The sequence below is a fragment of the Anolis sagrei genome, chromosome 3, assembly GCF_037176765.1.
Source record: "Anolis sagrei isolate rAnoSag1 chromosome 3, rAnoSag1.mat, whole genome shotgun sequence".
NCBI classification, from domain to species: Eukaryota; Metazoa; Chordata; class Lepidosauria; order Squamata; family Dactyloidae; genus Anolis; species Anolis sagrei.
Window position 1 is genome coordinate 10,165,250 of NC_090023.1, and position 228,288 is coordinate 10,393,537.

The following is a 228,288-nucleotide window of genomic DNA, read 5'->3' on the forward strand; positions in this document are numbered from 1 at the left end:
GTTCAGAATGCTCTTTGGTTGCAGAAGTTACTGCAACTTCCACATGTCTGAGTGTATTTGTTCCGTCTCCCAGGAGCCTGGTTTGCATTACCTTACAGTTGCTTGAAGTTGCTTCCCCTTGCATTTTTCCCAGGGATGCTGCAGCTCTGCAGAGCCCTAAAATTTAACAGTTTGAGAGGCTGGAAAGCCAGTCGGCAGGCCTTTTGCAGCTATTGGCTTAGAAGGTATCTTTTTGGGTTTGGAGACCGCTCTTTCTCCCAGAGAAGATATCTCCATTTTGGAATCTCCCCTGCCTCTTTAGTTAGAGAAGGAACTTCAGATGTGCTGGTGGTTAATCAGGGTAGCTCTGGGAGAATCATTGTAAGTACTATTGAGAAATAGATAAAAGATAAAGATAGTTATTGAGATATTAAGACTATTGAGATATTGAGCTATATAGAAGCATATTGAGATTTAGATAGAAAAGCTATTGAGTACTATAGAGATAGATAGATAGGATAGGTATTGAGTTATATAGATATAGAGAGACTTGAAGAGAGACTTCATTGCTTTATCTCCAGAACTAACCTTGAGCTATAGATAGGGGAAAAAACCTGCTTTTTTCTAACCATAACAGCTTAAGGTTAGGGTGAAAAGATTCCAGGATCTTCTCTGCCTTGTGGGGAAAAGTCAACTCAGTGACTGGAAGAGAAAGGAAAGAAAGAATTTCTCTGTGGTTTCACCAATTGACTGTTCTGTTTGTAACCTTGATGAACTGTGCCAAGTCTGCAAGGACTTTTGAAGAATAAATATTCCTTTTTTGATGTTCAAAAGCCTTTAATAGTCTGAGTTGCTGAATATCTCAAACTTCTAAAGAAAGACACTCGCAGTTCGCTCAGACATAGAGAGCAGCACATCTTAGCTTTATTTTTTATAACGTCTGGGTGTAACGGCACAGTATTCCTCTCAAACCTGTCCAGTATTTTCCGTTGGTGATGAAAAATAGAGTGCATCTACACTGCAGAATTAATGCAGTTTGACACCAGTTTGACTACCATGGCATAATGCTACGGAACCCTGGGATTTAAAATTGTATAAGTTGTTTTGCCTTTTCTGCTAAAAGATCAAATTGCAGCTCCAGGATCACTCATCGAATGCCTGTCTCCATAACCATGTCTTCACCTGCTTCCTGAATGTCAGGATAGAAGGGGTGGTTCTGATCTCCTGTGGGAGAGAGTTCCAGAGTCGAGGGGCCACCACCTAGAAGGCCCTGTCCCTTATATAAAATAGCAAAATCTAGGACTGCTTTTTGGATGAAAAAAAAATCTTTAGGTGGAATGTGTGAATGCAGAATCCATGGATACAGAGGGTCAAATGTATGAAGCTTTGTTTAGCTAAATCAGTGATTCTCAAAATTCCTAATGTCGCTACCGCTTAATACAGTTCCTCAAGTTATGGTGACCCCCCAATCATAATTATTTTCGTTGCTACTTCATAATTGTAATGTTGCTACTGTTATGAATTGTAATGTAAATATCTGATGTGCAGGATGTATTTTCATTCAGTGGGCCAAATTTGGTGCAAATACCCAATGCGCCCAAATTGTAATATTGGTGGGATTGGGGGGTGGGATTGGTTTTGTCATTTGGGAGTTGTCGTTTCTGGGATTTATAGTTAATCTACAATCAAAGAGCATTCTGAACTCCACCAACGATGGAACTTGGCACACGGAACTCCCGTGACTAACAGGAAATACTGGAAGGGTCTGGTGGATATTGACCTTGAGTTTGGGAGTTGTAGTTCATTGACACCCAGAGAGCACTGTGGACTCAAACCATGATGGATCTGGACCAAACTTGGCACAAATACTCAATATGCCTAAATGTGAACCCTGCTGGAGTTTGTGGAAAATAGATTTGACATTTGGGAGTTGTAGTTGCTGGGATTTATAGTTAACTTACAATCAGAGTATTCTGAACCCCACCAATGACAGAATTGGACCAAACTTCCCACACAGAACCCCCATGACCAACAGAAAATACTGTGTTTTCCGATGGTCTTTGGTGACCCTTCTGACACCCCCTCATGACCCCCCAGGGATCCCTACCCTTAGTTTGAGAAACACTGAGCTAAATGTTTGAAGTTGTTTACGATCAGGTCTCGCTTTGGATTTGATTGGACAAAGTTCAGCACTTCAGATGTTGGAGTCATATTTTGGAAAGTACTGGCCTCTAACTCCTTGCCATTAGCTGTGCTGACTAGGACTCTCGGGAGCTCCAATTGCATCTGATGGGGAAATTCATTGCCTCTCCATGCCTTTATATTCTGAGGTAAGGTTATTATTAAACACTGGTATTGCAATGACACCACCCCTTTTGTCTTTTGCTTCTCCTTCCTTCCTGGATTTTGTAGTTCTGGGAAATCTTCCTCAAGTGTCCAGCTTTAGGGATGTATATTTATTGATTTATTTACAGTATTTACATTCCAGCTTCTGGCCACCAGGGGAGCTGTTGCTTCACCATCTGTTTCTAACACTGATAAAGTACTTCCTCATTCTTTGCATACTTGCTGGAGATTTTTATGGCCCCGTAAATTAGTTAGAATCATAGAATCATAGTATCAAAGAGTTGGAAGAGACCTCATGGGCCATCCAGTCCAACCCCCTGCCAAGAAGCAGGAATATTGCATTCAAATCACCCCTGACAGATGGCCATCCAGCCTCTGCTTAAAAGCTTCCAAAGAAGAAGCCTCCACCACACTCCGGGGCAGAGAGTTCCACTGCTGAACGGCTCTCACAGTCAGGAAGTTCTTCCTAATGTTCAGATGGAATCTCCTCTCTTGTAGTTTGAAGCCATTGTTCCGCGTCCTAGTCTCCAAGGAAGCAGAAAACAAGCTTGCTCCCTCCTCCCTGTGGCTTCCTCTCACATATTTATACATGGCTATCATATCTCCTCTCAGCCTTCTCTTCTTCAGGCTAAACATGCCCAGTTAAATTAGCCTCCCCACATAAGTGGTACCTAAATTTCCTACTTGACAGATGCAACTGTCTTTCGGGCTGCAAAGGTCGACAACAAGCTACACAAATTGGTCCGAAGCTCCCTCTGACCTGGGCTGGCTTCTAACTCATGACCCCTTGGTCAGTAGTGATCACCATGCCCTGCCAGTTAAGTTTCTGCAGGGTCTTATTGCGTGCAGCTACTTTGTGCTTGGTGTTCATTCAGTGTTTACTAAATGTTAGTGTTCGATCTAAGGTGACACCGAGATATTTAGGGTGGGAACAGTGTTCAAGCTCTTAGCCTTCCCAAGGGTATAACGACTACTTTCAAAGTAAGTGCACTAGAGTCTCGCTTATCCAACCTTTACTCATCCAATGTTCTGTATTATCCAGTGCAGTCTGCCTCCTGCCCAGCTTTAGGGACGTATAATTATTTATTTATTTACAGTATTTATATTCCGCCCTTCTCACCCCGCAGGGGACTCAGGGTGGGCTACAATGTACATATACATGGCAAACATTCAATGCCATAGACACACAACATATATAGATAGACACTCAGAGGCTATTTAACATTCCAGCTTCTGGCCACCAGGGGAGCTGTTGCTTCACCGTCACTTTGCAACACTGATGAAGTACTTCCTCATTCTTTGCATACTTGCTGGAGATTTTTATGGCCTCGTAAATTAGTTAAATTAGCCTCCCCACATAAGTGGTACCTAAATTTCCTACTTGACCTTTGCAGTCTTTACACAAACTGGTCTGAAGCTCCCTCTGACCTGGGCTGGCTTCCAACTCGTGACCTCTCAGTCAGTAGTGATCTTAATGCAGCTGACTCCCAGCCAGCTGCGCCACAGTCCTGGTTCATCACTTTGACTATCTCTCCCAAGAGTCACAATACCTCCAGCACATTTTATGCAAAAAAAATCATTGTTTTAAAAAAACAATCCAGCCCCCCCATAATACTTTAGGTCAGAGCTTTCCAAACATTTCATGTTGGTGACATGTTTACTAATAACCCCTTTAAAAGATATACAAGCACATACATAAATTGTAATAACGAGTATGTATGGTGACACAACATATCTCATTAAAATATTTCTCCCATATATATATATATGTGAATGATTTATTGCTTAGTTCAATGAGAGGTTTCTTGTTCCATCTGCATGACACACCTACACGCTGCAGCCGACACACACAAATGTGTCACCACACAAAATATGTGAGAGGAAGTCACAGGTTGGAGGGAGCAAGCTTGTTTTTTGCTTCCCTGGAGACTAGGACGTGGAACAATGGCTTCAAACTACAAGAAAGGAGATTCCATCTGAATATTTGGAAGAACTTCCTGACTGTGAGAGCCGTTCAGCAGTGGAACTCTCTGCCCCGGAGTGTGGTGGAGGCTCCTTCTTTGGAAGCTTTTAAACAGAGGCTGGATGGCCATCTGTCAGGGGTGATTTGAATGCAATATTCCTGCTTCTTGGCAGAATGGGGTTGGACAGGATGGCCCAGGAGGTCTCTTCCAATTCTGTGATTCTATGTTAGGTGACACTGAGATATTTAGAGTGGGAACAGTGTTCAAGCTAGGTTCTTGTGGGTTTTTTCGGGCTATAGAGCCATGTTCTAGAGGCATTTCTCCTGACGTTTCGCCTGCATCTATGGCAAGCATCCTCAGAGGTTGAGAAAGTCTGTTGGAAGTATAAACCCATATAAACCCCTATAAACCCATTTTTCCTACTTCCAACAGACTTTCTCAACCTCTGAGGATGCTTGCCATAGATGCAGGTGAAACGTCAGGAGAAATGCCTCTAGAACATGGCTCTATAGCCCGAAAAAAACCCACAAGAACCTAGTGATTCCAGCCATGAAAGCCTTCGACAATACAGTGTTCAAGCTCTTGGCCTTCCCAAGGGTATAACAACTACTTTCAAAATAAGTGCACTAGAGTCTCACTTATCCAACCTTCACTCATCCAATGTTCTGTATTATCCAGCGCAGTTTGCCTCCTGCCCGGATCCACAGCTGTTTCAATATAGTGCAATGTTTTGGTGCTAAATTCATAAATACAGTAATTACTACATAATGTTACTGTGTATTGAACTGCTTTTTCTGTCCATTTGTTGTAAAACATGATGTTTTGGTGCTTAATTTGTAAAATCATAACGTAATTTGATGTTTAATACGCCTTTCCTTAATCTCTCCTTATTATCCAACATTTTTGCTTATCCAACGTTCTGCCAGCCCATTCATGTTGGATAAGCGAGACTCTACTGTACCACACAATTAAGCAGCAAATGACACTTTCAAACCAGGAACAGAAACTTTATCAAATTTATTTATTTCTCGTGTCAGGGCAGCCAGTCAAATATATTACATTTCTAACAGAACAAAGCAAACAGAAAATACAAAATGTGTGAGTTTGGTAGTTGATTAAATGTCCTTTGACCAGTATCTGGCCACTTGGAGTGCCTCTGGGGTTGCTGCAAGAAGGTCCTCCATGGTGCATGTGGTAGGGCTAAGGGTGCATTGCAGCAGGTGGTCTGTAGTTTGCTCTTCTCCGCACTCGCATGTCGTGGATTCCACTTTGTAGCCCCATTTCTGAAGGTTGGCTCTGCATCTCGTGCCAGAGCGCAGTCTGTTCAGCGCCTTCCAAGTCGCCCAGTCTTCTGTGTGCCCAGGGGGGAGTCTCTCATTTGGTATCAGCCATTGGTTGAGGTTCTGGGATTGAGCCTGCCACTTTTGGACTCTTGCTTGCTGAGGTGTTCCAGCGAGTGTCTCTGTAGATCTTAGAAAACTATTTCTAGATTTAAGTCGTTGACATGCTGGCTGATACCCAAACAGGGGATGAGCTGGAGATGTCTCTGCCTTGGTCCTTTCACTATTGGCTGCTACTTCCCCACGGATGTCAGGTGGTGCGATACCGGCTAGACAGTGTAATTTCTCCAGTGGTGTAGGGCGCAGACATCCCGTGATAATGCGGCATGTCTCATTAAGAGCCACATCCACTGTTTTAGCGTGGTGAGATGTGTTCCACACTGGGCATGCGTACTCAGCAGCAGAGTAGCATAGTGCAAGGGCAGATGTCTTCACTGTATCTGGTTGTGATCCCCAGGTTGTGCCAGTCAGCTTTCGTATGATATTGTTTCTGGCACCTACTTTTTGCTTGATGTTCAGGCAGTGCTTCTTGTAGGTAAGAGCGTTATCAAATGTTGATACAGAATGTTATTATAACAAACTCATATTGCAACCTGCTTCTTATTGTGGTGTATAATAATACAACTGGAGAAGTTTTGCTTTTAGGCACATATCACATTTATTAATAGCGATTTCTTAAAAAGTTATCTAAGTTAAGCATCAGTTTTACAGCATAAGTGTGTCAAAACTGTCTTTTTTTTAAAAAAACTGACAACTTATGAAGAATAAATTAATAATTTAAGGTATTAGAATCCATAGGGACTAGAAAAATTAATAACACGCTCAAGTAGTGACTCCACAAGACAAAAACAGACTGTACACAAGTGTTTTTTTAAAAAAGAGCATTTTGTCCTTCTAAAAAACATTTAAAAATGACATAAACATCCTATATATCCCCCACCTACCCAGACACCCATCCAATTCGGGACATTCACAGCAAAGTGACAAAACTACGTTATTTCTCTGATGAAACAGCATTAAGATGTAGACTCAACCTCAAAAGTCTCTGGCGGTACCGGACACATACCTTTAAACCACTTTTAAAATACACACGAGAATGTTTGCATTTACATCAGGACTTGGTATTTGAACCCTGGTTTCCGAGTAACTAGATTTACTATCTGATCACAACATTGTTTTATCAACATAACCCTTCCATTCATCTAAACACCTAGTTAGGTAAGGTAAAGGTTTTCCCCTGACATTAAGTCTATTCGTGTCCGACTCTGAGGGTTGGTGCTCATCTCCATTTCTAAGCCAAAGAGCCGGTGTTGTCTGTAGACATCTCCAAGGTTATGTGGCCAGCATGACTGCATGGAGCGCAGTTACCTTCCTGCCAGATCTACTCACATTTGCATGTTTGGCAGAAGCTAGGTTGGCAGAAGCTGGGGCTAACAGCAGGAGCTCACCCTGCTCCTTGGATTCAGACCACAGACCTTCCGGCCAGCAAGTTCAGCAACTCAGTGGTTTAACCTGCTGCGTCACTGAGGGCTCCAAACACCTAGTTAGGTGAATGATAAAGATCCAAAACCATTCTTTTTTTAAGTGATAGTGAATGGACTACACTGTTTAAATTGCATAAGATGGATAATATACTTACGTACATGATCCATTGGTTATAATCATGAAAAGGAATGACAGGAAGTCCTCCACGTTTATGGGTTTGCTGATCTAATTATTTGTGGATATGATTAAAATGTACTCTAGGTTTTCCAGTGCAACTATATTTTCAGTTTCTGCTGGAAGTCATAATGGATGACTCAGAGAAGAGAAAACACTACTCTAGATTTGTCCACGGTGGTCCATGCTCTTGTTACTCCGAAATAGATTACTGCAATGCACTCTATGTGGGATTGCCTTTGAAGACTGTTCGGAAGCTTCAAGTGGTCCAACAGGCGGCAGACAGATTGCTCACTGGAGAGGCGTACAGGGAGCATACAACCCCTCTGTTACGCCAGCTCCACTGGCTGCCAGTTTTCTACCGAGCACAATTCAAAGTGCTGGTTTTAGCTTATAAAGCCCTAAACAGTTCTGGCCCAGCTGACCTGTCGGAACGTATCTCCTTCTATGAACCATCTCAGAGGTTAAGATCATCCGAGGAGTCCCTGCTCTCAGTCCTGTCTCCTTTGCAGGTGTGGTTAGTGGGAACGAGAGGCAGGGCCTTCTCAGTGTTGGGCCCTCGGCTTTGGAACTCCCTCCCCAGTGAAATTGGATCAGCCCCTTCTCTCATGGCCTTCAGAAAGAAAGTAAAGACATGGCTGTGGGACCAAGCCTTTGGTTAATAAGCAGTGATGAACAGGGATTATGTGCAATTGTGTCATGTATCATGTCCCATAGTTGATGGTGGTTGGTGGTGGCAGACCTGGCAGTTGGTGATGGAAGGGTAAATGTAAGTCTTGGTTCTAAAGCAGTAGTTCTCAACCTGGGGTCCCCAGATGTTTTTGGCCTACAACTCCCAGAAATCCCAGACAGTTTACCAGCTGTTAGGATTTCTGGGAGTTGAAGTCCAAAAACATCTGGGGACCCCAGGTTGAGAACCAATGTTCTAAAGGGCTGTGTAGTTTGTAAGTAACAGTTGACAGGTAAAAGCAATTAAGGGTGGAGGCAAGCAGGGGATAGGTGGCATCTGGGTGTTACTGGATTTAAGGAGCTAACCTTGGGACTGATCTTTGGGAGGAAAGTATTTGTCTTATTTTGGTGGTAGATGCTGCTGGTTTCCCCCCAGGTTTGTGGATTTTCAGTATCCTGACCTGTCTCCTGAACCTTTGGAATCCTGGAACCTTGAATCTTGGACTGGCTTTTGACTACGGTATAGACTCTTGATCCCTGGACTTTGTTTATTGAACTCTCGGCATTTGACCATTGGACTGGATGGTGTAGCATTTGCTATCAGTTTTTGTTTATTCTGTGGCTGAGTGCTATCTTTATGTTTTATGTTTTGGACTATTGAAACAGCCAGAAAGTAAGTGCTGTTTTAATTAAATTTTTTAACACAAACTGGGTGTTTGTTTGATTCATCTCTGCCGGAAATAACGGCAGAGCCCTGGCATCGTGACAAATTGACGTTTGGAATGCCCTCGGATTGTGGTTTTTGGATCATGTGATTTTAATGTTTATAGTAATATGTTTTAATTCTATGTTTTCATGTGTAAATGTGGCTTATATTTTATGGTTTAATAGTTTTAATTCATAGTTATATGTTATTGTCGATTTTATGTTTGGTTTTTTTCACATGTATGTATGATGTTAAATTTTGCCGTGACTGTGTTGGAAACCATTTTGAGTCCTCCCAGGGATGAGAAAAGCAGTATATAAATACAGTAAATAAAAATAAATAAATCTATAGGTCTTGAAGCAAAAGTTGACAGTAGGGTTGTGCAGAAGAGCTACTTAGAGAGGCGTTCTCTTGTGTTTAAATAGTGATTTTTTTTTTAAAAAAATATGTATGATAATTTTCACATTTTTCATAGGATCCCTGTGTCCCGAACTCCAGTGAATGTGGAGGGCTGACTGTACATAAAGAACTGCCACCAAAATCTGTAGGTCCTTGTCTGACTCCTTATTTCCAGGAGTAATGTTTTGTAAATCGAAATCTAAGATGTTGTGGTCTTCACATTGTCGATATGGGATATTTGTATTCCTCACTTTTGCTTGCTGGTAATGGACTCCTATATCTTTCAGTTGGGACAAAGCTGGGCAAAGTGGGCCGACGAGATTGAAAAAGGGATGCTCAAAAAGTGGGCAACAGAGTACTGTCCATGCCCAATTTGGGACCATTGGAAGCAATGGAGGATAAGACGTCCAGGGCAGATCAGAGAAGGTTGTGGTGCTTAGAACTATGACCAATTCTGGATCCCACAATTCAAGAAGGATATGGACAAGGTGGAACCTGTCCAGAGAAAGGCAACCAAAATGGTCAAAGGCTTGGAAACCATGAATCCCTATGAGGAACAGCTGAGGGAGCTGTTTTGCCTGGAGAAGGTTGAAAGAGACATGACAGCTATATTTAAATATTTGAAAGGATGTCAGATTGAGAAGGAGGCAAGTTCATTTTTTGCTGCTCCAGGGACTAAGACACAATGGAACAATAGATTCAACTTGCAGAAGAGAAGACTCCAACTACACATTAGGAAGAACTTCCTGATGGTAAGAACTGCTCAGCAATGGAAGATGCTGCTGCCTGTGAGCGTGGTGGAGGAGTCTCCTTCTCTACAGGTTTTTAAGCAGAGACTACATGACCATCTGTTGAAGTTGCTTTGATTGTGTGTTCTTGCATTGTAGAGGGTTGCACTGGATGGCCCTTGTGGTCTCTTCCAACTCTATGATTTATGATTCTTGATTTGCTCCTTGGTGAGATTTGACCCCCCCCCCCCCAAGCTGGGTGATGTTGGGACAGCTGGATAACTGTGGTCCAGGTGGCATTATCCTGAGTGGCTCGTACTTTACTTAGGTGATTCCTCATTGTTCAAGTAAGATTGTCCTCCAAGTTCGATGTCCTGGCAATGGGTACATAGGTGACTGTGGAGCCCTATTCTTGACCTGCATATTATCCCACAGTGAGGGCATCAGTTTCCAGGTGGAAGGTGGCCCCGGTCAAGGTTGGCTTGATGCACTTTCCTCTTGGCACATTTACTCTTTCACCCTCCATTCGTGCCTCTTCAAATTCTACAGCACTGCTGGTCACAGCTGACCTCCAGCTAGAACGCTCAAGGGCCAGGGCTTCCCAGTTCTCGGTGTCTATGCCAGAGTTTTTAAGGCTGGCTGTGAGCCCATCTTTAAATATCTTTTCCTGTCCTTCAATATTCTGTTTTCCATTCTTGAGTTTGGAGTAGAGCAACTGCTTTGAGAGACGGTGATTGGGCATCCGGACATCGTGGCCGGTCCAGTGGAGTTGATGGCAGAGGACCATCGCTTCAATGCTGGTGATCTTTGCTTCTTCCAGCACGCTGACATTTGTCCATCTGTCTTCCCAAGAGATTTGCAGGATTTTTTGGATGCAACGCTGATGGAATCATTCTAGGAGTTGCATGTGCTATATCAAGCAGCCACTTCAGGAAAAGACTGAAGTGGTTGCTTGATACAGCACATGCAAAAGAAATAAAGTTCCACATTGGCTGGAGCAACTTGGCTCAGCAAAAGGTGAGAATTTCCTCCTTTACTTGTCATTCCATGGGATCCATGGTTTGCACACAGATGACCCTCCACAGTTTCAGGTTTACCTTTTGCAAATTTGATTATTTATTGTTTTAAATAGTATGTTCTCTATAGGAATACCTAGCTCCTTCAGCACTATTCTATGGTCAACGTCCAGCCTTAGAATCATGCTGAAATGCCTAGAGAGATGTTCTCTCTAGAAATGTCTATCTTTAGTTCCACCAGAACTTGAGGACTAAAAGGATCAAGGGTCTGGAGAACAAGCCCTATGAGGAGTTGCTTCAACAACTGGGTATGTTTAGCCTGAAGAAAAAAAGGCTGAGAGGAGACATGATAGCCATGTATAAATATGTGAGAGGAAGTCATAGGGAGGATGGAGTAAGCTTATTTTCTGCTGCCTTGGAGACTAGGATGCAGAACAATGGCTTCAAAGTACAAGAAAGGAGATTCCATCTGAACATTGGGAAGAACTTCCTGACTGTGAGAGCTGTTCAGCAGTGGAACTCTCTGCCCCGGAGTGTAGTGGAGGCTCCTTCTTTGGAACCTTTGAAACAGAGGCTGGATGGCCATCGGGAGTGTTTTGAATGCGATTTTCCTGCTTCTTGGCAGGGGGTTGGACTGGATAGTCCACGAGGTCTATGATTCTAAGATTCTATGAAAGTGCTGTTCCTGGAGGCAATGTAACCTGAATTGGGAGGAGATACAGGAAAACAGTCATTTCAGCTGAATACAACCTCTCAAGTTTGGGGCTTCATGATGTACTGGTCAAACTGGTAAACCAACTATTTTCCACACATAGGCCGACAAAAGTGAACAGGGAGGTTATGAAATGTGATAGAAATGCAAAAACATGTTAGCATGATGATACAGTAACAAACACTGATCTTAAGGTCACTAAAAGAACATAGAGGGGTGATAAATAGACCTTGATGAACATGTGGGACAAAGTCTTGTATCCCCAGGCGTTAGGTCAATGGCTGCTAAAGGGCTATGGTTTCAAGCACGTCAGTAAACACATGCACAAGGCAATGTTTTGGGACCTCTCTCCTATTGCACAATTACAGCAGTAATAGGACATTGGGAGTTCTCTATCAAGAGAGCTCTAGTGTACTATCAAACGATAGATCCTGGGATTCTTGTCAGATGTATCCAAATGTATTAATTTATTTCGTATCAATAGCATTGCATACATTAATATAAAACTGATAAAAATAGAAGGAGCACAAGCGGTTAAATATCTTTTGACTAAAAACGGGCAACAGCAACGGCATTGTCTGTAGCCTCCAACAATTCTTCCTCTGTTCATGAGGCAGGGCATAGTGGACAAGCATACAGATGCGGAGTTGTCTGTTCTGCTCCACAGTCACACAAGGTGTGGGATTCTTTTAGGTTGTGCCATTTTGCCAGGTTATCTTTTGATCTGCACACTCAGCTTCTGAGACTTCCAAGTTGCCCATTCTTAGTTTGCTCCTGGAGGAAGACCCTCGTGGGGGGCCATCCAGTTGGGGTTTCCTGGTTTAGCTGCCCAGAGGGATACCCTTCCTGTTGCTGGGGGGACGTGAAGAGGAATACTGGTTCTCATGAAGCTTTTCCTTGATTTGAGTCTACTGCAGCCAAATGGTATTAAAGTACTGCAATTGTGTAGTGTGGAAACAGTGTTTGTACTTCTGTGCTGGTACGGCTGTACCAGGAGCTCCAACTTCATTTCTTCCTATTGAGTATTTTCATGCATTCCAAGGTTCCATGCATTTTGCAAAAGGTGACTTCCCTTGGTTTGCAGTCTTAGCGCTAGCCACCTGTCTATCATTGTTAAGTTTTGGTTCCGCCCCTTTTTCTAGGGCTCTGGGAGGGAAAGGGAACCATTTTAGTCAGTGTTATAGTGGAAAGCTTAGCTACAGGATGTGGATCAGCTCCATCTGTAGACAAGCTTTGTTTCTCAGAACATCTGGGGGAAACAGCCCTAAAGCATCCGGGGAAAACAGCTCCACATCTTTCGTGGAAAAGAGCCAAAGGAACTCCAACTGGAGAATCTACAGAGCCTTGACTGGTAGGTCTACTCGGGTAACCAGAAGCAATTGGAGCCGGGAGTGGAGCCCACACCAGCAAGCATAGAAAGCAGATTGCCAGAGAGGGGTTAAAAAGGGTTTTCCTCGTAAAGGATAGAAACATTTCTTCAAGCAAGGTGCCTGTCCATTGTAGACAAGTTAAGAAGCATTTGTTTGATTTGATAAAGATCTAAGAAGCATTTGATTGTTTGTTGAAGATTTAAGCAATAATAAAGGACTTTGTTAAACTTTTCAAGCATCTAGAGACTTTTGTATAGGAAAATCCTTAGGCCTCTCACTCGAGGCACCCCGGCTTCCCGCTGGGAACAAAGAGTACATTCTGTTCAAAAGACAATTATTATAGGCCCAGCGCGTGACAGCACAACTTCAGTTATTGCAATGTCTGAATCCAACTCCTGATGTTTGGAGGTCTGGTTCCAAAAGGGCAAGTAGCCCGTTTTTTTTAAAGAATGTAGGTTTTGGGAAAGGAAACACATCAGTTAGACTTTTGCAAATAATTGGAATGGCAAAGAAGAAGCAACCATATGGAAACAGCTCCAATGTGGCTCAGGTGGTTGTGGAAAGTGCCCAAAGTCAAGCTCCATTGCATCAAGAAGGCACGCCTATATCTAACAGCTGTACCACTTCATCTCTATGAAGGCAGGCAGAGAAGGAAGGACTCACAGTGATACAATGGAACCCAACTGTAGGAAAAGATAATGGCCCAAAATAAAATTTTGGTCATAGTTCTTGTTGTGTTGTTCTATGTCTTGAAGCAATCTCTGACCTATGGCTACCCAATCATGGAGTTTTCTTGGCACATATTTTTTTCCAGAATGGGTTAGCATCCCATTCAATCATCACGATGCTGCTAGTCCATATTACATCATACTTTGACAATTTCACTCCACTGTTATTATAATGACCAAAACTACCCACCAAAACCTCCCTTTAAGCCACAAAGCTTGCCCAAAATAGGAGTCTCCAAAGTGGGCAAGAGATGTATGCCAAGCTACAATATGACCCTGATAAAGAATTAGATTAGGCATGGGCAAACTTCAGCCCTCCAAGTGTTTTGGAATTCAACTCCTACAATTTCTAATAGTCTGGGTTGTTGTAGATTTTTTCGGGCTATATGGCCATGGTTCTAGAGGCATTCTCTCCTGACGTTTCACCTGCATCTATGGCAAGCATCCTCAGAGGTTGTGAGGTCTGCTGTGAGCCCAAAAAACCTACAACAACCCAGTTATTCCGGCCATGAAAGCCTTTGAAAATACAGTCTCAGGTCTTCCGCTTAAGCGGCTGAGGGGGAAAAGGAAGGGGCCTGAGGAATAGTGGGAGTTGAAGTCCAAAACACCTGGAGGGCCCAAGCTGGCCCATGCTTGAGTTAGATGCATCATAATTCACTGTTCCTCGGTGATTCCTTTATTGTGGGAGATTATATTGTCTTAAAAGGCAAGCTTTTTTGGGTGGAGATTACCATCCTGAAAGGTAGCTACGTAGACATCTCCCCATGAAGGGTATTCTCTTCATTGTCTGCCCTAGAAGTCTGGAAGCAAGCCATGACAATCCCTTTATTGCAGGCATTTTCTGGCAGCAGAATCTACTGTCCAGTTTTGGGGACAAGGTTGTATGTCAATGGTTCTCAACCTTTCTAATGCCGCGATCGCTTAATACAACTCCTCATGTTGTGGTGACCCCCAACCATAACATTATTTTCATTGCCACTTCATAATTGTAATTTTGCTAGTGTTATGAATTGTCATGTAAATATCTGATATGCAAGATGTATTTTCATCCACTGGACCAAATTTGGCACAAATACCCTTCACGCCCAAATTTGGAATACTGGAGGGGCTGGGAGGGGCTTGATTTTGTCATTTGGGAGTTGTAGTTGCTGGGATTTATAGTTAATTTACAATCAAAGAGCATCCTGAACTCCACCAATGATGGAATTGAACCAAACTTGGCATACAGAACTCCCATGACCAACAGAAAATTCTGGAAGGATTTGGTGGGCACTGATCTTGAGTTTTGGAGTTGTAGTTCACCTACATCCAGAGAGCACTGTGGACTCAAATAATGATAGATCTGGACCAAACTTGGTATGAATCCTCAATATGCCAAAATGTGAACACTGGTGGAGTTTGGGAGTGGGGGGTGGGGAATAGAGATTGACATTGCTGGGATTTATAGTTCACCTACACTCAAAGAGCATTCTCAACCCCACCAACAATAGAATTGGGCCACACTTCCCAAACAGAACCCCTATGTCTTGAAGGGATTGGCTGGTGCGAACCTTCCTCCAGCCTCGCACACTCTCCCTCACCCCGCACATGTGCATCATGCTGCCATGCGCTGAGCATGCCTGCTCTCCCCTCCCCGCTTTGAGTCCCAGAAACAGCCCTCCCCTTGACTGAGAGGTCAGCCAACCACAGTGGAGGAGGGCTTTTGGTGGAAGGATTCACCGTCTGTTTCCAAAAAGGAAGAGAAGGACAGGTGGAGAGATCTTCAGCTTTCTCTGCCAAAGGGGTTCCTAAGACCATCAGAAATATACGTTTTCTGATGGTCTTTGGTGACCCCTCTGAAACCCCTTGCAACTGCCCACAGGTACGCCATTCCCCTGGTTGAGAAACACTGTTGTATGTGGTTCTGAGGACATTCTCTGCTGTTTCCAACTACTACGTTTCCTACTTTTGTTCTTCAACACACGCCTCTTACCTAAAACCATTGACCATATCAACTCTGCTCATTGCTGGTGAATGTTTGCAACTCTTTCCCAGATTTTCCATCTTTCAGTTTTCAAACATGAATTTGCAACTGCTTCAAACTTGGCGAACTCTAAATTTATTAGCAGCCATCAAAAACCGGAGTCACAACTGAATGGAATGGGAATATCAGACGGGTTGGGCCTTGCATCCAATCCGATGGGGCCGTGATGTTTTTATCTATGGATCTCCTAAGCAGTCAGACATTACACTCCGCCAACGACTAAATACAAAACGGCACACCAGCTATCAAATACCATCAAACATCAAACCTTGAATTCAAACATCAGTTATCAGCACACCAGATATCAAATATTCCTTGAACATTCAACGATACACAAGTATTTAGAAAACACTCCAAAGAAGATTCACCATTCAATTTTTCCAAGGAGAATCTTGAAGAGATGGAGGAAGTGGGAGAGAAAATTTCAGCTCAAGTCAGTTTACATTGTCAAGAGGCTGATATAGGACAATGAGTAGTGATAGTTTGTTCTCGACCCCGATCCCCCCAAGACTCTTCAGTGCTTCATTGCTGCAATTAACACAGAAACAAGAACCAATGTTGAAAATCAGATCCAGAGATGACGGTCGACCACGTTTCCCCCTGTAAACGACCAGAACACAGAACAAGGGGGTGAGTGTCAGGTGCAGTCATCTGGCAAGAAGGTGGGTACAGCCATGGCTGAAAGCATGCAGAAACAGGGTGTCAAGAATCCCAGTATTGCTATGTTGATTTCCCCAGTTCACTTCTCCAACAGCAAGCGAAACTCCTGGCACTGTTAGCACTGGCAAGGTCCTCCCCTGATGTCAAGCCTGCTTTCGAAACCAGTCTGCCCAGCCTTGGAGAATGGCCCTCACTCAATGGTAGCTGGAGGTCTAGTCTCTATGGAGAGAAATGTTTAGTCTCTGGCTTTCCTCCTACTGTTTGGCTGCCTTGGTGGGCTCCGAAGACTGCCGGACGTCGGTCCACTCCAGCATGGTGCTTTGCAAGGCTTGCGTCTTCTCCTTGTCAACTTGCACGTAGTCGACCTTCTCGTCCGAAGCAGCTGATGATGTCGAAGGCTGCCCAAGGAGAAGAAAATACAAAACAGGTTTGCTTGGTTCAGAACAGGTTTGCTTAGTTGTACACTTATAAACTACAAGAAAAGAAACAAGAAAGGAGATTCCATCTTGTCCTGTTTTGCTCTTAAGAAACAGCCTTAATACAAAATTGAAAGTAAAAGAAAAATGCTTTACTCCAGCAAACAGGATCAAGTATCCAACACCGCGCAGGGGAGCTCAATTGCCATTCTTAAATATCTTAAGTCAAGAGGGGGCCACTTCACACCAGCAGCACTCAAGTTGTTTGAAGCCAAGTCATTAGACCAACTCTTGTATGGTGCTCAGCTGGGCCCCTTCCCCAGTTTTGCCCCATTAGAGCTGGTTCAGTCAAAGTTTCTGAGATCGGCCTTGCAGGTCCCTAAATGCCCTGCAACTAGAGACGGGCTTTATGAGAGTGGAGGCCAGGGTGTGGGTGGCCATACTCAACCTCTGGCTCAGACTATCCTGTGCACCCTTTGGTCTTGCCCCACTAACCATGAAGGATGACTTCCAATCCACATGGAAGCAGGCGGTAGCATCAAAAATCTCCTCATTGGGATTTTCTCCAGGTCTACTACTCGCTACGGATTACAATCAAGCCAAAGCACTTATTAAACAACGTATCACAGACACAGAGCGACAACTAGATCTGGCCTCGGTTCCAACCTTCCTTATCAATGAACAAACTTAGAGGTTCCCATTCATCGAAGGGCTTTCACCCTGGCTCGATGCCACGCTCTCTCATCAGCTGTACTCGAAGGCCGCTACCGGAAGATCCCTTTCCCAGAGAGACTCTGCCCCTGTGACTCTGGTCATGTAGAAGCAATAGAACATGTCCTCCTCCAGTGACCGTTCTACAGGGATATCCGTGCCAGGCTTATCTTACCTCTGTTATACAAGCACCCAGGCCATTCAGGACAATTTTGTACCTCCCTGCTACTTGCAGATATTAATTCAACTACAACCTATAATGTTGCAAAGTTCTGTGCAGCAGCATACAAAATCCGTCAGGGAATGACTAGTCCCAAAAGTTAACTGTGTGTCCAGTAATAATCTTCTCTGAATCTACAATTTGGTGATGGATCTGGGCATTGTATGTTTTTACCCTGTTTCCCCTTCCCTTCTGCTCCCTCACCCATATTGTGCTTCAGTAGTTATATTTATATTTTTAATGTACCAAACATACCAAGTTTGTGTGAAAATGTGACTATTTCCTGTGCTGGTCAATGACCGAAATAAATGATTTGATTTGATACTCCAGCAAACAAAATAAGCAAATGCAATTGAAAAAGGAAACAAGGAAGTCTTACTACAGACACCAATGAAAGTCTTTAGCAAAGTCCCAGCAAAATCAGCAGACAAGAAGACACAAATCATGAAGTCTTAAACACAAAGTATGTCACGGCAGTAACAGAGTTGTTGTTAGCAGCGAAAAGCTAAGTTCTCCTGCTTCTGATTTATACCCCATGCAGGAGGGCTTAGGGCATCACCCAATTAGCTCATCAATCTCTTAGCAGCTAATCGAGCTGACCACCGCCTGTTCTCTGACTCCCTCCATCTTTCTACAAAAAGTAGGCACCTGCAAAACCTCATTGTTGGATTGTTCTTCCTCTCCCTCCAAGACCTGAGCACCTCCCTGCTCCCCTTCCTCTTCTGACGATGAGGAATCCTCAACACATCTGAACATTAGGAAGGACTTCCCGACTGTGAGAGCTGTTCAGCAGTGGAACTCTCTGCCCCAGAGTGTGGTGGAGGCTCCTTCTTTGGAGGCTTTGAAACAGAGTCTGGGTGGCCATCTGTCGGGGGTGTTTTGAATGCAATTTTCCTGCTTCTTGGCAGGGGGTTGGACTGGATGGCCTATGAGGTCTCTTCCAACTCTATGATTCTATGATTCAACCCATATGGCAGAGATCTCTAAATCTAGTCTGGAATCCTTGTTGGTTGGTTCCAACTGGAGTAGACCTTGAAGATTCTCTCCAAAGTACCAAAGTACAGTGTCCCTGGAGCCCTTTGATTGAATTACTGTCTGTTTTAAGAGGTATGTTTTAGGAAGTGCATCAGAAGAAGTAGCTTTGAGCTTTGAGCTTCACCTGATAATGCAGTATCTCAGCCTGCATCTTGAATGGATGTCAACCAGAGGGCTATTGGGCAGGAATTCAATCAATGCACCATCAAGCCAACTCTGGTCAAAAGAGGGAACCTATAAGGAGGGTGTATCAATTCAGTCATCTGGGGCTGTCAATAAAACCTTGAAAAAATAATTCCAATCTTTCTCCTTATTATCCTGCTTTCAGAGGCAGTGCAAGACCTTCCCACTATGGTAATAGAGTAAATTATACCTGTGTCTGCCACTAACAAGATGCTGGCTGACTTGAATTACACTTAGAGTAAACTCATTGGGTCTGTTCTTCACTAGTAAGTAAAACCTATTGGTTCCATGGGACACTTCTAGTTGTGACTAGCCATTGGTTGCACGGTTGCAACTGCCTGCAAAAGTTTCAGAGAAGAGCTATACCTTTCGATGTGGCCCAGGTGAGCTCGGCTGGAAGTCCAAAGCCAGGTAATCAACACTTCCTGTGCTCTTTTTTGTGGCTGGACTGCTTGTGCCGCTGGGAATGGGAGACGCAGAGATCGGGTTTTGCTAAAATAAAAATAAGATGAGCAAGAATTAATAAGGTAAAATAATTAAAGATAGGAAGTTTTCTAAGCAAAGCAATTCAACACACATCTTGGAAGAGATGCTCTTCTGGAGCAAGAAGGAGCATCTCTGGGGAGCCATTGTGTAATTGCAATGTGAAATGCACTAGAGAGAATGTACAAGTAGACCTTATTCGGTGTGCTATGGCACACAAAGTTAATCAGAATCACACTAGAGCAGTGTTTCTCAACCTGGGGGTCGGGACCCCTGGAGAGGTCATGAAGGGGTGTCAGAGGGGTCACCAAAGACCAAAAGAAAGCACAGTATTTTCTGTTGGTCATGGAGGTTCTGTGTGGGAAGTTTGGCCCAATTCAATCGTTGACAGGGTTCAGAATGCTCTTTGACTGTAGGTGAACTGTAAATCCCAGCAACTACAACTCCCAAATGTCAAGGTCTATTTTCCCCAAACCCCACTAGTGTTTACATTTGGGAATATTGAGAAGTCGTTCCAAGTTTGGTCCAGATCCATCATTGTTTGAGTCCACAGTGCTCTCCGGATGTAGGTGAACTACAACTCCCAAAACTCAAGGTCAATGCCCACCAAACCCTTCCAATATTTTCTCCTTTGTGGGAGTTCTGTGTGCCAAGTTTGATTCAATTCCATCGGTGGAGTTCAGAATGCTCTTTGATTGTAAGTGAACTATAAATCCCAGTAACTACAACTCCCACAGGACAAAACCAATACCCTCCCCCAATCCCATCAGTATTTAAATTTGGGTGTATTGGGTCTTTGTGCCAAATTTGGTCCAGTGTATGGAAATACATCTTGCATGTCAGATATTTACATTGCTATTCATAACAGCAGCAAAATGACAGTTGTGAAGTAGCAATGAAACTAATTTTGTGGTTGGGGGTCACCATAACATGAGGAAGCGTTTTAAGGGATCGTGGCACTAGGAAGGTTGAGAACCACTGCACTAGAGGATGTAGAGATTCTTAGCAGTTTTTTATTTAGCATTTTTTACACTCTTATGAGGGTCCCTTGACTCTTAACTCTCATAAAAGTGGAGCTCCTTGATAGTGAAGAAAGAGAATGTTAGGACATATGTTCTGATGAGACTCACCATGGCCACATAATTTTCTTCACTGTCTCCTGAGTCAGTGCTGGTGATGCTCTGGGTTGAGATGGGACGACAGTATGGGGAAAAGTTGGAGTTGAATGCCTGGCTGAAAGAGGAATTGCAGAAGAGGACAGGTTATATTGTTTTATTATTGAGGGAAAACAGGGTTAGCCTCAAGAACAGGCAGAGAGGGGTAACTTGCTTGAATCCCAGACCACTGGGTTATCTCTCTGGGCACATCCCAGTTTACAAATATCCTTCTTGTTGTGCTGTCCAGACCTGGATACAGAATTCCAGGTGCAGTTTAATTAAATAACAATTTACTTCAGTCCCATCAAATTTAGGTATTAAGAAGAATGGAACATTTGGGAGTGTGAGGTGACTGCTGTGTTCACCTTATTCCATTCTTCCCCCAAGTAATCCCTATAGTCCTTCTATGTTATCCCCATAATAGTCTGGCAGATTACGATGAGCTGATGGATCATCTCTCTGGATTTTACAGCTTTTGGAGAGTGAGACATTTATGTTGTATTTATTTGTTAAAGTTTCCAGACTAGTAGTCAGCATGGTGGAGTTTAAGCACTGGACTATGGCTGTGGAAACCAGGATTCGATTCTCCTGCTCAGCCATGGAAATCCATTGGATAACTTTGGGCAAATCACATGCTCTCGGACCCTGAAAACCCTGTAATGGGGGTCTCCTAAGTTAGAGGCAACTTGAAGACACACAACAACAAGGGCCGGACTTTAGCACAGCAGGTTAAACCACCAGCTGCAATAAATCTTATGAGTCAAAAGGCTGATAGTTCGAAGCCCGGGTCAGGGTGAACTCCTGACCTTATACCCAGCTTCTGCCAACCTAGCAGTTCGAAAGCAAAATGTGAGTAGACAAATAGGGATTGCTTAAAAGCAGGGAGGTACTAAGGAAAAATACTGGCAATTCGATCAAAAAGGAGGAAATTACAAACAATGCTCTTCGGCAGGAAGATGAAGCGACAGCATCCCTCCGTGGCTGGAACTGAGCACAGTCTCTAAGAAAGAGGAAGATGGGGGAAAAGTCTGTATACCTCTCTCTATGCTCATTTGTCTGTCTAAGTCTGTGTATAAACAGCACTGAATGTTTGCCACATATGTATGTTCTGTGATCTGCCCGTTGGGGTGAGAAGGGTGGAATATAAATACTGTAAATAAATAAAACAACAAAAAACAAACAAAATGTTTTCTCTGCCCCCTATTGTTCTCAGAGGTAGAAATGCTGCCAGAATCAAAGCTAAAATTGACTTTCAGTATTGTCAATGTTTATACAGGTAATGGGATGGATGCCATTTTGTCCTTTCCTCTAGGTAACAGAAATAGAGCTGGAAGAGACCACCAGGACCATCCAGTCCAACCCTTTGCTGTGTAGGAAAATACAATCAAAGCATGTCTGAAGACAACCTGATTTCTGGCCTTGGAAGGCTTGCATTGCAGAGACTACTCATCTCCAAAAGAGACTACTCATCTCTTGTGTGGCTGGCAAGATCAGACAATATTCTTCAAGCAAGTTTAAATTCAGTTAAATACTTAGTTCTATTACCCTATAATTCTGTTAGGAAAATAATTCTGGAATTTCCCAGTTATGTACTTTAGGGATGCAGCCACAAACATTTCCACTTGAGGATGGTGGTTACTTGGGCAAGCCACACCTGGGATGGATCAAAGCAACAGCCCATCATCCCATAATGGGATGGATCAACAAAACAGCCCCATCTGATACTCACCCAGGCCTGGACCAGGATTTAGAGACTGGCGATTTGAAAGGAAGTTCATCAATGACTGTGTTGTTCCTCAAGTCTAGTGGTGTTGGCTTTGCTGAAGGAGAAAGAGATTGGAGTCAGGATGGAACATATTTATTAGGGACTAGATGTACCCGCCACGCGTTGCTGTGGCCAACTTTCCTTCCCTTTCTCTCCACCTTTCTTTCTCTCCTTCCTCCCTCCCTCCCTCCCTCCCTTCCTTCCCTTGTCTCTTTCATTCTCTCCTTCCTTCCTATCTTCCTCTTCCCTTTCCCTCCCCTCCCTTTTCTTTCCCTTCCTCTTTCTCTCTGTTCTTCCTTCTCTACCTATTCTTGGACTGCAACTTCTAGCAGTCCTCCTGATCAATCTACCTACCTACCTACCTACCTACCTACCTACCTATCTTTCTAATCTATCTGTCTTATCCATCTGGAAGTTTGCGGGGAGTTGCAGTCCAGGAATAGGAAATTGGATATATGCAGGGACTGGGATGCTCTCAAAGAAATCCAAGGAGAAGAAAGCTTGCTTCTTGGAAACAGTGCATTTCGATCATCCTCCTCTCCTAAAGGGCCTGGTCTAGGGGATGCTGGGAGCTGTAGTCCGGAAGAAAGTGTGGATACGCTATTGTGTGTTTTGTTTGCCAGGGGGAGTTGTTTTGTGCATGCAATGATGTTTTGCTTTTTTTGGCTTTTTAAGTCCCCTTTTTGTGTTTTTCAGTGTTTTTGTGAGTGATGGTCACTCGTTGGCCTGATAGGTGTTTTGTGTCCAAATTCCGTGTCAATTCGTTCAGTGGTTTTTGAATTATATTAATCCCACAAACGAACATTACATTTTTATTTATATAGATAGAGAAAAGCTTGGCATTAATTTGTTTAATGTTAATTCATTGCCCACAATTTCCTTTATTAAAAAAACCTGAAAATAATAAACAACATAACGAATTGATGTTATGTTTCAGCAAATCTATTGTTTATGAGTCATTTTTCGACCTGCACAGTTCCTGTTAATACCTTTGCGATCTGGTTTGAGGTTTCGGTTGACGGGCGGGGGCTGGATTTCACTCATTCGCCGGTGAGGCTGGGAGCTACTGCTGCCCTTATGAAGGGGAAAAGTAGAAGAAGATATCGCCATCATGTCCAGGTGATGAGGCCCGGGGCTCATGGGGATATAGAGGTTCTGGGAATTGTCGTCTGATCTTTCCATGTTCAGCAAGATCGAGGAACCTGGGTTCATCGGGACATAGTTGTCCTCGGAATCGGCGCTGTGAGAACGAGCCACTGTAGCTTTGTTTTGCTAGGGAGTGAAAAGGAAGCAAAATGGAATGAGCATGGAAACAAAAATTCAAAGAGGACCGAGGCTGGGCTGCTAGGAAAGCAAGATCTCCAAAACTACAGCTAGGTTGCACCCTGAGAATCCCAGATTTGAAATCTGAAAACAACCATGAAGTTCCTAGTCCTTAGGATTTCATGCAATGGTTTGGAATCAGGCATGCGGTGGATGGTGAAATCTTGAAGCCAAGGGTAAAATGTTTAGAGAAGAAGGGGAACTGAGAACAATTTCCTTGAATGAAACAGCACCTTTTCTGCATTTTCATAACACTTTAATAAGCATGGCTCCATCCTAAGAGATACTTAAAATGATTTCTAAAATGATACCTCAATGACGATCATGCCATTACCGCTCAAGCAGGGAGCCGGGAAGTAGCAGCCAACAATGAAAGGACCAAGGCAGTGATATCTCTGGCCCATCACCTGTCTGGATATCAGCCAGCACGCCAATGCCTTACATCAAGAAATAGTTTTCTAAGATCTACAAAGACACTCGCTGGAACACCTCAGCAAGCGAGAGTCCAAAAGTGGCAGGCTAAAACCCAGCAGCTCAATCCATGGCTGATGCCAAACGAGATAACAGATGATCGTGCCATTACCGCTCAAGCAGGGAGCTTTGAGATGGTTGAACAGAAGCTCTCTGAAGTTTTAGGTGCTCTTACTGCCTATAACAGGCAAAACAAACTGATTCCCAATCCATCTAAAACACAGATGTGTGCTTTTCATCTTAAGAACAGACAAGCATCTCGAGGTCTGAGGATCACCTGGGAAGGAATCCCACTGGAGCATTGCAGCGAACCCAAATACCTGGGAGGCACCCTGGACCGTGCTCTGACCTACAAGAAGCACTGCTTGAATATCAAGCAAAAAGTGGGTGCTAGAAACAATATCATACAAAAGTTGACTGGCACAACCTGGGGATCACAAGCAGACACAGTGAAGACATCTGCTTTTGCGCTTTGCTACTCTGCTGCTGAGTACGCATGCCCAGTGAGGAACACATCTCACCATGCTAAAACAGTAGATGTGGCTCTTAATGAAACATGCCACATTATGATGGGGTGTCTGTGCCCTACACCACTGGAGAAACTACACTGTCTAGCCGGTATTGCACCACCTGACATCTGCCGGGAAGTAGCAACCAATAGTGTAAGGACCAAGGTAGTGACATCTCTAGCTCATCCCTTGTTTGGGTATCAGCCAGCACGTCAACAATTTAAATCAAGAAATAGGTTTCTAAGATCTACAGAGACACTCGCTGGAACACCTCAGCAAGCGAGAGTCCAAAAGTGGCAGGCTCAAACACAGCACATCAATCCATTGCTGATACCAAATGAGAGACTCCCTCCTGAGCACACAGAAGACTGGGCAACTTGGAAAGCGCTGAACAGACTGTGCTCTGGCACCACAAGATGCAGAGCCAACCTTCAGAAATGGGGCCACAAAGTGGAGTCGACAACATGCGAGTGCGGAGAAGAGCAAATCAGAGACCACCTACTACAATTCAACCTGAGCCCTGCCACATGCACAATGGAAAACCTTCTTATAGCAACACCAGAGGCACTACAAGTAGCCAGCTGCTGGTCAAAGGACATTTAACAGAATTCCAAGTCTTTAAACTTTGTGTTTTCTCAAATACATTGGTTCTCTCCTGATATGATAAATAAATAAATACATTTCTAAATATTTCTGGTCTACTCCCTTTAATTAAATAAAATCTCAGGATTCTCTAGGATGACACCATTACTATTGCTGTTTAAAGTTTCCTGAACTGGAAAAGTTCATTTTCCAAAGCTTTTAGCTAGATTTTGTTTTGGAGACTAGTATATTCTGATGACTTGTATTCATTAGTTTGTTTTGTACTGCACTGTTTAGTTTTGCATTTTATCAGAATGATTTCATTTGCAATGGTATTGTATAGTTTTGCGTTCTGTTTTGGGCAAGTTGACTGTAAAGTAACTTGGACATTTGATGTGCTAAATGAATGAATGAATGAATGAATAGGTGTACAATGCAGACAAATACCAATTCTGTAGCAAATTGAACAAATGAGAGAAATTCACCTTGGGTTGGCTAAGCGAACATAAATAACTCACCAGATATGGATGAAGGCCCACATTCATAGACTCTGCTGACTGAGCGGCACTGCTGCTGCTATGTTGCGGGTATTCATAGGTCTCACAGGATGATGCTGAAATCAGTTAAACAATAGTTCACTCAATTGAAAAAAAAATCCCTTATCAAGATACCTTAACTTGCCTGAGTCTTACTTATTTACTTCATTTCTACCTTATTTCCCTAGACAGACCCCTTTGAGTTGTCCAGTGCCAAATGCCCCATCTCCGGGACTGTGGCGCAGCTGGCTGGGAGTCCACTGCATTAAGATCACTACTGACTGAAAGGTCATGAGTTCGAAGTCAGCCCAGGTCAGAGTGAGCTTCCGACCAATTTGTGTAGCTTGCTGTTGACCTTTGCAGCCCGAAAGACAGTTGCATCTGTCAAGTAGGAAATTTAGGTACCACTCATGCGGGGAGGATAATTTATGATGCCATAAAAATCTCCAGCAAGCATGCAAAGAATAAGGAAGTACTCCATCACAAATAGACAGTGAAGTAACAGCTCCCCTGGTGGGTAGAATACCCTCATGAAAAAGCTGGAATGTTAAATAGCCTCTGTGTGTCTGTCTATATATGTTGTATGTCCATGGCATTGAATGTTTGCCATGTAATCCGCCCTGAGTCCCCTGCGGGGTGAGAAGGACAGAATATAAATACTGTAAATAAGTAAATAAATAAATCTCAGGAAACTACTCACCTCGGTGCAGCCTGCAGTTTTCCACCGCTGGTAGTGTATTCCTCCTGGGAATGGTTGCAGCCACTGACCCCACGCCCAGGCTTTCGCTGTCCAGAAGCCGCTGTTGGGGGCTGCCCCATCTGGATTCCGCTTGTCCTGGCTTCGGTGGCCTTGGAGGAGGAGTGGCCGGAGTTTCGCCGGACGCCAGGGCATTGTGGTTCTTATCCAGCGTGAATGTCCTCGGGATCTGATAAACTGGGGTACCGGGAACGTCATATGAGTCCGTCGAAAGCTCCCCGAAGCCTTTGCAAAGGGTGTTGTTTGGGGTCTTAAAGGTATAGACCTCTTCGCTGTCTGTCTCGGACCCAGTGAGGCTGGCTTTGGTGTGGCCGTAGCACCCAAAGCTCCTCGGGAGGTCGTAGGCACTGTCCCCAAGCTCCGAGTTGTGCCGGCTGGGCTTGGGCAAGCTGTAGAAGCCGTGGACGTGCCCTCCCATCCCGTTGACACAGTGTCCGTTCCCTTGAGAGACCTTCTGGACAGACGGATCGCTTCTCATGAAGAAAGCCGACCTTGTGGCTTGCGAAAAACTGGCACTCCTGATAGGGAAGAAGAAACAAAAAGAGGAGAGATGGTGAAGAGGTAATCACATTCCTTCGTGTATTTATTTCTAGATCAACAGACGTCATAATCTCACTCTGTTCTGCTCAGGTCAGACCTTGTCTGGAATGACCCTATGTTCAGTTATGGGCAAAGCAATTCAAAAAGGAGACGGACAATCTGGAATCGATCCAGAGGTGACTGAACAAAATGATCAAAAGCCAATGCAATCATAGATTCATCAATGGGAGAATAGTTCCTCAATTGAGGGAAGTAAGATTACCAATTCATTCTGTTTTGCTCAGACTGTAATTGGAAGATTGCCTAGAGGAGGAAGCCTCTGCCTTTGTTTGTGTTTGTGTGTCTCACTGTATTGTAACGAGGCATTGAATGCCTACCAAAATGATCAAGGGTCTGGAGAACAATCCCTATAAGGAGCGTCTTAAGGAGCTGGGCATGTTTAGCCTGAAGAAAAGAAGGATGAGAGGAGATATGATAGCCATGTATAAATATGTGAGAGGAAGCCACAGAGAGGAGGGAGAAAGCTTGTTTTCTGCTTCCTTGGAGACTAGGACGCAATGGAACAATGGCTTCAAACTACAAGAGAGGAGATTCCATCTGAACATGAGGAAGAACTTCCTGACTGTGAGAGCAGTTCAGCAGTGGAACTCTCTGCCCCGGAGTGTGGTGGAGGCTCCTTCTTTGGAAGCTTTTAAACAGGGGCTGGATGGCCATCTGTCAGGGGTGATTTGAATGCAATATTCCTAATTCTTGGCAGGGGGTTGGACTGGATGGCCCATGAGGTCTCTTCCAACTCTTTGATTCTATTATTCTAATGTTTGCCGGTATATCTGTTTACACTGTACTCTGCTCTAAGTTCCCACAGGGAGAAGGGTGAAATACAGTATAAAGTATTATTATTATTATTATTATTATTATTATTATTATTATTATTTGAAACACAACAAGATGAGTCCGCAGCAGACAAGATCACTCTGTTGGCTGTTGTATTGGATCACATGGCGGGCACTTCCCAAGTGTCTAGGACTGTGTGATGTATCGGTGAATAATGCGTGCAGATCCCAGCAAGGTGGCTTTCTGCAACTGACTAATGGCAATTTTGTCAGTGCCGATTGTGTTTAAATGCAGGCCAAGGTCTGTAGGCACTGCACCCAGTGTGCCGATCACTCACTGGGACCATCTTAACTGGCTTGTGCCAGTCTTTGCAGTTCGATCTTTAAATCCTCATATCGTGTCAGCTTTTCCAGTTGTTTCTCTGCAATCCTCCTGTCACCTGGATTGCGACATCAACGATCCATACTTTTTTAACACGATTGTGAGGTCAGGAGTATTATGCTCCAAAACTATGTCTGTCTGAATCCAGAAGTCCCAGAGGAGTTTGGTGTGTTCATTCTCTGTAACTTTTTCCGGCTTGTGATCCCACCAGTTCTTTGTCGCAGGCAGATGGGATTTGTGGCACAAGTTCCAATGAATCATCTGAGCAACGATGTTGTGCCTCTGCTTGTAGTCTGTCTGTGCGATCTTCTTGCAGCAGCTGAGGATGTGATCTACTGTTTCATCTGCTTCCTTGCAGAGTCTACATTTGGGATCTGTTGTTGACTTTTCAATTCTGGCTTTGATGGCATTGGTTCTAATAGCTTGTTCTTGGGCTGCCAGAATCAGGCCCTCTGTCTCCTTTTTCAGAGTTCCATTTGTGAACCACAGCCATGTTTTTTCTTTATTATTATTATTGTTATTATTTGAAACACAAGATGAGTCCACAGCAGACAAGATCACTCTGCTGGCTATTGTATTGGATCACACGTCGGACACTTCCCAAGTGTCTAGGACTGTGTGATGTATCGGCAAATAATGCATGCAGATCCCAGTAAGGTAGCCTTTTGCAGCTGACAGGTGGTAATTTTGTGAATGCCAATTGTGTTTAAGTGCAGGCCAAGGTCTTTAGCCACTGCACCCAGTGTGCCGATCACCACTGGGACCACCTTGACTGGCTTGTGCCAGCTCAATCTTTAAATCTTCGCATCGTGTCAGCTTTTCCAGTTGTTTCTCTTCAATCCTTCTGCCACCTGGGATTGCAACATCAAAGATCCATACTTTGATTATTATTATTATTATTATTATTATTATTATTATTATTATATAACCAATTAGGAAATACTACTACTAATAATAATAACAACAACAACCATCTCCTCTAAGGGACGCGGGGCAGCTTACAAGGGACAAGCCCAAAATTACAAGTAAAACACACAAATAAAATAGTTTAACCAATTAAAAACATCAGATAAAAAAAAATACAAACAACAATTGTAAACAGCATCAAAACAATATGGCTGAGAAAAGAACATAGCTGAGATACAGACTCAATAATTGCAATATATTCTGACTGGAGCGCAAGGAAAGTGCAATAATCAAATAGGTAGGGCTGGAAATGACACTGATAACCCAGGAACAAATATTGTGTTGCTCAGTATTATGTTTTATTTCTATACATATTAACCCCGGGCCGCATAAAAATGTCTCGAGCGAAAAGGAAAAGGTTTAGGAAGACATATTTTAGAAAGAGAGAAAAGAGATAGAGACTTCACACTTATCCCAACAGACAGCATGACATGCGCTGGAAGGGTCCCAACCACAGGGATCTCAGGGCAGTTTGTTTTATTTATAACCCTTCATCAATTCCATCTGAAGCAAATGCTTGCTTTTAATTATTAATGAGAGTCAGATGTCGGAGTGAAATTCTCTTAAATTCGGGAAAGCCCTGGGGTTCATGGGAATCCAGCTGTGCTTGGAGCACCATAATCTCCCATCGCTTTGGACTCTGGGTCCTTCCCCAGCTGTGATCGTAGTCCTCTGGGCCGGTTTCCAGCTGTCAACGTTATGGTGAGAAGCCCTTCTTCCATCCTGCGGAGTAAATTACCGCAACATATTGCTCTGGTTGGATGAAAAAGCAACATATTCGCAAAAGGCTTCCCGGCAAGGCTCCTTTCCAATTTCCCTGACATGGTATCAAACAGAAATGTTCTTCCTCTTCAAAGTATAACCATGCCAAAGCCATTCATGGAGGAATTGCAATCCAAAATACACTACAATTTATATTAAAGTTAGGGCAAAATACATATCAAAAACAGTCAAATATTCTGTTTAACTGGAGGGTCCATCTACATTGCTATATAATACCTTTTGAAACTGCATTATACAAGCGTAACCTCTATTAAGGCAGTTAAAATGCATTATATGAGTCTAAACCAGGCATGGGCAAACTTGGACCCTCCAGGTCTTTTGGACTTCAACTCCTACAATTCCTAAAAGCCTCAGGCCCTTTGCTTTTCCCCCTCAACCACTTAAGCTGGCCTGAGACTGGAAACTCTGACCTTCACCAATGATGGACCTGGACCAAATTTGGCACACAGAAATCCCATGACTAACTCAAGCTGTTGGAGGAGTTACTTACTTAGGTGATCCCTCATCATCCGAGTATGATGGTCCTCCAAGTGTAGTGTCTTGGTGGTAGATACATAGGTGACTGTGGAGACCTATTCTTGACCCGCATGTTCTTCCACAGTGCGGACATCAGTTTCCAGGTGGAAAGCGGTGCAGGTCAGGGTTGCTTGATGCTCCTTCCTCTTGGCACGATTCTCCCTTTCATCCTCCATTCGTGCCCCTTCGAATTCTGCAGCATTGCTAGTCACAGCTGACCTCCAGTTAGAGCGCTCAAGGGCCAGGGCTTCCCAGTTCTCTGTGTCTATGCCACAGTTTTTAAGATTAGCTTTTGGCCCATCTTTAAATCTCTTTTCCTGTCCATCAACTTTACGTTTCCTCTTTCTTGAGTTGGGAGTATAGTAACTGTTTTGGAAGACGGTGGTCTGGAATTTGGACAATGTGGTTTTCTGTGCTGTATGGCCATGTTCCAGAAGCATTTTCTCCTGACGTTTCGCCCACATCTATGGCAGGCATCCTCAGAGGTTGTGAGGTCGGTTGGAAACTAGGCAAGTGGGGTTGATATATCTGGGGAATGTCCAACAAGGGATTCCCCTAGGCAGGAAGCAGCCAGGCTTTGGAGCTGCAAGGCCATTCAATGCTAATCAAGCTTGCCAATTGCAACATTCACACATACCTCAAACAGACAAAGAGTTCTCTCTGCCACCTTGGACATGCCACTTGCCTAGTTTCCAAAGGACCTCTCAACCTCTGAGAATGCCTGCCATAGATGTGGGCAAAACATCAGGAGAGAATATTTCTGGAACATGGCCATACAGCCCAGAAAACTCACAGCAACCCAAAATTTGTAGTGTTAAAGTGTATTTCATTCATTCACCAGAAGGTGGTGCTATGGATAAGCCAACCACCTGCTCTCTTATCTTACATCATGGACATATTCTTTTTGTTATCTCAGTATCTAAAGCTGAAATATGGAATGCTTCTGGTCCCATGCATTTTGGGTACGGGGTACTCAACATTTTAAATAAATACATAGATTGAGACTAGTTTTCTCTAAGTAAAGTCCTAGATTTTTTTGTTTTGTTTTGCAGACGGACCTCTATCAAGTAAATAAAAGATACAGTACACAGTATAGATACAGCAGCTTCTAATGATGATGCTTTGCAGGCAGTTATTAAAAACTGAATTGTCTCTTGATACGTCCAAAGTAAGACACTTTTAGTTTGGCCATATTTGCCCATAGCATAGTAAAAGGTAAAGGTTGTCCCCTGACATTAAGTCCAGTCATGTCTGACTCTGGGGTGTGGTGCTCATCTCCATTTCTAAGCCGAAGAGCCGGCGTTGTCCGTAGACACCTCCAAGGTCATGTGGCCGGCATGACTGCATGGAGCGCCGTTACCTTCCCGCCGGAGCGGTACCTATTGATCTACTCACATTTGTATGTTTTCGAACTGCTAGGTTGGCAGAAGCTAGGGCTGACAGCAGAAGCTCACGCCACTCCCCGGAATCGAACCTGCAACCTTTCGATCAACAAGCTCAGCAGCTCAGTGCTTTAACCCACTGCGCCACTGCCCATAGCATAGGATGCATTAAAACAATCCTATGCACGCTTACAGGGAACTAAGCCTTGGTGAAGTCTGTGGAACATTTTAGTAAATATAGATAGGATCTCGTTGTTATGGTGCTTCTCGGCAGAGAGCGCCGAGAGATACCAGTCCAATGCAGCTACTCCACCTTTCCTTCTTTATTGGATTTTTCAGATAAGACAAAAGACAGAAGACAAGGTGGGAAAACATGAAAAGGTTACAACAGAAGACAGTGTGATGCATAAACACACACTTCCCTCTCCTAAATCCTGTGAAAGGCTTGTATTATTTAAAAATACAAAGCTGAGAATTTTATTTGCTGTGTGCAGTGTTGTTTTCCAATTGCAGTACTGCTCTTTGCCATTACTGTTATAATTGGCTTTCTTTGACGCAAATGCACTGAAAGCAGTTATGAGACTGTGTTGTCAAAGGCTTTCATGGCTGGAATCACTGGGCTGCTGTGAGTTTTTCAGGCTGTATGGCCCAGCTTAGTTGTCCGAACGCATCCACCCCTACGTCCCAACTCGTAATCTAAGATTCAGGGAGGCCCTGCTCTCGCTCCCATCAACAGCACAGATGCGTCTGGTGGGGACGAGAGACAGGGCCTTCTCGGCTGTGGCTCCCCACCTATGGAACACACTCCCAAATGAGATAAGATCTGCTCCCTCCATCCTGGCTTTTAGAAAAAAAACTAGCTGTGCTCTGGCACGCGTTGCTGTGGCCAATAGTAAGAATTTTCAAAGTAGAGGTAGATATCTGGACTATTATGAAAGAGCGGTACCTACCTATTCCTCCCCACCTTTTCCCTCCCTTCCCCTTTCTTTCCTTTCTTCCTTCTCTGCCTCTTTTTTCATTCCTTCTTCTGCTCTTTGGTTTCATCCTTCCTTCTCTTTTTTCTTCCTTCCCCTTTCTCTACTTCTTCCTTTGTCTCCTTTCTTCCCTCCCTGTTTCCTTCCTTCTTTCATTTTTTAATTTCCTTTTCTCCTTCCTTCCTTCTTTACCTCTTTCCTGCCTTTCCTCCCTTTCCTTTCCTTTCTACTTTGTATTCTTCCTTCCTTCTGTACCTCTTTCTTCCCTTCCTTCTCTCCCTTCCTTCCTTCCTTCCCTCCCTCCTTCTCTTCCCTTCCTTCCCTTCCTTCCTTCCTTCCTTCCTTCCTTCCTTCCCTTCCTTACTTTCCCTTCTACATTTCTTCCCTTTTTCCTTCCCTCCTTTCTTCTCTCCTTCCTTCCTTCCTGTCCTCCCGCAATACTATGGTAGAGTCCCGTCTAATTCTATTCTATGAGTCTATTTAATATAGTAATATTTTGAATGTAAAGGTATTTTTGTGGGGTTTTTTTTCAGTGATGGTCACTCCTTGGATTGTGAGGAGTTTTGTTGCCAAATTTGGGGTCATTTGGCCCAGTAGTTTTTTTGTTTTTAAGGTACTCATTACGTACAGAGCATTTTTATATATATATAGATTAAAATCACGGTTTTGGGACCAGGCCTTCGGGCAGTAGAAGTAAAAATATGCAGCATTTCGGAAAGACAAGGACTGGAACGGCAATTTGATGGATGAGACTGTTTTAATGATTGTTTTATTACTTGTGGATGTACTGTTTTTAACTTGATTTATGTCTAATTGTAGTGTATAATTGTAATTGTTTGTACTGGCATTGAATTTTGCCATTACTTATGTGCTAAACCGCTTTGAGTCCCCCTCGGGGTGAGAAAAGCGGTATACAAATACTGTAAATAAATAAATGTTTCAGTAGCATTCTCTCCTGACTTTTTGCCTGCATCTGTGGCTGGCATCTTCAGAGGTTCTGTTGGCAGTGAGACGAGTAGAGTGTATATATCTGTGGAATGTCTGGGGTGGGAGAAAGAATCCTTGTCTGTTTAAAGCAAGTGTCAATGTTGCAATTGGCAAGCTTGAATAGCATTGAGTAGCCATGAAGCTACCAAGTCAAAAAGTGAGGGTATCTGCATAGAGGTAGCCTGGCAGTTGTTGCCTGGAGGCATCCTCTGCTTGGGAGGTGTTAACTGGCACTTGATGGGTTTGCTGTCTGGAGTTCTGCTGTTTTTACATCCATAGGGATACCAAAGTGCTTGTTTATAAAGCTATTGTCCTCCCAACCCTGCTATACGCCTGCGAGACGTGGACTATCTACAGACGTCACCTGTCGGGGTATAGGGTGGCAACCTGTGTTGGATGGGGTTACACTCCCGCTGAAGCCACAGTTTGGGAGTCCTCTTGGATTCATCGCTTACGCTTGAGGCTCAGGCGTCGGCGGTGTCCGGGAGGGCTTTTGCACAATTGAGACTCGTGCGCCAACTGCGACTGTACCTCGCAAAGGCTGATCTGGCCGGGGTGGTCCATGCCTTGGTCACCTGTAGATTGGACTACTGTAATGCGCTCTACATGGGGCTGCCCTTGAAAATGGCTCGGAAATTTCAACTGGTCCAACGGGCAGCAGTCAGGATGTTAACTGGTGCTCCTTACAGAGAGAGGTCAACCCTCCTGTTCAAGGAGCTCCACTGGCTGCCGTTTATCTTCCGAGCCCAATTTAAGGTGCAGGTGCTTACCTACAAAGCCCTAAACGGTTTGGGACCATCCTACCTGCCTGACCGCATTTCCGTTTATGAACCCACACGCTCACTTCGTTCATCCAGAGAGGCCCTACTCGCGATCCCGCCTGCGTCCCAGGCGCGTCTGGTGGGGACGTGAGACAGGGCCTTTTCTGTGGTGGCCCCCCGACTCTGAAACACCCTCCTCAAAGATCTTAGAATAGGCCCCTACGTTGGCAGTCTTTAGAAAGAACTTGAAGACCTGGCTGTTCCGATGTGCCTTCCCAGATTAGGAAATCTCCAATACCAAGCCCCATAAGCACTTTATTAGAACTAAGATTGCTGCACATCGCACTCTGCATTTACCCTATAATCCTTACATATCACCTGTCACATCAGCACTTTTAATCTGTACCCATTACTCTGGCCCGGCCCAGTTTTATTGTGTCCTGGTGTATTGTTTCACTCCTTCTTGTTTAATATTGCTTTAACTGTTTTTAATTTGCTTTAGGTTGTGTATTGTTATGTTGTGTGTTGAGGCCTTGGCCTTTGTAAGCCGCATCGAGTCCTTCAGGAGATGCTAGCGGGGTACAAATAAAGATAATAATAATAATAATAATAACTCCTGGAACGATTCCATCAGCGTTGCCTCCAAAAAATCCTGCAAATCTCTTGGGAAGACAAGTGGACAAATGTTAGCGTGCTTTAAAACAGGGATGGGCAAACTTGGGTCCTCCAGGTGTTTTGGACTTCAACTCCCACAATTCCTAACAGCCTACCGAAGAATGTCTGCTCCTACCTGGTGTTCTCTGAGGTCCTGCTCATGCACTGGTGCAGGAAGAGATAGTCCTGCGGGGCACTGGTGGAAAGCGTGGTCCGGATATGGTTGGAAGGCGAGTCGAAGGTGAAGAGGGTGGGCTGGCTGGAGTGGGAAGGAGCTGAAGAGGTCCGTTCTCGCAAAAGACGCTGAGTGGAGCCGCTGAGCTCTGCCGGGGAGGAGCGGGGACCGTGACTCATCATAGGAATGTTTCTCAAAGAATCTGGACAGAGAGAATAACACAGCTGTCAGGATAAAGTGCATCATCATCCCTCCTTTGTCATCCTTGCCCACAAACAGAGGGAATCCTACCATTATGCTTTCCAAAACTCCAGTTCAGTGGGCAACTGCTATCCGTTTGGGTTGCGGTCTAGGACCCCCAAAGACCCCGAAAACCTAGGATCTTCAAATCCCTTTACACATCTTTATCTTAATCCAAAATGCTTGGGACTGGAAATATTTTAGATTTAATTTTCACCCCCAGATTTGGAATACTTGTATTTGCATATATGTGCAACATAAAATATCTTGGCAAAGGCACCCAATGCTGCACACACCATTCATTTAGTTTTCCTATGCACCTTATACATATAGCCTGACAATCATTTGATATACAATGTTTTGTAACACATGGCAAGCTATTTAATCTCAGCAAATTGAAAGCCAAACCAAGGTCACAACAACATCAGTTATGGAACTCCAATATGCCGATGATAACGTTGCCTGTGCTCATTGAGAAGAAGACCTACAAGCCACCCTAAACACCTTTGCAGAAGCATACCAGAAGTTTGACCTCTAATTGAACATCAAGAAAACCAAAGTGCTCTTCCAGCAGTCACCAGCCAAGCTCTCTCCAATGCAAGAAATACAGCTTAATGGTGGAATGTTAGAAAATGTTGACCATTTCTGCTACCTTGGCAGCCACCTCTCCACAAAAGCCAACATTGACACTGAAATACAACACCGCCTGAGCTCTGAAAGTGCAGTATTTTTTCCGAATGAAGCAGAGAGTGTTTGAGGACCGGGACATCCGTAGGGATACCAAGGTGCTTGTTTAAAAAGCTATTGTCCTCCCAACCCTGCTCTATGCCTGCGAGATGTGGACTGTCTACAGACGTCACATGCAACTCCTGGAATGATTCCATCAGCATTGCCTCCAGAAAATCCTGCAAATCTCTTGGGAAGACAAGCGGACAAATGTCAGCATGCTGGAAAAAGCAAAGACCACCAGCATTGAAGCGATGATCCTCCACCATCTAACATTCTGTATTTCTGGCATTGGAGAGAGATTGGCTGGTGACCGCTGGAAGAGCACTCCAGAATGCTCCAGAATGCTCTTCCAGATATATGATGCCACCATGGCGTTGTGGATTGAGTTTTGAATAACTGGGTTGGGATCCTTGATGAGCTACGGAAACCCTCCTTCGGCTAGTGACGCCTTCTCGTCATCAAAGGCAAATCTCTTGTGAACAAATCTTGACAAGAAAATTCCATGACTTAATGGCCACCATAAATTGGAAACGATTGGAATGCACACAACAGCTATGCGAATAGAAAAACACTGATGCACAGACTGCCAATATGAAAGCTCTTCAAAGCCAAGTTAACTCCTCCAGCTAAAGGCTGTCTCTCTGACCCCCTGTGAGTATACTTTTACCATAGCTGCCTTCAAGCTGTGGAACTTCGCAAAGGGATAGTGCAGGCTGTTTGCTAAAAGCTTTTGAAAGCAGAATGATAGACCTCTTGGTGTGAGGTCTAGAAAATGCTGCAGAGGAAAAACGCCTTCTTATCAAACACTGTGTGGTCCAGATATTTAGCGTACTCTAAATGGTTACCTTGCCCCCCCCCCCTTAAATCTCTACTGAATTGATATAGATGGGCATGGGTGACGTCTCCAGGTGGGCTGAGAGAATTCATGGGCTTCATTACGGCAAATATGAACCAATATTTTTGTTTTATCGGCAGGAGTGAAGACAGCTGAAAGGAAGAAATTCAACTAATTGGAAAAGTGGTGCTAAAGAAGAGTCATCCAGACATCACATATTGTTGTTAGATGATGGCATGTCAAATATGACTTATGGTGGCCCTTTGAAGGAGAGCTCTCCACGTCACCCTGTTCAGGCCTTGCAAATTTAGGTCATGATCATAGAATCACAGAGTTGGAAGAGACCTCATGGGCCATCCAGTCCAACCCCCTGCCAAGAAGCAGGAGTCGTCTGTGCACATTCAGAAGATCTACAAGCCACTCTAAACACCTTTGCAGAAGCATATGAGAAGCTCGGCCTGTCATTGAACATCGAGAAAACCGGTGCTGTTCCAGCAGACACCAGCCAACCCCTCTCCAATGCCAGCAATACAGCTTAATGGTGTAACATTAGAAAATGTTGATCATTTCCGCTACCTTGGCAGCCACCTCTCCACCAAAGTCAACATCGACACCGAAATACAACACCGCCTGAGCTCTGCGAGTGCAGCATTCCTCCGAATGAATCAGAGAGTATTTGAGGACCGGGACATTAGTAGGGATACCAAGGTGCTTGTTTATAAAGCTATTGTCCTCCTAACTCTGCTATATGCCTGCGAGACGTGGACAGTCTACAGACGTCACATGCAACTCCTGGAACGATTCCATCAGCGCTGCCTCCGGAAAATCCTACAAATCTCTTGGGAAGACAGATGGACAAACATCAGCGTGCTGGAAGAAGCGAAGACCACCAGCATTGAAGAAATGGTCCTCTGCCATCAACTCCACTGGACCGGCCACATTGTCCGGATGCCCGACCACCGTCTCCCAAAGCAGTTGTTCTACTCCGAACTCAAGAACGGAAAACGGAATGTTGGTGGACAGGAAAAGAGATTTAAAGATGGGCTCAAAGCCAACCTTAAAAACTCTGGCATAGACACTGAGAACTGGGAAGCCCTGGCTCTTGAGCGCTCCAGCTGGAGGTCAGCTGTGACCAGCAGTGCTGCAGAATATGAAGAGGTACAAATGGAGGGTGAAAGAGAGAAACGTGCCAAGAGGAAGGCACGTCAAGCCAACCCCGACCGGGACCGCCTTCCACCTGGAAACCAATGCCCTCACTGCGGAAGAAGATACAGATCAAGAATAGGGCTCCACAGTCACCTATGGACTCACCCCCAGGACACCTAACTTGGAGGACCATCATCCTCAAACTGTGAGGGATCGCCTAAGTGAAAAGTGACTGCCAGAAAGCAGGAAAATCACATTCAAAGCACCCCCAACAGATGGCCATGCAGCCTCTGTTTAAAAGCCTCCTCCTTGATGGTCTCAAATGCGTTCTTCGTCTTTTCCTTCTACCTTCACAAGCAATATTGGGTTGTTGTAGATTTTTCATGTTATGTGGCTATGTTCTAGAAGCATTCTCTCCTGATGTTTCACCTGCATCTGTGGCAAGCATTCTCAGAGGTAACCTCAGAACTATAGATCCCAGCAACTACAACTCCCAAATGCGAAGGTCTATTTTCCCTAAACTCCACCAGTGTTCACATTTGGGCATATTGAATATCTGTGCCAAGTTTGGTCGAAATCCATAATTACTTGAGTCCACAGTGCTCTCTGGATGTAAGTGAGCTACAACTCCTAAACTCACGGTCAATGCCCACCAAACCCTTCCAGTATTTTCTGTTGGCCATGGGAATTCTGTGTGCCAAGTTTGGCTCAATTTCATCATTGGTGGAGTTCAAAATGCTCTTTGATTGTAAGTGAACTATAAATCCAAGCAACTACAACTCCCAAATGACAAAATCAATCCTCTCCAAACCCCACCAGTACTCAGATTTGGGTATATGGGGTATTTGAGCCAAATTTGCTCCAATGAATGAAAATACATCCTGCATGTCAGATATTTACATGGCGATTCCTAACAATAGCAAAATTACAGTTATGAAGTAGCAATGAAAATAATTTTATGGTTGGGGGTCACCACAACTTGAGGGGTCGCGACATTAGGAAGGTTGAGAAACACTGTACTATGGGGTTACGTGTCTTGGTAAGATTTGTTCAGAGGGGATTTACCTTTGCTTTCCTCCAAGGTTGAGAGAATGTGATTTGTCCAAAGTCACCTAGTTGCGCTTTCATGGCTCACGGAGGGGTTGAACTCCCACCTCCAGAGTCAAAATAATCCAATGTCCAAACTATTGCTCCATATTGGGCTCATCCAAAGACCTTTACTAGAAATGAATTTATCATCTTGCACAGTAAGATGCCTAAGTTAAACAAACTCTACCAAAGAACAGCTTAGATCTATCAATTGATTAAAATCGGCATGTGAACAGAAATGGTTGGGCATGCGTGCAAGACATCTTGTTTTGTTTCATTTCCCCTGTCTTTCAAATCATTTTTGATTAAGCATTTCCCACTATGCGATAGATTAAAAAGGGAGAGAGAAGTGGAAATGAATATTTCTTCCAAGATGACACGACATCTGCCATCCATGGCAAGCACTTATGCTAAAAATGATTAAATTTTAGAAGTCTGCTGTCCAGTTAATTGGGAACACAGCTGAAAGTGATCAAAAGGTTGTTAATTAATCTAACCCATTAACTGAACATACTCCTATGCATACTTGCTCAAGCTGAGCAGCACATTATTGACCAAGGCAGGGATCAAACAGCCATCTTAGAAGCAAAGAACTGGAAGGGACTTCTAAAAGCCATCTAGTCCAACCTTTGATCATGCAGGAATATGTAACAAAAGCACTTTTATGGTGCCATACTTTAAGTTTGACACATGCATAAATGCACCAAAATAGATGGTGTTAACCAAAGCTGTAATTTTGCAAAGTAACAGGTTTTCTCTGTGAAAGAGTGCTAGCATCTCACCAACTTCCATAGCACTGAGCCACAGCAGTTCAAGTGATGTCTTCTTGTTGTTAAATATCATTTGTTGTTGTTCATTCATTCAGTCGTTTCCGACTCTTCGTGACCTCATGGACCATACTCCAGAGCTCCCTGTCAGCCATCACCACCCCCAGCTCTTTCAAGGTCAATCCAGTCACTTCAAGGATGCCATCCATCCATCTTGCCCTAGGTTGGCCCCTCTTCCTTTTTCCTACCATTTTCCCCAGCATCATTGTCTAAGCTTTTCTGTCTTCTCATGATGTGGCCAAAGGACTTCATCTTTGCCTCTAATATCCTTCCCTCCAATGAGCAGTTGGGCTTTATTTCCTGAAGTATTGACTGGTTGGATCTTCTCGCGGTCCAAGGCACTCTCAGAACGTTCCTCCAAAACCACAGTTCAAAAGCATCTATCTTCCTTCGCTCAGCCTTCCTTATGGTCCAGCTCTCACATCCGTAGGTGACTACGGGAATACCATTGCTTTAACTATGCGGATCTTCGTTGCCAGTGTGATGTCTCTACTCTTTACTATTTTATCGAGATTGGACATTGCTCTCCTCCGAAGAAGTAAGCATCTCCTGATTTCCTGGCTGCAGTCTGCGTCTGCAGTCATCTTTGGACCTAGAAATACAAAGTCTGTCATGGCCTCAACATTTTCTTCCTCTATTTCCTAGTTGTCAATAATTCTTGTTGCCATACTCTTGATCTGAGAGTCTAATAGAGTCTCTGTCTAGTCTGAAAGTCCAACGGAGTCTCTAAGCATACTGTTCCTACTAAAGTCCAAAGCAAATACTTCTTTACTGAAGTCTAAAACAAACTGTTTCTAAAATGGAGTCTGAGCCCTGAACAAGCCCAGACCTGATCACATGGTCTGCTACTCCTCCCACAACAAAGGGTTAAGGTCAAATTGCATACCAATACAACACATACAATACGATAACCAATCTGAATTATATACATAACAAATAACTAGTGAAGGCTTGGAAGATTGCTATTTCCAACAAGCTGCAAGACAGTCAACCTGTATTTGTTAGCTGCTCTGGGCTATAAATACATTAAATGAATAAATACATTTTATTAAATAAGTAAACCAAGCACATAAGTCATGTTGAAGGCCACACACACAATATCTGACATTTCCATTCCCAAAATTGAAAAAAGATTAACATGCCAGAGATGGAGAAACACATCCTTGGCATTAAGCGATTCGGTAGATGTAAAAATTGACTTGTCTCTGGAGTTGCCTACAGACCCTCCCCAGCACACTTCAGGTTTCTATTAAGACAGAGAAAGGAGCATTAGTGTGTGGTTCTGGCAGCCTGGTTTGTGCCTAAATGCATGGCTGATCAATATTTAACATTCTCTTTAACAACGTTTAGAAGAGATTAAGGATAAAAAATTCTCTCTTTGCATAGATCATTACGCAGATCGATTACACACAAGGACCTCAAATTCCTTGCTTTTGAGAAGTTGAGGGGGAGGGAAACCATTTTTGCAGTTATGTCATCTTTCATACTATGCTTTGTTTCTGCCATTACACACACACACACACACACACACACACACACACACACATATATAGTGTCAACTGCTTGCATCCATGGATTCAACATCCACGGATTCAACCGTCCATGGCCTGAAAGTATTTTTTTAATCCAAAAAACAAACCTTGCTTTTGCAATTTTATATAAGGGACACAATTTTACTTTGACATTGTATAATAATAATAATAATAATAATCATCATCATCATCATCATCATCTATATAAATAAAAATGTAATGTTCATTTGTGGGATTAATATAACTCAAAACCCACTGGATGAATTGACACCAAATGTGGACACAAGACACCTATCAGGCGAACAAGTGACCATCACTCATAAAAAACTGGAAAAAACACTTTTTAAGAGACTTTAAAAAAGAAAAAAAAATTACAACACATGCACATATATATATATACACAAACACACATATACACAAATATATACACACCCATACACATAAAACACATATAGACAGACTGGGCCACAGCAACGCATGGCAGGGGACGGCTAGAAATAATAATATAATCCAATTTATGGATTCACTGCGTCCAAAATGTCTAATATTCCAGAAGGCTAATGAGACACAGATAGATTGAAGGCAGAATCAGAGGTTTATTTCTTGATGGCCAGAGAGGATGTCAGTAGAGACTCCAAAGTACTGATGTACCACAATGGCGAATATGGAGCATATGTTATATTTGACAGCTATTCAAGACTCCCACACTCGTCTCAGATTGGCTCAGAAAGTATCTGGCTAGGATTCGCTCTGTGGTTGGTCTAGGATTCTCATTTCTGGTTGGTTTCCACCATGGCAGGAAGCTTTAAACTGTCACTGAATTATTTTGAAGTGTGTGTTCATTTATTGATCTGCCTGAGAGGGGTGTGATCAGGAAGGAATATGGTGGGGCGACTGATGATGGGCTTAACATTCTAGCGCTAGCAGACACAATGGGGTTAGTCCTGATAAACAATGAGTGTCACAAGGATGGGTCTGGCTTGGGGCAACGGAGAGGGAAGGTTCCCAGAGATAACCAAAATGGTGCCAAAACAGCACTTCATAATTTTACCTTTTTGGATTACAATTGGTCCTCATGGCCACACAACCCATGTAACTAGGAAAGTAATTAAAAGGATTACAGCTACATTGCAAAACAAATTTATTTATTTATTTATTTATTTAAAACGTTTATATTCTGCCCTTCTCACCCCGAATGGGACGCAGGGCGGAGCACAGGATATATACGGCAAACATTCAATGCCAGGACACAAATTCTTATATACATACATAAACATTAAAAACATTTATCAAAATATTAAAATAGTCATCCATGTCAAATCTAATTGGCCTGGTAATCTTTCCTATTGCCGCTTTATGCCCTGTCCTGAAAGCTTGGTTCCACAGCCAAGTTTTTACCTAAAGGACAGGAGAGAGGGGGCCGACCTGATCTCACCAGGAAGGGAGGTTCCATAGCCGGGGAGCAATCACCGAGAAGGCCCTGTCTCTCATCTCCACTAATTGCGCCTGTGAGAATGGCGGGATGGAAAGCAGGGCCTCCCCGGAGGATCTTAATCTCTGCGATGGTTCATAGGTGGAAATATGTTCGGACAGGTAATTTGGGCCGGGGCCATTTAGGGCTTTATAGGCCAAAGCCAGCACTTTGAATTGTGCCCAGTAGCAAACTGGCAGACATAACAGTATAGCAACGGTAGTATTTATTTTATTGTTTATTTATTGAATGTATAAGCAGCCTGTCTCCCAGAGTGAGACCCAAAGCGGATTTTAAAATGACAAATAAAAAAATGTATTGCACAGTGTAAAACCATTACTATCATATAGTAACTTTTAAAATGCATTACCAACATACAAAAGTTAAAAGCTATCTAAAATATATACAAGAAAATGTCAACTCTCATCATTTCACAGTTTTAACATGACTTGATTATACTTACTACAAAAATGAATTGATTTTCGAGTAGGTGATTATGTCTAACTAGTTCCCTGCAGACTTTGGGAGAGAAGGCAAATAGATCTAGGAGAGTATTAAGAGATTCTCCTGACAGAGAAGAAATCAAGGCTAGGGATTATCTGAGATCATATTCACACAATGCTTGCTAACTTTGATGTGGGGAAAAATGCTATGTTCTATGACATAAAGAATCAAGACGCAGTAAGCATTTTGTTCCATCTTCTCGGAATTGAAGGGAGTTTAGAAAACACTTGGTGCATCTATACAGTAGAATTAATGCAGATCGACACCACTTTGACTGTGCCCTGGTAGTCACAGCTTGGTGGGAACCAATACTCTTTGGCAGAGGAGAATAAATATCTTATAAAACTACAACTCCAAGGATTGCATAGCATTGGGACATGGCACTTTAAGTGGTGTCAAACTGCATTAATTTTACAATGTAGATGCACCAAGTGAATAAGAAAGGAGGGGTAAAATGACTTGAGAAAAATTGATGTCTCGTATTTGGGAAAAGTGGCACATGAACCCCTGCAATTATAGAAGGTTGACCGCTCTGCTACATCAGCCCGGATTTCAGGGAAATGGGTTATTGTAGGTTTTTTTGGGCTATATGGCCATGTTCTAGAGGCATTTTCTCCTGACGTTTCGCCTGCATCTATGGCAAGCATCCTCAGAGGTAGTGAGGTCTGTTGGAAATAGGAAAATGGGTTTATATATCTGTGGGTTTATATATCATTTTCCTAGTTCCAACAGACCTCACTACCTCTAAGGATGCTTGCCATAGATGCAGGCGAAACGTCAGGAGAGAATGCCTATAGAATATGGCCATATGGCCCAAAAAACCTACAACAACCCAATGATTCTGGCCATGAAAGCCTTCAACAATACATTTTCAGGGGAATGTTATAAAAGTGCACAGGATTTGGGTGATGCTGGTTGGCATAGCCCAGAGCTTTCCAAAATTTGCATGTCTCTTTCGAGAGGGATAAAGCGGGGTATAAATAAATATAAGAATAAACATAATAATAAATATAATAATATATTGCTGCCATGCGTTTTAGACATACATTCTTTCATAACATAATAATCCAGTTTCACTAGTAAACCAGGGGTTAAACAAACTCCTATGAGAGTTTCATTCTCTCTCTCCCTTCCTCCCCCCCCCCCCACTCTCTCTTTCATATAATCTTTACTGTATAACTGAGGTTTGGACATTTTTCCTTTACACTTCTTATGTACTACAGTTGATTCCTGTGTAGTTGGCGGGGTTCAGAATGCTCTTTGATTGTAGGTGAACTGTAAATCCCAGCAACTACAACTCCCAAATGTCAAGTCTATTTTCCCCAAACTCCACTAGTGTTCACATATTGAGTGTTCGTGCCAAGTTTGGTCCGTCTCCATCATTACTTGAGTCCACTGTACTCTCTGGATGTAGGTGAATTACAACTCCAAAACTCAAGGTCAATGCTCACCAAACCCTTCCAGTATTTTCTGTTGGTCATGGGAGTTCTGTGTGCAGGTTTGGTTTAATTCCACTGTTGATGTAGTTCAGAATGCTCTTTGATTGTAGGTTAACTATAAATCCCAGCAACTACAACTCCCAAATGATAAAATCAACCTCCCCCCCAACCCCACCAGTATTTGAATTTGGGTGTATCGGGTATTTGTGCCAAATTTGGTCCAGTGAACGAAAATACATCTGGAATGTCAGATATTCACATTATAATTCATAACAGTAGCAAAATGACAGCTATGAAGTAGAAGTGAGAATAATTTTGTGGTTGGGGGTCAACACAACATGAGGAACTGTATTAAGGGGTCGTGGCATTAGGAAGGTTGAGAGCCACTGTTCTACAGAGTTATTGTAATCTGAAGCCATTGCTCTGTGCCCTGGTCTCCAGAGAAGTAGAAAGCAAGCTCATTCCCTGCTCAATGGGACATCCTTTCAAATATGTCAACATGGCTTTCATGTCCATCCTGCTCAACCTTCTCTTCTCCAAGCAAAATATATCCAGCTCCTTAAGCCACTCCTTATAGGGCTTCGTTTCCAGATCTTTTACTATTTTGTTTGGCCTTCTTTGGATCCTTTCCAGCTTGTTCATATCCTTGAACTGTGGTCAGTGCCAATCTTTTTCTTCAATTGGCCATCCATGTGGCTTTCAGAGTCGCACGGATGGCCTGAGAGCACTATACAAACGCTAAGCATCATTATTCATACAGATGATCTATCTGCTGGAGACAATGCCAAAGGGGAAGAGGAAAGCAATTTATTGAGATGATAAAACCAGGTTTTGGGAAATCGAGGGAGCCGTCTGAGTCCCTTTCCAACTGTTATCGAGTCTGTGGTTATGAAGAAGGATTATCACATGCAGATGGCTCATTTGCCATCATTCTGGAGATCAATGTCTCCTGGTGATTCGGATAACACAGTGACCTACATTCAAATGTTAGTCTAAAGTAGACAAATGGAATCAAATGAACTCTATAACTGCTGAATTATCAATTCTCACTGATCCACAGGTCAAGTTTTAGAAAATGTTCAGGTCAGAATAATTCATGACAGGAATTTCTGGAGAGGTTAAGAAATTTGAAAGGCGAGGAGCTTGGGATAGACAGAATGAGGATGGATTGGATGGCCTTTGGGGTCTCTTCCAACTCTAAGATTCTACTATTGTGGTTCTAGGAAGAAAAGTAACTTATTTGAAATAAGTTCTATGTATACCATGGAGAAAGAAAAATATGGTTGTAGAGCAGGCATGGGCAAACTTCGGCCTTCCAGGTGTTTTGGACTTCACCTCCCACAATTCCTAACAGCCGGTAGGCAAGGTCAGCAGACAAAGTCATGCTCACAGTATTTTGGGACCAGCACGGAGTAGGATTGATGGATTTCCTAGCAAAGGGGACCATGATCATTGGGGCACAGTATGCTTCCTTGCTGCAGAAGTTGCGGGAGGCCAACAAAACCAAGTGCCATGCTCCCCAAAGGTGTCCACCTTTGAGGATGTTTGTCTTATGTCTGTTATAACAGGCTGTGCTTTTTATTTAATTTTAGTTTGTTGTTATAATTCGTATTTATATGTTGGGTTGTATAAATTTTGTTAGCATTGATGTATTCGGGCATTGAATGTTTGCCTTTTATGCTTGGAATCCACCCTGAGTCCCTTTGGGGAGATAGAGCGGAATATAAATAAAAATTTATTATTATTATTATTATTATTATTATTATTATTATTATTATTATTATTATTATTATTATCTAACACTAAACCACAGTAGGTCACAGCAAACGAGATCTATATGCTATCACAAATCACAAGTCGAGCACTTCCCAAGTGTCTAGGACTATGTGATGTATTTTCGAATTATGAGCGCTGATCCAAGTAAGGTGGCCTTTTGCAATTGACAGATCATGATTTTGTCGATGTTTATTGTTTCCAAATGCCAGCTGAGAGCTTTTGGCACGGCACCCAGTGTTCCGATGACCAAAGGGACCACCTGTGCTGGTTTATGCCAGAGCCTTTGCAGTTCGATTTTGAGGTCATGATAGCGGCTGAGTTTTTCCTGTTGTTTTTCCTCAATGCGACTGTCACCCGGTATAGCGACATCAATAACCCAGACTTTTTTCTTTTCCACAATCATGATGTCTGGTATATTGCGTTCCAAAACTTTGTCAGTCTGGATTTGAAAGTCCCACAGGATTTTTGTGTGTTCATTTTCCATGATCTTTGCGGGTTTATGATCCCACCAATTCTTTACTGCTGGCAAGTGGTCCTTGTGACATAAGTTCCAGTGAATCATTTGGGCCACAGAGTTGTGTCTTTGTTTGTAGTCCATCTTTGTGATTTTCTTGCAACAGCTGAGGAGATGGTCCATGGTTTCATCAGCTTCCTTGCACAGTCTGCATTTTGGGTCATCAGCTGATTTTTCAATCCTGGCCTTAATGGCATTGGTTCTGATGGCTTGCTCCTGGGCTGCAAGAATCAGGCCTTCTGTCTCCTTCTTCAGGGTTCCATTTGTGAGCCATAACCAGGTCTTCTCCTCATCAACTTTTCCTTCAATCTTCTCAAGGAACTGCCCATTGAAAGCTTTGTTGTGCCAGCTGTCAGCTTTGGTTTGTAGTGAAGTTTTCTTGTACTGACTCTTTGTCTGCTGTGCCACCTTGTCATGGTGGGGAGCTTAACAGCTCCAAGGATGCTGAGAGCTGTGCTGGCGGTAGTATAACTACCAGCAGGTCCAGCCAAGCCAGAGAGGTCTCTGCTGAGGAGTGGAACCAAGAGTACCTAACCCATTCGCACTATGGAGAAGCAAACCAAAACGAAGTCTATACTGGCTCGGTTGATGCCCAGGATAAAAAGGACCGCGGTGGATGCTGCTGATTCTGGATATCCATCGACAAGTGGGCTACAGAATCAAAATACAAATGAACCATCACAGAAGCGGCAGAAATATTCAATGCCAGAAAATCGCACTATTATTATTATTGTTGTTGTTGTTGTTGTTGTTGTTGTTGTTGTTATTCTGCAAGACAATGCGCCAGTTCACAACTCACATGTTGCTCAAATGGAAGCATGCTCCTGTGGCTTTGAAATTCTACCATATCCCCCTTATTTACCCAACCTCACACCATTGGACTTCCACCTCTTTTCACCAATGAAGTTATTTTTGAAGATGACGAGACTCTGATTTCTGAAGTCACAACATGGTTTTTGGAGTAACTTGTCGACTTCCACAAGTGAGGTGTTTACAGTGGCTTAAAAAGATGGGAGAAGTGTGTGTCCCTAGGTTGCACCGATGGAGAGAAGGACTCAGAACTGGGCCAAGTTTCACTGCTTTCAGTCCACAGGAAGAGGGTCAGGGGAAATCTTTAATAAACATCCCTTATACTTTGGTTTTGGTGTTGGAGGAAAGTTCTGAGAGTGCCTTGGACTGCGAGAAGATCCAACCAGTCCATCCTCCAGGAAATAAAGCCCGACTGCTCACTGGAGGGAAGGAGACTAGAGACAAAGTTGAAGTACTTTGGCCACATCATGAGGAGACAGGAGAGCCTAGAGAAGACAATTATGCTTGGGAAAGTGGAAGGCAAAAGGAAGAGGGGCCGACCAAGGGCAAGATGGATGGATGGCATCCTTGAAGTGACTGGACTGACCTTGAAGGAGCTGGGGGTGGTGACGGCTGACAGGGAGCTCTGGTGTGGGCTGGTCCGTGAAGTCACAAAGAGTCGGAGACGACTGAATGAATGAACAACAATACTTTGGTTTTAAACTTTGGAAACTTTCAGTTGGGAGCCTGCGCGGGCGCAGATATTCCACATGTGTGCATTCACAGAGTCCACAAAGAAAAAAACTGCAGGTATACTATGTTGCAGTTGATTGTAAGTCTAATACTTTTGAACCTTATTTAAAAAATGTAATGGAAAAATGATCTACTCCCTGGGGAGATGCTAACCAACTTCATAAAACGCTTAATAGTTCCTGTGTTAGCACCTCATTTTAAAAACATCACCTTCTCTCTGCTTATCTCCATGAAATAACCAATCTCTTTTAGGAACCAACTCAGCAGTTTTCTGGGCAAAAGAAAATACTCTATCTGTACGTCAGATGTTACATTGACAATGCTTTCTTGACAGGACCTGAAGATTTCCACCATCAATTCAAAGTGCTGTTACTGCAATGCTAAAATAAACCTCCCCCCTTGTTTGGTTCTATTTTACAGCCTCTTTGGGTCCAGATACATTCAGCAGAAACTGGCTTTCTTTGCAATGCATGATAATATTTCCTCTTGGGAGCGTTCCTTCTTGAAGATAAGGGCAGAATTTGCATGAGAAAAGGCTGTTTGGGGAAGATAAGCGGGCTCAAACAACATTTGTTGCCTTATTGCAATCACAGGGAGAAGCCAAGACAGATGATCGCCAAAAACATACCCTCCAATATTTTCACAGATAAATACTGGGACATCTGTGGTCAAACAACACATCAGAATATGGGCAAGGCAGCAGATTTCATTAATGAGGAAGAATGTACAAAATAGGGGGAAATGCAGCAGTTTGCTTTTGCCTGAATCTACCGGGAAGGAGCAAAATTCCTCCCATTCTGTCTTCTCTCCTCGGGGCAAAGTATTCTCCACTTTGCAGCCATGGCAGTTAAAACAGTGTCAAGCTGCATTAATTCGACAGTGTAGATGCACTGGACAAACTCTGGCTCTCCAGGTGTTTTGGACTTACTTATTTACTTACTCCATAGAATCATAGAATCAAAGAGTTGGAAGAGACCTTATGGGCCATCCAGTCCAACCCCCTCCCAAGAAGCAGGAATATTGCATTCAGATCACCCCTGACAGATGGCCATCCAGCCTCTGTTTAAAAGCTTCGCCTAACCAGCTGTTAGGAATGGTGGGAGTTGAAGTCCAAAACACCCGGAGGGCCAAAGTATGCCCATGCCTGCTTTAAAGTATTTTTCTGCAAGTTGTAGTTTTACAAGGTCTTTAGTCTTCTCTGCCAAAGTGTGCTGGTTCTTCACCAAACAACAACTCCCAGCTTTATATAGCACTGAGCTATAGTAGTTAAAGTGATATCAAACAGCACTCATTAAAGTGTAAATGCATCCTTGGACATGGAACAGCGGAGTCATCTCTGGGTTGTTGTGAGTTCTTTGGGCTGTTCCAGAAGCATTATCTCCTGACGTTTCACCCACATCTATGGCAGGCATTCTCAGAGGTTGAGGGGTCTGTTGGAAACTAGGCTAACTTGAGAAGTCAGCCATAACAGAGCACCTGATGAATTGACCTGGACATAGCATATTATTTGAGAACGCAGAAATGCTGGACCACTCCAACAACCACCATGTCAGACTCCACAGAGAAGCCATTGAAATCCACAAGCATGTGGACAATTTCAACAGAAAGGAGGAAACCATGGAAATGAACAAAATCTGGCTACCAGTATTTTAAAAAAACCCTCTAAAATCAGGACAGGGATTGTGGCGTAGCTAGCTGAGTGTCAGCTAGCTGAGTGTCAGCTACTTTAAGATCACTCTGACCAAAAGGTCATGAGTTCGAAGCCAGCCCGGGTTGGAGTGAGTTTCCAACCAATTGTGTAGCCTGTTGTCGACCTTTGCAACCCGAAAGACAGTTGCAACTGTCAAGTAGGAAAATTAGGTACCACCTTAAAGTTTGTGGAGGCTAAATTAACTGATTTATGAGGCCATAAAGAAGACTCCAGCAAAGCATTCCAGCGGGGAAGCATGCGGGGAATGCAGAAGTGCTTCATCAGCATCGCAGATAGACGATGAAAGCGACAGCTCCCCTGGCGGCCAGAAAAAGTTAAATAGCCTCTGTGTATGTCTGTATATGTTTGTATGTCAAAAATTGGCATTGAATGTTTGCCATATATGTGTACACTGTAATCCGCCCTGAGTCCCCTGCGGGGTGAGAAGGGCGGAATATAAAAGCTGTAAATTAATTAATTAATTAATTAATACAGTAAAGAAAGAAAAATACTAAAAAAGCAGGGGAGTTCCAGACAATAATAAATCAGGGCCAGGTAACACCTCCCAACAAAGGATTCCCCCAGGCAGCAACTAACCTGGCTTTGAAGCTGCAAGGCCATTCAATGCTCATCAAGGTGGTCAATTGCAACATTCATACTTGCCTCAAGCAGACAAGAGTGGGCATTCCACATATATAAACCCCACTTGCCTAGTTTCCAACAGACCACTCAACCTCTGAGGATGCCTGCTATAGATGTAGGCAAAACATCAGGAGAGAATGCTTCTGGAACATGGCCATACAGCCCGGAAAACCCACAGCAACCCAGTGGGCCATGAAAGCCTTTGACAACACGGAGTCATCTCTACCGAGTACCTTCCATTTCTCTCTGTTGAAATTCAATTTATTGGTTTGTTTTGTTTAGCTTGAATAACGGATGCGTCCAAGAACATAAAAGCACTGCTCACTCAACACGCTTCTGTGGTTGTGTATCCAGCAAAATGATTGACAGTGTGGGAATGTGATCCTTCAGGCTTTTCTGTCATTAATGACCTGCCTAGGGAGGTAGAAGGCATCCTGACATCCAGCTGGGTGCGTTTTGAGTGTATTTCGGCAATACAGAATAAGAACGATTTTTCTATGCAGCTGAGCACATGGGATTGAATACTGTAAGGAGGCCGATTCTCAAAACCAAATAATAAAAAAGTGAAAAGTATATAAAATAAGTTATGGCAATAAAAATATAAATAAGAGAGAGAAAAGCAGAAAGTCAACGCAGAAGATTAGGATGGATGCTGCTGTTTCCATCTAACCTCATACTAATGTCCTCAGCTTTCCACATGGCAGGTTTGACTTTTGGGGATTTGATATTTGATTATTTGTGGATTTATTCTATGAAATATGGGACTCGTTGGACAATTATTCCATCTACAGGAGACGAAAGTATGTTCCAATGGATTCAGACAGTATTTTATGGAAAGCTTTACCTGTAAATTATTCTAGTTGTTAGCACTGGAGGTTGTTGTATCCTGGATTTTTCTTGCTGTGTGTAACTTATGCATCTTGTGGACCTTGTTACCCTTAGTATTTCCATCAAAAAAGGAACTACGAAAGGAGCAGAGTTGGCCCTCCACTTTTGTGGGTTTAACTTTTGCAGATTTAATTTCACCAGGGTTTGACTGATATGTTGTCTTTCGTAATCTCTACTCCAACTTCTATGGCTGAAGTCATGTTGGAGGAACTAAAGATTCCTAGAGATCTAGCCTCTTATGGGGAAAAGTATTATTTTTAAAATATAGAAGGAATCTAGGCATCTTAGTAGACCACAAGATAAAGGGCCACAAGATGAAGGGCCACAAGATAATGGACCACAAGATGAAGGGCCACAAGATGAAGGATCACAAGATGAAGGACCATGAGATGATGGATCACGAGTTGAAGGGCTACGAGATGAAAGGCCACGAGATGAAAGGCCACGAGATGAAGGGCCACAAGATGATGGATTACAAGATGAAGGACCACAAGAAGGAAGGGGGACAAGAAGAAGGACCACAAGATGAAGGGCCATGAGATGAAGAACTACGAAATGATGGATCACGAGATGAAGGACCACAAGATGAAGGGCCACAAGATGAAGGACCACAAGATGATGATTCACAAGATGAAGAACCACAAGATGTCGTTTGAGGCTACGCCTGGGCTGAGTACCATGCCGACATTTATGACAAAGTGGCGACAAGAAGAAGGGCCACAAGATGAAGGACCATAAGATGAAGGGCCACAAGATGAAGGGCCATGAAATGAAGGACCACAAGATGAAGGACACAAGATGAAGGGCCACGAGATGAAGGGCCACAAGATGAAGGGCCATGAGATGAAGGGCCACGAGATGAAGGGCCACGAGATGAAGGGCCACAAGATGAAGGGCCATGAGATGAAGGGCCACAAGATGAAGGGCCACAAGAGACTAGGACGCGGAACAATGGCTTCAAACTACAAGAGAGGAGATTCCATCTGAACATGAGGAAGAACTACCTGACTGTGAGAGCCGTTCAGCAGTGGAATTCTCTGCCCCAGAGTGTGGTGGAGGCTCCTTCTTTGGAAGCTTTCTTAAACAGATGTTGACATGGGGGTTCTGCGTGCCAAACGGGGTCCAGGTCCATTATTTAAGGGGTTCACAGTACTCTGCCTTGATGCAGGGTGAACTACAACTTCCATCCTGTTGAGTCAGTCCCCAAACCGCTCCATTTGCTGATAAATTCCTCTGTGTTTGCTGTGTGCCATAGGAAAGGGTAGAAAAGGGTTAAGGGAGAGGCAGTGGGCAGGGTCATGCAAATTCCACACAAGGAACCCTGGGATGCCTGCCTGTGGTGGAGGAAACACATCAAATCTAGGATGAATTTGTCCTCGAATAAATGCATTCCTTGGGTGGTTAGTGTTTGGGGAGGACAGCGTTTCGGCTACATGGTCATGGTGCTCACTATAACCTGCAATGTCAATTGAGGGAATGCCTTTGGAGGCTTCTCAGCACCCAGAACTATGGCCTGTTTGTGTAGGCAGGAGGCTGTCTGTGTAAGTGGACACCTCTGTCACATACACACACATACATTTTTCACTTTTATTATGTGTATAGATAAACAGGCCAGCAGAATGTTGGATAAGCAAAAATGTTGAATAATAAGGAGGGATTAAGGAAAAACCTATTAAACATCACATTACGTTATGGTTTTACAAATTAAGCACCAAAACATCACAATGTATTGAAACAACTGTGGATCCAGGCAGGAGGGAGACTGCCTTGGATAATACAGAATGTTGGATGAGCAAAGGTTGGATAAGCGAGATGTAATGAGTTGTTAAGGAACGAGGGGTTCCTTAACGCATGTGTGACAGGGGGGAACCTTTCAATCCCACCACTGCCACCAATGTAACGAGAGTTAAGGGAACGAGGGGGGAACCTTTCAATCCCATCTCTGTCCAGGCACTAATTGATCTTTCTTCACTAATTGAGGGCGCACTAAAAACACCTCAGCGCCTGTGTCTCTAAGTCCCATCAGCTTTTCTTCATTTACTTGGACTTCCTCCAAGTAATCCTTGCTCACACCACGGTCCATACTCCATACCCTCATAACTTTAACGGGCGCTTCCTCAGGAGTAGGCTGGTTGTGGTTGAGTCTTTTTGACCACCTTTATATATTTTGGTGGGCTCACGGGTCTCTCTTTTGATAGCTTTGGGCACGAGGCTCTCATATGTCCCTCCTGATTGCAGAGGTAACACACGATTCGATGTGGCGCAAATTTAGAGCTGGCATCCCCTTTCTTGGCTTCTTGACCATCCCTGTCAGCTTTGCCCTTTGGGACCCACTCCTTTTGCTTCTTGAACAATGGGGAACCCATTTCAAAGTCTCCCTCCATCTCGTCCAAAACTGAAGAACATTCTGCCATGGTCTGAATTTTTTTTATCTTTAATAAACCACCTCATCTGTGCCAGAACCAGTTTATAGAACTGTTCTAGACAGATTAAGTGCCTCAATCCCTCAAAGGTAGTCACTTTACTTCCCCCCTGTCACACATGCGTTAAGGGACCCCTCGTTCCTTAACAACTCGTTACACGAGACTCTACTATACTGTAAATAAATAAATAATTACAAAAAACATGAGTAAATAATGTGATGCAGCAGCTAAAAAGGCCAATACGATATGAGGCAGCATCAACAGGAGCATCCTGTCTTGATTAAGGGAAGCAATATGACCAACTCTATTCTGCTTTGGTCAGACCTCACCTGGGATAATACTGTGTCCAGTTCTAGACACCAAAATTTAGGAATGATATTAAGATCCACATGTGTGCTTTGGCTGTGAAGGGCAGGAGAAGGCTGAAAGACAATTAAAACAATGCAAAGCCAAAGCTGACAGCAACCTTGGAAAAACTATTGAAATAAGCGGCCAAGGGTTGCGGGGAGGAATATAGGACCTTTCCAAAAAACAGCTAAAGGCAAGAAAAACGAGATCCTTGAAAAAAGAAACTTAGAAGACTGGCGAGGAATCAATTCTCTGCAATCAATTCTCTGAAGGGCAGAGGAGGGAAAGGCAGGGCAGGATTGCTGCAGATCAAGGCAGAATTATTATACCCTTGTTTTGCCCTGCCTTGCCTAACCTTGGCTACATTTTTACGCCAAGAGATCTTCCTTCCAAAATGCTCGTTGTGCCTCTGTTCAGCTGATGTTGCTGGTTTTTGAAATGCATACATACACAAGTTGCAGTTGCTAGATTCGAATACGGTACATTGCCTTTGTCTTAATACTGACATTGGAAATTGAGAATTTTAGTTTATGTCAGCTGGTGATTCTCCTCCGTGGGGCAGCCAACACTTTCTGGGTTTGAGGCAGCTTTTAAAGAGCTATCCAATGTGCTGAACTTATCCTTGGAGGAATTTCAGCACCTTGAACAACTCCTTTGTGAAGCATAGAGTAAAAACTGGTGTGGATTCATTGCTCCTCTGACATAGAAACCAGCTACTAATATGCTCTAGTCCTCTTTTGGATCTCATTTGAGTCCCATTTAAGAGAGTAAAGTGGGATATACAAAGGTTGAATGAAAAGTAATGCCTCCACCTTCGTAACTCCTCAACAGATGGCAGTCCTGGTATGCGGCAGGTACTGGCTTGTTCAGTAGACTCTCCTCTACAGTTTCATTTTGGTGGGAAGACTTAGCATTGAATTGTTGTGTTGTTAAAGTATGAAGTATGGAACCCTGTGCAGATGGTTGGTCAATGCGACTTAAGCAACACGCAATCATTGAATTCTTGACCACAGAAGGTGTCACCTCAACATCTTTAAACTTACTCGCCCAATGACGCACAGTACTCACATCAACACAATCACCATAAACAGCTTGCATTCTCTGATGAATCTCCTTTGAGGTGACACCTTCTATCTATAGCTGGATGGCTCTTTGTCAGGAGGGCTCTGATTACATTTTCTTGCCCTGGTGAAGGGAGGGAGTTGGACTTTAGTATTTTTTGTTGGTCATGGGGGTTCTGTGTGGGAGGTTTTCCCCAATTGTGTTGTTGGTGGGGTTCAGAATGATCTTTCATTGTAGGTGAACTATAACTCCCAAATGTCATGGTCTATTTTCCCCAAACTCCCATCTGTGTTCATATTTGGGCATATGGAATATTCATGCCAAGTTTGGTCCAGAGCCATCATTGTTTGAGTCCACAGTGCTCTCTGGATGTAGGTGAACTACAACTCCAAAACTCAAGGTCAATGCCCACCAAACCCTTCTAGTGTTTTCTGTTGGTCACGGGAGTCCTGTGTGCCATGTTTGGTTCAATTCCATCATTGGTGGAGTTCAAAATGCTCTTTGATTGTAGGTTAAATATAAATCCCAGCAACTACAGCTCCCAAATGACAAAATCAATTCTTTTTTGAGTGATGGTCACTCCTTGGGTGAGTAGGTGTCTTGTGTCCAAATTTGGTGTCAATTCGTCCAGTGGTTTTTGAGTTTTGTTAATCCCACAAACAAACATCGCATTTTTATTTATATAGATATAACGCAGTGTGTGTATATGTGTGTGTGTGTGTGTGTATGCAGAGTTTCGAAAACACAAGTTCTCAAAAGTTTTCAAGCTCTGTCGAGAAAACAGAGTTGATCACAGAACACAGTTGTTGAGGCTTAAGGCTCTTGTAACTATGCAGCACTTAAATGCAAGGAATTCAGCTGTTTATGTGGGCCATATTCCCATGCGCTAACAAATGAAAACATCCAACTTTCCCAGGAGTTCTCTCTCCTTCATACTCCTCCTTTCACCAGAATGGCCTTAGCAGTTTCAAGTCACTCTCTCCCCCCCTACATATCTGGCCATAAATCTAGCAACGCATAATAAAATATTTCCAGCCTGGTGAGAGAATGTGGCACACCCCCATCATCCAGTATGCAAAACAACAACAAAGCGGAAGTTAGAGTGGCAATGATTTTTTGGCAAGGGGTGGCAATTTGCCATCTCTGGATGCTGCACTGGATCCCACTCTGGGAGAAAGGCAGCATACAAATTAGATACACCCAGATTTGAATACTGGTGGGATTCAGAAAGGATTGATTTTGTCATTTGGGAGTTGTAATTGCTGGGGTTTATAGTTCACCTACAATCAAAGAGCATTCTGAACTCCACCAACTATGGAATTGAACCAAACTTGGCACACAGGACTCCCATGAGCAACAGAAAATACTGGAAGGGTTTGGTGAGCACTGATCTTGAGTTTTGGAGTTGTAGTTCACCTAGATCCAGAGAACACTGGACTCAAACAATGGTGGATCTGGACCAACCTTGGCACTAATACTCAGTATGCCCAGATGTGAACACTGGTGGAGTTTGAGGAAAATAGACTTTGACATTTGGGAGTTGTAGTTGCTGGGATTTATTGTTCACCTACAATCAAAGAGTATTCTGAACCCCACCAATGAGAGAACTGGGCCAAATTTCCCACACAGAACCCCCATGACCAATAGAAAATGCTGGACCACTCTCACAACCACCATGTCAGACTACACAGAGAAGCCATTGAAATCCACAAGCATGTGGACAATTTCAACAGAAAGGAGGAAACCATGAAAATGAACAAAATCTGGCTACCAATATTTAAAAAAACTCTAAAATTACAACAGTAAAACAACAGAGAGTAAACAATCAGGCACATCTAATCACCTCTCAACAAAAGATTTCCCCAGGCACCGCCAAGCCATCAAATGCTAATTAAGGTGGTCAGTTGAAACATTCAGACCTAGCTCCAGCAGACAAGAGTCCTTTGTCCCACCCATGGTCATTCCACAGATATATAAACCCATTTCCCTACTTCCAGGAAAGTACCTCTGAGTACTTTCCTCTGAGGATGCTTGCCATAGATGCAGGCAAAACGTCAGGAGAAAATGTCTCTAGAACATGGCCATATAACCCGGAAAAACCTACAACAACCCAGAAAATACTGTGTTTTCTAATGGTCTTTGATGACCTCTCTGACATCCCCTCTTGACCTCCCAGTAGTCCCAATCCCCAGGTTGAGAAACACTGGTTTAGAGTGACTGGTGAGGGTCTTTCAAGGGACATATAAAGGAATCTATTCTTGCCTGCAGGCTATACTTTATTCTAAACTATGGATTTGAGAATACCCCATTTACTGAATGTTTTGGGAGAATTAGACAGAGCCATCATGAATTTGAAAGACCTCCCCATGTTCCCCTTTTGTCTCTTCTGTCTTTTATCTTACTGAGAAAATTCATTAAGGAAAAAAGCATGGAACAGCTGCAACTGTGATGCCGCTGCCTATAAACAGCGCCATAGAGAATGTTGGGAGTATATGTAATGGATGTTGCATTCATTTAAAAAATCTTTTTAATTATCTTTTGCAAAACAAAACACTGCCAGCTCTATCCGTGTTTGGTTTGTGCAGAACCATTCACGTATGTATATTTACTTTCCATTCCATAACCATCAGCCCATGTCATGGCTTCACAGTTCAAACAGGTTGAGCATCCCTTATCTGAAATGCCTGGGATTTCGGAATATTTGCATAGACATAAGGGGATATTTTGGAGATGGGACTCAACTCTAAAGAAGGAATTCATTTATGTTTTATAGATACCTTATTATGCACATAACCTGAAGGTAATTTTACACGCTATGTTTTTAATTCTTTTGTGTACCCTGGACCATTTCTGGCATATTTTGAATTTTATAAATTCCAGCTAAGGAATGCTCAATATGTATTTGCTTCCTCCAAGCTGGGCATAAGCTCTGGTAGAAAAAAATAATAATATTTATTTATTTATTTATTTATCATATCAGAAACAAATTGAGGATACAATTAAAATGTACTAGCCGTCCCCTGCCACACGTTGCTGTGGCCCACATGTGGGTTCTGTGTGGGAGGTTTGGCCCAATTCTATCGTTGGTGCGGTTCAGAATGCTCTTTGATTGTAGGTGAACTATAAATCCCAGCAACTACGACTCCCAAATGTCAAGTTGTATACGAACCCACACGATCTCTGTATACGAACCCACACGATCCCTTCGATCTTCCGGAGAGGCCCTGCTCTCGATCCCACCAGCATCGCAGGTGCGTTTGGTGGGGACGAGGGAGAGGGCCTTTTTGGTGGTGGCCCCTCGACTCTGGAACTCACTCCCTAAAGACATCAGACAGGCCCCAACCCTGGCAGTCTTCAGGAGGAGTTTGAAGACGTGGCTGTTCCAGTGTGCCTTCCCAGAATAATGACTCCCATAGCACTTTGTCCTCCAAAGCACTTTACATTTTCCTGAGTCTGCTTGTATGCCCTCCACAAACACTAGTATCACTTTTCGTTCATGGCCCAGCATTATTTCCAATTTTAACTCTACATTTGGCCTTCCCACTGTTTTAATTATGTGTTGCTTTTTTGATAATGTTGTTTATTTATTGTCTATGTTTTTTAATTGCTTGTATTGATGTTTTATTGCGTTTATTGTTGTGTTTGGGCTCGGCCTCATGTAAGCCGCACCGAGTCCCTTGGGGAGATGGTAGCGGGGTACAAATAGAGAATAAGATTCTATTTTCCCAAACTCCACCAGTGTTCACATTTGGGCATATTGAGTATTCGTGTAGAGTTTGGTCCAGATCCATCATTGTTTGAGTCCACAGTTCTCTCTAGCTGTAGGTGAACTACAACTCCCAAACTTAAGGTCAATGCCCACCAAACCCTTCTAGTGTTTTCTGTTGTTCAGGGGAATCCTGTGTGCCAAGTTTGGTTCAATTCCATCGTTGGTGGAGTTCAGAATGCTCTTTGATTGTAAGTGAACTACAAATCCCAGCAACTACAACTCCCAAAAGACAAAATCATAATTTTTTGAATGATGGCCACTCCTTGTGTAGTGAGAAGTTTTGTTGCCAAATTTGGTGTGATTTCGTTCCCTGGTTCTTTTGTTTTTAAGGTACTCATTATGCACAGAGCATTTTTATATAGATAGATTTTAAAAAACACAAAGTTTAAAACTTGGCATTATACTAGATTTTCTTTCACCAGAACCTGGCCACTTGGAGTGCTTCTGGTGTTGCTGTGAGAAAGTCCTCCATTGTGGACTCAAAACAGCGAGTCCGCGAAAAGCGAACTGCGAAGTAGCAAGGGAATACTGTGTGTGTGTGTGTGTGTGTGTGTGTATACACACGCTATCAAATCCAACATAAACAGAGCCTCTATAGATATTCAAGAGGTTGATTTTGTTCCTTGCATTTTTCTTGGAGCTGTCGTGCAGTGAAGATCATGTCCACGGTTCCTCTGGAGGGGCGGAAGCTGTTCTGGGATTCTGGGAGGGTGACTTCTGAGAGGGGCAGAAGGCGGTTTGCAAGGAGTCTTGCGAGGATTTTCCCAGCGGAGGTTAGAAGGGAGATACCTCGATAGTTTCCGCAGTCTGTTCTTTCCCCTTTTTTGAAGAGGGTGATGATGGTGGCATCCTTGAAGTCTGCTGGGATTTTCTTGGTCACTGACACTTTTTCTATGAGCTGGTGGAGTTGTTGTGTCAGCTCAGGTCCTCCCTCTTTAAAGATTTCAGCAGGGATCCCATCTGGTCCGCTGGCTTTGTTATTTTTTTGTTGGCTGATGGCATTGCTGACTTCTTCCAAACTAGGCAATGCTGCAAGCTCATCCCTGGTTTGTTGTTGTGGGAAGAGCTGCGGTTGGAGCTGCGGTTCAGGAGGCTTTGGTAGTGTTCTTTCCAACGTAGTGCAATTGATTTTTGGTCCTTCAGGAGTTTGGTTCCATCTGATGAGCGGAGAGGCTGTATGCCATGGTTTCTTGAGATCAAGATGGGCTCAAAGCCAACCTTAAAAACTCTGGCATAGACACTGAGAACTGGGAAGCCCTGGCCCTTGACTGCTCCAGCTGGAGGTCAGCTGTGACCAGCAGTGCTGCAGAATTTGAAGAGGCACGAATGGAGGGCGAAAGGGAGAAGCGTGCCAAGAGGAAGGCGCGTCAAACCAACCCCGATCGACACCGCCTTCCACCTGGAAACCAATGCCCTCACTGCGGAAGAAGATGCAGAGCAAGAATAGGGCTCCACAGCCACATACGGACCCACAAGAACACTGGAAGACAATCATCCTCGGAAAGCGAGATATCACCTAAGTAAGTAAGTAAGCAAAGTAAGTAAGACATTCAAGGCCCACGGTAACTGTGGAATACATGGGCATATACGGGAAGTTTAGAATCACCTTCCCCTGCCTTGAGGAAGGGATCCATATCATGACTTTGGGAGCTCCAAAAACAATTGCTCTCACGTCAGATTGAGTCTAAATGTCAAAGCATCCAAAAAGGTTTTGAAAGTCCTGTTGAGAAGAAAATGGAATAGCCAGAGGGGAAAGGCAAGGGTGTCTCCTTGCTTTATCAAAGGCAAGGATGCTATTAGCTTGAAGACAGAGCAAACAGCAGGGAAGCTGTTGATTAAATGCCTCGTTGCAGCAGTGACTTTTCTCAGCCTTAATTAATACCACTGCTGGCTATTTATCTTGCATTACATTGGAGAAAAACATTTTCCCTCTCCCCCAATGTTCTTTGGGGAAAGGGCAAGGAAATATTTCAATTACATTTTTATTTGCAAGGGACAGAAAGATTGATTTTCTTCAAACTGAATACTTTGAGAGAGGAACCAACAACTGTCCCATGCTAATGAATATACAAAGGGGAATAAATCGTATTTAACATTCCTAAAGAACATTTTTTCCGAGATACAAAGCTATTGACAGTTCAGTCGTTTGTCATGCAGCTTAATGCTATCCAAACTCTCTGTCTTTGGGGAACATTTTTCACTACTTCTCTGCCTGCCAAAAAACCACTGAATTTCAAATACAGAATCTGCATGTTGTTGTTAGAACTATAGGAACACATAGCAGGAAGAGACCCTAAAGGTCATCCAGCCCAATGTGCTTGTGCCATGCACGAAAACACAATCTAAACACTCCTAACAGATGGCCATGAAGCCTCTGTCTATGCTCTTAGAGAACATATCCTTTCATCCTGCATCTACACTGTAGAATTAATGCAGGTTGATACCACTTCAACTACCATTGCTCAATGCTACGGAATCATGAGAGTTGTAGTTTGGTGACACACCAGAACTCTTTGGCAGAGAAGGTTAAATCAGCTGACCTAAAGGCAGGGAGTTTGAAGCCTGCTGTTAGCCCTAGTTCCAGCCAACCTAGCAATTTCAAAACATGCAAATGTGAGGAGATCAATAGGTAACGCTTCTGCGGGAAGGTAATAAAAGTGCCCATGCAGTCATGCATTCATGCTGACAATACAACCAGTAGGTGTCTATGGACAACAGGCTCCTTGGCTTGGAAATGGAACAAGAGCACCTCCCCAGATGAAAAGGAAAGCCTTTACCTTTGATCTGTGCATTTGTATGTCAGTGTTATTTCACACTGTATTAAAGGCATTGAATATTTGCCTATCTGTGTATATTGTAATCCACCCTGATTCCCCTCGGGGAATAGAGTGGAATATAAATAAAGTGTTGTTGTTGTTGTTGTTGTTGTTATTATTTTACTAACAAAAAAACACAGTATGTCACAGCAAACTAGATCTATATGCTGGATTTCGCATCACAAAATCACAAGTCGAACACTTCCTAAGCGTCTAGGACTGTGTGATGTCTTTTCGAATGATGTGTGCAGATCCAAGTAAGGTGGCCTTTTGCAGTTGACAGATCGTGAATTTGTCAATGTTTATTGTTCCCAAATGCCGGTTGAAGTCTTTTGGCATGGCACCCAGTATGACCACTGGGACCACCTGTATTGGTTAATGCCAGAGCCTTTGCAGTTCGATTTTGAGGTCCTGATAATGGTTGAGTTTTCCTTGTTGGTTTTCCTCAATGCAACTGTTACCTGCTGTGACAACATCAATAATCCAAACTACTACTACTACTTTCTATTATTATTATTATTATTATTATTATTATACCTTGTAAAACTACAACTTCCACCATTCTATAGCACTGAGCTTCAGTGGGGTCCAACTGCATTAATTCTACAGTGTAGATGTGCCCAGGGACATATTTTTCAGTTTGAAGTATGGCTTCAAGAATAGATTGTTCATATCTATTTGCCGGACTGTCTAACTAAACTGTGCAAACTAATGACTTTTCCTAAAGTTTGGTTGCAGTTAAACATAAAAAAATCCAAGATTATGGCAACCGGACTGATTGATAACTGGCAAGTAGAGGGAGAAAACGTGTAGGCAGTGACAGACTTTGTATTTCTAGGTGTGAAGATTACTGCAGATTTCAGATTGCAGCCAGGAAATCAGAAGACGTTTCCTTCTTGGGAGGAGAGCAATGTCCAATCTTGATAAAATAGTGAAGAGTAGAGACATCACACTGGCAACGAAAATCTGCATAGTTAAAGCAATGGTATTCCCCGTAGTAACTTATGGATGTGAGAGCTGGACCACAAGGAAGGCTGAGTGAAGGAAGATAGATGCTTTTGAATTGTGGTGTTGGAGGAAAATTCTGAGAGTGCCTTGGACTGCGAGAAGATCCAACCAGTCCATACTTCAGGAAATAAAGCTCGACTACTCACTGTAGGGAAGGATATTAGAGACAAAGTTGAAGTACTTTGGCCACATAATGAGAAGACAGGAAAGCTTGGAGAAGATAATGATGCTGGGGAAAAGGAAGAGGGGCTGACCAAGGGAAAGATGGATGGATGATAGCCTTGAAGGGACTGGCTTGACCTTGAAGGAGCTGCGGGTGGTGATCATAGAATCATAGAATCAAAGAGTTGGAAGAGACCTCATGGGCCATCCAGTCCAACCCCATTCTGCCAAGAAGCAGGAATATTGCATTCAAATCACCCCTGACAAATGGCCATCCAGCCTCTGCTTAAAAGCTTCCAAAGAAGGAGCCTCCACCACACTCTGGGGCAGAGAGTTCCACTGCTGAACGGCTCTCACAGTCAGGAAGTTCTTCCTGTTCAGATGGAATCTCCTCTCTTGTAGTTTGAAGCCATTGTTCCACGTCCTAGTCTCCAAGGAAGCAGAAAACAAGCTTGCTCCCTCCTCCCTGTGGCTTCCTCTCACATATTTATACATGGCTATCATATCTCCTCTCAGCCTTCTCTTCTTCAGGCTAAACATGCCCAGTTCCCTAAGCCGCTCCTCATAGGGCTTGTTCTCCAGACCCTTGAACATTTTAGTCGCCCTCCTCTGGACACATTCCAGCTTGTCAATATCTCTCTTGAATTGTGGTGCTCAGAATTGGACACAATATTCCAGATGTGGTCTAACCAAAGCATGATGGGAAGCTACTGAAGGAATAAACAACAAAAACAATCACTTTTCCTGCAAAGTATTGTCAAAGGCTTTCATGGCCAGAATCACTGGGTTGTTGTAGGTTTTTTGGGCTGTATGGCCATGTTCTAGAAGCATTCTCTTCTGAAGTTTCACCTGCATCTATGGATCTCACAATCTCTAAGGATGCCTGCCATAGATGCAGGAGAAACGTCAGGAGAGAATGCTTCTAGAACATGGCCATACAGCCTGAAAAAACTACAACAACCCACTTTTCCTACACTTCCTACACTTCCACTTTCTGTGTCATGGAAATCAGCATCCCAAGTGCAAAATCTCTATTTAACTGTTCTTCTGGTTTCTATGATTTTATTCGGTGCCGTCAGCTATTTTGCCGTGCTTATCTCTGGTGCTGCTGCTGCTGGAATGACTTTTGGACTCTGTTCCAACCGTATTATAATGATCTTATTATCCACATTTTTACTTATTTGCTTTTAATGTTCTTTCGGGTCTTTGCACTGTATTGATTTAAGCAAGTGATGCAGCTGCTCTAATGATCTTGCTCATATACAAATGAGTCTGTTGTCTGGAGGTCAATGCAATGCAAATGCAGACTTGTAAATATTGAAAAGAGGGAAATAGAATATAGGAATAAGGCTCTTAAAAATGAAGGATGACATTATCCAAAACTTCTGCTTCCTGTCGAAAGCGCATTGAGCCGCTCTGCTGTCGCAGGTTTAGTAACAAGCGAGGGCAAGGGAGGCCAAAGAGATGGGCCTGAATAAAACATTTCACAATTAGCAAAACAACGACAGCAACAAAATGAAAACAGCCAAGATAATCCATAAAACATAAGGACCGTAATGGATCAAGCCATGGCAAAACATTCTGTTCTAACAATGGCCAATCAATTGCACATATAAGATCTTAGGGCTTTACTTGAGAGGGGTGAAGCTCTTATAATAATTCAATGCCACAATTCCATAGCATTGGGTACATCTGCACTGCAGTATTAATGCAGTTTGATACAATTTTAAATTCCATGGAATCCTGAGAGTTGTAGTTTGGTATTTATTTATTTATCGTGTCAGCAGCAACCAGACATTTGTATTGCATTTTTAACAAAAGCAAACAAACAAACAAACAGACAAAACACAAAGTTTGCAAGCTTGGTAGTTGATTAAATGTCCTTTGACCCGTATCTGGCCACTTGGAGTGCCTCTGGTGTTGCCGCAAGGAGGTGCATGTGGCAGGGCTCAGGTTGCATTGAAGCAGGTGGTCTGTGGTTTGCTCTTCTTCACACTCGCATGTTGAGGATTCCACTTTGTAGCCCCGTTTCTTAAAATTGACTCTGCATCTCGTGGTGCAAGAGCGCAGTCTGTTCAGTGCCTTCCAAGTTGCCCAGTCCTCTGTGTGCCCGGGGGGAGTCTCTCATTTGGTATCAGCCATTGATTAAGGTTCTGGGTTTGAGCCTGCCACTTTTGGACTCTCGCTTGCTGAGGTGTTCCAGTGAGTGTCTCTGTAGATCTTAGAAAACTATGTCTTGATTTAAGTCGTTGACGTGCTGGCTGATACCCAAACAGGGGATGAGCTGGAGATGTCTCTGCCTTGGTCCTTTCACTATTGGCTGCTACTTCCCGGTGGATGTCAGGTGGTGCGATACCGGCTAAACAGTGTAATTTCTCCAGTGGTGTGGGGCGCAGACACCCCGTGATAATGCAGCATGTCTCATTAAGAGCCACATCTACTGTTTTAGCGTGGTGAGATGTGTTCCACACTGGACATGCATACTCAGCAGCAGAGTAGCATAGCGCAAGGGCAGATGCCTTCACTGTGTCTGGTTGTGATCCCCAGGTTGTGCCAGTCAGCTTTTGTATGATATTTTTTCTAGCACCCACTTTTTGCTTGATAATTCAGGCAGTGCTTCTTGTAGGTCAGAGCACGGTCCAGGGTGACTCCCAGGTATTTGGGTGCGCTGCAATGCTCCAGTGGGATTCCTTCCCAGGTAATGCTCAGAGCTCGAGATGCTTGTTCTTAAGGTGAAAAGCACATGTCTGTGTTTTAGATGGATTAGGGATCAGCTGGTTTTCCCTGTAATAGGCAGTAAGAGTAGTTTGGTAAGGCTGCAGCACTCTTTGGAAGAGAAGGTTAAAGACCTGGTAAAACCCCCTTGAATCCATGATAGTTGAGGTGGTATCCAACTGGATTAATTTGGCAATGTAGACTTGCCCACTGAGTCATGTTGCTAAACTGCATTAATTCTACAGTGCAGGTGCACCTTTTAAAAAACAAAGTCTCAGTTCCGCTTCAGAAAGCAGGGATGATGCATTTCCATTTTGCTGCTTCACCGTAAGAATGAAAATCCCATTCAAGAGGAAATCTCTCCAGATGCACACACAGCATCTATTTGAAATTGGGGAGTTGTGGGTGAGGATCTGGTGGGTGTGAAAACATCTGTTTTGGTTTGACATACTGTATATTCTGGTGTATAAGACTACTTTTTAACCCTAGAAAATCTTCTCAAAAGTCAGGGGTTATCTTATACACGGGAGTAATCTTATATGCCGGGAGTCGTCTTATAGAGCGGGTGCTGAAACTTCCAATCCAGATTGGAGAATCTGTGGTTGCTGCATATTGTGGGGGGAGCTCAAAAATGGCAGTGGCCGTGTCCCTACCATATGCAGCGACTGTATGAAAGCATTAAGGGCGACGCTGTACAAGTACGGTAGAAGAAAACCCATTCATCAGGATTCGTGGACTTAATGAGGTCCCGATGGTGAGGTGAAGGGGCGCCTCGCCGGGAAGGTGTAAGTGAAGGGCGGAGCAAGCTGCAGGCATCTGGGGCGCCCGGGGTATGGAAAAAAGACATAGAGTGGATCTGGGTCCAGAAAAACACACCTCTTTTACCTGTCTGGCCCACCCTTGTATCCTATTACCATATCTCCTCCTCTGCCTCTCAGATCTCGCTCTTGAAGACTGCAGCGAAGTGGTGCAGGTGCGCATGTGCGAGATCTGAGAGGCAGAGAAGGAGGTACAATAATAGGAAAATTACCGTATTGAAATCAAATCTGATGCTTTTACATTTTTTATTTGGTGTGTTTTGGAAGAGGGGTAGTCTTATATGGCGAGTATATCCTAAACTCTATATTTTAAATGGAAAAGTTGGGGGTCGTCTTATATGCTCAGTCGTCTTATATGCCGGAATAGACATAAATGCTGGGAGGGAGGCTTGTTCCTGTGAGAAAACCTGGCCCAAGTTGAAAGCACCATACATCTCCTGATTGTATACATACTAGTAGCCATCTCGGTTTGAGTCAAGCAGAGTCAAAGCTGTGGCGGAGTGAAAATCACATGTAATTCATGGCTTTACCAATCCACACAATGTCTTGCTAGAGAAAAGATATGCCACGCACATGATCAGTAAAGAATAAGGTGTTTACTCTTTGTTGCGTATATACAGTAATGTGAACAGTTGCATTGACTCACACAATGTCCTTTGAGAGAGATTCAAATGGTCTTTAGATGTCCACATGAAGGATCTTCTTCCAGCACCCCAGAAGGTAAATCCCTGCACAGAAAACCTAAACATGCAACTGTTGCCAAAACTCCTAGGCTCAGCAAGCTTCTTGGTTGTAGCCTAACTAATCAGCTTTGTGCTTTGCATTTTTCAGTTAATACATTCACCAACTGATTTTTGTATGATCCAACAAAAGCTACTACAAAGAAGTCACTCCACCTTCAATGGGCTAGCTTTTGTTGTGGGTTGTCAATACAACTCTGGTTTATGGTAACTCTCTAACTTTATGATTCTATGATTCTATGGTCTCCTGGAGTCTTCATCCAATGCTCAAATTACTCCACCACCTTGATCCCCTTTAACCTTTGTTGGCATTTTTGTTAACAACAGACACAAGACATCTACAGCAAAAAATTTCACATCTGTCTTCCATGTAGCCTCGATCAGTCTTTCATGTAGCCTCGATTCCTACCGATGTTTGCCCTATCTAACACGTGTGCTGCGGGTTGCATCCTATTTTGTTGCAACTGCGTGTTCAGCACAGTTTCGGCAATTTTGTGAGACCTCATTCTGCTTTGCAATATCGGGACTGAAGCGGAAGGAAAATATCGCCTAAGATAGTGTGGCAGAACAACAGTAGTATTGGATTAACTGATGGATTTTTACCCTCAATAAATAGAGGCAATCTAATCACAATTCAAGTCCAATGCAATTTCAAGACAGTCAGGACATCACACAATAATCCCTGACCAAAATCACTTTTATCCTACTGCCATTGTGTTTTATAAGCCTCGTGTGACCAAGTCCACAGTTAACAAACAACAACAATATTGCACCTCAGAATATATTCATCTTGATGAAATCACCAGAACTGCACACAGACTGAAGTCTTTGTAGTTTATTAAAAAGTAAAAGATGAAAAGTTTAAAAGGCAAGTAGTGTTCCACAGATCAATAAAACATAGCACTGTAAGCAGAATTCCAAATGGCACCAACGAAACCAAGTCCCATGAGAACATGACAAAATCCCAAAACCATGGACACAGGAAAACGAGCACAAGCTGCTTGGTTGAGCGAGAAATTGCTCTGACAAAGGTTTGTTTTCAAACACACTGCTTAATACCCTTTGCAGTACATGAAAGCATTTCTTTGGCCTCTGACCTCCTTCTTGTTGGCTATTCTCACACTCCTTTGAACTCTGAATTCCAAACGGTCAGCCCAATCTAAGGTTCCCTTTTCGTCAAGGTCAGGCTGCTCGTTAGTGTCAGCCTGGTTGCCTTCCTGTCTACTATCAGGCTGAGAACTGTCCTCCTTTTCTGAGTCAGTTTGCACCTGGCCAGTTTCAGTATCAAAAACATCATTCCCTGCTGTGGGAAACTGAACTTGCACACCCTGTTCCTCATTGTCTACAACAGGAACATTTTGAACCTGATTGTGAACCTGAATCCCATCATCCTCATTAGAGTCACACAGAGACCCCATCTGAGTCACAACACTATCAATCTGTGTCTGTGGTTCCAACTGAGTCACAACAAACAACAACTCCATTTACAGTATACGAATGCCAGGCTTTTCTCTTTCTGTGTTACTCAGAATATGCCATCTTTCTCAACTAGGTTGCTTTCCTCCTCTTAATTTCTCTTTTAATTAAAATAATAGCTAAATATGAGACAGACCAAGAATGCGATGTTAGTCACCTTACAGAGGTTTAAATGCTTTATGGGTCATTTTTTTTAAAGAGATCTGTAACCTAGTGGATAGCACACAGCATGGTTTAAGAAAGTCCCTGGCATCTGAGTTGCTGCTAATTTGAGTAGATGATATTGTTTGGAAAGACAAATACTCTGAACTGGTAGAAAGCAGCTTGCTAATTGTTACCAAACCTTTTAATGCTGATGCTTCCATACCACAGCTTGGGAATACATGGCCAGATGTTGCTGGGCTTGCAGCTTTCATCATCCATAATCAGCACAGCTGGTGATGATGGATGATGGGAGTTGTACTGCAAAAAACAAAAAACCCCAACCCCCCCCCCAAAAAAAAACACCCAACAACAAACAACACTGACAAGACTCATATTTTCTGTCCCTATTCTACATCTTATTTTTCTACCCACTGAAGTCCTATAGGCTGTATTGTTGAAGGCTTTCATGGCCAGAATCATTGGGTTGTAAGTTTTTCGGGTTATATGGCCATGTTCTAGAAGCATTCTCTCCTGATATTTTGCCTGCATCTATGGCAAGCATCCTCAGAGGTTGTGACCTCACAACCTCTGAGGATGCTTGCCATAGATGCAAGTAAAACGTCAGGAGAGAATGCTTCTAGAGCATGGCCATATAGCCCGAAAAACCAACAACAATCCTATAGGCTGTTTTCCATCTTTCTTGTATCTGACAAAGGCAAAAAACTGCAGAACAGCTTCTGACACCCCATCTGGATTTTAGCTAGAGATACAGAGGCCTCTTGGAAAGAAAAGTAGGGGAAAACCCATTTTGCCTGTTTTTCCAAAGAGTCCTCCCACCCCTCCATGGAAAACCTGAACATGTTTGGCTCATGTTCTGTTTTGTTTTAGAAAGATGAACACAGCGTTCAAGATCAGAGCCAGGATATGCTTGATGTTCTATGGAAGGGCAAGTCTGTCCTATGGAAAGCAGCTGGAGGCTTTTGTGCAATGGCTACATTCAGTTCAGGATTTCAGAAGTGGAGTGGTGGATGCACTTATGGTGACCCCATGGTTTTGCCGGTTTCTTCCTCTGAAATATAGGCTGGATCTACACTGCCATACAATCCGGTTTGAATGACACTATATGGTCAGCATAGACCTATATCATCCGGTTCAATGTCGATCCATCTGGTATTTGTTAGCAATCTTTCATCCAAGTACTAACCAGAGCTGACCCAACCTAGTTTCCAAGATCAGATGAAATGTGGTGCCTTTAGGTTGTTTAGGCTGAAGCTTATTATTTCTTTCTTTATTTAAAACATTTATATTCCGCCCTTCTCACCCCAAAGGGGACTCAGGGCGGAGCACAGCATATACACGGCAAACATTCAATGCCGGGACACAGATTCACATACAATACACTCTGAGGATGCTTGCCATAGATGCAGGCGAAACGTCAGGAGAAATGCCTCTAGAACATGGCCATATAGCAAAAAAAAAAGAAAAAAAAAAAAAAACCCTCAAGAACTTATTAAAAAAGATTTATCAAAATATTAAAACACACCATTTAAAACCGTCCTAGTCATCCACATCAAATCTAATATTTTGGCATGGTCATCTTTCCTATTGTCGCTTTACTGCCCTGTCCCAAAAGCTTGATCCCACAGCCAAGTTTTTACCATCCTTCTAAAGGACAGGAGGGAGGGGGCCGACCTGATCTCACCAGGAAGGGAGTTCCATAGCCGGGGAGCAATCACCGAGGAGGCCCTGTCTCTCGTCCCCACCAATCGTGCCTGTGACAATGGCAGGATGGAAAGCAGGGCCTCCCCGGAGGATCTTAATCTCCGTGATGGTTCATAGGGGGAGATCAGTTCAGACAGGTAATTTGGGCCAGGGCCATTTTGGGCTTTATAAGCCAAAGCCAGCACTTTGAATTGTGCCCAGTAGCAAACTGGCAGCCAGTGGAGCTGGCGTAACATGGGAGTTGTGTGCTCTCTGTATGTCGCACCAGTTATTAACCTGGCTGCCTCTCGTTGGACTATTTGAAGCTTCCGAGCAGTCTTCAAAGGCAACCCCACATAGAGTGCGTTGCAGTAGTCTATCCTAGATGTAACGAGAGCGTGGACCACCGTGGCCAAGTCTGACTTCCCAAGGTACGGGCGCAGCTGGTGCACAAGTTTTAATTGTGCAAACGTTCCCCTGGCCACTGATGCAACCTGCGATTCCAGGCTCAGTGATGAATCCAGGAGAACTGCCAAGCTAAGAACCTGCCTTCAAAGGGAGTGTGACCCCATCCAGCACAGGTTGCAACCCTATACCCTGTTCGGCCTTATCCACCTTCCCCTTTTACACTGTATTTTGCTGCTTGTGCATAGTCAGAGAGGGATTGTCAAGGCACTTCCATGGTAGAACTCAGTTGAGTATACCGTAATTTATACGTACAGCTTTATTGCACTGCTGCAACCCCACATCGAACAGTATTTGTTTTTCCAGCTCTTTATTATTATCCTTTATTATACTTCCTATGCAGATGTTGCTAAAAAAACAACCTCCAGCTAGACTGTGACAGCGCGAGTGGCGCAATCTGTGTGTAGAACTTTAAAGTGCAAAGGTTTAAACTGTATAACATGCCCAAACTTGCCAAGTTTGTAAATGTATAGTTGGATTGATTGGTTATTTATAACTGTCAATCAATGTTGTTTGTACCAGTTATATTGCTTCCTCAACTCAATTGCTTGGCTCCACCTCTTCCTGGAGGAGGGCAGAGCTTTTCCTTTTCCATTCTACCATCAAGCTTTCTATCAGACAGACGTGAGAAAGAGATTTGGCTCTAAAGCCCTTAATTAAGTTACCTCTCATCACCAGTTCTAAGGTTTTTACCCTTGGGACTCTCACTTCATGCCCAGATCACCCTGGACAACGTTGAGGAGACCCAAGCGCCTTCAAACCGATCCTGTGGCACCAGAGGAAGGCTTCATGTCTTCAAATATAGGCTATTTGGATTGGGGCTGTAAATGTTCAGGCATTAGGAGCATAGTGTCTAGGTGCAGGGAAGTAACGCTACCCCTCTGTTCTGCTTTGGTTAGACCACACCTGGAATATTGTGTCCAATTCTGGGCGCCACAATTCAAGAGAGATATTGACAAGCTGGAATGTGTCCAGAGGAGGGCGACTAAAATGATCAAGGGTCTGGAGAACAAGCCCTATGAGGAGCGGCTTAAGGAGCTGGGCATGTTTAGCCCAGCTCCTTAGAAGAGAAGGCTGAGAGGAGATATGAGAGCCATGTATAAATATGTGAGAGGAAGCCACAGGGAGGAGGGAGCAAGCTTGTTTTCTGCTTCCTTGGAGACTAGGACGCGGAACAATGGCTTCAAACTACAAGAGAGGAGATTCCATCTGAACATGAGGAAGAACTTCCTGACTGTGAGAGCCATTCAGCAGTGGAACTCTCTGCCCCGGAGTGTGGTGGAGGCTCCTTCTTTGGAAGCTTTTAAACAGGGGCTGGATGGCCATCTGTCAGGGGTGATTTGAATGCAATATTCCTGTTTCTTGGCAGAATGGGGTTGGAGTGGATGGCTCATGAGATCTCTTCCAACTCTTTGATTCTATGGTTCTATGATTTGCAGCCATTGAGAAAGAGGGAACCTTGAAAAGCTTCTCAGCTGCGAAATCTCCTTGGACCCAAGACAACCAGACTGTAATGTATATTTCCTTTATCCCTTTGAAACTTCCAGCTTATTGCCTTAAAGGGATAACTCTTTGTGAACAATAAAACCTATTTTGAGTTATCTACAGTGTTTTGGTCCTTGGGAGTTCCAGTTCTTTAAAGGAAGGCAAGAAGCAATCCCCTGGGGGAAAGATGTCACATCTATGTCTCTTTTACTAAGAGGCGCGACGCCATATAGACAGAAGAAAAGGAGGGTCTGAGCAGGTGTAATGTGACTTTGTAAGAAGAAGCTTCAGAGTTTGAGACCTTGTTAACTGACACATGTAATACTAACATTAATCTTGCAGATGAGTCGGTAGAGAAATATCCCACATCATCATTGAACCAGAGCAACCATCTGGGCTCCTCCTATTTGCTCCCAACTCCTACACAAGGCATCCTATGGATTAAAAAAATAATCCCTGGCCCTTGCCTTCCTCTTTCAAACAATGCTCTTATTGGGTGGTAAACTCCCTAGTTTAAGAAAACAACTTTCTGGCCATAAGCTCCAGAACACACTCACAAGCAAACAAAAAACCCAGTCATATTTCACAGTCATTTTTAATGCCTTGGACAGCCCCTAAAGTTTGAGTTGGATAAATTGTTCTTCTTCTCCTTTCCAGCTTGCTTCACATTTCCTTATTTGAATGCTCTCAAAAATATGTAGGGACTTCAGTGAAGGATCACAAAGAAAGCTCCCATGTGCACAAGTCCATTTTTAGACAATGCTTTGTGATCCCAATATTCATAGCATTATTAACTTCCATGTTCACAAATCCATTCAATGCCATAGACACACAACATATATAGACAGACACACAGAGGCTATTTAACATTCCAGCTTTTTCATGAGGGTATTCTGGCCACCAGGGGCGCTGTCGCTTCACTGTCCATTTGTGACACTGATGGAGTACTTCCTCATTCTTTACATGCTTGCTGGAGATTTTTATGGCATCATATGTTCGCCTCCCCGCATAAGCGGTACCTAAATTTCCTACATGACAGATGCAACTGTCTTTCAGGCTGCAAAGGTTGACAGCAAGCTACACAAATTGGTCAGAAGCTCACTCTGACCCAGGCTGGCTTTCAACTCATGACTTTTTGGTCAGTAATGATCTTAATGTAGATGGCTCCCAGCCAGCTGCGCCACAGTCCCGGTGCACACACTTTCTGGACAGTGTGTGCTGATCCCTCTTTTCCAGGGAGCAGAGTTATTGACTTTCATGTGCAAAAGTCCCTTGCACATGAAAGCCAATAAGACCCTTGCACATGAAAGTTCCTTATTGACTTTCATGTGCAAAAGTCCCTTGCACATGAAAGCCAATAAGACCCTTGCACATGAAAGTCCCTTATTGACTTTCATGTGCAAACGACTGGGTTGTGGCGCAGCTGGTTGGGTGTCAGCTGCATTAAAATCACTACTTACCAAAAGATCATGAGGTCGAAGACTGCCTGAGTTGGAGTAAGCTCCCAACCATTCGTATAGCTTGTTGTCAACCTTTGCAGCCCGAAAGATAGTTGCATCTGCCAAGTACGAAATTTAGGTACCGCTTATGTGGGGAGGCTAATTTAACTAATGTACGGCACCATAAAACTCTCCAGCAGCATGCAAAAGAATGAGGAAGTACTCCATCTGTGTCACAAGTGGATGGTGAAGCGACAGCTCCCCCAGTGGCCAGAATTCAAAAAGCATATTCTCATGAAGCTGGAAAGTTAAATAGCCTCTGTGTGTCTATATATGTTGTGTGTCTATGTCATTGAATGTTTGCCATGTAATTGTGCATTGTGATCTGCCCTGAGTCCCCTACAGGGTGAGAAGGGCGGAATATAAATACTGTAAATAAATAGATAAATTTTTGGACAGTGCTTTGTGATCCTCATTTTCCAAGGAGGAAAGTTATTGACTTCCAAGTCCTTCTTCAGGTAGGTCACAAGAAAGTTTTTTTTTTAGCAGAGGCTGGGTGGCCATCTTTTGGGAGTGCTTCAGTTGTGTACTCTTATATGGGAGAATGGGTTTCCATTGGAGGATTCTTGGCTTCTTTTCCAGCTCTATTATGCACCAACTCCTATGGAAGGAGCACTAATTTGTGAACAAGTTGACTCAGGTTTTCAAGGTTTATTTTTGACCTATTTCTAGAGCATATAGGATATATATATATGTATTTCAAGCATGAAAATGTAGATGTGATTTTCTCCAAATAGACTAAACCTCTATTTGACAGCAGCAGGACAGTCAACTCAGATGGTTCTGTGTATTCTTGGGAATCTGCTCAATCTCTATCCAGCTTGATCAAAAATTCTGCGAATGTTTAAAGAAACACAAGTGCTATTTCAACTTACGACAGCATCTCCTCACTTTGTGGGTTCGTTTTGTGCATTGCAGCTGCCAGACAGACAACAAGTTTTGCTCAAAGGCCAAAGGAAGAGATTTTAGCAGCTTAGGCTGATCTGCCAGTGTTGACAAGTCCAGGAAGCAGGACTTCAAGGCGAATTGCATCTGGGTCATTCTAAGTCGACATCAAACAGGAGTTGAGAGGTTTAGGAAAAGGAGGAAAATGTCTTTTCCTGCCATTGCCTCTCTTTTCTGGAATAAGGTTGGATCTGCACTGTTATATAATGCAGAATTAACAGCATTATATGGTTAAGGTAGGTAAAGGTTTCCCCTTGATATTAAGTTTAGTTGTATAATTAGTTGTATAAATTAACAGAACTCAAAAACCAGTGGGCAAATTTACACCAAATTTGGACACAAGACATCTAACAACCCAATGTATGTCCTTCACTCAAAAAAATTGATTTTGTCATTTGGGAGTTGTAGTTGCTGGGATTTATAGTTCACCTACAATCAAAGAGCATTCTGAGCTCCACCAATGATGGAATTGAACCAAAGGTGACACACAGGACTGCCGTGACCAACAAAAAACAAAAGAAATAAACGAAACAAGTAAAATAAACTGCAAAATAACATAATGGAAAATCAAACACCATGGTTGGGCCAAATGATAAAACTCTGGATGAGATAGCAAGTCTTTAGATCTTTCTTAAAGGCTGCTAGGGTGGGGGCTTGCCTAATCTCACCAGGTAATGAGTTCCATAGCTGGGGGGCCACAGCGGAGAAGGCTCTCTCCCTCGTTCCCACAAGTCATACGTGTGATAGAGGAAGAGGTGAAAGGAGGGCCTCCCCCAAGGATCGGAGGGAACGTGCAGGTTTGTGGAAAGAGATGCTGTCACAAAGGTAAGGTGAGTCCCAAATCGTTAGGACTTTACAGGTAAAATAACCTGCATCTTGATTTGGGACTGGAAAATAAACGGCAGCCAATGGAGCTCCTTAAAGAAGGAGTTGACCGCTCCCTGTAATTCGCCCCAGTTAGTAGTCTGGCTGTCGAATGTTGGACCAATTGAAGTTTCCAAGCCGTCTTCAAGGGAAGCCTCACATAGAGTGCATTGCCGTAGTCCAGTCTAGAGTGATCTAAGGCATGGACCACCTATGGTAACCCTAAGGTGAATCCATCACAGAGTTTGTTCAGAAAAGGTTTGCCATTTCCTTCCTCTGAGGCTGAGAGTGTGTGACTTGCCCAAGGCCATTCAGTGGATTTTCATTGTTAAATTGGTATTCAGACCCAGTCTCCATAATCCCAACACTCAAACTATTAAAGAATTCTGGATAACCTCATTTTATGGTTAGTCATGATCATGGAGCCCCCAGTGGTGTAGTGGGTTAAACCCTTATGCCCGCAGGATTGAAGACTGACAGGTCGGAGGTTTGAATCTGGGGAGAGTGCGGATGAATTTCCTCTGTCAGCTCCAGCTTCCCATGCAGGGACATGAGGGAAGCCTCCCATAAGGATGATAAAACATCTGGGCATCCCCTGGGCAACTTCCTTGCAGACGGCCAATTTTCTCAGACCAGAAATGACTTGCAGTTTTGCAAGTCACTCCTGACACACACAAAAAATCAACATAAAAAGTTATATTAGCCATAACAGCTAAAATGAAACCTCCAAATTCAGTAGCAGTGCATCTTAAAACCCCAATTATTAGGGACCAACAACAATCAGCTATGGTTGCCTTCATCCTCTCTTACTATGGGCCTCCCAAATGCACTTGATACCGCTGGATACAGAACATTGCACTTGCTGGTTCCTAGATTTGGATAAATATTTTGCATTTTATCTTCCACTTGTCAGATAGCGATGAGGAGAGCAAGGGGCGTACACTCAGGCATGCTTCAGCCACAGCTTTGTGCCAAATACGTTCCTCTGCTGGAATTGTTTACTCTTTAAAGCGAAAGCCAAATAGTGCCGGATTCTTAAAATAACTTGCTGTTTGGGATCCAGGAAACCTCGGGTCAAAGACATTTACAAAGAGGGAGAAAGAATTAAAGAGGCAGAAGCTGTAAAAGTCCTGCTACAAGTGGACAAAGATTCAATACTATTGTCCTATACCCACTGCCACTACTCGAGACAGTACTGGTTTATCCAACATTTAGCAGGTGATCCATCCTATAACTTAAACAACTGTTAGAAGAGCAACACGTAAAGTGGCAAATACTTTTAAAATACAGGGGTGGAAACCTGGAATTATTTTCTTTTGGTTCTAGAGAACTCAATGAAGTAAATATTGCAAATAAATAATTTCAGGGGAATGCACAGCTCATTTTCCAGCTGCTTTAAAGCTTAGTTATCTCACGGGAGGAATACAAAATGGCCTTTCTATGGACCATTTACTGACCAGAATAGTTGGGCATAGCTTTTTAAAGAGTTTGCCCAAATGAGACCTTGTCTGTATTCACTGCAAATGGACTGCAGGTTGTCCCCATGATTCACAATGGCTTCTGGTAAGCATCACAGATATTTTTACTTTAAATCAGTGGTTCTCAACCTATGGGTCCCCAGATGTTTTGGCCTTCAACTCCCAGAAATCCTAACAGCTAGTAAACTGGCTGGGATTTTGGGGAATTGTAGCCAAAACACCTGGGGACTCACAGGTTGAGAACCACTGCTATAAGCTGCTTTTGGCAAAGTCGGGGATAGTCCAGAGTTAGTTGGAAACTCCTGAATATTCTGGGGAAACGCAGTGGTCTGGGAAGTGGGATGTGGTCCAATGCATGTGAAAGGAGTCATAGTAGACCAAAAGCTGAAAATGAGTCAACAGTGTGATGTAGCAGCATAAAAAGCCAATGCGATTCTCGGCTACATCAACAGAAGTGTAGTGTAGTCATAGTCCCACTCTATTCTGCTTTGGTCAGACCTCATCTGGAGTTTTGTGTCCAGTTCTCAACAATTCAATAAGGACATTGATAAGCTTGAAAATGGAGAAGAGGTGGAGCAACCAAAGTGGTTAAAGCTCTGAAAACCACGAATCACTATGAGCAACAGCTGGATATGTTTAGCTTGGAGAAAAGAAGGCTGAGAGGGGACATGGTAGCCGCCTTGCTTAAATATTTGGGAATACAGTGTTCCCTCACTTATCACAGGTGTTATGTTCCAGGACCATTCACGAAAAGTGAAAATCCACGAAGTAGGGACGCTATATATGTATATCGCGTTCCGAGGGTGGCAGAACCGAGGAGAGATTTGAAGGCACCATGCACCTTCCACGCTCCATCGTTGCCAGAAGGCGGAATTAGAATGCCACTCTGGGCAATGGCAACCATTCATAAACTGGGAGGCAGAAAAGCCTCGAAACAGCGAGTCCATGAAAAGCGAACCGCAAAGTAGTGAGGAAACACTGTAGATCATAGTGAGAAGAAGGTTAATATGATGAGGTCCCAGGATGAAAATAACAGGAAAAGAGATTGCATTAAATCGTCTTGAGTCACCTATGGGCTGAGAAAGGTGGTATACAAATACAGTAAACAAACAAACAAACAAACAAAACATCAGGAAGAACTGATGGTTAGAGCTGTTTGACAGTGGAATATGTTGTCTTAGAGTCCCGTAAAGTTTCAGTTTTGGGGGGAGTTTTTAAAGCAGAGTCTGGATGGTCATCTGCTGGGATGGCTCTGATTGTGACTTCTTGCATGGCAGACTGCAGTTGAACTGGATGGCCCCTGGCGTCCCTTCTGATTCTGTGATTCCATGAATCCAGGGCTGCTGCAAGGCAGATTCACACTGGGCTAATGTGCCCCATGTCAATGCTCCTCTTGAATCTCATCATCTTCTGCTACTCATATTTACTTAGCTTTAGATGTGTGCTACGCAGAAGTTGAAAAGTTCCCTTTTTTTTTGGACCTCTTTTGCAAGAGGGATTTGAGATATTGCATATTCAATTCAGGGTGCAACACAATCTCTAAACAATTGTTAATCTGCTAATGATGTCTTCCAAGTCCTCACCTTCCACACTTCACACACACCACAGACAATACGCCTGACAAAATGCACAAAGCTGTAGACAACCGGCAAGAAAGGAAATGGGAACGTGCAGCCGCACAATGGCAAGGAAGCACTTGGGGAGGGGAAAAGAGGTTGGCACAGCTGGTAGTATTTTACGGCCAATTAGAGATGTCATTCTCAGAGCCAACAGTCATGCAAAATACCCGATCAGTCCTGGCAATTTCAGTAACCAAAATATACTTTGCATTTCAGCAATGGTTTACAATGCAGCCATACCTCAACCAGATATTGCTAGCTTCTGAATAAAGCAAACCATGTCTCTTCATTACATTATTTAGCACTGAATGTTACTTGAATGTAATTTTACTTGAATGTTTTATTTATTCTATTGTGATGTTATTTTTTGTTGTTCTGTATTTTATTTTGCTGTAATGTATTGTTGGGCTTGGCCTCATGTAAGCTGCTCTGAGTCCCCTTTGGAGAGATGGTGGTGGGGTATAAATAAAGTTTATTATTATTTGAAACACAACAAGATGAGTCCACAGCAAACAAGAGCACTCTGCTGGCTGTTGTAGTGGATCACACATCAGACACTTCCCAAGTGTCTAGGACTGTGTGATGTATTGCCGAATAATGCGTGCAGATCCCAGTAAGGTGGCCTTTTGCAGCTGGCAGATGGTAATCTTGTGAGCGCCGATTGTGTTTAAGTGCAAGCCAAGGTCCTTAGGCACTGCACCCAGTGCGCTGATAACCTCTGGGACCACCTTTACTGGTTTGTGTCAGAGTCTTTACATTATTATTATTATTATTATTATTATTATTATTATTATTATTTGAAACACAACAAGATGAGTCCACAGCAGACACTCTGCTGGCTGTTGAATTGGATCGCACGTCAGACACTTCCCAAGTGCCTAGGACTGTGTGATGTATCACCGAATAATGCATGCAGATCCCAGTAAGGTGGCCTTCTGCAGCTGGCAGATGGTAATCTTGTCCGCGCTGATTGTGTTTAAGTGCAGGTCAAGGTCTTTAGGCACTGCACCCAGTGTGCTGATCACCACTGGAACCACCTTTACTGGCTTGTGCCAGAGACTTTGGATTATTATTATTATTATTATTATTATTATTATTATTATTATTAGAAACACAACAAGGTGAGTCCATAGCAGACACTCTGTTGGCTGTTGAATTGGATCACATGTCGGACACTTCCCAAGTGTCTAGGATTGTGTGATGTATCACCGAATAATGCATGCAGATCCCAGTAAGGTGGCCTTCTGCAGCTGACAGATGGTAATCTTGTCAGCTCCGATTGTGTTTAAGTGCAGGCCAAGGTCCTTAGGCACTGCACCCAGTGTGCTGATCACCTCTGGGACCACCTCTGGTTTGTGCCAGAGTCTTTACATTATTATTATTATTATTATTATTATTATTATTATTATTATTATTATTATTTGAAACACAACAAGATGAGTCCAGTTCCCAAGTGTCTAGGACTGTGTGATGTATCGCTGAATAATGCATGCAGATCCCAGTAAGGTGGCCTTCTGCAGCTGGCAGATTGTAATCTTGTCCGCGCTGATTGTGTTTAAGTGCAGGTCAAGGTCTTTAGGCACTGCACCCAGTGTGCCGATCACCTTTACTAGTTTGTGCCAGAGTCTTGGCAGTTCGATCTTTAAATCCTCATATTGTGCCAGCTTTTCCAGTTGTTTCTCTTCAATCCTGCTGTCACCTGGGATTGCAATATCGACAATCCATACTTCGTTCTTTAACACTATTGTGAGGTCAGGAGAATTGTGCTCTAGAACTCTTTTTGAATTCGGAAGTCCCAGAGGAGTTTGAGGTGTCCATTTTCTGTAACTTTTTCCAGCTTGTGATCCCACCAGTTTTTTGTTGCAGGCAGATGGTATTTGTGGCACAAGTTCCAATGGATCATCTGAGCAACAGTGTTGTGCCTTTGCTTGTAATCTGTCTGTACGATCTTCTTGCAGCAGCTGAGGATGTGATCTATTGTTTCATCTGCTTCCTTGCAGAGTCTACATTTGGGATCTGTTGTTGACTTTTCAATTCTGGCTTATATGATGACGATTGTTGTTGTTGTTGTTGAGTAAGGGCATTGATTTATTTAGGTTCATGTTGTTGACACTGCCTCCAAACAGTTACTCATAAGGTTAGCAGTTTAAGATAATTCCAAGCTGAACATGAACCAACAGTGTGAGGCGGCAGCTAAAAAAGCCAATATGATTCTGGGGTGAATCAATAGGAGGGTAGTGTCTAGATCACGGGACGTCATAGACCTATGCTATTCTGGTCAATGTATTAGACTCATATAATGCAGCTCAATATGGTTAATCTGCATTGTATGAGTCTACACCAGGCATGGGCAAACTTTAGCCCTCCAGGTGTTTTGGACTCCAACTCCCACAATTCCTAACAGCCTACTGGTTGTTAGGAATTGTGGGAGTTGAAGTCCAAAACACCTGGAGAACCAAAGTTTTCCCATACCTAGTCTACACCGACCATATTATGCAGTTTCAAACTGCATGATATGGCAGTATAGTGGGACCAAAGAGAAAGAAACTGGCAGAACAAGCTTTTGTAGGTTTATTACCATTCCTCAGCTAAATGTGCCATCCTCGAGTGCAATCTTGTATAAGTGACTATGGGAAGATATGCCTTTTATTAGTAAAGATTAGTAGAGATTCCAGAGGAGTTGAAAGTTAACTCTTCAAATTACAAGAGAGGAGATTCCATCTGAACATGAGGAAGAACTTCCTGACTGTGAGAGCCGTTCAGCAGTGGAACTCTCTGCCCTGGAGTGTGGTGGAGGCTCCTTCTTTGGAAGCTTTTAAGCAGAGGCTGGATGGCCATTTGGCAGGGGTGATTTGAATGCAATATTCCTGCTTCTTGGCAGGGGGTTGGACTGGATGGCCCATGAGGTCTCTTCCAACTCTTTGATTCTATGATTCTTGTTGCGGCCAGAGAATTGGTGGGAGCACACCCAGTTCCCTGGTGGGATCGCTCTGAACTTTTGCTTCTCAAAGGCCCTTGTGTTCACACTAAGCCCTTTTGTGCCTCTGGTCCAGAACAGAGAGTGACTCAGGCATCCTTTCCATCCCGTCCTTCTGTCTCCCCAACACACAAATCTATCCTTGTCCTCCTCCTATCTCACTTTTTCTTTCCAAATTTCGTCTCCCTGCTGAGGATGAGACTCAAAACTATGTCAGAGGGAGACAGGTTTTTTAAAATTCTGTTTGGGAAAAACATGGTTGGAATCCTGTTGGTTAGTCCCAATAAGCCACTTAATCAATTGCCAAAGATGCATCTATACAGTAGGATTAATGCAGTTTGGTGCCACTTTAACTGCCATGGCTCAATGTTATAGTACCCAAGGAGTTGTAGTTTTACAAGGTCCTTAGCCTTCTCTGCCAACAGTGTTTTAGCCTCACTGAACTACATCTTCCAGGATTTCAGAGCACCACACCATGGCAGTTAACATAGCATCGAACTGCATTAACTCTACAGGTAGATCAGTGTTTCTCAACCTGGGGGTCAGGACCCCGGGGGGGGGGGGGGTCATGAGCGGATTTCAGAAGGGTCACCAAAGAACATCAGAAAACATATGGTCTTAGGAACCTCTTTGGCAGAGAAGGCTGAATATCTCTTGGTCTGTCCTTTTTGGAAACAGATGGTTTCCAAAAAGTCCTCCTTCGCTGTGATTGGCCAGCCTCTCAGCCCCTCAGTTTCTGGGACTCCAAGAAGGGAGGGGACAACAGGCATGCTGGGTGCATGACAGCGTGGTGCACGTGTGCGGTGAGGGAGAGCATGCAAGACTGGAGGGAGGCTCGAATCAGTGAGTCCTTCCAAGGCAGGGCCCTTCTGTGTGGGAAGTTTGGCCCAACTCTATCATTGGCAGGGTTCAGAATGCTCTTTGATTGTAGGTGAACTATAAATCCCGGCAACTACAACTCCCAAATGTCAAGGTTATTTTCCCCAAATTCCACCAGTGTTCATATTTGGGCATATTGGGGATTTGTGCCAAGTTTGGTCCAGATCTATCACTGTTTGAGTCAACAGTGCTTTCTGGATATAGGTGAACTACAGCTCCAAAACTCAAGGTCAATGCCTACCAAACCCTTCCAGTATTTTCTACTGGTCATGGGAATTCTGTGTGCCAAGTTTAGTTAAATTCCATCGTTGAATGCTGTTTGATTGTAGGTGAACTATAAATCTCAGCGACTACAACTCGCAAAAGACAAAAATCAATCCTCTCTGAACCCACCAGTATTCAAATTTGGGTGTATCGAGTATTCATGCCAAATTTAGTCCAGTGAATGAAAATACACCTGCATATCAGATATTTCCACAATTCATAACAGTAGCAAAATGACAGTTATGAAGTAACAACAAAAATAATATTATGGTTGGGAGTCACCACAACATGAGGTACTTTATTAAGGAGTCGCGGCATAAGGAAGGTTGAGAAACAGTGGTGTAGATGCGCCCTGATATCTGCTGAATATCCTGGAGGTGAAGTTTTCCAAAGTCATTTGAGACTCATGTAACTGTGACAACACCCTGCGCAAAAATGAAGTATTTTTCTGATTCTTTGCTTTATTAAAAGTGTGTTTCTGCTCCAAAAATATGAACAACAGGCTTGTAGGTTGAGCAAGTATTTATTCGAAGTGCAGCCTAGAATAGGGTTGGGCTGGATTCCTCATCAGATCACCGAAATGAGCCAAGGCAGGGAGAGATAATGAAGTATGAAATATGTTTTGAGGAAAAAACAGACAGGAAATGTCAGGTCCCAGCTGAGCGCTGGACGTTTGCCCACTGGGGCAGGGAAAGACACAGACGCCGAGAGCCCTTGCACTTGGCTGATATTTATACAGCAGCGAACATTCTGGCACCCATGCACCAAGCCAAACCCATGCGCACAACACAATATATAAACACACTGGCAGATTTGGAGGGGAAAATATGTAATATATGCTTAAGGGGTTTTTACTTGTTTTACATTAATATTTTACTTTGGTTATTTTTATTTATTTTCAATTGGTACCCTCATAATTGTTCCCCATTTTGCTTCGCCTTGCATTGTAAGCTGCTTTGGGAGGAAGTTATGATAAAGTAGTGTGTTGTTATTAAACGTATTTTAATATTTGTGTAGTTAATGGCACAAAGAATTGAATTTTTTAAAATTTTTATACTCATATTTCAATGCATTTGCATTGGTTCAATCAGTGTTTGTTGTTAGGCATCTTGAGTCCCTATATTGAGAGGCAGCCATGAAAAACGAATGTGTAGTTACACATGTTAATATTAGCCTTGTGCCTAATATTATAAACTATAATAATAATAATAATAATAATAATAATAATAATAATCTTTATTTATAACTCACCACCATCTCCCCAAAGGGGACTCGGGGCGACTAACATGAGGCCAAGCCCAAAAATAATACATCATAATTAATCACAAACCAACAAAAATACATCACAATTTTATATATATATATATATATATATATATATATATATATATCTCAAAATAAAATCAACAGTGCAAAATCTATATAAATAAAAATGTAGCGTTCGTTTGTGGGATTAACAGAACTCAAAAACCACTGGACAAATTGACACCAAATTTGGACAGCGTACACCTAACAACCCAATGTATGTCCTTCACTCAAAAAAATTTGATTTTGTCATTTGGGAGTTGTAGTTGCTGGAATTTATAGTTCACCTACAATCAAAGAGCATTCTGAACTCAACCAATGATGGAATTGAACCAAATGTGGCACTACAGGACTCCCATAAACAACAGAAAACACTACAAGGGTTTGGTGGGCATTGACCTTGAGTTTGGAAGTTGTAGTTCACTTACATCCAGAGAGCATTGTGGACTGAAACAATGATGGGTTTGGACCAAACTTGGCACGAATATTCCATATGCCCAAATATGAACACAGGTGGAGTTTGGGGGAAATAGACCTTGACATTTGGGAGTTGTAGTTACTGGGCTTTATAGTTCACCTACAATCAAAGAGCATTCTGAACTCCACCAACGACAGAATTGGGGCAAACTTCCCACACAGAATCCCCATCACCATCCAGTTGGCCATCCAGTCCAACTTCACCAGGGAAAGAAAACGTAATTAAAGCCCTCCTGACAAAGAGTCATCCAGCCATAGATATAGTTAGATATATATAATTTACACACACACACACATAGTATCATAGATTTGAAAGGGACCCCTAAAGAAGGACAATGATATGTTGCATGTTACAGAGTAGGCAAACCAGACACTCTCCACATCAACACTGACAAATAAACAACAAGAAATGCTGTTTACCCACAAGCAGAAAGACATTACATATATTAGAAACCAACACTTTCTCATTACTTTATTTTCCAGATCAACAGACTGGGCCACAGCAACGCGTGGCAGGGGATGGCTAGTAACATAATAAAAATCAAACACAAAGGACGGACCAGATGCATGAGATAAAATGTTAAAACCCTGGGTGAGATAGGAATAAAGAAGTATATTTATATTTATATTTGTAAGGGAAGATAAACTATAATCTCCATATCAGTAGTCCTATTAGGAAATGTAACATTTTGGATAGCAAGGCATTTTTTGAGCAAAATTCCTTCTTTTATGTGTTGTAGGTCAACAATTAAACATTTCTGGAGCAGATCTTGGAAGTGCTCGTTTTGGGAACACCAATTCCCTTGAACGCTCAAACGGCACAGGATTGAGAAACAAGCTCTCTTCCATAACCAATAAAATGACTATGAGTGATTTGGGGGAATCCAATTGCAAGCCTTTTGGTCCCATAAAAGCAGCCCAAGCAGCACTGTTTTCGAAATAAAGACACCTCCTGCTTCCTAATGCAGCCAGACGTCTGAGCTTGCTGCCCCCGAGCATCTTGTGTTAGGAGGAATTGGTCTTGGCAGGTGCAATGCCTCCACTCCTGGAGCACCAGGCCAGGGGGAGTCCATCTCCAAAGCATCCTTCTTCTCCATCTGTGCGCAGCTGACTTTTACGCTAGACAGCAAGAGAGTGGGCGAAGGAGAGACTGTTTGGAGAGGAGAGCCACCCACCCGGAGGCTTCCCCACCTCTTGGAGACCATCCACGTGAAACAATCCCTTCTCACACTTCCCGTCCTTGTTTTCCACTTTGATTCGGATGATGATCGCCAGACTACAGGATGGCCCGGTATTATTGATTTTGCAGAACATTCAGAGCTGGAGGAGTCATTTTTTGCAAAACAAAACACAAATCGTGGGAGGTTTGGTTGGCTCCTCTCTTTTTGCAGACAAGCCAAGACTTTTTGATTTCGGTAGGCTTCTGGCTCTTAACCCATTCTGGCAGAAGGATCCCTTTGGTTCTATCTACACCAGATATGGGCAAACTTCGGCTCTCCAGGTGTTTTGGACTTCACCTCCCACAATTCCTAACAGCCGAGAGAAAAACAGGCAGGGACATCTAATCACCTTTCAAGAAGAGTTTGCTCCAGGCACAGTCAGCCCATTGTATGCTAATCAAGGGGGTCAGTTGAAAGATTCACACCTAGCCCAACTGACAAAAGCCCTTTGTCTCACCCTGGTCATTCCACAGATATATAAACCCCCTTTTTCCCAATTCCAGCAGACCTCACCTCTGAGGATGCTTGCCATAGATGCAGGCGAAACGTCAGGAGAAAAGCCTCTAGAACATGGCCATATAGCCCGAAAAAACCCACAAGAACTGAGTTTACAGCTTCTTCTTCCTTACTACTCACAGCAGCAATTCTCCAAACCACCATCCGTCCCTTAACAACTCTCATCAAACTTACACAGTATAATAACAACCCATATACTACTCCCATCGCATTAACCACTACACCCCTAATTACTGTGGCTTAACTCTTTTACAGGTGGTTAGGCCAGAGGTATTAACTCTGCTATCACTTACAAAATGTCAGGTTATTTCCAAAGCCTGATGATTTAAACCCAAAACGAGGATGGTATGTGGCCAGCGAGGGAATTGATGGAAAGGTGATAGATTCATTCAAGGAAAAACTCTTTGAAGATGAATGTGCAATTTTACAAAGTGAAATGGCAGCTACACTTAGGGCACTTGGAAGAAATAAATCACCAGGAATAGGTCAATATTGATAGAACTGCTTCAATCTACAGAGACAGAACCAACTCTGGTTATAACTACAATCTGTCAACAAATATGGAAAACAAAACAATGGCCACATATCAGAAACCCTTGATATAGATCATATAAACATATTCAATGCATTTTCAGTCAGTTGGAGTTGTATCATAGTAGACACATGCCATGTTTTTACGCTCCAGCATATATGACAATACTTTTCACCTGTCCTTACCAGATATCCCAGTAACCCTTTCTTTCTCAGAGCTCTTTTGATGCATAACCGTAAACAGTACTTTGGCCATACCTGCATTCTCTTCAGACTGGTTGAAGCCACAGATCTGGCAAATGCTGCGAACCCACTTGTTCATCACATCCTCCGTTTCGGCGACAAGGTAAAAGGTCCTTTCGCTGGTCTTGATGTCGAAGACGTAACTGTCCTGCAATTCCTTCTTGTTGAAGGTCAAGCCAGCATCCACCTGCTCGCAGAAGTTGAGGTTGATGACGCGCAGGGGCTTCTTGGAATGGTCGTTCTTGTAATACTCCAGCACATCCGGGTCTCCGCTCATGCGCCCACTGCGAAGGATGAACCATCGTTTCTTCCAGGCCTAAATAAGAAGACAGAATCATTTTATTAGCCTTGCTTTCACGGTCTGCGATTTGTGAATATTGGACTGGAATATTGGTTAAGGTTCTAACTAGAGACCCTTCCATAGAGTCATATAACCCAGAATATCAAGGCAGAAAATCCCACAATATCTGCTTTGAACTGGGTTATCTGAGTCCACACTGCCATATAATCCAAAGCAGAAAATGTGGGATTTTATTCAGCTGTGTCGAAGGGGCCTAAGAATCTAGAATTCAGATTTTGTCAGATAATGTGGCACATCCTTTGGGAATGTGCTCTATGACCTTATCTATGTCTAAGGCATTTAGATGTTTTCTCTAACCCAGTGTTTCTCAACCTGGGGGTTGGGACTCCTGGGGGGGGGTCACGACGGGGTGTCAGAGGGGTCGCCAAATACTCATCAGAAAGGTGGAAGGTGAACTACAGGGTTAGTCAAAATGCATAGGCCAATAAGCCATTCAATTGAATGGCTTATTGGCCTATGCATTTTGACTAACCCTGTACATCTCCCCTAAATCACTGTCAATTCATCCCAAATCCCTCCAGTACATTCTGTTGGTCATGGGGGTTCTATGTTGGAAGTTAGGCCCAATTCTATCGTTGGTGGGGTTCAAGGGACTTTGATTGTAGGTGAACTATAACTCCCAGCAACTACAACTCCCAAATACAATTTCCCCAAACTCCACTAGTGTTCACATTTGGGCATATTGAGTATTCGTGCCAAGTTTGGTCCAGATCTATTATTGTTTGAGTCCACAGTGCTCTCTGGATGTAGGTGAACTACAACTCCAAAACTCAAGGTCAATGCCCACCAAACCCTTCTAGTATTTTCTACTTGGTCATAGGAGTTCTGTGTGCCAAGGTTGGTTCAGTTTCCATCATTAGTTGTGTTCAGAATGCTCATTGATTGTAGGTGAACTATAAATCCCAGCAACTATAACTTCCAAATGCAACATCCATTCCCTCCAACTGCAACAGTATTTAAACTTGGGTGTATTGGGTAGGTCCAGCAAATGAAAAGACATCCTGCATATCAGATATTTACATGATGATTCACAACAGTAGCAAAAATTACAGGTATGAAATAGCAACGAAAATAATGTTATGGTTGGGGGTCACCACAACATGAGGAACTGTATTAAGAAGTCGTGAGATTAGGATGGTTGAGAAACACTGCTCTAACCCTTGCTGAAACCACAATTGTTTTATTTTCCCACGAATCTCTATTTGTAAATCTTGGTACTTCATACCTTACCTCCCTTTATCCCCAATTCTTCTGTCCTTCTGGATTGCCACATCTATAATCCAAGATTTGGAGTTTATTTTCCTAACCACAGTTATGTTTGGTATGCTATGTTGAAATAATATACCAGCTTAAATGTTAAATTCCCATAAGAGTTTAATTCGCTATTTTTGGCTCCTTTTTAGTACATCTACTTTATCATCAAGATTATCCCTCCACTTACAACAACCACCACAACAACAATATTTATTATAGTCCATAGACACATCAGTAAACAAACCATCTTGTAAAAACACAGTAAAGTACTGAATGCTACATCAGATTGGGGTTGGGAAAAATTACATTTTTTTGGATAATATTCCAAATACCACAACCGGTTTTGCTGCTAATCGTAACTTGAGGTGGAGAACTACAATAACAGTCACAGCAGAAAAACAGAAGAGAGCAATTTTAAAAAGGAGAAGCAAGAGACTTCTTCCACAAGATCAAGGAAATCAAAGAGAAATTTAAATCAAGAAATAGGATGATATATGATCAGCAAAGCAGGAGATGAAAGATAGATTAAGGAAGAACTCTTTGAAGATGTAGCTACAATTTTACAAAGTGAAATGGAAGCTACACTTGCGTCACTTGGAAGAAATAAATCACCAGGAATAGATGGCATATTGATAGAACTGCTTCAGATGGGATCTACTCTAGTTTTAACTAAAACGTGCCAAGAAGTATGGAAAACAAAGCAATGGTTATGAATTGGAAACACTCAATAAACAATCCAATCCCTAAGAAAAAGGACACCAAAGATTGCAGTAGCGACAGGACCATTGCATTAATTTCCCATGCCAGCAAAGTGGTGCTCAAAATTCTTCAACAAAGACTTTGACCATCTATGGCATTGGTTCCCAACCTGTGGTCCGCAAACCACAGGGTCCGCAAGAACCTTGTGTCCTTTGGAGTTTGTTTCAGCCTGGGACTCTTTATGGATTGGACTGGAAGAAGGATTGAGGCAGCTACAGACCCATGCTGACTGGTCTGGCCACATAGATTCTAGCCCATACGTCTGCCCTGGCAGAAGATGGCAATAGGCAGCAAGGGTTCTGGGTGGTGGAAGAGCAGGCAGTGCTGCTCATGTACTTCCCATTCTGGCATTACCTCAGCAGCCTCTTCTTCAATGCCAAGCACACAGAATCCCTGTGGTGAGCAAGAGGGTGGAAGACACCTCTGAGCATGTGCAGAAAGCCCCCCCCCCTCAATACATGCCAGTGGTTTTGGGGATTGGGAACAGGACAGGAGGAGGAAGAGGCCAGAAGTGGGCAGAGACGCCTTGAAAGGGGTGTTTGTTTCTGTTATTGTGTACCTTCCAGTTGTTTCTGACTTATGGTGAACCTATCATGGAGTTTTCTTGGCAAGATTTGTTCAGAAGGGGTTTGCTGTTGTCTTCTTTTGAGGCTGAGAGAGTACGACCCCGCACTAGGTAACATTGGGTGTCTATGACCAAGCAAGGATTTGAATCCTGGTCTCTCAGAGTTATAAGCTGCATCTACACCAGGCATGGGCAAACTTTGGCCCTCTGAGTGTTTTGGACTTCAACTCACACAACCTTGTGGTCCATGCTAAAAACAACAAAAAAATCAAAGTGGTTCCTGGTCAAAAAAGGTTGGGAACTACTGATCTATGGAGTGAGAAATTCAAGATGTTCAGGCTGGGATCTAGAAAGAAAGGGGCACTAGGGATCGTATTGCAAACATATGTTAGATAATGGAGTGAACCAAAGAACATCAGAATAAAAATCAGCCTGTGCAAAGCTTTTAATTATGTAGATTGTGAAAATTATGCATCTCTCTTAAGAAATTGTTTTGCCACAATATTTTATTTGTCCTGTAGTGAAGACAAGAGGTGCGAGGAGGTGATCAGAGTGGAGAGAAAGCACACGTGCTGTCATGTGACAGGAGAGTAGGGGGGAAATATTGTTTATTTCTCTGAATTCTGCCACCAACTGGTATAGTGGAGGCCAATTGTTATATGTAATCTATGGTAACTGCCACCAACGTGAGATATGAGGTATTACTGTGAGATATGGCAATACAGACGCAGAATGGATGGAGATGAGACTGTCTTCAACAAAAGTTAACTGGTTTATTGAGTACAAAGCGTGTGGTTGCAAGATTGTAACTTATTTTATAGAACTTTGAATAATACTTGGTTAGTTAAACATTTCACTCTTCCAGGTTACACAGTATCTTACTGAGGTGAAGCTCTTATTACTAAACAATGTTTCAGTACAGGAATATCTTCCCTATTTGATCTTTCCTTGATCAAATAAATTAACCAGCTTATCCTTTAGCCTTTCCCTTGACTAAAGAAAACTGACTATGTTTCTCCTTTCAACCTCCTTAGACTGAGAAACCTCCAGTAGCTATTAAGGCTTCCCAAAGCTACAATTCTTTGCTTCACACTTCACTCTCCCACTCTACTCTTCACTTCCACTCTTTTACTCCTCTCAGATACAAAATCAACTCCTAACTGACTCTCCAACTGTCTGTTTTCAAAACTCTCTCCACTTGGCTCCTCCCACTTCACCTTCTGCCAGCTTGCCTTGGTCTCCATGGTAACGCTGTCTGAGGATCTCTGAAATAGGTTGCTCCAGTGTTACTGTAGCTAACCCAACACATATATATACAGTTTAAAACGTGCAAAGTATTAATAACTTCTGCACAGAGGCAATTGTCAGGACAGAATACAAAGAAACAGAGTGGTTTCCAATGAGTCCGCATTTATCACCCTTTCCATCTAACTTGTAATCTCAAAATGTCATACACAAAATAGGTTTAGATTCAAAGGATAGAAGCATCAAAACTGGAGGAAGGAAGGCCAACAATTTATAACTTGGAAGAGGAGCTATGAAAGAACTAGGTAGGATCCTGAAGTTTAAAGATATATACAGTAATTGAATACTAAAGTTAGGATAGGCCATGACATTGTAGATCCCATTTCCATGTATGGGGTGTGAATGCTGGACAGTGAAGAAAGCCGATAGGAAGAACATCCACTAATTGGAAATGCAGTGATGGAGGAGAGTTCTGCAGATACCTTGGACTGCCAACAAGACAAATCAATGGGTCTCAGAGCAAGTCAAGCCTGAATTCTCCCTAGAAGCCAAGATGATGAAACAGAGACTGTTGTATTTTGGATTTATCACGAGAAGATATGACTCATTAGAAAAGACAATAATGCTTGGCAAGGTAGAAAGCAGTAGGGAAAAGGGGAGACTGCATTGCAGATGGGTAGACTCCATCAAAGAAGCCATAACCCTGAGTCTGCAAAACTTGAGCTGATCTCTTGATATTGGCCTAATATGCTGCACTGTAGAATTAATGCAGTTTGACACCACTTTAGCTGATATTGCTCAATGTTAAGGAATTACGTTAGCTGCAGTTTTACAAGATCCTTAGCCTTCCCTGCCAAAATATAGTTTGCTCTTCAAGTGACCCAAAAAAGGGTAATAATTCAACTCGACTGTAATTCCATAGATAAAATAGCTCTCTCTGGGGTACATCTACACTGTACAGTTAATGCAGATGCATCTACACAAGTGTTTCTCAACCTTTTTAATGCTGTGACCCCTTAATACAGTTCTTCATGTTGTGATGACCCCAAACCATAACATTATTTTCATTGCTTGTCTTCAGAAAGTTAAACAAATGATTCCAGGCTTTTATGCAACTGGTAGCTTCCTAACTTGCCCATGAAGGACAGGCAACTGTCTTCAATAACTTCTTCTTTACTTTAAAGGAAAGTCCCCTTTTTAACTTCTCCCAGGCTGACTGTAATCTAACCCTTACTGATGTGGGCTCCGCTACCGGGTCGACCTGCTTCTCGAATGCCGGGTGGACCTACCAGTAAAGGCTTAGATGTTCTCCAGCTGAAGTTCTTTGGTCTTTAGGGCTGTTTCCCTGGAAATCTTTGGAGACTCTTAAGACTGTTCTCCCCCGGAAGGTCTTAAGGGTTGAAGCTTTTGTACAGGGGAAGCTTGCACACGTCCTTTACATTAGTTTTCCTTGCTGAGACCAACAAAAATGTCCCCCTTCCCTTCCCAATTGCCCTGAGCAAGGGGCAGGACCAAAACTTAACGATGATGGACAGGTGACTTGCCCTATGACTGCAACCAAAGGAAGCCACCTATCTGCGGAGTCCCTGAAACCTTGGACTGCAAACAAACACCTAATACAAATCAAATAAAATTGGAGCTCCTGGTACAGCCATACCAGAACACCCGATACACTCAAAATTGAATACTGGTGGGGTTGGGGGGCGGGGCGGAGATAGATTTTGTCATTTGGGAGTTTTAGTTGCTGGGGTTTATAGTTCACCTACAATCAAAGAGCATTCTGAACTCTGCCAACAATGGAATTGAACCAACCTTGGCACACAGAACTCCAATGAAGAACAGAAAATACTGGAAGTGTTTGGTGGGCATTGACCTTGAGTTTTGGAGTTGTAGTTCACCTACATGCAGAGAACACTGTGGACTCAAACAATGATGGATCTGGAAAAACTTGGCACGAATACTCAGCATGTTCAAATGTAAATACTGGTGGAGTTTTGAGAAAATAGACCTTGACACTTGGGAGTTGTAGTTGCTGAAATGTATAGTTCACCTACCATCAAAGAGCATTCTGAACCCCACCAATGATAGATTTGGGCCAAACTTCCCACACAAAACCCCTATGACCATGATGGTCTTTGGTGATCCCTCTGACACTGCCTTGCCCCCCCCCCCCCAGGATCCCAACCCCCAGGTTGAGAAACACTGATCTACACTGTAAAATTAACACAGTTTGATACCACTTTTAAGTGCCATGGCTCAATTTTGGTGCATCCCAGGAGCTGTAGTTTTACAATCTTAAGCGTCCTCTGCCAAAGAGTGCTCGTGCTCCATCCATTTATATCTCCCACAATTCCACAGCACAGAGCCATGGCAGTTAAAGTGGTGTTAAATGGCATTAATTCTACAGTGCAGATGCACCCAAGGAGAGATGGACCACGTGGTTCCAAAGATTCCTCTGCAAAGGTTTACTGAAATAAACAGGACCAACTTTGGAGAGGGTGCATTAATTAGAGCAAAAAGATGGATTTGCTGCCTCCCGCAACAATATCTCTCCGATGGGCCTTGAACTCGAAGCAACCTTGAATGGGCAATGAATGCAGTCCTGTGATTTATGGGCACTGTCAGTAAGCTCTGCTCCAAGAAGACAAAAGGCTGAGCAAATACTAGATCTGCGGAAACATTTATTTAGCCTCTTTGTGTCCCACAACGATTTTCAAGTTGTTCAAGTCAGAATATAGTAAGGTTATGCAGAAAGCTGTGGAGGGAAACGGAAAATAAAAGTGCCATGACAAAGCATTTTTGGAAGGTCTTTAGAGAGTATTTTTTTTACAAAACAAGGCATAAGTGTGGTCTCTAGACATGGCCCAAACGTTTTGGGACACCATTGTGAATAAACAGGTGAAAAACTGCCCCCAGGTTGCCTGAAGCAGCAGCAATAATGCACCAAATGTGGCAATTTGGGAACTAGCTGTGGCGCAGCTAGTTAGTAGCCAGCTGCATTAAATCACTATTGACCGAGAGGTCATGAGTTCGAAGCCAGCCTGACCATTAATAGTCTAGCTTGCTGTTGACCTATGCAGCCCAAAAAACCAGTAGTGTTGGGGTTCAGCCTGCGTGTGAACCTGAACCTGATTCTCTGATTGTATTTCCTGATGCAACTGAACAGGCTACTGAACATGAATTTGTCCCTGATGGTTTGGAAACTGTTGATTCTGACGTCAGTGGCTTGGAAAGTGAAACTACGCATCCAGATGGGAATGTTTCTGAATCAAGCGGTGATAGCTCTCCAGAGGAGCTAGCACCTGCCTTTTTTAAAATGAGGATAGAAAAGGACAGATTTGGAAAAACAGGAGTGAATCACAGAGTCTGCGAAGATCAAGCAGATTAAAGGAAAGGGAGGCACAGGCTTCAAAGCCTGTAGGCATGTCCCGAAACAGTTTCTTTAGTTTTAAGTGTCTCTCCCCGGGCTCTCTCGTTAGATCAAACATTGTTTAGACTGAGGCATTACCTTGGCAGCAAGTTGCATCTGTCAAGTAGGAAATTTAGGCACCACTTTATGCAGAGAGGCTAATTTAACTAATTTATGACACAATAAAACCTTCCAGCAGCGTAAGAATAGAAAGTACTCCATCAAGGACTTGGTGTCACAAGTGGACAGTGAAGCAACAGCTCCCCTTGTGGCCGGAATTGAGCATACCCTCATGAAGCTGGAAAGCTGGAATGTTAAATTGCCTTTGTGTCTGTCTATATATGTTGTATGTCTATAGCATTGAATGTTTGCCATGTGTATGTGCATTGTAATCTGCCCTGAGTCCCCAGCAGGGTGAGAAGGGCGGAATATAAATACTGTAAGTAAGTAAATAAATAAATAAATAAACATTGTCCCTCCAGCTAAAAATTCACGCAAACCAGGATGCATCTACACTGCAGAAATAATGCACTTTGACAGCACTTCAACTGCCATGGCTCGATACTATAGATTCCCTGGAGTTGTAGTTTATGGAGGTATCATCACTCGCTGGCAGAGAAGGCTACAGACCTTATAAAAGCACACCTCCCAATATTCCATAGTATTGAGCAACAGCAGATAAAGTGGTGTCAAAATGCATCAATTCTGCAGTGTAGATGAGTGTTTCTTAACCCGGGGGTCGGGAGCAAGGGGGTGTCAGAGGAGTCGCCAAAGACCATCAGAAAACACAGTATTTTCTGTTGCTCATGGGGGTTCTGTGTGGGAAGTTTGGCACAATTTTATCATTGGTGGGGTTCAGAATGCTCTTTTAAGGTGAACTATCCATCCCAGCAACTGCAATTTCCAAATGTCAAAATCTATTTTCCCCAAACTTCACCAGTGTTCCCATTTGGGCATATTAAGTATTCATGCCAAATTGGGTCCAGATCCATCATTGTTTGAGTCCACAGTGCTCTCTGGATGTAGGTGAACTCCAACTCCAAAACTCAAGGTCAATGCCCACCAAACCCTTCCAGTATTTTCTGCTGGTCATGGGAGTTCTGTGTGCCAAGTTTGATTCAATTCCATTGTTGGTGGAGTTCAGGATGCTCTTTGATTGTAGGTGAACTATAAATCTCAGCAACTACAACTTCCAAATGTCAAGGTCTATTTTCCCCAAACTCCACCGGTATTCACATTTTGGCATATTGAGTATTTGTGCCAACTTTGGTCCAGATTCATCATTGTTTGAATGCACAATGCTCTCTGGATGTAGGTGAACTACAATTCCAAAACTCAAGGTCAATGCCCACCAAACCCTTCCAATATTTTCTGCTGGTCATGGGAGTTTTTATGCCAAGTTTGGTTCAATTCCATCATTGGCGGAGTTCAGAATGCTCTTTGATTGTAGGTGAACTATAAATCCCAGTAATGACAACTCCCAAATGACAAAACCAATCCCCCCAACCCCACTAATATTCAAATTTGGGCGTATTGGGTATTTGTGCCAAATTTGATCCAGTGAATGAAAATATATCCTGCATATGAGATGTATACATTATGAATCATAACAGTAGCAAAATTACAGTTATGAAGTAGCAACGAAAATAATGTTATGGTTGTGGGTCACCACAACATGAGGAACTGCATCAAGGGGTCGCAGCATTAGGAAGGTTGAGAACCACTGGTGTAGATGAACACTGGTGTGATCTCCCTACTGGTTTTGCTGGCAGACCATTTGCAAGCATCTGTGCATCTGTGGAGAGTGCTTTATTTTCCTGCCTGGCAGAATGGGGCTGGACTGGATGGCCCTTGGAAGTCTCTTCCACAACGATGAGTCTATGATTCCACTCCTTCCGCATTAGACATTTTATAAGTCTCCGAACGCTTCCCTGCCCTTTAATGATATCTTCCTCTCCCGGAGCAAACACATCTGTTTTGTATGTAGGAAAGAGCAAGTTGACTGACGTTCGCTTTAGGGGCTGTTTCTCAGATCAGGCGTCGCTCTGCCAAGAAGCGCATGTATTTGTTGAATACATATTGGCCGAGCTGCTAGAAAGCGAGACGGCAGGGACCAGAGCTAGCATTTTAAGAGCGCTAAACAGAGCTGGCCTTTAATCATAGCTTGTTGAGGGAGTGCTCTTCCACGCACAGCTGTCCCCACCAAAACAACGCTTTCCCATCAACGACTCCTTCGGCACACAACTAAAATAATACTGTTGCAGGGGACATCTTTTGATACAGCTTCAGAGGATCTGAAGCTTTCCAGGGTTTCTCACTCATTCTCTCGGCTCAAAATCTCCCCAGGCTGTTTTGGTTAATTTACTTTATTTGTCTATTTATTTACAATATTTGCATGCTGCTCCGCGAACACAACAGTTCCCAGAGTGGCCCTTGACAACTATTATTAAAAGTAATTATCAGGCTGCTAATTGACAACTGGTGCCGAGTAATTAGAGGAAAAAGCGGGAGGAGGGTGGAGAAATAAATGGCAGGAATGTTCCAAAATCACTAGGTTTTATCAGACAAAGAAGGGACAAAAGTGGAAGACAAAGGGTGCACATTTTTTGTCTGCATCAATAGGAGTCTAGTGTCTACCCCTCTATTCTGCCTTGGTCAGACCACACCTGGAATAAAAGGGTCAAGGTTTTCCCCTGGCATTAAGTCCAGTCGTGTCCAACTCTGGAGGTTGGTGCTCATCTCCATTTCTAAGCCAAAGAGCTGGTGTTGTCCATAGATGCCTCCTAGATCATGTGGCTGGCATGACTGCATGGAGTCACAGAATCATAGATTCAAAGATTTGGAAGAGACCTCATGGGCCATCCAGTCCAACCCCCTGCCAAGAAGCAGGAAAATCACATTCAAATCACCCCTGACAGATGGCCATCCAGCTTCTGTTTAAAAGCTTCCAAAGAAGGAGCACCGTAACCTTCCAGCAGAAGCGGTACCTATTGATCTACCCACATTTGCATGTTTTCAAACTGCTAGGTTGGCAGAAGCTGGGTCTAACAGTGGGAGCTCACCCCGCTCTCCGGATTTCAAACTGTGACCTTTTGGTTAGCAAATTCAGCAGCTCAGCGCTTTAAACCACTGCGCCACCAGGGGAAACTAATACTGTGTCCAATCCTGGGCACCACAATTGAAGCGTGATGTTGACAAGCTGGAATGTATCTAGAGAAGGGCATTAGGGTCTGGAGAACAAGTTCTGTGAAGAGCGGCTTAAAGAGCTGGGCATGTTTAGCCTGCAAAAGGGAAGGATGAGAGGAGACATGATGAGGGCCATGGATGAAGAGGTGAGGGGAAGTCATAGGGAGGAGGGAGCAAGCCTATTTTCTGCTGTCCTGGAGACTAGGATGTAATGGAACAACTGCTTCAAACTACAGGAAAGGAGATTCCACCTGAACATGAGGAAGAACTTCCTGTCTGTGAGAGCTGTTCAGCAGTGGAACTCTCTGCCCTGGAGTGTGGTGGAGGCTCCTTCTTTGGAGGCTTTTAAACAGAGGCTGGATGGCTATCTGTCGGGGGTACTTTGAATGCCTTTTTCCTGCTTCTTGGCAGGAAGTTGAACTAGGTAGCCCACAAGCTCTCTTCCAACTCAACGATTCACAGATTGTGTGATTTTATCTACACTGTAGAATGAGTCCAGTTTGACACCATCCCTATGGCTCACAATCAGGGGCGGCTCAACCCATTACGCAAAGTAAGCATTCGCAGTATAGTTGATTTTAGTTGATATCTAATGGCCTCTCAACAAAAGATTGCTCCAGGCACTGCCAGGCAATCAAATGCTAATCAAGGTGATCAGTTGAAACATTCACACTTAGCTCCAGAAGACAAGTGTCCTTTGTCCCATCCTGGTCATTCCACAGATATATAAACCCTTTTCCTAGTTCCAACAGACCTCACTACCTCTGAGGATGCTTGCCATAGATGCAGGCGAAATGGCAGGAGAAAATGCCTTTAGAACATGGCCATATAGCCCGAAAAAACCTACAACAACCCAGAAAATATATATCTCAATAATTGGTTGGGGGGGGGGGTGCCAAAATAATGTTTGCTTACCGTTGAAAATTATCTAGGGCCACCTCTGCTCACAATCATGTGAATTGTAGTTTTGCAAGACTCCAGCACTTTGGCAGAGAAGGTGAATAAACATTTAAAACTCCCAGAGTTCCACAGCATTGAGCCATTGCGCATAAAGTGCTGTCAAACTGCATTCTGCAGTGTAGATTCACCCCTAATTGGGTTAAGCCCAAGAGGCTACCCTGCATTTTGCCAACGCTGTTCCAAAGTATTTTGTGGCTTGAGGTAGGGAACAAAATTATATATTCTTAATACACACCTATATCAGCTAAAATGGGATTGGCAATGATCAACCAGGTGCCACTGAGAAATTATTGAGCTGGGCATAAAAGCAAAACTTTTCTTCCTGTGCTTTGTCCTCACTATTTTGTACTCTGAGTATACACTTTATTTGAAAATAGATATTCTGTCACGCCTTATAGCCATTGAAAAGCACATTCTCCCCCACTTTGGAACAACAACTTCACTGATTTCCATGGTTGCATGTCTTCTACGCAAGGTTGGCGTCACTTGCGCCAGGGGTATGGAAAATGACGCATTACCTTTCCAAGGGTCACCCTCTTTTTGCCACCTGCAATTTTCAAATTAAGATAAAGTGGCATTTTGTTCCACAAATCAGTCTAGGGTTTAAATCAGAAAAAGAAGATGAACAGAGAAGAAAGCACAACTCGGCTAAGCTTGGCAAACTCTCTGCCTGTTAATTGACTCCCAAACCATTAATCAGCTGCCTTTTCAAAGCGATGCCGAGCGTGACGTGGCATTTATCTTCTGCAAACAGGTCTGATCCCTTTTCTCTCTCCTTTTGGTGCTTGTGCTGTAGCACACAGCTGGTTTTGGATAAAAAGAGATGTTCAGACATTGGTTAGTGATGGGGCCTGGAGCAGATCACAGCAGCCAATTTGGGTTGATAAGATTCCTAATTCTTGAATTTTAGGGCCCAGAACAGGACACAGTATTGTTCCAGGTGAGGTCTGACCAAAGAAAATAAAGTGACTTCCCTCAATCTAGACATTACGAACAGAGATATTACATTCCTGTTGATTTATTTATTTATATACCACCATATTTATATACCACCTTTCTCAGCCTGAAGGCGACTCAAGGCGGTTTACAGTCGGCACAATTCGATGCCCCCAACAACATAAGATAGAATCATAGAATCATAGAATCAAAGAGTTGGAAGAGACCTCATGGGCCATCCAGTCCAACCCCATTCTGCCAAGAAGCAGGAATATTGCATTCAAATCACCCCTGACAAATGGCCATCCAGCCTCTGCTTAAAAGCTTCCAAAGAAGGAGCCTCCACCACACTCCGGGGCAGAGAGTTCCACTGCTGAACGGCTCTCACAGTCAGGAAGTTCTTCCTAATGTTCAGATGGAATCTCCTCTCTTGTAGTTTGAAGCCATTGTTCCGCATCCTAGTCTCCAAGGAAGCAGAAAACAAGCTTGCTCCCTCCTCCCTGTGGCTTCCTCTCACATATTTATACATGGCTATCATATCTCCTCTCAGATACAATTTAAAAGCATGTAGCAAATAATATAAAAACCATACAAAACCAATTCGTTTGTGGGCTTAACATAACTCAGGAACCACTGGATGAATTGGCACCAAATTTGGCCACAACACACCTAACAACCCAATTAACTGTGAAAATGGCATCGGTGAAGGATATTTCTTAGATCATCTCTTGTGGCATTGAAATAGATTTCATCAAGGTTCCAGGTTTTGTTTCTGGAATTTAAAGACTGGGACAGTCCTTGACTGGCCAAAACTTGACAATCTCTAATGCTCACATATATAAGATTTGCTCTTTACTGGACTATACTGCTAAAGCCCTCATCCCTAATTGACAGCATACAAAGCCCTTTCTGGAAAGAGAACCATATTGCCAGCACACGTTATTTCCTGTGATTACGCATTAAGTTTTTTAAAAATTTAAAACTTAATTACCCACTTTTTTTCTGCTAGGCAGCCCAAAATGTAATACACAAAGCTCTTTAAAAAATGAAACTTCCAAACATCAATAAGAAGTGCATTAAAAGTTCATTTAAACAAATTCATTAGCAGCTCAAGAAAAATAGAGCAAAGGAGAACATCGCCAGCAAAAAAGGGAACAGTCATTAAAATTAAATTATGGGGAAACCAAAGAGAAGAGATCATTCTTCTTCTGCTATCAAAAATCACACAAAAAATGAACAGCTACAATAGTTCTCATTGTTATTCTCTTTGCATCTCCTTTGTCCCTTTCACTGTGTTTCTTCCGCTTTCTCTGTTGAGGGAGGTACCCAGGATTATTGTTAAGAGATTTTTTTCATATTGACAACATATTGATATATTGAAAATGGCAAATAAAAGAACTATTTTTAAACAGTGAGGACATTTCTCTAGGAATCTCTTGGGCCTCCATCACCATTCTGTGGTCAACGTCTGCTGGAAGTCGATCACAGAGTCATGTTGAAGGACTTAGACCAGTGGTTCCCAACCTTTCTTTTTGACCAGGGACACTTTGATCAGGGACCACTTTGATCAGGGACCACTTGACCAAGGACCACTTGACCAGAGACCAATTTTACTAGGAACCACATTGACTGGGGACCACATTGACCAGGGACCAATTTGACCAGGGACCTCTTTGACAAGGGACCACTTGACCAGGGACCACTTGACCAGAGACCAATTTGACTAGGAACCACTTTGACTGGGGACCACATTGACCAGGGACCACTTGACCAGGGACCTCTTTGACAAGGGACCACTTGACCAAGGACCACTTGACCAGAGACCAATTTTACTAGGAACCACTTTGACTGGGGACCACATTGACCAGGGACCACTTGACCAGGGACCAATTGGACCAGGGACCACTTTACACGGGGCCACTTGATCAGGGACCACATTGACCAGGGACCACTCTGACCAGAAACCACTCTCCAACATTACTATCAAAAGGGTTACAAATCAGTTTTTGGTCAACTTTAGATGTGGTTTGGTTATTTGGGATGCTGATTCAGAAAACTGCATTGGCTAGACCACATCAGCTCTAGTTTCTGATACAGAACATATGCCATCCAGTAGTCGCCATCTCCTCGCGCACAGAAAACCATACTTAATTATCTAGAGCTGATGTGGTAGTAGTAATCTTTCATGCGTAGTCAGCCTCTCCCCTCCCAACATCCCCATTGCCTTGGCACCTTAAGAGGGTATTGCGAGACCAGTCGGTCTAGTTTCCATGGGGTTTCAAGGCAACTGTGTAGTAATGGTGAGGCCACAGACCATATTTTTGTTCTTGTGGAACACTGGTGATTCACAGACCACAAGTTGGTAACCACTGACCTAAACCAAAGCTTTCCAAATTGTGTATCGTGACACATTAGTGATGTTCCCTGCAGTGTGTAGGTGTGTTGAACGAACATAACGAAAAACCTCTGAGTCAATTTGAAATAAGCAATAAATCATATATATTTAAAAATATAAGTGAAAGGTTTTCATGAGATATGCTGTATTCTCATATTTTTTGTTATTACAATATATGTATGTGCCCATATATCTTTTAAGGGATTATTTTAACCCCCAAATTGCTAGTAAAACTGACTACTAGCAGTTTTAGTAGTGCCGTGAAAAGATGGTTGTTTTAAAAGTGTGTCACAAACATGGAAAGTTTGGAAAGCTCCAATCTACTGACTTGAAAACGGAACATATGAAAGGGATCTGGACATCTTAGCAGACCATACGCTGAACAGGCTGTTAGGAATTGTGGGAGTTGAAGTCCAAAACACATGGAGGGAGGGCCAAGGTTGACCCATGCCTGGTTTACATCGATTGAAGTCATAGTATCTTTCAATTCTGTTTCGATGACTCCCTGGAATACTACGTCCAGTTATGGGCACCACAATCCAAGAAGGATATGGACAAGCCGGAACATGTCCAGAGAAGGGTGGTCAAAATGGCCAAAGATCTGGAAGCCAAGCCTTATGAGGATCAGCTTAGGAAGCTGGGTATGTTTAGCTCGGAGAAAAGAAGGCTGAGATGGGACATGATAGCTATATATCATGTATTTGAATATGTATTTGAAAAGATGTCAGATCGAGGAGGGGACTAGCTTGGTTTCTGTTGCTTTGCAGTGGTTCTCAACCTGTGGGTCCCCTACAACCTATATGTATTTGAAAAGATGTCAGATCGAAGAGGGGACTAGCTTGGTTTCTGTTGCTTTGCAGTGATTCTCAACCTGTGGGTCCCCAGGTGTTTTGGCGTACAACTCCCAGATATCCCAGCCAGTTTACCAGCTGTTAGGATTTCTGGGAGTTGAAGGCCAAAACATCTGGGGACCCACAGGTTGAGAACCACTGCTCTAGAGACAAGGACACAATGAAGCAATGAATTCAAATTGCAAGAAAAGAAATTCCATTAGGACATTAGGAAGAACTTCCTGGTCATAACAACTCAATGAATATTTGATTCAATGAATACCAAGTGTTATAGACTATTTCAGAGGAAGGAAGTGATACAACTACCACTGAATAGTCCTTGCCTCAGATGACCTATCAAATTCATATGGTTGCCAAAAGTGGATAGGTGCCTTGAGGACAAATACGCATAGACAAGTTTTGTTCACCTGGCTCACATAAGTCCCCCTTTCCATTCATGAAATGTTGGATGGACTAGAAACTTGAGACCAATATTGGGAACAAAATGGAGACAGAAAAAGGAGCTGTAACCTAATTCTGAATACCTGGAGTTAAATCAGTTCCATGGTACTTAACTTCCCCCAAATACGCTTAGGACTGCAGACTTCAAGAAAGGTAGTAAGCTGATGCCAGTGTACAGGAAGAGACAGATGACTTTCTGTCCCCTTGCAATTTTCCCAAAGCTTCCTTTTGTCCTGTTTCTCCAAGATTTGTAACCTAATTAAGGTTTTGCCCTGCATCTCTGTCTGGCTGTGTGCAAGCTCCAGAAAACGGACGGCGGGACCTATCCGAACCAAGGCAGCGGAGCAGCAAATTGCTCAGCAATAAAAACAAAATGTAGACTGGCTTTCGGATTTCAATTTAGTTTAAGAACTAAATGCAATTTCCCTTTTGACATTACTGCTAACAGAGGAGCTAAATATAGATATACATAGCTGTCTTACTGCACTCATCACAAGGGAAAGGGGGATGTTTCTTCGCCAAGGTCTTCTTTGGCGGAGAAAGAAATAGGATTGGGGAGAAAGGCATTGCGGAATGGAGTTTAAGATTACCTTCTCAGGGTCGGTTTCCCTCTCCAGAGAAATGCTTGAGGAAAAATATATTTATTTCAATTATTTGCACAATGCTCCATTGCAGGCCTAATGACTCAGTTCATATGTATTAGTCGGGTATGACTTCAGCAAGCCTCAGGGCTGCATCCTCTCTCTCTCTTCTGATTGATACAGACACACTTCCTTACATCTCGTGTCCCAAGGTACAGCTACACTGTAGAGTTAATGTTGTTTGGCACTACTTTAGCTGTCATGGCTCAATTATATGAAATTATTGGAGTTGTATTTTTACAAGATCTTTAGCCTTCTTGGCCAAAAAGGGCTGGTGCCTCACCAAATTACAAATCTCAAATTTACACTGCATTGAGCCATGGTAGATAAAGTGTTGTCGAACTTCATTCTTTCTGCAGTGTAGATGCACCCCTGGTTTCAGATGTGCTCCTTCACACATTCCCTGAAGCCCAATATTTCTCTGGTCTGACTTTAATATATTTGGTAGAAAGTCTCAAAATAACAGGTAGAGCTTAAATTCACAAGTGCCACGGATGAGTCTAATGGACTTAAAGTTGGCTTCAATTTATGGTAACGCAATGAATGGGAGACTTTCAATACTCCTTGTGATTAATAGTTCAGATCTTGCCAGTTAAGGCAGTGGCTTCTGCTTGACAGATTCAATCCACCTTTTCCTATTGCCTCCTATATTATTGAACCTATCTATTTTCCTTATAAATCGTGTCATGTCAAGACATCAGCCTGTTCATTCCACATTCTAGGGGGAGGTTCAGGCTTGGTTTGTTTTAGGATCCATTTATTTGTCTTCATAGAAATCTACAATATCCATACTTTATTTATTTATTTACTATACTTGTATACCGCCTTTCTCAGCCTATCAGCGACACAAGGCGGTTTACAACAAGTTAGTACACAGAATAGCAAAATACAGAACTATCCTCCAGCACCACATTTAGGATCCATTTGTTTGTTTTCATAGCCGTCTATAATATCCATCTAACTGTCCTCCGGCACAACATTTCAAATGAGCTTTTGCCACCATACACAAAAGTTGGAAATGCAACAGTATGAATGGTCCTGACTTTGGCATTCAATGATCGAGCTCTATACTTTATGACCCAACTTAATTCACAGTTTTGTGAGCCACCAGCACAAAGTACGGTAGGCTAAATACAATACTTTGCAAATTCCATAGCATTGAGCCGCAACAGTTATGGTGCCATCAAACTACATTAATTCTACAATTCAGATCAACCCTGGATCTTTAAAAGACTGCAGATTTAAGTTACATAGTGCTTTGCACATCCTAACCATCACCATGAATTATGCCCAGGAACTAACAGTGAAGTTATTTCAACAAGGGAGTTATATTCACTTCACTTCACTTTATTTCTTTAAAAGCTCTACGCCTTGTAGCTTCCAGGTGTACCTCCCTAGGGCCCGGTATGTATAGGATATTTTCTTGAATGGATCGAGGTAACCACTGATGGAAAAAAGGAATGAGGTGGTTCCTAAGATATAAAGGTCCTTGTCATGAATATGCCTGGATAATAAAAGCTCAATCTCACAGCAATGTAATAGCTGCAACACACTGACGTAAAAAGTAGGTGCTAGAAATAATATCATATGAAAGCTGACTGGCACAACCTGGGAATCACAACCAGACACAGTGAAGACATCTGCCCTTGCGCTTTGCTACTCTGCTACTCTGCTGCTGAGTATGCATGCCCAGTGTGGAGCACATCTCACCACACTAAAACAGTGGATGTGGCTCTTAATGAGACATGCCGCATTATCATGGGGTGTCTGCTCCCTACACCACTGGAGAAATTGCACGGTTTAGCTGGTATTGCACCACCTGACATCCATCAGGAAGTAGCAGCCAATAATGAAAGGATCGAGGCATTGACATCTCTGGCCCATGCTCTGTTCGGATATCAGTCAGCACACCAAAACCATAAATCAAGAAATAGTTTTCTAAGATCTACAGAGATACTCACAGGAACACCTCAGCAAGCAAGAGTCCAAAAATGGCAGGCTCAAACCCAGAACCTCAATCTATGGCTGATACTGGATGAGAAGCTCCTTCCTGGGCACACAGACTGGTTGACTTGGAAGGTGCTGAACAGATTGTGCTCTGGCACCACGAAATGCAAAGCCAGTCTTCAGCAATGGGGCCACAAAGTGGAGTCCATGACATGCAAGTGTGGAGAAGAGCAAACCACAGACCACTTACTACACTGCAGCCTGAGCCCTGCCACATGCACAATGGAGGACCTTCTCACAGTGACACCAAAGGCACTCCAAGTGGCCAACTTCTGATCAAAGGAAATCTAGTATAATGCCAAGTTTTTAACTTTGTTTGTGTTTTTTAAAAATACATTATAACTGTACTCCTAATTTGCAACAGACACAATAAATAAATACTGACTCAGAAGGGATCCGAACCCCAGTCTCCTCCAATCCCAGTTTAACATTGTGGCTAATATACAAAACTAGCTGTCCCCTGCCATGCATTGCTGTGGCCCAGTCTGTTGATCTGGAAAATAAAGTAATGAGAAAGTGTTGGTTTCTAATATATATAATTTTTTATGCTTGTATTCCTTGCTGTTTCTTTGTCAGTGTTGATGTGGAGATTGTCTGGTTTGCCCACTCTGGAACATGCGACATATAATTGTCCTTCTTTAGGGGTCCCATTCAAATCGATGCTACTATATCTCTGTGTGTGAGAATAATATCTATCTATCTATCTATCTATCTATCTATCTATCTATCTATCTATCTATCTATCTATCTATCTATCATCTATGGCTGGATGGCTCTTTGTCGGGAGGGCTTTGATTATGTTTTCTTGCCCTAGTGAAGGGAGTTGGATTGGATGGCCTTAAGTATTTTCTGTTGGTCATGGGGGTTCTGTGTGGGAAGTTTGCCCCAATTCTGTCGTTGGTACGGTTCAGAATGCTCTTTGATTGTAGGTGAACTATAAATCCCAGTAACTACAACTCCTAAATGTCAAGGTCTATTTTCCCCAAACTCCATCTGTGTTCATATTTGGGCATGTTGGGTATTCGTGCCAAGTTTGGTCCAGATCCATCATTGTTTGAGTCCACAGTGCTCTATGGATGTAGGGGAACTGCAACTCCCAAACTCAAGGTCAATGCCCACCAAACCCTTCCAGTATTTTCTGTTGGTCATGGGAGTCCAGAGTGCCAAGTTTGGTTCAATTCCATCATTGATGGAGTTCAGAATGCTCTTATTGTAGGTAAACTATGAATCCCAGCAACTACAATTCCCAAATGACCAAATCATAATTTTTTGAGTAATGGTCACTCCTTGTGTTGAGAGACGTTTTGTTGCCAAATTTGGTGTGATTTCGTTCATTGGTTCTTTTGTTTTTAAGGAACTCATTATGCACAGAGCATTTATATATATATATATAGATTAGCCATTCCAGGGTTCACAGCACTCAGATATTTTTAAATCCACACTGTAAACAGAGTTATGCTTCACGTAGTGACTTGCCTTTTTTTAAATGCCAGATTTTTGTGAAATCTAAAATAAGGTCAGTGAGATGAGAAATGTGAAGTCACGTTTCCTGGATTATTTATATGCATAGGTTTGGAGTGTTTCTCGGCCTTTTGGAAGCAGTCTCCCCTTGAACTTGATTCCTGGATCTCGGTCCTCCCTGTTCCCCTTGTGGCTGAACACCTTTTTGTGAACACAGAAATTCTTCACGCACACCTGCACCCAATATCTCTCTATTCCAGGTGGCTGGCTAGCTCAACGAACTTTGACGGGCACCTTAATTCTGGGGGCAAAGTGCCCGCATGCCAGTTTAAATGGCCCCCATTAATCAGACTAGCCAATCCCCGGGGCACAAGGCAGAGATATTGGCTCGTTAAACTGGGGAAATGTGTCTCTGTGCCTTCAAGTCACCTGTCGACTTATGGGGAAGCCTTGGATTTCAGAGCGTTTTCTTACGCACTCGGAGGTGTTTTTTGCCAGCTGCCTCCTTTGAAATCTAACACAATCAAGGAAATCTTCTTCCAGTTCACTTCTCTTTCTGATCTTTTCAGAGCTTTGCCTTTTAATCCATCTTGCTTGTTTTTCTGCTCGCAGCTGAGTTTTCCTATTTGTTTCATCACCTGTTTCAAAGCCTAGCTCAGGTTTTCGCCTGGACCCCTCCTAGCGACGTTAAAAGGGCTCAAGGACTTTGATTCAAAGCGGTGCCTGACGCTGAGCTGTATCTATGTAGCGTTTCTCCCTAATTTTCCTCTTTCTTCTTTTAACTTGCCAACCGCAGCTGCAAAAACTGCAAATCGGAAGAAAAGATTGGCAATGCAAGGGGTGGTGAGGAAAAAGATTGGAATGAAGTTACTTCAAGACTATGTGAGATGGGAAAAAGTAGTACAAACAAATTGTTCTGGATTTTGGGGATCAGTGGTCAATTGGTTCTGGATGGGCTTGCATACTGTCTCTAAGGTCCCTTCTACACTGCTGTATAAAATCCAGATTATCTGATTCGAACTGGATTATATGGCAGTGTAGACTCAGATGGAGCCCCCAATGGCGCAGTGGGTTAAACCACTGAGCTGCTCAGCTTGTTGACCAAAAGGTTGCAGGTTTGAATCCGGGGAGTGGCGTGAGCTTCCGGTGTCAGCCCCAACTTCTGCCAAACTAGCAGTTCCAAAACATGCAAATTTGAGTAGATTAGTAGGTACCGCTCCGGCAGGAAGGTAACGGCGCTCCATGCAATCATGCCGGCCACATGACCTTGGAGGTGTCTACGGACAATGCTGGCTCTTAGGCTTAGAAATGGAGATAAGCAGCAACCTCCAGAGTCAGACACGACTGGACTTAATGCCAGGGGAAACCTTTACCTTTAGACTAAGATAATCCAGTTCAAAGAAGATAATGTGGATTATCTTCTTTGATAATCTGGATTATATTGCAGTGTAGAAGGGACCTCAGTGTAGACTTGCCCCTTGGGGATACTCTAGAATAGGCATGGAAAATAGAGGGAGAAAACGTGGAGGCCGTGGCAGACTTTGTATTTCTAGGTGCAAAGATTACTGCAGATGCAGACTATGACCCGAGAAGATGCTTACTTCTTGGGAGGAGAGCAATGTCCAATCTCGATAAGATAGTAAAGAGTAGAGACATCAGACTGGCAACAAAGATCCATTGCATAGTCAAAGCCATTGCTTTGACAGGTATGCCCTGTAGTAACCTACGGATGTGAGAGCTGGACCTTAGGGAAGGCTGAGCGAAGGAAGATCGATGCTTTTGAGCTGTGGTGTTGGAGGAAAGTACTGAGTGTGCCTTGGACTGCAAGAAGATCCAACCAGTCCATCCTCCAGGAAATAAAGCCCGACTGCTCATTGGAGGGAAGGAGACTAGAGACAAAGTTGAAGTCCTTTGGCCACATCATGAGGAGACAGCAAAGCCTAGAGAAGACAATGATGCTGGGGAAAGTGGAAGGCAAAAGGAAGAGGGGCCAACCAAGGGCAAGATGGATGGATGGCATCCTTGAAGTAACTGTACTGACCTTGAAGGAGCTGGGGGTGGTGACGGCCGACAGGGAGCTCTGGCGTGGGTTGGTCCATGAGGTCACGAAGAGTCAGAGACAACTGAATGAATGAAAAACAACACCATGGATTTTTGGTATCCACTGGAGTTTGATCCCAGGAACCACCATGGATGCTGTGAACACTCAAGTTCCATTATATACAACAGTGTAGTAAAATGGTTTCCCTTATAAAATGGGAAAAAAACAAGCTTTGCTTTTTGGAATTATTTGGAATGTATTCAAGGCATGGATGGCTGAATTCGTGAATGTAGAATCTATAGATAAGGAGGGCCAACTTCATCTGTTGTGCTCCAAGGCATTCTGCGGGTAACCAACCAATAAAGCCACAAGTTGTCGTCCTGCGACTGGAATAGTAAACACGTGAGACGCCACTGATAGTTCATAACATGGTTAACTGGGGATTTTAAAAAATAATAATTTCATAGGTAAAGTCAGGCGGCTTCTTTCATCACAATCAGGAGCTGATAAGGGGTCCTCCATGGCATCAGGCTGCACAGGGAGTCAACAAAGGGCAAAATCCACTTGGAGGAGGAAAAGATATTCCCGGGTCACAAGAACAAAGGAAGGTTTTCCTCCCTTGAAAGGCAAAAGCTTTGATGTGTAGAGAAAACAAATCACATTGAATATTCTCTTAGATATATTCAGAGTATGTTTGCTCTTTGAGTTCAGTTTGCAGCAAATGAAATATTCTTAGAACAAAAGAAGAAGGCGAAAGAGAAAAAGAAACTGGGACATCTTAAAAGCAGCTAGAAAAGTGAGGTTGCAAGCTAGGTGTAAAATAAGCTGAGGACAAAGGGGGACAGTGGGAAAGAAACTGGGACATTTCAAAAGTAAATGTAACAGTAGAAGGGGAGAGGATTAACTGGCGTGATATCACATTGGGAGATCTAAGATCTACAGAGACACTCGCTGGAATACCTCAGCAAGCGAGAGTCCAAAAGTGGCAGGCTCAAACCCAGCACCTCAACCAATGGCTGATACCAAATGAGAGACTCCCTCCTGGGCACACAGAAGACTGGGCAACTTGGAAGGCGCTGAACAGACTGCGCTCTGGCACCACGAGATGCAGAGCCAACCTTCAGAAATGGGGCTACAAAGTGGAATCCTTGACATGCAAGTGTGGAGAAGAGCAAACCACTGACCACCTGCTGCAATGCACCCTGAGCCCTGCCACATGCACAATGGAGGACCTTCTTACAGCAACACCAGAGGCACTCCAAGTGGCCAGATACTGGTCAAAGGACATTTAACCAACTACCAAACTCACAAGTTTTGTATTTATCTGTTTGTTCGCTTTGTTCTGTTAGAAATGTAATATAATGGACTGGTTGCTCTGATACGACAAATAAATAAATAACATTGGGAGAGTTGAAGTGGCATCAAAACAAGGTAAGGTAAGGTAAAGGTTTTCCCCTGACATTAAGTCCAGTTGTGTCCGACTCTGGGGTGTGGTGCTCATCTCCATTTCTAAGCCGAAGAGCCAGCGTTATCCGTAGACACCTCCAAGGTCATGTGGCCAGCATGACTGCATGGAGCGCTGTTACCTTCCCGCCAGAGCGGTACTTATTGATCTACTCACATTTGCATGTTTTCGAACTGCTAGGTTGGCAGAAGCTGGGGCTGACAGCAGAAGTTTACGCCGCTCCCCGGATTCAAACCTGCGACCTTTCGGTCAACAAGTTTTGCAGCTCAGTGATTTAACCCACTGTGCCACCGGGGGCTCCATCAAAACAAAGCAGAAGCCAAAACAATGTGGGCAACTCATTGTCTGGAGTTTGAATGCCGACCACGCAATCCCTAAACCCTGATTGAAAAGAAAGGGGAAGGCGCAAGGTCCATTGTTTGAGATACATCATGCAAAGCCATTCCAATATTCTGTGATTTACAGACGTGGGACCTCTGGAAAGAGACAGCTAAGGGGAATGCAGGAGCCCCATTAAACACTCTTCATTCTTGGTCTTGGGCATCCATCAGATTGGCAGGGAGAGCCACCGAAGCTTGAAGAGTTTATACTCCAGTGACCAGCCTGCAACACCTTTGACATTTTAATGAGTGTCTTGGCTGAGTATCTTGGCTTGGGATCAGGAAAGGAAATCAGGAATGACCATGCATTAAAGATCATAGAGTCATCCAGTCCGACCCCATTCCACCATGCAGGAAAACTCCATTTGGTTTGCTAACTGGAAACATCTCTTTGGGAATCTGAGTAAAGGATTCCCCTGACATTAAGTCTAATCATATCCAACTCTGAAGGGTTGGTGCTCATCTCCATTTCTAGGCCGAAGAGCCGGCATTGTTTGTAGACACCTCCAAGGTCATGTGGCCAGCATGACTGCATGGAGCGTTGTTACCTTCCCGCTGAAAACACTGAGAACTAGGAAGCCCTGGCTCTTGAGTGCTCCAGCTTGAGGTCAGCTGTGACCAGCAGTGCTGTAGAATTAGAAGAAGCACAAATAGAGGGTGAAAGAGAGAAACATGCCAAGAGGAAGGTGCATCAAGCCAATCCTGAACGGGACTGCCTACCACCTGGAAACTGCTGTCCTCACTGCGGGAGAACATGCAGGTCAAGAATAGGGCTCCACAGCCACCTACGGACCCACCACCAGGACACTGCACTTGGAGGACAATCTTACTTGGATGACGAGGGATCGCCTAAGTAAATAAGTAAGTAATTGTATTTACTTTCATAAGAATTTGGCACAGATTTATAGCTCAGAAATGGTAATCAAATAAATCTATTTTATGTTTTAGCAGTTTTAAGAAGCCTTATGAGTCATGTGCTGGTGATGAGATAGATGTCTTATGGTACCATTTTACCACAGTAAATTTGCATTATATGAAAGAGTTAGAGTCAGAAGGAAGAAAAATAGAGGAATTGGGATTGAAAGTTTGGCATACTAATGTAACAGCATTAGTAAAAACAAATGAGTTCTTTCTTCTCATAGAAATAAAAGTCACGTGGAATGAGTGTTGGGTGGGGGTTGGAGGGCTCTTGTCAAAAAGGTATGTTAACATGGTAAGCAACAACATATTATGAACTTGTTTTACTCATTATGCACGAGGAATGAGTACATCCGTGAGTAATGCATTACTTGCAAAACAAATTTAATAATTATAACATTGAATACGCAACGCATTGCAAATTTTCAACAATAATGTTCCAGGCAGGCACTGGGTTTAACATTATGCACGTACTAAGGTTGAAACGAGGTCTTTCTTCTGAGTGCGGTCAGCAGGGAAAAGACATCATGTCCTTGCTAAAGGGGGCAGTATCTTTATTATGGCCTCTGTGGTCTACACTGCAATAGAACGTAGTTTCATAATGCAATTGAACTGCATTGTATGGCAGTGTAGATGGCGCCTTACATATGGGTCACTCAGAGCCAGCTCAAACGTCACTGGAAAGGTTTAGAGCAGCTTTCCCCAAATTTTCCCAAGTTTTAGGCTTCCCTGAATTTCAATACAAAACATCTGGAGGGCCAAAGTTTGGGAAACACTGTTTTAGAACTTCTCAGGAAGGCAAACAATAAACAGTAATGTTGCCCAAAGGAACTACTAAGTCCCAGCACTGCCTTTAGTTCAATCTATTCATAGACAAGGCAGAGGTCCTCCTGGTCAGTTGCAAGGCCGAACAGGGTATAGGGTCGCAACCTGTGCTGGATGGGGTCACACTCCCCTTGAAGGCACAGGTTCGCAGCTTGGGAGTTCTCCTGGATTCATCATGGAGCCTGGAATCCCAGGTTGCAGCAGTGGCCAGGGGAGCGTTCACACAATTAAAACTTGTGCGCCAGCTGCGCCCGTACCTTGGGAAGTCAGACTTGGCCATGGTGGTCCACGCTCTCGTTACATCTAGGATAGACTACTGCAATGCACTCTACGTGGGGCTGCCTTTGAAGACTGCTCAGAAGCTTCAGATAGTCCAATGAGAGGCAGCCAGGTTAATAATCGGGGCAGCATATAGGGAGCATACAACTCCCATGTTACGCCAGCTCCACTGGCTGCCAGTTTGCTTGTTGTTGTTGTTCATTCGTTCAGTCGTCTCCGACTCTTCATGACCTCATGGACCAGCCCACGCCAGAGCTCCCTGTCGGCCGTCATCACCCCCAGCTCCTTCAAGGTCAGTCCAGTCACTTCAAGGATGCCATCCATCCATCTTGCCCTTGGTCGGCCCCTCTTCCTTTTGCCTTCCATTTTCCCCAGCATCATTGTCTTCTCTAGGCTTTGCTGTCTCCTCATGATGTGGCCAAAGTACTTCAACTTTGTCTCTAGTCTCCTTCCCTCCAATGAGCAGTCGGGCTTTATTTCCTGGAGGATGGACTGGTTGGATCTTCTCGCAGTCCAAGGCACTCTCAGAACTTTCCTCCAACACCACAGTTCAAAAGCATCGATCTTCCTTCGCTCAGCCTTCCCTAAGGTCCAGCTCTCACATCCGTAGGTGACTACAGGGAATTAGTTTGCCAGTTTGCTACAGGGAACAATTCAAAGTGCTGGCTTTGGCCTATAAAGCCCTAAACAGCCCCGGCCCAAATTACCTGTCCGAACGCATCTCCCCCTATGAACCATTGCGGAGATTAAGATCCTCCAGGGAGGCCATGCTTTCCGTCCCGCCATTGTCACTGGTGGAGACGAGAGACAGGGCCTTCTCGGTGATTGCTCCCCGGCTATGGAACTCCCTTCCTGGTGAGATCAGGTCGGCCCCCTCTCTCCTGTCTTTTAGAAGGATGGTAAAAACTTGGCTGTGGGACCAAGTTTTCGGGACAGGGCAATGACACGGCAATAAGAAAGATGACAAGGCCAAAGATTTCACACGGATGACATGTAAGATGCACCGAGTCCCCATCGGGGGGATGGAGCAGGGTACAAATAAAGGTTATTACTATTATAGGATGGTTTTAAATGGTGTATTTAATATTTTGATAAATGTTTTTTAATGTTTATGTATTGTATGTGAGTCTGTGTCCCGGCATTGAATGTTTGCCGTGTATATGCTGTGCTCCGCTCTGAGTCTCCTTTGGGGTGTTGTTGTTCATTCGTTCAGTCGTCTCCGACTCTTCGTGACCTCATGGACCAGTCCACGCCAGAGCTCCCTGTTGACCGTCACCACCCCCAGCTCCTTCAAGGTCAGTCCAGTCGCTTCAAGGATGCCATCCACCCATCTTTCCCTCTTCCTTTTTCCTTCCACCTTCCCCAGCATGTCTTCTCTAGGCTTTGCTGTCTCCTCATGATGTGGCCAAAGGACTTCAACTTTGTCTCTAGTCTCCTTCCCTCCAATGAGCAGTCGGGCTTTATTTCCTGGAGGATGGACTGGTTGGATCTTCTCGCAGTCCAAGGCACTCTCAGAACTTTCCTCCAACACCACAGCTCAAAAGCATCGATCTTCCTTCGCTCAGCCTTCCCTAAGGTCCAGCTCTCACATCCGTAGGTGACTTCAGGGAATACCATGGCTTTGACTAGGCAATGGATCTTTGTTGCCAGTCTGATGTCTCTACTCTTCACTATTTTATCGAGACTGGACATTGCTCTCCTCCCAAGAAGGAAGCGTCTTCTGATTTCCTGGCCACAGTCTGCATCTGCAGTCATCTAGCACCTAGAAATACAAAGTCTGTCACGGCCTCCACGGTTTCTCCCTCTATTTTCCAGTTGTCAATCATTCTTGTTGCCATAATCTTGGTTTTTTTGACGTTTAGCTGCAACCCGGCTTTTGCGCTTTCTTCTTTCACCTTGATTAGAAGGCTCCTCAGCTCCTCCTCGCTTTCGGCCATCAGAGTGGTGTCATCTGCATATCTGAGTTTGTTAATGTTTCTTCCAGCAATTTTCACCCCAGCTTTGCATTCCTCAAGCCCCGCACATCCTCGCATGATGTGTTCTGCATACAAGTTAAAAAGGTTGGGTGAGAGGATGCAGCCTTGCCGGACGCCTTTCCCAATCTTGAACCAGTCTGTTGTTCCGTGGTCAGTTCTGACTGTTGCTACTTGGTCCTTGTACAGATTCCTCAGGAGAGAGACAAGGCGGCTTGGGATGCCCATCCCACCCAGAACTTGCCACAATTTATTATGATCCACACAGTCAAAGGCTTTAGAATAGTCAATGAAGCAGAAATAGATGTTTTTCTGAAACTCCCTGCCTTTCTCCATTATCCAGCGGATATTGGCAATCTAGTCTCTCGTTCCTCTGCCTTTTTTAAACCCAGCTTGAACATCTGGCAACTCTCGCTCCATGTCTTGCTGGAGTCTTCCTTGCAGGATCTTGAGCATTACCTTACTGGCATGAGAAATAAGGGCCACTGTACGGAAGTTTGAGCAGTCTTTTGCATTTCCCTTTTTTGGTATGGGGATATAAGTGGATTTTTTGCAGTCTGATGGCCATTCTTGTGTTTCCCATATTGGCTGGCATATGGCATGCATCACCTTGACAGCATCATCTTTGGGGTGAGAAGGGTGGAATATAAATGTTTTAAATAAATAAAATAAATAAATAGGAAGTGGTCTGCAAACACTTAGAAACAAATGCGGACATCACTAATAGTGAACAGGCAATTATCAAAACCAAGTCATGCCAGACAAATCTGATCTCTTTTTTCGATAGAATTATAAGCTGGGTAGATGCGGGGAATGCCGTGGATGGAGTGTATCAGGACTTCAGTAAGGCCTTCCTTCAACAAGGTCCCCCATGACCTTCTGGCCAACAAACTAGTCAAATGTGGGCTAGGCAAAACTATGGTTAGATATATCTGTAATTGGTTAAGCCAACGAACCCAAAGGTTGCTCACCAATACTTCCTCTTCATCCTGGAAAGAAGTGAGGAGTGGGGTGCTGCAGGGTTCTGTCCTGGGCCTGGTCCTGGTCCTGTTCAGGATCATTATTAATGACTTAGATGAAGAGTTTGAAGGCATGATCATCAAGTTTGCAGATGACACCCAATTGAGAGGGAGAGCCAATACCCCCAGAAGACAGGAGCAGAATTCAAAACGATCTGAACAGATGTATTGTCAAAGGCTTTCATGGCCGGAATCAAAATCAACCCAGATTTGAACAGATCAGAGAGATGATTGGCCCAGACTAACAAAATGAAGTTCAACGGGGACAAATGCAAGACACTCCACTTAGGCAGAAAAAATTAAATGCAAAGATACTAAAAAAGCCCTAAACATTGTCACTTTTTGGGCATACATGATGCCTGTGGGCCCTGTTATCATTTTCGCTCCCCTTTTTCCCCTACAGAATTTCAGTTTTAGAACTGACAAGTCTTTGAAAGGCCAGTGATGGCCCAAGTGTGCCTTGCTTAAAGCTCATCTCCAATGCTGCTCCAGCTATGAGCCAAAGACAAAACAAACAAATGTACCTTCTGCTGACACCTGTTTACACAGCCAAAGCACCTTTTAATCTGATGTTTTATTTTACTCAACAGGTGGATTTGTTTGCTTTCGGTTGCATTAGTTATTGTGGCGATGCAGCAGAGCGAGGGAAGGCTGAGCGAAGGAAGATCGATGCTTTTGAGCTGTGGTGTTGGAGGAAAGTGCTGAGAGTGCCTTGGACTGCGAGAAGATCCAACCAGTCCATCCTCCAGGAAATAAAGCCCGGCTGCTCACTGGAGGGAAGGATACTAGAGACAAAGTTCAAGTACTTTGGCCACATCATGAGGAGACAGCAAAGCCTAGAGAAGACAATGATGCTGAGGAAAGTGGAAGGTAAAAGGAAGAGGGGCCGACCAAGGGCAAGATGGATGGATGGCATCCTTGAAGTGACTGGACTGACCTTGAAGGAGCTGGGGGTGGTGACGGCCGACAGGGAGCTCTGGCGTGGGCTGGTCCATGAGGTCATGAAGAGTCGGAGTCGACTGAACGAATGAACAACAACAGCAGAGCGAGGGCGCATGGAGGAAGAACGAAGAAAGCAACATGCGCAGGGAATTCTTGGGGCTTTTCACACAATCAGATGAAAAGCTCTTGTTGCCATTCCATCGATGAGTTACAAGCCCAATTTATCTATCCATATAAATAAAAATGTAATGTTCATTTGTGGGATTAACATAACTCAAAAACCACTGGGCAAGTTGACACCAAATCTGGATATAATACACATATCAGGCTAACAAGTGACCATCACGCATAAAAACATTCCACTGGAAGTCCCTTTATGGGCCAGTTATCGAAGCGCATGGAAACGGAGACTAGAAGCAATGGGACGAAGTCCTAAGTTAGCAGGTAACTTCAAATCAAAATACAGACACAGGCTGCTATTGCAATGGCATAAAATGGACAGGAAGAATTTCTTTGATACAGAATGATAAAAGTTGTTGCTGGATTTCCTACCAACCAACTAGCATAGATGGCCCCATATTGAAAATTTAAAGGAATGATTATAACCAGTTCTTACATCAGATCTAAAACTTCAACACATGTAACAAAGACTACAAGAATCCTCTTATAATAACTAAAGCAAAATCTTTGCCATAAACCTCAGAGTGTGGGGGAAGCTTCTTCTTTGGAGGTTTCTAAACAGAAACTGGATGGCCATCTGTCAGGGGTGCTTTGATTGTGCTTTTCCTGCATAGCAGGGCGTTGAGCTAGATGATCCATATGGTCTCTATGATTCTAAAAACCAATGCAAACACTATAAATACCTTATAACAAATGTACCTTTCCTGATATTTCTGGAAATGTTGATCACTTGTACGATCTCTTGTCTGCACAACACAGAACTTCACTTTTAGACAAGGGAGTCAGGGAGTTTATTAAGCTGGTCTTGGAGATCATCTTGCATTTTCAGATATATGCACATGGTGGGAGATTGAGAGGCACATCATAGCCATCTTTAAATATCTGAAGGAATGTTGGGAGGAAAATGAAATTTCTGCTCTTCCAGAAACTAGGAAGTTTTCTGCATCAGCAATTCAGTCCTAACTTATGAGATTCAGGGCCGTAGCCAGAAAAAAATTTCAGGAGGGGTTGAAATTTTCGGGGGGGGGGAGGGGTTGAAAATTTCACGGGGGGGGAGGGAGTTGAAACTTGCCTCCTAGCTCACGCTGAAGCAAAGAGCACAGCAGGGGGCAGAGCAGCCGTCAGTAGCCTGCAGCTCCGCCCCTGTCAACCACCTCCACCAAGTCTGGCCTCCTTAACGAGAGCATTCAACACACACACACACAACTTGGTTGCTTCACTACATCGGCTATCGCTGCAAGTAATGACAGTGTGACTAAATTGTCAATATTTGCATGAGATAGTGCTTGCAGTTCTGGAGGGACTCTTAATTTTTTGCACCTCATAGACTTAGCAGGGGGATTTGGTTAACCAGTTAAAATTCATGAGTAAAACAGTTTTTTTTAAAAAAAATCTGAAACATTTCGGGGGGGGGGGGGTTGAACCCGTAAAACCACCCCCTCGCTACAGGCCTGGTGGTGACCCTTTAAGAAGATCACTTGTTACGATGCTTCTCATAGAAACAAAATGTATATATAATGCAGGTACCTATATAATGAAAAAAAATACAACTTTTCATCATGCAGAACCACGTAGTTTAATTTCTCCCTTATTCCCAGAATAGAGACAGCCTGTGGATTTCACTTCAGCTATGGCTGGATGGACAAATTAACTTTTGTGCTTCGGTAGCCAAGAAGAAGCACCTTCAGGGAGTCAGGATTTGTGTGTGTGTTTTACATGGAAGATGGAGAGAAATAAGAGGAATACCTGTGAAGAGGAACGAAGGCACAGACAGCTCCATTTTTTATGAGCAAAGGCTGGGATCATTGGTTTATTGAGTTCAGCACTCGTGATCCTGAATGAAAGCGCCAGGGTTTTGCAGCAGGAGTCTTTCCCATCATAAACACCTGAGATCTTTTAAACTTGAGAGGACGAATGATTGAATCTGGGGCCCCTGCGAACAAACTTAACTTCTCCACCTCTGTGCTTTGTGATTGAAACATTCCAGATTTAAGAGACTTTCTCAGTGTGTGGCCAGGGGGAGACGGAGCATCATGCTGTTGGCAATCTAACCTCACACAGTTACAGTGGTTTGGATACATCACCCACCTGCTGAACACGGACAATATGCACCTGGTTGTGTGCCGTTCATTGGGGTTCGGAGCACAGTCGTCCCACAAAACAGGGAAAGCCAGAAATTAAAAATTCCTTTTTTAACCTAAGAAAGCACATCTCTGGAAATCTCTAGGTTTTCCAGTGTGGCAATAGAATTGTGCTGGCAGACCTAGAGCAGGTATGGGCAAACCTAGGCCTGGGGGCTGGATGCGGCCCCTTGGGCTCTTTTCTCGGGCCCTCCTTTCTCTCACCATCATATCCTTCTTTCCTTCTCTCTTTCCCCCTCCCTCCCTTCCTTTCCTCCCTCTTTCTCCCTTCCTTCTTCTCTTCTACTCTTCCTCCCTCCCTCCTTCCTCCTTCCTTCCTTTCTCTTTTTCTCCTTCCTTCCTTCCTTCCTTCCTTCCTTCCGCCTTTCTCTTTTTCTCCTTCCTTCCTTTCTCTCTCTTTTACTCCTTCCTTCTTTCCGCCTTCCTCTTTTTCTCCTTCCTTCCTTCCTTCCTTCCTTCCTTCCTTCCTTCCTTCCTTCCTTCCTTCCTTCCTTTTTCTCCTTCCTTCCTCTCGCTTTTTCTCCTTCCTTCCATCCTTCCTCTCTTTTTCTCCTCCTTCTCTAACTTCCTCTCTTTTACTCTTTCCTTCCACCTTCTCTTTTTCTCCTTCCTTCTTTCCTTCCGTCTTCCTCTCTCTTTTTCTCCTTCCTTTCTTCCTCCTTCCGCTCTCCTTTTCGCCTTCCTTCCTTCCTCTTTTTCTCCTTCCTTCCTCTCTCTTTATCCTTCCTTCCTTCCTCTCTCTTTTTCTCCTCCCTCCCTTCCCCTCTTTCTTTATCCTTCCTTGCTTCCTCCTTCCTCTCCCCTTTTCTCCTTCCTTCCTCTGTCTTTTTCTCTTTCCTTCCTTTCCTCCCTCCCTCCCTCCCACCTTCCTCTGTCTTTTTCTCCTCCCACCTTCCTCTCTCTTTTTCTCCTTCCTTCCTTCCTTCCTTCCTTCCTTCCTTCCTTCCTTCCTTCCTTCCTTCCTTCCTTCCTTCCTTCCTTCTCACCTCCCTCCCGTCCTCCCTTTTGTCTTTTCTCCCACCCTGCCTTCCTTTTAATTGTCCATCCTTTCCTCTTGGGGGATGTTTAGCTGGGAGAAGAGATGATGGAGAGGGAACCTGAGAACCATGTTTCAAGATTTAAAAGGATGTCCCATTGAGGAGAAAGAAGGGGAAAACTGACTTTCTGCTCCTCTAAAGAGCAGGGCACAAGTGAGCAATGGGTTCAAATGGCAGGGAAAGAGATTCGACTGAAAAGATTAGGAAGAACTTCCTGGGAGTAAGTGCTGTTGGAGAGTAGCCTAGGCTGCCTGGGAGTGTGGTGGAGCCTCCTTCTATGGGGGCTTTTCCACAGAGGCTGTCTATCGGGAGTGTTTTGGTTGTGCCTTCTTGCATGGCAAGGGGTTGGACTGGATGGCCTTTGGGGGTCTCTTCTAGTTCCAGGTTTCTATATCAGACGTAGGCAATAGGGAGTCTCATGGTTACACTTTTTCTCTCCCATTAACCATCTCATCTTGGCCAAGGCCAACCCTTTTGGGATCCAAATGTTTCCTGTCTTTCTCCGAAAGAGAACAAGAAGGGGAGGAAAAGGCAGGAAGGGGGCTTGGGGAGAATCCTCTCCCTCCCTTCCGGCCTGTCATGCTGCCCCACAAGTTAGAAAGTTTGCCCATGCCTAACCTGGTTAGACCTCACCTGGAATATTGTGTCCAATTCTGGGCACCACAATTCAAGAGAGATATTGACAAGCTGGAATGTGTCCAAAGGAGGGCGACTAAAATGATAAAGGGTCCGGAGAACAAGCCCTATGAGGAGCGGCTTAAGGAGCTGGGCATGTTTAGCCTGAAGAAGAGAAGGTTGAGAGGAGATATGATAGCCATGTATAAATATGTGAGAGGAAGCCACAGGGAGGAGGGAGCAAGCTTGTTTTCTGCTTCCTTGGAGACTAGGACACAGAACAATAGCTTCAAACTACCAGAGAGGAGATTCCATCTGAACATGAGGAAGAACTTCCTGACTGTGAGAGCCGTTCAGCAGTGGAACTCTCTGCCCCGGAGTGTGGTAGAGGCTCCTTCTTTGGAAGCTTTTAAACAGGGGCTGGATGGCCATCTGTCAAGGGTGATTTGAATGCAATATTCCTGCTTCTTGGCAGGGGGTTGGACTGGATGGCCCAGGAGGTCTCTTCCAACTCTTTGAATCTAGAGTTTCCTAAAGAGGTGTTTTCTCGAGGATTCCCTAAGTACTCCACCACAGCTTTATGGTCAACATTTGATGGAAATTGTCCATTTAGTTGCACTGCAGGACCGAGATATTCCTATTAATCAAATCCGTGAATAATCAAATCTGCACAAATTAAACCCACAAATGTGGCAGGCCAATTACCCCATGGGGGAAAAACACACAGCGGCTATTTATGCAGTTCTAGGGAATCAAAGGGTACATTGAAGGCACTGGTGACAAGTTTGGTACTATCCAAGAATGCTCAACTTTACTAAATATGGGCTGTAATTAGGACTATGCCACAGATCCCAATTAAAGTAGACTTACTGAATAGACTGCGGAAATATGAGTTGACACGTAGGGAAATCCAAATGATTGAACTGCTCTAGTCTACATATGGACTGAGGCCCAAGTGAAATTCTTACATTTGTGGATCAATGCTTAAACAACCATGAGCTAGGAACTTACATAGGCTGCTGGTCTGGCTATGTTGCCTGAATGCCTGATCACCATCTCCCAAAGCAGTTACTATACTCCCAACTCAAGAATGGAAAATGAAAGGTTGGTGGACAGGAAAATATAACAACAACAACAACAATCTCTCTCTCTCTCTCTCTCTCTCTCTATATATATATATAAATATAAATGCTCGGTGCATAATGAGTTTCTTAAAAACAAAAGAACCAATGAACGAAATCACACCAAATTTGGCAACAAAACGTCTCACAACACAAGGAGCGACCATCACTCAAAAAATTATGATGTTGTCATTTGGGAGTTGTAGTTGCTGGGATTTATAGTTCACCTACAATCAAAGAGCATTCTGAACTCCATCAACGATGGAATTGAACCAAACTTGGCACACAGAACTCCCATAACCAACAGAAAATACTGGAAGGGTTTGGTGGGCATTAACCTTGAGTTTGAGAGTTGTAGTTCACCTATATCCAGAGAGCACTGCGGACTCAAACAATGATGGATCTGGACCAAACTTGGCACAAGCACTCAATACGGCCAAATATGAACGCAGGTGGAGTTTGTGGGAAATAGACCTTGACACTTGGGAATTGTAGTTACTGGGATTTATAGTTCTCCAGATGGAATTGGGCCAAACATCCTACACAGAACTCCCATGACCAACAGGCAATACTGCGTTTTCTGGTGATCTTTGGTGACCCTTCTGACCCCCCCGTGACCCCCCCCGTGACCCCCCTGGGTACTTGACTTCCCAGGTTGAGAAATGCTGCCTTAAGGCCATCTAGTCCAACTCACCAGGGCAAGAAAACATAATCAAAGCCCTCCTGACAAAGGGCTATCCAGCCATTCACACACACACATATGTATATGACAGATGCAGTATCAAAGATTTGAAAGGGACCCCTAAAGAAGGGCAACGATATATTGCATGTTTCAGAGTAGGCAAACCAGACGCTCTCCACATCAACACTGGCAAAGAAACAGCAAGAAATGCTGTTTACCCAAAAGCATAAAGACATTAAGTATATTAGACACCAATACTTTCTCATTACTTTATTTTCCAGATCAACAGACTGGGTCACAGCAACGCGTGGCAAGGGACAGCTAGTTGTTATTATTATTATCATCATCATCAGTACAAGAACCAGTGCAAGAAAACTGCACTACAAACCAGAGCTGTCATAACAGCTGACACAACAAAGCCTTGCATGGGCAGTTCCTTGACAAAATTAAAGGCAAAGTTGATAAGGAGAAGACCTGGTTATGGCTCACGAATGGAACCCTGAAGAAGGAGACAGAAGGCCTGATTCTTGCAGCCCAGGAACAAGCCATCAGAACAAATCCCATTAAGGCCAGGATCGAAAAATCAGCTGATGACCCAAAATGCAGACTGTGCAAGGAAGTGGATAAAACCATGGATCATATCTTCAGCTGCTGCAAGAAAATAGCTCAGATGGACTACAAACAGAGGCACAACGCTGTGGCCCAAATGATTCACTGGAACTTATGTCACAAGTACCTCCTGCTAGTAGTAAAGAACTGCCGAGATCATAAACCTGCAAAGGTTGTGGAAAATGAACACGCAAAATATACTGTGGGACTTTCGAATCCAGACTGACAAAGTTTTGGAACACAATATGCCAGACATCACAATTGTGGAAAAGAAAAAAGTTTGGATTATTGATGTCGCCATATCGGGTGACAGTTGCACTGAGGAAAAACAAGAAAAATTCAGCCGTTATCAGGACCTCAAAATCGAACTGCAACGGCTCTGGCATAAACCAGTACAGGTGGTCCCAGTGGTCATTGGCACACTGGATGCTGTGCCAAAAGATCTCAGCTGGCATTTGGAAACAATAAACATTGACAAAATCACGATCTGTCAACTACAAAAGGCCACCTGACTTGGATCTGCGCACATCATTTAAAAATACATCACACAGTCCTAGACGCTTGGGAAGTGTTTGATTTGTGATTCTGTGATACGAAATCCAGCATATATATCATGTTTGCTGTGACATACTGTGTTTTTGTGTCAGTAAAATAATAACAATAATGAGACGCTTTTGATTATTTTTGTTGGCTTTGTACTGTTTTTATACTATATGCTAAATGGCTTTGTACTGTATTTATAATATTATTTATGACTGTTTAATAGTATTTATGACTGTTTTAATTGTCTTTTAATTGTTGTGGCATCGAATTGTTGCTAATTGTGAACCGCCTTGAGTCGCCTCTGGGCTGAGAAAGGTGGCATACAAATATGGTAAATAAATAAATAATAATAATACATCACACATTCAGCTGCTGAACTCCCCAAATGATGCACATTTGAGAAGCTGAGACTTGTGTTGGTGGGACCAGTGTTGGGTGAAAAAATATATCCCTATGTTAGGCTCAATTCAAGTAATTTGTGTTACATGTGCATGCATTCCTCAGTGAAATGTTTGACGCATGGGAAGAAAATCAGCAGCAACTCAGAGAAAGACTACAATTGGAAATCTGCATTCACAGGCATGTCCTCCACTGTCCAGTTTTAATGATTTTCCGTGATTTGGATATGAAATGGAAAGTCACGAAAAACCGGCATTTCCGCCTGGAAGCTCATTTTCTTCGCCTGCCTGTTCATTACTGCTGCTTTTGAGCAGCATGGTGTTCCACATTAAAGAGTCCCTCAAAAGACACACACACACACAGAACAAAGGCTGCCATTCTAGATGGATTTCTGGAGTCAGATGATCCATAAATTAGACGGTGGTGATAGCCGCTGTAACCGCACATACGCATCCGTGAAATGAAGCCAGAGCTGGTGAGGAGCTGACTTTACTATGCAGTCACCCATCACCCATTTGGTTTGCACAAGCTTTTGATTTCATAGCTGAAAAACATGCTCAGGAGGCGCATGTGACACAGCTCTTGTAGGACTGTAGCTTTTCAGCAATGGTTGGAAATGAAGAACCTAATGTTGCATGGAAGCATATCAATGGAAAATATGACAACCTATGGAAAATATGGCACCAGATTCCATCTGATCTTGGAAGCTAAGCTCTGGATAATACTTGAATGGGAGATTGACAATGGACAGCAGTACTGTACATTATATTTAAGAGGAAAGAACTTAAGAAAACCCAATAAAATCCATGGGGTCACCATGAATTGTAAGGCAACTTGAAGGAATACACACACATAATGGCCTTCTTTACCTTATACAGACCTGTTAAATCAGCGTTCCTCAACCTGGGGGTTGGGACCCCTGGGAGGGAGTCATGAAGGGGATGTCAGAAAGGTCTCCAAAGACCATCGGAAAACACAGTATTTTCTGTTGGTCATGGAGGTTCTGTGTGGGAAGTTTGACCCAATTCTATCATTGTTGGGTTTCAGAATGCTCTTTGATTGTAGGTGAACTATAAATCACAGAAACTATAACTCTCATACGTCAAGGTCTATTTTCCCCAAACTCCACCATTGTTCACATTTGGGCATATTGAGTATTCATGTCAAGTTTGGTCCAGATCTATCATTGTTTGAATCCACAGTGCTCTTTGGATGTAGGTGAACTACAACTCCAATATTCAAGGTCAATGCCCACCAATCCCCTCTAGTGTTTTCTGTTGGTCATGGGAGTTCTGTGTGCCAAGTTTGGTTAAATTCCATCATTGGTGGAGTTCAGAATGGTCTTTGATCATAGGTGAACTATAAATTCCAGCAACTACAACTCCCAAATGTCAAGATCTATTTCCCCCAAATTCCACCAGTGTTCATGTTTGGGCATATTGAGTATTTATGTCAAGTTTGGTCCAGATCCATCATTGTTTGAGTCCACAGTGCTTTCTGGATGTAGGTGAACTACCACTCCAAAACTCAAGATCAATGACCACCAAACCCTTCCAGTATTTTCTGTTGGTCATGGGAGTTTGGTGTGCAAAGTTTGATTTAATTCCATCGTTTGTGGAGTTTAGAATGTTCTTTGATTGTGGTGAACTTTAAATCCTAGTAACTACAACTCCCAAATATCAAGTTCTATTTTCCCCAAATTCCACCAATGTTCATGTTTGGGCATATTGAGTATTCATATCAAGTTTGCTCCAGATCCATCATTGTTTTGAGTCCACGGGGCTCTTTGGATGTAGGTGAACTACAACTCCAAAACTCAAGGTCAATGCCCACCAAACCCTTCCAGCATTTGCTGTTGGTCATGGGGGTTCTGTGTGCCAAGTTTGGTTCAATTCCATCGTTGGTGGAGTTCAGAATGCTCTTTGATTGTAGGTGAACTATAAATCCCAGTGACGACAACTCCCAAAGGACAAAATCAATCCCCCCCCAACCCCACAAGGGCATATCAGATATTTGTGCCAAATTTGGTCCAGTGAAGGCAAATACATCCTGCATGTCAGATATTTACATTACAATTAATAACAATAGCAAAATTACAGTTATGAAGTAGCAACAAAAATAATTTTGTGGTTGGGGATCACCACAACATGAGGAACTGTATTAAGGGATTGCGGCATTAAAAAGGTTGAGAACCACTGTGTTAAATAGCAAACCCAGACAAGTTAGAGTTTTGAAAGATAATCCCATAATTGCCACAGTTGATAGGTTACATGAAGGCAAATATATACACACATAAATGGTTCAGTTGGAAGGCAAAAGAAGCGCATTGTTCCAGGCAATCCCATCTAGAATCTGAATGTCAGATCCACCAATTCGAAAGCTGTATGCCTCAATTCTATTCTTAATTTATTTCAACTCTGATAGAGGAAATGTGACCAAATGGAAGTCTTGCAACTCATATCACCCCAGCTACAGATTATGCAAGCCGGAGCTGGTGAGACTTTCAACCCATCAAGAAGACCTGGAGGCCAACATTTGGTGTAGTGTCCAGAGAAAGAGCAATAAGGTTATCCTTCTCAATCAATTTTGATCAGCATGAAATAGTGTGTCCAGTTCCGGGCATTATAACTAAAGGATATGTAGTCAGAGGAATGCAACCATGGTGATAAAAGGCATGGAAAACAATCCATGTGAGGAACAGCATGGACAGTTGAGTATATGAAGTTTGTAGAAGAGAGGACTGCCAAGTGTTATGATTGTGAGACCTTCAAGATCCCGGTCATCAACTGCCTTGGCTCCTCTTACAAACCATGGCCTGTGGCTTCCTTGACCAAGTCTCTGTTTTCCCTCACTGCTTTCCACTTCATTGAGCATTATTGTATTTTCTAGTGAGTCATGTCATTTATGATATGCGCAAAGTACGGCAGTTTGAGTTTAGTCATTTTGGCTAAAGCGATCAAGCCTGATTTGCCCCAGGATCCATTCAGTTGTCTTTTTTAGCAGTCCAGGATATGCGCAGAACTCTCCTCTGGCATCACACTAAAAAAACACCAAAAACATGTTCTTCCTATCAGCTTTCTTCGCTATCCAGCTTTTATACTGACACATGGAAATCCGAACTACAGGCTGAGATATATAATATATATCTATATATGGGCTCCCTGATGATGCAACGGGTTAAACTGCTGAGCTGCTGAACTTGCTGATTGAAGTTGGAAATTTGAATCTAGGGAGTGGGATGAGCTCCCACTGTTAGGCCCAGCTTCTGCCAACCTACCAGTTTGAAAACGGGAGCCCCCGGTGGCGCAGTGGGTTAAACCCTTGTGCCGGCAGGACTGAAGACCGACAGGTCGCAGGTTCGAATCCGGGGAGAGGCGGATGAGCTCCCTCTATCAGCTCCAGCTCTTCATGTGGGGACATGAGAGAAGCCTCCCACAAGGATGATAAAAAAAATCAAAAATCATCCAGGCGTCCCCTGGGCAACGTCCTTGCAGACGGCCAATTATCTCACACCAGAAGCGACTTGCAGTTTCTCAAGTCACTCCTGACACGACAAAAAAAAGTTTGAAAACATACAAATGTGAGTAGATCAATAGGTACCGCTTTTGCAAGAATGTAACGGCACTCCATGCAGTCATGCTGGCCACATAACCTAGGAGGTGTCTAGGGACAATGCCGGCTCTTTGGCTTAGAAATGGAGATGAGCACCACCCCCCAGAGTCAGACACGACTAGACTTAATGTCAGGGGAAACCTTTACCTACCTCCCCTCTCTATATATCTCTCAAATGTGGAATACTTCTGGTTCCAAGCTCTCCAGAAAAAGAGAGCTACATGTTGGATATCTGTTAAGTATTTGATGCGATTCATCCCAAAAAAATGCTTTCTGCTGATCCTAAAACAAGTACATGGACCACTGGATGCAAAAACAACACTCCCTCTAAAAATCAGGAAGCATTTCCTGATGGTAAGAATTACTCAACAGTGTAAGATACTCTTTCAGAAGGTGTCTCTCCTTCTTTGGAAGTTTTGAAACAGAGGTTGATGCCCACCTCTCAGGTGTGCTTTTGCTATGGGTTTCTGCATGGCAGGGATTTGAGCAAGATGGCTCTTGAGGTCCCTTTCCAACTCCATGATTTTAAGTTTCTCTGTCCCAGACATCCAAGTAGCAATTGTAACCCAATAGTAAACAAGCAGTCTTCTCCTCAGCCTGTATACAGTTGACTCTCCATACAACAACATCATCAACAATACCTTATTTATAACCCACCATCTCCCCTCGAAGGGACTCAGGGCGGTTTCCAAAGTATAACAAATGACAAACATTAAATGCCAAAAACATTGGACTACCGTGGCCAGATCTGGCATCTCACAGATTCAACATCAATAGATTCAACCATCCATGGCATGAAAAAAAAATTTAAACCCAAAAGAGAAATTATTGATTTTGCCATTTTATAGAAGGGTCTGTCAATTTAATACGCCGTTGTATATAACAGGATTTGAGCACTATGGGCTGGGTATTAACAGCAGATACCAAGCCCCCCCCCCCTCTCTCTATATATACACACATGTAAGTTTTACTCCAAACTTTAAAGCAGTGTTTCAACGTGGAGGTCCGATTCCAAAGTTAAATATTTCCTTCAATTTAATGTAAGCAGAGGTGGCCCTAGGTAACATCCCAGTAACTACACTTGCCGCACTTGCTTCCTTGCCTGGCCCGCTTTGGGTCCGGAGGCGTACCTGAAGGCCCCGGCGTGTGCACCAAAAGTCACCTCTTCTCCTGACTTTCTCCTCAGCCATTGGGACAGAGAGAGAGAGAGAGAGAGGTGGAGATGCCCACCTTTCCTGAAGGTAGGCGCAAAAACAAAGGAGGGAGCGGAGGTGGGAGATACCTCCAGCCAGAGGGGCTCTCTCTCTCTCTCTCTCTCTCTCTCTCTCGGTCCCAATGCCTGAAGAGAAAGTCAGGAGAAGAGCCGACTTTTGGTGTGCACGCTGGGGTCTTCAGACACACCTCCGGACCTGAAGCGAGCCAGGCACGGCGGCTCCGCCCCTTGGCCCACCCGCAGATTGGGGAGAGAAGACGAGGCGGGTGGAGCGCCGGGGGGTCAGGAAAGGGAGCCGGTCATGGGGAAGGGTGGCCGGGTGGAGCAGGAATGAGAGGGGATAGGCGAGGCTCAAGGGCCCGGCCCCTTTGGGAAGAGGATCGCCCGACAGCGAGGCAAGAAAGCCGAGGCTCCCCCCGGACTGCTAGGGCTGTTGTGAGCTGAGGGGCGCTCCTCAAGTGCCGGTCAAGGGGCATTTACAGAGGCGCCTCTACACCCCTGGCAAAAAAAGTGTTCTGTGACCTCTTACTTCGCGTAATGGACGAGCCGCCCCTGAATGTAAGTAAAAAATATGGAGTAAACTCATCATCCCACTGAAATTGTTTTATTTGATGTTAAATTTTTTTAACAGTATATTATGATTGTTTTATCTGTTTACAATTGTGGAGGCATCAAATTGTTGCCAATTGTGAACCGCCCTGAGTCGCCCCGGGCTGAGAAAAGCGGTATATAAATGTGGTAAATAAATAAAATAAATAAAACCTTCGATTGCCACTATATAGATGTAAATGCATCTTATGTTATTGAAAGATGTGGAAAGGCTCCATTGATTCTTTTTTAATGACTGTAAAATCAATCTTTTGGCTGAGCCGCTCAGAAATGGGGTTCACAAACATCCACCGCCAACTTCAAGAGTGGGCTGGCAGACATCCTTCTCCCAGCCAAGTGGAAAGCATCTTTCCAGCTGTTGCTTCTGCTGCTATTTCTTCTCCGCCGCTAGACAGCCGTCTGTCAGTGCGATTAGCTTAACGACTGTCTGGAAAGGTTTGGGAGGAAAACATAGGTTACAAGATGAGAATCCGTGCCTCTCTGTAAACGCCGGAGGGTGCGGAAAAGCCCGGCGATGTGAAAGAGGCAGTGGCGGAAGATAAAAGAGACCGTACAGTCGCAGCTGACTCTTCATAGGAAATTTCTCTGAAGCAATACAGCTTGTGACAGGATTCAGACAGCTCTGATGCATCTCAGCACACGCCGAATGCTGCGATTATTGTATAGCCTTACACAAATCCATTAGTGGTATCTTCGCTAAAGCAGGTGGTCTTGGTCAACCTCTGCTTAATGGAGGACAAAACCTTTGATGCTTCATCGATGGCAGGCTCCAGCTCTTGCTGATTCTTCTTTCCTTTTCCATTTCTGCCATTCTTTCTGTTCTTAGGGAAAGAGGAAGCTCCTCCAAACCAAAGGCTAGTTCACAATGCACAACTGCAGCAGTTTGATAACAGTTTGGCTGCTCCAGCCTATGCATTGCTGGAATTGGTGGTTTTGTGGAGTATTTTGAATTATCTGCCAGAGAACTCTAGTGACCCACTAAACAACAACAAAATTAGCCATTGCCTTGTTGCTTTATTAAGGAAGTTATCCTTAAACTTTAACTGTACCCTCAACTTGCTTCGGGCATGATAAATAAATAGCCACCATGCGAACTCCTTAAATCTAAGATTTACAGAGATACTCGCAGGAACACCTCAGCAAGTGAGAGTCCAAAAGTGGCAGGCTAAAACCAAGCAATGTTGCACTAGAGCCCTGAAACACCTTTTCACCACAAACTAAACTCTGTCCAGATAAGCCATTATCACAGGATGTGTATGCCCCACACCACTGGAGAAATTACTGTTTAGCTGGTATTACCACCTGTCATCCGTTGGAAAGTAGCAGCCAATAATGAAAGGACCAAAGCAGTGACATCTCCAGCCCATCCTCTCTTCAGATATCAGCCAGTATGCAAATGCCTTAAATCAAGAAACAGCTTCCTAAGATCGACAGAGATACTCGCAGGAACACCTCAGCAAGCGAGAGTCCAAAAGTGGCAGGTTAAAATCCAGCACTTCAATCAGTGGCTGATACTGAATGAAAACCTCCTTCCTGGAAGGAAGGATGACCTGAACAGGTTGCACTCTGGCAGCACAAGATGCAGAGCTAACCTTAAGAAATGGAGCTATAAAGTAGAGTTCATGACATGCAAGTGCAGAGAAGAGCAAACCACTGACCACTTACTTCAATGCAGTCTGAGCCCTGCCACATGCACAATGGTGGACCTACTCATAGTGACACAAGATGCACTCTAAGTGGTCAGCTTCTGGTCAAAGGACATTTAGAATAAAGCCAAATTCTTTTTTTAAACTTTGTGTTTTAAAATGTACCCTCAACTTGCTTCGGTCATGATAAATAAATAGCCAGCATGCCAACTCCTTAAATCAAGAAATAGCTTTCTGAGATCTAAAGAAATACTTGTAGGAACACCTCAGCAAGCAAGAGTCCAAAAGTGGCAGGCTAAAACCAAGCATCTCAATCAGTGGCTGATACCAGATGAGAAACTCCTCCCTGGGCACACAGAAGACGGGGCGACTTGGAAGGTGCTGAACAGACTGCGCTCTGGCACCACGAGATGCAGAGCCAACCTTCAGAAATGGGGCTATGAAGTGGAATCCACGACATGCGAGTGTGGAGAAGAGCAAACCACTGACCACCTGCTGCAATGCGGCTCGAGCTCTGCCACATGCACAGTGGAGGAGGACTCTGCTCATCTCTCTTAGGACTACTCTCTAGTCTTAACTGTTTTTATAAGCAAGCGGAAATATATTGTTATTGGAGGATTCTTTTTCACGCTCTGACACTATTCTAGCATTTTCTTTGATGCAAGTTCTTGTGATCGGGCTTCATCACAGCCTTGTTTCCTGACAATAGCGGGATCTATCCTTCCATATGTGCCCCTGGTAGCTCATCAGGTTAAACCGCTGAGCTGCTGAACATGCTGACTGAAAGGTCAGAGGTTCGAATCCAGCAAGCAGGGTGAGCTCCTGCTGTTAGCCCCGGCTTCTGACAACATAGAAGTTCAAAAACATGCAAATGTGAGTAGATCAATAGGTACTGTTTCGGAGGGAAGGTAACGGCACTCCATGCAATCATGCTGGCCACATAACCTTGGAGGTGTCTATGAACAACGCCGGCTCTTCGGCTTAAAAATGGAAATGAGCAACACTCCCCAGAGTTGGATACGACTAGACTTAATGTCAAGGGAAAATCTTTAACTTTACCTATACTGGGTTGCTGTAGGTTTTTTCAGGCTATATGACCATGTTCTAGAGGCATTCTCTCCTGACGTTTCGCCTGCATCTATAGCAAGCATCCTCAGAGGTAGTGATGCAGGCGAAACGTCAGGAGAGAATGCCTCTAGAACATGGCCATATAGCCCGAAAAAACCTACAGCAACCCAGTGATTCCGGCCATGAAAGCCTTCGACTATACATATTTACCTATACTTCCATATAACACAGTTTGGAAGTGCATTATATGGGTCCATACTGACCCCATAATGCAGTTCCAAACTGCATTATATGGCAGGGTAGATGCAGCCCATATTTGTCCTCCCCAGCACGTATGTGTTGTGTTTTTTGCCGCCTCGACATTCTGTAGTTAGACACTTTTTTCTCTCTCCCGATGGTCTTAGCTTAACAGTGTTGTTCTGTCACTTTATTGCCTCCATCCTCATGATCCCATTGAGCTCCCCATGAATATTTGACTAGTGCTTCAAAACTGCATTCCCACCTGCATGCATTATTTAATCAGAAAATCCTTGCAGTTAATGTGCCAGGCGAGCCGCTCGGTGCATTAGAAGCTGACCTCTTTGCTGAACCCTTCCTCTCGTGCAGTTAACATATCAGGAAAGTGGAAAGAAAACCGCCTCCAGGAATATGTTCTAACTAGGCAACAGTCCCCAAGACCCTCCAGGTATTGTTCACAAGGCGGCATGATCTATGGAATAATGGGGTTCAGAAAGACTCTCTATTCTAAAACTCTTTTCTTTCTCTCTTAGGTCCACACATTGGGCACGTGAGGGCAGGATTGGAGAACCAAGATGATGAAGGCAGTGAAGTTCATAACTCTTTGAGGAAAGTTGTATTTGGGGCTTTTTAATTTGGGACAACATGACGCAGGTGTACCAAATTATGCATGGCATGGAAAAAGTAGGGAAGGAGACTTGTTTTGGTCCTTTCTCACTGGAGTCATCCATTGCTGCTACATGGTGGGAGATTCTAAATTAAGCAATTTATTTATTTTCTCCTAGCTTCTCTGCATTGAAATCAGTTTCCTTGGATACACTAATGGAGTTAAGTAGGCACCCAGAAGTATACATTCCTGTTCTTGTTGAATGGTTTCACGTCCAATATATGCAACCCTATGGCCCCATCTAAGGTAAAGGTAAAGGTTTTCCCCTAACATTAAGTCCAGTCGTGTCCCACTCTGGGTTGTGGTGCTCATCTCCATTTCTAAGCCGAAGAACCGGTGTTGTCCGTAGACACCTCCTAGGTCATGTGGCCAGCATGACAGCATGACTGCATGGAGCTCTGTTACCTTCCCGCCAAAGCGGTACCTATTGATCTACTCACAATTGCATGTTTTTGAACTGCTAGGTTGGCAGAAGCTGGGGCTGACAGCGGAAGCTCACACCGCTCCCTGGAATCGAACCTGCAACTTTTTGGTTAACAAGCTCAGCAGCTCAGTGCTTTAACCCACTGCGCCACTGGCTGCTCACATCTACACTGCAATATTATCCCGTTTCTGAATGCAGATTAACTGCATCGAACTATACCAGGTATGGACAAACTTCGGCCCTCCAGGTGTTTTGGACTTCAACTCCCACAACTCCTAACAGGGCCAAAGTTTGCCCATGCCTGAACTAGACTATATGGCAGTGTAGACTCATGACTCATATACTCCACTTCAAAGCAGTTAACCTGCATTCTGAAACTGGATTATATAGCAGTGTAGATCCAGCCCCAGGAAACTCTTATCATGACGCTTTCTCAACATGAATATGGGTTTAGTTTTGCCTTCCTCTGAGACTAAGAGTTTGCCTTGTCCAAGGTCATTCAGTGAGCTCCATGGCCAAAAAGGAATTTGAACCTCAGTCTCCATAATACAATACTCAAATCCAATTGTCAAATTGAAGGGGGAATCCATCCACAATAATATGAGACCTATTAAGCCTTGGCTCTGCCTTCTCCTCTGCTTCAGTTACCTCTGTTTATAGGTTTTCCCAACAGTGTAGATACCTTCCTTTGTATTAGTTTTGGGTGGAGCATAAAAACCCCCAGAGGCTAGCGTTAGTTGGTCTATTCCATTTGCTTGTATAGAGCTCCTTTGCTGGACTCCTCCTTTTCCTGCAGCAGAGCTACAGAGAAAAAGGCTTGGGAATTATCTACTAATCCTAAACCGAATCAATAAAAAAGGGCATCTTTAGCACCTGCATTCAGCAGTATTGTTATACCATCAGTCCAAAGGACAACAGAAGCTTATGATCAGCTTAAGCTTTGCAAGAAAGAAGTTCGAGACAGTTTATAACTATCGCTTTGCACCAGAGGCAGAAGACTAGAGCAGTGGTTCTCAACCTGAGGCCAGATGTATTTGGCCTTCAACTCCCAGAAATCCTAACAGCTGGTAAACTGGCTGGGCTTTCTGGGAGTTGTAGGCCAAAAACACCTGGGGACCCACAGGTTGAGGATCATGGCTCTAGAGAGATGACTGCAGCCAGCAAAGGACCCTTTTGTAATGTACTGTTTTAAGTTACCTTATAATAGTCCTGGGTGGAGTTAACCCTTTATTCATCTTGTTTTCAGTAAACTTATATTGGTTATCTTTTCACCTTGCCTAAAATGCCTCTGTGTGCTAAGGGTCTTGATCTTATCAGAAGGTATACAGATAGCTCACGGGTAAAGCCAGACACTATAGTTTTCCCAAAGGCTTGGGCGTGCCATCACAAGACCCCAAGTCAAGGTGGAATGGACGATATGAGAGCTTATCTTCTGACTAACCTACAGACTAGGAAGATCTCAAAGATTGCAGAGGAGGGGGAAATCCAAGGCAGTGTGTGTCCAATCTGTATCTGTTTTAACTGGCTATAAAAGCAAGGTTGTTGTTGTTGTTCATTCGTTCAGTCGTCTCCGACTCTTCGTGACCTCATGGACCAGCCCTCGCCAGAGCTCCCTGTCGGCCGTCACCACCCCCAGCTCCTTCAAGGTCAGTCCAGTCACTTCAAGGATGCCAAAAGCAAGGTACAAAATTGTATATCATCCTGGGTTCTCCCATTCGCTTTGGAGAGCATTGGGAAAGTGTGCAGCTCACTGACATGCTATACTAGGCATGGGCAAACGGGGCCCTCCACATGTTTTGGACTTCAACTCCCACAATTCCCAACAGCCAGTAGTCCATTAGGAAATGTGGGAGTTGAAGCCCAAGACACCTGGAGGGCTGAAGTTGCCCATGCCTGCGCAATGCAATCAACCTTCTACATTCATAGGACTACAAGTACAAATTCCAGGATTCCCTTGCATTGAGGTATGGGGGTTAAAATGGGGTCAAACTGCATTCATTCTACAGTGGAGATGCACCCACTCACACAAACACACCCTTTGGATATGAGCCTTTATTTCTGGGAGTGTTTTCTCATTTCCAAGCCTGAGAGTGTGACATAGGTCTTGTGAGGATTGTGTAGTAATCAGCTGCCTGCAACACAGCGAGATGGGAAAAAATCGCAAGCCCTGGTTACATCATTTGTTGGAGTGTTTTGTGCAGAGAGGAAAAGTGCAAACACTCTCCTTTGGAGGAGATGATGAAGTGGCAAAAGGCGAACAGAGGGGTGTGAGCAACAGCAGGCCATCCTCTATTCTGCTTTGGTTAGACCACATCTGGAATATTGTGTCCAATTCTGGGCACCACAATTCAAGAGAGATATTGACAAGCTGGAATGTGTCCAGAGGAGGGCGACTAAAATGATCAAGGGTCTGGAGAACAAGCCCTATGAGGAGCGGCTTAGGGAACTGGGCATGTTTAGCCTGAAGAAGAGAAGGCTGAGAGGAGATTTGATAGCCATGTATAAATATGTGAGAGGAAGCCACAGGGAGGAGGGAGCAAGCTTGTTTTCTGCTTCCTTGGAGACTAGGATGCGGAATAATGGCTTCAAACTACAAGAGAGGAGATTCCATCTGAACATTAGGAAGAACTTCCTGACTGTGAGAGCAGTTCAGCAGTGGAACTCTCTGCCCCGGAGTGTGGTGGAGGCTCCTTCTTTGGAAGCTTTTAAGCAGAGGCTGGATGGCCATTTGTCAGGGGTGATTTGAATGCAATATTCCTGCTTCTTGGCAGGGGGTTGGACTGGATGGCCCATGAGGTCTCTTCCAACTCTTTGATTCTATGATTCTATGATTCTATGATCCCAGGAAAAGTGGGGAAAGGGAGATGGGATAGTCTGTCTCTTTTGCAAAAAGCTAACTGGAATAAGAGTGAATCCCTTGTAGATAGAGAGTTCAAAATGCCACTGAAATGCATTTGCACATTTAGGGTAAGATAAAGGTTTTCCCCTGACATTAAGTCTAGTTGTGTCTGACTCTGGAGGTTGGTACTCATCTCTATTTCTAAGCTGAAGAGCCGGCGTTGTTTGCAGACACCTCCAAGGTCATGTGGCCGACTGCATAGAGCGCCATTTGAGAGTCATGCCAAGTCATGCCAAGTCATTTAAGTAATGCCAAGAACCAATGGCAGATATATTCCAGGTAAGGTGTGAGACTCCTGGGTGCACCTACATTGTCAAATGAATACAGTTTGAAACCACTTTGACAATCAGGGCTCTGGGTTATGGAATCCTGGAGGTTGTAGTTTGGTGAGGCACCTTCACTCTTTGGCAAAGAAGACTATAGGGCAGTGGTTCTCAACTTGTGGGTCCCCAGATGTTTTGGTCTTCAACTCCAAGGAATCCTAACAGCTGATAAACTGGCTGAGATGTCTGGGAGTTGTAGGCCAAAACACCTGGGGACCCACAGGTTGAGAAGCACTGCTATAGGGCCTTCAAAAACCACCAACTCCCATGAGGCAGTTAAAAGTGGTGTCAAACTGCATTCATTCTACAGTGCAGATGCACCCTTAAACTTTAATATGCCTATTGATTTTTTTAAAAAAAACAATGTGAAGAATGCATTAGGAAAAGGATGCCCAGTGTTACTAGTAAAACACAATTAAAGCTATCATTGAAATGAAAACCATTTAAAAATCAATCAAGAAGGTAAAACAAATGAATGTCGGTGATACAGCATGCTATTAAATAATAATAATAGTAAAAACATGGCAGTGGCTCACAAATACAACTTTGAAAAAGGAGACGGAGGGCTTGATTGGCAGCCCAAAAACAAGCCATTAGAACAAGTGCCATCAAAGCCAGAATTGAAAAGTCGATGACAGATCCCAAGTGTAGACTTTGCAAGGAAGCAGATGAAACAATAGATCCCATCCTCAGCTGCTGCAAGAAGATCGCACAAACTACAAGCAGAGGCATAACACCGTTGCTCAGATGATTAATTGGAACTTGTGCCACAAATACCTGCGACAAAGACCTGGTGGGATCACAAGCCAGAAAAAGTTACAGAAAATGAACGAGTCAAACTACTCTGGGACTTCCGAATTCAGACTGACAATGTTCTGGAGCACAATACTCCTGACTTCACGATCGTGTTAAAAAACAAAGTATGGATTGTTGATGTTGCAATCCCAGGTGAGAGCAGAACTGAAGAGAAACAACTGGAAAAGCTGACATGATATGAGGTTTTAAAGATCAAACTGCAAAGACTCGGGCACAAGCCAGTCAAGGTGGTCCCAGTGGTGATTGGCAAACTGGGTGCAGCGCCTAAAGACCTTGGCCTGCACTTAAACACAATTGGCACTGACAAAATTAACATCTGCCAGCTGCAAAAGGCTACCTTACTGGTATCTGAAGAAGAGAAGGCTGAGCGGAGATATGATAGCCATGTATACATATGTGAGAGGAAGCCACAGGGAGGAGGGAGCAAGCTTGTTTTCTGCTTCCTTGGAGACTAGGACACGGAACAATGGCTTCAAACTACAAGAGACGAGATTCCATCTGAACATGAGGAAGAACTTCCTGACTGTGAGAGCCGTTCAGCAGTGGAACTCTCTGCCCCGGAGTGTGGTGGAGGCTCCTTCTTTGGAAGCTTTTAAACAGGGGCTGGATGGCCATCTGTCAGGGGTGATTTGAATGCAATATTACTGCTTCTTGGCAGGGGTTGGACTGGATGGCCCATGAGGTCTCTTCCAACTCTTTGATTCTATGATTCTATGATCTGCACACATTATTCAGTGATACATCACACAGTCCTAGACACTTGGGAAGTGTCTGACGTGTGATCCAATGCAACAGCCAGCAGAATGTATTCTGTGGACTCATCTTGTTGTGTTTCAAATAATAATAATAATATCTGCCTCTTCTTGTGACATGTAAGCAACTACCAAGAAGGTCCTAATGGAAAAGAGCTGCAATCCAGCAATATCTACATAACTCATAACTCTAATGTGAACGAAAAAACACCACACAAGATTACACACCACAAAACCGTGTTGCTTAAAAACACATCACCAACAAGGGGAGGATATTCCATCACTGCAACGTGACAGCCTCTAGGAATTCAGCCATCAACTCTGAGATGCCACAGAGCTGGTTGATAAATAAGGATAGATCCAATAAGACTTGGACAAACAAATAGGTTTTAAGGAGGCCTGCGAGTCTGACCTATGAGCTAATTATTTAGCTTGGCCTCAGGACAGGTCTGGTGAGAAGGGCCCGCAAGGGCGAGAAACTTGTAAAATGCTCAAGCCAAGTAAGAGCCATTGTTTGACATAGTTAAGGGTTGGCAAGGGCTAGCGGGAACCAACTACACACCCGTCTCTTCCCCTCTTAGGGAATGTTTGTATGAAATTCTAGACTCTTTGAGTTGGAAGGGACCACAAAGGCCATCTAACCCAACTCCATTATGAAGGAAATACAATTAAAGCACCTCTCAAAGATGGGCATCAAACCTCCCTTGAAAGACCTCCAAAGATGGGAGAGTCCAGCACCCTCCATGGAAATCCATGCCACTATTTAACAGTAAATAAAGTTTTTCTTAATATTTAGATAGAGTTGCTTTATTTGTACAGAAATATCTGGATGGAAACTGACCACAGAATCATGCTGGAGGACATAGAAATATCTAGGGAAGTGTTCTTTCTTAGGACTATCTAGATCCTCCAGCATGATTCAATGGTCAACTTCTGCAGAAGTTGACCACAAGGTCATGCTGGAGGCCCCAGAGAGTCTTAGTAAGAAAATATGAATCAAATCCCTATAAGTTAAAGCCACAAATCTGAAAGGCTGGCTATATTTTGAATCCACAGAGACTAGGCTCTGGGACAACAGAAAGCAAGCTTGCTCTATGTTCTACATGGCATCCCTTCAGATATTTAAAGATGATTATCATGTCCCCTTTCAGTCTTGAGTTCTCCAGCCTAATCATACTCAACTCCCTAAGTAATTCCTCATAAGGTTTGGTTTCGAGACTGCAGATCATCTTGGTTGTCCTCCTCTGGACACATTCCTCACCCTAATAATTTGAGGATCGATTTCTCCTGGCCAAAGACCATCCAGATAGAAGACAGAAATTCTTGCTTTTTTGCGATTCTACACAAGAAATGTGGAAGTCAAGAGACCCACCTTAAAACTTTTTTTAAAAAAATGGGACTACAACTCCCAACATGCTTAACCATTGTTTATGCTGGATATGTCTTCTGGGGTGTGGAGTCCAACAACACAATTCCCATCTATAGAATCTGTGAAATGTCCAGGGTGGGAGAAATAACTCTTGTCTGTTGGAGCTAGGTGTGAATCTGGGTTGTTGTAGGTTTTTCCGGGCTATATGGCCATGTTCTGGAGGCAATTTTTCTCCTGACGTTTCGCCTGCATCTATGGCAAGCATCCTCAGAGGTAGTGAGGTCCTCAGAGGTAGTGAGGTAGTGAGTGACCTCACTACCTCTGAGGATGCTTGCCATAGATGCAGGCGAAACGGCAGTAGAAACATTGCCTCCAGAACATGGCCATATAGCCCGGAAAAACCTACAACAACCCAGTGATCCCGGCCATGAAAGCCTTCGACAATACTAGGTGTTAATGTTTCTACAGACAACAGCTCCAACAGACAAGAGTTCTTTGTCTCACCCTGGTCATTCCACAAATATATAAACCAAATTTTCCTATTTCCAACAGACCTCACAACCTCTGACGATGCTTGCCATAGATGCAAGCGAAACATCAGGAGAGAATGCCTCTAGAACATGGCCATATAGCCCGAAAAAAACCTACAACAACACAGTGATTCTGGCCATGAAAGCCTTCAACAATAAATTCCTATAATATTTGTTTTCTACTTTTGTTGGGGTCCTGCACCCCTAACTCCAGTGAATTTAGAGCAATAGTTATCAACCTTTTTTTGACCAGGGACAACTTGACCAGGTACAACTCTCCAACATTAGCACCAAAAGGGTTACGAATCAGTTTTTGGTCAACTTTAGATTTGGTTTGGTTATTTGGGGTGCTGATTCAGAGAACTGCATTGGATAGACCACATCAGCTCTAGTTTCTGATACAGAACACATGCCATCCAGTAGTTGCCTTCTGCTCACCAACCATATCTAATAAGTCTTGGCAGTCTAAGAGTCTTTTGTAAGATCAGTCACTCTCGTTGCAATGGTGTAGTAAGGGTGAGGCCATGTACCATATTTTAGTTCTTGGAGACCACTGGTGGTGTTCGAACTACAGGCTTGGAACCAGTGATTTGGAGGGACAACCATTCAACAAAATTTAGTTATTCTCTTTCCAGTCTTTGGAGTGCTAGAAATCATAGAATCATAGAATCATACAGTTGGAAGAGACCTCATGGGCCATCCAGTCCAACTCCCTGCCAAGGAGCAGGAATATTGCATTCAAATCACCCCTGACAGATGGCCATCCAGCCTCTGTTTAAAAGCTTCCAAAGAAGGAGCCTCCACCACACTCTGAGGCAGAGAGTTCCACTGCTGAATGGCTCTCACAGTCAGGAAGTTCTTCCTCGTGTTCAGATGGAATCTCCTTTCTTGGGGAATGAAGCCAGATTTCATGGGAGGGGGCATAATTCTCACTTAAATGGGCATCTACCCTTCAGAAGCTGAATCCATGATTTAAGTTCTTCTCATTTAGCTTCTCTCCCTAGGAAGATGCAAACGTATCTTGAATGAAAAGCATTTCTATAGGCCAAATTGCAGAGTTTAAAAAGAGCTGCATGCCGTTGCTTAGTTTTGGTGCTCTCATAATATTGGCACTTTCGTATATGTGTGTTATTAAAATCATCTGGAGAGTCTCATGGGCAAAGAAGGGATGTCCAATGAAGGTGGAGCACACAGAGAAGTGTCAGCTTTTAAATCTTTGTGAGGTCTAGAAAAGCTGAAATTCTCAGAATACGGAGCAGCACAACTTTGGACAAGAAAAATGGCATAAGAACATTGAGAAAATGCACCAAATCCTATGTGCACACAATGCACACAAAGGTACTGCAAACAGGACAACAATCCTGGGCTCCAGAATGATGTTTTATAGCAGCCTTGAAATCTTGCAGCCCAGAATGATCTCTTGGGGCGGGACAACTTTAGCCCTTCAACTTCTTGGAATTAAGGCTGCCAATAACATCACCATGAACAAATCTTGTCTGGCAGACAGATAAAGTTCAGATGACCTAATGCTAATTCTTTCGGAGGCCTCTCCTTCCAGGGAAGCCCAAAGCACTCTGTAAAGCAGAAGCAACGGATCTGAGAAACAGATTGAAAACTGCTCTGCCTGAACTAATCCACATTTTAAACATTTGCACTTAGTCTGCCGAAACATTAATCTGCTATTTAACACAAAATGGGAAGGAAGGTGAAGATTGGGTAACAGGGGCAGGTACTTAACCCTTCCTGCATTTGTCAATTCTCTTTGAAAAGGGCAATTTCTAACCAGGACCTTTCCCCAACTACTTTTCAAGCTGAGGAAGGAGAAAGTACAGCTTTAAAAATAATTTGTACATGACTTGCAAGGAATTAGTGCACATTCTCCAATATTTTATTGCCAAATACTGGGATGTGAGCAACTTCGGAGTGTGGTCAAGATGGCAAAAGTTAACAATGAGGAAAAATACAGGGAAGGATGGAGCAGTTTGCTTTGATTTATTTACAACATTTACATCCTGCCCTTCTCACCCCAAAGAAGACTCGGGGCAGCTTAGATAGTTGGCATTATTCCATGCCCAAACAACAATAACAATTAAAAGCAATTAAACAACAATTTAAAACCACGTTATTTATTTATTTATTTATTTCGAACATTTTTACCCCACCCTTCTCACCCCCTGGGGGGACTTAGGACGGCTTACAATTGGCAACAATTCAATGCCACATCATAAAATACAGAATAACAAATATAACAATTATACATGAACATTAATAAATAAAGATTAAAACAGTATACTTACATGCTGATTAGCTATTGCCCGTCTGGCGGTTGTTTAGCTAGCCATCTACTAATGATTACTCTGCTTAACTTATCCAAATCCTCTTCCATGCTATAGTCAACATTATCAATTGTTCTTTAACTTGATTGCCCCAAGGCCTGGTCCCACAGCCACGTTTTAACCTTTTTTCTAAAGGTGAGGAGGGATGACGATGACCTAATTTCCCCGGGGAGCAAATTCCACAGGCAGGGGGCCACCACTGAGAAGACCCTGTCCCTCGTCCCTGCCAAGCGTGTTTGAGACAAAGGCGGGGCCGAGAGCAGGGTCTCCCCAGACAATCTTAAGCTCCAAGGTGGGATGTAGAAGGAGATACGTTCGGTCAGGTACGCTGGACCGGAGCCGTATAGGGTTTTATAGGTCAAGACCAGCACTTTGAATTGTGCTCGGAATTGGATCAGCAGCCAGTGGAGGTTGTATGCTCCCTGTATGACGCTCCAGTGAGTAATCTAGCTGCCGTCCGTTGGACTAATTGCAATTTCCGAACACTCTTCAAAGGTAACCTCACGTAGAGTGCATTGCAGTAATCTATTTGGGATGTGACAAGAGCGTGGACCACCGTAGCCAGATCCGATTTCCCAAGGTACGGGCGCAGCTGGCGCACGAGTTTTAACTGTACAAAAACTCTCCCGGCCACCGCCGAGACCTGGGGTTCCAGGCTCAGCGATGAATCCAGCATCACTCCCAAGCTGCGAACCTGCGTCTTCAGGGGGAGTGTAACCCTGTCCAACACAGGCTGTAACCCTATACCCTGTTTGGTCTTACGACTGACCAGTAGGACCTCTGTCATGTCTGGATTCAATTTCAATTTGTTAGCTCTCACCCAGTCCGACACAGCAGCCAAGCACCAGTTCAAAGTTCTGAGAGCCTCCATGGTAACAGGTGAGGAGTGACAGATTTGGACGTCATCCGCATAGAGTTAACACCTCATTCTGAAACTCCGGATGATCTCTCCCAGCAGCTTCATGTAAACATTATAGACGACTATTGTGCATAGATCCAACGCCAGATACTTAAATAATCATAGTCATCAATCCAGGGTCAATCCCAACTGTATTGTACAAATAATTATGCTGGGACAAATGCTTGCTCCCAAAGCCAAATTTTCACTTGTTAGGAAAATGACAGGAGGGAAGGGGCCAATCAAATCCCACTAGGGAGGAAGTTCCACAGCCAAGGGGCCACCACTGAGAAGGTCTTGTCGCTCATCCCCCCCCCCCCCAGTCACACCTGGGAAGGTGGTGGGACTAAGAGCAGGGCCTCCCTAGAAGATCTTAACCTCCGTGATGGTTCATAGAGGGAGAATCGTTCGGACAGGTAAGTTGGGCCGGGGCCGTTCAGGGTTTTATAGGCCAAAGCCAGCCAACTTTTGCCTTAGTTTATTGGTAAAGGCAAGATCCCAGTCCAGTTCATCTACACTGTAGAATTCATGCAGTTTGACTCCCCTTTAACTGCTATGGTTCAATGCTGGTAGTTGAAGTTTGCCAAGTCAACAGCACTCTTTAGCAGAGAAGGCTTCAGACTACCATAGTTCCACATCATTGAGCCATGGCATTTAAAGTGGTGTTAAACTGAACTTATTCTACAGTGTAGATGTACCTTTAATTTGAGGCAACTGAGGAGAAGAGGAAGATGTGGGAAGACTAATGATGATGATACAGTTACTATACCTTTGATTGAAAACTGTTATTCGTTTCCGGGCACTGAATGCTCTGCTAGCCCAGTTAATATCTTTGGCAATAATTAACTTACATGCCCTAATGAACCTTCTCAGCTCCGGTAAATTCATGCTCCTGTTCAATGTTTTGTTTTATGTTAGATATAATTTATTTGATAGGTTATGTTTCGTTCAAATTTAGATCTTAAGTTATAATTCGTTCTTATATGTTGGGTTATATTTGCTATTATGGTTGTACTGTTTGTATGGTTTTTCTTTGGGCATTGAATGTTTGCCATATTTGTTGGAAACCTCCTTGAGTCCCTTCGGGGAGATAGGGCAGTCTATAAATAAAGATGATGATGGTGATGGTGATGATTTGAAAGACAACAAGATTAGTACACAGCAAACAACATCACAATACCGGCTGTTGTACTGGCTCAAACATTGGACATTTCCCAAGTGTCTAGGACTGTGTGATGTATCGGCGAATAACACGTGCAGATCCAAACAGCTGCTGACAGATGGTAATTTTGTCAGCGCCGATTGTGTTTAAGTGCAGGCCAAGGTCTTTAGGCATTGCATCTACTGTGCCAATCACCACTGGGACCACCATTATTATTATTATTATTATTATTATTATTATTATAAACACAACAAGATGAGTCCACAGCAGACACTCTGCCGGCTGTTGATTTGGATCACACGTCGGACACTTCCCAAGTGTCTAGGACTATGTGATGTATCGGCAAATAATGCATGCAGATCCCAGTAAGGTGGCCTTCTGCAGCTGGCAGATGGTAATTTTATCAGTCTTCGTCTTCTTTGAACCCCATGAAATACCACGGAACGAAGACAATTCTCCCTGTTTTCCCCCAAATGAGATCCTGAGTTTGGATGTTGCTTTCATTCAACCCATGGGCCCATTGTGCAGAGACCTTTCATATTCAGAATGTTTTCATCACACTGTCTGTTGCAAAGCATCCTCTCCAACATTTGACGGACGAACACTGGGGCATCTCCTCCATCCCCGCTTTGTACATCTTCCTTGCCTTCCCTTAAAAACATCCAGATGTCACACGTTGCCCCTCCATGCTTGAAGAATGAAAAAAAAAACATTTACATGCTGACATTTGAAGTCGATGCCAGCACATTAATAGCCTGCTGGGTTGAAAATAACACTGGCTTCGCCTGCAAATACTTCGAGACCTCACAAGTCCTAAGCGCTATGGCCTTTTATATCAATGTTCAATATTTGGCCTTGAGAATCATGAATATGCAGGCCTTTTCAGCAATTATTTTCAGACACACTGCATCCAGCACATATTGGGATAGAAGGCAGGAGAAAGAGTATTAAACTGCAGCAATAGAACCCAACCTACGTACACATACCAGATTCCTATCTACAACTCAAAATGTATATATATAGCCAAAGGACATGGCTGTGTGATAGCATGTAGGTCAGAGGTGAGGGAATTGTGCCCAAGGAGTTTGCGGATGCCAAAAACTGTTAATGTAAGATTAGTGTAATGTGAACATTTAAATGTAATTTTGTGCAATGCCTGTGAATGTAACCTGATTGCATTACCAGAGAGTATATTGACACTGAAGGGGTAAATTAGTCAAACCTCTAATGAACTGTGAAGATGTGACCCTGAGTGTGCCTGGAGCGCATTGGGAGGATCCAGAGATAAGGTTTCGTTTGTCCTTCTTACTTTGGTGTGTCTTTTGTCTTGTTCCTGTCTGTTTGGTTGGATGTAAATGCAAATGTGTGCTGTATATTTGCTCTACTCAGTAAAGCTATATGTTTGCTTTTACTGAAGTCCCAAAGTGTCCATTCTTCTAAGCTCCAAAACTTCTGTCGCACTCACTTCAACACAAGTAGTAGACCACAAGCTAAACAAGAGCCAGCAGTGTGATACAACAACAAGAAAGCTAGTGCGATTCAAGACTACATCAATAGAAGTCTAGTGTCTAGATCAGTGTTTCTCAACCTGGGGGTTGGGATCCCGGGGGAGGGAGTTGCAAGGAGGTGTTGGGGGGTCGCCAAAGACCATAGGAAAACACAGTATTTTCTATTGGTCATGGAGGTTCTGTGTTAGAATTTTGACCCAATTTTATCACTGGTGGAGTTCAGAATGCTCTTTGATTGTAGGTGAACTATAAATCCCAGCAATTAAAACTCCCAAATTTCAAGGTCTATTTCCCCCAAACTCCACCAGTGTTCACATTTGGGCATATTGAGTATTTGTGCCATGTTTGGTCCACATTCATCATTGTTTGAGTCCACAGTGCTCTCTGGATGTTAGTGAACTACAACTCCAAAACTCAAACTCAATGCCCACCCAACCCTTCCAGTATTTTCTGTTGTTCATGGGAGTTGTGTGTGCCATGTTTTCCCCTGACATTAAGTCCAGTCATGTCTGACTCTGGGGTGTGATGGTCATCTCCATTTCTAAGCCGAAGAGTCAGCGTTGTCCGTAGACATCTCCAAGGTCATGTGGCCGGCCTGACTTCTGTGTGCCAAGTTTGGTTCAATTCCATTGTTGGTGGAGTTCAGAATGCTCTTTGATTGTAGTTGAATTATACATCCCAGCAACTACAACTCCAGGATGATAAAATTAATCCCCTCAACCCCACGAGTATTCAAATTTGGGTGTATCAGGTATTGGTGCCAAATTTGACCCATTGAATGAAAATCCATCCTGCATATCAGATATTTACGCTTCAGAACAGTAGCAAAGTTATAGCTGTGAAGTAGTAACAAAATAACGTTATGGTTGGGGGTCACCACAACATGAGGAACTGTATTAAGGGTTCACCACGGCATTAGGAAGGTTCAGAACCATTGGTCTAGATGGAGGGAAGTCATAACCCAACCCTTTTTGGCTTTGGTCAGATCTGACCTGGAATAATCCTGTGTCCCATTTCGGACACCACAATTCAAGACGGACAACATTTAACATGTTCAAAACCCAAATGGTCCCAAACCAGAAGATAACTTGGACCAGTCTCCGTGGCTCTCAAATTCAAGCAGAAAACTGCTTCTTGGATTTGCCACAACTGCCCTTCTTTGCTCCAGAAGAGAGCAATTAAAAAACAAAGATCACAGTATAGTTACTAATTCTCTGGACACAAAATCCACATATAAACAAAATGACAAAATGTTTAGCCATTTGGATGCAAACATGAGCAAGCTGGAGGCTGAGGGTTTTGTTTCCAGCAACCATTTCAGAAACTTCCAGACCTCTCTCATCTATCTATCTATCTATCTATCTATCTATCTATCTATCTATCTTTGGAACGATTTTTGATGGAAAATCCACCCCAAACCACTTCACTTTTCTTCTTCCAACCCCTGGAAGCCCCTCATTCCCGAGCCCTTGAAAAAGGGGGAAGGATATGACAAAATTCAGTCAAAATCGTGACCAGAAGCGACATCACCTTTTCAAGTCTTCTCATAATGTGCACATACTACTATGAAACCATGGGAGTTGTAGTTTGACAAAACCTTGGCCTTCTTTGCCAAAAACAGTTCTGGTGCCTCGCCAAATTACAACTCCTATAGCAATGAAGCATGGCAGTTACAGTGGCATCAAACTGCATTAATTCTACATTGTAGATGCATCCCAGAGTTAACTTAAAGGAATGTCATAACGATTTTCAAACTGCATTATATGGCAGTGTAGGGCCTTGGTTCACACCCCTCTGTTGCTGTTGTTGTTGCTGTTTTAAAACTCTATTATGCTCAGCCTAACCGCTCAAATATCATTTTTCATGAATGACGTCTCTGTGGATTTGACATTAAAATAACCCTCCCCTGGCCCCGTAATGAGATCATCGGATGTCCTTCCATCTATCTACAAAAGCAGGGTTAAGTTGACAAGAGCAGGGCTCAGACTAAACTACAGGCAATGTTTCTTCCCCTTTGTCCAGCAATTCTGCAAACAAGACCTATTTTGGGTGGACGGGGACAAACACAGACAGACAGACAACATATTTAGCTAACAGAAACTGGCTCCTGAACAGCCATCACAAATAACGGAAAATTGGATAATTCACACTGCACATTTATAGCCCTCTGATTCTACTTTAGATGCCTTGGCTCCAGGGCAGTCATCCCTAAACATTTTCTGGGGTTACAGCAGGTATGGGGAAACCCAGGCTCGGGGGCCAGATGCGGCCCCTTGGGCTCTTTTCTCAGGCCCTCCTCTCGCTCACTATCTTATCCTTCCTTCTCTCTTTCCTTCCTCCTTCCCTCCCTTCCCTCTTTCCTCCTTCCCCTCTCCTTTCCCCTTTGTCTTTCCTTCCTCCTTCCCTCTTTCTCCCTGCCTCCTTCCTTCCCTTCCACCCTTTCGTCCTTCCTTCCCTCTTTCCTCCCTCTTTCCCCCCTCCCTCCCTCCCTCCCTCCCTCCCTCCCTCCCTCCCTCCCTCCCTCCTTCCCTTTTGTCTTTCTTTTCTCCTTCCCTCCCTTCCTTCCCTCCTTCTCTCTGCATCCTTCCTTCCCTTTCACCCTTTCATACTTGCCTCTTTCCTCCCTCCTTCCCCCTCTCTTCCTTCCTTCCTTCCTTCCTTCCTTCCTTCCTTCCTTCCTTCCTTTCTTTCTTTTTCTCTTTCCTCCCTCCCTCCCCTTCCTTCCCTCCTTCCCTCTTTCTCCCTGCCTCTTTCTTTCCCTTCCACCCTTTTGTCCTTCCGTCCTTCCCTCTTTCCTCTCTCCTTCCCTCTCTCTCTCTTTTCCTTCCCTTTTGTCTTTCCTCCCTCCTTCCCTCCCTCCCTCCCTTCTCTCCTTCCCCCTGCCCCCTTCCTTCCCTTTCACCCTTTCATACTTCCTTCCCTCTTTCCTCCCTCCTTCCCCCCTCTTCCTTCCTTTTCTTTTGTCTTTCCTTCCTTCCTCCTTCCCTCCCTTCCTTCCTTCCCTCCTTTCCTTTTTCTCCCTGCCTCCTTCTTTTCCTTCCACCTTTTTGTCCTTCCGTCCTTTCCTCTTTCTCCATGCCTCCTTCTTTCCCTTCCACCTTTTTGTCTTTCCTTCCCTCTTTCCTCCCTCCTTCCCTCTCTATCTCTCTCTCCCCTTCCTTTTTCCTTCCTTCCTTTTTGTCTTTCCTTCCTTCCTCCCACCTTCCCTCTTTCTCCCTGCTTCCTTCTTTCTCTTTCACCCTTTTGTCCTTCCCTCCTTCCCTCTCTATCTCTCCCCCTTCCGTCTATCCTTCCTTCATTCCCTTTTGTCTTTCCTTCCTCCTTCCCTCCCTCCCTTCCCTCTTTCCCTTTCTCCCTGCCTCCTTCCTTCTCTTCCACCCTTTTGTCCTTCCTTCCTTCCCCCTTTCCTCCCTCATTCCCTCTCTCCCTCTTTCTCCTTTCTTCCCTTTTATCTTTCCTTACATCTCTCTTTCCTCCCTCCTTGCATTATTGTTTTAGAAAAGGTAATTCATAACAGAGAATTATGCCGTGTTGCTTTTCCTTGTAGCTTCCCTGGAAGGAAGGTGCAAGTCGGAGGCGCTGAAAGACTATTTGCTAAGCAACCACTGTGTTTTCCCCAGGATTTTCTTTTAAAAAGGCTTAGAGACCTTCTCTAGGAACATGGAATGACAATCGTGTCCAAAACAAATACGGAGGAGGCAGATGATGACCTTCCCATCAGTGTTTATTTTAAAATCTAAACTCTGCATGCAGGAAAGAAAGCAAACCAAGATCCTCTTTAAAAAGAAAATATGGGAATGCATTGGAGTCTGGGTGTTGAAAGGTGAAATCTTTCAATTAGAACCATCTCAGACTTTTGGAAACTTTTGAAAAAAGTATTCCTGATCTCCCAACTCACTACAACGAATTGTTTATTTCCAATCTAGATAATTATGGGAAGAAATGATGCTGGAGTGAGCGTTCTATAAAGGAAAAAAGCCAAATTCCGAGGATTTGGTTAACATTTTGGACTATTTATTGAATGAGGTGTTACAATAAAAAGATTTACATGTTTCAAGGTACTTTTGCTTCTAAACAGCAGATAAATAATAAAGGACTATATTCAATTAATAGCCTTTTGGAGGGTACAGATACAGGTCGAGTATCCCTTATCTGAAATGTTTGGGACCAGAAGTGATTGGGAATTAGTTCTTCCTCAGTAATGATTCCAGGAAGCGGCGTGAGCTTCCGCTTTCAGCCCTAGCTTCTGCCAACCTAGCAGTTCAAAAACATGTAAATGTGAGTAGATCAATAGGTACTGCTCCGGTGGGAAGGTAACGGCGCTCCATGCAGTCATGCTGACCACATGACCTTGGAGGTGTCTACGGACAACACTGGCTCTTCGGCTTAGAAATGGAGATGAGCACCACACCCGAGTCAGACATGACTGGACTTAATGTCAGGGGACTACCTTTACCTACACAATAACAGATTTTGAAGATGGGCTCCAAGTCTAAACATAAAATTCATTTATGTTTCGTATATACCTTATACATAGTACCTGAAGACAATCTTTGGCACAATATCTGAAAATATACTTTTGTACATGAAAAAAGGGGGGTATAGTGTACCATCGGAAAGCAAAGGCGTCACTATCTCAGCCGTCCACTTGGACAATCTTGGATTTCGGAATTACAAATAAGTGGTGCTCATCCTGTACCAGTTTGCCTCCCAAAACTATAAATTCCATGATCCCATAGCACTGAGCCATGGCAGTTAAAATTGTGCCAAACTGTATTAATTCTGCACTGCAGATACTCCCCTGGTCTACTTATTTCTGAACAGTAGATTATTTATTTATTTATTTATTTATCCATCTAAAACATGGACGTGCACTTTTCATCTTAAGGGCAGACAAGCATCTCAATCTCTGAGGATTACCTGGAAAGGAATCCCACTGAAGCATTGCAGAACATCCAAATACCTGGGAGTTACCCTGGACCATTCTCTGACCTACAAGAAGCACTGAATATCAAGCAAAAAATGGGTGCTAGAAACAATATCATACAAAAGCTGACTGGCACAACCTGGGAATCACAACCAGATACAGTGAAGACATCTGCCCTTGTGCTGTGCTACTCTGCTGCTGAGTATGCATGCCCAGTGTGGAACACATCTCACCATGCTAAAGCAGTGGATGTATGTGGCTCTTAATGAGACATGCCACATTATCACGGGGTGTCTGTGCCCCACACCATTGGAGAAGTTACACTGTTTAGCTGGTATTGCACCATCTAACTTCCACCGGGAAGTAGCAACCAATAGTGAAAGGACCAAGGCAGTGACATCTCTAGCCCATCCCCTGTTTGGATATCAGCCAGCACGTCAACAACTTAAATCAAGAAATAGTTTTCTAAGAACTACAGAGACACTCGCTGGAACACCTCAGCAAGCGAGACCAAAAGTGGCAGGCTAAAACCCAGAATCTCAATCCATGGCTGATACCAAATGAGAGACTCCCTCCTGGGCACACAGAAAACTGGCCCTGGGAAATCAATAAATTATCACTGCCATCATCGCCCAGTAATGAGCCATGAAAGCAGGCATGGGCAAACTTCGACCCTGCTGGCTATTAGGAATTGTGGGAGTTGAAATCCAAAACACTTGGAGGGATGAAATTTGCACGTGCGTGCACTAAAGCAAAGTCTCTAAATGAGCAACAAATAAGAAAAAGCCCAAAGGATAGGATGCTGTGCTGATGATACAAAACCAACTTTCTAGCAGAATAAAAACAAACTAATAGAGGAGCCCCCGGTGTCAGCCCCAGCTTCTGCTAACCTAGCAGTTGGAGGGCTGTAGTTCGTCCATACCTGGTCTAGTTTGATGCAGTTAATCTGCATTCAGAAACTGAATAATATTGCAGTGATGCAGTGGGTTAAAGCTCTGAGCTGCTGAGCTTGTTGACCAAATGGTTGCAAGTTCAAATCCGGGGAGCGGCATGACCTTCCACTGTCAGCCCCAGCTTCTGCCAACCTAGCAGTTCGAAAACATGCAAATGTGAGTAGATCAATAGGTACTGCTCCGGCGGGAAGGTAACGGGGCTCCATGCAGTCATGCCGGCCACATGACCTTGGAGGTGTCTATGGACAACGCCGGCTCTTTGGCTTAGAAATGGAGATGAGCACCAACCCCCAGAGTTGGACATGACTGGACTTAATGTCAGCTTAGGTTTCTTGGTCACTCAAAACTACTTCAAAATACTTTGAATTAAGATAGGGATCTCTCATAACAATACAGTGTTGCTGAAAAAAAATCCATCTTCTTCTCCATCTACTACAGGTTTTAATCTGAATTTTAAATGAGCTATCCAAGGTACTGAAACCCACCTTCCCCAAGAGAATGTTTTAAAATCTCAATGGGAACTCAGAGGTGATTTACTATCCAAGTAACACTCTTTCAGGACTACAGCAAGCCCTGGAAAATGCAGTAGTGATTAAGCCATTTCACACCTATTAAAAGGGATTTAGGAGTTTAGGTAGACTGCAAGCTGAACGTGAGTCAGCAGCTAAAAAAGCCAATGCGATTCTAGGCTGCATCAATAGGAGCATAGTCAGCTAGAATCAAAAGAATCAAAAGGAGTAGCACATAATATCAGAGTTCCTATGAATGTAAAAGCTCCAGGGCTTTGACCTTTTGAGCCCAGACTCCACTACAATAGTACTGGCTAGGGATGATGGGAACTGGAGTTACCAGATTTAGGAAAAACAATAGATTTCTTATATTGTCGAAGGCTTTCATGGCCGGAATCACTGGGTTGTTGTAGTTTTTCAGGCTGTATGGCCATGTTCTAGAAGCATTCTCCACTAACGTTTCACCTGCATCTATGGCAGGCATCCTCAGAGGTTGTGAGATCACAACCTCTGAGGATGCCTGCCATAGATACGGCGAAACGTCAGAAGAGAATGCTTCTAGAGCATGGCTATACAGCCCAAAAACCTACAACAATTTATTATTTATTTATTTCCTACATTTATAGGAGACACTCAGGGCGGCCTCACAACAAGCAACATACGGTGCCATCATAAACATAAAACATTTCAATAAATACATTAAAACAGTTAATTAATACAATTGATTAAACACGCCAGTTAAAAACCAAATCCAAGTCTGGGTGCATTCATTGCCATGGGTTGCCAGAGTCTTCTTTCCACTTGTTACTAGTCACTAGTCAAACGCCTGGTCCCATAACCATGTCTTAAGTTTCCTTCTGAAAGACAGGAGCGAGGTGGCCAGTCTGATATCCCTGGGGAGGGAGTTCCACAGACAGGAGCCACCAATTGCGTTTGCGATGGTGGTGGGATGGAGAGCAGGGCCTCTCCAGATGTTTTTAAACTTTGTGATGGTTCATAACAGGAGATACATTCAGATAGGTAGTCAGGTAAACAACCCGATAGGTTCCTTGTGCCTGTATTTTCACAGTATGTGTGAAAAAGATCTTGGAGTCCTCATGGACAACAAGTTAAACATGAGCCAACAATGTGATGTGGTGGCAAAAAAAGCCAATGGGATTTTGGCCTGCATCAAGAGGAGCCTAGTGTCTAGATCTAGGGAAGTCATGCTACCCCTCTATTCTGCTTTGGTTAGACCACACCTGGAATACTGTGTCCAATTCTGGGCACCACAATTCAAGAGAGATATTGACAAGCTGGAATGTGTCCAAAGGAGGGCGACTAAAATGATCAAGGGTCTGGAGAACAAGCCCTATGAAGAACAGCTTAAGGAGCTGGGCATGTTTAGCCTGAAGAAGAGAAGGCTGAGAGGAGATATGATAGCCATGTATAAATATGTGAGAGGAAGCCACAGGGAGGAGGGAGGGAGCTTGTTTTCTGCTTCCCTGGAGACTAGGACGCAATGGAACAATGGCTTCAAACTACAAGAGAGGAGATTCCATCAGAACATGAGGAAGAACTTCCTTTCTGTGAGAGCTGTTCAGCAGTGGAACTCTCTGCCCTGGAGTGTGGTGGAGGCTCCGTCTTTGGAAGCTTTTAAACAGAGGCTGGATGGCCATCTGTCAGGGGTGATTTTAATGCAATATTCCTGCTTCTTGGCAGGGGGTTGGACTGGATGGCCCATGAGGTCTCTTCCAACTTTTTGATTCTATGATTCTAAACTTCATGGTGGTTTGTAACAGGAGATACATTCAGACAGGTAGTCAGGTAAACAACCCAATAGATTCCTTGTGCCTGTGTTTGCCTTTAAGTCAGCTGTTTTTGCCTTTAGGTCACCTATACGTTTACAGGCAACCTCATGAATTTCACAGAGATTTCTTAAACAAGGATTACTCCTAGGTGGTTTTGCCAGTCTCTTTCTCTGAAATCTGGACTACACCACCCAGTATTCATTGGTGGACTCCCATCCAAGTACTAACCAAGATCAGAGGGCACCTGGTGTCTTTAGGGCACTTAGGTTCCTTAATTCAGAACTAATATAGTTAGCAATTTCTTAAGTCATAAGAAGAAGAACGCAGGAAGAAAACTAAGATGTGAGTGGCTTCATAAGCATGGTTATCACCAGATCTCATGGGTAGGAATAAGCTTTTTGAAGTTTACAACATGGAACAGGTAGAGCGTATCGTATCCATAATTAGTTCTTGCTGCAAATGCAAGGGGGGAAAAAAGCAGAAGATGAAAAGAAGGGGACAGCAGGTAGACTCATCCGCCGCTCTGCATGATGATAGGGAATCCACAGGGGTGTCCTCCTCCACTTAATTAACTCATTAATTAATCAAACCCATGCCTTTCTCCCCAAATGGAACCCAAGGTGGCTCCCGACCCAGATCGGAACAAGGGGGAGCTGCGAAATGGCTAGACTCGGTTTGAAAAGCAAAAATGCAATTGTCAATCCAGTTCCACACGGCACTACTTTTAACCCAGCTAAAACCCAACAATGAGAATAACACAGCAGCAGCTCTTAAATTAATGGATCCTTCTGGAATAACCAGTTAACAGCACATGTTTAAATGAAAAGGTCTTCATACTAGTGAGGATTTTCTACACATAATAGCAGGCCATAATATCCCCACCGCCTCCAGTTTAGCTGCTGAATGTATTAGTAATGGCTGTCAGTAGTACATAACTTGGCAGGGTGTGCCCTATTAAACTGGATAAACGAAGTTTGCTATTGGGAAGGAAGACTGGGCTGAGGAGGAGATGTGGCATTTCCAAGAGCCACGGATCAGAGACACGGTTGTATACCACATTATAGGTCGTGCAATCTCACAAAACACCATGCATTTCCTCCATGATTACACCGCACTGTCATCCTTTGCAAAGCCAAATTGAGGCGCATCTACACTCCATTAATCACATGTTTCAGCCAAGTACAGTACGACCCCCCATTTCCTGATCTTATCAAAGAAAGAAGAAACTCTGGGCAACAGCTAATCCAATAACTTCCACTAGAAGTTACTATACAGTTGCATTGGAAGAATGAGAAAATTCCTAAGAAAGTATCTAAACAAACACAAGAATTTAGGAATTTATCCAACTGCTTTAAGTTTCTTTTTAGAGAAAGGAAGTCAGATATAAATAAATTGTCATTACATTATTAATTAACAATGTTTCCTAAACCTATTTTGACGTTTGTTCTTTTTTTGGTGCTGGTTATTGGCCATTTTATATATATATATAATATGTGTGTGTGCGCGCGCGCGTGATTTAATTATATGGCTCCACACCACTGGTTCCCAAGCTGTGGGCCATAATAATAATAATAATAATAATAATAATAATAATAATATAATAAAACTTTATTTATACCCCGCTACCATCTCCCCAAGGGACTCGGTGCAGCTTACATGAGGCCGTGCCCATAATACATCAGTAATACAAACAATAACAACAATACAAGCAATAAAATAAAACTCATAACAAAAAATAAGCAATGAACATTAACAATAACACAATGACATTTATAAAACCTATGGCTGGGCCAAATGCAATAATTAAAATTTTAAAGATAATGCTGAGCATGAACAGGTGAAATATGACTAGGATAGAGTTTTCGGAGAGCGATGGGGCATGCAATCCTAGCTCATTAATAAAGTGCATTTAAGGACATATTGCTGGGAGATTCCTTATTCTGGGAAGGCACACTGGAACAACCACGTTTTCAGGCTCCTTCTAAAGACTGCCAGAGTTGGGACATGCCTGATGTCCTTGGGGAGTGAGTTCCATTGTTGAGGGGCCACCACCGAGAAGGCCCTCTCCCTCGTCCCCACCAATCGTGCCTGCAATGGAGGTGGGAGCGTGAGCAGGACTTCTCTGGATGATCGAAGAGATAATATGGGTTCGTACACAGAGATGCAGTCACACAGGTAAGCGGGTCCCAAACCGTTCAGGGCTTTGTAGGTAGGAACCTGCATCTTGAATTGGGACTGGAAAATGAACGGCAGCCAGTGAGCTCCTTAAACAGAAGGGTTGACCGCTCCATGGCCCACTGGTGGGCCGCGAGACCTAAAATAAGGCCCAAGGCCTGAGGTCAATGGAAGAGAGCAAGAGAAAAAGGAGAGGAAGAGAAGGAAGGAAGGAAGGAAGGAAGGAAGGAAGGAAGGAAGGAAGGGAGACACCAACTTGTTGCCCTCGCCAGTGTTTGCTTGGCCTTGGGAGGGTGAAGAAGACTCACCCAGTGGCACGCATGGGGGTGTGAGAGAGAAGAGGCCCCCAAAGTAATAATAATAATAATAATAATAATAATAATAATAATAAGCTTCCATTGCCACACATCAGTTTTAATGGGAAAGCAGCCCTTTGTAACACCCTGTTTAGTCCCTCAAAGTTATTGTTATTCTTGTTGTTGTTGTTAGCTCCCATTGCCAAACAGAAGAACTGTAATGGGAAAGCAACCCTTTGTAACACCCTGTTTAGTCCCCCAAAGTTGTTGTTGTTGTTGCTGCTGCTGTTGTTATTATCTCCCATTGATAAACAAAATAGTTGTAATGGGAAAGCAGCCCTTTTTAACACCCTGCTTAGTCCCCCAAACTTGTTGTTGTTGTTGTTGTTGTTAGCTCCCATTGCCAAACAGAAGAACTGTAATGGGAAAGCAGCCCTTTGTAACACCCTATTTAGTCCCCCAAAGTTACGACGACTATGACTACTACTACTATTAAGGTAATTAGGAACAGTTTCTTGGGTCTCACTCTCTGCTTTTTGTATTTTTTTCAAACTCAGTCCCCTTCCCTTCTTTTTTTTAACATGAGCGTTAATAAAATCCATGGATAACAACACAGCCCAACCATCAACATTTTTTTCTTGGTGTCTTTGTTTTTAGGCCGATTTCTGGGGTTATTTGGGGTGCTGATTCAGAAAATTGCATTGGTTAGACCACATCAGCTCTAGATTATTACATACGATTTTCTGTGGCCAAGCAGATAGCAACTACTGGATGGCATATGTTCTGCATCAGAAGCTAGAGCTGATGTGGTCTATCCAATGCAATTTTCTGAATCAGCACCCCAAATAACCAAACCCAATCTAAAGTCAACCAAAAACCAATTTGTAACCCTTTTGGTACTAATGTTGGAGAGTGGTCCCTGGTCAAAGTAGTCCCTTGTCAAAAAAAGGTTGGGAACCACTGGTCTACACTGACTATGTAATGCAGACTCAAAAAGCACGTGGTAGCGTAGATCCAGCCCAATTGAATACCAATCTGGATTTTCCCCTTCTCTTGATCTCTATGCCATGAGTTTCCTGCAAGGTCAACAAGCAAAACCTTGGGTCTCAGCTCTCTTACAGCTCGGATTTTGCACATTTGTCTTAATTAAGCAGCAAGGAGGTGAGATCTTGCAAATAGCTTTGCTTTGAACTCAAAAGTCAGGTCAAAATGTTCAAGAATGTGTAAAACAGATTCATTGAGGCATATCCCCCAACTGATCCACTTGGGCAAGCACAGTCAAATTAATCCTCTGCCATCCCACTTTTTTACTGCTTTCAAAATGTCCCAGATGGGAGGCAGGCATAAGAAACAGTCTTCATCATGCCAAGGAAATGTTTCAGGTGTTCTTTTTTTAGCAGCTGCAAAATATAGTAACAAGAAAAAAACGATCGAAAACAGATTGCTTTAATCATGCACAATTTGCACAGGAATCTGTGGCTTTTAACGCAGTATCAGACAAAAAAATTACAAATTATTGCTTTAGATGTAATACAAAACTAAGAAACTTTGTGTGTATCTGCAGAATGCAGTTTGTCACCACCTTGATCGCCATGGTTCAATGCTATAGAATTATGGGAATTGTACTTTACTGCGATGCCAGCACATAAGGCTATAGACCAGTGGTTCTCAACCTTCCTAATGCCGCAACCCCTTAGTACAGGTCCTCATGTTGTGGTGACCCCCAACCATAACGTTATTTACGTTGCTACTTCATAACTGTCATTTTGCTCCTGTTATGAATTGTAATGTAAAAATCTAATATGCAGGATGCATTTTCAGTCACTGGACCAAATTTGGCACAAATACCCGATACGCCCAAAATTTGAATATTGGTGGGGTTGGGGGTGATTGATTTTGTCATTTGCTGGAGTTGCTGGGATTTATAGTTCACCTTAAATCAAAGAGCCTTCTGAACTCCATCAATGATGGAATTGAATCAAATATGGCACACAGAATTCCCATGACCACGAGAAAATACTGGGAAGGTCTGGTGGACATTGACCTTGAGTTTTTGGAGTTGGAGTTCACCTATATCCAGAAAACACTGTGGACTCAAGCAATGATAGATCTGGATCAAACTTGGCACAAATACTCAATATGCCCAAATGTGAACACTGGTAGAGTTTTTAGAAAATAGACCTTGCCATTTGAGAGTTGTAGTTGTTGGGATTTATAGTTTACCCACAATGAAATAGCATTCTGAACGCCACCAACGATAGAATTGGACAAAACTTTCCACACAGAACCCCCATAACCAACAGAAAATACTATGTTTTCTGATGGACTTTGGTGACCCCTCTGACACCCCCTCGCGACCCCCCCAGGGGTCCCGATCCCCAGGTTGAGAAACGCTGCTATAGACCAGTGGTTCTCAACCTGGGGTCCCCAGGTGTTTTTGGCCTTCAACTCCCAGAAATCCTAACAGCTGGCAAACTGGCTGGGATTTCTGGGAGCTGTAGGTCAAAAACATCTGGGGACCCCAGGTTGAGAACCACTACTATAGACCTTGTCAAATGACAACTCCCAGGATTATGTATCACTGAGCCATCACCGTTAAAGGGGTGTCAAACTGCATTAATTCTATAGTGTGGATGCGTCCAAAGAGAAACCCTTCTCAGATAGATCTGAAAAGTTGGACAGGCTCATAGGAGATATGGCATTGTAACTAGTGTTTCTCAACCTTCCTAATGCTGCAACCTTTGTAATGCCATATCCCCTTAATACAGTTCCTCATGTTGTGGTGACCCAACCAAAAAATTATTTTTGTTGCTACTTCATAACTGTAATTTTGCTACTGTTATGAATCATAATGTAAATATATGATGTGCAGGATGTATTTTCATTCACTGGACCAAATCTGGCACAAATACCCGATATGCCCACATTTGAATACTGGTGGGGGATTGATTTTGTCATTTGGGAGTTGTAGTTGCTGGGATTTATAGTTCACCTACAATCAAAGAGCACTCTGAATCCCACCAACAATTGAATTGAACCAAACTTGGCACACAGAACCCCCATGACTAACAGCAAATACTGGAAGGGTTTGGTGGGCATTGAGCTTGAGTTTTGGAGTTGTAGTTCACCTTCATCCAGAGAGCACTGTGGATTCAAACAATTATGAATCTCGACCAAACTTGGCACAAACACTCAATATGTCCAAATACAAATACTGGTGGAGTCTGGGGGAAATAGACCTTGACATTTGGGAGTTGTGGTTGCTGGGATTTTCAATCAAAGAGCATTGGATCCCCATGAGTGATAGAACTGGCCAAACTTCCCATACAAAACCTTCATGACCAACAGAAAATACTGTGTTTTCTGATGGTCTTTGGTGACCCCTCTGACACTCCCTCACGACCTCCCCAGGAGTCCCAATCCAAGTTGAGAAATGCTGTTGTAAACATTCTGGATCCAAACTGTATAGGGGTTAAAATGTGATAATCAGCAATTGAGAAATATGGTACGTATCAGCAAAAAATGCTGCTCATCTTCCATCACAGACTGTTCAACAATCTTTGGCTCTTCTTCCTTTTTTATAGCTTATTTCAGTCTCTAACAGTCCCACGGCTTGCATGGGAAAAAAGAAATCTCTATCTGATCCCTGTTTTCCAACAAGCCCAGTGGAAAACACAAGGCAGCGGCTATTAAGGTAAACATCCTGAAAGGAAGAGGAAATGCTTCCTCTCTGCTCTTTCTGTCTTCGGATACATCAGCGCCTATAGAAAGGGAATGTTCTGTTTCCTGGCAGAGGGACCCTGCCTTTGGCGGAGGAAGAAGACTCTGCATTTTAATATAGAGCAATACCCCAAAGCGAGAAAAGCTGAAACTGTTCTCTCTTGCTTTTGTAGATTGGGAGGTCAGTCTTCCATCAGTTAATGCTGCGATTGCAATTTATACATGTGGTGTGTGTGCCAATAGAAAAGCCAACAACAAGGAAGATAAAGATGGGGACCCATGAAGAATTGCAAACTTCAGGCCTAGGATTTGCACTAGATGTCACAATGGCTGCTTTCGTTGTACATTTCCAAAATGACAAACCCTCCAATGTTTCACCAGGACAACGTGTGGCCAAACAATATGAAATTGTGGTCAAGATGGCAAAAGTTCTTAATAAGGAAAGGATGCAGTAGTTGCCTTCAAAGGGTCATTGAATCCATAACGGAGCAGCAATGATTCTAATGAGTGAACTATATATTTTTTTAACATAGTGGTTGGTACTCTTTAGTTTTTACCCAATTTGGGTCCCCAGAGGTTACTGAATATACGACTCCAGTCCAGCTTACTTGTGAGAACGTATTTCCCTCTACGCTCCACCTCATAGTTTAAGGTCCACCGGGGAGGCCCTGCTCTCGGTCCCAGCAGCCTCACAAACATGTCTGGTGGGGACGAGGGACAAGGCCTTCTTGGTGGTGACTCCCTGCTTGTGGAATTCGCTCCCCAGGAAGATTAGATCGGCATCCTCCCTCCTTTCCTTTAGGAAAAAACTGAAATCATGGTTTTGGAACCAGGCTTTTGGCTAGCAGGCACAAAGGCACTTTGGACACTGAATTGGACCATATCATTGTTATGATAATGGAAACGGCTACTTGACTGTATCATTAATGTTATTGTTTTAATCTATTGTGTATTTATGGTTTTATATTGTTGTTACATTGTGATACTGCGGCATCGAGTCCCTCCTAGGGGGTTGAGAAGGGCGGGGTAGAAATGTGGTAAATAAATAAATAATAATAACAACAACACTTTATTTATATTCCACCCTATGTCCTCAAGGAGATTCAGCACGGATTCCAGCATTTATATACACAGACACAAGCAAACATTCAATGCCTTAAATGATGAAACACACAAAACAAAGGCAAAGGCTTCCCCTTTCATCTCTGGCTCTGGAGGTGGTGCTCTTCTCTGGCTCTGGGAGAGGTGCTCATCTCCATTTCCAAGTCAAGGAGCCTACATCGTCCGTAGACACCTCTTATGACATGCGCCTGGCATGACTGCATGGAGCACCGTTTACCTTCTCAACATGGCGATACCTATTGATCTACTCACATTTGCATGTTTTCGAATTGCTTGGTCGGCAGGAGTGTCAGAGTGAGACCCCTGGGTCTATGCACAGCGGAATTGAGGTTACCAGATCACACAGATGCAATTTAGGACAAACTGCAGTTTTCCAGTTTTAAAATAACACATCTAAAGACAGGTCTACTTCCAAGTGGGCTACATCTTGAAGACCAACTACAAAGCACAGCACACAGCACATAACATTTTCCAGTTTCATCTACTTATCAGCCTTGGCTGAATCCTCCCTTTTTCTTCCCAGCAAAGGAAAATTTCTTATCTAACTTCTGTCAAGGTCTTCTCTCTCTCTGCCTCTAGTGACCACAATTCTAGCATACAGTTGAACGTTACTGAATCCATTTTGAATACATATGAACACCATTGTTAAACATATTGAAACACATTGAAAAACATACATGCATACTTTCAATTATCCTGACAAGGAGCTGGGACTAACAGTGGGAGCTCACCCCATCCCACGGATTTGAACTGCCAACCTTCAGGTCAGCAAGTTCAGCAGTTCAACAGTTCAACCCATTGCACCACCGTGGCCCTATGAATGACAACCATACCATTTTCCACCATGTGGTTCTGACTCAGCTTACTTGTCCGAATGTATCTCCCCCTACGTCCCACCTCGAAACTTACTATCTTCTGAGGAGGCCCTGCTCTTGATCCCACCTTCATCGCAAATGTGCTTGGTGGGGGCCTTCTCGGCAGTTGCCCCCCCACCTGTGGAACTTGCTCCCCAGCGAAATTAGTTCAACGGCTTCCCTCCTTTCCTTCAGGAAAAAGTTGAAGATGTGGCTATGGGACCAAGCATTCAGACAGGCGTTTGGATAGCAGGTTGACAATAAAATGATGATAATGCTATGGAAAATGGATTATGGACAGGCTTCGGATTAAGTTGTTGATCATAGAACTCGGACTTAGACATGGTCATCTAATTAAATTTGCACTATTTTAAATGGTTTTTAATCTAATTTTAAAGTTTTATTTATTATGCAACTGTTGTTTTACCTGTTTGTATATGGAGGGCATCAAATTGTTGTCGGCTGTAAGCCACCCTGAGTGCCCCTCCGAGGGTAGAGAAAGGCGGGGTACAAATATTTGAAATAAATAAATATTCATAAATAATGGGAATGGCAATCCAAGAGCACTTGTGGATCTGAGGTTGAGGAAAGGTTAAAGTCAGACATCCTATCCACATGCCTTCTATCTAAAAATTCAATCCCTACTATCCTTTTTTTTTTTGTCATGTCAGGAACGACTTGAGAAACTGCAAGTCGCTTCTGGTGTGAGAGAATTGGCCATCTGCAAGGACGTTGCCCAGGGGACACCAGGATGATTTGATGTTTTTATCATCCTTGTGGGAGGCTTCCCTCATGTCCCTGTATGAGGAGCTGGAGCTGATAGAGGGAGCTCATCCGCCTCTCCCTGGATTCGAACCTGCAACCTGTCGGTCTTCAGTCCTGCCGGCACAGGGCTTTAACCCACTGCGCCACCAGGGGCTCCCCTACTATCCTGACTGAACAGAACAAACTACAGTTTTCCAGATGCTACTGCATCACAACTCCCATCAGCTCTAGTCATGATGTCTAATGCTGAGGATTGCTGGAGAAATTACACTGCCTAGCCGGTATTGCACCACCTGACATCCGCCGGGAAGTAGCAGCCAATAGTGAAAGGACCAAGGCAGAGACATCTCCAGCTCATCCCTTGTTTGGGTATCAGCCAGCACGTCAACGACTTAAATCTAGAAATAGTTTTCTTAGATATACAGAGACACTCACTGGAACACCTCAGCAAGCGAGAGTTCAAAAGTGGCAGGCCCAAACCCAGCACCTCAATCCATGGGTGATACCAGATGAGAGACTTCCCCCTGGGCACACAGAAGACTGGGCGACTTGGAAGGCGCTGAACAGACTGCGCTCTGGCACCACGAGATGCAGAGCCAACCATCAGAAATGGGGCTACAGGGTGGAATCCACGGCATGCGAGTGTGGAGAAGAGCAAACCACTGACCACCTGCTGCAATGCAACCTGAGCCCTGCCACATGCACAATGGAGGACCTTCTTGCAGCAACACCAGAGGCACTCCAAGTGGCCAGATACTGGTCAAAGGACATTTAATCAACTACCAAGTTTGCAAAATTTGTGTTTTTTTTATCTGCTTGTTTATTTTGTTCTGTTAGAAATGTAATACAATGTTCTGGTTGCGGATGACACGATAAATAGTCCAGCACCTGGAAGGATACATAAAATGACATAGCATGTCGGATTTGGACTGTGGGCTTTGAGTTTGACACATGTGAAATATGTATATAATCATGTATATTGTGTTTCACCTACATTGGATCTCCAAGGTCCGTAGTGGCATGTTTGCTTTCAAAACTCATGTTTAACACCTTGCAAAAAATAATAAAAAAGCACTGACACCGTGGAAGCCTTCTTGAGCTCACCCACTTTATCATGTCACATGTCTAGCTTGTAGGGGTCAAGGGTTAATTGAGAAATATTTCACAGATGACACCCGAGAAGGGTGTTTTGCCTGTATTTCCCCCACTGCAATGGATTTCTCATTTGCAACTATTACAGACATTATATGTTAAAGTTTTAATGAGGCAGGGTGAGGGGTGCTTTTAGCCCTCGCAAGAGCATTTTATCTATCTCTATATATTTTTAATGGTGGACCATAAAAGGCGTTTGCTCCACGAAGCCCTGATGGGCCACCTCCCAAAACCAATTAGCTAATTGACTGCAATTGTTCCCCAAGGAACTGGCCATTTGCAAACAAATGGTGTCCTCGGAAACAAGAAGCCCTCTTTTCTCTCATCCTGTCCTTCTCTCCAACCACCCGGGCGACTTAATTTCACTTGGATGATCACTTTAATAAATGAAATGATGTGCGTGCTGTTTTGCTGTGTTTTCAACAGACTTAGGCTCTCCTGGCAATTAATGGGAAATTAAAACAGAAAAGATTGTTTTCAGGGAACAAAACAAGCTCTCCATCTGTGACCAACCAGAGATGAACTGTCAGCCTGGCTTCCTAACCTAACTTGCCCTCAAAACATACAGAAAAACAACCTAAACATGTGAAAAACATGCAAAAAATACCCCCATTCCGCTGCTTCAAGTAATCAGAATCACACTTATTTATTTATCTCTTGATTGACATGCCACATTATCACAGTATGTCTAAGCCCTACACCACTGGAGAAATTATACTGTTTAGCCAGTATTGCACCACTTGACATCCATCAGAAAGTAGCAGCCAATAATGAAAGGACCAAGGCAGTGACATCTCCAGCCCATTCCCTGTTCGGATATCAGCCAGCACACCAACATCTTAAATCAAGAAATAGTTTTCTAAGATCTACAGAGATACTTGCAGGAACACCTCAGCAAATAAGAGTCCAAAAGTGGCAGGCTACAACCTGGAACTTCAAGCCATGGCTGACACCAAATGAGAGGCTTCACCCTGGGCACACAGAAGATTGGGCAACTTGGAAAGCACTCTGGCATCATGAGATGCAGAGCTATCCTTAAGTAATGGGGCCATAAAGTGGAGTCCACACCATTCGAGTGTGGAGAAGAGCACACCACAGACCACCTATTACAATGTGGTCTGCGCTCTACCACATGCACAATGGAGGACCTTCTTATAGCAACACCAGAGGCACTCCAAGTGGCCAGCTACTGGTAAAGGACATTTAGTATAATGCCAAGTTTCTTAAAACTTTGTGTTTTTAAAATATATTACAACTGTACCCTCGGTTCACTTCTGATATAATAAATTGGAACCAGATACAAAGCAGTAAGAAGATCTATAAGAAGAAGAAGACAGCCTTGAGATTTGCAAGTTCATGCTGGACAAGAGATATATGAGTTACCTGATCACAGTTTTCCTCATGATGGACAGATGCATAGTACAGTTATTGCATCTAAATTTCCATCTACACGTATACATTCACAATTCTATTACTGTGTATCTTCCAGCTTATGGCAACACTGAGACAAAATTCCCTTGGGGTTTACTTGGCAAGATGGGTTCAGAAGTAGTTTGCCATTGTATTGTCGAAGGCTTTCATGGCCGGAATCCATGGGTTGTTGTAGGTTTTTCCGGGCTATATGGCCATGTTCTGGAGGCAATTTTTCTCCTGACGTTTCGCCTGCATCTATGGCAAGCATCCTCAGAGGTAATGAGGTCTGTTGGAACTATAGATATATAAACCCATTTTTCCTAGTTCCAACATACCTCATTACCTCTGAGGATGCTTGCCGGCGAAACGTCAGGAGAAAAATTGCCTCCAGAACATGGCCATATAGCCCGGAAAAACCTACAACAACCCACAGTTTGCCATTGCTTTCCTCGAAGGCTGAGAACATACGACTTGCCCAAGGTCTCCAAAGCCAAGCAGGGATTCGAATCCTGGTCTCCAAAGTTGTTGTCAAATGCTCAAACAGCTACTCTTTTGCAAATCTGTATGCATCTGTATTATATTTTGGGAGGTTCATTGTTTCTGGAACTAAATAAGAGCGCTATCTTACTTTAGAAAGCTTCAATTTAGGAAAGGATTAGGAAGTTGTCTGCAAAATGTCCTCTGAAATGTCATGTTTTAACTATTTTAATATTGTTTTCAAATTATTCTTTTTTTTTAAAAAAAAATCTTCTATCCCTCACCACTGTGCACCCCCCCCCCCCCCTCCCAAGCCACAGCTTTTACATATCATCTGTCCAAAATTGCATTTCTTCTTGTGGAGGTAACTTTCCTTCCTTATTTTTAAATCCTTTTTCAATAAATTTTCTGCACAGCCCTTTGGCCCTCTTCAATGGCTAGTGGTACCTTCTAGGCCAGTGGTTCTCAACCTGGGGCCCCCAGATGTTTTTGGCCTAAAACTCCCAGAAATCCCAGCCAGTTTACCAGCTGTTAGGATTTCTGGGAGTTGAAGACCAAAAACATCTGGGGACCCCAGGTTGAGAACCACTGTTCTAGGCCACTTTGACAGGGAATGGGCTACAGCAGTGGTTCTCAACCTGGGGTCCCCAGATGTTTTTGGCCTTCAACTCCCAGAAATCCTAACAGCTGGTAAACTGGTTGGGATTTTTGGGAGCTGTAGGCCAAAAACACCTGGGGGCCCCAGGTTGAGAATCACTGGGCTACAGGTTGTAATCTGGACCTTAAATGAGCTATCCAAGGTGCTGAAACTTATTCTAAAGTACAGCTGCTTCCATGTCTGGATAGAAACCCAGAGGTGATTCAGCACCTAAGTAGCACTCTTGTAAGACTACAGAAATCCCTGGGAAAAGGAAGCAGAGATTAACCCATTTCACAATATGTGTGAAAGTGATCTAGGAGTCTAAGGAGAGCACAAGCTGAATTAGAGTCAGCTGTGATGCAGAAACTAAAATGCAAATCTAAGACGCATCAGTAAAAATATAATATCTACATCAGTGGTCCGTTGACCACCAGTTGCCTGCAAGAACAAAAATGTGGTCCGTAGTGTCATCATTACTGCACCATTGCCTTGAAACCACACTGCAACAAAAGCGACTGGTCTTGCAAAACCCTCTTAAAGTGCTGAGGCAATGGGGATGTTGGGAGGGGAGAGGCTGACTGCCCACAAAAGATTACTACTACCACATCAGCTCTAGATTATTAATTTTTTTCCTGTGGGTGAGCAGATGGTAACTACTGTTTTTTTCATGTCAGGAGTGACTTGAGAACCTGCAAGTTGCTTCTGGTGTGAGCGAATTGGCTGTCTGCAAGGTCATTGCCCAGGGGATGCCTGGATGTTTTGATGTTTTACCATCCTTGTGGGAGGCTTCTTTCATGTCCCTGCATGGGGAGATGGAGCTGACAGAGGGAGCTCAACCCACTCTCCATGGATTTGAACCTCTGAACTGTTGGTCTTCAGTCCTGCCAGCACAAGGGTTTAACCCAATGTTTCTCAACCTTGGGTCTCCAGATGTTTTTGGCCTACAACTCCCAGAAATCCCAGCCAGTTTACCAGCTGTTAGGATTTCTGGGAATTGTAGGCCAAAAACATCTGGGGACCCCAGGTTGAGAACCACTGGTTTAACCCATTGCACCACCAGGGTCTCCTAACTACTGGGTGGCATATGTTCTGCATCAGAAACTAGAGTGGATGTGGTCTATCCAATGCAATTTTCTGAATCAGCACCCCAAATAACCAAACTGAATCTAAAGTTGATCAAAAACTGATTCATAACCCTTTTGGTACTAATGTTGGAGAGTGGTCCATAGTCAAAGTGGTCCCTGTTCAAGTGGTCCCTGGTCAAAAAAAGGTTGGGAACCACTGGTCTAGATGGAGGGAAATCATAATTCTACTCTATTCTGTTTTAGTTAGACTTCTTCTGGAAATCTATAGGCAACACAATTCAAGGAGAACATTGAGAAAGTGGAATGTGGTCAGAACATTGCAACCCAAATGGTCTAAGGTCTGGAAGCCAAGACTTTTGAGGAATGGCTTAGGGAGCTGGATATGTTCAGCTTGGAGAAAAAAAGTCTGAGCAGGGACATGACAGCCATGCTTAAATATCTGAAAGGATGTCATACTGAGGATGGAAGAAGCTTGTTTAATGCTTCTCCACAGACTAGGACAAAGAGCAATGGATTCGAACCACAGGAAAAGAGATTCCACCTGAACACAAAGAAGAACTTTCTGATAGTAAGAGCTGTTTAACAATGCAATAGGATCCTTGGAGTGTGGCGGACTCTCCTTCTCTGGAGGTGTCTAAGCAAAGGCTGGATGGTCATCTGTCAGGAGGGCTTTTATTGTGCATTCCTGAAAGGCAGAATAGGATTGGACCGAATGACCTTTGTGTTCTCTTCCAATTGTACAGTCCAAGGCTGCTTTGTAGATACTGTACATCTCCGGTCTTGAGTTAGCTCTGTATGCATTATTGTCTGTTCCTTCTCCAGTTTGCCAAATCTAGCCCTGCTTCATAAGGGTTAAACGCATTAATAAGAGGGAATCGGCTCTGGCACCTGCTCTCAACATCTCCGCTTATTTCCTTATAGAAAAAGACAAGACAGGAGGGTTGCTTAGAAACTAAATCGCGTCTCGTTCTTAGAAAGCAACAGAGGCTGTTACTGAGGTCACGGCAGAAGATTAAGCAGCGGCTCACGAAGAAAAAGCTGCAATATGCAGACATGGGCCACACACACAGTGGCGACAGTTGGTTTCCGTGTCAGTGGGTCTCTGAATCCACTCCAGGCTTTACTTTGAACTTTAAGCTATCCAAGGTGCTGAATCTAGTGGAATGGGGCTTCAACCCCTTGCTTGCGTAAAACATTTGCTAACAGCTACCATTGATAGTAAGGAAAGTTAAGTGGAAAGAAAAATCTTCCAGCCTTTGGGAGGCCATCGAGAACGCTAAAGGTTTCAAAAACACATCCCAATATGAAGCAGTATTTAAAGTTTGGGATGGATGCTTTTGAAAGACACTCCTGTTTCCTCCACACATGTAGAACAACAACAACAGTAGTAGTAGTAATAATAATAATAATAATAATTTCCTAGACACTTGGGAAGTGTCCGACATGTGATCCAATTCAACAGCCAGCAGAGTGTCTGCTGTGGACTCATCTTGTTGTGTTTCAAATAATAATATATTTTATTGACACATTTTATTTGTTGCACCTCCTCATGGTTTGAGGAGAAGTACAGCATGGTTAAAACAGGCAGATAAAACATAATAGTATGTTGCAATTGGCCTCCTTGATTAGTGTTTAATGGCCTTGCAGCTTCAAAGCCTGGCTGCTTCCTGCCTTTATTGACATTCCACAGATATATAAACCCCACTTGCCTAATTTCCAACAGACCTCACAACCTCTGAGGATGCCTGCCATAGATGTGGGCAAAATGTCAGGAGAAAATGCTTCTGGAACATGGCCAGACAGCCCAGAAAACTCACAGCAACCCAGTGATTCCGGCCACAAAAGCCTTCAACAACACAGGCTATGATGCTTGCTAAGGTGGAAGGCAGTAGGAAGCGAGGAAAACTTTGTTCCTCTCATTCATAAGGTTGTCATAAGCCGAAGTCAAGGTGGAGACAATGAACAGCAATAAACACCATATCACAACATTATCTCCCTTGCAATTAAGAATTATGCTGGGCGTGGCCTTTTCACTTGTGATCCCTAGAAATTGGTCCTCCCACTGATGGGAGGCAGGTCTAGCTGGTGACCCCAGCCATACAAATCAGGCTTGTTCCTATTTGCATAGACACAGTCTTGCCTTGTATCCCACACTCTGGCTGCATTACTGTGTGTCTCAATGTTGTGAACTGGCTTATGATGTAAATCTTCCCCTATAGGCAAAAGAATTGCATTCAAGTATTCTGTCAACTCTCCCTATTTATTATACACAAAACTCCCATGACCAACAGAAAATACTGGAAGGGTTTGGTGGGCATTGACTTTGAGTTTTGGAGTGGTAGTTCACCTACATCCAGAGAGCACTGTGGACTCAAACAATGATGGATCTAGACCAAACCTGGCACAAATACTTAATATGCCCAAATGTGAAACACAGGTGGAGTTTAGGGAAAATAGACCTTGACATTTGGGAGTTGTAATTGCTGGGATTTATAGTTCACCCACAATCAAAGAGCATTCTGAACCACACCAATGATAGAATTGGGCCAGACTTCCCACACAAAACACCCATGAACAACAGAAAATACTGTATTTTCTGATGGTCTTTGGCGATCCCTCTGACATCCCCTTGAGACCCTCCCCTGGGGTCCCGACCCCCAGGTTGAGAAATTCCGCTTTACCAGAATGTTTCCAAATATGTACGGTAGCCAAGGAGAGGCTATCTTCTTCATCTAAGCTTTTCTTCTCCATCTCTTACTCCAGTTTTCCAATTAATGCTTGCAACTGAGCATTTCCAGACAGGGAGTGGCCCAATGTGCACACATATGTGACGGTAATGGCCAATCCAGGCACCGTTTGTAACAAAGGAACAGAAGATGGACTGACCAGCCGGGTCCAACAGAGCCTTCTCATGCAAAAGCCATCTTCTAAGAGTCAGCCAATATCTACATTTTCCATAGGCGTCACCTCCCTTAAATAGTTTCTCCCATGAAATATTGTTGTATTTCGGATAGTTGTTCCATAACAGCAGAAAGATTACCACGGCTCTATTTTCATGATGAGAATTGTCGCTCCTGTGACTCTATGCTCTCTTTCCTCTGTATGTTTGTATCTCCTTTCCTAGCCTTAAATGTCCGGGAAGACAGGGAATTGGCCAGGGACTTTCTGACATGCAGGACATACGTTCTGCCCTTTAGCATTTGACAGGAGCAGCTCTCCAAGGATTGTGGCCAAAGGTTACTCCTTGTCTTGCAAGATCGTTTCATCTGGAACTTGTAGGCTTCTTCATGCTGAACTTGAAGTTGCACATTACAGTGACAATGTTTAGTGTGTTTTTGCTTCAAATTATATGTTTTTTAACTGGAAGGGTTTCATATTGTTTAAGTTGCATGGCCACTCTGAGATCTTGTAATAAGGGATGAAACAGAAGTGGAATATTAGACATTTTAAAAGTAGTAGCTAGCTAACTTACCAAAGGCAAATGTGGGTTCCATGCAAAGCAGCCATTGCCCTGAAGCAAAGTGCATAAGGCTTGGAGACTGCAGTTGTAATATCAGCTAAGAGCAATCGAAATCTCTTTCATCAGAGTACACCGGCAATACACAGACAATTTGGGAAGAGACAAGGAGCTTGTGAGGAGCTTCTCCCATTATGGTAAGATCCAGAGAAGCTGCTGCTCACAATTATATCACCAATATGGGAAGCAAGAGAACAAATGTACTCAGAGAAGCCTGGCCATGAGTTTTAGGAGTCTGAAAGCAGCTTCATTGCTTTCCCATTTCGAAAGACGTTTGTACTCGTGAGCACCAAAACTAGAATTAATGCAATTTGACATTGCGGCTGCGGTGGAGCAATGAGTTAAACCCTTGGGCTGCTGACCTCCCGCTGTTAGCCCTAGTTCCTGCCAACCTAGCAGTTCAAAAACATGCAAACATGAGTAGATAAACAGGTACCGCTTCAGCAGGAAAAGGCAAAAAGATGCTCCAAGCAGTCATGTTGGCCATACAACCAGACTCCTTGGCTTGGAAATGGAGAAAGAGCACCTCCCTCATAGCCGGAGATGAGCACCGCCTCCGAGCTGGAAATGAAAGGAGAAGTCTTTGCCTTTGTCTCTGTATTTGTGTCTTATTGTATGTCATTTGTAACAAGGCGCTGAATGTTTGCCTGTGTCTGTGTCTATACTGTAATCTGCTCTGTGTCCGCTAGGGAAGAAGGGCAGAATATAAATAAAATGTTGTTGTTCTTGTTATTTATTTATTTATTTGCCATACTTGTACTCTGCCCTTCCCTGCCAGGGGGACTCAAGACGGCTTACAATGGCATAATGTTATTATTATTATTATTATTATTATTATTATTATTATTAGGTTTTTGTAGGTTTTTTCGGGCTATAGGGCCTTGTTCTAGAGGCATTTCTCCTGACGTTTCGCCTGCATCTATGGCAAGCATCCTCAGAGGTAGTGAAGTCTTGGAAGTGTTGGAAGTAGGAAAATGGGTTTATATATCTGTGGACTGATTGGGGTGGGGCAGAGAGCTCTCTGCTGAAGCTAGGTGTGAATGTTTCAGCTGACCACCTTCATTAGCATTTGAAGGCCTGCCTGAGCCTGGGAAAATGTTCTGTTGAGAGGTGTTAAGATGTGCCTGGTTGTTTCCTCTCTGCTGTTTTGTTGTTGTGATTTTAGAGTTTTTTAATACTGGTAGCCAGATTTTGTTCATTTTCATGGTCTCCTCCTTTCTGTTGAAATTGTCCACATGCTTGTGGATTTCAATGGCTTCTCTGTGTAGTCTGACATGGTGGTTGCTGGAGTGGTCCAGCATTTCTGTGTTCTCAAATAATATGCTATATCCAGGCTGGTTCATCAGGTGCTCTGCTATGGCTGACTTCTCTGGTTGAACTAGTCTGCAGTGCCTTTCATGTTCCTTGATTAGTGTTTGGGCAATGCTGCGTTTGGTGGTCCCTATGGAGACTTGTCCACAGCTGCATGGTACACGGTAGACTCCTGCCGAGGTGAGAGGATCCCTCTTGTCCTTTGCTGAACGTAGCATTTGTTGGATTTTCTTGGTGTGTTTGTAGATTGTTTGTATGTTGTGTTTCCTCATCAGCTTCCCTATGAGGTCAGTGGTTCCCTTGATGTATGGCAGGAACACTTTTCCTCTGGGTGGATCTTCATCTTGACTCTCGTGGCTTGTTCTCGGTCTTGCAGCTCTTCTGATGTCTGAGGTGGAGTCTCCATTGGCCTGGAGAGCCCCGTTGAGGTGGTTCAGTTCATCTTGGAGGAGGTGGGGTTCGCAGATTCTTTTTGCACGGTCTGCCAAGGCTTTAATGGAGCTTCTTTTTTTTACTTATTATTATTATTTTAACTGCTGTGGCTCCATGCTATGGAATACGAGGAATTGCAGTTTGCCTGTATCTATGTATATACTGTAATCTGCTCTGAGTTCCCTCGAGGGGAAGGGCAGAATATAAATAAAGTGTTGCTGTTGTTGTTGTTGTTATTTATTTGCCATATTTGTACCCCGTCCTTCTCTACCCCAAGAGGGGGATTTAAGGTGCCTTACAATGGTACCACATCCTCCTCCTCCTATTTAACTGCCATCGCTCTGTGCTATCGAATACTGGGAGTTGCAGTTTGGAGAGGCATCAAGACTCTTTGGCAGAGAAGACTAAAGACTTTGTAAAGCTAAACTGGATTATATGGCAGTGTAGACTCATATAATCCAGTTCAAAGCAGATATTGTGGATTATCTGCCTTGATATTCTGGGGGCCCTTCCACACAGCCATATAACCCAGAATATCAAGGCTGATAATCCCACAATATCATCTTTGAACTGGGTTATCTGAGTCCACACTGCCAATTCAAAGCGGATAACGTGGGATTTTATTCAGTTGTGTAGAAGGGGCCTCACATAACCCAGTTCAATACAGATAATCTGGATTCAGAAATTGGATTATATGGCAATGCAGATTCTACCTCAGCACAGGCCAGCTGATGATGGCTCATGGACCAGTAAGTGTAAATGTACTAGTCTGTGTCCCAAACTGGGCCACAGGCCTCTATTTTTTCCGTGTCAGGAGTGACTTGAGAAACCGCAAGTCACTTCTGGTGTGAGAGAATTGGCCGCCTGCAAGGACGTTGCCCAGGGGACATTGCCCAGATGTTTTACGAGGGTTGAATGAAAAACAATGCCTCCACCTTCGTAACTCCTCAACAGATGGCAGTACTGATATGCGACAGGTACTGGCTTGTTCAGTAGACTCTCCTCTACAGTTCCATTTTGGCAGGAAGCCTTAGCATTGAATGGTTGTGTTGTTAAAGTGTGAAGTATGGAAACCTGCGCAGACGGTCGGTCAATGCAACTTAAGCAACGTGAAGTCATTGAATTCTTGACAGCAGAAGTTGTCACCCCAAAAGAGATTCATCAGAGAATGCAAGCTGTTTATGGTGATTGTGTTGATGTGAGTACTGTGCATCATTGGGCGAGTAATTTTAAAGATATTGAGGTGGGAACATCTGACTTGCGTGACAAACAAAGAATTGGGTGTCCTGTGAGAGCAAACACCAAGTTTCACAAGCAAAAGGTTGACAGATTGATTCAGGATGATTGTCGTATCACTCAGAGAGAAATTTCAAGCACAATCGGCATTTCACAAGAACGTGTGGGTCACATAATTGCATTTCTTTGCTTGGCTATCAGATCTGTGCACAATGGGTTGCGGAAACAGAGTGTCAACTTCTTCCGTGATGGTTTCAGAAAATTTGTTCATCGTTGGCAGAAATGTATCCAATTGTCTGGTGATTATGTGGAAAAGCAAATCGTGGTAGTTAAAGAGCACATTCTAAGGCAGTGGTTCTCAACCTGGGGGTCGGGACCCCAAGGGGGGTCGCGAGGGGGTGTCAGAGGGGTCGCCAAAGACCATCGGAAAGCACAGTATTTTCTGTTGGTCATGGGGGTTGTGTGTGGGAAGTCTGGCCCAATTCTATCATTGGTGAGGTTCAGAATATTCTTTGATTGTAGGTGAACTATACATCCCAGCAACTACAACTCCCAAATGTCAAGGTCTATTTCCCCCAAACACTACTAGTGTTCACATTTGGGCATATTGAGTATTTGTGCCAAGTTTGGTCCAGATCCATAATTGTTTGAGTCCACAGTGCTCTCTGGATGTAGGTGAACTACAACTCCAAAACTCAAGGTCAGTGCCTACCAAACCCTTTAGTATTTTCTGTTGGTCATGGGAGTTCTGTGTGCCACGTTTGGATCAATTCCATCATTGGTGGAGTCCAGAATGCTCTTTGATTGTAGGAGAACTATAAATCCCAGCAACTACAACTCCCAAATGACAAAATCAATCCCCCCCAACCCCAACAGTATTCAAATTTGGGCATATCGGGTATTTGTGCTAAATTTGGTCCAGTGAATGAAAATACATCCTGCATATCAGATATTCATATGACGATACATAACAGTTGCAAAATTACAGTTATGAAGTAGCAATGGAAATAATTTTATGGTTGGGGGTCAACACAACATAAGGAATTGTATTAAGGGGTCACGACATTAGGAAGGTTGAGAACCACTGTTCTAAGGATTATTTCTGCGTTTGATTTATTAAAATATTCCCATCCAAACCCAAGTAACAAAGGTGGAGGCATTACTTTTCATTCAACCCTCTTACCATCCTGTGGGAGGCTTTTCTCATGTCCCTGGATGGGAAGCTGGAGCTGACAGATGGGAGCTCACCCCACTCCCCAGATCTGAACTGCTGACCTTTTGGTCAGCAGTCCTGCCGGCACAAGGGTTTAACCCATTGTGCCATCGGGGGCTCCTTATGTACCTCTATGAGTAAAGCTGATCTTGAATAATCAGCCCAAGTCCCATGGGTGAACATCAGTTCTCTTGGCTTGGACACACAGAAAGACACGTGTTTTGATTCAAACCAGATTACCCAAATTGCATTAAGCCTCGTTGTGGACATGCTTAATTAGGGGCTCGGGAGCCTATGCTTGCTTTGGTACCAAGCGCCGAACTGCTTTGAGCTGGATGGAGAGGAAGAAAACTCGATTAAGCCGCTGTTAATCCAAATTGCTTTATTCATTTCCCTCTATGCAGAACTGGCACGCCAGCCCACACGCTGCTGAGCCCTTGCCCCAGTCTCTCTGTATCCAAATTGATTCCTTCCTCTGCCGTGATTGTTTCCTACAGGCCAAAAAATAAAAACAAAAAAACCTCCCCATCAACAACAGCTGTCCGGGAGTTTGCCTCACCCACCAGCCTTGTGAGACAAAACAGAAACACCAGGGAGGAGGGAGCCCTCGAAAGGAAAGGAAAGAGAGCCGGCAGAACAAATGCCCGTGACGCTCCTTCGTCATGCTGAAAAAGGCCTGTGTGCGTATAAATATAGACATATGCACACATACACAATATTCAGATTGCCTTCCAAGAAGAGGAAGTATTTTTTTTTAAAGACATAACCTCATCTTTCTCTAACATGGTTCAATACTACGGCAACCTGGGACTTGTAGTTTTCCGAGGTCTTTATTTAGCTTTCTCTGCTAAAGAGTCCTGGTGCCTCACCAAAATTACAAATCCCAGGATTGCATAGTACCGAACTGCAGCCGATAAAGTGGTGTCATATTGTATTCATTCTATAGTGTAAATAAGCCTTGAGCAAACTTGTGCCCTCCAGGTGTTTTGGACTTCAACTCCCACCATTCCTAACAGCCTCAGGCCCTTTCCTTTCCCCCCTCAGCCACATAAGCTGATTTTTTAACTCTTAAAAAAACTCTGGCATAGGCACAGAGAACTGGGAAGCCCTGGCCCTTGAGCGCTCCAGCTGGTGGTCAGCTGTGACCAGCAGTGCTGTAGAATTTGAAGAGGCACAAATGGAGGGCGAAAGAGAGGAAGGCGCATCAAGCCAACTCTGACCGAGACCACCTTCCACCTGGAAACCATTGCCCTCACTGTGGGAGAAGATGCAGATCAAGAATAGGGCTCCACAGACACCTACGGACCCACAAGTATACTGATCTTGGACTATCCTACTCGGACAACAAGGGATTGCCTAAGTAAGCACTTAAGTTGAGGGGGAAAAGGAAAGGGTCTGAGGCTGTTAGGAATTGTGGGAGTTCAAGTCTGTTTGTGGACTAATTCTGAACATGAGGAAGAACTTCCTGACTGTGGGAGCCGTTCAGCAGTGGAACTCTCTGCCCCGGAGAGTGGAAGCTTTTAAACAGAGGATGGATGGCCATCTGTCAGGGGTGATTTGAATGCAATACTGCTTCTTGGCAGGGGGTTGGACTGGATGGCCCATGAGGTCTCTTCCAACTCTTTGATTCTATGATTCTATCATTCTATGACTACAAAACTCTCAATCCATGCTGGCTAGAGGTGGTGGACACTGATGCCCATCCCCACCATGTAACTTTACTGGAAACTTTGGGTGCATCCGCATATAGACTGAATTTAGTTTGTTGCCACTTTATCTGTCATGGCTCAATGCTATGGAATAAACATTTTTAGCTTTCTCTGCCAAATAGTGCTCATGCCTCATCAAACTACATCTCCCATGATTCCATATCACTGAGCTGTGGCCATTAAAGTGGCGTCAAACTCCATTGAGTCTATATGTAGATGCACCCAAAGTTTCCAATAAAGTTACATAGTGGGAATGGGTATCAACGTCCACCACCTCTAGCCAGCGTGGCTAATAGTGAGGGATTAAGCCCATAAATATCTATAATAATATTATTTGCTTATTTACAGTATTTCTATCCACCTTTCTCAGCCCAAAGGCAACTCAAGGCAGCTTAAAAATTGGCAGCAATTTGATGCTACAACAGTCATAAAACACCATTAAAACATTTAGCACAACATTATAAAAATCCATACAAAAACCATTAAAAACATAATCACCAATGTGGTCCTGTTAAACTTAGTTTTCCAGTAGCATCGTCTAGGCCATTCCATGTTCATTCTAATAATAATAATAATAATAATAATAATAATAATACCAAACCAACATTGAGGGAAGTCAATAGTAGTAAACTGCTTAAAGTGCAAAAGACAAAGAGTGAATACTGTAGAAACACAATCTAGAGCAGAAGAGAAATCTGGTGAAAAAAGGTTCTCCATGGATAGTTCCTGGGAAAAACTGAGAGCCAAATCGACAAAGAAAAAACATGGACGTGGCTCACAAATGGAACTCGGAAAAAGGAGATTGAAGGCCTGATTCAGGCAGCCCAAGAACAAGCCATTAGAACAAATGCCATCAAAGACAGAATTGAAAAGTCAGTGACAGGTCCCAAATGTAGACTCTGCAAGGAAGCAGATGAAACAATAGATCACATCCTCAGCTGCTGCAAGAAGATCACGCAGACACACTACAAGCAGAGGCATAACACCATTGCTCAGATGATTCATTGGAACCTGTGCCACAAATACCATCTGTCTGTGACAAAGAAGCCTGCAAAAGTTACAGAAAATGAACACGACAAACTACTCTGGGACTTCCAAATTCAGACAGACAGAGTTTTGGAGCACAAGACTCCTGATCTCACAATTGTGTTAAAAAAACCAAGTATGGATCGTCGATGTTGCAATCCCATGCAACAGCAGGATTGAAGAGAAACAACTGGAAAAGCTGACACGATATGAGGATTTAAAGATCGACCTGCACAAGCCAGTAAAGGTGGTCCCAGTGGTGATCGACACCCTGGGTGCAGTGCCCAAAGACCTTGGCCTGCACTTAAACACAATCGGCGTTGACAAAATTACCATCTGCCAGCTGTAAAAGGCCACCTTACTGGGTTCTGCACACATTATTCGCCAATACATCACACAGTACTAGACACTTGGGAAGTGTCTGACGTGTGATCCGATACAACAGTCAGCAGAGTGTCTGCTGTGGATTCATTTTGTTGTGTTTCTAATAATAATAATAATAATAATAATAATAATAATAATAATAATAATAATAGTTTGTTGTTCATTCATTCAGTCGTTTCCAACGCTTCGTGACCTCATGGACCAGCCCACGCCAGAGCTCTCTGTTGGCCGTCACCATCACAATAATAATAATAGTACTTTATTTATACTCTTGCTTTATCTCCCCGGTGGGACTCAGAGTGGATTACAATACACATATCACATTCAACGCCTTTTACACACATACATACAACACAGACAAAGGTAAAGGCCTTCCCCTTTTTCCATCTCTGGCATCTGGAGGCGATGCTCAACTCCAGCCATGAGAAGGTGCTCTTGTTCCATTATTCCATGCCAAGGCTCCTGCTGTCCATAGACAACCCTGATTGTGTTGCCAGCATGTCTGCATATCTGCATGGGATGTTCTTTTTCCTTCCTGCCAAGGCGGTGCCTATTGATCTACTCGCATTGTATGCTTTCAAACTACTAGGAGCTGTGGCTTCCGCTCAACAGTTTTTCTGCAGCTAGCAGTTTAGTCAGCTTCACTACCACGGCACAGATCATAACAGTGAATGCGACTGTGTCTTGTGACGCTTCCAACTCTTAAGATTTTATAATTGCACACATTGTGTTGCTCTCTCATTCCCATATAAGAGTTTCCTCCTTTTGCATCCATTACAAACATTGTTATGTATTGTTGAAGGCTTTCATGGCCGGAATCACTGGGTTGTTGTAGGTTTTTCCAGGCTCATTCACAGCTAGCCCCAGCAGACAAAAGTCCTTTGTCTCACCCTGGTCATTCCACAGATATATAAACCCATTTTTCCTACTTCCAACAGACCTCACTACCTCTGAGGATGCTTGCCATAGATGCAGGCGAAACGTCAGGAGAAAAATTGCCTCCAGAACATGGCCATATAGCCCAGAAAAACCTACAACAACCCATTGTTATGTAGTTTGAGCACTGGACTATGACTCTGGAGAGCAAGGTTCAAATTCCCATTTGGCCAAGAAACCCACTGAGCGAGCAAGTCACACACTCTCAGCCTCAAAAGAAAATGGTTTCAAACTTCTTCTGAACAAGTCTTCCCAAGAAAATCCTGTGAGAGGTTCATTTTAGGGTTGCCCTCAGTCAGAAACAATGGAAAGGCACACAACAACAACAACAACAACAACAACAACAACAACAGTGCAGGAAGATGGACACTAGATACCTGTTGGGATTGTATGAACATGCATTCTGGCAGGATCAAGCCAGCATTTTGGGGGCACAAGGGAAGTTCAACATCACGTTTTGCCCTGTACTTTTGAGGCAAGCGTTCCAAACAGGATTTTGGCATTGGTTTCTCCACTCATTTGTGCTGCCTTCCCCGCCACTCCAACACAGAAAGGGAGAGAAAAGAGGGAGGGAGAGGATTCTAGGCGAAAGAACCAATTGCCTGGAACGAAAAGGACAGTAATTTAGGTCAGGCTAGCAGGCGATCAATGGCCCTTGTTAAGATGATGTGAAGCCCTGTGTTATATAAAACACAAGCCTGTAAAGCCAAAGAAAACGGGCTTCTTCCTGCACTCGGAACAGGGGCCGGAATTGGTCACCCTACCTCCTCATCATATCAATCTATTTCTCTGAACTTCTTGGGTGGCCGCTCCATTTTTATTTGAAGCAACAAAATCCTCCAAACAGCTCCACTGGGCTGCTGAAATACTAATAGTTGTGATTGTGGCGCTCGTTTACGCAGCAGGTCACACTGTAAAATCCTAGTGGGTCCTTGATATCTGCTGGCGTTTGGTTCCACGATGTTCCGTGGATACCAAAATCCATGGATGCTCATCCTATTGTACACAATGGCATAATAAAACAGACAGATTTCTATCTAATTTAATATAATATTAAATGTAATAAATTAATATTTAATATAATATATTTTAATTTAATGGATAGAAATCTTTCTTCTTGGGAAGATAGGCAGACAAATGTCTGCAAAGACCACTAGCATTGAAGTGATGCTCCCACGCAGGCATGTAGCCGGGGGGGGGGGGGGGGGGGGGCTTGAGGGGCTTCAGCCCCCCCCCCCCCCAAATTCTCATGGTGGTTCGCGAAAAGGCCTTACTGGTGCATTATTTAAACTGTTATGTTTACTCATATCATGATCTGATCACCATACTCAATATATCCCATATGCATGGGGGTATTGGGGTAACGATACAAAAGGTTTGCTAGGCTAGACCCTCTTTCACTCAGACTCAGCCCCCCCCCCCGAAACTCAGCCCCCCCAAAACCCCCCCTGAAATTTTTTTACCCCCCCCCCCCCGAAACGAAATCCTGGCTACAGGCCTGCTTCCACGTCATCAACTCCGCTGGACTGAATGCCACGTCGTCCAAATGCCCGATCACCATCTCCCAAAGCAGTTACTTACTCAGAACTCAAGAATGGGAAACGGAATATTGGTGGAAAGGAAAAGAAATTTAAAGATGGGCTTAAAGCCAACCTTAAAAACTGCGGTATAGACACCAAGAACTGGGAAGCCCTGGCCCTTGAGCGCTCTAACTGGAGGTCAGCTGTGATCAGCAGTGCTGCAGAATTCGAAGAGGCACAAATAGAGAGTGAAAGGGAGAAATGTGCCAAGAGGAAGGCATGTCAAGCCAACCCAAACTGGGACTGCCTTTCACCTGGAAACCGATGTCCTCAATGCAGGAGAACATGCGGATCAAAAATAGGGTTCCACAGCCACTTACGAATCCATCACCAAGACACTACACTTGGAGGACCATCATTGTTGGAACCCAGATGCCTTAAAGAGCGAGACACAGGAGTATGTCCAAAACAATAGTTTATTAAAGTTTATTATAGTTCATTAAAAACTGGACTCAGAGACACTTGCTTCAGTGCCTCTGGTCAAAACTCAAAGTTTGCAGCAATTTGCAGCTTGAAAAACAAACTTAGAAAATAAACAGGATTAAACTGGCAAAAGGATTCTTCATCAGTGGGTGACATAAGTATCTCCCGGATTCTCTTCCTTTGCTGCTCCTCATCTAACACCTGGGCGCCTCGTTTCCCTCCTCTACCACTCCTACTACCAGTTGCAGCGTTGCCAACAGACATTCATCCTTGGGCTACAAGCAATCGCCTAAATAAGTATGTAATAAAATAGATACCTCTTATATAAAATGACAAAATACCATGCAGCTGTCGACAAGTCTACATAGGGACCACCAAACACAGCATTGCCTGAATACAAATCAAGGAACATGAATGGCACTGCAGACTACTTCAGCCAGAGAAGTCAGCCATAGCAGAGCACCTGATGAACCGACCTGGACACAGCATTTTATTTGAGAACACAGAAATGCTGGATGAGCAACAGCAACAGAAAGGAGGAAACCATGGAAATGAACAAATCTGGCTACCAGCATTAAAAAACTCAAAAATCAGGACAATAATCAGGACAACACTCAAAAAACAAAGGAATTCCAGACAAGAATCAATCAGGGCCAGCTAACACCTCCCAACAAAGGATGCCCCCAGGTAGGAATCAGCCAGTCTTTGAAGCTACAAGGCCATTAAATGCTAATCAAGGTGGCAACATTCACACTTGCATCAAGCAGGCAAGAGTTCTTCCTCACACCCTGGACATTCCACAGATATATAAACCTCACTTGCCTAGTTTCCTACAGACCCCGCAACCTCTGAGGATGCCTGCCATAGATGCAGGCAGAACATCAGGAGGGAATGCTTCCGGAACGTGGCCAAACAGCCTGGAAAACTCACAGCAACCCACCGACAAAATCAAGGTTTATTCTTTCGAATGTTGAGATTGTGATGCTCTGTATATAGCAGTGGGTCCTTGGTAACCACTTTCATTTGGTTCTAATGCCCTCTGTGGACAAAAAATCATGGATACTCAATTTGCACTGCATATGGGCTCAAAGCCAACCTTAAAAACTCTGGCATAGACACTGAGAACTGGGAAGCCCTGGCCCTTGAGTGCTCCATCTGGAGGTCAGCTGTGACCAGCAATGCTGTAGAATTTGAAGAGGCACAAATAGAGGGCAAAAGAAAGAAACATAGAATCATAGAATCAAAGAGTTGGAAGATACCTCATGGGCCATCCAGTCCAACCCCCTGCGAAAATTCATGGATTCTCAATTTGCACTACATATAGTGTAGTAAAATGATGTTCCTTATATAAAATTATAAAATCAAGGTGTGCCTTTTAAATATAGTGCTCTTTGACATGGCATGCTACATAATGATAGTTCATTCATATCCACTGGAGTTTGGTTCCAGGGTGTTCAGTGGATGCCCAAACTCATAGATGCTTATGTCTCATTGCATATGGAGACCACCCCTGCAAATCCTGCTTTTTGGTATATTTTCAAACCCTGGACGGTTGAAATTGTGGGCAACGAATCTGGGGATACAAAGGGCCAACTTTATAGCACTACGATGCCACTTTCAACATTCGCAGCTGCATCTCCTATAGAATCACAGAGTTGGAAGAGCCCTCATGGGCCATCCAGTCCAACCCCTTGCCAAGAAGCAGGAAAATTGCATTCAAAGCACCCCCGACAGATGGCCATCCAGCCTCTGTTTAAAAAGCCTCCAAAGAAGGAGCCTCCTTTGGAGAAGTGCTTCTAATTACCTTTCCTTAAACTGTAAATTCCAGCATTCCATTGACTAGAAATATGGCAGTTATTATTATTAGGCATGAAACATAATAAAAACAAAGCAGTAAATGTGTGAAAACATGTTCAGTTCACAACTTTAATGGGTATTTTGGAAAGTTTCCACCAATGTAATGGAGCAGAGTGAGGCTGCATCTACACTGTAGTCAGTTGCGGTGATGATGATAATAGCAGCAACAATTAGAATAAATGCAATTTCACAACACTTTAACTAGCTCAATACCTGGATTTCAGTAAGGCCTTCTTTGACAAGGTCCCCCATGACCTTCTGGCAAGGAAACTAGTCCAATGTGGGCTAGGCAAAACTATGGTGAGGTGGATCTGGAATTGGTTAAATGGATGAACCCAGAGGGTGATTCTCCCCAAGGCTTCCTCTTCATCCTGGAAAGAAGTGACGAGTGGAGTGCCACAAGCAGGGTTCCGTCCTGGGCCCGGTCCTGTTCAACATCTTTATTAATGACTTAGATGAAGGGCTAGAAGGCAGGATCATCAAGAGCATAGTGTCTAGATCTAGGGAAGTGATGCTACCCCTCTATTACGCTTTGGTTAGACCACACCTGGAATATTGTGTCCAATTCTGGGCACCACAATTCAAGAGAGATATTGACAAGCTGGAATGTGTCCAGAGGAGAGCGACTAAATGATCAAGGGTCTGGAGAACAAGCCCTATGAGGAGCGGCTAAAGGAGCTGGGCATGTTTAGCCTGAAGAAGAGAAGGCTGAGAGGGGATATGATAGCCATGTATAAATATGTGAGAGGAAGCCACAGGGAGGAGGGAGCAAGCTTGTTTTCTGCTTCCCTGGAGACTAGGACGCAATGGAACAATGGCTTCAAATTACAAGAGAGGAGATTCCATCTGAACATGAGGAAGAACTTCCTGACTGTGAGAGCTGTTCAGCAGTGGAACTCTCTGCCCCGGAGTGTGGTGGAGGCTCCTTCTTTGGAAGCTTTTAAACAGAGGCTGGATGGCCCTCTGTCAGGGGTGATTTGAATGCAATATTCCTGCTTCTTGGCAGGGGGTTGGACTGGATGGCCCATGAGGTCTCTTCCTACTCTTTGATTCTATGATTCTATGAAAGTGGTGTCAAACTGCATTAATTCTACAGCGCAGATGCATCCTTAGTATCTCTGCAGAAAAAGCATGAAAATACTGTGAATACTTTTTTAAAACAATCCCTTGTTTACATCTTATTGATTTGCCCCCAATTTTCCCATGCACAGATTTTTCTTGGCGCAGACTTTGCACTTCCAAGCGAAGCACAGCTGAAAGAGGAAGGATGTCACGTGCGGCCGAACAAAAATATTCCATACATCGTTATGATGTCTCCTTGGTTTCAGGGCTATTACCAACGGTCCCACGAGTCCCCTATTTTTAAAGCTGCCTTCCAAAAAAGATTATCTCTTGCCTCACAGCGGCACAAGTCAAAGTCAGCACGATCCCATGGCTTCCTTCTTCCGATCTCTCAGCCCACAGGCCCAGCTTGTAAAAAATGCAGCAGTTCCCAGTGTAGGTTGGCTGGAGTCCGCGGGAAAACTCTCCATTCAGGGTGCATTTACACTGTAGAATTAATGCCGTTTGACACCACTTTACTGCCAAGGCTGGATGCTATGGGATCCTGGGAATTGTAGTTTTACAAGGTCTTTAGCCTTCCCTGCCAAGGAGTTCTGGTGTCTCACCAAATTAAAATTTCTATAGTCCCATTCCATTTAGCTATAGTGGTTAAAGTGGTGTAGAACTGCACGAATTCTACAGTGCAGATGCACCCTTAGACCAGGCCAGGCATGTAGCCGGGGGGGGGGGGGGGGGGGGGGGGGCTCTGGGGGGCTTCAGCCCCCCCCCCCCCCGAAATTCTCATGGTGGTTCGCGAAAAGGCCTTACTGGTGCATTATTTAAACTGTTATGTTTATTCATATCATGATCTGATCACCATACTCAATATATCCCATATGTATGGGGGTATTCGGGTAATGATACAAAAGGTTTGCTAGGCTAGACCCTCTTTCACTCAGACTCAGCCCCCCCCCCTGAAACTCAGCCCCCCCCGAAACCCCCCTGAAAATTTTTTAGCCCCCCCCCCCCCCCCCCCGAAATGAAATCCTGGCTACGGGCCTGGACCAGGCAGTGCTTCCTTTTAAAATATTCTGTTCTAGAGAAACAAAAAATAATAACACAAGAGAAGGCTGAGAGGGGATATGATAGCCATGTATAAATATGTGAGAGGAAGCCACAGGGAGGAGGGAGCAAGCTTGTTTTCTGCTTCCCTGAAGACTAGGACGCAATGGAACAATGGCTTCAAACTACAAGAGAGGAGATTCCATCTGAACATGAGGAAGAACTTCCTGACTGTGAGAGCCGTTCAGCAGTGGAACTCTCTGCCCCTGAGTGTGGTGGAGGCTCCTTCTTTGGAAGCTTTTAAACAGAGGCTGGATGGCCATCTGTCAGGGCTGATTTGAATGCAATATTCCTGCTTCTTGGCAGAATGGGGTTGGACTGGATGGCCCATGAGGTCTCTTCCAACTCTTTGATTCTATGATTCTATGAACTGAACATACAAACAAGAGAAGGCTAAGAGGCGACATGAGAGCCATGTATAAATATGTCAAAGGGTGTCCTACGGAGGAGGAAGTAGGCTTGTTTTCTGCTGCCCTGGAGACTAGGATTCAATGGAGCCATGGGTTCAAATGACAGGAAAGGCGAGTCAATTGAACATAAGGAAGAACTTCCTGACTGTTCAGCAGTGGAACTCTCTGCCTTGGAGTATGGTGGAAGTTCCTTCCTTGGAAACCTTTAAGCAGAGGCTGGATGGCCATCTGTTGGGGGTGATTGTGCTTTTCCTGCAAGGCAGGGGGTTGGACTATATGGCCCACATGGTCTCTTCCAACTCTATTATTCTATGATTCTATATATTTAAAAAGTGACACATCGGCATTTGACCAATCACTATGACTAATACTACAATTAAATACTTACTAGAAAATAGCAAAATGAACACTAAAATAAAACACAGAAATACAAACACACTTATACACAACAACACAGAAGTAACAGCCATATAAAATGATTTATCCATGATCCTGTCACTCACTATCCGATGGCTCTGATCTCTTATAAGTCTACTCCCTTTAAATCAGTGTTTCTCAATCTGGGGGTCAAGACTTGGGGGGGGGGGGGGTCATGAGTGGATGTCAGTGGGGTCACCAAAGATTTCTGATGGTCAGTATTTTCTGATGGAGTTTATGTGTGGGAATTTTGGCTCAATTCTATCATTGGTGGGGTTCAGAATGCTCTTTGATTGTAGGTGAACCATAAATCCCAGAAACCACAACTCCCAAATGTCAAGTCTATTATCCCCAAACTCCACCAGTGTTCACATTTGGGCATATTGAGTATTCGTGCCAAGTTTGGTCCACATCCATCATTGTTTGAGTCCACAGTGCTTTCTAGATGTAGGTGAACTACAACTCCCAAACTCTAGATCAGTGCTCACTAAACCCTTCCAGTATTTTATGTTGGTCATGGGAGTTCTGTTTGCCAAGTGTGGTTCAATTCCATCATCGTTGGTGGTTCAGAATGCTCTTTGATTGTAGGTGAACTATAAATCCCAAAAACGCCCAAATGTCAAGTCTATTATCCCTAAACTCCACCAGTGTTCACATTTGGGCATATTGAGTATTCGTGCCAAGTTTGGTCCACATCCATCATTGCTTGAGTCCACAGCGCTTTCTGGATGTAGGTGAACTACAACTCCCAAACTCTAGGTCAGTGCTCACCAAACCCTTCAAGTATTTTCTGTTGGTCATGGGAGTTCTGTGTGCCAAGTTTGGTTCAATTCCATCATTCATGGAGTTCAGAATGCTCTTTGATTGTAGGTGACCTATAAATCCCAGCAACTACAACTTCCAAAAGACAAAATCAATCACCCCCAACCCCACCAGTATTCAAATTTGGGCATATCGGGTATTTGTGCCAAATTTGGTCCAGTGAATGAAAATACAGCCTGCATATCAGATATTTACATTATGAGGTTCTTGTGGGTTTTTTTGGGCTATATGGCCATGTTCTAGAGGCATTTTCTCCTGACGTTTCGCCTGCATCTGTGGCAAGCATCCTCAGAGGTAGTGAGGATGCTTGCCATAGATGCAGGCGAAACGTCAGGAGAAAATGCCTCTAGAACATGGCCATATAGCCCGAAAAAACCCACAAGAACCTAATCATTCCAGCCATGAAAGCCTTCGACAATATATTTACATTACAATTCATAACAGTAGCAAAATTACAGTTATGAAGTAGTAACAAAAATAATGTTATGGTTGTGGGTCACCACAACATGAGGAACTGCATGATGGGGTCACCACGTTAGGAAGATTGAGAACCATTGCTTTAAATGATATTATGTAGCCATCCTTCTATTATGAATAACACTATTCTAATTCATAACTTTCACGATTGACTTATTATTATTTTTATATTTATTTATATCTCCTGTTGAGATGTCACCAGGGTCTAAAAGTGACACAATGGAACACCGCAAAGGGCAGCATTCAGCCAAAGGCCATCTATTTTTCATCCGTTCCACATGGCAACCAAAGCACGCCCTGAACCAGCCTGTGCCTCTGAGCCATATGTACCAATGCTAATTGCAAGTGCTGACGAGGGTGAAGCTCGTTTGGAGCTATTCTCGTCTACCTGCAAGAGAGACTGCACAGCTGTACGTGGCTCCATTGCTCTCTCCGAGTGCGGCTTCTGCTGATGGAAAATCATGTTCATTTTTAGCTCCGGATTCATTACTCACGGTGGGTCACGCTCAACCCGGAGCAGGGAAGGATTCATCTTTCTTTGGAGTCCTTGTGTCCTTTAAAGACACGTAAGGACAAGCAGCGGTCTGTATGACAGAGGTCGGGTGACGAAGCCGCTCTTTTCTAAAACCTCTCCAGAACAGGCGGGTCAGAGGGCAGCTCGGTTTAGAAAGGGAACAATCTCCTTCTCATTCGGCTTCACCTGAAGGACTCCACAACCTTTTCCATTCACAGAGCATCAAATGTCACAGCACAGCAGAGTCATTTACTCAACTCAACACAGAAGAAATGACAGCTGTCCATAAAATCCATGCTTGGAGCAGGACCTGAGACCCCAAAAGCCCTCCAACTATAATACAGGCAATATCTCAAAGCATTTCAAAACATTAAATGACCTGAGTGCTCATACCATCTGATTAAAGGATGATTTACACACTGAACATGGTGGGATAACTACTGTTCTGTCGCGTGCTGGTCCTGTAAAGAATTTCCTTTAGGACAGGACGTGCAACCTTTGTCCAGCGGAAAGCCAGGGGGCCCAAAGAGAAGTTCTCAGAGGTTTTCCACCACAAATGACCTTTAGATGGCTTGTGAAGTATAACAAAGTTCTTTATTAATGAACAATCAAACAGAAACTTCTCTTGTCTTCAATAAAGCTAAACAAATGCTTCCAGGCTTTTATGCAACTGGTGGCTACTAACTGTTACTTTACTTTAAAGGAAAATCCCTTTCTAACTTCTCCCAGGCTGACTGTGAACCTAAACCTAACTACCGGGTTGAACTGCGTCTCAAAGCACCAAGTGGACCTACCAGCAAGGCCTGTAGTCTGTTCAGCTGGAGTTCTTTGATATTCAAAGCTGTTTTTCCCTCCGAAAAGTCTTGGATGCTCTTAAGCCTGTTTCCCCCCGGAAAGTCTTAAGGGTTGAAGCTTTTGTACAGGGGAAGCTTGCACACGTCCTGTACATTAGCTTTCCTTGCTGAGACTAACTAAAAATGGCTCCCTTCCTTTCCCAATTATCCTGAGCAAGGGGCAGAACCAAAACTTAATGATGATGGACAGGTGACTTGCCCTATGACTGCAACCAAAGGAAGCCACCTATCTGCAGAGTCCCTGAAACCTTGGACTGCAAGCAAACATTTAATACAAAGCAAATAAAGTAGGATCTCCTGGTACAGCCATACCAGAACTACTCTGGCCCCTTCAGTGAGATAAAGTCCATAGTGACACCTTTGCTTTCAATGTACATAAAGCTTGATTCATGCCCAAAACTATTGTAAATGTTGTATAAAATTACCTTCTACGATACCTGGATAAGAAACACACATTAATTTTGCATTTAGATTTCAGACACATGTTTAAGATGTCTAAGAATTATATGTACACTCAAACATACAGAAATACTTCTGGTCTGAAGCATCTCAGATAAGGAATATTCAACCTGTAGTGAAAGCCATTATATTAACAACTTTAGATATGCAGATGATACCACTTTGATGGCTGAAGGCGAGGAGGAGATGAGGACCCTTCTAACCAAGGTGAAAGAAGAAAGTGCAAAATTTGGGTTGCAGTTAAACATAAAAAAAACCAAAATTATGGCAACAAGGCTGATTGAGAACTGGCAAATAGAGGGAGAAAACGTGGAGGCCGTGACAGACTTCGTATTTCTAGGCACAAAGATTACTGCAGATGCAGACTGCAGCCAGGAAATAGGAAGATGTTTACTTCTTGGGAGGAGAGCAATGACCAAACTCGATAAAATGGTGAAGAGTAGAGACATCACACTGGCAACCAAGGTCCACATAGTTAAAGCAATGGTATTCCCCGTAGTCACCTATGGATGTGAGAGCTGGACCATAAGGAAGGCTGAGCAAAAGAAGATAGATGTTTTGGAACTGTGGCTTGGGAGGGAAATTCTGAGAGTGCCTTGGACCACAAGAAGATCCAACCAGGCTATACTTCAGGAAATAAAACCCAACTGCTCATTGGAGGGAAGGATATTAGAGGCAAAGATGAAGTATTTTGGACATATAATGAGAAGACAGGAAAGCTTAGAGAAGAGAATGATGCTGGGGAAAATGGAAGGAAAAAGGAAGAGAGGCCGACCAGGGCAAGATGGATAGATGGTATCCTTGAAGTGACTGGCTTGACCTTCAAGGAGCTGGGAGTGGCCACGGCTGACAGGGAGCTCTGGTGTGGGCTGGTCCAGGAGGTCACGAAGAGTCGGAAGTGACTGAACAAATAAACAACAACAATGAAAGCCATGCCTTCTGAGGGACAGCCTAGGATGCTGATATACTTAGCTTGAAGAAAAAGGAGAAATGAAACCTTTATATCACGTTGATGAAAGAGCTTTAGCCAGCAGAGCCAATGATGGGAAATGCTGTGAGATATAATCCGATAATATCTAGAGTGGTTTCCAACCCTCTTTTTGACCAGGGACCACTTTCACTAGGGACCACTCTCAGCATTAGTACCAAAAGGGTTACGAATCAGTTTTTGGTCAACTTTAGATTCGGTTTGGTTATTTGGGGTGCTGATTAAGAAATTTTGCATTGGATAGACCTCATCAGCTCTGGTTTCTGATACAAAACATATGCCATCCAGTAGTTGCCATCTGCTCATCTACAGAAAACCATATTTCATAGAATCATAGAATCATACAATCATAGAATCAAAGAGTTGGAAGAGACCTCATGGGCCATCCAGTCCAACCCCATTCTGCCAAGAAGCAGGAATATTGCATTCAAATCACTCCTGACAGATGGCCATCCAGCCTCTGTTTAAAAGCTTCCAAAGAAGGAGCCTCCACCACACTCCGGGGCAGAGAGTTCCACTGCTGAACGGCTCTCACAGTCAGGAAGTTCTTCCTCATGTTCAGATGGAATCTCCTCTCTTGTAGTTTGAAGCCATTGTTCCGCATCCTAGTCGCCAAGGAAGCAGAAAACAAGCTTGCTCCCTCCTCCCTGTGGCTTCCTCTCACATATTTATACATGGCTATCATATCTCCTCTCAGCCTTCTCTTCTTCAGGCTAAACATGCCTAGCTCCTTAAGCCGTTCCTCATAGGGCTTGTTCTCCAGACCCTTGATCATTTTAGTCGCCCTCCTCTGGACACATTCCAGCTTGTCAATATCTCTCTTGAATTGTGGTGCCCAGAATTGTGACCCATATTTAATAATCTAGAGCTGATGTGGTGGTAGTAGTAACCATTTGTGGGTAGTCAGCCTCTCCTCTCCCGACATCCCTGTTGCCTCAGCACTATAAGAGGGTTTCATGTGACTAGTTGGTCTCATTGCTATGTGGTTTCGAGGCAATGGTGTAGCAATGGTGAGGCCATGGGCCATATTTTCATTCTTGCAGACCACAGGTTGGGAATCACTGATCTAGAGGATCACAAGACTCCAATTCCAGGCCTAGAAGACTGAAGGGTGTCAACTGCTTTTCTTGGGCACTTTGGCAAGCAACTGCCAAGCACAGATACACCTTTGATATGCATAGCCTGAGACAATAAACTATGTAGAAAACACCATGAGATCCAAATCCAATTATTAGTTCCAACTAGAGCAGAGCCACCAAATCAATAGGAACTTGGTAAGTCAAAACCTAAGTAAATTTAATTGGTTCCAAGGGTCTACTTTGGTTGGGACTCACAGCTAGGTTCAGGTTCGTATCCTGCAGACATGTACTAGACATGGGAGGACTGCTAACCTTGGCAAGGCTGTGACCCATAATACTGTTGACCATGATTTCAACTGACCATAGCTTCCCTCCAATGGGTTCAAGATGGCCTTTGTTGTCCTCAACACCTTTTTCTCAAAACAATCCTACAAGGTAATTCAGACTCAGAGTCACTCAGCAAGCTTCAAGGTTTAAAGAGATTTAAAGATGGGCTCAAAGCCAACCTTAGAACTGTGGCATAGACACTGAGAACTGGAAAGCCCTAGCCCTTGAGCGCTCCAGCTAGAGGTCAGCTGTGACCAGCAGTACTGTAGAATTTGAAGAGGCACAAATGGAGAGCAAAAGAGAGAAACATGCCAAGAGGAAGGCCCATCAAGCCAACCCCGACCAAGACAGCTTTCCACCTGGAAACCAAAGCCCTCACTGTGGGAGAACATGCAGATCAAGAGTAGGGCTCTGTAGTCACCTACGGACCCACCGCCAGTACACCAATCTTGGAAGACAATCCTACTTGGATAACGAGGGATCACCTAAGGAAGGTGGGAACTAGATCTCCCAACTATCAGTCCCAGGGACAATGATGAAACAATTATATATGTTGCCTATGGGGTTAGTCTTCCTTTGGGACAGAGCAGCTCCAAATCCTGTATTTTCTGAAATAGTGAGATCACGAAAAGCTGGACCCAACATTCCTTCCTTTGCCAACTGCAAACTAGAACTACTTCTGTGCCATTCCTGCTCATGTACTTTTCAGACAAATACACATGGATTGCTAAATATCACCATCTTACGTTTCCCATGTGAGCGCCCCCAGATTTTCTCCCAGAAAAACAAGCTTTCAAATACCTCTTCCATGACGGGACCTGTTGGAATCCATCCCTGAACATTCTTGCTTTCAACATGATTGACATGTGCGGATCTTCCTCTTTTTTAACCAACCCCCCCTCCTCTCATATTTTTTAAGCAGCCTTGTGGCAGCTTTTTAAAACATTATGCTCAAGAATAACTCCCAGATTGACAGGAACCCGGCAGGAAAAACATCATTTCTGAATTCTATGGCTGATTATGCCGGGGTCTCTCTCCATACTTCTCTTCCGCCCTCTCCCCTCCCCAATTCCTCTCCCAGCCTGTCTGCTGCATATAGTATCAAATCTGAATTTCCAATGGGAAGAGCACAGGATGACACTCAAATGAAGAAGCTCATTGTTTTATGGGTCAAAGGGCAGGGATGTGACGTCAGGATGTTGGGGGGCAGCTGCGTTCCATCATCTCCTCTTCTGCAGGATGGCTTGTTCTCATTCAAGATGCCATTTGGAGGCTGTGTCATCAGAAAGCCCTCCAGCACTGCCACGGTACATAGGAGGATCTCTGTTGGGAACATGAAGCCTTTTGCTCATGCAACAAAGCCCTGGGGACGTGTCGTGAAAACATTAAACCGCTCCTGCTATTGTATATTTTTCACACATGGGTCGGATTAGGAACAGTTATGTCCATTGTCCTGGACATTTCCAGAGGTTGACCAAAGCTTCAACAGAATCACCAGCTGAGGTGACACAAGGCTCTCCAAGAGCTGTAGGAATTCACCCAGATCCACCAACCTCTTGTAATGTTGTTGTTCATTCGTTCAGTCGTCTCCGACTCCTCGTGACCTCATGAACCAGCCCACGTCAGAGCTCCCTGTCGGCCGTCACCACCCCCAGCTCCTTCAAGGTCAGTCCAGTCACTTCAAGGATGCCATCCATCCATCTTGCCCTTGGTCGGCCCCTCTTCCTTTTGCCTTCCACTTTCCCCAGCATCATTGTCTTCTCTAGGCTTTGCTGCCTCCTCATGATGTGGCCAAAGGACTTCAACTTTGTCTCTAGTATCCTTCCCTCCAATGAGCAGTCGGGCTTTATTTCCTGGAGGATGGACTGGTTGGATCTTCTCGCAGTCCAAGGCACTCTCAGAACTTTCCTCCAGCACCACAGCTCAAAAGCATCTATCTTCCTTCGCTCAGCCTTCCCTAAGGTCCAGCTCTCACATCCGTAGATTACTACACAGGGAATACCATGGCTTTGACTAGGCGGATCTTTGTTGCCAGTGTGATGTCTCTACTCTTTACTATTTTATCGAGATTGGTCCTTGCTCTTCTCCCAAGAAGGAAGTGTCTTCTGATTTCCTGGCCACAGTCTGCATCTGCAGTAATCTTTGCACCTAGAAATACAAATTCTGTCACGGCCTCCACATTTTCTCCCTCTATTTTCCAGTTGTCAATCATTCTTGTTGAATGATTGTTGATTGTTGATTCTTGTAATAGATCATCCTAATTTCCGCGGAAGTTCTGGGTCCAAGAGAGGTGAAATCTAACCAAGTAAATGATCTGTCCAAAACAGCAAAACAACGGAGACTTCCTCCACACCAAAATCACCATCAAATCACCATGTATAGAATGTAAATTGGTGAGTATGACCAGCAGCATAAACAGGACCAGACACCACTTGGGACAGACCCATAGTTGTCATGGAAGTCTTGATCCGCTCCCGACAGAGCAGTCTCACCATAGACGCTGAAGTCCCCCAGCACTACTATCTCACCCTGGATCTTCTGCACTTCATCTATGGTGGATTGTTTTTAATGAAAGTTCTGTTAATATAGAACTGGCTTGATAACACTGCAGTTTCCATCTTGATTTCTGCTTTGAATGTCCTGTAGCTTTCAAGTTAGATAAAGGTTTCCCCTTGACATTAAGTCTAGTCGTGTCCAACTCCAGGAGGTGGTGCTCATCTCAATTTCTAAGCCAAAGTGTTGGCGTTGTCCGTAGATGCCTCCAAGGTTATGTGGCTGGTATGACTGCATGGAGCACCATAACCAAGGTGGTACCTATTGATCTACTCAATTTGAACTGCTAGATTGGCAGAAGTTGGGGCTGACAGCAAGAGCTCAGCCCGCTCGCCAGGTTTGAACCGCCAACCTTTTGGTCAGCAAGTTCAGCAGCTCTGTGGTTTAACCTGCTGCACCACCGGGGGCTCAAGCATGAAGGGGCTCAGACATGAACTACACAGGTAAAAATTACTGTATGCCTTTCAATGTTATCATCTGTGGTCTGATTGCACAACAAAACAAACATGGAGAACATTCAGCTACAGTGACTGTTTTTAAATGGTATTTTTTGTGTACATTTACAGGGAAAGAAGCAATGCAAACACTCAGTTCTTGTGGGTTTTTTCGGGCTATATGGCCATGTTCTAGAGGCATTTCTCCTGACGTTTCGCCTGCATCTATGGCAAGCTTTCTCAGAGGTGAGGTCCTCACCTCTGAGGAAGCTTGCCATAGATGCAGGCGAAACGTCAGGAGAAATGCCTCTAGAACATGGCCATATAGCCCGAAAAAACCTACAAGAACTGAGTGATTCCAGCCATGAAAGCCTTCGACAATAGAATGCAAACACTGATTTTTTAAAAAAGATAATGCTATAGAAAATAACCGCTATCTTAAGTTCTAAAGAAAGATAAGCAACACTATGTAACACAGGGTTGTTGTAGGTTTTTTCGATCTATATGGCCATGTTCTAGAGGCAGTTTCTCCTCTAGAGGCATCCTCTGAGGATGCTTGCCATAGATGCAGGCGAAACGTCAGGAAAAAATGCCTCTAGAACATGGCCATATAACCCGAAAAAACCTACAACAACCCAGTGATTCTGGCCATGAAAACCTTCGACAATACTATGTAACACAATTTTTGTTCCTGGGTTATGAATGTCATTTTCTAATTGGTTCTGTCATAAAAACACGGGAAAATTTTATTAAACTGAAAAAACTTTGTTTTTGGAGAACATCCTGCAGCACATTTTGCTATCGTTTCTCAATGAATATCTTATACAGCAGTGGTTCCCAACCTTTTTTTGACCGAGGACCACAAAAGGGTTATGAATCAGTTTTTGGTGAACTTTTGATTTGGTTTGGTTATTTGGGGTGGTGATTCAGAAAATTGCATTGGATAGACCACATCAACTCTAGTTTCTGATACAGAACATATGCCATCCAGTAGTCACCATCTGCTTGCCCACAGAAAACCATATTTAATAAACCTTGACACTGCAAGAGAGTTTCTTTCACGAGACAAGTTGCTCTTCTTGCAATGGTGTAACGGTGAGTCCACGGATAATATTTTAAGTCTTGTGGACCACTGGTGGTCCACGGCCCACAGGTTGGGAAACATTGTCATAGAGTCTCAACCATTTCAGCATAGTTTGAGGCAGCCACAAAAATGAACTGGAGTAGAACAACTACTTTCAAAGTAAGCACCAGACAATTAAACTGGAAATAACACTTTCAAACCAGGAACAGATATTTTTCAAATTTTGTTACATAGTGTTATCAAAAAAGGAACCACCTCCTTCTCCGAGCAGCGTTGCAAAAGGCAAAAACTTAGTCCATTCCAGAAGAAACTAAAAGAAGTACGGATCATCCGCAGGTCACATCAAAATCCATAACTTTGGGTCCAAAACCTGCCTTTGATTTATGCACGAGGCTGGAAGACTAAAAACTATGCTTTTGGCACAAATTTTTGATTTGGAAGCCCTTGTTTCAATAGGCTTTGCTATCACCCACAGCTTTCCATATCCACACAAAGTCTAGGATCATATCCCCCACAGAAACAGGGATTGGACTATCTTTCTTAGATTTTCAGGAATTGGCAACCTGAGCCCAGAATTATGTTGCTCCACTTCTTGACCTCCACTTTCTGACCTGCTCCCCACCCACTTAGTTCTCAATATTTGTCAATTTGCAATTATGCTAATCTGAAGGAAAAATAAACAACTGGATGCACATTTTAAGTTTCACAGAAAGGCACACTGAATTGATTTTGAGGCTCCCCTGATAGACCCCCCCCCCACTGCCCCACATTTCAAAACAATATCCAGAGTGCAACCATGCATGCCTCCTTCCCTGCAAAATAACACCACCAAAGACATCCAGTGCCCTTTCCTTGGATTGCAGCCACAAGAAAGAGATGTTTTTTTTTCTCTCTCCCTCCTGAAATCCATTCATCCTTGCCAAGATATTTACATAAAAATCAACCAAGTGTCATTTTTTTGAGAACAACTCGATTTCCAAACGTTGACAGGTAATCATTTTCGGAAGTAAGGGCTTGCAAACCAAATGTTCTCTCTGGTAATACCAATGTTATTGTTATTATTATGACCATTTTCACTCTCTGCAAAACTTTGAAGAACCACCCACGCATCAGGCTTTGAATTCAATTATATTAATGTGAAATATCAATGCAAGAAAAATGTTTTGAACATTTCACTTTGCATGCTTGACCTTCAAGAAGGTCTTAATGGGTTAAGTGGGACTAAATTCTGAGTAATCATCTTCTAAGACAGTGTTTCTCAACCTGGGGGCTGGGACTCCAGGGGGGGGGTCATGAGGGGTGTCAGAGGGGTTGCCAAAGACCATCAGAAAACACAGTATGCTCTGATTGTAGGTGAACTATAAATACCAGCAATTACAACTCCCAAATGTCAAGTCTATTTTCCCCAAATTCCACCAGTGTTTACATTTGGGCATATTGAGTATTCGTGCCAAATTTGGTCCAGATCCATCATTGTTTGAATCCACAGTGCTCTCTAGATGTAGGTGAACTACAACTCCAAAACTCAAGGTCAGTGCCCACCAAACCCTTCCAGTATTTTCTGTTGGTCATGGGAGTACTGCATGCCAAGTTTGGTTCAATTCCATCATTGGTGGTTCAGAATACTCTTTGATTGTAGGTGAACGATAAATCCCAGCAACTACAACTCCCAAATGACAAAATCAACCCCCCTCCCAAACCCCACTAGTATTCAAATTTGTGCCAAATTTGGTCCAGTGCATGATAATACATCCTGCTTTTCAGATATTTACATTACAATTCATAACAGTCGCAAAATTACAGTTATGAAGCAAGTGAAATAATTTTATGGTTGGGGGTCACCACAACATGAGGAACTGTATTAAGGGGTCACAGCATTAGGAAGGTTGGGAACCACTGTTCTAAGGGAAAGGGAGTTATAGGCTGGAACTTCATTATATAGGTCCAAAGTGCATTGTATGGCAGTGTATATCCATCCATTTGTTCTTCAATCACGCCATTCTTTTTCAATCAGACCTCACCTGGAAAAGCGTGTCCAGTTATGGGCACCATAGCTGAAGAAGACATAATGGTGTTGTGGTTTGACCATTGGAAACCTTAGGAGAGCAAAATCTGGGTTCCTGTAAGGCCACAGAAGCCCAGTGGGTGATCTTGAGCGAACCACATACTCTCAGCCCCTGAATACCATATAATAAGTCATTTTAGGTGCACATAAAGTCAAAACTGTGTTCTGGTACGGCTGTACCAGGAGCTCCAACTTTATTTGCTTTGTATTAAATGTTTGTTTGCAGTCCCAGGTTTCAGGGACTCTGCAGATAGGTGGCTTCCTTTGGTTGCAGTCATAGGGCAAGTCACCTGTCCATCATCGTTAAGTTTTGGCTCTGCCCCTTGCTCAGGGCAATTGGGAAGGGAAGGGAGCCATTTTTAGTTAGTCTCAGCAAGGAAAACTAATGTACAGGATGTGTGCAAGCTTCCCCTGTACAAAAGCTTCAACCCTTAAGACTTTCCTGGGGGGAACAGTCTAAAGAGTCTCCAAAGATTTCCAGGAAAACAGCCCTAAAAACCAAAGAACTCCAGCTGGAGAATATCTAAGCCTTTACTGGTAGGTCCATTCGGTGCTTCAAGATGCAGTTCAACCCGGTAGCGGAGCCCACATCAGTAAGGGTTAGATTACAGTCAGCCTGGGAGAAGTTAAAAAGGGGATTTTCCTTTAAAGTAAAGAAGAAGTTATTGAAGACAGTTGCCTGTCCTTCATGGGCAAGATTAGGAAGTCACCAGTTGCATAAAGTTTGGAAGCATTTGTTTAGCTTTATTGAAGACAAGAGAAGTTTCTGTTTGATTGTTCATTAATAAAAGACTTTGTTATAATTCACAAGCCATCTAAAGATCATTTGTGGTGGAAAACCTCTGAGAACTACTCCTTGGGCCCCCTGGCTTCCCGCTGGGCAAAGGTTGCACGTCCTGTTCTAAAGACAATTATTTACAGGCCCAGCGTGCGACAGAACAACTGACTTGAAGGCACACAACAACATGAAATATGGATAGACAAAGTTGGTCAAGACAATCAAAGGTCTGGAAACCAATTGTTATGAAGAACTACTTGGAGAATTGGTTATGTTCATTTTGAAGAACCAAAGTTGGAAAGTTGATATGATAACCATATTTAAAGATCCAAAAGGTTGTCATGTTGAAGATGGAGTGTGTTGCTCCAGAGCACAGGACTCAAACAAATTGATTCATATTATAGAAAGGATATTCCAACTAAACACTGCTATTTAATAGTGGAATTATATGTACAATTCTGAACTGTCATGGTGGCATCTCAGCAAATCCTGATATTTGCAGTTTGATGAAACATGAGGATTCCCTGGGTGATAATCTACACTGTCATATAATCCATGCTATCTGCTCTGAACCGGATTATGTGAGCAGTCCATATAATCCTGTTCAAAGTAGATAATCCGGATAGAGAAATTAGATTACATGGCAGAGTAGATGAAGCCTGCTAGTAACACGGTAAACTTCTGCTACTCTTTCCAGAATCTGTAAAAAAGACATCAACAATCTGGAGTCCAAAGGCAAGGCAATGTTGTTTTGACTTTTAGAGCCCTGGTTGTAAAAGCCTCTTGTCCGGCTTTGCTTTTATGGTTTCCAGTTACTGTTTGATCTCTTTCCCTGCCCCACCATCACCATTGTAACCATAGCACTTTCAGAGAAGCCCTTTGCATCTTCAAAGCATTCAATGGGCATTAAATAATTAACACTAATGACAACAGTGCGCCAAAAACTCAAAAGGGAGATGGCTTTCTCCCCCATGGCTGGGGAGTGCCAACCCACTCAAACCAAAGTCAATTGGTGTAAAAGGAAAAAAAGAGACGGGGAAAGAAGAGATCAAAGGAAAACAAGAGATAGGCAGAGAGTATGGGGAGGATGCAAACTCAGTTTCATAAAGTGCAGAAAGAGATATTAATTTACTTCAGAGAGGAGTGGAAATGAATTATGCCTCAAGTCTAGGGCTTGGAAAAGTTACTGCTTTGGAGGAAAACTCTCAGACTCTGGCTGCTGCTGTGTGCCTTCAAGTTCTTTCTGACCTAAAGTGACCCCATCACTTTAGGGTTTCCTTGGCAGGATTTGTTTAGAAGAGACATGTCATTGCCTTCCTCTGAGGCTGAGAATGAGTGACTTGCCCAAAGTCACCCATTTTGTTTCATTGCCAAGTGGGCATTCAAACTCTAGTCTCCAGAGGCATCGTCCACTGCTCAAACCACTGCATCATGCTACTCCTATTAAAAGTAAAGGTAAAGGTTTCCCCTGACATTAAGTCTAGTTGTATCCAATTCTGGGGGGTGACGCTCATCTCTATTTCTAAGACGAAGAGTTGGCGTTGTCCATAGACACCTCCAAGATCATGTGGTTGGGACGACTGCATGGAGTGCTGTTACCTTCCCGTAGAAGCGGTATCTATTGATCTACTCACATTTGCATGTTTTAGAACTGCTAGGTTGGCAGAAGCTGGGGCTAACAGCGGGAGCTCACCCCACCCCCCGGATTTGAACCGCCAACCTTTATGTCAGCAAGTTCAACAGCTCAGCCACCAATATATGCTTTATACTCCTATATGCTCTGAAAATCAAAAACGAGTCAGCCATTTACTGCTGCCTAACAACTGATGACAATAGATTCTGAATTACAACATCCTGGGGAATGGGGCGTTCTGGGAGTTGTAGTCCAAAAATTATAAATGGTTAAAACTTTGAACTTGCTCATACCTGGAAACTAAATTGGAGCCTGGCATGTATTGCTATCCAATTGGCAAGGAAGACTATTTTTTGGATGATGGATTCATCTGTGCTGTAGAATGAATGCAGTTTGATCCTACATTAACTATTGAGGCTCTGTGTCATGGAACCCTGGGATTCATAGTTTGGTGACACACAAGTGTTCTCCGACAGAGAAGGCTAAAGAGCTTGGAAAACTACAACTCCCGTGATCCCACAGCATTGAGCCTTCTCTGCCAAAGTGTTCTGGTGCTTCACCAAAATGCAAATCATAGTATTCCATAGCATTGATCAATGACAGTTAAAGTGGTGTCAAGCAGCATTAATAGATGCACTCTACACTACATCTAGTTGCCCACCCAACTGCAGAATTCTAGGAGTTGCAGTTGAAACTTTCCCCAAGTTCTGATGATTTCCCTATCCAATAGATGCCAGGAACTGAAAATTGGCCACAGTCATTTACTGCGGCTCACCTGCCAAGATCATTGTTGTTCATTTCGCTAATGGATCTAATTCTCCAGACTGATTTCTCGCTGCAGGATGCGTTCCAGCTGCTGCCTTCCCTTCCCAACGAACCCAGAGGTCATTGTAACCAGAGAAATCTCACAGTTTTCCCTCGGAGCTCATAAATATTTTACAATATTCCAAGATCATGTACAAAAATGTAAACGCACACAGCATGAGTGGCATCTCTCCAGGCGAAGCGAGAGTCATCAGATCTCCTGTTTAACACAGAATTGTAATGCCCAGATATTTGCCTGGGAGAAATCACATCCAAAGCTGTGTTTACATGTCTTTGGCTTTGCAAAAACAGGTTGAGCATCCTTTACAACCCAATAATTCTGCAGTCAAAAATACGCCTAAAATTGTCCAGATGCTTTCTGATGGTTTGCACACACACAAGCATTGTTTCATGCATAAAATTACTAAAATATCATATATATAAAGACCTTCAGGTTATGTGTATAAGGTACATATGGAACATAGGTTTAGTTTTGGGTCTCATTGCCAAGGTATCTCATTCTGTATATGCAAATTTTCCAAAATCCAATTCTCTGCCTCCCAAAACTACTTCTGGTCCCAAGCATTATGGATAACCTATATGGCAGAAATGAAATTTCCCTTCTCTCGTTACATTTCTAGCATTGCAATAACTTAAAACTTTGGCTGTGCACTTAAAAACTGACTTTAGGCATGTAAAGCAAAAGAGGCAGGACAAGTTACCAAGGCAATGCAAACACAAACACAAATGGAAGAGTTCTAGGTGTGAACAGTTTTCCACATCTCATTCTTCGAAGAGCTACAAATTTGAGGGATGCAGAAACCATTCACCGAACAGGATCCTAGAACTCTCCACTTTCTTTCTCTTTTATGTTTCAATGGACACTCGGTTTTGAAAAACTTTTCCGAACTGTAGAGCAGACCTGTTTGAATCCAGATTATAATGTAAAATCAGAGTGAAACATGGAAGTCAATGTTCTCACTTTGCCAATTTCACCTTGCCACCGAGCTCTGAGGATGACCTGGGAAGGAATCCCACTAGAGCATTGCAGCACACCCAAATACCCGGGGGTTACCATGGACTGTGCTCTGACCTACAAGAAGACTGTAGATGAATGATAAATCCCAGGGATTACAGCTTGAACATCAAGCAAAAATGGGTGCTAGAAACAATATCATACAAAAGCTGACAGGCACAACCTGGGGATCACAACCAGACACAGTGAAGACATCTGCTCTTGCGCTTTGGAATTCCGCTGCTGAGCACTCATGCCCAGTGTGGAACACATCTCACCACGCTAAACCAGTGGATGGCCATCTGTCGGGGGTGCTTTGAATGCAATATTCCTGCTTCTTGGCAGAATGGGGTTGGACTGGATGGCCCATGAGGTCTCTTCCAACTCTTTGATTCTATGATTCTATGTGGCTCTTAATGAGACATGCCGCATTATCACAGGATGTCTGCGCCCTCCACCACTGGAGAAATTACACTGCTTAGCTGGTACTGCACCACCTGATATCCATTGGAAAGTAATGGAAGGACCAAGCTATTGACAACTCTGGACCATTTCCGATTTGGATGTCAGCCAACATGCCAAAGCCTTAGATCAAGAAATAGTTTATACTGTTTAGCCGGTATTGCACCACCTGACATCCACCAGAAAGTAGCAGCCAATAATGAAAGGACCGAGACTGTGACATCTCCTGCCCATTCCTCTGTTTGGGTATCAGCCAGTACGCCAATGCCTTAAATCAAGATTTACAGAGCTACTCACAGGAACACCTCAGCAAATGAGAGTCCAAAAGTGGCAGCCTCAAACCCGGAACCGCAACCCATGGCTGATACTGGATGAGAGACTCCCTCCTGGGCACACAGAAGACTGGGTGATTTGGAAGGTGCTGAACAGGCTGCGCTCTGGCACCACGAGATGCAGAGCCAACTTTAAGAAATGGGGCTACAGCGTGGAGTCCACAACATTTGAGTGCGGAGAAGAGCAAACCACAGACCACGCATTACAATGCAGCCAGAGCCCTGCAACATGCAAAATGGGGGACCTTCTTATAGCAACACCAGAGGCACTAGCCAACAATTGGTCAAAGGCCATTTAGTAGAATGCAAAGTTTTTTAAACATTGTGTTTTTTAAGTACATTACAACTGTAACCTTGGTTCGTTTCTGATGATAAATTACCTTGCCACTCCACTATTTTTGACAACATCACTTTGCCACTATATATATATATATATATATATATATATATATATCTTTATGTCACCAGAAGCGACTTGCAGTTTCTCAAGTTGCTCCTGACACGACACAAAAAAATGTCACAATGAAAGGTAGGCGTTCCACCTGCCTTTACTTTGAGACAGTTGACATCCTTACTGACATATATAAATTACTTGTGTAGGAATAAGGCACGGTGCTACTTTGCCTGTCATGCTAGCTTTAAGGGCTTGAATTTTTTTACGGCTTTAATAACTATTCCGCTGCAGTTCCACTTTGGAGCCAATTTTCTGTCCCCTTCAGCAAAAAAAGTCAAAAGATAAAATGGGGAAAGAACTAGAAGTAGTTGGAAGTCTACAAGTTTAAAAAATATAGTAAGACCCCCATAATGATGCAATACTTATCTTTGGTTTCCCTAACACATGCCCCAACAAAAATGGGATGCATCTACACTGTAGGATTAATGCAGCTTGGTACCACTTTAGCTGACATTTCTTAATGCTATGGGATAATGGGAACTGTAGTTAGTTTTACAAGGTCTTTAGCCTTCTTTGCCAAAGAATTCCCGATGCCTGACCTAACTCTCATGCTTTCTCTGCAAATTTGCTATGTCCTCAAGGCAATTCTATGGCATGCTTCCCTGGAAGTGACCATACATTTGGCTAGGAGGACCTAGCAAATTCCTAAACACCATTAGAGTTGCATGGTATGTTGGGACCTAAAGCTATTGTCCTACCAACCCTGCTATATGCCTGCGAAACGTGGACTGTCTACAAACGTCTCATGCAACTCCTAGAACGATTCCATCAGCGCTGCCTCCGGAAAATCCTGCAAATCTCTTGGGAAGACAAGCGGACAAACGTCAGCGTGCTGGAAGAAGCAAAGACCATCAGCATTGAAGCGATGGTCCTCTGCCATCAACTCCGCTGGACCAGCCATGTTGTCCGGATGCCTGACCACCGCCTCCCAAAGCAGTTGCTCTACTCTGAACTTAAGAACGGAAAACGGAACGTTGGTGGACAGGAAAAGAGATTTAAAGATGGCCTCAAAGCCAACCTTAAAATCTCTGGCATAGACACTGAGAACTGGGAAGCCCTGGCCCTTGAGCGCTCCAGCTGGAGGTCAGCTGTGACCAGCAGTGCTGCAGAATTCGAGGAGGCATGAGTGGAGGGTGAAAGAGAGAAACGTGCCAGGAGGAAGGTGCGTCAAGCCAACCCCGACCGGGACCGCCTTCCACCTGGAAACCAATGAAGATGTGGGTCAAGAATAGGGCTCCACAGCCACCTACGAATCCACAAGGAAACCCATCACGGAAGACCATCTTACTCGTCCAACGAGGGATCGCCTAAGTAAGTAAGTAAGTAAGTAAGTAAAGTAAAGTTGGGACCAGAAGCAAGTTGAATTAATGGTGTTTGGTGATATTTATGGATTCAGATATTCAGGTAAATGCAGTCCCCCATGGATGGTTTGGGGCCTCTTTGTGGTGGAGTGGGTTAAACCTCTGTGCTTCCGAACTTGCTGACTGAAAGGTTGGTGGTTTGAGTCCAGGGGGCAGGGTGAGCTCCTGCTGTTAACCCCAGCACCTGCCAACCTAGCATTTAAAAGACATACAAATGTGAGTAAATCAATAGATACAGCTTCTGCAGGAAGATAATGGAGGTCCATGCAGTCATGCTGGCCACATGACCTTGGAGATGTCTATGGACAACGCCGGCTTTGGCAGGAAAAACGAAATGCAAAGATACAAAATGGGGGACACCTCGCTCGAGAGCAGTACGTGTGAAAAAGATCTTGGAGTCCTTTTGGACAACAAGTTAAACATGAGCCAACAATGTGATGTGGCGGCAAAAAAAGCCAATGGGATTTTGGCCTGCATCAATAGGAGCATAGTGTCTAGATCTAGGGAAGTCATGCTACCCCTCTATTCCGCTATGGTTAGACCACACCTGGAATATTGTGTCCAATTCTGGGCACCACAGTTCAAGAAAGATATTGACAAGCTGGAATGTGTCCAGAGGAGGGCAACTAAAATGATCAAGGGTCTGGAGAACAAGCCCTATGAGGAGCGGCTTAAGGAGCTGTGCATGTTTAGCCTGAAGTAGAGAAGGCTGAGAGGAGATATGATAGCCATGTATAAATATGTGAGAGGAAGCCACAGGGAGGAGGGAGGAGGCTTGTTTTCTGCTTCCTTGGAGACAAGGACACGGAACAATGGCTTCAAACTACAAGAGAGGAAATTCCATCTGAACATGAGGAAGAACTTCCTGACTGTGAGAGCTGTTCAGCAGTGGAACTCTCTGCCCCAGAATGTGGTGGAGGCTCCTTCTTTGGAAGCTTTTAAACAGAGGCTGGATGGCCATCTGTCAGGGGTGATTTGAATGCAATATTCCTGCTTCTTGGCAGAATGGGGTTGGACTGCATGGCCCATGAGGTCTCTTCCAACTCTTTGATTCTATGATTCTCTTCGACCAAGAAATGGAGATGAGCACCACCCCACAGAGTCGGACCCGACTAGATTTAATGTCAGGGGAAATCTTTATCTTTATCTATGGTTCATTTCAGGTAAGAAAAAAAATAGTTCCAGATTACACTCAAATAATAATAATATTTCATGAAAGATCCAATAATATGATGGCCGACAGTATGACTGGATCTAGGCTGCCATATAATGCAATGTAACTACACGAATTGTGGAACATGAAAGGCACGGCAGACTACTTCAACCAGAGAAGTCAGCCATAGCAGAGCACCTGATGAACCAGCCTGGACACAGCATATTCTTTGAGAACCACTCTCACAACTATTATGTCAGACGACACAGAGAAGCTATTGAAATCCACAAGAATATGAACAGTTTCAACAAAAATGAAGAACCCATGAAAATGAACAAGATCTGGTAACCAGTATTTAAAAAACTCTAAAATTATAACAGTAAATTAAAAACAACACTCAAACATAGGGGAACTCCAGACAAGAAACAATCAGGGACAGCTAATCACCCCTCAGCAAAGGATTTCCCCAGGGCGTAACTAGAAACTGTCAGGTCATCAAATGCTAATCAAGATGGCTAATTGAAACATTTACAACTTCCTCCAACAGACAAGAGTTCTTTCTCCCACCCTGGACTTTCCACAGATATATAAACCCAATATTTCTGGTTTCCAACAGAGCTCACAACCTCTGAGGATGCCTGCCATAGATGCAGGTGAAACGTCAGGAGAGAATGCTTCTAGAACATGGCCATATTGCCTGAAAAACCTACGACAACCCACTTCTCATGAAGGTTTGCAAGAGATAAAAGTGAGGTAGAAAAAAGATGGTTCAAGGGAATATAGAATATAAGGGCCATAAAATCAGCCTTGTGGGTCACAAACAGCCCCAAAATATAGAATCATAGAATCATAGAATCGAAGAGTTGGAAGAGACCTCATGGGCCATCCAGTCCAACCCCCTGCCAAGAAGCAGGAATATTGCATTCAAATCACCCCTGACAGATGGCCATCCAGCCTCTGCTTAAAAGCTTCCAAAGAAGGAGCCTCCACCACACTCCGGGGCAGAGAGTTCCACTGCTGAACGGCTCTAACAGTCAGTCACAGTGGGTTGTTGTAGGGTTTTTTGGGCTATATGGCCATGTTCTAGAGGCATTCTCTCCTGACGTTTCGCCTGCATCTATAGCAAGCACCCTCAGAGGTAGTCTTCAGACATACAGCCCCAAAATATGTCTGGATCAAAGTGGTTGGAGCCCAGAGTTGTTCCAAAAATAGGACCCTCTGTATTTCTGTGGGCTATTCTGGGACCGATGGCACAGAAATTGATTAATTTAAGTACACAAGTCAATAATAATCAATGTCAAATGCATAGCACAATAGGCAGCAGTGACGGCGGTGACAACGGGAGCAACAGCAAAGATCCTCATGCGTGAGTTTATGTTTAACTCTAGAAATTCAATGTGCCCAAGAGTCTGACCTCCATGTATTTTTATCCAACTAGTCTAGTCATGTTGTATCTACACACTATAGATTGAATGCAGTTTGGCACCACTTGGAGACTTCCATGGCTGGGATCATGGGAGCTGTAGTTTCTAAAAGTCTTGCACTTTCTCTGCCCAAGAAGGTTGGTGCCCCACCAAACTACAAATCCGAGGATTTCATAGCATCGAGCCATGGCGGTTCAAGAGGTGTTAAACTGCAATAACTCAACAGGAGAGAGACAAAAGAAATAATAAAATAATTCCTCCAAGCCAGGTTTTCTTAAGGGTCTGAGAAAAGAAAATACTGCCAGCACAACTAAAAGTAGAAAAAGCTGCGGCACTTCCATCCATCATTCAGAGCCAGTGCAATTTCCCCATCAGCAGCCGTGGAGTCCAGCCAGAAAGAAGTCAGTACTTTGCAAACTGCTGATTCATAAGAACTCACTGAGGATGGCTCCGGTTTGCAATTCCCTGGGAATACATCCCACTGAACTCAATTGGACTTATGTCAGAGTTATGCCATCTGTTGGGGGTGCTTGGATTCTGTCTGCCTGCATGGAAGAAGGGAGTCGGACTGCACAGCCCTTGGGGTCTCCCCAAGGTTCATAATAAAATACATTTGCTCTCCTCTCCCAACTGATGGAAGGAGAAGATTGTATACGGCCTTGGGTTGTACGTGGCCTTGGATTGAACACGGCCTTGGGTTGTATATAGCCTTGGGTTGTGATATGGACAGGATACGGCCTTGGATTGCAATAGGGACATGGATTGTATATGGCCTTGGACTGTACACAGAAATGGATTGTACATGGAAATTGGTTGCATGCGGTCATGAATTGTGATATGGATTGTATATGGCCTTGGATTGTATATGGACATGGATTGTGATATGGACATGGATTGTGATATGGACATGGATTGTGATATGGACATGGATAGTATATGACCTTGTATTGTATATGGACATGGACATGGATCATCTATGGGCATGGATCATATATGGACATGGATTGTGATATGGACATGGATTGTGATATGGACATGGATAGTATATGGCCTTGGATTATATATGGACATGGACATGGATTGTGATATGGACATGGATTGTGATATAGACATGGATTGCATATGAACATGGATCGTATATGGACATGGACGTGGACCGTATATGGACATTGATCGTATTTGGACATGGATTGTATATGGCCTTGGATTGTATATGGACATGGACATGGATCATCTATGGGCATGGATCATATATGGACATGGATTGTGATATAGACATGGATTGTGATATGGACATGGATCGTATATGGACATGGATCGTATATGGACATGGATTGTATATGGACATGGATTGTTATATGGACATGGATCGTATATGGACATGGATTGTGATATGGACATGGATCGTATATGGACATAGATCATATATGGATATGGTTCGTATATGGACATGGATTGTGATATGGACATGGATCGTATATGGACATGGATTGTGATATGGACATGGATCATATTTGGACATGGATTGTGATATGGCCTTGGATTGTGATATGGACATGGATTGCGCATGGTCTTGGATGGTGATGTGGCCTTGGATTGTATATATCAATGGACATGGATTGTATATGGACGTGGATTGTATATGGCTTTAGATTGTATATGGATATGGATTGTACATGCCTTGGATTGTGATATGGCCATGGATTGTATATAGACATGGATTGTATATGGACATGGAGTGTATATGGCTTTAGATTGTATATGCACATGGCCATGGATTGTGATATGGACATGGATTGTCAATGGCTTTAGATTGTATATGGACTTGTACAATACAATCCATGTATTGTACATGGATTGTGATATCAACATGGATTGTACCTGGCCTTGGATTGTACATAGCTGCCTGCTGGGAGGGTTTGAACTGCATAAGGGAAGGATGTGTATATGGATTCTATATGGTCATTTGTTAGGAGTGCTTTGATTGGCAGAATAATAATAATAATAATAAAGAAGAGGGTGGACTAGATGGCTCTTGGGGGTCATCTCTTCCAACTCTTATGATTCCATAGAAACTACAGGATAATAACTTTGCATCTCTTTAAAGCACCAGCACTTTGTCAGGGAAGGCTAAGGACCTTGTAAAACTACAACTCCATGGACATGAAAGGGGTGCGATAGGGCATGAATTAGAAGGTGCTTCCAGAAATCTGCGATGGAGAAATGCACTGCACTTCCGTCCACGGCCACTAGAGGGCAGGGCGGAGCCGGCGAGACAGCGAGCAAACCCAAACAATGCGCCCCAGCGAGGGGGCCACTCCCAATCAGCACCTGCAGCAACCAGAACAACCCGATCCGGATCAGAGCCTGCTTTTCCCCGCCTTTCTCTTTCTCTTTCTCCTCCTCCTCCTTTCTCTCTTTCTCTTCTTCCAGGACGCGAGGGCGGCCTCTTTGATCCGCCCTGTTTTGTAAAGCCCTGACTCCGGAGTCACTCCGGTTTAGTCTAGAGGAGGAGAAGAGGAAGGGAGGCCCTTTGCCCTACATCCCTGCACCCCAGGTGGGTGTCATCTCTTACAAGAAGGGGGATACAATCAAACCCACTCCCAGGAATGTATAGATCAGTTTGGGGGGGGGGGGGGATTGGGAAAGAAGCGATGGACGAGAGAGAGAAAGGAATCGATCCCTCCTGGGCTGTTGTAGCCTGCAAAACAAGCCCCTCCCTCTCCTCTCTCCCTGGTCAATCATTACCCCCGCCGAGTCACCTTCAACTAAGGACAAGCACAGAGGAAGGAGGAGAGAGAGAGAGAGAGAAAGGGGGGGGGGGGCTGCAAAGGGAACAGAGAAAGACTTTGCAAGCCCAACACACACAGACACACACACTGAAGTCAACACTCTTGGAGTGAGGAAGGCACCAACATTAAAGAGGATCCCTTCCTAGACTTTCCAAGGGGACCCCGGTATCCGCGGTCGGGGGGGGGGAGTCGACCCCGCAGATACGGGAACCCGCTGTAGTAAAAAGCCAAGACTCCTATCCTCTTCCCCCACTACAACAATAGTGGGACCTCGGTATCCGCGGTCAGGGGGTGCGTGCTGGAGGGGGGCAGCGGATAGGGAAACCTGCTGCAGGAAAAAGGAAAGACTCCTATCCTCATCCACAACACTAATAGTGGGACCTCGGTATCCGCAGTCAAGGGTATGTGCGGGGGGGGGGCAGCGGATAGGGAAACCTGCTGTAGTAAAAAAGGAAAGACTCCTATCCTCATCCACCACAACACTAATAGTGGAACCTCGGTATCCGCTGTCAGGGGTATGTGGGGGTGTCCAGCGGATAGGGGAACTTGTAGTAAAAAGCAAAGACTCCTATCCTCTTCCCCCACTACAACAATAGTGGGACCTCGGTATCCGTGGTTAGGGGTATGGGGGGGGGGGTTATCCAGCGGATAGGGGAACTTGTAGAAAAGAGCAAAGACTCCTAGGTCAGGGGTGTGTATGGGAGTGTCCAGCGGATAGGGGAACCTGCTGTAGTAAAAAGCAAAGATTCCTCATCCACCACAACACTAATAGTGGGACTTCGGTATCCGCGGTCAGGGGTCTGTGGGGGGTATCCAGCGGATAGGGGAACTTGTAGTAAAAAGCAAATACTCCTATCCTCATCCACCACTACACCAATAGTGGGACCTCGGTATCCGCGGTCGGTTGACAGACACCCCCCCCCCGCGGATAAGGGAACCTGTTGTAGTCAAAAGCAAAAACTCCTATCCTCATCAACCACTACAGTAGTGGGGCCTCGGTATCCGCGGTCGGGGGGGGGTGGTCCAGCGGATAGGGAAACCCACTGTAGTAAAAAGCAAATACTCCTGTTCTCCTCCAAAACACCAAGAGTGGGACCTCAGTATCCGCGCTCGGGGAGACTTGACCCCGCGGATACGGGAACCCGCTGTAGTAAAGAAGCAAAGACTCCTATTCTCAACCATCACAACCAACACAACAACAAGCATCATCATCATGCTCATCCTTCCTCTTGTTCAACTCCGGACCCAGCCACAATCTTGCAAGGATTGGAAGAGGTTGAGTTTGTGGTATTACCCCGCCTTCCCAAAAGAAATCCGAGGTAAGCCATGGAGGGCAAGGGGGTCGCCTTCCTCCTCCTCTTCTCCCTTGTCCCTCCTCTTCTTCTCTCCCCCAAACAACACCCCTTGAGCGTTTTCTCCCATCCAAACTCTCCCCAACCCTGGATCTCAAACATCACTTGGGTTTGCACATGGAAGGCAAAGAGGCGAGTCATCACAACACCCCGGTTTCGCCTCCTCTTTCCCCCCAAAACAGGAGTATCTTCTTCTTCCCTCCAAACCCACCTTGCTTAGTCTTGCCTCTTCCTCCTCTCCCCCCAAACCCGACCATTTGACACCCCCAAACCCAACCACAACCTGAGATACCAAGGTCGAGATGCCACCCCGGATTATTCCTCCTTGGTTGGAGGATCTCTTCCTCCAACCCAACCCAACACAATCCAAGACTGGCCTCGGATGCAAGGGGCGACTTCTCCCCCCCCCCCCTTCTCTCTCTCTCTCTCCTCCCCAAACAAGACCTTCGTAGAGTCTCTCTCCCCCCCCCCCCATCCTTTGCCTCGACTTACGTATCTCCTCAACTTCTTCTCGGGGGGCGATTTGCGGAGCCACCCGGCGCAGACCACTTCACCCCCGCCGCCGGTGCCGCTCATCTTGGGCGATCCGGAGCCGCCGGATCGATGCCTTCCTCCCTCCGCTTTGCTGGGATCTGAAAGGGCCTCCTTCTCCTCCTCCTCCTCCTCCTCTTGGGGTCAGTTGCACAATTGCCAGGCGGCCGCCCCGCTTCCCTCCTCCTTCTCCTCTTCCATCCCGGGTTTCTCTCTCTCTCTCTCTGTCTCTTGGGAGACAAACAGCCCTCTCTTCCTCTTCTTCCCCTTTCTCTTCTCCCTCCGCCTCGACTCCCTTCTCTGCCGAAGCAGGAAACTCTGCCTCTCTCTCTCTCTCTCCGGCTTCTTCAGCACCACGCCTCTTTCTCTCTCTTTCTCCTTTCTCTCTCTCTCTCTCTCTCCTCTCGCAAGGTGCCTGGCTGGCTGGCACAAGCAGCGTCTCCTCCGGAGGACCCTGATCCCCTTGGCCCTAGATGGCTAGAGGAGGGAGACCCATTGGCCCAGCAGGATTTGCAAAATGCGGGCAGCTCGGGAGACAGGCTATGGAAGCATGGTATATGCACCCAGCATGGGTTGCTGGACTCACTGAATGCCTAGGTTGCAAGAGTCGCTAGAGTAGACCTATTGACACAGCTAAAGTTTTGTTGTTGTTCATTCGTTCAGTCGTTTCCAACTCTTCCTGACCTCATGGACCAGCCCACGCCAGAGCTCCCTGTCGGCCGTCACCACCCCCAGCTCCTTCAAGGTCAAACAGCTCAAGTAGGGTGGGTTGCTGTAGGTTTTTTCAAGCTATATGGCCATGTTCTAGAGGCATTCTCTCCTGACGTTTTGCCTGCATCTATGGCAAGCATCCTCAGAGGTAGTGAGGTGACCTCACCTCACTACCTCTGAGGATGCTTGCCATAGATGCAGGCGAAACGTCAGGAGAGACTGCCTCTAGAACAGTGTTTCTCAACCTGGGGGTCAGGACCCCTGGAGGGGCCGTGAGCAGGGCCGTAGCCAGAAAAAAATTTCGGGGAGGGTTGACAATTGGGGGGGGGGGGTGTTGAAATTTTTTTTGGGGGGGAGGGTTGAAAATTTCAGGGAGGGTTGAAATTTGGGGGGGGGGGGGTGGCGGCTGCATTGAAACCTGCCTCCTAGCTCACGCTGAAGCAAAGGGCACAGCAGAAGGCAGAGCAACCTTCAATAGCCTGCAGCTCCACCCCTGTCAACCACCTCCACCAAGTCTGGCCTCCTTAATGAGAGCATTCAACACACACACACCCAACTTGGTTGCTTCACTACATTGGCTATTGCTGGAAGTAATGACAGTGTGAATAAATTGTCAATATTTGCTTGAGATAGTGCTTGCAGTTCTGGAGGGACTCTTAATTTTTTGCATCTCATAGACTTAGCAGGGGGATTTGGTTAACCAGTTAAAATTCATGAGTAAACCAGGTTTTTTAAAAAAATCTGAAACATTTCGGGGGGGGGGGTTTGAACCCCTAAAACCACCCCCTCGCTACAAGCCTGGCCGTGAGGGGGTGTCAGAGGGGACGCCAAAGACCATCAGAAAACACAGTATTTTCTGATGGTCATGGGGATTCCATGTGGGAAGTTTGAGCCAATTCTATCGTTGGTGGAGTTCAGAATGTTCTTTGATTGTAATGAACTATAAATCCCAGCAACAACAACTCCCAAAAGTCAAGGTCTATTTTCCCCAGGCTCCACCAGTGTTCACATATGTGCATATTGACTATTGGTGCCAAGTTTGGTCCAGATCCACCATTGCGTGAGTCCACAGTGCTCTCTGGATATAGGTGAACTACAACTCCCAAACTCAAGGTCAATACCCACCAAACCCTTCCAGTGTTTTCTGTTGGTCATGAGAGTTCTGTGTGGCAAATTAGGTTCAAATCCATTGCTGGTGCAGTTCAGAATGCTCTCTGACTATAGGTGAACTATAAATCCCAGCAACTACAACTCCCAAATTACAAAATCAATCCTCCCCCAACCCCACTAGCATTTACATGTTGTTGCATTGGGTATTTGTGCCAGTTTGGTCCAGTGAATGAAAATACATCTTGCATATCTGATATTTACATTATGATTTATAACAGTAGTAAAATGACCATTATGAAGTAGCAACAAAAACAATGTTATGGTTGGGGGTCCCCACAACATGAGGGACTGTATTAAGGGGTCACGGCATTAGGAAGGTTGAGAACCACTGTTGTAGGTTTTTTCAGGCTATATGGCCATGTTCTAGAGGCAGTCTCTCCTGACATTTTGCGTGCATCTATGGCAAGCATCCTCAGAGGTAGTGAGGTGACCTCACCTCACTACCTCTGAGGATGCTTGCCATAGATGCAGGTGAAACGTCAGGAGAGACTGCCTCTAGAACATGGCCATATAGCCTGAAAAAAACCTACAACAGCCCAGTGATTTCGGCCATGAAAGCCTTTGACAATACAGCTAAAGTAGACTTAGCTAAAGGAGATCTAATAGCTAGAGTAGACCAATTGACTCTGCTAGAGATCTAACAAATAAAGTAGACCTATTGACTCAGGTAGAGTAGACTTCTTGACACAGCTAGACGAGATCTCATAATTAGTGTAGACCTAATGACTCCACTAGAGTAGACCTATTGACTCAGCTAGAGATCTAAAAAGTAGAGTAGGCCTGTTGACACAGTTGGTGTAGACTTATTGATTCAACTAGAGGAGATCAAGCAGCTAGAGGAGACCTACAGACTCAGCTTGAGCAGACCTATTGCCTCAGCTAGAGGAGGTCTTATAGCTAGGGTAGACCTATTGACTCAGAGTAGACTTATTGACTCAGCTAGAGTAGACCTATTGAACAGCTAAAGTAGACTTCTTGAAATAGCTAAAAGACATCTAATAGCTAGAGTAGACCTATTGACTTGGCTAGAGATCTAACAAGTAAAGTTGACATATTGACACAGCTAGACTTCTTGACACAGCTAGAGGAGGTCTTATAGCTAGTGTAGACCTATTGACTCAGAGTAGACTTATTGGCTCAGCTAGAGTAGATCTATTGACTTGGCTAGAGATCTAACAAATAGTGTATAAACCTTCTTGAGTACACTTCTTGACACAGCTAGCGTAAATCTATTGACTTTGAGATCTAACAAGTAGAGTAGACCTAATTATCCAGCTAAAGTAGACTTCTTGACATAGCTAAAGGAGATTTAATAGCTAGAGTAGAACTGTTGACTTGGCTAGAGATCTAACAAGTAGAGTAGACCTAATGATCCAGCTAAAGTAGACTTCTTGACACAGCTAGAGGAGATCTAATAGCTTGAGTAAACCTATTGACTCAACTAGAGTAGACTTATTGACTCAGCTAGAGTAGACCTATTGACTCAGCTAGAGATCTAATAAGTAGAGTAGACCTATTGACATAGCCAAAATAGACTTATTGCTTCAGCTAAAGATTGAATAGCTAAATATGACCCATTGACACAGATGGAGATCTCATAAGGTAGGCCTGTTGCCTCAGTTAGAGGAGATGTAATAGCTAGAAGTTACCTATTGTCATACCTAGATATTGACTCAACTAGAGTAGACCTATTGACAGGAGATCAATATGTCTACTCTACAGGAGATCTAATAGCTGGAATAGACCAATTGACACAGCTAGAGTAAAACTATTGATGCAGCTAGAGGAGATTTAATCGTTAGAGTAGACCTATAGAGTCAGCTAGAGTAGATCTGTTGACTCAACTAGAATAGGCTTATTGGCTTAGCTGGACTAGGCCTATTGACTCAGCTAGAGGAGATCTTATAGATAGAATAGACCTTGAGACTCAGAGGAGATCTAACCCTTAAACTGGACCTATTGATACAAGGAGATAGAAGGAGATCTAGCAGTGAGAGTAGACCAATTGATTCAACTAGAGGAGAGCAAACTTCTCAGCAGGTAACTTGGCTGCCAAGAAATTATTTGGCATTATGACATCCACCAATCTTTCATTGGCTATGGATTCATGGACCAATCGAATTCATAGGCTCAAGGTGGTTGCTGGTGGCTTGATTACAGATGAATCATTTGGGATTATGACATGCACCAATTTTGCAATGGCTCTCGATTCCTGGATTGATTACATGGATTAGGAGCCTGTTGCTGGTGGCTAGAGTAGACCATTGACTCAGCAAGATTTGCAATGGGCAGACAGTAAGTGCAAGGTGACTGGGTTGGAAAGACATGGCTTGGCGTCATGTAATGTATGTCATCAGGTTCTTCTCTTTATCATTGATTCCTGATTGAAGCATGACACGCACTGAGCATTAATTTGGGACTGACTGAATTCATAGGCTCTGATCCTGTTGCTGATGGTTGGAGGAAACCCATTGGCTTAGCAAGAGCACGAAGTGTAAACAGTGGGGTTTGCTTACAAATAAATGGCTCGATGCCATGATGTGAAGTGCGCATCATTATGCAATTGCATTGATCATTTATTCATGGTTTGATTGAATCCAAGGCTCAGAAGCTAGAGTAGACCCATTACCAAGATTTGCAAAGGGCAAGCATACAGTAGATGCCTCACTGGGAAATATATTGTTTGGAGTTCTTACTAATGGCATATTCATCCTCAAGTAACCTCAGATTGTTGGTTGAGAGCCAAACCTTTGAAGAAGATAGATATCAGATGCTTGATTTTGATACTACTGTTCCCTGGACATCCATTTCCAGGTGAGTTTATAGATTAAAACCATCCCTCTAGCCAAAATATCTAACAAACCAAAAACTAAAGGCTTTGTGAAACTCTTGGAATGACGACAAAGATTTGTATCCCGCTTTCCTCTCTTAAACAAGACTCAAAGTGGCTCAAAACATGAAAAAGAATACAAAGGACGACTGAAAACCTACAACATATAAACATGAAAATAAAATTCAACACAGATTTGCTAAAGGGAAATAGTAAAAATCACATGAAATCATTAAAACTGTTAAACTAATGATGAGAGGCTGACAATAATAAATAAAAAAATAAAATAGCAGCCACAGCAGCAATAGCATCCAGTCTTTTCTAGATGAAAACGAGGATACTTGTAGCCAAGCAACAATAAATTAGGTTGTTGTAGGTTTTTTCCAGCTATATGACCATGTTCTAGAAGTATTCTCTCCTGACGTTTTGCCCACATCTATGGCAGGCATCCTCAAAGTTTTTTTTTTGTCGTGTCAGGAGTGACTCCTGGTGTGAGAGAATTGGCCGTCTGCAAGGATGTTGCCCAGGGGACGTCTGGATGATTTGATGTGGGAGGCTTCTCTCATGTCCCCGCATGAGGAGCTGGAGCTGATAGAGGGAGCTCATCCGCCTCTCCCCGGATTCGAACCTGCGACCTGTCGGTCTTCAGTCCTGCCGGCACAGGGGTTTAATCCACTGCGCCACTGGGGGCTCATCCTCAAAGGTTGTGAGGTCTGTTGGAAACTAGGAAAATTGAGTGTATATATCTGTGGAAAGTCGAGGGTGGGAGAAAGAACTCTTGTCCATTGGAGCTAGGTGTGAATGTTTCAGTTGGCCACCTTGATTAGCATTTGATGGCCTGACTGTTTTTAGGTGTGAATTGTTACTGCCTGGGGGAATCCTTTGTTGAGAGGTGATTAGCTGTCCCTGATTGTTTCTTGTCTGGAGTTCCCCCGTGTTTGAGTGTTGTTCTTTATTTATAGTTATAATTTTAGAGTTTTTAAAATACTGGTATCCAGATTGTGTTCATGTTCATGGTTTTATCCTTTCTGTTGAAATTGTCCACATGCTTGTGGATTTCAATGCCTTGAAGCTGCAAGGCTACAACAACCCAGTGATTCTGGCCATCAAAGTCTTTGACAACAACAATAAATTATGATCAAAATCATTTATTTGTTTATCGTGTCAGAAGCAAATTGAGAATACAGTTATAATGTATGGGAAAATGACAAAGTTAAAAACTTGGCATTATTTTGAATTTCCTTTGATCAGAAACTGGCCAGAGTATCTCTGTAGATCTTAGGAAGCTGTTTCTTGATTTAAGTCATTGGCATGCTGGCTGATATCTGGACAGAGGGTAGGCCGGAGATGTCAATGCCTTGGTCCTTCCATTGCTGGCTGCCACTTCCTGATAGATATCAGGTGGTGCCATGCCTGCTAAGCAGTGCAATTTCTCCTGTGGTGTAGGGCGTAGACGTTCTGTGATAATGAAGTATGTCTCATTAAGAGCCACATCCACTGTTTTATATATGTATTCCATACTGGGCATGCGTACTCAGCAGCAGAGTAGCAAAGCACAAGGGCAGGTGTCTTCACTGTGTCTGGTTGCGATCCCCAGGTTGTGTCAGTCACATTTCTAGCACCTACTTTTTGCTTGATATTCAAGCAGTGCTTCTTGTAGGTCAGAGAACGGTCCAGGGTGACTCCCAGGTATTTGGGTGTACTGCAGTTTTCCAGTGGGATTTCTTCCCAGGTAATCCTCAGAGCTCAAGATGATTGTCTGTTTTTAAGATGAAAAGCACATGTCTGCATTTTAGATGGATTAGGAATCATATGGTTTTCCTGTCACCACCCCCAGCTCCTTCAAGGTCAAACAGCTAAAGTAGAGTTGGTTGTTGTAGGTTTTTTCAGGCTATATGGCCATGTTCTAGAGGCATTCTCTCCTGACGTTTTGCCTGCATCTATGGCAAGCATCCTCAGAGATAGTGAGGTGACCTCAGCTCACTACCTCTGAAGATGCTTGCCATAGATGCAGGCGAAACGTCAGGAGAGACTGCATCTAGAACAGTGTTTCTCAACCTGGGGGTCGGGACCCCTGGAGGGGTCGTGAGAGGGTGCCAGAGGGGTCACCAAAGACCACCAGAAAACAGTATTTTCTGTTGGTCATGGGGGTTCTGTGTGGGAAGTTTGGCCCAATTCAATCATTGGTAGGGTTCAGAATGCCCTTTGATTGTAGGTGAACTATAAATCCCAGCAACTACAACTCCCAAATGTCAAGGTCTATTTTCCCCAAACTCCACCAGTGTTTACATTTGGGTATATTGAGAATTCGTGCTAAGTTTGGTCCAGATCATCATTGTCTGAGTCCACAGTGCTCTCTTGATGTAGGTGAACTACAACTCCCAAAACTCAAAGTCAATGCCCACCAAACCCTTCCAGTATTTACTGTTGGTCATGGGAGTTCTGTGTGCCAAGTTTGATTCAATTCCATCGTTGGTGGAGTTCAGAATGCTCTTGGATTTTAGGTGAACTATAAATCCCAGCAACGACAACTCTCACGGGACAAAATCAATACCCTCCCCCAATCCCACCAGTATTCAAATTAGGGTGTATTGGGTATTTGTGCCAAATTTGGTCCAGTGAATAAAATACATCCTGCATATCAGATATTTACATTACTATTCATAACAGCAGCAAAATGACAATTACGAAGTAGCAATGAAATTAATTTTATGGATGGGGGTCACCATAACATAAGGAAGCGTATTAAGGGGTCGTGGCATTAGGAAGGTTGAGAACCACTGGCCTAATGTTTTGGAGAGCTTCTGTCCAACTATTTCAAACCTCCCTACTTGAGTGGTGATGGCATGATCATCAGCGTAGATGAAACTCTCTGTCCCTTCTGGCAGTGGCTAGTCAAAATGGTAATAGTTATTAGTAAGAAGGAAGCCACAAACTGAGAGAGGCTACAATGGTTCGCTTTTGCCTGAGGTTTACATATTATAGAATTTAAAGGGGGCTGAGAGAGTGTGACTCACCTAAGACCACCCAGTGATTTTTCTATAGCAGAGTGAGAATTTAGACCTTAGTATCCAAGTCATAGTCCAATGCTCAAACCTTTACACTGGCTCTGGTCAAATGAAATATCTGCCAGAAATGTCAAGCAAAAAGTAACAAAAAGGACTTAATGATGGAAAATTAGGACTATGGAAAAATGCACAAGTAAAAATAGTTTGCATTACGATGGTGACTCACTGTGACCTGAAATGACCCTTTGTTGTTAGTTGTCATCTAGTTGGCTTCTCCTTTTGGCAGACCTAGGAATAATAAGAGACCTCCAAGGGGATGTGTCTACACTGCAGTTTGACAACATTTTTAGCTGTCCTATCTCAATGAAATCCTGGGAGTTGCAGTTTTACAAGGTCTTTGGCTTTCTCTGCCAAAGAGTCGTAATGCCTCCCCAAACTGCAACTCCCAGGATTCAATTGTATTGAGCCATAGAAGTTAAGTGGTGTCAAACTGCACTCTTTCTACAGTCTAGATGCACTCTGAAGTCTCCCCACCTCTTAACACATCCAGTTTATGTCATACTTGTTTGATATTTTGGAAAAGGGATCACCTTTTCCATCTTGTGATCACCAAGATGACATCTACCACACCTGTTAACATTCCTAAGACATTACTCCGCATGATCTCATCATCGGTATAGGCGATGAGCAAGCAAAGAAATTTATTCATTGTGTATTTGCGTCTATCAGGGAGAAGACTCTGTCATTAACGTGGAAGAAAGACCTTTTTGGACAAAGAGTCCTATGGCATTTTACATCTAGTCAAATTGGCAAATGGAGCCACATGGACAAGCAAGGCAATCTTAGATATATATTAAATATTGATTCTTGTACCTTTTGAAAAATGAAGGCCTGCACCATCTACTGGCAAATGCTGGCATTGCAGAAGCAAAATCATGTTTGGTGGTTTCATAGAATCATAGAATCAAAGAGTTGGAAGAGACCTCAGGGGCCATCCAGTCCAACCCCCTGCCAAGAAGCAGGAATATTGCATTCAAATCACCCCTGACAGATGGCCATCCAGCCTCTGTTTAAAAGCTTCTAAAGAAGGAGCCTCCACCACACTCCAGGGCAGAGAGTTCCACTGCTGAACAGCTCTCACAATCAGGAAGTTCTTCCTCATGTTCGGATGGAATCTCCTCTCTTGTAGTTTGAAGCCATTGTTCCGCGTCCTAGTCTCCAGGAAAGCAGAAAACAAGCTTGCTCCCTCCTCCCTGTGGCTTCCTCTCACATATTTGTACATGGCTATCATATCTCCTCTCAGCCTTCTCTTCTTCAGGCTAAACATGCCCAGCTCCTTAAGCCGCTCCTCATAGGGCTTGTTCTCCAGACACTTGATCATTTCAGTCGCCCTCCTCTGGACACATTCCAGCTTGTCAATATCTCTCTTGAATTGTGGTGCCCAGAATGGACACAATATTCCAGGTGTGGTCTAACCAGAGCGGAATAGAGGGATAGCATTACTTCCCTAGATCTAAACACTAGGCTCCTCTTGATGCAGGCCAAAATCCCATTGGCTTCTTTTGCCGCCATATCACATTCTTGGCTCATGTTTAACTTGTTGTCCACGAGGACTCTTTTTCACACGTACTGCTCTCGAGCCAGGCATCGTCCCCCATTATGTATCTTTGCATTTCGTTTTCCCTGCCAATGTGGAATATCTTGCATTTGTCACTGTTGAACTTCATTTTGTTAGTTTTGGCCTATCTCTCTAACAAAATGAAGTTCAACAGTGACAAATGCAAGATACTCCACTTTGGCAGGAAAAACGAAATGCAAAAATACAAAATGGGGGGTGCCTGGCTTGAGAGCAGTACATGTGAAAAAGATCTTGGAGTCCTCGTGTGAACTAGAAGGGTGGATCTCTTACTGTAGGATTGATGCAGTTTCATACCACTTGGCTCAATGCAATGGCAGTTGTAGTTTGGTGAGTTACCAGCACTCTTTGGGAAAGAAGGCTAAAAGCCCTTTTAAAACCACAATTCCCATGTTTCCACAATATTGAGCCACAACAGAGTGGTCCCAAGCTGCATTAATTCTACACTGTAGATGCAGTGTAGATGCACCCAAAGTTAAGGGTCTTGTGCATGCATCATGCGCCAATATTGCTTGGAAATTTATAGTACTTCGTGCAGACCTTGTATTCCTTGTAAGCCTCTTCAAGTATTTGCATAGATATGATTGATAAAGTACAGTAGTGAGGACTGATGGAAATTCAAGTAAACTAGGAATTCTTTCGTGTCAAAAGCGACTGCTTGTTGCTTCTGGTGTGAGAAAATTGACCGTCTGCAAGGACATTGCCAGAGGACACCCGGATGGTTTGATGTTTTGCCAACCTTGCGGGAGGCTTCTCTCATGCAGGGGCATGAGGGCTGGAGCTGACAGAGGTAGCTCATCCGCGCTCTCCCCGGATTTGAACCTACGACCTGTCGGTCTTCAGTTCTATGGGCACAAGGGTTTAATCCACTGTGCCAACTAGGAATTACAACCAGAATGTGTGGGATGTCAATTTCCTTGGGAGTTAATATTTACATGCAAGCAGTCGGCACAAATGGTACATGGCACTTTTTCTTGACTGCTTCACTACTTTACACTAGTCCTGAAATGAGAAAGTCCATAGGCATATTTTATAAAAAATGTGTATGACTTTCAGGATGACGACATCCAAGGGCTGAAATCACATCAGTTAGGAATAGACACCTGAATTTTCAGCAATGGTGGCACAGATCTTAATGTAGTCATTCTTGTTTTTGGTTCAGTCTGACTCACAGGGTTGCTGTGTGACTATCGGGGGCGGGGGGGGGGGGGAAGTAAGTGGGGAAATCAGACCTTGAGTGCCTCTACACTGTAGAATCAGAGAACACTTTAACCACCATGGCACGATGTTACAGAATCAAAGCCAACCTTAAAAACTGTGGCATAGACACTGAGAACTGGGAATCCCTGGCCCTTGAGGGCTCCAGCTGGAGGTCAGCTGTAACCAGCAGTGCTGTAGAATTTGAAGAGGCTTGAATGAGAGAAACATGCCAAGAGGAAGGCGCATCAAGCCAACCCCGACTGGGACCGCCTTCCGCCTGGAAACCGATGCCCTCACTTTGGGAGAAGATGCAGATCAAGAATAGGGCTCCACAGTCTCCTACGGACCTAATGCCAGGACACCGAATTTGGAGGACCATCATCCTTGTACTACGAGGTGAGTAAGTAAGTAAGCTCCCTTAATTAAAATATCCTCCAATTTGCAACAAGGTGTCCTAACTTTGTAAATGCAAATGAGGATGAGAATGATGCAATCCTCTTAATTGGGCACAGCATGACGTGGCTTTAAGACCTAGGACTCAGTTGCTCATCACAGTGTCATCTGTGAGTCAAGAAGTACCTGTTGTTTTTCATGGCACTGTGTTGCCACTAAGAGATTTGAACCATCCGATGCATTCATTGGCAGATGCTTTGGAACAGAAGGAACTGAGTTCTCAATTCCAGCACTACCTGCCAACTCCAATTTATTTTTCTACATTCCACTGACCATCCCAATAAAATAAAATTTAGCGCAGGAAGAAAAATACATCGTGGTGCCACGCGGAATGCCAAATGGCTTGTGGCATTTAATCAATTTCTGCATCTTTGTTGTGTTCCATTTTTGTTGATGCTTTCCACGAGTTTTCAAAAGGCTGTCCTGTTATATACAGGGACATCACACAACCATGCAGTGGGGACTTGATAGTATCCAATGGAGCAAATTGGACTGTTCAATAAGTACGTAAATTCCTCATTTATACTATCCCCAATCCTTCTCCTTCACGATGAATTCTATTATTGGGTTGTTGTAGGTATTTCGGGCTGTATAGCCATATTCTAGAGGCATTCTCTCCTGACGTTTCGCCTGCATCTATAGCAGGCATCCTCAGAGGTTGTGAGGTCTGTTGGAAACTAGAAAAATTGGGTTTATATATCTGTGGAAAGTCCAGGGTGGGAGAAAGAACTCTTATCCATTGGAGCTAGGTGTGAATGTCTCAATTGGACAACTTGATTAGCATTTGATGGCCTGACAATTTTTAGGTGTGACTTGTTAGTGTCTGGGAGAATCCTTTGTTGAGAGGTGATTAGCTGTCCCTGATTGTTTCTTGTCTGTGTTTGAGAGTTGTTCTTTATTTACTGTTATAATTTTAGAGTTTTTTTTAAATACTAGTATCCAGATTTTGTTCATGTTCATGTTTTTATCCTTTCTGTTGAAATTGTCCACGTGCTTGTGGATTTCAATGGCTTGAAGCTGCAAGGGTATTCAGTGCTAATCAAGGTGGCCAACTGCAACATTCACACATGCCCCAAGCACACAAGAATTATTTCTTTCTCCCACCCTAGACATTTACCCTGAGTCGCCACAAGCATGTGGACAATGAAAATGAACAAAATCTGGCCACCAGTATTAAAAAAAAAACCTCTAAAATTATAACAGTAAATAAAGAACAACTTTCAAACACAGGGGAACTCCAGACAGGAAACAATCAGAGATAGCAATCACCTCAAAAAAGGATTCCCCCAGGCAGTAACAAGCCATACCTAAACACTGTCATGCCATCAAATCTTAATCAAGCATTCACACCTATCCCCAACAGACAAGAGTTCTTTCTCCCAATCTGGACTTTCCACAGATATATAAACCCAATTTTCCGAGTTTCCAACAGACTTCACAATTTCTGATGAATAAAATCATATATAGTGAACCCACTGTATGTGCAGGGTTTAGGGTCCCTGACTTGATGCAGATATGGAAAAGTATGTGTGTGTGTATATTGTGTGTGTGTTTGTATCTATATAAATAAAATGAAATGTTCGTTTGTGGGATTAACAGAACTCAAAAACCACTGGACAAATTGACACCAAATTTGGACACAAGACACCTAACAACCCAATGTATGTCCTTCACTCAAAAAAAATTGATTTTGTCATTTGGGAGTTGTAGTTGCTGCGATTTATAGTTCACCTACAATCAAAGAATATTCTGAACCCCACCAACGATAGAATTGGGCCAAACATGGCACACAGTTCTCCCATGACCAACAGAAAATACTGGAAGGGTTTAGAGGGGAATGTCCTTTGATTTTGGAGTTGTAGTTCACCTACATCCAGAGATCACTGTGGACTCAAACAATGATGGATCTGGACCAAACTCTACACGAATACTCAAATGTGAACACTGGTGGAGTTTGGGGGAAATAGAATCTTAACATTTGGGAGTTGTAGTTACTGGGATTTATAGTTCACCTATAATCAAAGAACATTCTGAACCCCACCAATGACAGAATTGAGACAGACGTCCCACACAGAACCCCCACGACCAACAGAAAATGCTTAAGGCCATCCAGTCCTTCACCAGGGCAAGAAAACGTAATCAAAGCCCTCCTGACAAAGAGCCATCCAGCCATAGATATAGATCGATATATATGATTCACATACACAGAGAGATATGGTATCATAAATTTGAAAGGGACCCCTAAATAAGGACAATGATACGTTGCATGTTCCAGAGTGGGCAAACCAAACAATCTCCACATCAACACTGACAAAGAAACAGCAAGAAATACTGTTTACCCACAAGCATAAAGAAATTACATATATTAGAAACAACACTTTCTCATTACTTTATTTTCCAGATCAACAGACTGGGCCACAGTAACGTGTGGCAGGGGACAGCTAGTATATATATATTTACATTTTAATTCCATGTTGTAATTTGCCTTGAGCCTTGTGGAGAAGTGGGTAAGAAATTACTGTTGTTGTTGTTGTTGTTGCCATTATTGTTATTGTTTAAATTATGGGTATTGTGCTGGTACGGTAGTACCAGGAGCTCCACCTTATTTGCTTTGTATTAAAGGTTTGCTTGCAGTCCAAGGTTGCAGGGACTCTGCAGATAAGTGGCTTCCTTTGGTTGCAGTCATAGGGCAAGTCACCTGTCCATCATCATTAAGTTTTGGTTCCGCCCCTTGCTCAGGGCAATTGGGAAGGGAAGGGAGCCGTGTGCAAGCTTCCCCTGTACAAAAGCTTCAACCCTTAAGACTTTCCGGGGGAAAACAGTCTTAAGAGCATCCAAAGATTTCCAGAGAACAGCCCTAAAGACCAAAGAACTCTGGCTGGAGAGTCTACTGCCTTACTGGTAGGTCCACGGCGTTCGAGATGTAGTTCGACCCGGTAGTGGAGCCCACATCAGTGAGGATTAGATTACAGTCAGCCTGGGATAAGTTAAAAAGGGGATTTTCCTTTAAAAGTAAAGAATCAGTTTTTGAAGACAATTGCGGGTCCTTCGTGGACAAGATTAGGAAGCCACCAGTTGCATTAAAGCCTGGAATCATCTGTTTAACTTTCTGAAGACAA

The 228,288-nt window shown here is 43.7% G+C and overlaps 1 protein-coding gene across 1 annotated transcript; it reads right to left on the reverse strand.

The window, feature by feature from the left end:
- Positions 1-15,691: 15,691 nt before the first annotated feature.
- GAB2 (GRB2 associated binding protein 2) lies at positions 15,692-214,630 on the reverse strand. The gene is made up of 10 exons (XM_060771218.2): positions 214,123-214,630; positions 88,229-88,529; positions 35,362-35,602; positions 26,391-26,965; positions 25,673-25,767; positions 23,259-23,541; positions 22,234-22,324; positions 20,478-20,580; positions 19,231-19,356; positions 15,692-16,697 (listed from the first exon to the last, which is right to left on the reverse strand). Exons 1-10 carry the CDS (start codon positions 214,204-214,206, stop codon positions 16,554-16,556), a joined length of 2,043 nt encoding a protein of 680 aa, XP_060627201.2. The 5' UTR covers positions 214,207-214,630; the 3' UTR covers positions 15,692-16,553.
- Positions 214,631-228,288: the final 13,658 nt, after the last annotated feature.

What these genes read in the sequence shown, in the direction of transcription:
- GAB2 (XM_060771218.2), bottom strand. Translation starts at nt 214,206, where the DNA reads ATGAGCGGCACCGGCGGCGGGGGTGAAGTGGTCTGCGCCGGGTGGCTC. An exon ending in AGAAGAAGTTGAGGAGATAC is followed by an intron (nt 88,530 to 214,122) that starts GTAAGTCGAGGC and finishes CTTCTTATTTAG; the next exon opens with GCCTGGAAGAAACGATGGTT. An exon ending in AAGAAAATTATGTGGCCATG is followed by an intron (nt 19,357 to 20,477) that starts GTGAGTCTCATC and finishes TTTTTATTTTAG; the next exon opens with CAAAACCCGATCTCTGCGTC.